General features: G+C 45.5%; 2 protein-coding genes and 2 long non-coding RNA genes across 20 annotated transcripts; 3 read left to right on the top strand and 1 right to left on the bottom strand.

The window, feature by feature from the left end:
• The first annotated feature begins 1036 nt into the window (after window positions 1–1036).
• On the top strand, window positions 1037–87093 carry RAB11FIP3 (RAB11 family interacting protein 3). 14 transcript variants are annotated; one of them, XM_083473652.1, is made up of 16 exons: window positions 1082–1311; window positions 2003–2982; window positions 27838–27931; window positions 42002–42096; window positions 54825–55012; window positions 61916–62092; window positions 68152–68286; window positions 72508–72543; window positions 75640–75733; window positions 76445–76548; window positions 77433–77573; window positions 78027–78108; window positions 80286–80423; window positions 81182–81337; window positions 82500–82640; window positions 84032–87093. In XM_083473652.1, the coding sequence occupies exons 2-16, from the start codon at window positions 2212–2214 to the stop codon at window positions 84143–84145; spliced, it is 2466 nt and encodes an 821-aa protein (XP_083329778.1). In that variant the 5' UTR covers window positions 1082–1311; window positions 2003–2211; the 3' UTR covers window positions 84146–87093. The 14 variants fall into 14 exon arrangements, with proteins under 14 accessions (XP_083329766.1, XP_083329773.1, XP_083329772.1 ...); XM_083473641.1 differs by having other exon boundaries at window positions 1146–1226; window positions 42005–42096; XM_083473653.1 differs by having other exon boundaries at window positions 1198–1226.
• On the bottom strand, window positions 80525–101326 carry LOC310692720. 2 transcript variants are annotated; one of them, XR_014518848.1, is made up of 4 exons: window positions 101187–101326; window positions 89991–90032; window positions 88103–88197; window positions 80525–82682 (listed from the first exon to the last, which is right to left on the bottom strand). It is a non-coding gene; the product is annotated as an uncharacterized lncRNA (long non-coding RNA). The 2 variants fall into 2 exon arrangements; XR_014518849.1 differs by lacking the exon at window positions 89991–90032 and adding an exon at window positions 90857–90972 and having other exon boundaries at window positions 101187–101321.
• A 51-nt stretch (window positions 101327–101377) lies between these two features.
• On the top strand, window positions 101378–203631 carry CAPN15 (calpain 15). 3 transcript variants are annotated; one of them, XM_083473624.1, is made up of 13 exons: window positions 101428–101612; window positions 131625–131939; window positions 177842–179303; window positions 183858–184066; window positions 188224–188407; window positions 189308–189531; window positions 191139–191264; window positions 192978–193130; window positions 194316–194477; window positions 195906–196135; window positions 196949–197115; window positions 198027–198205; window positions 199099–203631. In XM_083473624.1, the coding sequence occupies exons 2-13, from the start codon at window positions 131764–131766 to the stop codon at window positions 199274–199276; spliced, it is 3450 nt and encodes a 1149-aa protein (XP_083329750.1). In that variant the 5' UTR covers window positions 101428–101612; window positions 131625–131763; the 3' UTR covers window positions 199277–203631. The 3 variants fall into 3 exon arrangements, with proteins under 3 accessions (XP_083329752.1, XP_083329750.1, XP_083329751.1); XM_083473626.1 differs by lacking the exon at window positions 131625–131939 and having other exon boundaries at window positions 101378–101612; XM_083473625.1 differs by lacking the exons at window positions 101428–101612; window positions 131625–131939 and adding an exon at window positions 168637–168794.
• Window positions 141100–168626, top strand: LOC310692733. Its single transcript, XR_014518869.1, has 4 exons — window positions 141100–144289; window positions 144533–145975; window positions 146274–148824; window positions 168226–168626. It is a non-coding gene; the product is annotated as an uncharacterized lncRNA (long non-coding RNA).
• Window positions 203632–243793: the final 40162 nt, after the last annotated feature.

Raw genomic sequence — 243793 nt, 5'->3', positions numbered from 1 at the left:
TCCCACAGTGCCCTTGAACACCTCTATGGTGAGAGCAGTGTGGGAAATTAAAATGGCAGCTAGATCAACTGGCTTGGTGCAGCTCAAAGTCCAGGAGTAGATTTGTTTTGGGGTTTGATTTTAGAAATGAGGTGGGTTAACACCCCAAGCCCCCACAGCTGGAGGGCAGTGCTGTCCACACACCTGACTAACCCCCAGATGGAGCCATTTTAGATAGATAGGGCGCTGGGACCATGGGCATAGCCAGGATTTTTGTTAGTGGGGCGCAGAACTTAAGTTTGATATGGATTTATATTGATTAGGGGGGCAGCTGCCCCTCCCTGCCCCCCTTGGCTATGCTCATGACTGGGGCCAAGGCAGTTGCCCCAGACTGCCAAGTGCTGGTGCCAACTTTATGCCCCCTCATAATCACGTGCCAACACGCTCTGGCCCAATTGTTGGTAGTGAGGTGCACCATCCCCTGGGGCTAGCAGAGCAGCCCTCCTTTTTACACTTAACTGCTGGGAGTAACTCTAAGGGACTTCAATGAGGCTTACTTATGAGCAGACTTGGCTAAGATTCCCCTAGGAGTCCTGACAACCTTTTGCTTGGAAAAAAGGGGGGACTTAAGCAGTTGGCAGAAAGTTAGGAAGGTGGGCTCCTGTATACCGTGCCATCTTTGGCCCGTTTCGCTTTAGAGGTTTTCTACACTTGTCCTAGAATTACAGAACAGAATTACGGGAACAGAGTTAACAAACAAACAAGTCAAGCAGAAGGTTAAAAGCTGTTTTAAGTGGCGAATGCGAACGCCGCAGGCTGTTTGGGAGGATATTGTAAATGCAGTCAATAAACACAATAGATTCATTCAGTGGGATCTCCCGCAGGCACAGCTTGAAGGCAAGTGCTCCCCACTCTCTTGAGTAACCCCCACATTGGGCCCGTTTTTATTTCTTAAAAAAACACCTTGTCTCCTTGCCATCTCCTCCTCCGGCCAGGCAAGCAACGGGTGGAGCCTGATCCGGAGAGAGACGCACACAAAGCCGGCCTCCTCCTCCTCCTCCCGTCCCCCCGGCCGGGAGGAGCCTGATTCAGAGGCGCCGGGGCAGACGAAAAGCCAAGCCGCCCGCCCTCCCTCCTTCGCCACCAGCCGGCTTTGCTTGCAGAGAGGAGGAGCGAGACGGTCGCCGCCTGCCATGCACCTCTTGCCGCAAGGGGAGAGCAGCGCTGCCAGGATACAGACCCATCGGGTAGGCGAGTGAGGAGGAGGCGACAGAGAGAGGAGGGAGGAAAAAAAAGAGGGGGACACCTGATTTCTCCTCCTGTACCCCCGGAGTGAGTCGCGCTTTCTCTGCGTCCTTCTGGATACCGGCTTGAACCGGGGCCTCCTTTTGCAAAACGCTGCCTGGCTTATGTTTTTTTCCCTCCCCTCCTTCTTGTGGGGGCGCTGCTGATTTCCCTCCCCTTCGCTTTGCTCCTTCCATTGAATCTTTTTTTTGGGGGGGGGGTCTGCGAGTGCGCGCGCTGCCCTTGCCTGGATTTCAACCACCTCATCTTACTCTTCCTTGAAATCGATTTTTTTTTCACGTGATCTAATAGATCAACTCTTCTCTTTTCCTCCGAAGCAGAGGTGGTGTGTGCGTGTGCTTGCGGGCTGCTTTTTCCTTCTGGAAGGGGAGATGCGAAGGGTGTGGAGGTGATGGACGCGAGGCGATGGCATAGGAGCGCGGCTCGGGTTTGCAGGAGAGGCGGCGGCGGCGGCGGCGATTCCTCCGAGGAGTCCAAAACGGCACCATAACCGGAGATCGGGTTTTTTTTCAGTAGCGGGGCGGCGGTTGCTAAGGAGAAGCGGAGCGGCCTTTATATTGCATTTCTCTCCCCGCCCCTCCTCCTCCTCCTCGCAGTCCCTTTTTTCTATTTAAAAGGAAACAAGAAAAAGCAACCCGCTCTCCTCTCCCCTCCCCCCCCTTCAGTTTCTCTCTGATGAAAATGGATCCGGATTTGCTAATGACTCTTTCCGATCCAGGGACCAAACCGGATCGAGAGCCGCTTCTGACGCTGGGGCCCCTCCAGAATGGGAAATACCTCCTCCTGGAGCAAAAGAGAGGACCGGCTTTGCCCAGCCCCGAACTCGTGCTGCTTTCCCGGGAAACAACCGCGGGAAACACCGCCTTGATCTTGCCCGGAACAGGGGACATAAAAAAGCCTTTGGCCCTGGAGCGGGTCCTGAACGGGATGAAGCTGGGTGAGATGGAGCGCCGCCAAGCCTTGTTCCCCGACGGCCCCCTTGATTTTTTGTACCGCGTGGAGAAGGAGCCGGAGGAGGTGGACCGGGAGGCCCAGGGGCCAATCAGCGACGGGGAAACCGGTTCAGGTGTGGACGATAACAGTAATCCGGATAGCCCTGGGGAGGGTTTGGATTTGAGGCTTGCCCCTGTCCGGGATGGGTTGGCCTTGGAGGAAAGCACAGCGTTGAGGGAAGAGGAGCAGTTGGTCTCTTGCTCCTTCATCCAGGCAGAGTCTCCAGTTCCTCAGGATTTACAACCGGTTGTAGAGGAGTGGAGTGAAGGAGAACCCTTTCCACAACCCCAGGAGCCTGTGGAAGGTGGGGAACCCTTGATCTTGGCTGGTGAGCCTTCTCAAGAGGAAGAGGAGGAGGAAGAAGGCCCCTTAGACAGAGGCCTTCCAAGCCCCCCTTGGACTAAAGATATGGATAGCTGTGACTCTCAAAAGTGTCCACAGAGCCCTTTGCTGCGGCCTTTGGATTTGGCTCTTGCTCCCCAAATTGGCACGGGAGTGGACCTCTTTCCTGCTTTCCATTCTCCCAGTAATCTCAGCCCACACCTTGAATTTGGGCACACTGAACACATAGAGGATGAATCTCCAAGTTCCCCAGATGATGCTCCCCGGCTCCGAGCTGTCTTCGATGCCCTGGACCGTGATGGTGATGGATTTGTCCGGATAGAGGAGTTTGTCCAGTTTGCTACGGTTTATGGAGCAGAGCAGGTAATAGGGTTTTCTTTTTCTTTTTTTAAGGCTAATTTTGTTGAGGGTTGATGGCTTCTCTTGTGTATAGTGAACTACCCTGTGCTTTTAAATATGTGCATCTGATATAAATCTTATTCTATTCTGTAGCCAAGCCAACACATATAACTTTGGTTCTATGAGGGAGGTTTTTGTGGATGCTTCCAGTGTTGAATTGAGGAAGAGCAGTTGTATTGAGCAGTTCCAGCCAAGGCTTATGCTCTTAATGGCACTCTCATTTCACAGCCCAGGCCTATTCATGTTTACTCAGAAGTAAGCCCCTGAGAGGCCAGTGAGGCTTACATTCAAGTCAAGTCTGGTAAGATATTCTACTGCACCACCACCTTATGTCAAGTGGAACTTAGTACTCAAGTGTAGCCAAGTTACATTGACACCTGAGACAGAAAGTCTCACAAGTGCCTCTCCCTGGGAGTAAATATACAATGATAATTGACTTATGATAACGAAAACAAATAACTAATGACTTAGTCTTTCATGATGTCCTAAATTGGTTGCCTGGGGAGGCTGTCTCATGATGTCTAATAGCAGGACCAGCGCTGACTTAGTACGGGTAAGAAGAGTGCAGCCTTAGGCCCAGTTTATACCAGTAACAAGGCTTTCTTCTGAGCTTGTCTGTTTTAGGCCACTGAGAAGGTGAGGCCTAGCCAACTCTTTACCGCAGGCATAGTCAAACTCGGCCCTCTAGATGTTTTTGGGACTACAACTCCCATCATCCCTGACCACTGGTCCTGTTAGCTAGGGATCATGGGAGTTGTAGTCCCAAAACATCTGGAGGGCCGAGTTTGCCTATGTCTGCTCTACCATATACAAGGCATTTTCCACTGTGTGTTTGGATGAGGAAAGCATTCACACATGGCTGTTTTGACCTGTAGGAAAAAATGACACAGGCCGCAAAAAACCCAACTGTGGCTTGATTTTTATTTTATATATATATAGAAATGGGGCCAAAGGCTCTGGAAGCTTTTAATTTCTTCATCTGCTGTGACCATCACCTATGTGTGAAACTGTGATCCCACCTACTTTTAAGTGGTATTATGGAATCTGATCAAATTTGATATCTACTTTTGTGCTTGGTGTGTATCTGCTTCCATAGACGCTCTCATCTTGAACAATAGAGAGAACCATAAAAGGAAGGGGTTGGGAAAAAATTGCCTTTGTAGCCTTCTTTACATAAGGCTGCAGTCCTAACCCTGTTTATGTGGGAGTAAACCCCATTGAATTAAGTAGGAGTTACTTCTGAGTAGCTGTGGTTTGGTTTGTGCTGTCAGTCTTCCGATTGGCTGTAGAGATCTGATGAAAGAGTAAAAAGACTAGAGGTGATGTGAGGGGCAAATTCAGATCTGCCACAGGTGTGCCAACTTAACTTTCTTTAATTGGCTGGGAGGGTCTGCTGCTTTTACCTACTAGGTTTAACCTGGGGTGAAATGTTGGTTGTCTAGTGCCACCTATTCTTAAGGGACTTATTGAAGACTGCTTGAAAGCGCACACGCTTCTTTTCAAACTGGGACTTTAATTTTGCCCTTTCAAAGTGCAGTTGTGGCAAATATGAATTCTCCGTGGCTTTTGTGGATGTTTGAGCCTGGTGCTGCCTGGTAGTGATGATAAATCTGGACGACTCGCTGGCTGCAATAAGCAACTTTGCTGGTAATGCCTGGTCATGTTTTGTTGCTGTGTTAAAGACTTCTCCACTCTTCTCCCATCCTGTATGTGTTAAGGGGAGGGATTACCTTCTTACGATCTTGCAGTGAAATTGATTTGCACTTCCATTGCGGTTTTGGGGTGATTGTTCGTAAGAGATAGGATGGTGTTGTACCAAATGTCTTTTTGTTGCTCCCAACTGCCCAGCATATTTGAATGCTTCTGAGGACACCTGCAGAAGACCAGGTTTTTGAACCTTCCTCCTTACTGGTTTGCAGGGAGATTAGCCAACATTGGCTATTCAGTGAGCATTCATTCTGATCTGTTTTCCGGGAGGTTAGATAGCGTTGCATGAAAGCGAGTGTTATCTGACACTTCTCAGTGCATTTGTTGTTGTTGTTGCTTTGCTTATTGCAAAAAAAAGTCCAGTCCTTTGTGAAAGCAGGTTTGTTGCGCAAGACCTACTTCCACAAGGGACGCGGGTGGCGCTGTGGGTAAAACCTCAGTGCCTAGGACTTGCCGATTGTATGGTCGGCGGTTCGAATCCCCGCGGCGGGGTGAGCTCCCGTTGTTCGGTCCCAGCTCCTGCCCACATAGCAGTTCGAAAGCACTCTTAAGTGCAAGTAGATAAATAGGGACCGCTTTATAGCGGGAAGGTAAACGGCGTTTCCGTGTGCTGCGCTGGTGCCGTGACCCGGAAGTGTCTTCGGACGGCGCCGGCTCACGGCCTCTAGAGCGAGATGAGCACGCAACCCTAGAGTCGGACATGACTGGCTCGTACGGGCAGGGGTACCTTTTACCTCTACCTACTTCCACAAAGATCAGCTATAAATTGGTTACTTGAATTTGTTAGTATGCTATTGAGAGCCACCCGAAAACAGTGATGGTCTGGAAGTGCCTTGTTGCTGCTTGGAAAATAGTGACTGTCTGGAAGTGCCTTGAGTTTCTTTCCAAGTCCTGTTGGCTACTGAACGTGCTTGATTACTGTGCCCTGCTACATGCCATTGAAGCGTGTGGCCTGGCTCTTTCACATGAGCACCTGGTATATATACCCATAAGATGCACCTGACCATAAGACACACCTAGTTTTTAGAGGAGGAGGAAAACAAGAAAAAGAATATTCTGAACGAAACAGTGGAAGTATGATTTTTGTGGTTCATGCTGTGGCCACAGACATTTCCCCTTACTTTTTAGGAAGAAAAAAGTGCATCTTATGGTGCGAAAAATACGGTATTTGCTCTGCAATCTCTCCTCCTGTGGCCTGGCTTGCATGACACCCTAAATCATGGCTTGCAGCCTTTGGGCTTGTCCCCAGTCCATTCTTCCTGTTGCACCATGCTGAGCTGTCGCCAAAGGTTGGCTTAGTATGTCGTGAGAACCAGGCCTGTGCACACCTGCAATGCACCTGGTTTCTAACCCAAGCCTGATGCGATAAAAGCAACATTGGGCGTCTCACCCTGTTTTTACCTCAACAGTATGAACATAAGACAAACCTGCTGGATCAAGCCAATGGCCCATCTAGTCCAGCATCTTGTTCTCATAGCGGCCAACAAGATATCTTCATGAAGCCTGCAAGCTGGACATGAGTGCAAGAGCACTCTGCCCACCTGAGATTCCTGGCAACTGGTACCCAGAGGCAAAATGCCTCTAACTGTGGAGGTAGAACAAATCCCGCCATTAAGAGGGGGACACTTGTAAGGAGACTTTGCAGGTTGGAAGGCGTGTTTCCTGTTTTCCCCACCTACCCAGCTGTCCCTTGCAAACCCCTCTCCCTAGTTTTCCTCCCATACTCTTAACACAGGGCTACCCTCCAACTGATGGACTAAAACTGCCATCATCCCTGACCCTTGTCAGTGCTTGCAAGAGCCTATTGAAGTCCAAAACATGGAAGATACCATCTTGGCCTTCTCTAATAAACTGGAAGGGAGCCCAGCTGCTGGAAAAGCAACATTGGGGGATGTAGTCCAGATGTGGTTGGACTACAACTCCCATCGCTGCTGATCTTTGGCCGTGCTGGCTGGAGCTGATGATGGGAGTTATAGTCCAGCAATATCTAGAGATTTCCCCCACTCCTGGTCTGGGCCTCTCTCTACCTTTCATTTTAAAATGCCTGCGTCAGAAATAGGACTGGCTTGTGTGTACCAAATCCTTTCCTTTGAATTTTCAGCTGTCTTCTGGAGGTCTCTCACCCTTGCGGAAATGTAAGGAATAAATGTGCAAGCAATTTCTCAAACCTATGTGCTTTTTTAAAAAAATGAGGGGGTGGGGAAATGGGGAAAAGAAAAAGAAATAAGCTTCTTGCGTCTACATGAATTTGTGGCTGCTTCTAGTTCAGTTTCTGCTGCTCCACCAACCAAGGATTCTACCTAATAGCCATAGCAGGGCAGTGTTGTGCAGTGGTTTGAGGGTCAAGTTTCAAATCTCGCTTGAGTGTCCTCAGGCTAGCCTCTTTGCCTGTCCTACCTCACAGGGTTATTTTGAAGCTAAAATACATTTTTGTAGGGTGAGGTCAGAACTGCCTATGCCACCTTGACCTCCTTGTAGGAAAGGTGGGAGTAAAAGTTCATGCCGTGATAACATTTCTGACTGTATGCCTGACTTCTTTGTTTGTTCTTCAGGGACAAACTGTGCCTGCGTAAATTACAGGTGGGTAGTAGCGACTGGTGCCCCCTGGGGCTGGTAGGGCAGGAGGCAGGGAGACCAACAGCAGGTGGCGCTAGAGCCAATGACAGGCAGGAGCAACCCCCTAACTGGCTGTATGTAAGAACGGGGGGAAGGTGGGGCTGCCTGAAATTGGTGGGGGGCAATGCCCCAATCGCCCTAGTGGACCAGCCTCTACCGCAGATGGGAGCAAAAATGTTAAGCAGAGCATCAGCTTTGCAATGCCAAATTGTGCACACCTGGAGACACCTGGGAAACATGAATTGCATACCTGGTCCCCCGCTCCCCATCTCCCCCCTAGATTCCCATTAAAACAAATGTTGCTAGGTTTGGGAAATTTGCTATCTGTTTACATTGATACTGGCATGACTTTAGCTTTCAGAATATCACTTTGCTGCAGGTGAAACCTGCTGCGATTGTCTATGTGATGCAATCAAAAAGTGGGTGGGTGGGGGTGAATAGTGAAGGGTAAACAGTGATTCCAAAGAGCAGGAGGAGTTCTGGCACGTGTTTGCATAATGCTGGCCTAAAACTCTGCTACAAATCATTATTCTGTAGGGTGTGCGCCTGGGTGTAACTCTGAGATGTGCAGTTGCAGGTAGCCTACTTTATTCTCGGTGAAGATGCTGTAATTGGTCTCTTTTTTAAAAAAATTAATCAAAAAATTCCAAATTAGACACCTTACCTATCCATTTGCTTAGAAGATGTTTTAAATGGGAGTTCTAAGAGAGAATGTCTGAGTGGAGTAATGTGGCACAATAAAAATGAGAGTAATCCAGCAGTGTCTCGAAGGCAAGATGTCAAAGGCGTTCTACATCAAGGCTTGTGTGGGTGTATATATAGCTCTATTACACACACCATATGGGAGCTATTCAGCCTAAACAGTTGGCTGAGATGGCATTCCTTCACGTGGATTTAATTCTCATTACAGGTCCTCGTGCTTATCTCACCGGTTTGCATTTTTTTAAAAAAACCTTCGAAGTCACCTTAATTGCAATTAATCACCCTTGGGGCTCCCATAGTGTGCATTTGAGGCTCTTCAAAGAGGTGTGCCGACGTGATCTTGGACGTCATTGCAACAATTGTGTAATTCTGATGCTTAGGCTGTGATTGCCGTTGCTTTCTGTAGCCAAAACAGCAGCACCTACACACTGGAGGGAGCCATCGGCAGACTTGGAGGAATCCTGACAAGAAAGGCATTGTCTAGGTAGCGTTAACCACTGAAGCGGTTACTTCTTTTGTTTTGCTTTGGAAATGTTAGTCCCCTAGTTGAACCTCCAAAATGATATTGGGCATGAACTACTGGGTTGACCAGCAGTATTGTCAAAACACTCCAGTCAATGGAAAGGTCTCCTCCATCATCTTTAGAAGGTTGCTTCTGTTGTTGGCCTGGTTTGGGATGGGACATAGCTTAGTGGCAGAGCATATGGTCTGCATACAGAAGGCTGCAGGTTCAATCCTTGGCATCTCCAGGTAGGGCTAAAAACCTGGAGAGTTTCTGCCAGTTAGTGTAGACAATACTAGACTAAACAGACCAGTGGTCTGACTCTGTATAAGGCCACTTCCAATGTTCCTAGCAAAGATCTCTCTCCCATGACCTCCTCTCATTGAATGCTGGCTCTGTCCCGAAGATCCTGGTTTCTATTAAGCCAGAGTTCCCTGTTCCAACTGAACCGGGCTTAAACCAAGCTAGAGTTTACTGGTTCAGGCACCTCTGTGAATCATGGATTTTCATGTCAAAAACAGTGTGTAGGGGGCAGAGCATTTAGCCCCAAGCTTGTTCCAAACTTTGTTCTTTTGGAGCCAGAACCACCAACCAGCCTGAACCATTGCCTGCCTCCACTTCAGATATCTGAGCATGGTTGGAAGGATCGAAGCACATTTCTGTTCCCCTGCCCTCCACTTTCTCCAGCTGGATAAGGAGTATAAGCAGCTGCCTTAGAGCAGTTCATACTGTTCAACTGGGTTAGCGGTAGGGAACACTTTTGGCTCATCAAGCCAAGGCTTTTTCCCCTCCACCAACCCTTGCAGATCAACTTTGATAGCGGGGCATGACTTTCCCCACCTATCAGTAGTCTGGAATCATCTGTCAATCATCGCAGAACAACCCTGTGAGGTAGGTTAGGCTGAGACTAAATGTCCCATTGGCCTGATCCAGCAGAACTCTTCCTATGTTCTTACATCTGGAAAAATGCTTTTCTCACCATTATTATGATCCTCTGTGACAGGCAGAAATTCATCAGCTTGCAAATGGACAGGAAAGAACAGTTCCCTGCAGTCTCAGGTTTTAATCCTACCTGGTGTTATATATATATATATATATATATATATGCAGGTTTTGGTGTCTTCGGGTGTCTTCCCGTGTAAGAGTTGGGGTGTCTAGGCGACGTTTCGACGAGGTCTCACTCGTCATCTTCAGGCTGGTGCTTTCGGCTTCTTGTTACTGGAACAGAGCAGGATCTCAGTGTTTGAGTTCCTATAAATACTGTTGAGGGGGTGTGGTGTATAGCCTCCAACGTTCTGGGCAGAGAGGAAGTTCCCAGGTTAGTGTGCCTTTTCTTCTTTTGTTCCTTAATTACTTGAGGGATATCTTGAGTGATTTCTTGAGTGATATTCTGAGTACCACTTAGGTGGGTCATTAAGTGTGGATTAGTTGCTAAAGCTTTCGTGTCTTGACCTCTTGAGCTTGTGAAGAGTTTTTCTGAGAAGATGGCTATACTGCACTTAGTTGTGCTCTGGCTTGGCTTCGTGTATAGGGGCGAGCTGTGGTTTTGTGCCCTGTGCCAGCCAGATCTGTGTAGGGATAGCAGGGGGGTGCAGCATCCGGAGGTGCCACTATGGTTTGGCTACTGGATGGTGTCTGTAATTTATCTGTGGAGAGGTGTCTGTAATTTATCTGTGGAGAGCTTCACAAGCTCAAGAGGTCAAGACACGAAAGCTTTAGCAACTAATCCACACTTAATGACCCACCTAAGTGGTACTCAGAATATCACTCAAGAAATCACTCAAGATATCCCTCAAGTAATTAAGGAACAAAAGAAGAAAAGGCACACTAACCTGGGAACTTCCTCTCTGCCCAGAACGTTGGAGGCTATACACCACACCCCCTCAACAGTATTTATAGGAACTCAAACACTGAGATCCTGCTCTGTTCCAGTAACAAGAAGCCGAAAGCACCAGCCTGAAGATGACGAGTGAGACCTCGTCGAAACGTCGCCTAGACACCCCAACTCTTACACGGGAAGACACCCGAAGACACCAAAACCTGCATTCCTGTACCCGTGAAAATCTACGAAAGCATATATATATATATATATATATATATATATATATATATATATATATATATATAGATGCTCCTCTTCAATCTCTCGCCTTAAATTTCATCCTCCTCTTCCCCACTGTATATCGTTTTCCATGGGGGTTTTCTGTTCTGCCTTGAAAAAGAGATTGTTCAAATATTCATGTACCAAACCAGCGGCTTCCAATCAGTTGCTGCTTTGCCCTGGTCACTTGCAAAGCTATTATCTCTGACCCGTTCCTTCACCCTGAGTTTAATTCAACCATCTTGCATGTATTTAAAACCCTTTCTATTCCACCTCTCACGGAGATGATGACAAGGCAGTTCACAAAATCGAAGACTAATACTATAAAACAAGGCAGCAAAGTAAAATATACAAATACAAGGTCCAGCAGGTTGTGGGGGTCGGGTGGGGTGCATATCTGGTATTAAAATATCCCAGGAATGCCTTTTAAAATTATTTGACCCTGCAGCTTTTTGTCAGGATATCTTACTGTGTTTTAATTTGTAATTTAATACCCAGAGTACCTGGGGTAACGCAGTCAGATGGATGGCATAATAATAATAATAATAATAATAATAATAATAATAATAATAATAATAAAAAAAAATAATATTAATAACAATAAAATCAATAATTCCAGTTTGCCTTTTATCTCGCAATGGTGGTCGCCTGGATGTGCAGTACTTAGGGCTGCACATTGAAAAGCTGTATTGAACTGAACAGATGTATCCATGGAAGAGTATGCTAGATTTTCATTTTATAGATAACCTAAATTAGGGAATACAATTGGAAGTACTGTGGAAACACGGAATCCTTCCACTCATGTTGCCAGCTAGCGAGCCTTCTTTCAGGGAAACTCCATTTAATTTCATAACCACCACCCCCCCCCCCCGCAAATATTGGTCTGTGTTCTGTGGCTGGTGATCATGTTCAGTCTTCACTGGACTGTTTTCTTACTCCATTCAGTTTTTGCTGAATGCTCTCACTGCTGCCCATCTGAGTAGGGGTGGGGAACTTTGGCCTCTCCAGGTCTCTCTATTTGGCCCTCGGGAGGCTCCCTGCTCACCCCTGTTCTCCCCAGGCCACACTCTTCATTACCTGTGATTTTGTTTGTCTAGAGCAGGGGTGTCCAACTTCCAAGAGACTGCGATCTACTCCCACTATAAATAAACTGGCAGTGATCTACCCATTGGATTGACCAGAGTTGTTGAGCTTTTTTGGGGGAGGATCAGCCATAGTTGTTGATCGACTGGTAGATCGCGATCGACCTGTTGGACAGCCCTGATCTAGAGTATGTAGGCCCCTCCAATCTCCCTATCTGGCCCTTGGAAATCGTCCCCAAGCCACTCCCCTCACCGGTGCTACTTTGAACCCTCCTTGAATGTTCCTGCCTGACTGCCATGTGTCCTTAAACTCCCATAATGCCTCTTGCTTGCCTGGCTAGAGGACAGAAGGAGCATGCGTAGAAAGTAGCCTATTGTATTCATATTTGTTGCTCAGCCCACTTTTTCTTCAGGCCCCGCCATCTTTGGCATGTGGCCTCTGAAAGGTTCCCAGAAGGGAATGTGGCCCTTGAGCTGAAAAAGGCTTTCTGCTCTTGTAGAAGGGCCATAGCTCAGCTGTAGAGCATCTGCTTTCCACCCAGATCCAATCCCCGTCATCTGCAGGTAGGAATTGGAAAAATTATTGTCCTCACACACCCGGAGAGCCATTTCCGGTCAGTGAAGCCAATCTTGAGCTAGATGGACCAATGGTCTGACTTAGTAGAAGGCAGCTCCTTCTGCTCATAACATGTCTGGAGAGATTTTGGAATGTAATGGGCTCCTCCTTCAGCGGCTGGCGAATAAGGAAGGCCCGGGAGTTCCCTGTCTTGCGCTAAATGAGCTGTTTGACTTTCCGAGCAACGCTCTGAGCTCTCTTTGCTCCAGGTAGCTTCTGCCAAGAACTCTGCCGTAGTGATAATAATGTAGGGGAAAAGACACTGGCAGGCCTAACAAGGATGTAGATTACCCTCCCTCCCTTCTCTTCTGAATATTGCGGTTTTTCTTCTGTGGTGCAAGAGAGAAGAGCAGGGTCCTCCCAGAGTCTAGTTTGGCTGAAAGGATTTATCGGGCTGAGAGCCAGCGTGAGGCCTGGCCATGGAAGCTGCGGTGCAGAACTCTGTACCCTCTGATCTCAGGCTGCCATGGGGTGGTCCAGCCATTTGGAAGGCCAATTATCTCACTCCCACTGTGGTGGGAGCTGTGTGTTAGTTACCTTTATGCCTCTCTTCTCTGGAGTGCAGTAAGTCATTCTTCTGGCAGATTTCATAGAATCATAGAATCATAGAGTTGGAAGAGACCACAAGGGCCATCGAGTCCAACCCCCTGCCAAGCAGGAAACACCATCAGAGCACTCCTGACATATGGTTGTCAAGCCTCTTCTTAAAGACCTCCAAAGAAGGAGACTCCACCACACTCCTTGGCAGCAAATTCCACTGTCGAACAGCTCTTACTGCTGCTGCCCATACAGTTAAAGGCACAGGCCATGGCTTGCGCTCTGGAACGAACACATGACATTCATCCTTCGGGTTTAATCGTTTTAAATGACAATGAAAAGCCTTGCAGTGCTTGTGGCTTTGGAAGGAGGTTTGAAGGCACCACATGAGAAAAAAAAGCACCTGATTTGTATGTATGTTCCACTGCGGGGACACAAGCTTTTTTAAAACCTGGAAACACTTTATGGGGAAGGGATGTCTTGAAGAGGGCAAGTCTCCCATAGTCTGCACCAGCTCCTGATTATTTTCTGTGGTTGCTATTTGTAAATTATAAATTGCATTATAACTCATACACACACACCGTATTTTTCGCTCTATAAGACGCACCAGACCATAAGACGCACCTAGTTTTTGGAGGAGGAAAAAAAAGAGAAAAAAATATTCTGAATCTCAGAAGCCAGAACAGCAAGAGGAATCGCTGCGCAGTGAAAGCAGCAATCCCTCTTGCTGTTCTGGCTTCTGGGATAGCTGCGCAGCCTGCATTTGCTCCATAAGACGCACACACATTTCCCCTTACTTTTTAAGAGGGAAAAAGTGAGTCTTAAAGAGCAAAAAATACGGTGTATATATATATATATCTGTGTGGTCCATAGGGGGACACCCAAGCCACCATGTGTCTTACCCAAATTTTTCTGCTCCCATGCTTTTCAGTGTTGGGAGCACCATTGCAGTGAAGAGGAAGGTGCACATGGAAGGTCACTAGGACTGCCTACACGCTGTAGATGTAAATCACATTCTCCCCCAAAGAATCCTGGGAACTGTAGTCTAAGGGTGCTGGGAATTGGAGCTCAGTGGGGGCAAGTTACAGTTCCCACTATCCTTTGTTTGGAGAGGCACGTTTTTTCAACGTGCTTTAAATGTATGGTGTGTATTCAGTCCCTGGGCTGGGAGGAGTGTTATTGCAAAGGGGAGATTGGTGCCTTGAGAGGGGTCACTCTTTCCCATGAGGGTGAATGAATGAGCCCAGGCAATTCCCACTGCTGGCTCCAATGCTCATTGGCATGTGGTCCCTGGGCAGTCAGAAAGATTGCCCTGCTTCATCCTGCAACACTTCTTTCCCTACCCCTTGTGCTTCCAAGGAGCTCCTTGTGGGTATATAGAGTTCTGCACCTTCTGCTGTTACCTGCAGAACAACCCTGTAATTTATGTCTTGAGTGAGAAGCCCAAGGCACACAGTGAACTGAGTGAGGATTCGCGCCTGGGTCTCCCCGATCCTAATCAGTTACTCCACATAGACAGCACCCCATCCTTTCGTTCTTTGCCAAGGGGTAGCAGGATAAATCAAAGCAGCCCTCTGAAAATGTATACCCATTTTGCAGAAACCTGAGTTTTCTTAACTTTTGACGATTCTGTTATTTTGGGGGGAGAGGGGAAAAGGAGTAGAGCTCACAGCTTCCAGCTTATTTGGCAGCAAACGGAAAAAGAATCAGACCTTTGCAATGCCCATCAATCTCTTCCTGACACTTAACCGTCCGAAGAAAGACTTCTCACTTGTGATACACGCTTATCTCAAGGTACAAGTGAGAACTTGGAGGAGTGTCTCATTTTGGAACAAAGTAGGTGGTGGAGGAAATATCTTGTTGAAAACAGAGCTCGCTGCATAGTTCCAGGAAGAGGAAAAATTGATTTGAGGCTGTTCATATTTGCGGTTGTCGTTTCAGCCAGAACAGTAGTCTGTCCAGACTTTTGGTCCAGAGCATGTGTACAGAAGCACGAAATTATTTCCTACCCTTCCCCCATTGTGTCCTGCCCGTCCCCCTCTGGTAAAGTCAACAGCAGCATTGTATTATCCCAGCTATTGGTTCCAGGCAATGAAAGCCTTTGCTTGAAAGGGCAGCAAATAACTAAAAACTTGCCAGTTCAGTTTTGTGCTCTATTCTTTAACAAAGATGACCTGTCTCCATGACCAGCTTCAACAGGTCAGCCACAGTGTTGGTGTTTTTTTTGGAGGAACACCAATCACCAATGAGGTGCATTGCAGAACACGCATGGTGAGAAAACTTTGCAAAGGATTTTGGGACCTCTCTTGAGAGGGGAAATTAAACTCTGCCTCCACCTTATTGACAGCGCTTGGGAAACAACCCATTCTTTAAGAATAAAAATATACTAGCCTCTCTCATCAGTGCACATTGTTATGCTGCTACTCTCTGGTCATGTTTGCACCATGCATTTGAAGCACTATGCCACCACTTCAAACCGTCTCCACAAAGAATTCTGGGAGCTGTAGTTTGTTAAGGGTGCTGACCTCTGTTTCCCTTCCAGAGCTACAATTCCCAGAGTTCCCTTCAAAGAGGAATTACACCACTCTGGAAATTGTAGCTCTGTGAGGGGAATGGGAAGTCTCCTAAAAACAAACTAGCTCCCAGAATTCTTTGGGGGAAGCCATGACTGTTTAAAGTGATATCTTGGTGCTTTAATTGTATGCTGTGAATGTGGCCATTGCCTGCCTGTGCCGTTGCTGAGGTTTGCCAGTGGCACAGACCAGGCTTTCCCCAGATGCCAAGGGTGGGGAACTTGTGCCCCTCCAGCCCTTGCTGAACTCAGAGGCTTCCCATCACCCCTGACAATTGACTGTCAGTTGTGCTGTTGGGACTGATGGGAGTTGGAGTCCAGGAGCATCTACAGAGCCACCAGTACTGTACCTCATCCCTGCCGTAAGCACAGTGCAGCAGCCGACAATATATAGGTTCACAAGGGGTGCATGGCTTATTTATGTTTAAACAGCATTGAGAAATGCTGGTGTCATGTATTGAGGTGACGAGGATGACTTTTGAAACGGTTGCAGTGCAGAAAAATTGCAGGTTTGCCCCTCTGAAATCCAGGCTTCTTTGTTTTGTTAACGTCAAACCACATTCCGCATATGTTGACTCCGCTCTTATCTCTGATTTTTATGTTCAGTTCTGCTTGTTTGGCTTTGTTGGTGTGTTGTGTGTGTGTTCAGCAGTTTCGGAGGGGAGGGGGGAAAGGTGCTCTATGGCCGGCAAGAAGCTCAGCAATCAAAGGTGTTTGGTTTTTTCTGGCCAGGCCCTGAGACTTACATAACCAGACCTATTGGCTGCTTTTGCACAGTGATTCTTGCAGACTTTGCTGTGCTCCTAGCTCATTTGGTGGTGGTGGATCTCCACCCCCCCTACCCCGCACTCTGTTTTTGGCCCCTTCCTTGAAAATTTTAATTCTGAAAGCAGTGTTTACTAAAGCTCAGCCCAATTATGTTGGGAGATGTTTCTCCACTACCCCCCCCCTTGAAAAAAATAATGAGCAATTGATGTGCAAAAGGCAGGAAGTGGTGGGGCTGGGAAAATATATCTGGGGTGGTGGGAGGGAGAATTTTGTTCCTTTTTTATATAAAAATTGGGCTGCTTTCAAACTCAGTGTGCTCAATTATTATCTTGGAATAATTTCTCTCTCCATCCCCCAATGGCAGAAATGCCTCTCCTCTTCCAGACCCTAAGAAGAGAAAGGTGGACTAGTATGTTTAGATCTTTAGCTTGTGGCACCTACCCTTTGGAATTCCCTTCTTTTAAATATTAGGCAGGCACCCTCTCTGTTGTCTTTTGGGCGTCTGCTGCAGACTTTCCTCTTCCAGCAAGTCTTTTAAGTGGAGATCTTTATCTCAGTCTGCATCTGTATGGGAATGGTGTTGTTTGTTTTTTTTTAAAAAAATGCTTTTAAACATTTGTATTGCTTTTATAAATGGAATGTCCCCCTTTCCTTTTATATGGAGGAAGGGTCTGCTTTTGTTGTTGTTACACTATGTTTGCAACAGTTTTATTTGTTATATGATCGTATATCTTGTTACTGTGAACACCGCCCCCTCCCTCGGACCTTGAGATAAAGGGTGGGTAAGAAATCAGCAGAAAAGTTGTCCAAATACTGTATAAACAGTAATTTCATAATTACTTGTCTTTGTATTTCTAATAGTATAACCAAATCAGGAATTTTTTATATAACTGTAAAAACTACTCTGAAAATTTATTATTTCGAAAATGAAACCTTCATCTGGTTGTAAATATTGAGATTATACCAGCAAGAATGAGTCTTTCTGTTAAAAAATGATTTAAATTACGTCTTACTAACTAGTGATTTAAATCAGGTCTTACTGACTAGTGATTTAAATCATGATTTAAATTGATAAATCAAATCTACCCTGCTTTAAACAGTCCACTTTCCTCTGAAGAATTCTGGGAGCTGTAGTTTGAGGGTGCTGAGAAGTATTAGGACACCCCTCCCACCCCTGTTCCCTCCCAGAGCTGCCATTCCCAGAGCAATGTTAACAATCAGTCCATAGGGAACTCCATAAATTGTAGCTCTTAAAGGGGAATAGCGGGTCTCTTAACAACTCTCGGCACTCTCAACAAACTACAGCTCCCAGAATTCTTTTGGGGGATGCCATGACCTCTAAAAAGGGATGCGGGTGGTGCTGTGGGTTAAACCACAGAGCCTAGGACTTGCTGATCAGAAGGTCGGCGGTTCGAATCCCTGCAACGGGGTGAGCTCCCATTGCTCGGTCCCTGCTCCTGCCAACCTAGCAGTTCGAAAGCACATCATGTGCAAGTAGATAAATAGGTACCGCTCTGGCGGGGAGGTAAATGGCGTTTCCGTGCGCTGCTCTGGTTCGCCAGAAGCAGCTTAGTAATGCTGGCCCCATGACCCGGAAGCTGTACAGCAGCTCCCTCGGCCAATAAAGTGAGATAAGCGCCGCAACCCCAGAGTCAGCCACGACTGGACCTAACAGTCAGGGGTCCCTTTACCTTTACCTTTTATGACCTCTAAAAATGGTACCATAGTGCTTTAAATGCTTGGTGTGAATATGCTGAATGCATAGAGAAGGTGCTGCCTTGCTGCTCCTGGTACAAGTCGCTTCTTAACCTGGCGATAGCTGCAGGCTCAGGTTGGTGACTCATAAAATAATAAAAAATAATAATCTAGCCATAGTTTCAGACAGCAGGTGAGGACATGTCCAGAATGGAACATTCCCACCCTGCCTCCCATTTGGGCCCATGCAAGCTGAGCATTTCCCACTGTGAGGGTGACTGAGTTTGGGCAAAGATCTCAGTTAGGAATCCTCAGGGCACAAGCAGACATTGCTACCAGGATCTGAAATAGGAGCTGGTTTGGCCAGTTCTCCCGTGTATTTTCTGCCCCTATAAACCCTTTCTCTTCGCAGTTTTTGTGACAGATGCAGCAGTTTGGGTAGCTTCAGTTTGGGGAGGGCAGGGGGGATATTGCCTGGGGTGAAGAAGAGAACTTGTTGACCTGGTTTCCATTGCTTTGGAGATTTTTTTTGAAATGCTCTTTTCTTGATGATGATTTAAATTTGGTAAGCTTCTGTAATGCTGTAGTAATGAGGCAAAGATTGATCATGAGAGGAGGGCAAATGTGCTGTGACCAGCTTCTGACTCACTGCAGATCTCTTGCCAAGTGTGTTGTAACACCACATAGTCATAATATGGGATGTGAAAGGGGTACATACCATCCCCGGCCGCCCTTTGTGGGCCTGGAACAATTTGGGAGCTTGCTAGTTGTATATGTTACGCTAGAAAGACTTGCTCACACAGCTTCAAAATACAGTCCTGGAGAATGGCGTTTTTTAAAATATAAATATATACTTCCGTCAACTATGCCAAAGTGTGTGTGTCTGCCTGCTGTTCTTTATTCACAGATCAGTGCTACACAGAACAAAAAATAAATAAATTCTTAATGGTGTTGGTGATCTTGAAAGTTTGCTTGAAAGAAAGTCGCAAGCCTTTCCCATTTATTTTCTGAATAGCTGGCCCCTCCGTGAAATGTCTTCCTTGGGGAATGGCTTTGGAGTCTCTTGAGTCTTTGAATGAGGCTGGACCACAGATCCCATCATCTGTGGCCATTGACCATCCTGGCTGAGGATTAAGGGAGTTGTAGTCCGACAGCATCTAGGGAAAGGCTGAGTCAAGGGGAGATCTTATGACCCACACTGCAGGAGACTTGTCTGCAGAAGCCCCATGGATGTTAACTGGAACTGTGTTGAGGGATCAGTGGGGAATTGTGCCCTATGTGACTCTGTCTGTGTTGATGGTATGAGCAACTTGGATTTTCTGTTGGGGCCAGACTCCATATGATGGAGCAGACATGTTTGCTAAGCTGCTGCCTGTCCTAAACCAGGAAGTAGCTGACGTGTTGTCCTTCAGGTGTTGTGAATTTCAGCTCCCACCATGCCTGACCCTTGGCTATGCTGGCTGGGTGGGATGGATGGGAGTTTATGGGGTTTGGAGGGCACCATGTTGGGATCTCCTGGCTTAAACTACCTCATAGGGTGGCTGTCAGGCTCCAATCTTGGAGGACAAGGTAGGACAGAATGTAATAAACATTGAAGTCTCTAGTGTGTGTGTGTATGTGAGAGAGAGAGAGAGAGAGAGAGATGTATTATTTTTCGCTCCATAAGACGCACCTGACCGTAAGACGCACCTAGTTTTTAGAGGAGGAAAGGGGGAAAGCCCTGTTTTTGGGGGGATCAGCTCACAGTTGTGCAGCTTACTTTGCAAAGGGGAAAAATTCTGTTTTTATAGGGGCCAGGGCTGGAAAGGGAGCCAGTGACCGACCACACATTCGCTCCGTAAGACTCAGAGACATTTCCCCTTACTTTTTAGGAGGAAAAAAAGTGCGTCTTATGGAGCAAAAAATACGGTGTGTGTGTATATATACTGTATTTTTTGCACCATAACACTCACTTTTTTCCTCCTAAAAAGTAAGGGGAAATGTCTGTGCGTGTTATGGAGGGAATGCCTACGGGTGGCATGCCTACGGATTTTCCTCCTCTAAAAACTACGTGCGTGTTATGGTCGGGTGCGTGTTATAGAGCGAAAAATACGGTGTGTATACACACACACACACACACACAAGTTTTATATAAAGGAGATAAATTAGACAAAAACAAACAAACAAACCACCTACAATGGGACGTTGTCAATGGGACTTTCAGGCAGGAAGATATGCACCCCTTAGCTCTTTATGCACTTGAATACTCACTATATATATATATAAAGAAAGAGAGTACTGTGATTCAAGGTTGAACCCTGTTTAACTTTCTGAACACAGGAAGATTAATTCATTTACTGTTTGGACACACCCATTCATTCGGAGTTCCTTGCTTTAGCATTGCATCTTTGCGGTTAAGGAATCAGGAATATTTTCATTTCTTTTTTTACTTCATAGGCTTACTATTTCCTCTCTTGGTGTAATTTTAAAGACCCGAACTTCAATAAATCTTTTGATGGTCTTCCCCCGCCCTTCCTCTCCATCTGCCTGGCCAGGGTGAAATATTTTGGTGGTTTCTGAAAAGGAAGCTTGATAAAGGAATTCTCAGTGAGAATAAGATCCTTTCTGGACTGCCCCTGAAACAGGAGCCACAGTGCAGGAATTGTTCTCTGTAGATTGTATCAGACTTCAGCTCCCTTGGTTTTGCCAGAAGTAAATATTCCTGCGGAGGGCGAACACTTGGTGTGCCTGAAAGCCAACCCTTGTCAAGATGAAAAAACCGGTTTCCTCTTCTGCGGTCCTGTTACAAATTATTCAGAGGCGATCTCCCTTGTCCTGAGTTCTTCTGCAAGCAACTACAGAGTAAATTTTGAACAATACCTTATACATCAAAGGTTGCTTATTTTGGTAAGATGCACCTATGAAGGTGAAATATTTTAACCATGGTTGTCCCACGCCCTGGTTGAGCAAGAGCAAGTCTCCCATTTTTGAATGCTTAAACCATGGTTAGGATGGCCAACCAGCATGTGAAATCACACTTTGTGGACAAGTCTGTTTAAACATGGTTAAGCATTACGTGAGCTCTGAACGTACAATGGTTAAGACAGGATGGTAACAAAAATAATTTAAGTTTTTCATTTTGAATGCAGCATTTTGCAGATACAAGAGTATCTGCAAAGGACATTGGAAATTAGTTCACACTTAATTATAAAGGCATCACATGTGTTAGATAAAGAATTAGAAATTTGCTTCAAATGGTATTTTTTTTGGCGTGGGGGAAGCCTTGTCTCTGCTTATGTGCTGTAACTTCAACCAGTACTGAATCAAAACAGTGGCCCGCTTGGCACATAACGCCAATCTGTAGCACTTTGTGTCTTCTCTGTTTCTGAAAAAAAGCACAGAAAAAGCCAATGGATTTGGTGTTGGCAACAGGATCCTGATGATCTTTCAGAATAATTGAAAGCCAAGCTTCTAGTCTTTATGATTGCAAGTACGGGCTTTAGAGAACTTTTCTCAACTGTGACAGGAGGTGTGTTCACCCCTACAAGTGATCTCAAAAGACCAATGTGGAATACAGGAAAAGGAAACAAATCCTTCTTTGGCGGGGTGTGTGTGTGTGTGTGTGTGTGTGTGTGTGTGTCCCGCTAAGTCTTTCAGCCTTTCATTGTTGAGGACCCTGACGATAATGGGGAGAAAGCTCTGTATGTCCTTTTTGCTGGCCTGGCCTTTCACCCAACCTTGCTTGAAGCTCTTTGAGGATGGGGGGATGTGGTCCAGCATGATGGCTAAAAGAAGGGAGACACCAGCCTTGGCCCAATGTGCAGGCTTAGGCTGATGGGATATGTAGCGCAAAACATCTGGAGGGTGCTAGGTTGGCGAAGGCTTGTATACAGTAGGTCTACTGTCTTGCTGGAGGGTGTCGGCCCCGTCCTATACAGCCTTGTGTGTGTGCTTTGGCTCAGATCCCACCCATTCCTTCCTGTTTGAAAAGCTTGGGCTCTTGACAGAAACAGTATCCTTGCTCCCCCCTCCCCCCCGCCTTGTGCCCAGCCAAATCCATATGGTGAAACCCTTGATTTAGGAGGGGCAATACGTGCTATTACATACAGGGCTCCTGTTCTCAATTGCACCTCTTGTTTTTCTTTCTGGTTTGGGTTTCTCCTGCCAACTTCCTCTCTGCGATGCACACTTTTCTCAGTTCATTTTAACTGGCGCCCGTGCAGGGATCTGAAATCCCTTCTTCGTTGCTCCAGTACAGAACAATATCAATAATGGAAACATTTCACCTAGAGGCAAGGAATGTGCTTCCTGGCACCCTATGCATAACCTTCTGTCTAAGGAATGCGTGTGTATGTGTGTCCCGGGCTGCCTAACACACCCAGAGAGAGAGTGTGTCTCTGTAGTACACAGTCTAGAAATGCTAAGCTCATGAAGTTGCTCCAGATGCTGCTGGACGTCATTTTCAGCAGTCATGACCAATGGTCCGGGGTGATGGAGGTCATAGTCCAGCCACATCTGGAGGACCACAGGTTCTCCAACTCCATGCTAAGCTTATAGCTCTGTGTTCTTAGGTGCACTCTTCTGGGGTTTGCATCTTCCTGAGCTGACCCATGGCTTTGCAGACTGGTCCCCATCCTAGTCCTTAGAAATCCATACTTACGCCATGAAGAGCTTAAGGTGATGTCAGCAGAGGATTTTATTCCGGAAGGGATAACTTGTTGCCCCCTCCAAAGCGGGATGGCTTGGAGGTGTGTGCGGCTGGGTTTATGAGACTTCACTCCATCATAAGTGTACATGGCATTGTAGCGTTAATGTTATAGCTCACTCCCAAGTTTGATAGAAGTTACAACAACCTTGTTGAACGGCACAATAAACTTTACCTGCACAGATACTTCCCTGGAAAGAAACTTCCGTTTTTGGTGTTATCCCACCTTTCCTCCAAGGACTTCCAGGGTGGAATCCATGCTTCTCCCCTTCCACATTTTATCCTCTTAAACAGCCTTGAGAAGTAGATTAGGCTGAGAGACAGCATGGACTAGCCTAAAGTCACCCAATTAGCTTCCTGACTGAGTGGGGGATTGAATCCTGGCTTCCCAGGCCCTAGTCTAACACTCAAACAACTACACCACACTGGATTAAACACCAAGGCAAAGCTTCAGTGTAACAAACAGATTGATTGCTATCTAAAAGTTGTTTTTTTTAAAAAGAATCATTATCCGTATACTCAGTCTGACCCAACAGATAATTGGCTAAGTTTTGTTTTAACTTGGATAGAGAATCTGCCTTTGCTCCCTTTATAATCCGCCATTGCTGTGATTGGATAGGGTCTCTGGAGGGGATTTTTTAATGATTGATTGATTGGCTATAATTGCAATAGAACGGAAACGTGCTCCTGGCGAAATGCAGGGTTGCATATTAACAGACGGTTAATCCCCCAGTTAGCCGGTTAACAACGGGAAAGCAGATCGGGCTTTTGAGCTGGGTTAGCAAACCTGACAACCTGAGCTGTTGGTGATTTGGCACCTTACCTGTGGGTTGTGGCTCCTTCCAGGGAACACCTCCGGGGACTGTAACGTTTTGCATTATTAGCACTGTAGAGCTTAGTTTTGGGGAAGGGCCATAGCTTGGTGCTTAGACCATCTGCTCTGCATGCAAAATAGTGAGAATCCACCTTGATGTCTTAGGAAATGTTGAACGAGTCTAATGCACAGCAACAGATAAAGCGGGCTGATGTGTCGATGATAAATCCACTTCAAACATGCTTTGTGTCAGCAGAATGTTGCTGAATACACGTGCAATAAAACAGCAGTCTGGATGGAGTTCAGGGTTCCCTGCGTGCAATACGTCTTTGGCATGTACCTGCCCACACCCCACATAGGAAGAACAAAATCATGTTGCTTTCCCCCCATGCCGTTGCTCCAGTTCAGAGACAGCCAGTGTGGTGCTCTTTGGGTGTTACTGCACCCCAGTTACCTCCTGTTCCCATCAGCCCCAGTCAGCACGGCCAGTGGTCAGGGGAGCTGTGGTCCAGCCGCAGCCACAGGGCACCCCAATGGCTACCATCTGCCAAGGCTATAATAAAAACTAGGTTGTGGGATATTGAATGCCAAGAACTAACAGTAGCAGCAGAGAAAACATGTTCCCCTCTTTATTTTCAACTTTCTTGGGCACATGAAACTAACCACAATTACCTTGGATTTCTGCTTAACCCTCAAGAAAGAAGGGCATTTTCTCAGGCCAGGTTTCATTCAAATCCATCAAACCTCCTTTGGGGAAGGTTCTCAGGCAGGGTGGAAGGAGAAAGAACTTGCCCAGGTGAAGACCACCTGGTGGAAACCCTTACACATATGGTTCTTAATTGTAAACTATATGCTGATCTCCGCCAGCAATTTCTAGATCAACTCTGTACCCCCAAATGGAAACCAGAGTTGGAGGTCATACAGTTTCTATTACTGGGGAATGATCAGGAGCTCACCAAGTTAGTGGCTAAATAACTCTATTTGGTTTTTTGTCGTCGAAATACACTGCAGACTTCTGATCTCCCAAGAGACCTAGAGATGTAACGATAGACTGCTCTACCTCCTTTCTTTTAGCAAATGTTTTGTGCCACTAGGGAAGTGGTAATTCTGTATTGATTTGTATGTTTGTATGTGATGCCAATAAAAGGTTTGATGATGATGACCTCCCATTCCCATCAGCCCCAGTCAGCGCGACCAGTGGTCAGGGGTGAATGGGAGCTGTGGTCCAGCTGCACCCACAGGGCACCCCATGGGCTACACCTACAATTAACCACAATGGCTTCCTCCACTATTGGAGGCCTCTGAATTCCAGTGCTGGAGTACGCCCATTGCTGTTGCACTCAAGTCCTGTATCCGGGCTTCCCAAGGGCACCTGGTTGTCTACGGTGAGAATGAGATGCAGGACTAGATCCAGCAGGGCTCTTTATAGGTTTATGAGAGAGGCGATACTGGCTTGGGGAGCCTGGCTGCCTTGCTTCCTGACTTGGGACAGGCAGCTTGGGAAATTTAGGAGGAGGGGGCTTCAGCATCATATTTGCCTAATGGTAGAGCTGGCCCCACCTTCCTAATAAGGGGCTTCTGAGGGTGCTGTTGCCTGCCTGTTGCTTATAGTGTGCCTTTTTGCCTCCCCGTGGCGCTTGCTGTCTTAGGCCATCGATGCCAGGGAAGAGAATTATCCTCCTAAGAGAAAACGGCTGTTTAGTATGAAGCCCATATAAGCTTCACGATATCCGATTATGGGTTGCGCTGTGCCATATGGGTGCCATTTAGTGTACCTGCAAGATATTAAGCTTTTTAGTTGGCCTGCTCTTTGAGCGCCTAAGTGCATTATATCAATAAAATCTCGTTTAAAATCTGGCACAGAATGGCTTGAATCGGGGTTTTTCCTTGCTTCTCTGCACATGGTTTTCATTAGGTAGAACATGCATTTGACGGAGCAGACAAAGGGATGTGTGTTCCTGTCTCTTGTCCTTTCCTTCTGGTATTTGGGGAGAGTAAATTGGACACCTGACTAAGTTTGAGGGCCCAGCTCATAAGGCAACTTCAGAACTTCATGAGATGAAAGTTCACCAAGAGAAATGCCGAGGTGGTATCGGAGGTGAACACCACCATAAGGAACTTCTCCCTTTCCTAAAAAAAAACTCATCAGTTGCAAATTAACATGGCAGTGTGTTGCTCTGTAGTGCCCTTTTCTCAAAACTTCTGATCTGCTTCCTGTTATGTGCTGAAAGCAAAACTTTCCGCAGAGGAATGCAAGAACGGCAGAAGTCTGCATGCATCTTTTTACTTTTCCATGCTGCTGATGGGCTCAAGGGTTGATGTTACCTGTAGATGCTGTAATTTCCACATGCCCTGAATGGTACAGAAAGGAAGTGGTGACTGATGGCTTTTGTGAGGGTTGAAATGAGTCACTGCGTGTGAGTGCATTGGTGGGAGACTTTCACTCTCCAAACAACTAAAAAACATTTGGGGGTGGCGGCAGCAGCAGCAGGGGGGTGGGTGGGAGCTGATGCTATTAATCTAGACTAGAAGTGGGGAACTTCAAATGTGGCCCTCCAGATCTCTGTCTGCTTCTCAGGACTCTTGCCAGGCCACACAGCCGTCACTGGTATTGCTTCACATCTTCCTTGAGTGTTTTGCCTGGCTGGAAATGGGCCCTTGAACTTGGACAATCCCTGGTTGCTTGGATGGAAGATGCTCTGCCCAAGTTGGCTTCTGCTCCAGCACTGGCATGTGGCCGTGGGGTGATGCCCAGAAAATATTATGTGGCCCTATGTCTGGAAAAGAGTCCCCATCCCTGATAAAGGCCATCTCCAAGATTTTTTTTTAGTAAAAGCCACATAATCCAACACAAGACCAACTGAAGTTAATGAACCTGACTAACATAAGCCTCTTAATTTCAGTCGGTCTATGAGTAGGATGCTTAACCTGATTTCTGCACTAGATTAGGCCTCGGTCCAGTATATCTGAAGGAGTGTCTCCACCCCCATCATTCTACCCAGACACTGAGGTCCAGCACCGAGGGCCTTCTGGCGGTTCCCTCACTGCGAGAAGCCAAGTTACAGGGAACCAGGCAGAGGGCCTTCTTGGTAGTGGCACCCTCCCTGTGGAATGCCCTCCCACCAGATGTCAAAGAGAACAACAACTACCAGACTTTTAGAAGACATCTGAAGGCAGCCCTGTTTAGGGAAGCCTTTAATGTTTGATGTATCACAGTATTTTAATATTCTTTTGGAAGCCGCCCAGAGTGGCTGGACAAGCCCAGCCAGATGGGCGGGGTATAAATAATAAATTATTATTATTATTTATTAGAATATTTCTAAACTCATTTATTCAAAGTATTTTTATATTGGGTGGTGGGAAAGATTCTCAGAGCAGCTTGCAGATGTATCAGCAATAAAGATAGCTCCTGACCTTAGATATACAGTCAAAGGGTTGCATCCAGATAAGTTCTACTTGGAGTAAACCCATTGAAACGAAAAGACCTAGGTTAGTCACACCCATTAATTTCATTGCGTCTACACTAGGTATGGCTAATGTTGGACACAACCCAAGGACCACAACACACAAGGAAAAGTGATTGGGAGGGGAAGGGGGGCGGGAAGCCAAAGCAAATGCTGGTTCTTGTTCCTAGTTGCAGAATTCCCAGAATGCAAACTATTGAAAGGCAGGAGGAGCTCAAAGTTGCTGGTCTCTCAGCTGAGCCAATGGAGAATCCCTGCTGCCTCATCTCTCCCTCTGATATTGCTTGATTCTGAATACCCCCTTTCTGCCTCCCAGTTACGTTGCCAGAACCCCGGCGCCTGCTAACCTGATTTCCGCCACTTCCCACTAATTGCTACGTGGTTACAAAAATTTTCTATTACAGGCATTGTTTTGTCGAGCTTCTAAATGTAGAATCCTCTTAATTGGGACACCATGTCAGGCTGCGTATTGTCCCCAGAAAACACAGCTGGTACCAAATATAAAAGGCCTTTTAAAGGGACATGATTATAGCAACAGCTTACTAAAAATAAGTCCCCTCGTTTCAAAATTTCTAGCAGGTGAAATGTTCAAAACACCTTGCATGAATTATTTTGGGGATGCTTACAGCTTAAAGTGGTACGATGCTGCTTTAAATGCATAGTTTGACCGAAATGCACCTTAACCCTGTTAGATTCCGTTCTGCTCTCTCTTGACAGCCCTCCAGGAAAGTATTGTCTAAAGCAGGCATAGGCAAACTCCGGCCCTCCAGTTGTTTGGGACTACAGTTCCCATCATCCCTGACCACTGGTCCTGTTAGCTAGTGATGATGGGAATTGTAGTCCCAAACATCTGGAGGGCCGGAGTTTGCCTATGCCTGGTCTAAAGCCCAAGCTTAGGCTCTAGTCTAGCTGTGTAAACCTGGATCATTGATTTGCTTTTGGGTTTTTCCCCCCTGCAGGTGAAAGACCTGACCAAGTTCTTGGACCCCGCCGGGCTTGGAGTAATCAGCTTTGAAGACTTCTATCGAGGAATCTCAGCTATCAGGAACGGAGGTTGGTATTTCTTCTTACGCCCCGAGATTGGGAGGAAGGCAGCCCAAGCACTTCCTGAACCTTCCCAGCATCAAGGCATTTCCTGACATTGTTGATGTACCCCCTCCCCTCCCACAGAGTATTTCATGCCTCTTCCTTGAAATGTCAGTGTCCTCCTTTGAAAGAATAAGAGATAAGGGGTGGTGGTTTCCCCTTAGGTCATTATCATTCTGATTTCTTACTAGGGAGTAACACAGGGAGTAGGGAGGGAAGGCACTGTGCATCACTAAATTATGGAATCCGCTCCCAGAAGAAGCAGTGGTGGCTGCCAATTTGGATGGCTAATCATCTCTGGTTAAAAGAAGGGTTTGGACAGCAGTACTGAGAAAAGGCTGTATCTGTCACTGAAGGGCTGCTGCCAGTTAGAGCAGACAGTAAAGGACTAGATGAACTGACTGGCCAGTGCTGTGTCACATGCGCCAACTTCCACTCCGTTTCTGAGTGTTGACTTGACTACTTTTTGTCTCAAGCTAATTCCAGGTTCATGGCTCTTGCATTAATATACAAAGCCCTCAAGCACTGTTGGCAGCTCCCCTGGGTCTCAGAAGCCTGACTGGCCTCAACGAGAAGTTGGGACATTTTGTGTTGCTGCTCTCATGCTTTCAGAACGTCAAAGGAGCCTGCTGGATCAGGCCAGTGGCCCATCTAGACCAGCATCCTGTTCTCACAGTGGCCAACCAGATGCCTGTGCAGGAAACCCGCAAGCAGTGCCTGAGAGCAAGGGCGCTCTCCCTTCCAGCGGTTTCCAGCAACTGGGATTCAGAGGTATACTGCTACTGACTGTGAAGGCGCAGAGCGCAGCCTCCATTATGACTAATAGCCATTCATAGCCTTATCCTGCACAAATCTGTCCAATCCTCTTTTAAAGCCATCCGAGTCGGTGGTCATCACTGCCTCCCATGGGAACAAGTGCCAGAGTTTTCTCTATGAACTTATATGAAGAAGTCCTGAATTATCTGTCCTGAATTATCCAGTGTTCAGCTTCGCTGAATTTCCATGAGTTCTACTGTTATGAGGGATCAAATCTTTTCTCTATCCACTCCCTTCATTCATGCCGTGTATAATTTCATAAGCTTCTAGCATGTCGCCTCTTACTTTCTTTTTCCTCCTCCAAGCTAGAAAGTCCCAAATGTTGCAACCTTCCCTCACGAGGGAATCTCTTCAACCCCTCGATCATTTTGGTAGGCCTGTTCTGAACCTTTTCCAACTCTACAATATCCTTTTTAAGGTGAATACGCTTTTCAGCAAGCATCTTTGCTGTTGACTTTTAGACATTACTTGAAGACCTTTTCATGCTGCGAGGCCTGTGCAGATGCTTAAACTTCTTTGATTAATCCATTTTAATGACTATTTTGTATTGTTCTCAGCGGCATTTTATGTTCTGTCAAACTTATGTGTCTTACAGGGCCTTAATATTTGAGTTGGCAGCGTATAAATACTTTCTATAAAGTAATAAAAGAGAAATACTCCCTTGCAATGCGTAGAGGGTCCGAAGGTTGCCGCTTTGGAAAGCGCCACTCTGTCCTCTATGTATCTGTGGCCGGGAGGACTGAAAATACTGTTCTGTGCTACAGAACCATGGCCACGTCAGAGGAAACACTAACATTGGAATCTTCGAAAATTGACATCGGAACAACCTCTGCTCAGTTCCAAACGCTTTAGGGGCAATTGTCCCAGGATAAAGCTGTCACTACAAATGTATGTTTAAAAGATACATATTGGGAGGGGGCAATGGAAGTCTTAAGAGTGTTTGCGCTGTGCTCTCTAGAACAGCTTTCTCGGAGACATGGCTTCAGGTTTCTTTCCATAATTCATTGCTTGCAGTATCATGGTGTTGCGCTAATTAGATAGAAGTAACAGCTAATAAAGCCCTTTAATTCAGGGCTCCCTTAACTATTAAGTCTTTGGAGTTGCATAATTTTGGGCTTTCTTATAGTGACTGAATTTGAAGTATCCCTCAAACCCTGTTCTTTCTTTCTTCCTGTCGACAACTAGAGACATTAAGAGATTCCAGAGCCTCTTGGTAGTTTCTCCTGAGGTGTTGGTACTGGGACAGCAGGTGAAGGTGGCACCTCATCTGGAGTAATGTGCTGAACATAGGAATATACTTTATCCTGATTCTCAGAGTATTGGTCTATCTAGCTCAGAATTGTCCACACTGTGTGGCAGTGGCTCTCCAGGGTATCAGACAGGGTCTTCTCCCAGCCCTACCTACAGATGCCAGTGATTGAACGTGGGTCTTCTGCATGCAAGGCAGACAGATGCTCTAGGACTGAGGATTCAAACACAAGAGCACCATCCCCTTCTGTGGTTTCCAGCAACTGGTATTCAGAAGCATTTGCCTTCCACTGCGGCAGCTGAGCATAGCCATGAAACCGAAACAGGGGAGAATCACAGTTCCTGGCAATTTGGCAGCCTTGAGGCGTGATGTGTTTCCTATGCCTACCCTGCACAAAGCCGTTGCTGGCTTCTTCCCCACAGCAATTCTTGAAGCTTCCACTGGTGAAGCAAGCAGGTTTTGCTGACTAATGTCACACCCGAAAGTACATGCTGCAGTTGGCAACAAACAAAATATCTTTTTTTATACCCAGCCTTTCTTGCTTAGTCTGCTGACACAAATGCTAACTTTCTTCCCACCCCCTTGTGATATATCTGCATTGCAGTTTACTTTTTCTCAGCTGAAGGGAAATTGGAAGTTGTTCGGTCACATGGATGGGTAGGGCCGGGGGAAACTCCCTACCTGGAATTAATTTATATATATATATATACACAATAATATCAGATCCAGATTGTTTAAGACTCTAAATTATAAGCAAAACTTGTCCTTGGTTCAAATGCTGCTTCTGTGAACATGGGCAAAATCCAGTGGTGGTAGAGCCCAGAAATGATAGTCGGGCTGAACCACATCAGATTGCTGATGAGTGAACTCCTTTGTGCACAACCCCCCTCCCCCAAAGAAAAGAAATTCTTTGTAAGTGGAAAGCTAGTAAAGGACCCCTGGATGGTTAAGTCCAGTCAAAGGCGACTATGGGGTTGTGACGCTCATCTCACTCCTTTTCACCCCTCAGGCTCCTCTCCTCTTCCCTCTCCTTAGGACAGCCTCTCTGGGCAGCCACTGCTGCTGCCCCTGGTCTCTGAGCTGCACCCCCCAATCCCAAGGAGAGGTGCTTCCTCACAGTGCCCCATAGAGGCCTTGGAAGCACCCCTTCGCCAGCCCCAGAGGCACCATTTGCCTGGGGAGCATGTAGCCAGGGCTACTGATGCAGCAAACAGCCGTGCAAGCCTTTGGGAGGCAGTGAGGGCATCAGAGGAGGGAGGGAAAGAAAGAAAGAAAGAAAGAAAGAAAGAAAGAAAGAAAGAAAGAAAGAGGGACAGAGGCCATGTTGCCTGCGGCACCCCTGACCATCATTCAAGGCACCCCAGGGTGCCATGGCACACTGGTTGAAAACCACTGACTTACTATCATCAGCAAACTTGACTACCTCACTGCTCACTCCTAATTCTAGACCGTTTATGAGCCAGTTAAAAAGCACAGATTCCAATACCAATCCTTTGGGGAGGGGGGAACGACTCCTTTTTCTACTTCTCTCTATTCAGAGAACTGTCCATTTATTCTCACTCTTTGCTTCCTGTAACCTAACCAATTCCTGATCCACAAGAGGACTTCTCCTGTTATTTCTTGACCACTAAACTTACTCAGGAGTCTCTGGTGAAGTCCATAAGGACAACCCTAAGACTAAGGAGGAAGAAGCTTGCAGGTTGTGCCACCCCTTGGCCTGGTTGTAAGTAAGAAAGCGGGCAGGCTGAGACTGGGGTGACAGTGCCCTATTTGGACACTGCAATCTTCAAGCGACAAACGTGTGTGCGTATGTGCGAATTTTCCTTAAATTGGCTACGAAAGTAGACTCTCCTGCACATCTACTCAGATGGACTCCTCCCTCATTTTCACCAGTGATCTGGCGGTCTTCATAGCCTCCTCTCTCTCTACTAGCTTAGCAGCATCTGAGCAGATGATCCAATGCGTTGACCTACTTTTTCCGAGAGGAGAAGCGGCAAGGAAGTTTGTAACAGTGATGTCGGTTTGCCTTTGCTACTGCAAACTCAAAATGGGGATGGCAGGAAGCTACCCAGATGTGGAGCATTGAGGTCGTTGCGTTGACATCACAGCCTTGAGGCTCCAACCGAATGAAGGATTTGCAGGAAAATCTCTGGCCTTCTGGAAGCTTCTGCCTGTCTTCTTTTCCACTCTGCTCTTCTGCTGTATTCACTAGGCAGTTCTAGCACCAAGCCATCAGCACAGGAAGAATGCTAGACTCAGTTATCCACTGTGGCATATCTTGATAACGATTTATCAGAATATCTAACATGCAGTGTTAGAAACTCAGATATATAATGTAATTGCCTAATGACACCTTAAACCTAGGTTACGATCGCCACAATAGAACAACCCAGAATAAAACAAATTCAAGATTCAAGCGAAATATTTCAGATTCTTCTCTCAGGGACATTTTGCTTTCACCCTGTTTATTTACCTACTTAATTTATAGTGCTGCTAGGAAGCTAGTGTGGTGTTCTAGGAAGCTACTGTGGTGTAGTGGTTAGTGTGTTGGACCTAGGACCTGTGAGATCAGAGTTCAAATCCCCACTTAGTCATGAAGCTCATTGGGTGACCTTGGACCAGTCACAGTCTCTTAACCTACCTCACAGGGTCATTGTAGGGGTTTAACTGATGCAGAGGGAGAGCCATGTACTCGTTGGAGAAAAAGGTGGGATCTAAATGCAGTAAATAAGTTGTTCTGCTTATATGCTTAAGAAAGCTTGAGGAGCTAGCCAGATGGAGATGTCAGTCACCAGCCTGACATCCAGAGATTTCCAAATGGTCGCAATTGGACTCACACCAGTAGGAAAACGTGCCTGGCGCCTGGCTAATGTCTAACACTGGCCACATGCTGGTCAGCAGAATAGCTGGTGTATTCTCCCCCCCCCTCGTAATGTGGGCTGGATTCTGCTTCCACACCCTCAGCCCATTCTATCCTTCGTCCACACTTAGCAAAAGGCATTATCGGTTCAAGGACATGCTTTAGTTGGGCACTAAAACTCAGGTGACCAAGCAGGGCCAGTGAGGGCCCTGGGGAGAGTTCTGAGGGCCAGATTGAGAGGTGGGGGCTGCATTTGGCCCCCAGGCCTGAGGCTTCCCACCCCTGATCTAAAGAATGGCAGTACAGTGGTACCTCGGGTTAAGAACTTAATTTGTTCCGGAGGTCCGTTCTTAACCTGAAACTGTTCTTAACCTGAGGGAACACTTTAGCTAATGGGGCCTCCCGCTGCCGCCACGCGATTTCTGTTCTCATCCTGAAGCAAAGTTCTTAACCCGAGGTACTATTTCTGGGTTAGCGGAGTCTGTAACCTGAAGTGTCTGCACCTGAAGTGTCTGTAACCCGAGGTACCACTGTATGGAGCAGGTTGCTTTGGGTGCTTTTTATTTAACTTTCCTCCAAAAAAACTAGAAGCAGCCGGGTGACATTTTATTTTTCTTTCTTTCTATTTATTTATTTAGAGCATTTGTACCCCGCTCCTCGGCGAAAGAAACTCCCAGAGCGGTTTACGTACAATCAAAACGAGACAGTCCCTACCCGTAGGGTAAAATCTAAAAGAACACAGTACACGAGGGACAAGGAGGGGAAGAGGAAAATCAAAACAGTTGTTCCTATAATGCCCAGCTGGCACAGCTGAGGGGGTGGAGGTGCCAGCAAAGCTGATGAAATGAGCCCTGCTTCCTGTCTCTCCCATAGAGGCAGCCTGGTGGAATGGCTGGCCCCAGGTGACCGTTGAGGGGAGAGGAGGAGGCCTGATGGAGCTGGCCTGTCACAGCAGAGCCCCTGGAATCTCGCCCTTTCCCAACTCTGGTTGCGGGATCTTACAGAATGGCAACAATTGATGCAGAATTGGTGCAATGCTATGACATCCCCAGGGCTTTGCTTCCCCAGTCTGGTCCTGTCTCCACAGACCGTTGGCACAATAGCCTGTCTTCCTGCCTCGGCTCTCGGAACTATTCTGCTCCAGACCCCCTGGTCTCGGCGGCGTGTCTCCCAGGCGCCACAAGGCCATAATGCTCTCCCAGCTGACTTAATGCTCCTGAAAGCTTCTATTGTTGTAGGTTGGGCCTATGCGAAGCAGGGGGAAAGCAAACATGGCTCCGGTCCTGATCAGCATGTTGCCTTTTTGCTGCCCTTGCTCATTTCACAAATGTTGTCATATCCCATGCGCAAGCACCCATCTCACTCCAGCAACTCTTAGAGGAAAATGGATATTGGCTCCATTGTATTTCAGTGAGCAATGCCGAATGAGAGACTTGTGTCTGGTTAAAAGCTGAGGGATCTGATGACTGTGAGTCAGTGGTGCCCATTGGGACTGGTAGGGTGGAAGGCAGGGAGCCCAACAGTAGGGGGAGCCAGAGGCAACAACAAGCAAAGCCAATTATGGTACAGTGGTACCTCGTGTTACAGACGCTTCAGGTTACAGACTCCGCTAGTACCTCAGGTTAAGAACTTAGCTTCAGGATGAGAACAGAAATCGCGCGGCAGCAATGGGGGGCCCCAATAGCTAAAGTGGAACCTCAGGTTAAGAACAGTTTCAGGTTAAGAACGGACCTCCAGAATGAATTAAGTTCTTAACCTGTAGTCCCACTGTAATTCTAGTTTTGTCCCCACACTCCTGATCAGTTCTGAAAGGGCAGAACCGAGGCCAAAGAGGAGGAAACTGACTATTAGGGCTGCGCTCAGCTGAGACTCAGGAGCAGGAGGGCAGCCAGGGCCTGGACTGGTTGTCAGCAAGAAGGCAAACATCTGGGGGTGCCGGCTGTGCCCATGTGGCTTTGGGGATCTTCTTGGGACACGGCAGTCGGGATGGCAAATCCCAAATGCTCCATTGCTGTACCAGTGCTGTCTCTCTTTTTAGCTATTGTATTTTTGGGCGCACCAGCGCTACAAGGTCCCCATTGACCATGCTCGACAGCACGTGCGCCTGTAATGGGCAGATGGGGAGTCCTTTGTGGGTTTGTGTTGCTAATGAGCAGCGAGGGTTTGTGGGTTTTTTAACGCTCATTTGAGCAGGGATTCAAAAGCTTTCATGTAGCCTATTGTGTTGGCGGGGACCGTTGGGTGAGGTCACCATAGCAACACCAACTGTATACAATGTGCCCATATGCTTCGGGCGGGGGGGGGGGGAGGGAAGACCTGCACCAAAAGAGAGATGCAATAATGAGTTGGGTAGACGACTCCAAGCCATGTCGAGCTTGTCCTTTCTGGGCCGTTGGTCCTGGACCTGTGAAGACGTTGGCGGGCAGCCAGCTCCCTGCTGTCTCTCTGTTGCAACTGCAGAACAACACTTTGATTGGGTGGGTGGGTGGGCTTGAGGGGTGGCCTGGCAGCCTTTCTGAGACCCTAATTCTAGAGATGATAATGAATATACAGAGGAGGGATGTTGGATTAAAAAAAAACCACTGATGTGGGAAAAGCTGGGTAGCGTGCATTTAAAGTACAGTGGTACCTCGGGTTACATACGCTTCAGGCTACAGACTCCGCTAAGCCAAAGATAGTACCTCGGGTTAAGAACTTTGCTTCAGGATGAGAACAGAAATCGTGCTCCGGCAGTGCCCCATTAGCTAAAGTGGTGCTTCAGGTTAAGATCAGTTTCAGGTTAAGAACAGACCTCCGGAACGAATTAAGTACTTAAACAGAGGTACTACTGTAAAGCATTTGTACTGCCCAGGCTTACCCCAGGGAACTTTGGGAATTGTAGTATTTGCCGAGAGCGCCTTCTGCAAAACATCCCTAGCTGCAATCTGCTCCTCCCTCTCCCCCAGCACCCAATTCCCCAACATCACCTAAGTTAAATAGGGAGAAGATATTATGTTGAAACTAGTTTAGATCTATAGCAGTGGTTTTCAGCCAGTGTGCCGTGGCACCCTGGGGTGCCTTGAAGGATGGTGAGGGGTGCCTTGGGCAACACTGGCCTCCTCTTCTTTCCTTCCCTCCCTCATCTGATGCCCTCTCCTGTCTCTGCCTCCCAAAGGCTTGCATGGCCGTTTGCTGCAGCAGTAGCCCTGGCACTTGCTCCCCAGGCGAATGATGCCTCTAGGGCTGGCCAGGGAGTGCTTCCTCTCCCCCTGTGGGGGCAGTGTGAGTGGGCAGTTCTCTTTGGGGCGGGGGGGGGGCAGCTCAGGTACCAGGGACGGCACCTGCGGCTGCTCAGAGGACTCCCAAGGAGAGGGGAGAGGAGAGGAAGCTGAGGGAACGCTCCACAAGGGAGGGTGTTTGAAAAAGGGTGAGAGGCTGCCACCTCTGCAAGAAAGGGAACCTTGGAGTCAAGATGGTTGAAAACCTCTGATCTATAGTATAAATGCAGGGTTGAGGAACTTCAGGCTCCAGGGGCCTCTCTGTCTGTTTCTTGGGTCTTTCCCCAGGCCACACGCCCCTCTCTCTGGGCCATACTCTGCATTTGCCCTTCTTTTTATTTCTGGGTGTTTTTGCCTGGGTGGAATGTGTCCATAAATACTGACAATGTCTCTTGCTTTTCTGGATGGAGGACTGTGTGAAGAAACCAGCCCATTGGACAAAGGTGTAATTTGCATGAATTGCTCCACCCACTTTTGCCTCTGGCTCCGCCTGTCAATGGCGTGTGGCCCTCAGGAGGTCACCCAGAAGGCAATATGGCCCTCAGGATGGAAATGTTTGCCCTTTGGTGGGGCAAAGGAACAGTTCTCAGGGTGGTTTAACAATCAGTCCCTGTTCCCAAGGAAGTCTGGGAACTATGGCTCTGTGAGGGGAACATGGGGGTCACCTACAAACTGTCAGGACCTTTAACAAACTGCAGTTCCCAGAGCCCTAGGTAGCCCACACCTGTGCTACCTGAGCCTTTGAACAGGAGATACCTGAGATTGGGCCTGGCTTCTTCTCCATGCAAAGCACTGAACTTAACTATGTACCTTTTTGTAATAGGTGCAACATCAATTTGGGATGATCATAGCGTGTGTTTTTTGTTGGTTTGTTTTAAAACCTTTTGTGAGAGTGTTCACAACATCCTTTAAGAAGTTATTGTCGTTCTCCAATTCTGTACCTACCTTTTAGGAATGAGGGAGATCAGGTGCTTTGCACAAACTCCAACCACTACACCACACTGCCTCTCTAACCCAGTGTACCATCTGACGCAATATAAATCTGCTGCAGTAAGTTTAGGGAGTTTTTTACTGCAGCAAACTCAACACTGCACGGCATCATTATTTTATTGGATTTGCTGCAATAAATGAGAACTTGGCAGTTAATTTACCCCAGGACAAAAATAATAGTTTGCAAGCTGTGTTGTGGTTGGTAGATTTGGTTCATTTAGTTCCTGAGCATGTAAAGTTGTAAACTTTATTATGTGGTCAAGTGGGAGAAAGAGTTGTGGTAACAAGAGACCTGATTGTGTAAAAGAACCTTATGATCTCAAAGTCTTTTTCTGCCTTTAAATGAGCAGACATCCTGACATGTATCTCTTGGCTATGCCAGTGGAGAGTTACTAATTAGGGTCTCGCACTAGAGTAATATTCCAAACTGTAGCATACTCTGGGAATATGCTACAGACCAGAAGAACCAGACCAGAAGAACAAAATTATTATTTCATTTTAAAAATGCCCAATTCATTTCAAAAGGGGGTTGAGGAACTGCAACTCGCTCTATTTAAAATCACTTTTCTATCTGCAATATACAAAATGCTGCTCCACAACTCTGCAGACCCCCTTAACACAATTAAAAAACAATGGGAGCACGACATAGGTTATGAGATAAACTACCTAATGGACTAGAATGTGGTCTAAACCATTCCCTTTAAATCCATTTCAGCCAAAAGAAGGGAAATCACTTTGAAACTTATCTTAAGATGGTATCTTACACCGAGGAAATTGGTGCTAATACATCCAGGAACCTTACCAAAATTCTGGAGAGGCTGCACCTCTACAAGCACATACCTCCACATGTGGTGGGACTGTCCCTAACCCTTTTGGACAGCAATCCTACAAGAAATATGTAAAGTAACTAAGCAGGTATTGGAACCCACCCCAGAACTGACCCTATTGAATATTTTCCCAGACAGTAATGCTCACTAACAGTAGAAAGAGCTTATAACCCACCTACTCTCGGCAGCCAGAAACATCATAGCTGGACACTGGAGAGACCTGTCAGGAGTAAACATGGACTTTGGGCACCAAATTGTATAGGGAAACAGCTTTAATAGAAAAGCTAACCGATAGATTGAAACTGACATGGGGACAAATAAAACGGAGAAACTGACTCAGGGACACCTCCACCCTGATATGTTGTTGTTGTTGTTGTTGTTGTTGTTGTTGTTTAGTCGTGTCTGACTCTTCGTGACCCCATGGACCAGAGCACGCCAGGCACTCCTGTCTTCCACGGCCTCCCGCAGTTTGGTCAAACTCATGTTAGTAGCTTCGAGAACACTGTGCAACCATCTTGTCCTCTGTCGTCCCCTTCTCCTTGTGCCCTCAATCTTTCCCAACATCAGGGTCTTTTCCAGGGAGCCTTCTCTTCTCATGAGGTGGCTAAAGTACTGGAGCCTCAGCTTCAGGATCTGTCCTTCCAGTGAGCACTCAGGGCTGATTTCCTTCGGAATGGATAGGTTTGATCTTCGGCTTCCCTTTATTACACACACAGCTCAAAATGACAATAATGATAGCAGGGATCTACCAGCAGCATGCAGATCAGTATGGCTAACTTGACCCAAGAATCTACCGTATTTTGCGCTCTATAAGACGCACCAGACCACAAGACGCACCTAGTTTTTGGAGGAGGAAAACAAGAAAAAAAATTTCTGAATCTCAGAAGCCAGAACAACAAGAGGGATCGCTGCGCGGTGAAAGCAGCAATCCCTCTTGCTGTTCTGGCTTCTGGGATAGCTGCGCAGCCTGCATTCGCTCCATAAGACGCACACACATTTCCCCTTACTTTTTAGGAGGGAAAAGGTGAGTCTTATAGAGCAAAAAATACGGTATTCCTCCCTTCCACACATGTAAATGAATCTCATGGCGGTCAATCAAAGGCAAATAACCACGCCCCAGGCCCCCCTCAACCTTCTCTCACTGCCCACATAAGCCAACAAATGTATAGAAAGAGAACCTACCCAAATGACGCCGACATAAAAGCCTCACCCATATACCAATTTGGGGAAATGAAAAAATAATGTGCAAATTTATCACTCGCCCTCTCCCCTCTCCTCTGGGTGCCATAATGACTTACATTGAATGTAACCAAAAGACTTTATAATCTGAACAAAAAAAGGGAGAGACATTGCATGTTCTTTTGTAGATGATGAAAATCTTTAATAAAAAGTATTTAAGATCGGTTTTCCAGGATGTAATGGCCTCCTCCTGGATGTGAGTTTGGAAGAGCAGAAATTTACAAAGCCTCGAAAGGGGAATTGTTGCAATCCAGACCGTCTGCAATGTGCAGAATCAGCAGCCGTAAAACCGCCATTTGAGAAGCACGGCTTGTGTGTTGAAACGATGAGCCAGCTATACTCCTTGCTGCTCAGGCTGCGCTACTGGCTGAAGACGGGACCTAAGCTCGTTTCTCAGCATGAATTACGGTATTGCCCTCGGCAGCCGCAGACCCTGGTTTAAGAGATCTAATTTATCAGGCTGCCATGTGCTAGACTTCAGCTGTAGTGGACTGATCCTGATAGAATAGCCTTTTCCGCTTTCATATTATAGGGGACAGTGTCGCAGTAAGGGAAGAGCGGAAGGACTGTAGCTCAGGGATGGGGGAACTCAGTTTCACTCCTTGACATCTTCAGGGTAGGGCTGGGAATGTCCCCTTGCCTGAAACCCTGGAGAACCGCTGCCAGTCAATGTAGGCCAGGTTTCCTCAGCCTTGGCCCTCCAGATGTTTTTGGCCTACAACTCCCATGATCCCTAGCTAGCAGGACCAGTGGTCAGGGATGAGGGGAATTGTAGTCTCAAAATATCTGGAGGGCCGAGGTTGAGGAAGCCTGGTGTAGGCAATACAGTGGTACCTCGGGTTACAGACGCTTCAGGTTACGGACTCCGCTAACCCAGAAATAGTACCTCAGGTTAAGAACTTTACTTCGGGATGAGAACAGAAATAGCGCGGCAGTGGCGGTGGCAGAGGAAGGCCCATTAGCTAAAGTGGTACCTCAGGTTAAGAACAGTTTCAGGTTAAGAATGGACCTCCAGAATGAATTAAGTTCGTAACCTGAGGTACCACTGTACTGAGACTGGGTCTGAGGAGGTGCAAGACAGCTTCCTATGTTTCTAACATGGCGAAGAGTAACTTTGTACTAATGTAAAAATGGTTTTTCCTCTAGGAACTTTTTTACTTGTGTTGCTTTTGCGGAGGAAAACTATTGCATGAACAAATTTATAATCCCAGGGTAGGGAAGCACCAAGTATAGGTAGAAAAATGTTTTCATGGGGTTGGGGGGATGGGAAGATTCTCGAGCAAAATACTGTTGACAGCTTTCCAGGTTGTGTAACCAGCATGACTAAACCGCTTCTGGAGCAATGGAACACCGTGACGAGTGCCAGAGTGCATGGAAACGCCATTTACCTATGTTTTTATCTGCCAGTGTCAGTGTGGTAGCAGCAAACTGATACATTCTCTATGCCCACTCTAAGAGTAGATTATTAATATTTTTTATCCACCGTAATAACTATTTTCTTACCTTTTCAAAGTTAATTATATTTAACAAATGCATTTTCAGTTTCCTTTGACCACACTGTGAAATTTTGCCATTTTCTTATTTTTGACATAAGATTATAATTTTCTATAGTCTAATTTGAATTTGCATCCCCAAAACATCACCACACCACACTTCCAACTATGTTAGATTTCTGGGTCATATGTTAGATTTCTGGGTATGGTTAGATTTGACCACTAACTTGTTGCTTTTAACATATAGCCACAAGATTTTAAAACTTAGTTTGTTTCTTTAAACTTATCTGCAAATATTTTTTTTTTTTTTAAAAAAGAGATTTCCCTGAGCTCAGCTTTTGGAATCTGACCAAAATCTTAAATGGCCTTTTTGACCTCCTCTTGGAACATGCATTGTAAATTCTGTATTTATGTGCCTACGGTAATCAATATCTCTTGGATTTTGGTATCTTGAGAGTTGAAGGTGTCGGGGTGCCCTCCAGGTGTTTTTCACGACTAAGTTGAGGAATGCTGTGTTAAAGCAACATTTGTTCAAGAAGCAAAGCCCCTTTTTCAGCTTCAGATGTGCCATGATTCTATATGTGTCTTTTTCTTTTAATATTTGAGTCAGTTTATATCTCTTGCTGGAATATTATTTTTGCATTGACTCCAACAAATTTCTACTCCTGAGTATGCCTAGTCTTTAATACAACCCTTTACGTATTTTCAATTAAATACAATTTATTTTACTCCGACGAGCAGCGAACGATATTTTCAAGCAATTATCTCATAATAGCGGGCATGCTGCCTCTCAGAGGGAGGCGATTCTGCTCTATCTCTGTATCAGCAGGGATTGAACATTGCAGCTCACCTCACCTAGAGATGCAACATGGTTTTCCCCACTGGAAGCGGAGATAAAGGCAAGGAGAGATGCACAGCGAGCACCAGAGGAGCCTAGGGGCCAAGGTCCCTTCACCCCCCCTAAAATAATTGAGGGGGCCGCCCCCCTGAGTTGAAGGGAATTCCCATTCAAATGGTTTGTGTGTGCCACGTCATGTGATCAATTATGCAGGGTGGGGTTTACCTGGAAACACCCCCCCCCCAATATTTTATTTAAGCGGGCACCCCTGGTGGACACCCTCCTCTGTGGGTAGAAACTTTGGGCTTACAGAATGTCCTTTGCATTCATCTCCTGACGCTTCTCCTGCTGCTTGAGACTTCACTGGAGGAGTGTTCCAACCCCTGAACGTTGCTTTTTTAAATAAAAAACCTGCCTTTCCCTCCTGTAATAATATTTTGCTGTGTGTGTGTTCTCACCCCCTTTCAGCAGTTCCTGACAGCCAGCTCTGCACTATGGGATATGCCCATGATGAACCACCACCTGCCTGTCCTGATGAGTTTGATGACTTTGTCACATTTGAGGTGAGTGTCTGAACACAAAGCCTTTTGCTTGCCCCTAGTGACTAAGGCCTGTGCAGGGTTTGAGTCTTTACAGCAGCCGTCTCCAGCCTTTTCAGGCCCAGAAGACTGGCCTTAAATCCAGACATGTATTTGGGGACCCTGTTGCTTAATTCGTCAATTTGTTACCTGGTTGGGAGTGCTGCTGTGGTGACCCACCTTAAACCAGGCCACATGGTCATGGGTCTCAGCTAGGGATGGGGGGAAATTCCATTCAGTTTAAAGGCAAACTTGCCTTTTAGCCTTCAAAATTTGCTCCTTTCCAAATTTTGCAATGCAGGTCTCCAGCCAAGTTATCTGTGCATGTGTTTGTGAAAAAACATTTTGTGTTTTGTTTTGTTTTTTTTAAAAAATGCATTATATTACAGAAAATTGCTTTGCAAAAATGAAATTACCTAAAATGCTGATGGATTGTCGTGAGGACTTTAAAAAAGAATTCACCAGCTGATGAGGAAATGTGGCATTCTTAATCTGTGAAGGCTTTCTTGGCAGCCCTGCAAGGTGGCAGTGCCATGCGCCACCGTTTACGGGATCTCTCACACTCACTGCCCTCCACTCCTGCCACATTTATTTTCTTAAGAATGCTTGCTTTTGCAAAGAGGCATCCATCTGTGTGCAGGCCTGGATGGAGACCAGAATTGTATACCCACTGCTTGTAATTAGTTAGCATGGCCCATTTTGCTTTCCTTGATAAATGAACAAGAATTGGTGGCCTTGATTTCTTGGTGTAGCATTTGTTTATTTCTCCTTCCTCTAGTCTGCAGGTTCAGGGGTGAGTATTGCAAGCATGTATTGCAAGGGATGCGGGTGGCGCTGTGGGTTAAACCACAGAGCCTAGGACTTGCCGATCAGAAGGTCGGCGGTTCAAATCCCCACAACGGGGTGAGCTCCCGTTGCTCGTTCCCTGCTCCTGCCAACCTAGCAGTTCGAAAGCACATCAAAGTGCAAGTAGATAAATAGGTACCACTCCGGCGGGAAGGTAAACGGCATTTCTGTGCGCTGCTCTGGTTCTCCAGAAGTGGTTTAGTCATGCTGGCCACATGACCCAGAAGCTGTATGCTGGCTCCCTTGGCCAATAAAGCGAGATGAGCGCCACAACCCCAGAGTCGGTCACGACTGGACCTAATGGTCAGGGGTCCCTTTACCTTTACCTATTGCAAGCATGAAAGACTGGGGAAGTACAAATCTTTATTTGCCTCACTTTTTCCAGTGTCAGGCCTTGTCTCCAACATGGATTTTCCCCACCCCTTCCTTTGGTTACGCATTAAGGAAGCTTTGCAGGAGGATTGAAATATATGGCTGTCGGCCTGTCTTGATGACATGAGTGCTCCGTTTCATGCTAGTCATTTGCCTGGGGCAGATCAGGGTGCAGGGATGTTGAAGCCTGTGGCTACTGGGTTGCTGCAAATTGTGAGCTTTCCACTCCATTCAAAAGAACAGTGTAACCGGCAAATGGGGGGGGGGGCAGCGTGACAACCACATTTTTTCAAGCCCAATTTATTTCCCTGAGGTCATGCCCTTAGGCATTTAAAAACTGCATGCAGGTCATATGGCTCTACTCCCTGCCCCGCTTTCATCCCCGCTCAGATCTTGCCGCCTCTGCAAATACATCCCACGGTCAGGCAGAGTGACTGGCAGCTAAATCCATCTGGCTTTGTTTTCTCCTAATGACACTTGAGAAGGTTCAAACAGAGGTTCTCTCCTGTCCCTCAGACTCTCCAGTTACAAGATCAGAGCTTGGCTGGAAGCTGCTTCTGCCCAAAGACAATGTTGAAGTGAGGCCTAGTGGCAGTGATGCAACTTTAGTGTGGCCATTGCTCCTTGCGAGTTGGCGGTTGCCACAGGAGATGAGGCCCTTTCTTTTTATTCTCCCCCCCCCCTTTAATTTTTTTAAAATATATTTTTATTAATAACTGTTTAATAGTTCAGAATAATCCCCTTTTCATTTTGTTGACAGGACAAGGAGAGTGTAAAGTGAAATAAAAAAAAAGAAATCAAAAACATCAGTCTGATGGTGCAGTCTTTCCGAAAGTATCCAAATTTAGGTCCACAATATTCATAGCAGCCAGAATGCTTACAGGAGATGCTTTTGTATTTAATTTCAAAACAATAAAACAGTGCCGATGTGCCACAAAAGAGTCTTATATTTTGTTCTTTTAGCCAGGCGTAGATCATTTGTTATTCCCCCCCCCCCCAGCAAGTTGCCAAAACCATAAGAGAGCATGCATTTCTCATATTAAAGAATAAATGAAAATAAATAAACAAACCTTTTCCTGGTGTCTCTCTCTCTCTCTCTCTCTCTCTCTCTCTCTCTCTCTCTCTCTCTCTCTGAGTTGGCAACGCTGCCCTCTGCTGACCGACCAATATAATACACTTGGGTGTTAATCTTAAAATGCATTCATAGAATTTTAGAGTTGGAAGAGACCCTGAGGATCATCTGGTTCAGAAACAGAATAGCAGCAACAACAAAAATCCCTTTATTTGTGGAACACAGTTGTAAGACAGGCATTCGAGGTGTGGTCAAAAACACAACTTGAACCAAGATCGGACGAAATGAGTGGTGGAGGAAATATGAGGAGTGGCGCAATTGTGCTGGACTGACTTGGGAAGAGACGGAAAGAGGCTGTATTGTATTATTGAGAGCTTGTATTAGATCATTGAAAGGGAAGGATTTTTGTATAATGAGTGGAAAGCACCGGAGTCCTGTGAACACCCTTCATGCAACCTGGCCTTTATGCTTGTGCACAAGTATACTTTATCCTTGTAAAGTGCTTAGAAGCCTCGCTGGCTGTTAAGCAGTATATAAATTAATACTAATGACAGTGATAGTGCTGGTTACTAGACCTGTGGTCTAGTAAGACATTCTTGATTCTGAATTAAAATGAAGAAGACCCATAGCATAGTGGCAGAACACCTGCTTTTGTATGCAGGAGGGTTCCAGGTTCAATCCCCAGCTTCTACAGGGCAGGGAAATGCTTAGAAAGTCAGCCATTAAAAAAGAAGCCGTTAAAGTACGTGGAACAGGATTAAAGTGTTCTAGAAGGAAACAGCAAAGTCCAGCTATCCACTAGTGCCAAGCGCAGGCTCTCCGAGAGGAATGTGCCACACATTCAGACAGCCTATGAATCGAACGGTGTGTAAAGCGGTGGAACATCTGATGCAGAACTCTAAAGCATAAAAGCGAAACCATGGCCAGCCGTAGAGGATAGGCTTCAGTAATCTGCTATACGTTTGGAAAGTGGTTTGTCTATCTGTCCGTTTGTCTGTCCACTGTGGGTTTGGACACCTCTTGAGATACAGTGGTGCCCCGCAAGACGAATGCCTCGCAAGACGGAAAACCTGCTAGACGAAAGGGTTTTCCGTTTTTGAGCTGCTTCGCAAGACAATTTTCCCTATGGGCTTGCTTCGCAAGATGAAAACGTCTTGTGAGTGTTCCGATTTTTTCCCGCTCCCCCCCTTTTTCTAAGCCGCTAAGCCGCTAATAGCCGCTAAACCGCTAATAGCGCTAATCCGCTAAGCCGCTAATAGGGTTGCTTCGCAAGACGAAAAAACCGCTAGACGAAGAGACTCACGGAACGGAGTAATTTCGTCTTGCGAGGCACCACTGTATTAGCACACACAGGTTCACGAGGTGGCAGTCTTCGTCAATGCTTGGATGCTGGGCACCATTTTGAATCAAGATGGCTGGCCAGAACGTGACTTGGCCTGATTTTTGGCACAGCAGGTCCTAACTCTGCTAATGTGAAGATACTGTCTCCCTATTTGGCAAGACTTTGGCTTGACTTCACGCAGTTTGGTATGGCAGTTACAAACAAGGTTTCTTGAGATGCAGGAGGAGATTTTTGCCAATCTGTGGCTCCCATCAGATGCTCTGAGTCCTGCATTATTGCATATGTGTGTGTGTATCGAGCCCCAAAACTCATAAATCACATTATCAATTTTAAAAAATCACTTCTTTTTTTTTAGTTTCTTCAAATGCCCGGTCAGAACCAGACCCTTTCCGCTACCATAGTAGACACTACCATTCTTGACACTTTTCATCTACCATAGTGATTTTCTCTCTCATGATCTAGTCCAGCCACTGCACTGGATATATGGAGTCTTGGCTCGTCTGCCTGTCAGTCTTGATTTAGAGAAGCTCTGCTCATTCTGGGGCTGAAGGAGAGCCGCCTTCTAATCGCAACTTGTCTTTTGTTGCCTTTTGCCAATGATTACTTAAGGACTATGTTCCTGTGTGCTCAGTGATGTGAGGAATGTCAGGTGGTTGAAGTTGACTGAATCCCTTTATCTCCTTAAGCTTGGACATTGCTTCCCCTGGGGCACAGCGCACTTCTTGTGAAAACACTTTTTTTGTGGGGGGAGGGAGAGAGGGAGCAAGAGAGAGAGAGCTCAACCATGCACATTAGTCATGTGCTTTTTCAAATCACGTGTGAAATCTGCAGTTGCACACAGCCCCATAAATCTTGGACCTACTGTAGCATCACCAATTACTTCTAGATAAACAAGCTTACGCCCCAGATATCTGGGTGGGGCTGTCCTTGATTAACCCCATCAAATATGGCAGTAATAGCCAACCAGATACCTCTGGGAGCTATTCTGTGTCCCCAGCATCTGTTACTCTGAGGTAGAGTGACTCTAGATATGGTGGCTCAGCTTAGAAACCATGTCTAGCTTCGGGAGATAGCCCTATAAGAGCAGTGGCAAAGCTGTTTTCAGCCAGAGGGCTGCATTTCCCTGAAAGGAACCTCCAGGGGGGGCACATGGCAGTGGTGGGTGGGGCCAGACAAAAGTGGGTGGGGCCATGGATACTAATTTTACCTCTGTACAGTAGGCTTGTTTCTGCACACCCACACCCACGGATCCCTCTATCCTCCATTCTGGGCACCACAATTTAAGGAGGATATTGACAAGCTGGAAGGTGTGCAGAAAAGGGCAAGCAAGGTAATAAAGGGTCTAGAAACCAAGCCTTATGAGGAACGGTTGAGGGAGCTGGGTATGTTTAGGCTGGAGAAGAGGAGATTGAGAAGAGATATGATAGCCATATTCAAATATCTTAAGGGCTGTTACATGGAAGGAGCAAGCTTGTTTTCTCCTGCTCTGGGGGATGGGACTCAAACCATTGGCTTCAAGATACAGTGGTACCTCAGGTTACAGATGCTTCAGGTTACAGACTCTTCAGGTTACAGACTCTGCTAACCCAGAAATATTACCTCGGGTTAAGAACCTTGCTTCAGGTTGAGAACAAAAATCGTGCAGCAGCGGCGTGGCAGCAGCAGCAGCAGGAGGCCCCAATAGCTAAAGTGGTGCTTCAGGTTAAGAACAGTTTCAGGTTAAGAACAGACCTCCAGAATGAATTAAGTTCTTAACCCGAGGTACCACTGAACAAGAAAGGAGGTTCCGACTAAACACCAGGAAGAACTTTCTGACAGTAAGAGCAGTTGGACAGTGGAACAGACTCCCTCAGGAGGTGGTGGACTCTCCTTCCTTGGAGGTTTTTAAGCAGAGATTGGATGGCCATCTATCATGCATGCTTGAGTTGAGATTCCTGCATTTCAGGGGGTTGGACTAGATGACCCCTGGGGTCCCTTCCCAACACTACAATTCTATGATCCAGGCAAGCAAGAAGCATTATCAGAGTTCAATTACAAAGTCTAGCCAGGCAAAAATACTCAAGGAGGGTGTGAAGTAAGGCTGGAGAGAGACCCGGTGGGGAGCAGATGGAGAAGCCCCCAAGCCTGAGGTTCCCTGTTCTTGACCTGTATCATCTACAAATTGGCTTCCCATTATTTAAAGCCACCAAAGTCTTGTACATGGCCATCACCATCACTTCCTGCAGCAGTGAATCCCTCAGTTACACCCAATGGCATAGAAATCCTTCCATTTTTCTATCCCTAATCCCTTGGCAAGGGACGCGGCTGGCGCTGTGGGTTAAACCACAGAGCCTAGGACTTGCCGATCAGAAGGTCGGCGGTTCGAATCCCCGCAACGGGGTGAGCTCCCGTTGCTCGGTCCCAGTTCCTGCCAACCTAGCAGTTCGAAAACACGTCAGAGTGCAAGTAGATAAATAGGTACCGCTCCAGCGGGAAGGTAAACGGCGTTTCCGTGCTTCTCTGGTTCACCAGAAGCGGCTTAGTCATGCTAGCCACATGACCCGGAAGCTGTATGCCGGCTCCCTTGGCCAATAAAGCGAGATGAGCGCCACAACCCCAGAGTCGGCCACGACTGGACCTAATGGTCAGGGGTCCCCTTTACCTTTACCTTTAATCCCTTGGCAATCGGTTTCTTTGGGTGACACCCCCCTCCTTTTCGTATAGGGAGAGAGAAATGTCCCTGAGCTAGAAAAGGGTGTGTTCCTTTGACACAAGTTTAAAACTTAGCTGTCTTTGTCCAAAGGTGGCTGAGGTCTGCATTTAGTTGCAAGAATTGAGCCTTCCCAGTGAAACACCGGCAGGGAAATGGGGCTGGGCTGGGGGGGGAGATTAGCCTGTAGGCTGTTATCTGGGGAGTTCAAGAACAAAAGGAACTCTGTTGAGAGAGCTGAGGCCAGTTTGTTCAAACCAGCCCAGTTTGTACTTCCTGATCGCTTCTTGCCTCCTCCCCACCCCCAGCAGAAAGCCAGGAGGTGTGTGTGCTTCTAAGTAAGCGTATCCAGAGTTGGACTTTCGCTTTTCAGAGTAGGAACTTTGCCTGCCTTCAGGTAAAAGATTATCCCTCGGCTTTAAGAGGAAAGCGGTGCCAATCTGAGGTACTAACATGGTCCAGATTCCGGTCCTCTCTGGAATGCTCTAGCTCAGCCCCTCGGGTGGGTTTCGAGGCAGTTGAGCCTGTGTCGGGAGGGGTACTTGCCTGTCCATCTGTCCGCCCAAAACACTTCGGCTTCAGTAGGAAGCCATACCTAGTCAGCATTTTTCCTGAGCCTGCTAAGACGTGGCATTCTCCACCTGTGAGTTTGTATGTGTGTGTGCATGTTTTAAAAGAAGGGTGTACTTCTGTGGTGGTTTGTTCTCTCCCAGTATCGTTGAGCTCATCCAGGAAGGAAAAGGGTTTGGATCTATTGAGCAACAGAGAAACCGGTTCTGTGGGGAGGCTGGGGAGCAGAGAGGTCAGCACCAGCAACCGATGTAAATCATTTCTTCGAATGGTTGCAGAATTAAAGCATTGTGGATCCTGCGGAGTTTGGGAAATAGAGGAAGGTGCTTGCATAAAATATTCCGTTCAGCAATCAACCAAGGTGTTTTTAAAAATAATAATTTTTATTTGATTTTACAGGTATAGAGTTATAACAATGCAAAATGCATATCCATATTTAGAGATTACTCTGAATCTCTAGACTTTTCACCTCCATTACTGTATAAACCTTTTTAACTGCATATTATTTCATCATCCAAATTTTATGTGTCTCCAGTTTATCCATAGAATCTTCTACATTACAAGTGTTATTGCAAGCCTGCTAATGTTTTCATCTGCTTACAGTGGTCTCTCAAGTAAATTATAATTTCCCCCCATTCTTTATTGAAGTTTTGGTCAGCAGTAGTTTGCACCTTACAGCTCTACAGTCCTCAGAAGTTTGAGGTGGCAGCGGCCAGGGAGAGGGCATTCTCTGTGGCCTCCCCTAAGCTGAGGGAGCCCCTCCTCGCATCCGGCACTTTCATTATGTTGTTTTTGTTTTTGTTGTGTACCTCTTACCTACGACATCTGATCTCTCTCCTTACCTATATAGGACCCACCGTATTCTCTTGGCTGTAGTTTTGTTTTCACTGCATTTAATACTGTAATTTTTTAATTGGTGTACCCCACCCCGGAAACTCACGGTGAAGGTGTGCATATGAAATCTCATCCTTCGTTTGATTACTCTGCAAGCATTAAGTGCAGACGTTTCCAGTATTCATAAGAAAGTTGCTTTTTTATATATGCTTCCCCCACTCTTTCCCTTGCTACCACCAATCCTTTGGCTGTTCATCCCAGAGACTCTGGGGTCCTTTTCCATTAGGGATGGAGATCTTTTCAGAGCTAGTGGTAATGATGTTCCCTGAAGCCAATTCCACGTGCTGTTAAGGTTGGGGAGTGTATGGAAAGAATAGACTTATAGGGAACATCGGAAGCTGCCTTATAGTGAGCCAAACCACTGGTTCATCTAGCTCAGTATTGTCAACACTGGCTGGCAGAGGCTCCATGAGGTTTCAGGTGGTGGACAGTCCCAGCCCTACCTGGGGATGGTGGGGATTGAACCTGGGACCTTCTGCATCTATAACAGCTGCTCTAGCACTGAGCTACAAACACATGTTTAAGCATCTGTATGTCCCTTGCAGGATAGCCACCCCCGGTCTACACACTGACCTGCAGCTGTTTAAGGTTTCAGGCATGGATCTCTCTTAGCCCCACCTAGAGATGCCAGAGATTGAACCTGCATGAAGAACAAGTGCTCTTAGACTAAGATGGGGGCTCTACAGTACTTTAAGATGTGTGAGCAAACATAACAGGCCAGGGTACCAGACCTGATCTATTGCATTGAATGGAACCTGTGGTGTAACTGGGGCAGGCATCCTTGATAGCTGCTCTTAAGCTTGTCCACAATGCAATAAAAAATACATTGTGATTGTGAATATAACTTTTTGTAACTACAGTGTAGTGTTGTTTGTTTCCTCGCAACCTATGGTGAAGATTCAGGTAGGTAGCCAGCAGTGTTGGTCTGACGCAGTCGAAATAAATAAAAAAATAAGAAAATGGTCCAGTTGCACCTTAAAGACCAACTAAGTTTGTTCTGGGTATAAGCTTTCATGTGCATGCACACTTCTTCAGATTCCTTTTATTATCAACGTCACAAAGAAACTTGCACAGGTACAGGTAGCTGAAGAAGTATGCATGCACATGAAAGGTTATACCCAGAACAAACTTAGTTGGTCTTTAAGGTGCTACTGGACAATTTTCTTTAATGTTCTCACCATAGGTTGAAATAATAATAATAAAAGACTGGCTGACAGAAGGGGCGAAAAACCTCTGCTATAATGTTAGCAGGTTGTTTTAGCAGAGAATGCAAGAGTTACTACTGTATTTGATATTACCATGAACGCAAAGTGTACAGACTTGGACTGAGCCTTTATCTTATTTTTTACTGTTTATATGTGTTTTTGTTTTCAAGACTCCGTTTGCCACTTCTTTCTCCCCCCTCCCTTTCAAATTGAGTATTTGTTCAACGTTGCATGGGCAGTTCACAGAAAAGATTTATCTGTAGAATGTGCTGAGGTCAGGCCTGCTGGTAACACAAAAACAAACTTCCTTAGCCGAGGAATCTGCAAAGGTCTTTCAGCAGCTGCCCTGGAAACCAGCTGCCCTTCCTGAGGCTGTAAAATGGGGCGAGGTGCAGGCGGGGAAGTGGATTCCCCCCCCCCCCCCAAAAGGTGACAGTTTAACTATTTTTTTTTGCTCTTGCTGCAGCAGCAGCAGTTTTTTTGGAGACTTTGCTTTTTGGTAAATGGATATCTAGGTTAGGAATGTGAGCCTGTCTCCCTGGCATCTTGGCTGGGGGTTTAATATTTAATTGGAGGGAAGGAAACAGAAATGACCAGGCAAGGCTATACCTGCTGTTGCTCCAAAGCAGTGGCTGAAACTTAGAACTCTCTCTACTTTGCCTATTGAGGAGTGGAAGCCGCTCAGTGGTGCAATGCACACAAACACTGGTGTATACCTGCGACTTTAAACCAACTTTTGCCAACCTGGTGCCCTCCAGATATTTGAACTACAACTCCCACCAACCTCAGCTACTTAGTTCCCCTTTTTCTGCCCCATGGAGGGGACCAAGAAACAGTCACCCATGCCTTCATCAAATGAAAGCTGAGCTACTGCGTTCCTCCCTCTGTGGGGCTGCCCTTGAATGTGGGGTTGCAAACGGATGAATGTATTGATTAGGGCAGGCATCCCCAACCTTTGGCCTCCCAGATGTTTTGGACTACAGTTCCCATCATCCCTGACCACTGGTCCTGTTAGCTAGGGATCATAGGAGTTGTAGGCCGAGGGCCGCAGGTTGGGGGTGCCTGGATTAGAGTATTGAACTGGAACTGGGGAAACCTACCTCAGCCTTCTGATTTGGGGCTAGTATCTCAGCCCTCCAGATGTTTTGAGACTACAATTCCCATCATCCCTGACCACTGGTCCTGCTAGCTAGGGATCGCGTGGGAGTTGTAGGCCAAGAACATCTGGAGGGCTGAGGTTGAGGAAGCCTGGAACCTGTCCTATCCCTCAGGGTGGTCATGAGGGAAAAACAGAGAGAACCTTTACCGTAAGTTCTGTGAAAGAAAGGGTTGATATAAGACTAACATCTAAAAAAACCAGGAGCATTGACAAGAGCTATCGGTTTTGAACGGGCTTTGTGGGGGGACCGGGGCTATGGTTCAGCAAGCCTGGCAGAGGGTTTCAGTTCTTAAAAAAATTAGTTTAATGTTACTGTGTTAAGGCGACTGTGATCAGTTTTCACACTTCAGCTCGAGGCTTCAGGATCATATGCTGAAAATCTGGAGAGAAATACAATTCTGGAGTGATCCTCTGTTTACCTGTCTCATGTGTGCCTTTGGCATTTAAGCGAGTGACATGAAAGCTTGCAAAATCTTGCTGCTAAGCACATGGTGTCTCCTTTGCTAACCTTTCTCGATACAGAACTTTGCAGTGTTTTTGAAAAAGCTCCTCTGAACTTGATATGGGTGTGTATTTATTTGTTTTCCCCTGGTGTGCAAATTTAATAGTCAAGAGTCAAGATGACCTTCAGGAGTAATTTGCCTGCTTTTGCATTCTCTTTGGAGTAGAAGGGAATAAGCGGTATTCTCCCAGAGATTATTCTGACGTCTGTTCACCAGAAATAACTGCCTTTAAAAAAAAAGAAGGTGTTGTAACACAAATGGATATGTGTAACCTGGATTTCTTGGTTGCTTGTTGAAAGGGTCTGTCCTTAATGGCTCGAAAAACAATATACTCTGAAGGCTTTTGTTTTTATTTACTAGAGCGTTGTACCCAACGTTGCTCAGGAATTCTAAGAAACAATAAAAGCAGTGGAGTTTTGAAATGTTGGTGATCTTGATTAAAATGAGCATCTAGTTGTATCCAAACATAGATGAAAACCTGCTCTTTGATCTCAGGACCCATTGTGCAGAAATTTGGATAAGGTGTCTTAAGAGGTGTCCAGCTACACAGTGAACAAACAGCTTTCTAAAATATATAGTGGATTTAGTACATGTCTATCCACCTGTCCTTCTGCTGTGGGATTCAAGGCACTGTTACATTGGGGGTTCCCAGGCTGTGTCTCCCAGGCACTGACCAGATCAGATCTACTTAGCCTGAGTAGATAAGCCACATCACATGTCTTCTGGATCCTGCCCTGGGACCATTCCTAATGGCAGGACACAGATCGCAGATATTTTAGTTACCTGCTTCATTTATCTGGTTTAAGTCTGAATCCAGCCTCGTGGTTTGTTTTGATCCAAACAAACCATGTGTGGTAAGCCAAGAACAAACCTTGGTCACACCTCGTGGTTTGTTCATAGTGCAATGTAGACAAATGGTAGGGTTGGCTATAGATACGCCTGTTTACGTTTGTGTTTTAAATGGGAGAATAAATATTCTGTGACTCTGAAAACCCAAGGCCTTGTACTGTTACTGATGTTACAAGCCTGGTTGGCAGTGGTGCTTAGTGACCAAGTTCTGAGAAGAGAGGGAGATAGGTGATTGCTTTGAGAATGTTAGGTGGGGCCTGGATCAGGTCAATGCATTCTGATTGGTCTGGATGGTGGCATAACCTGATTGGCTGGAGGTTCTTGTCAGTTGGGATTTAACTGTCAGTTGGGAGAAAGACAGTTGAGGAGTTAGAGGGAAAGGAAGGTCTGATTCTCAGCTGGCCCCCACCTGCCTGTAGTCTTACATACAACCAGCCCAAGGGGTGGCCCCGCTTGTCACCTTCCTCCTTAGTCCAAGGGTTGCCCTTGTAGAATTCAGCAAGGAGAAAGAGGATGGGAACAAAACTAGAACTAGTTGGCTCTGCCTGTCTATGCCTCTGGCTCCCCCTACTGTTGGGCTCCCTGCCTTCCACCCTACCAGTCCCAACAGGCGCCACCCATCACTTACATTAAGCCAAACAATGGCTTTGCTCCCGGTAGTTGGGAAGGAGCGCAGTGGCCAAAATTTTCTCCCTGTTCACCAGTGCACTTCCTCTTTCATGCTAAGCCATAGTTGGGCTTTATGTTGTGTGCAGATGAGGCCATTGTAATCAGAGAGTTCATGAAGAAGTATACAATAGAAAGAGTGCATGTGTACCTTCAGTGAAGGAGGTATGTTAATACTCTCCTTCTCAAAATGGCCCACTCCATTCAGTACTTCACCCCTCTCTTTTCGTTCCCGCTCCAGGAACATAGGAAGCTGCCCAATACTGAGTCAGATCATTGGTCTGTCTAGCTCAGTATTGACAACACTGACTGGCAGCGGTTCTCCAGAGCTTCAGCAGGAGCCTCTCCCTACCCCACATGGAGACGGCAGGGATTGAACCTGGAGCCTTCTGCATTCAAAGCAGTTGTTCTACCACTGAGAGAGAGCCCTTCCTCCAGAAATGCTTTCTGCTGAAATAAAACATAGATGTGATTTGGAGTTGTCATGAGATCTCTCTCTCTGTGTGTGTGTTCTTATGTTGCTTTTTCTCCTCTTCTCTGCAACAGGCAAATGAAGTGACAGACAGTGCGTACATGGGCTCAGAGAGCACCTATAGCGAGTGTGAGACTTTCACGGACGAAGACACCAGCACCCTGGTGCATCACGAGATGCATGATGAAGTAGAAACGGATAGCGCGATCGATTCCACTGTGCACTCGGAGTTCACGGACCCCATCGAGGAGCCTGAGAACGGGTAGGTGCTTTTATCTTGGTGATAGGTAGGACAGCAGGAGCCTCTCTGGGAACTTAAAGCAGAGATTTGGAAGCTTAGTTTCTTGGCAGACCAGCCTTAGGAAGCACAAAACAAAGGGGTAAGTGGCCATTTCTCCCCTCCACAAAATGTAAGGGCTGCATTCATGCATCACAGTAAGCCATAAAACCACGGTTTACTGTGTGAGAGCCAATCACACCTGTTTCTCTTCTCTCTCTACCAATGCTAGGAAGAAACAGCCCGCTATCCTTGGCTTCGCAGTTGTGTCCGTTGCACTGATTGTGGTTGGGTTTGCTCCAAACCAGCTGCAGTGCTAAAACCTATGTTTATTCTTAGCTAAATGATCATAAAAACCTTTTAAAACTTCCAGCCACAGTGATGTGTGTGAGTTCTGCATCTGGCACAGAGAGCCAGGACAATGTTTTACCATGGCATGTGAACTGGGCCAAGGGGGGAGCCTTGCTGGATCTGATCAGCAGCCCATCAAGCTAAGCAATCTGTTTCCCGCAGTGGCTAACCAGAAGCCGGCCGTTGTCTCCCGGCGTTGCTTCTTAGCATCTGATATTCAGGGCACACCCGATTCTGGAGGCAGCACAGCCATTGTAACTTGTTGGTAGCCATTAATAGCCTTATCCTCCCTGGATGTGTCTAATCCCCTTTCTAAAGCTATCTAAGCCACTTGCCATCATCACACCTTCATGGCAACCAGTTCCCATGCATTTATATCTGCTGCGTGAAGAAGTACTTTCGTTATTCTGTCTGTTTTTGCCATTGGTCATGGACCCACAGGTGGTTGCAGGCTGATAGGCTTCTCATCCCTGGTTTACAGAATTTGCATTTATTTCATTTAAACATTTGTATCAGGTGTCTTTTCTAGATCAGCTCTGTCCAAGGTGGCAAACGGAAAACGAACCATAAAAATAAAGTAATCTAATAATAGCACTTTAAAATTTAAAAAGAAAAAAGGCACTATGTTGAGATACAATTCAGGCAGTATAAAAACAGTTTTGAGAGCCACAACAGAGAAATAGCGTGAACAATTATAACACATTCTTAAATGTGGCAACTGAGGAAGTTCTGTCTGGTAGAGGCTGTCCTTGAGCAGGCCTTGCCTCATGTCCCCACCAATCTAACTACTAGGACCTAGGAGAGCAGGGTTCAAATCTCCACTCAGCCATGAAGCTCATTCGTTGACCTTGGGCCAGTCACCATCTTTGAGACTAACCGACCTTACAGAGTTGCTGTGAGGATGAAAAGGGGAGGAGGAGATACATACACACTGTCCTTGGAAGATAAAGGTGGTATATAAATGCAATAAGTAAGTAAGTAAGTAAGTAAGTAAATTTTAAGGGCAGGCTAACTGTGCATGGCCTTAGGCACTGGTCTTAAAGCATAGGCAAAAATGAGGCCTGGAAATGACAGCCTGTGGGTTTCTGGAAGAAATTGTCCTCCTTTCCTGGTGAACAAATGGGGGATCAAACTGGCAACTAGCTGTGTTGCATAGGAGCCAGCTCCTAGGGGCCAAGGTGTCTTTGGACCCCACAGTAAAATATTTAAAGAAGTAGGGCCCCCCAAAGTTGATTGGCATGGGCATTCAATTGGTGCCGTGCACCATGTCCTGTGATTGATTATGAGGGGCAGGGCTTACCTCCCCCCAGTATTTTATTCAAGTTGGCACCCCTGCTGTGTTGACCTGCAAGGTTTGTCTTGTGCAGAGCAAAGTCGAAGTTTTGGGGAAGTGCATGCTAATTTCTACCCCTAACGTTGTGGATTTTTTGTGTGTTTTTGAAAAGGCAATCATACAGTCATGCTGGTACCCCCCCTTTTTTTAACTTGACCTGTTCAATGAAAGAAAAAAGTGCATTCATATATCCACCTGCCACCTTCTCTCAAAAGTGTCCAGAGTGTGATCCAACCTGATCATAGCAATCATTCGTCCTGATAAGGCTTGTACAGGGAGGAACCATCTTGGTGAAGTCAGACCACTGGCCTACTTGGGCCCAGAATGTCTACGCTGTCAGGAATTGTACCGATGATTTCCTACAAAGTCTGCGCCCTACCACCAAGCTACAAGCCCTGGGTGGGGTTTTGGCTGGCAGTGATTCTCCAGGTTCTCTGGCAGGAGCTGTCTGAGTCTGTGACTTAACTACAGCCCTGTCCGACTAGTTCCCTGCTGGGCACAAGCCACCATATGTATCCATGAGAAGGGAGGACTCTTCAGGTTTTCCATTTTGGGTATCAGGGTGTTGCTGTTTTTTAAGTTGACTTGGGACTTAAGATGTGCCTTTGCACTAGTTTAGGGTTAGGCAAAGCTTCTTTTCCCCACCCCCCCAAAAAACCTGTTCACTTTCTACTTGGAGCACCTGAAGGAGGACTTCCCATATGCCCACAAGGAGCTGGAGAAGGTTCTGGTTGTGATCCGGGGCTGAAAGAGTGTTTTTGCTGCTGGAGGCCCTGCAGATTAAGAGGGGGAACTGGGATTAGCCTCCTGCCGCTTTCTTTGCTGAAATGAGCTGGGCTCAGTGGTTGCTAACCCTCAGTCCGTAATCAGCTTCTGAGCTGCGAGGCCACAAGGGCCTTTTTTTTCCCTGGAGAGAATTAGCAAGCATGCCAGCTTGCGTTCGCCCTGCCCGGCCTCCTGGGAGTATGGCTCAGTGCATTGGACTCTCCTGCCTGTAGGTACAAATGCCTTTCTTTGGAGGCGGGTGGGTGGGATATTTGTCTTTTTAAAAGTGGAGTTGCTGTGTTTGACCAGGATAGTGGCAGTTCTGTGTGGGTAGCTTTGGAGTGGCTTCTTTACAAGCACTGGAGACGCAAGGTCAAGCGGCCAGCAAATTAACATCAACGCTGCTTTTTACAAAGCATGGTGGAAAATGCCATTCCTGCAAGTCTTATAAAGAGTTATGTGCGGGATTAATTGATGTGCTAGGGTGGAAAAGAAGTTGAAGCTAAAAGTTGAGTGCGGGGTGGGGGGGCAGCGTCATATGCTCCTGGGTAGGCATTGTATTGCTCAGCCAAGAATGCTATGTCCTAGGAGGAGGGTTTTTTTGATCCCTGACACATACACACACACATACATACATACATACATACATACAATGAGCCTGGACATCCTCCATTTGCTGCAAGAAGCCAGTGGTACGAGGACTAGAAGGAAAAAGAATGGGTGGTGATTTTTCGTTTATTATTATTATTATTGCCATCATCAATCATTACAGGAACAGATTCCTTTGAAGCCTTTCATTTCCATATTTTGCATTCCAGTGCTTAACAAAGCAAGTCCATCTCCCGACCAGATGGCTCTTCCACAGTCTGCCTTCTCTCCCTTGGATGGAGCGGCACAGTTTATCCATTTCTGCCAGCTCCAGACATTTTAATAACCATTCCCATTCAGCTGAAATTGGTTGACATTTCCATTTTCCAGCCCACACTTATTTTTGCTGCCATCCTCATGATCCTGACTGATCTATGGGAATGTTGCTCTCAGTCAAAATGGCAGGAATGATTATTATGATGGCTTCTCACGAGAGCCCAGGGCAATTGTCAGTGCAGCAGCATACAATAATAATAGACAATTTTTAATAATAGTGTGTCTTAATTCTTTAGAGCTGCCTTGGAATGTGCCCCCCCACCCTTTTTAGTGTTGACAAACTAAATTATTATTTTTTAAACAACAACTCAAAACTTGATGGACGCTCTGTGCCATCTATTTCTAATTTGCTAGTGGTCATTCCTAGAGTATTACTATATATATACCTGTTGATAAATATGCTCCCCTTTCTATGTTACAAACTATAGTTCATCCAGATGGGCACTTCCTTATTTTGTTGACAAGGATCTGAAATATGACATTGGATACAGAAAATATATATGGTCGAAATTTGTACTGTCCTAGAAAGTGTTCCCTGAATATTTGAGCTGTTTGACTGATATGACATATGAACAGAAGCAGAAATTGGGCCTTTTGCATAACTGGCCTTGCCTTGATCTTGACAGGGATTTGCCTCCCATAAGATTGGCTTGACCACTTCTCTCTCACTCTTCCTCTCCCTCCCTCCCTCACTGGGGCTTACTAGATTTTAATATCTACTTTCCTCCAATATTTCCTTCCTGCACTGGGGTCTTGATCCCCTCTTCCTTATTTCTGTTTTGCTGGTGGTCAGAAGATCTCCTTGTTGATGTCCAGAGATTTGACTCCCATCTTGCCGCCTTCTGCTCATGCACTCCCTTGTTTTTAGTGCGTTAGGGATCTTTACCAAAATAGGGACACATTCCTCTTCCTTTCCAGAAGCTTACTTACCATGGCCAGTATTTTTGAGCCATCAAAAATGCCTAGCTGAACAGGAATGTTTCAAAATTTCTTCTGAAAGTCAGTAATGAGGGAGGGCACTCCACAGATGGGGAACCACCGCTGAAAGGGCCCTGTCACAGGTGAACACCAGCTGAGCAGCAACTGGAAGTGACACCACCAACAGAGTGGTACCACTGCTGCCAGAGGAGAGGTCACTAGTTCCTTGTGTAGTGTATTTATTTTTACTTTCTTCCTCAAATATCAAAATTAAACCCAAGTTGTGAGCCCAGTTTAGAGGACTGATTTTACTGATTTCTTTTGAAGATTGCTTCCCAGAATTTTGTAATCTTTTCATAACACTAGCATGCAATTACACACACAGACCCCACAGATACACACAAACCTTAAAACACAATGGAGCAAATCCCAAAAGTAACATAATTGTATATTATCCTTGGGCAATGCTTGTAGCTTTTTCATCATGTGTACTTTGTTTTGGAGTACTTCAGCCTGAATCTCTGCATTGCCTTTGCTTTTGGGAATTTTTCATCAGCAGTGAGGAACACAGCCTCACTCCTCCTCCTGTTTCCTGGATGATAGCACGACTGTTCCGTCTGTTAACACAAAAAGCACACACACTTTTGCATCCCTAGAATTGCTGATAACTCTGGGTTTCCTGTTTTTGAATTAAGGAAGGACCAGTGTCACGAATTCTCATCCACATAGAGGTGCAGGGGTTTGGTGCTTTTGGTTTAAGCCACTTCTTACTCTGATTTAGAAATTATATTTGAAGAGCCTTTCCAAGCCTTTAAAGTTCTTCAGTCCTGAAAGACCTGCAGCTCACTTACAGATTCAACCTCATTTACCTTGCAAAGTGGGTGGCCCTTAGGCCCCCTTTTCCAGTCAGGGAAGTGAGGCTGCAGGGCCACGTCCCAAGACCTGTCTAGTGACAACTCAGCTAGTTTAAAATGGCAAACGAGGACTCGCATCTGTGACTCTGTCCACTAGGCTATGCACCCATGTATGAATGGCGTTCTTTTTGTTACGGAATGCTGGTATCTGTGAAATAAGCCTGGCGTCTGTGCCTTTGACAAGTTACACTGCTTAAAAGCATGTTCCTGGGCCCTTAATAGGATTATGCAGTCCTAAATGCCGCAACACTTTAATATGTGGGTTGGCTGTGCAGCTGAAAATATTTTACCGTTGATTCAGCCGCCTCTTAGATTGGTTGCCTGCCATACAGCCACTGCCTTATTGTATGCACTTTCTACAAAGGACATAAGTTTTGCTTGGCCCAGCTATATTTGCGTTGTGCTTGGGCATTCACAGCACCTTCTGCAACGCTGGGTCTGCACAGATTTGCAGCCTTGGGTGTATGCATGCAAGCTCTGTCATGTGTCACGTGCCTTGGCCTTGAGTGGTGTACTCCAGGACAGAGCAGTGATTGGTTTGGTCACCAAACTAAAACAAGGAAGAGGGGAGGATTGCATCCAATGTAAGAGCCCTCCTGCATCAGGCCAAAGGTCCATTGAATCCAGCATCTGGTTCCCACAATAGCCAGCCAGTAGCCATTCTGCCATCTGCAGAAGACTGCCATGCAGGCCCCTGGCTCTCTCATTTCGCACTCTGCTGGCTGAGGCTGATGGTACTATGAGTCCAATGCAGGTGGAAGGCACCAAGTTCATAAAAGCTCCCTTGTAGCTTGCAGCAATCACTGCTGCTCCTGTTAACCAAGTCAGCCCAAAATATTTATCTACTAGCAGCCCCATACGTGGCATTGCTCAGGCATTGCTAAGAAAGCATAAAATCAACACAGTTGCTTTGATCAGTTCAGTCTGCCGCCTTGATTCAAAATGATGTGCAACCGTATCCAAACACTGACAGAAACCTGTTCTTTGATCTTGGGGGTCATCATGCAAAATTTGATTATGATATCTTAAAAGGTGCTGAAATGCGTAGTGAATGAATGAACTAACAACTTTCCAAAATATATAAAAGGTAAAGGGACCCCTGACCATTAGGTCCAGTCGCGGACAACTCTGGGGTTGCGGCGCTCATCTCACTTTATTGGCCGAGGGAGCCTGCATACAGCCTCCGGGTCACGTGGCCAGCATGAATATGCCGCTTCTGGCGAACCAGAGTGGTACCTATTTATCTACTTGCACTTTGACGTGCTTTCGAACTGCTAGGTTGGCAGGAGCAGGGACCGAGCAACGGGAGCTCACCCCGTCGCAGGGATTTAAACCGCTGACCTTCTGATCGGCAAGTCCTAGGCTCTGTGGTTTAACCCACAGCGCCACCCGCGTCCCTTCCAAAATATATAGTAGATAACTAAATTTGGATCCTGAATGCCATTGTGGTGAAGCCACATGATAAGTGTAGTAATACATAAATGATTACATAATGATTGATAAATGTCATAAATAATAATATTGTGGATCTGTGGCAGCAGAAAAATGCAGGCAGCAGTCTTGAGCATGACTCCATCAATGCTGCTCTCTGCAGGGGTGTGGCCATCATTTGTTGGAAGCGGTGGGTGTGGTGAACGCCTTGGTTCTTTCTCTTGAGATACTGACTTCCCTTTCCACCAACAGATCTCACCCTCATGACCTGCCTTTGACCTCGGACATTAACAATCACTCCATTGTCACCGTAATCAGCGGGGAGGAGCACTTTGAGGACTACGGGGAAGGGAATGAGGTGGATCTCTTCTCAGACAGCTTGTGCAACGGAGAAAGTGGCTTCAGTAGTTCATCCTTCCTCTCTCCCAGGTAAGATGGCCAGAACCTGTGTCTCATGTTGATGCATTTTGAACGTTTCTCAGCTGGCTGGTGCCTGTCTCTTAAGCTTCTTCCGTAGTCTGTCTTCAGCACCACCACCGCTGGTTGCTGTGTCGAAAGTAACTGTTGCATATAACTCTGGTTGTATGTCTTTGAGTCAGCCGCTAAACCAACCTTTCTCAATATGGTGCCCTCAATAAAGTTGGATTAAAACTCCCATCAGCCCTAGCCAACATGCTATGCTAGTTGAAGCTGATGGGAGTTGTAGTCCAGCAATATCTGGAGGGAACAGGTTGGCAAAGGCTGCAGTAAACATTGGCCCGGAGGGAAATCTGTTAGAACTGTGCAGGTGGCAGTATTGGTGAACAGTCATGAGATTGCTCCAGCACACGGCTTCCAGTTTTGCTCTGCTTTAATGGAGGAAGGCCCCACAACAGCAGGAGATTGTTGGTGAAGGAAAAACAAAGATGATTGAGGGTAATTATCCTTGCAAATCCCCCCCCCCCAGGACGGGAGGAATGGGCTTCACTCGCAGTTCATCTTGGAATCTGGCTCTCACTCCAGCAAGGAAAGTACTTCGCCTGTCGAAAACCCTCCAACGCCGCCATTAAGAAGCAGAGGTTCTCCTGTTAGCGTTTAATTTGACTAAAGTACAGGCGCATGCTAGAAGAGATGAGATCACAAATTCCAGAGCAAACCCAACTGCAAGGACTTTAAAGTTTGAACTTAAGATAAGACTTCATTTGGTGCAAAAGACGGGGGGAGGGGAGCCTACAGTTTCTTTATTTAAAGTTTTCTTCTCTACATTTATGATTCGGCAACCCTCCTCTGAATATTAGTTCAAATTATATTTGTACAAGCAAGGATGGAAGAAATTGGATTATAAATATGGAATATAACATCAAACAAAACTATGTGTGTAAAAAAAGCAAAAAGGGAGGGAAGCTCTATTTTGCAAAAGGTTTATGATGGAAACTTAGAGCTGAATCTTCCCCATTCTTTAGTGTTTACAAAGTGTATTGAATAACGCTAAGAGGACTTGGAATTTAATTTAGTTGGAAGTATAATTGCTCATATATCTTCAGTTGGAAGGAAGGATGAAAGGAGTCTGTGAACTGCCAAGGAACTGATAAGGTTTTTAGTGAGTCATCTACAGCTTGACAGATCACTCTTCTTCGCAGGCTGAGAGGAAAAATGGTGACAACAGGTTATTTATTGGGACAGAGTGACTTTTGCAGTTGTTATTAAAGTTGCAAAACAATGAATCAGGGGCAGAGTGAGGGAGAAATTTCTGGAACAACAATGGGATATCATCTCCTTCCAAGGCATGATGGATAACAACAGCAACCGGGGGCGGGGGGGAGACATCTTACGAGGACAGGAAGAAACACCATGGACAGAATAATTGCCACACACAGGAAGACAAGGATATAGCTTGAGTTTTATAAATCATTTAATGTGTCAACACGAATAGAAGTTATTAATACTGCAGTTGTTGTATAAGGGATTATTATTATGACCGGAATGTAATTGAAATTAATAACATTTTGGAACGAAGAAATAATGCAAATAATCAATCCATCAAAACATGCAGGGGGCTACTTCATCTAAATTATATAATTTGGTATTTGAACAATTGGTATTAATAATTGTATCATAAATTGTATTGCTATTATGGGGCGATTATTAGACTGTAATTGAAGACTAATAAGAATTTTTTTGCTCCCGCACACCCATCCTGATCACAGCTCCACAAGCACATGGGTGTACTTTCAACAGCGGCACACTAACATATCAAACGTGGGTCAAGTGGAGGATGGGAAGGTCTGGTTGTTCCAGCACGTTCCCAGCACTGCCTGGTTGCGCTGTCTCCACATTCTCAGCACTCCCCACCCAGCTGGGGTTAGCTTGGCTATTGAGTACTTCCACCAAACAGGTTTTTGCTGGTATCGAGTTGGCTTGTTTACCAGCCTGATACTCTGAAGCCGTCAGGGCACACCTTGCCACAGTTTTCTCCCCTCTGTGTGCTGAATGTGCAGGGGAGTAGCTGTGAGCCAACAACACACAGGCAGCAGGAAGAAAATGACTGTGCTACATAGCAAGCTGCAGCACCCCAAGTTAAATCATTGGTCCATCTGGTTCAATCTTGTCCATACTTACTGGCTCTGCAGGATTTCGGAGAGAGCTCTTTCCCCGTTCTACCTGGAGTTTTAAGCTGACAGCATCCACACGAAAAGCAGAGGTGCTCTGCCTTTGCAAACATAGGAAGGTGTGTTGCACTGAGTCAGACCATTGATCCATCTTGCTTGGTATTGTCTACACTGACTCGCTGCAGATTTCCAGAGTTTCAGAGAAGGGTCCTTCCCAGCCTGACCTTGCGCATGGAAAGCAGATGCTCTACCACTGAGCTATGACAAAAGGCCCTGTGCACCACAAATCCTGCTTCTCTCACCTCTACAGATCCATATAAATGTGTCCTAAGCAGCAGGGAGAAAATGATTTGTGTGAGAGAGTGATACTTTCTTCGGCTGCACGAAATAGCTATGGAAGATGATGGGTGTCGCATACCTTCTGTGATGCCTTCTGAGCAGAATAAAGCACCTTTCTCCTCCCTTTCCCATTCAGTCCATAGAGATGCCTTCATTTTAGGGCATTTCTCCCATATCTGTGCAGATGTTTCTCTACCTGGATTACATGTTCCTGTGGCACACAGGTCATCACGGCCTGTTCCCTTGGCATGCAATGGGTCCAGGTTGCCAGGTGTGCTAGCAAATCACCCAGCAGCTTAGTGCAAACACATTTTCACTCCATTCAAGGAAATGAATGTTTTGATGGGATCTAAGTAAGGCCATGTGCAGATTGACCATACATTGGTGCCAAATGAACCTGCTGGGAAATGAGGCAAGCAGGAGGAGCCAGTTTATCATAGGAACAGAGGAAGCTGCCTTATCAGACCACCGGCTGGCAGCAGCTCTCCTGGATTTCAAGCAAGCGTCTCTCCTAGTCTCTAGCTTGCAGATGCCTGGGATAGAACCTGAGGCTGTCTGGTCCTAAGGCTGTTTGCCAAAGGGGATGCCCCTGAAAGATGCTGAGCTGGACTCTGGCTACCGGCTGCTAACGGCTTGTGTGGTTGTTGACAGGATGCTTGGCGCTGGCTAGTCCTGCTGAGTGAGCAGGAGAAAATAGGGAGAGTTGCACAAATGGGTTGAAGGGCTTCCTGTTGTCAGTAGTCCAGCAGGAGCAGGGATTTCCTATGGAGATGTGAACAGGAAGATGCATCTTACTCCTCTCCTAGCTCAGAAGCTGCCATTTTGTCCCAGCAAGCAAGTCTACTGCATACAAATATGTCCTCTACTCTCTGCACTCCTGAGGTTGTTATACTTAAGGATGGATGGATCTGTCAGTTGACTTCTCTCTGCTTCTCATTTTTTCCAACCTTGAATTCAGTTCTCTTCATTTCTGCAGCAATTTGTGTGTTGTTGTTGTTGTTTTTTTTAAAAAAAACCCTTCATTTAAATCCCAAGTGGAAATACAAAAAAAATCAGGAAAAACAGGAGGGGTGGCTCAGCGACCACAGAATGCTTGTTTATTGTAGGATGGGGGAGAGAGGGAATGGAGAGGTGGACTCCGGAACAGCCACCCTCCATGCTGCAACACAATGGCGGTGTAGCTTGAGAATGACTTGAACATCTTTCTATGCTGAACAGAGTGCTTCTTCTATTTGCGGTTTGGTTTTGCTCTCTTCTCCCAGTCTTCCCCACAGTGCTGCCCTTACTTAAGCAAAAGCAACAGCTTTTGGTGGTGTAGTGGTTAAGAGCGGTAGTCTCGTAATCTGGTGAACTGGATTCGCGTCTCTGCTCCTCCACCTGCAGCTGCTGGGTGACCTTGGGCCAGTCACACTTCTCTGAAGTCTCTCAGCCCCACTCACCTCACAGAGTGTTTGTTGTGGGGGAGGAAGGGAAAGGAGAATGTTGGCCGCTTTGAGACTCCTTCGGGTAGTGATAAAGCGGGATATCAAATCCAAACTCTTCTTCTGTAGCATTTACAAAGAGAGGAACATTTTGCTTTGCAACTTGTGCAGAGGTGGTTCTTGAGTCCAGATTTCCAGAGCAGGGTGTTTCTGCAGTTAACAAGTTGCAAGCTTTTCCTGCTCTCAAGGAAGGAGCATTGCACTCCAAATCGTGTGGAGCGAAATGGAAAGTGTTGTATCAGTTAGCACCAGAGCTTGTTCTTCTCTAGGTTTGATTCTTCATTGTGTTTTTTTCCTCCTCCTCGCAAGCTTCAGCTCCTGCTAGGCCTCAGTGTTAAAAAAATATTATTTTTTTAAAAAGTGAATGACTTCTTTGGGGGTAGGAAGGGGATCAGTTGTGGGAGTTTGTTGCACATTTTAGAAGAACTTCATCTGAAATCAGTAGCTTGGTATAAGAATGCTGTTATGCATACAGTGCCAAAGATTTTTGACTGCACACCAAGAAGTGTGAAGCTCCTGTAGTTTGCAACAGCTTCAGTTCTGGCACCATAGGTCAGCATGTTCGGGCATCTGCCACAGACCCACATATTCCTGCAGGGGTCCCTTTGACAAGAGCCCCCTGGACCAGCTGCAGTAAAGGATGCGCATTCACTGAGGGGGCACAAAGAGGGGGTCTTTCCCCAGGGCCCTCCAAACCCCGGGACTGATGCTGCTTGGCTTGTTGCTTCTTTCCATCCAAATAGATGCTTGCAGCCTCCTCTTGAGATGTAAGTTGCTCAGCAAAACAGCAGGAACTGAGCCAAGTCGTTTACTGTCTTTCCAGGTGTTTGTAAATTTAACCTTGTTTCTACCAGCTCACACCTCTGTGTGTCTATGTTTGTGTTTGCGTGTGTGTGTGTATTTAAATTAAACCTCTCCTTTGTGGTTTTCACTATTAACCTTATCTCCGATTTAAACCTTGTGGCTTCCAGAAGTTTATTTCAGTGGAGGGGAGGTATAACCACCTGCCTCTCTCAAACATATTTTTAATCCTTACTGTAAAAAATTTTTTTAGCTGTCACAGTACCAAAAATGGCTGCCACAGATCACTACATGTGTAAATGTTGGTACAGATCATGTGCAACCACGTTGGCTTATGGAGAGTTCCAAGGGTCACACAGAATAGCCTGGAGGGCTATATTTGGCTCCTGGGTTTGATGTTCCCATCCAGTATCCTATATAGTGTGGATGGGATCTGGCTGTCCTGATAATGACCTTTGCAAAGGCTTCTAGCAAGACAGATGAGCATCAGTTGGGACACTCTATTGCAGGTATTCCCAAACTGCAGTTCACAGACCACCAGTGGTCTGCAAGCTTCATTTAGGTGGTTCACGGCGTGTTGTCTGTGGATTTGTGGTTGAAGATGAGAGAAGGCACATACACCACATTAAATATTAATATTGATTTAGAATGGTATTTTTCTTGATGCTTTTTTAGTTGGAAAAAAATACCAACTGAGCACACGCACACCCTTTTCCCCAAAAGCTCAGTTCAGATGTAAAGTTCATGCACAAGCACTGAAGTGGGGAGAGACTGAAAGTTGTTAAAATCCATAAGGAGGAAAATGTGGATCCAACCATATGTTAGGGAATGCTGCAGTTTGTCCTGTAGGGTCTTTGTTTGTGTGCTGGATGAGTGGCCACCAGTTCATGGAATTCAAATTATAATACAATGAAATTCAAATTAAAAGAAATAAAAGAAGCAGTAATAATACAATTAAAAATCATGCACAATGCATTACAGTTTCTGCAACAGGCAGAAAAATCATGAAGTGGTCTTCTAAGACACTCAGCAAATCTTCAAGTGATTTGTGGGGTGAAGTGGCAGTTTGTTGGAAAGAGGCAGCAAATCATTGTCTCCTTGAAACGGCATTAACTAGCCCACACCTTTCTTTTACAAAACACCACCTGCCTCCAAAATTGGCTACTCGAGAGCATCCGTCTTCTTCTCCTTCAACTTCTGGAAGCCACAGGTGGAATCGAGGGGCTCTGCCTGAATGTTCTACTTTTTTACAAGAATGACACACTTGTGATTTTTCTAGCACCAACCCACTTGCGGCGAAACTGCACAGCATTATCACTGACGAGGCGTTTGAGTTTTACTGTACCCAGTGCCACAAACAAATCAACCGCCTCGAGGACCTGTCTGCTCGCCTAAATGATCTTGAAATGAATAGGTAACTCGTTTGGGGCATGAGACACTCTTCTTTTTAAAGTTGCATGATTTATATGTTCATGGGAAAGTAGGACTTGCATGGTTTGCTAAGCATGGGTGCTCGCTTTTTTCCTTCCTTCTTTCTTGTTTAACAAATCACGTCTGCAGTACGTACAGAGGAAGGGCCCTGAACTGCTGTTGTCTATTGTCGAAGGCTGAACTGTGAATCAGGAATCTAGTTCGAATCCAGTTCGAATCTAGCCTCTGCCAATCTGCCTACCAGGCAGCTTTAAGTGATATTTGGGCCCCTGTTATTGAAACCATTTGATATTTGGGGAGCTTACGCTGCAGGGTGGGCCTATTTCCTTTGAGGTTTGCCAAATTGGTTGGTTGGTTTATTTCACAAGATTTATTTTATATACCACTCGAATGTAATACAATAAAACCCCAGAGCTTATTTACAAAAATAACAAATTTAAAACGGCTAAGTGTGATGATGGAGCAGTATATTATTCAGTTGTGGTTTCCCCCACCCTCACCCCCCATCCTCTTAGGAACATAGGGTTGTGGCCCTCCAAGTCATACTCAAGAATGGACCCACTGCAATAGATCCAAGTTAGTTTTGTCCATTAATTTCAGTGGATCGACTCTTAAGTAGAGCTTGGCATTGGAGACAAGCCATAGGAAGTTGCCTTATACTGAGTCAGGCTGTTGACCCCTTTATGTCAGTTCTGGTCTGGGTCTGTCCAGGATTTCAGGCAGGGGCCCCTCCCAGCCCTATCAGGAGATACCAGAGATTGAACCCAGGACCTTCTGCATGCAAAGCAGCTTCCCTGTCACTGAGCCACAGCCCTTCCCCATCACCCTCTTCACTGCCTGTGTGTATATCTTCAGGGCGGGAGGCTGTTTCTGAATAGCAGTCTTGATCACTGGCTGCTGATAATGCACATCAGTGTCTGTGCAACTTGCACTCAGTTGACTGCCCTTAAAAAAATGTTGGGAGATGGAGGTGTTTGTTAGCGCTGCATGTGAAAGCACCCTATCTCTATCCCTTCAAAACCAGGAAGAACACTGCCACTGAGAGTCCTCCTTTTTGCATTTTCTCTGCTCTGTAATTAATCTCCTTTGCGTGAACTAATCTGTGTGTCTGAAGCAAATGTGGTGTTTCTGGATTCCTCCTTGGTGCCTTTGTGATCTACGCTGGCCTAAGGAGAACGGGGCGTGGGGAATGGCAGCAGCTAGCGAAAGAGGTGGGGGGCTTCAAGCAAGACGAGGCAATGGTGGTATTAGAAAGCAGGTTGAGAATTGTAGATGAATATGTTGGGCTGGCTTGGTAAATGGAGACCGTAGCGATCGCTGCAAGCCATGAGGCAGCTGTCACCAATCTAGCCCCCTCCACCTGCTTTGGATAGCATCTCTCATCAGCCTCAGTCAGCACAGATGTTGGCAAATGTTGGGATAAGCCATGGCAGAAGGCATGGAGTTGGGTATGGCAGATGGGAGGAGGAGATGAGGCAAATAAGAGAGGAACATGAGAGGCCTTGCTGCAGTGCAATCTTATGCAGCTCTACTCAGTAAGTAAGCTTAATTGAGTATGTGTGCAGGTTTGTAGTCTTGTCAATTGATCTACTGCATTTACTTGAATCTAATGTGCCATTGAATCTAATGCGCACCCTAATGTTCATGATGTAATTTGGCCAAGAAAGGTGCGCTTTACATTTGAGTTAATGTGGTATTTAGCTCAGGATTGTCCGCACAATGACTGGCAGTAGTTTTTCAGGCAGGGCTCTTCCCCAGTCCTTATTTGGAGATGCTGCGGGTTGAACCTGTGACCTTCTACATGCAAACCAGGTGTCCTGCCACTCAGATACAGCCCCTTCCAGCCTGAAGGAAATGATTGCATTAGATCGGTGTGGTGAGATCAAAGGCTTATGACAGCATTGCAAACATTGTGAATGGAGATGTCATGTATTCTGAGAACCCCCTTTTCGTACTGCTTCATAGATTTCCAGCAATTATATTATGCTGAATGTCCAACATCCCTAACTCCTTCTGGTGGATGTTCACAAGGGGAAGTCACAGAAGGCATGGTTTGGGGAAGAGATGGTGTGACAGTGGAGGCTGCTATATCAGGGCAAGTGGAGCACTGGCCCTCTAACCTCAGCCTACCCTCAGCCAGCCCCCACCTGCCCACTCCGACACATTGCCAGTCTAAGGAATGGCACAGCCAATCAGCTTCCTTCTCCTTAGGCTCCGGGTTGCCCCTTGTAGCACTCAGCAGGGAGGAGGAGGGCAACAAAAGTTGGCTTTGACTCTAGTTCTGGCTGTGCCTGTCATTGGCTCTGGCTCCACCTACTGTTGGTCCCTCCCCCTGTCTTCCGCCTTACCAGTTCAAGAGGGCAGCAGCCACCTCTGAACATGGCAAGGATGTCTTGGTGCCATGTGCCACTGCCAACAGGGACCTACGGACATTGCTGGCTGCGTGTGCCTGTATGACATGCCTACTGCTAAAGTATGTTCAAATCCATGTTGCCGTTTTTACACGCAGATGCCTCCCCTTTCTCTCCACTGGAACTTAGGTTGTAAATGCCAAGAAGAGGCTGACCTTTGTTTGCATGTTTCTCTGTACAGCACTGCATGCATTAAGGGTGCTATATATAGAATCTCAGCATTGAAAAGGACCTCCAATACCTTTTAGTGACTCTCTGTTGATGCAAGAAGCCCACTCCTACAGCTTCTCTGATAGGTGGCTACCCAGCTTAAAAACCTATCGCAACGGTCAATCCATTCCTCTCTGTGTGTTTGCATATATTATGTTCTGCTCTTAAGGACCAGCCCTACCATTAGGCAAAGTGAAGCAGTCGCCTCAGGTGGTGGATGCTGGCAGGTGGGTGGCGGCAGCAGCAGCACCTTCAGCCATTCCTGCTGAGCCTCCTGGGCATTCTCCTCTGGTGGAGGTCAGAGCTATGTGTGCTAGAGACTTGTTATGCACCCCCTAAACTAGCATGCTGCCTTCATGTGTGGTGGAGGACACAATCCCTTTCCCAGTGTTGAAGCAAGATTAAAGTCCCAGTCCAGGCCACACTTGCGCCAAACATTTAAAGCACTATGCTGCCATGTTAACAGCCATGGCTTATCCCAAAGCATTCTGGGAACTGTCATTTGTTATGGGTTCTGAGAGTTGTTAGGAGACCCTTTCTTCCTCTCACAGAGCTACAGTTCCCCAAGTGCTTTAACAATCAATTCACCTTTCCCAATGAACTCTGAGAGAAGCGCTGGCTGTTAATGTGGCACCATAGTGCTTTAAATGCATGGTGCAGATGTGACCCCGGTCAGATTCTGCTCTTGGAATTGTGGGAGATGGGGGACAGATGCCCTCTTGTCCTTTGCCTCAGTGGATAAAAATATTTTGGGCAAGCTGTTGCTCCTAAATGATATATATCTTAGCAGTTAAAACGTAGTCCCTGAAACAGATACACACACCTCTAGAGGTCAGAAAAGGTGATGCCACGATTTGGGCTAGAAACCTTTTTCCTAGGGGTGACCTTTAAGAGTTCTCTCAGCCCCCCTACTTACTAGGTTTGGGTTCTCCTCTCTCTGCTTCTTGTCGTGTTTCCAGTCATCCTTCCGGCCCCTTCTCCTCTTTCTCTGACAGAAGCTCCTACTTAGAAAGATGGCCAGGGCACGTCCAGCCTTGTTTCGTAGTGGGGCTTTTTCAGGTGTGTGCATTTGGCTTCACCTCTGTGTGCCACAGACCTTTTCTGTGGTGCTCCTGTTGGAGGTACGTTGCTTGGCACTCCCTGCACCTTGCTATCGGGGGTTCAGATGCCCGCTTGGCTGACAGGTGGGTTTAAATCCAGCAGAAGCCGAAAGTCCCACCACACTCAAGTTCTATTCTTAGCCTCGGGATCTGTTTTCAGGACTGGCCAGCGAACGGACGCGGGGGGAAGAGGAGCGGTGGACGCTCCTGCAGGCACCGCAGAGGGCCCGTTTTGTTCCGTTCCGATGTTGCAGCGCTGCTAAAAACGTGTGCAGAAAAGATGCTGCCTCTGGCTGGGTTTGGATTTGGGGCGGGATGGGGCGGGACATGGGGTGCATGGCCTGGGTGTGCTGTGTTGTGCATTTGTGCCGTGAATTGTAAAGGATATGCCCCTGCCGCTCTGTCTTCGCTTGCTTCCTGTTTCGCTTGTTGCTCTTGGGTGTCAGTTTTCCTGACTTAGTTTTCCTGTTGTTCATTCCACAGTCCAAATAAGAGGCTCTCAAGCAAGAAGGTAGCCAGGTACGCTCTGATGTTCCTTTTACTCTCCCTGCGCTTGCTCTCAAAGCCCACTCGACAGCTTCCTTGCATGGGTCCCCCCCCCCATGTGGTGGGGGTCACTCTTTCTCCTTCCACCTTCTCTTTTCAGGGACTGCCTGAGGGCAGTTTCTTTCCTTGTTTTTTTAAAAAAGTACATCTCCTGAGCAGTTACATCTTTCGGCGTTGCATGCTAGAAGTGCATGTGGGTGGTCTTTGTTTGGTATATTTTCTCCTTGTCCCAGAGGGAATGGATGAAGGTACTCCTGGAGGCTCTATTTGTATTTTGCTTGGATTTGAGGAGTCTTGCAGTTTGGGAGGGTTGTCATTTTTTTTCCTTGTCTGCGGGGGGCTGGTGGAGAAGGGGGACACAGCGAACCCGCATTTCCACACTGGGTACAGAGGAGGGGGCTTCTCTCCTCCCTGTAGCCTGTTTGGTTTCTCTGCTGGCTGCTCAGGAGGGCCGGATTGCTTGACCTGTCCTCCATCTGCCCTACTCACCAACTGACATGCTGCTCCTTGTTACCAGTCTAGCACTTAAATTTGGAAGGCTACCTTGTCTCAGGGGTAAAAGCTGCAAGGCTTCTGCCCAGCGTACCTTGGGAGACTGCTTTCTCCACGTGGGGCTCTCCTGTTAAAGCATCTCAGACATCCACCAGCACACACTTTATTTTAATGATTATTCTCTACACATAGGTTGCAAAAAGAACAAAGTGTGAGAAAGGGCATTCTTGGGGCTTCTTCCTGCTCTGGCTCACTCTCTTCCCCCAACCCGCCATTATGGAATAGCATCCTGCTGCTGATTTGCCAAAATTCAACCAGAGCATGTGGATACCCATCTGTTGGTCCGCCCTTCAGGACTCACGATTAAACTATGAAAGTTGCACAAGGGGTGGGTGTTCTTCGCTGGATTAGGTGTTGCTTTTGCTGCCATTTTGGGTCTGGGAAAAGGGGTTAGCTTTAATCAGAGTAACCCACTGAAATTAACGGACATGGTGAACTTAGTTCCTTTCTTTTCAATAGGTCTACTCTGACTAAAACTTAGGTGGATACATTTAAGCAGCTAAAACACCAGCAACTGCCTCCCGCAAAGTAGGTGATACACACACACACAGTCCTCCATCTATTTTTAAATTCTATTTATTACATTTATACCCAACCTGAGCCTCTGAAGTGAAGAGATAGAGGAGCATTTAAAAACTACATGGGAGGGACTCCTCACACACCCCAGCCCAAGGTAACATCCATGAAAGGTGCCTATAAGACTGGAGCTTTTACATCAGTTTCCTCGTTTATTGGGGGGCAGGATGCAGCTCACCAACCCTCTCATGCCAGCTGGCCAGTGGAACCAGTTTCATTCCGACATGAACACTGGTTGGGACAATATTGATTGCCCAGTCCCCGCTGTGTCCTCCTCCTGCCACCACAGCCAGAGGTAACTAACATGGCATCCTCCAAATAAATGCTGCTGGGCCCCAACTTCCATCAGCCCCACCTAACATGGACTAGTGGTTAGGGATGATGGGAGCTGTAGTCTTGCAACCTCTGGGTTAGGTTGGCTATCCCTGCCATATGGCCTGGCTCAGATCTAATGAGCCATCAGGAAGGAGGCTGTGCTTGCCCTCTTGCAGGGCTTTTGGGGTGGCATTTTTTACCAAAGCTGATGGTATTCCTGGCTCTGCCTTGTTTGCAAGAGACAGGTTTTGCTGCTGTGGAGGGAGATCTGGAATGAGGTCCATAGCTTCCAAGCTGCCTGTATATATTTCATGCTTTCCTTTGATTCATCAGCATGTAACTTTTATTAACCACCTGTAACCTATCATTAACCACCTCTTATTAACCACCCTTCAAACACTACAATGTGTTCACAGTCTCTCGGTGCATGAATTTCTGTATTAAGGCTTTGCATGGCGGGTGGGGAAGGCAGAGGACACCCAAAGCCTGCCTCCCCCTTGTCCTTTGGGTGGAATATTGAACACTCTTTAAGTGATAAAGTGCATTACTAGTTAACAGCTGATAAATGTCTGACCTGGGTGTCGTGTCATAAAATGATGGCCTTTGGACCACAACAGAGGAACACAGGGAGAAGTGTTAAAATGGAAGCAGCTTCCATGGGTGTGGGGGCATAGAATCGTAGCATTGTAGAGTCAGAAGGGACCATGAGGGTCATCTAGTCCAACCCCCTGCAAGGCAGGAGCCTCAACATGATGGGAAGGCTTGTTTTATGAATTTGCTCTCTGCCTGCCTCTTAGGGAACACAGAAAGCTGCCTTATGCTTTCCACCTAGCTGAGTACGGTCTACACTGACTGCCAGTGGCTCCCCAGGGTTTTAGGCAGAGAAATTTCCTGCCCCTACCTGAAAATGTGGGGATTCAACCTAGGAACTTCTGAATACAAGGCAGGTGCTGTGCTCCTGAGCTATAGCTCTTCCCACGAAGTAGATTAGACTGAAATACAGCCGCTTGCCCAAGGCTGTCTAATAGGCTTTAGAGTGGGTGAGGATTTGAATGTAGGATTCCCAGATGCAAACGGGACACTCCAGCAATTTATCCTGGGACGTCCAGCCTGCGAAGTATATATTCTGCAGCGTTCAGCCACGGTCCTTCCTCTTTCATGTTCTTTATTGCTCTTGAGAACGTGTTTTATCTCACTGCCATGAAGATCAGAAAGAAATTAAGTGGGAGAAAGTCAGATCTTAATCATCCCATATTCCAAAGAGCAAAGGGGAAAAGGTGTGTAAGTGTGGGTACCTGGTAATACGCTATTGTTCTTTCTGCCACCCCACAAAGGTGCCAGACAACCTTGTTCAGCTTAGAGGACTATCGAGGGATGCTGTGGGTGGGCAGGCAGTAGCCCGTGAAACAGAAGTGTTTGGGGTTTTTTAATTGAGAAATCCAACTCTGGTAGTCAGACAGGGCTTCTGAACTGCACTTGATGATGGAATCCCCTGCAGGAAGGGAAAGGAGCAAGGTGGAAATGTTAACCCATGCACAACTGTGCTAGTTCGGTGTTCTCCTCTGTGATGATGGTCCTTCTAATTGTCTTCTTGCTTTGGATCGGCCTGGTCTGTCTTCGTTACAGGCACCTTCACCAGACAGGAACCCTCCCTCTAGATGTCATGGAGGAACCCTTTCGGAACAACACCGAATGCCTGGAAGAGGACATCACTGATAAGGTGGGTGTGTTTTACAGCTGGAAAGCATTACTGTTAGAGTGTGTGGAAGCAAATGCTTTCTTCTCTGTCTGTCTGTCTGTCTCTCTGTTAAAGATCTGGATATGTGTCTCCTGATCAGGAGGAGACTAACACAGACCAGTGACTCATACAGAGAGGCAGCAGACACCCTCCTCCCATAAGGGTGTAATGCTGCTCCAGTACTGCTCCAGACAATTTCAGGCTCCCACCAGCCCCAGCCTGCATGGCCACTGGGATGCTTTACTTTTTATGTGTTTAGAAAAATTTCTAACCCATCCTTTATTAAAGGCCACAGGTTCCCTATTCATGATTATAAGAAGGCCACCCCCCACTTTCCCAGCTGCTGCTGCTGCGGTGCACTGGCTTAGGATATGCGAGCATCCAGCATCTTAAGGGTTTTGAAACAGCAGCCCTGATCATTGACTCAAATGGATTACCAAGAAGGAGCATTCTAGTTTTAAATCTCTCCCAAAAGGTGAGGCTTTGGGTATTACAGACTAAGGAGCCAAGGATGATAATATGACGTTAAGCAAAGGACCATGAAGTGCGGAGGAAACAAAGTGTACAATTGGTTAGAGCTGCTTGCTCTTGAATTGGACCAAAACCTCTGGCCCCAGACTGGCTTTCATGCCCTATGGGTGAAGCAAGAAGGACAGGCCTTTTAATGCTTGACTCTCACTGCTCCTTCTGCAGGTGATCTTCCTAGAGAAAAGAGTGACAGAGCTGGAAAAGGACACGGCAGCAAATGGGGAGCAGCACTGCCGCTTAAAGCAGGAAAACCTGCAGCTGGTGCACAGGTAAAAATCGGGTGGGTGGGAGGTTGGCTTGCATGTCAGGTGTCAGCTTTGAGGCGAGCCTGTCTGTGTGTTCAGAAATGGCATGTGACACAGTTGTGTGGAATGACAGGGCTTGAGACATGACACAGTCCTATCAATCGTTAGTAGAATTTACTTTATCATGCTCTGTTATTTAGCTGGTGGAGACAATGAGAAAGAGGAGAACTGGTTCTGGTTTGGGGTGTATGAAAGCATCAAGGTCAACTCAGTGTTCCATTTTCCTCTATACTCAATATAATTTTTCTCTTTTATTTAGTTATTGTGGTTCTCTATTTTGGTAAGGTCTGTTAGGGTCCATGGCAGCTATATAAGTTGATCAACTTATAAAGCAGGGGACCCTTGGTTTAAACAAAGAAATTAGGCCAATGCTCAAATCATTGGGTGGGGGACATGATTCAGCTAATATTGTGAGGATAGGGTGTGCAGTTTTTGGATTTAATTATGGTCTCATGCTTCCCCTCCATGCCCCAGTAATTTGGGTGTGGTGTGTGTGTGTGCCATTTCAAATAGAATACTTCCTATTTATTTAAACACGTTTTCTATGTTTCTAAGCATTTACAAAGAACTACCTGAAATAGTAAGCAAATAATATTGATAGGAGCGAACATTAAAAACAAATTTAATGTCGTATTTTGTCAAAATATAAATAAAAACCAGCAACTTTAAAACAAGTATACACAATAAGAAAATTTTCTTAATTTCATGGTGAAATGACCCCTATACCAAATGTTATTTTCCTTCATTTGTGTGCAAAATGCTTTTTCGCCTGAACAGTTGTGCTCCAGGGGGAGTTGCCCTGTGGAGTGTCAGCCACTGAACTCTACAACCTCTTTATGTCTTCACAGAGCGAATGCCCTGGAGGAGCAGCTGAAAGAGCAGGAGCTGAAATCGGATGAGGTTCTCATGGATGAAATCCGGAAACAGCGGGATCTGCTGAGCAAGATGGAGCGGGAGAAGAGCATTGAGATCGAGAACCTCCAAGCCCGGTACGGTTGGCAAATGCGTGGAGACTCTGCTTAGGCACATCCATACTCGGGGTCATCCAGTTACATTCACTGGCAGAAGTTTCAGCACGTAAAAAAGGAAGCCCTTATTCGTACAACATATAGTTAACACGTGCTGGTGCTGGTGGGGCTACATTCCCCTTTGGACAGCCTTCTAGGGGTTCCCATGCCAGGGGTGGTTGGGACCAGGCTAAAGGTGGGTGGAGCAACCGATGTAAATTTTAGGCTTTGTACAGTTATTTACACTCACACACACTTCTGTATTCTCCATCCAGGCAAGCGAGAAGCAAGATCAGGGTTCAAGGGCACATGAGGCCAGCCAAGGCCAGTGAGGGGTGTGGCCTGGGGAGAGTCACAAGGGCCAGGCAGAGAGGCCTCCTGCTTGCAGGGATGGCAATACATTTCCAAGCTTATGCTTGTTTCTGTGAAATGCAGGATACAACAGCTGGATGAAGAGAACGGCGAACTTCGATCCTGCGTCCCTTGCCTGAGAGCCAATATTGAGAGGCTAGAGGAGGTGAGGTTCCTCTGCCAGGCAGAGATTTCTGTAATATGCCTCTGTGTGCCTTAAAAATAAAAGGGGTGCTTTCCTCTGGACCAGAACTTCTCAGTGGTAAAGAAAAATGCATATGGCTCTATGTTTCAGTTACACAGCATTAATTATCCCATCGTTACTCAGCATCCTTGCCTTCAGAGCAAGCTGTGCTCAGTTTGCTCTTGCCAGAGATGCTGCACACCTGCTTTAGGCCATACACTTATGCAAATCTCTGATTATTTGTCTCCCCCTGAGGTCAAATACTAGCCTTTCTCTGAATGCGAGCCTAGGCTGCCTTGTAACTTCAAACCTGTCACTTTTAGACTCCAATCCCTATGTTCACTTACCTTGTAGTAAACCCCACGGAATATAGCAGGGATTTCTTTGGAGTAAATATGCATAGAAATGTATGATGTATCCCCTGTGGTTTGCTATAGCGGTTATCCTAAGATGATACTGCATCAACTTTCTCTTATATGATCAAGTGGAAGGCTAGGTTGGAGGGATTGTGATTAGATTTTGGCTTAATTTTTGCAGGGGCAGGGGGTGGGTCACCTGTAATCCAAGATACAAAACATAGTACAAGTGAGTGAGACTTTTATTTTGGGATGCAGGCTACAAGTGTTCAGCTCCTTCAGATAAGAGGAAAGGAAAGGAAAGGGAAGGGAAGGGAAGGGGAGAAGGGAATTTTGTAGCAGGTAATTGGTGATTTGCAAGTAGAGCTTGTATCCAAGTACAGGGTGAGTCTTTTAAAAGAGGCCCTGTGGAACATGTGTACTCTGTATCCACGGGGCCTCTTTTAAAGGACTCATCCTATATATACTGTAACTGGGAAATTAACATTGTATATGAATTCTGTGATTTTATACAAAATGGGCAATATGCACAGATGGATTGCCCTTGGTATCAAAACCAGACATTCTGACACCTTGTTTCAAATATTAGCTAATAGTATGTGCCTTCAGTTTTTGTCCTTTTAACTTGAGAGTAATGGTTTCTGGACGATACATTTTTTAAAAAAGAAAGGTTCCTTGTCTCCTTGTCTAAAAATCTACACTTTTGTTTGTTCTATGATTTTCAGGCTATTTTTGTCCTGCTTTTTGGAAGCTTAATTTGACTATTTTTGCTGCATGGTTGAATACTTAGGGTATTGAGTTGAAACCTTCAGTTAGGCTTCTAGTTACTAATTGTTACTGGTAGCAAACAATTGTTTTGGTTAGATATTGAAAACTGGTGGTTATTCCATCATGTAAAGCATATCTGATCAACATTTTAGAGAATGCTGAAAAAGACAGGCTGATAGTTGTGGTAAGAACTTATCTCAGAAACTTCTTTGCTGCTAGCTAGAAATTTAATAGAAGAAGAAGAAGTTATTTTTTATTGCTTTTTTGCAACATGCATTGTCACTTTATTCCACTTAATAAGACACCAGTTTCTATAAAACTTTAAGGAGGATTATGAAGACCAAGAGTGTACAACAATCTCGTAAAGTAGGCCAGTGTTACCTTCATGTTACACATGTGGGTGGGGTGACAAAGCTGAGAGGAAGATATGCCTGAGGCCCCCTTTACATTCATGTTTTGCTGACTATATGAGGAGACAGTTTCAAGCAGCATCCATAATAATAAAACCCAACTAATAGCATGCGTTCCCTTGTCTGGATCACTTGTGCATTTCTAACCCCTTTGCCTTGCTTAAAGCAGGTTTCTTATGTTCCTTGCTTGTTGCCTTTCTGCCCTCTAGTGGCAGGCCAATGTTTTTAGTTGCCAACACAAATTCTGACATGGCTGGTTGTGGGCTCCTCCTCAAGTCTGCTCTCAGCATCATGAACTGCTTGTGGACAGTTACAGATAGGTAGCCGTGTTGGTCCGCCATAGTCAAAATAAAAAAGTTCCTTCCAGTAGCACCTTAAGGTGCTACTGGAAGGAACTTTTTTATTTTGCTTGTGGACAGTGTGTCAGCTCAAACAACCCTGAATTGGATACCAATGTTGTGTATTTTGGGATAGCGGGATATTAACTGAGCTTGGTAGCAATCAGTCCTGCAGTGTCTCTTTTCCAAGTGTGGGAAGGCATGGGGTCTTGGTGGACTTCAGAGGTGCTTGGAAGAGGCGAGAGTGTTGGGAGGATTACAGTTTCATTTCCCTGGTTTTTTTTCAGGAGAAGCAGAAGTTGCTAGATGAAATAGAAGACCTCACAATGCAGCTCAATGAGGAGCAGGAGAACAAGAGGAAGTTGGGAGACAAGCTGACCCATGAGAGGCACCAGTTCCAAAAGGACAAGGAATCGACCCAGGAGGTGAGCAGAGCCTGCTGGCTTCCAGAGGGGGACTGCACCATGGGGCACTCCCTGCTATCCTGCCTCACCCCCACCTCCATATATCTCACTCATCTTCTGACTAGATTATTTGTATTGTTTATTAAATTTGTATACCGTCCTTCATCCACAGATCTTGAGGCGGTTCACGACATAAAAATACAATATAAAAGCACAAAATACATGATAAGAACAAGAACAAAGAAACAAAAATCCACCCCATCCCCTCCGGAGCAGGCTTTTTCCTTGTCTTTTTTCATTATGTTTAGCAAAATGCATTGCTTTGCCAACCTGGTGAACTCTAGATGTTTTGGGCTACAACTCCCATCAGCACGTGTTGGCTGGCGCTGATAGGAGTTAAGAATCCCAGCAGCATAGTGAGGGCTACAGGTTCCCCATCCCTGCCGTAAAGTCTTGGCCCTTATCAGTCCTGCCCTTGGCTGTTGATCTCCAGTATTGGGTGGAACTAGTTGTAGATCATAGGATTATGTTTAAGACTTCATTTCAGGGTGGGTGTACGGTTATCAAAGGCCTCCTGTTTGTCTGTCTGTCTGTCTGTCTGTCTGTCTCTCCTTTTTGAATAAGTATTACATTGTTATCAGTACAGAGGCATTTGTGCCTTTTGCCTTACACACCTAGTGCACCAGCCCCCTTGCAGCAAAGAGTCACTTTGTGTGTATGGGTTAGTGCTCTTTGGTGATAGTCCTCCACTAATCTAGTTTGCCTCCCTTGCCTTGCAGTTGATTGAGGACCTCAGGAAACAGCTGGAGCACCTGCAGCTCTTCAAGCTGGAAGCAGAACAGCGAAGGGGCAGGAGCAGCAGCATAGGCCTCCAGGAATACAACAGCCGGACACGGGAGACAGAACTGGAACAAGAGATCAGGCGGCTCAAGCAGGTACTTGAGCTTCCCTTACAGACTTCTTTGCTATATCTGAATTGGGCACTGGGAGGAGAGAGCATTGTGGGTCTCAGTATAGCTCTACTGGCCCTGCATTTCAGAGACTGGTTCAAATTAAATGCAAGAGGATGCTAAAAAAATGTGCTGGCTAGAACAACTAAAGGTCAGATGTTGGTGGAGAGAGGTCAAAATAAATGAGCAAGTTTATAACAAAACTGTTGAATCTTTGGTCCTTAAACCATTATTGTGCCCTTAGGATTTGGTATGTTGGCTAAGCAGAACAATTGTGCACTCATTAATCATATACACTTCTCCTAGCGGTATGCTAAAATAATCATTCCATGGCACATTATTCTTAAACTTAGATCTTCTGCCATTTACAGATCTTTTACAGATTGTAGGTGCCAAGTAATGTCATCCACATATCTGCAGAGCATATCTAGATGGTCAGCTTCTTTATAAGGCATCCCGCTGCAGGACCAAAAATGCATTTTAAAATGCATTTACATTAAAGATATAGCTTGCTATTTTTTCTGCAGACTCAAGGGAATATTTTTTGTCAAGCATTATTTTATATTACCTGGATGAAACACATCAGGATGTTGTGGGCACGGTTGTTGTTGGAGAACCAGTTTTATATTACTTATATGGTGGCATTATTTGTCACAGCTGCCAGGAAATTATGACCATGCATCTGAATTTCTTTTATAATCATTTTTAATTCAGCTGAGGTTTATGAGGTCGTATCCAATGCACTAGTGCAACAGACTTGCATGTGCTCAGTGCAGCTTTCTCTTCCTGTCCTCTTCTACAGCACCCCATGTGTAATCAAAATCTGCTCTGGGGGGTTGGGGGATGCATGAGGGGAGGAGAGAAAGAGTCCCATTGCGCCAGCAAAGCAATGCATGTTGAGCATTAGATAGAACTCATGGCACATATGTTTTAGTTTTGAAAGATATTTATGTGTGCTGTCAATTTGTGGCATAAATGGATGTGAGGTTTGCAAAGGCTACATGTAAGTGTATCATAAATACTGTCAGTCAGAATTCTGAACTAGATGGTGGGCATCTGCAGTAAGGCAGCTTCACACATTTGTTCATAGTGGAAGGAGCTGGTAGTGATAACAGTTGCAACATTTTGGGTTTCTTTTTGCCAACAGGATAACCGAAACTTGAAGGAACAGAATGATGAGCTGAATGGGCAGATCATAAACCTCAGTATTCAAGGCGCCAAGAACCTCTTCTCTGCTTCCTTCTCTGAATCTCTAGCTGCAGAAATCAGCTCTGTCTCCAGAGATGAGGTACTGTGGGAGGGTCTGCGGGAAACTCTGGGTACCATTTTCCTGTCAGCAGTAAAGGTGAAATTAAATTCATATGAAATGGAAATCAAAAGTGTGGTGGTAAAATTTTGCAGTCAGAACTCAAACCTTTCAATACTTTGGGTTTTTTAAGGAAGACTAAGGACTTAAATCTTTTTCCCATATCCAAGTGTAAATACATTATAAATTATCAGTTTGCCAGATGCAAGCCCCACCCCCCTGCTGTTTTAATTCGGAACAAATAATCAAATTCAACAGCCAACTCAGCATAATGCTGAGTTTTCACTGTTGATGCTGCACTGAAGTGCTGTGCCTACATGGAACTTGGCAGGTCTGAATCCTGATGAGACAGAAACTGCATTTCTTCCCCCCTCAAAAACAAACAAAAGTTTCTGACCTTTAGGAAGTTGAAAAGTATTTATTCCAGTGAGAAAATGGAAGTTAGACCAGAATCTTTAAATTTTAATTTGTGGACCACCCTTCTGCAGTACTCTCCTTGTCACTTACAACCCACTGTAATGACAAAATAGGTATATGGGGGTGGGGATTGTGCCATTTTTTGTGCTTTTATTATTATTTCTCTCTTTGAATATGGTTTTATTGATGCATTTTAAGAGTTGCAAGCTGCCCCGAGGGGTCTTAAATCAGCAAATATAGAAGCTGTATTTTGTGAGTGAAAGCTGATCAGTAAAAAACAGTTCAGTAAACAGTCCTGTAAGTTCTCTCTGGAAGAGGCAGTGTTAGAGTGGTACATAAAGCAGTTACACTGGGATTTATTTCAAAATCTTTCCCTAATAACCATGCAGAATTGGGGTGCAGGTGGGCCTCACTCTGTATATTTAGTTGTAAGGGATGTCAGTTAAGACAACATACAACTTCAGATGTCATCTAGCTTTAAAATCCACTGAAGGAAACAGTGAGAAGCATGAAGGGAGATGGAACATGGCAGCTGCTACTTTGTGATTGGTATGTTCCATCAAAGGTGCAAGAACAAGCTCTGGATTGATTCCACAGAGATTCCATTAGGAAGGACTATTGGTAACGGTTTGCTGCTCTTGTATCTGGGAGCTTTTTTCTGCACAGAAAGATAGGAAGCTGCCTTATACTCAGTCCATCCAGCCAAGTAGTGTCTACATTGACTGGCAACGGCTCTCCAGGGTTTCAGGCAGGATTCTCTCCCAGCCCTGTCTGAAGACGCTGGGGATTGGGACCTTCTGCATGCAAAGCAGATGTCGAACCACTGCACTATGGCCCTCTGTGCAGCAGATCATCATTGTACTGTGCCTTTGGACAAGCTGTTCAGCCCAGAGTTAGCCGACTCAGAGTAATAGCCTTCATGTAACATGTTTCCCTTCTCTCCCTCCTCCCTGCAGCTAATGGAGGCGATTCAGAAACAAGAAGAGATCAATTTCCGGCTCCAGGACTACATTGACCGGATCATTGTGGCCATCATGGAAACCAACCCATCCATCCTGGAGGTCAAGTAGGAGGCTGAGAACTGCGGTCCTGAGTGACACTTGGGTGCCGTGCATTTGCTGCTCTTGAGGAGATGCTGGCAAGTCTTGGCTCTTCTGCAAAGAAGGCGCGGGAAGCCTCACGTCATGAAATTGGTTAGGTGGTGGAACCTGGTGGACTTGTGGGAGAGAGAGACGGCTATTGAGCCTGGCTGCGCTGACTCCAGTGGGTTTTTGAGCCCTTGTGATTTGCAAGGGTTGGGTGGGGGTGGGCAAAAGGAAACCCGGAGGGGAAAAAATGCAAGGCGCAGAACACAGCGGGAAAAGGGGGTGGGGGAATGGGAACGTACACCAGCAGCCTGCTGCGCTGGGCTGCAACTTGAAACCCTCTTCCTGTAAGCTTACAACCCTGCCCTGCACAAGGGGAGAGAAAAGAGGTCCAAATCTCTCTTGCCCCACAGCAGCCATCACAGGGGAGATGAAGAAGAGGAGAAGTTCTCCACTGCCTCCCTCCCTCCCTCCCTCCCTTGCCTTGCCCACCCCATCCTTCCTGAAAACTCACTGGGAGACACATCAGTTGCACTCTGCAGCATCTCCCTTCTTGAAGCTGTGGGCGCCCTCCAAGAGGGGTCAAGGCCACAAGACACATGGATGACTTTTATCATTGAACCAGTGGAAGGGGAGAAAAGGGCCCTTACCTGGTCTGAAAGTTTTAGTCTCTCTAGCTTGCAGAAGCATCCCCCTGTTGCACCCAGCAAAATATTTGAGGGAGGGGGGCTTGCTTGTAGTTTGTGTGATCCCTGACCCCGTTCGTTTGGCAAGCTGCCTTAAAGAAAACATAGCTGGCTTGTTTCCTATCAGAGGTTGCAGGGAAGTGAACAGGTTCTGGCAGGTGGGGAAACGGGAGAGGGGCTTTCTGGCATTATAGTTTAAAAAATTGCCTACTGACACCCTCTGCTTGAAGACCTAGTCGCAGCTGATGGCTGTTCTGCAGGCCAGCTGCCCACCAGGTGATGTGGTTGGTCTGCTGGAGGCACTGGGGAGGGGGGACGCTCAGCTGATGATACTTCAGCACTGGAGGCAGAGCTATTCTTCCCCTCAGGTGCAGCAGCAGCAGCCACATCCCTTCACCTTCACTGCACACCTTTATCATATCCTTTTATTTTCGCAGCAGTTTGGTCACTTTAAGACAGGAATGGTGACTGTTCTATTCCATAAGAATTTATTTGTTTTTGCGGGAGGAGGAGAGAGGAGATTTAAGATACTTCAGACAGAGAAGCAAGCTGTTCAGCTGCTGACATAACCATGTCTTGCTGCACAGAATGTTCCATTAACCAGAAATGAAGCCTTTGCCATCATATCCATACCAAGAGTCAAATCTAAAATGGTTAAAGCTGGCAGGATTTTGGGTTGTTTGCTTCATTTTGCATACCTTTTGGGACAGGATGAGAGAGATGGATGTGTTGCAACTTAATCCTCTTTTCCTTCTTCCTTTCTCCTTCTCTCTAAGCCCAATTGGAAGAAAAAACGTATGTTGCCCACCTCCCCATCCCAAATTTTATAGGAAAAGGTTGGTTTTTCCCATACCTAAAAGGTATGCTGTCTCCACAGAACCAGAAGGTTAAGGTGTTCTTATATATATATATATTTTAAAATCTGGCCCTGGGGGTTGGTTTTAAATCATGTTTTGCTTGGGGGTTTCTCTTTTTAATGGCACAACTAGGGAACAGGGAAGGTGGAGCGTAAATCTGTTGTTGATGGATCCTGCTGCTTTGTACATAGATAACATTCAGGACCCCTTAAGAAGGGGCACTGATTGGCCAGTGCCTGGGACTCCCAGTGAAGGTTTGGTTCTGGGATGGAGCTGAGAGTTCTGAGCTTTTTCTGGGTGCCTTCTCTCCCCCCCCCCTCTTAGATCTCCCCGCCCTCTCTTAAAGCACACACATTTAGGCACAAGGTATGTAGCAGTACCCCACATACTTGCCTGAGCCATCTAAGCAACTGGCTCTCATGGAGAGCAGAAGTGGGCAGTGACAGCTGACATATCTCCTTCTTCCTGGAAAGCATAAAGTGCTTGTTCTCAACCCCTGATGTACAGGGAAAGCAACAATCCTATTCTGTTTGTTTTTTTTTAATTCAAAAATGCACCAAAGTGAGCACCCCAATCCAAGGTCACTGGGTTTTGCTCCTATTGAGCTCAATTGCATTTACCAGGTTCCCAGGATGAATTGTGGCACCATGGCCAGATTATGTGGAACTATTCTTTTGTATTATAATCAGTGGATTCATGCTCTATAATTTCTCGCTAGATCAAGTGGGGGGGGGGTGAGGAACACAGGGACAAAAAATGTGGAAGTGTTTGCTTCTCCACCTGGACAGCGATTCTTTGAGCTCAAACACCCACCTTCACATTTATCCCCTTGCTGTGCCCACTCAGCCACCCCTGAAATCTGGAGAAAGAATCCGTGTATTGTACATTTCCAGTGGACTCTTGGGTGTAAATCAGTGTATACTTGGAGAAGGAAGGCTTTTCTTTTTCTACCTTGTAGAGTTAGGTATTTTTTATAGATGGCTGATCAATTTTTTAAAAAAAGAGAGCAATGTATCTGTGTATACACACACACATGCACACACACACGCACATATATATATGTATAATGTACAAATCTATAAATAAGCAGATCTGCCTTTCTTGACTTGGGCATCTATGCCCACGATAACACACACACACACTCCTCTCCCAGCCCTCCCGGTTGATCACAAAGAGGTACTGTAATGTAAATAGTCACAGGAGGGGGAAAATTATAATAATAAACCAACAAAAGTGAAGCACTGGCTTGCACACTGCTTTAATTTCCTGAGGAAACCTGTTCTTCCCTGCTGGTATGTGAAGGAACTTCCAGAAAGAGGCGAACAGTATTTGTCTTAACGGGTGTACTGACTCTTGTCTGATTAAAAGCTGTTACCGTCTCTTTGCTGGAGACCAGTCTCTCTCTGTGTCAGTTTTTGTTCTCTTTTGTGTTGCAATGCACCAGGGAAATATGGAAATAATAAGAGGTGGGGGGGACGACTCCTGGTGCAGAGGCAGACAGGAGCCACAGCCTACCTGTAATGGGAATGGGAGTTGACTGGGAGCATCAGGCTATTTGGGTGAGTCTTCATGTGGGCTTTGCAGAATTTGGCCCCAGGAAGCTGCACCCAGGATATTAACCAGAGGTTATCTGCCATTGTTAGTCAAACATGCCCCTGGAAGTGCCACATGTGCATTTGTATGTGATTATAATAAAACACACATCGCTACACGGGGTGATTCATTCTGATACATTCATCTGCATTCAAGCCAAGATGTTGAGATATATATACACACACACATGAGCAAGTTCTTCATGTAGAGAATTTTGTACATTTGGTGGGGATATTTGATGGTTTCTCGATTACTGAGCATATTCACACAACAGGCACACTTCCCTAAGGTATTAACAGAGGCCTAACATAAGTTCCGGGAAGTGATTTGAAAACTCATGTTAAAAAAGATATTAACCTCATAGACAATTATGCAAGGCTGATAACACTTTTCTTGTTCTGCCACTAGATGGCATCAAAGAGCTGCTGGAATTTGAGTGCTAGCTCACTGCAGAATGTATGGGAGAAGGCGGGGGGGGGGGGACTCCTTAGTTGAGTTGCTGACAGTAAGTGCTGGGCCAGCAAGAGGTGGTGGTGGAGGTAAATTTTGCATGCACCTTACCACTGTCTCCTAGTGCTGCCTTTCATTTTCCCTATCAAAGTGTGTGGCAGCCATTCTTTTGTATGGGAGAAAGCAAGTTGCCCTTGATGGAGAGTGGCCACTTGTGCATTGCCAAACATAACATGTCCTATTTTATGTTACAGTTGCACATTTAGAAAAAATCACTGTATTTAATTATCCAGAAAGAGACTACTACTTACCGTACTGGAGAAGACAAACAGCAGGTGACCTGTGTGCCTCCTTACCTGCTGTCCAGGTGCTCATGGCTGATGGGCAACTTCAATCCTCCTCCTCCCTGGTTCTCCCCCTTTTTGGTACTTCGTCTTTAACTGGACAGCCTCTGTAAAGTATAACACATGCTCACCTAACCATAGTGACCTTGGACACCTGAAAACTGAGACTACTCCTATTTGCATAGCCTCTTCCTGGGCCTTGTTTGGTTGTGACAGTTTTAAGAACTGAGCATTTTATATAGATTGACTGTGAATCTCTTATTATTTGTTTGTTTGTTTATATCCCACTTTATCCAAGGAGCTCAAGGTGGTCAACGTGGTTCTCCCCCTTCTCATTTAATCTCCACAGCAATCCTGTGAGGTAGGTTAGGCTGAAGCACCTTAGATCGATAAAAGTGACATATAATTTTTGCTTCAGATTATGGACATATTTACATAGCAGAAAGTTCATCACAAAGCACTGCTCCAATGTGGATTTCCCTCTTTGGAAACCTGCCTGGACTTCAGATACCACCTTTTTGTATCTGCCCATTCTTCCAGTCTCCCAAGAAGGAGCCTGGCATATAGTTTAGAGGCTACATCTAACAAACTAATGGGTCTATAATTGGCAGGGTTTTTCTTATCACCCGTTTCATATATTGGGGCACCTTAGAGACCAACTAAGTTTGTTCTTGGTATGAGCTTTCGTGTGCATGCACACTTCTTCAGATACACTGAAACAGAAGCCACCAGACCTTTATATATAGTGAGAGGGAGGGGAGGGGTATTACTCAGAAGGGTGGTGGGAGTGGGTGATTGGCTGATAGGTGTGGTAAACCCGTTGATGACTGTTAATGACTGCCAGGTCCTAGTCTGACACGCTAAGCACTGCATCATGTTGGTTTTCCAAATTCCCAAAATGACTTCTACTTCTGTGTCTTTGGACCCTGTGGAGCAAACTACTTCACTTTTAAATAAAGAAACCTCTTAGTCATGGTTGCCCTTGAAACATTGTCCTATCCCTGTTTTAGTTCTTATTTATTTAAAGCATTTCTACTCTGCCTGTCTGCCAAGACAGACCCTCGAGGCAACTTACTATCACCCGAAATGATCTACAGTAAAATCTCACAAACATATAAACAAAATGCTTAGTTCATAGCAGCAACGAAGCAGCAGTTCCCTCATGCTTGCTTGCAAAGGCCTATGCAGATAAATACATTTTAATCTTAATACCAGAAACCACAGGAGCGGAGAGTGGTGTGGTACTTGGGTCCTGGTTGTGGGCCTGCCATGGGCATCTGCTTAGCCACTGTGAGAACAGGATGCTGGACTACAGGGGCCACTGGCCTGATCCAGCAGGGCTCTGCTTATGTTCTTAAGCTCTCACAGTGAAGAGAAAAGAATTTACTTAAACATTGCTTGCAGAATGGGGCAAGAGATAGATGACCAATGACCCTGGCTCCTTGCAATGTGTAGAGCAGAGGAATAAGATGAGGTTCAGGCTATTTCCTTGGGCGTACCTTATTTGGGCCCCTTCCAGCTGAGACCAACCATATTATCTTCCTCTGACTCAGAGACATAGACAGGCTTCTCCAGGGAGCCCACCACACTCCAGGTCTGGATAGCCTGCATAAGGCTGATGTTAAAAGAACTGAACTGACTTCCTGTCTGCAAGTGGGCCAGTTTCAAGGTACTAGTGTGCAAAGCCCTGCACAACTTAGGCCTAGGGTCATTTAAGGACTGTCTTACTTTGTACACCCCAGGTCGATCCCTGAACACCATTAGTGGTTGCCTATGGGCCAGAAGTATGTCTCGTACCCAAGTCACATCACACATTCAGTGTTGTGGGCCTATGGAAGCCTCTCCTACAAGAAGACAGGCACCGGCCCTACTGAGTTTCAGGTGTCTGGTCAAAACTTACATTTCAAGAGTCCTTTGCCCTCTTGAGTCCTCAGATGTTTTACTTTAAAAAAGAGAGAGAGATTTTAAATTCTTGACTTTTTAAATTTTGCAGGTTTGTTTTAAATTCTGCATATTGTATATTTATTGTTGTGAGCTGCTTTGAGACCCATGTGGTGAAAATAAACAAATCAGGTTTTTTTTTTAAATAAACAAATGAGGCAACATTGCCTAGAGCTGCCTTAGCAGGACCTTGGAGCTGTCCAAGGTCCTGTTCTTGTCTACCCTGATCACTTCTCCAGTGAGTTTCAAGCTCCCGTGGAACAGGACACCAGAGTGGGGTCTTACTCTGGCTCAACTTTTGTGTTAAGCATACTTGTTTACCATGCTTGGCACTGTCTATGTTCACCTGTGTCTAACATACCCAGCAAGACCATGACCAGGGGAGGGATGACAGCTGGCAGGAGCGAAGAGAAGAAACAACATGGTATACATGCCTCAGAACAACAAGAGGCCTTCATTTGCCCCGAAACAGGTCTCTCCCATAGCGGTCACTACGGCCACAGCAGGCACTGTAACTCTCCAATGGTTTGGCTTTATCCCTGAAGGCACATTCTTCTGTTGTCTCATGACAGATGGATGCCAGAAGGCCATTCTTATCTTGATTTTCAAAAGTTTGGGGATCAGCTTAGAAGCTTCAGCTCTTATTGTCAGCAGCGTGAAATCACCGACCCACCTGTGGAACACCAGGAGCCTTTGCTGCTTGCTCACTGAAGGCAGTGGTTAGACGTCCCATCTCCCCTTCAGCCTTTGGCAAAATTCCATGATATTAATTTGGTCAGACGGCTGATTCTGCAAGGATCGCCTGGCTGACTTTTCTTTCCTGACCTGGATTTCTTGGCTTCCATTGGTCCCCGCCCCCAAGTCCTGTCTGTTTTCCAGGTTGCTCTGGCACTGTCCACAGCTCTTCATTAGGGCTTGCATTTCCCCTGTGACTTGCAAACCTGGTGTTTATGAGAAAATGAGATGTAAGAAGCTGCCTTGAGAATGAGGGTTGATAGGAGGGTGAATCTATGACAAGGTGGTGAGCTGCGAGGCTGCCTTTTTAATTCTGGTCTTTGGAAGTAATCATGTCTCCCTCTTCTCCCCTCAGTAAATTATTCATTTAAAATAAGTGAGGGATTGGAAAGGCTTAAGCTCATTTAAGTGCTCGTGCCCCCAGTGCAACTGATACGAGCACTCCATGAAATTGTTTGCCGGGCATTTGTATCCAAAGTAAGCAAAACCATAAGCAGCACATGCCCAGCAAAGATATGGTTTGTCCCAATGGTTAGAAATAAGATACTCTGTACAGGTACTGGAAACATGCCTTTTACCATAAAGTCATATTCTGTGATATTTGGACTACGAATTCCTATACTGTAGGTAAAGCTACTCCATTTTGTACTCTTGAAACCCTTTTTATTTTTGAAAAGTTGCAATGTGTTGAAACACTATAAAACAATTGACATATTTTATTGCAGAATATATGAAGTGATACTGGTTGGGGAAAAAGCTTTATATATGGTATACCCTTTTGGAGTCATTTATGACTCAAAAATATAGCAAGTCTTGTGTTTCATGTACAAATCTAAACTTATGAAATTCACAAGTTTGAATATAGGTTTATTAATGTTTGGATCTGGAGATATCTAAAGAATGTGAGCAGCATTCGAGACCATATAAAGCTGAATTTCTAATCTGATTTTTCACTCTTTACTACAACTTCTCCATAAGGGTACTTTCACAACCTGTTAACGTTGTTACTATATTGTAGCAAGTTTCAAATTAAATGGATAAACATTCTGGACAATGATGAGGTCCAGCAATGTGGTGTGGAAGGAGACCTGTTTTCAACGCCACCTGCTATTTTTTTTGCTTAAGCAAACTAAAGAGTGTTCTGTTATAGAATGCGTTATTAAGTGTAGGGGAGCTTAACTGACAGCAGCAGCAATGCTGGGGCAGTGGCACACACCCATTTTAAATATTTATTTTGGCACAGAACAGGAGTTCTACCTCAATGGGAGTTCTTCTGAGCCTGTAGACAGCACGAAATAATTGAATCTATATTGTAAATGCATGCATTTAATAAGAAGTCATGTATGTATAACAGGATGTATACTGTACTTAGGGGTACATACCTGGGTGGGAGTTAAGGCGCATGCAAACAGAGACACATAACTCAGTCGCCAGAGTGAACTGGGATGAACGGGGTAAGAATGGCCACAAGAACCTAAAGAGAATTGACTGGTTTTGGGGGAAAGGAGGAAATTGATCACAAAGCAGTGCCTATGTGCCTGAGTAGATGGAAGAAGCCCCAAATTTCATTTTATCTCCCTAAGGTGATGCATACTGGGGACACACTGGAAACACACACACACACACACACACACACACACACACACACAGGGTCTGAGCTGGCAGTGACTAAACAGGAATGAGATATTGAGACTGTTGTAGATAGATTTATGGGAAATTTCTTTTTTTAGGTTTTTGTTGGCAACTAAACAGAACACTCATAATAAGGAAGATTTATGGAAACTTTGACCGAATATGCAGCTCCTGTGAAAACTGCGTATTCCTTGTAGAGGATAGTTGGGAAAGGAATCTCAGATAAAGCTGCTAATAGCATAATACCTTCATACAAATCTGGGGTGTGACCACACTGTGGAATACTTGGCTGCTTCACCTCAAAAAAGGATATTGCAGGGCTGGAAAAGATGCAGAAAAGAACTACCCAAATAATTAGTGGGCTGGAGCAACTTCCCCACAAGAAAAAGCTACTGTGTTTGAGGCTTTTTTAAGCTTGGGGAGGGAAAAGTAAGGAGAGACATGATATTAAATTATGCATGGTGTGGCAAAAGTAGATAGAGAAAAGCCGCCCCCCCCCCGAAATGGAGAAGTGGTAGATGCAGCTACAAATCCCATTATTAAACTACGTGCTCAAAAAAACAGTAGTAGCCATGAACTTATACAGCTTTAAAAGATTAGAAGAATTTGTGGAGGATGTTCTGCTTGTTAGTTTCCAATAACTGAATAGCATTTGGTTTGCTCCTATGAGAAACAATATGTTTGACTTGATAGGCCTTTTGCCTGATCTAGAAGAGGTGTTCTTATTCTATGTAAGGGGCCCTTGGGGATCATTTTAGATTCAAAGACAGGGTAGAAATCCAACTAATGCTATTCCAAAGAGTTTGAACACCATATTTTGTTTTTCCTGAATGCAGCCTACCTGAGGCCAGTACTCTTTTCTAAATGGGATGGGGGAAGGGGTTGAACTCCACATTTTAATTTGTTTTTATTGGTATTAAAAATGCTCAGAATCAAGGGCACATCTTGTATAGACTATTTAGATTCTGTTATGTTTAACTGTAACAGAATTGAAAAGAAAACATGAAAGATGAATGTCATTTCTAACAATCAATGGTAGTTTCTCTTTAATAATTGCAAGTTGTACATTTTCTTCCATATTATCAGAAAAGCTCCATTGTAATAAGAACATAAGAAGAGCCTGCTCACTTTCCCCTAAGGTATGGATTTTTGGTCCTTTGGTTGGAGAACTGCATCACAAAATTCAGAGATGTATGAATTTCAAGGGATGGCTGTGCTTTGGAAAGCGTGAGTTTGACAGATTCTGCTTTACATGTAAAGTGAACTGAACTTCTCTCCCATCCCAAGGTAAACTGCTGAGTCATGGCTGTTCGGATACATTCCCAACCTGAACACTGGTACCATACATGCCAAAAGCAGTGCTGCAAACCCAGCATGGGACAAAAAAGTCTCATGGCCTTGAAATCACAATTTGATCGCAAAGCCATCTCCTCATCCTCCTGCATCCCTCATAACCAAAACCTGTTAGCTTCACCAATAATGCCTTCTCCACTACCCTTACATCACCTCTTCTTTCCTTCTCTCCACTTTAGACTATCTATGCTTGGCTATTTTTCTTAGTGCTCAGCTTAGTTAAATAAATGTAAACAGTAGGATGTTCTTTAAAAATATTACAAGGTTTTGGTACTTCTTCTGAAGAAGGAAGCTGACCCAGTAAGAACTGCCCCCTGAAGTTTTATTTCTTTGGGGAAGTGGCCAGGTGGGAAGCGTGAAACACAGTAAATAGAATCAATGCATGACTGAGCCAGGAATTGTGGAGAGAGAGGATGCTGGCACCGTCATGCCTTATCGCTGCACATTCCTGTTCTTCTCTAGGTTGAGAGCAGGAAGGTACAAATGGAGGAGGATGTGGATGACTAAGGAAGGGCAATGATGAATGAGTTTCTGTGACTTGATGACTGAGATTTCAAGGAAAGGGATCAGGCTTCCTTGTACTGGATGTGTCAAGGAAACTCCAGTGCTGTGGTCATAATAAAATGTTCACATCAATAATATTTACGCAACACTGTTTGTTGTAAAGCTGCCTAACCAGTGTGTCTCCTCCTGAAGCAGATATTTTGGGCATTGCAGCATTTGGAAATTTGTGTGACCAAATTTTTCACACTGGCTGCTTCAAAAGTGTCTGTGGCTTTCTGTCCATAACTACTGCTGTTTCTTCCCCAGTGAGCAGCAAAATATGTTCGAGTGAGTGATAAATTTTAGACTGCACGCTCCTCCAGGCAGAGACCTATTTTCCTGCACTATACACATGGATTGCACTATATAAATAATGAGTGTTGTATCCAAGGAGGTTCTACTCAGAGCACACCTGTTGAAATTAATAACCTAAGTTAGCCATCACCATTATTTTTAGTGGATCTACTCTGGGTAGGACTAGCAGTGGATGCAGCCCCCAAATCATATTATATGAAATTCACAGGGGAAACTCTCTTCCTTATTAAATAGAAAGGTTAGCATTTTAAAAACAACACTTATTGATTAAAATTGTCTCAGACTGCAGGACTCCAGTTACTCTGAAGCTGAGGTGGCCATTTCCTTAGGTGGGCTTTTGTTGTAGAGGCTTGATGCTAAGCCCAACAACACCCTCCAGCTTGGAAAAATGGATTGGGGAGAAGTACTGCACACCTTGGGTTAAAGGTCACTAATTTTTTCCACCCTCCAACTGCACTTGTCACCTAAACTGCATTCACAGTGCAAATGTTTAATTGTCATATTTATCTAATTACCTCTGGGTCAAAGAGCACTGAAAGATTGCCCTGGGCTAGGTGAAGAAACCAGTGCTGCATTGTGAAACCACCACTAATGACGGTGAGCGAAGGCGGCAAGGTACAGAGTGCAAGCACAAAGTTGTGCAACAGTCAGGAAGAGAAAGTACCAGACCATAAGCTATGAAATGAAGATGTCAAAAAGGCCTTGGCTGCTTTTCTCAGCATGTTGTGAGGAGAGTTTGAATTACTGCTTGATTTAAACTCTTTCTTTCTTTCTTTCTTTCTTTCTTTCTTTCTTTCTTTCTTTCTTCCTTCCTTCCTTCCTTCCTTCCTTCCTTCCTTCCTTCCTTCCTTCCTTTCTCTCTCTCTCTCTCTCTCTCTCTCTCTCTCTCTCTCTCTCACACACACACACACACACACACACAGAGAGAGAGAGAGAGAGAGAGAGAGAGAATTTGCAGGAGACCCTACTTCTAACTTTACACTGCATCCTTTCCTAACCCAATTCCATCTCCTGGATCTATCTTTTCCACTTGTGGCTCAGATGGATTCACTTGTTAGGAGTGCCCTTTACTAGTTACAGCTGGTACTCCAGCTGTGGCTGCTCTTGGACAGAGATGCTCCCAGGTTGGTGAAGGCCAGTGTACATCCTCTGAGGTATGTACTTTATCATAGGTATGGGGGACCTCCAGCCCTCCATATGTTGAATGGGTACAACATCCATCATCCCAGATCATTGGCTATCGTGGTTAGAGCTGACGGGAAATGAACAACCTCTGGAGGGCCACAGGCCTGCTTTGCTATTTATGATGACAATGTATCTTGTTTATTTAAATGAGAGGCATAACCAGGAAATGGCAATGGTGACAAATGAGTGTGGCCAGGAGGAAGGGTGGGGCTACAAGTAAAAAACTGACAGTAATATTTCTTTTCTTATGCTACTGCTGTAATAGATGAAGAGGAAAGAAGCTAACAGCTTTTCTTTTTCTCCTTCCTGTTCCGACAGACCTGTGAACTCAGCCTCTTTGGTAACTGCTGGAGCTAGCTTAGCTGGTTGATCAATGTGATTAACAATCTAAAGCCTTAGCTGAGTGTCTTTCCAGTTCATTGTTTGAGGTAGCTAACCAGCAGAGATAATAATGTTGGGAAGTGGTGAGGGCTAAGGATTCATCAGCAGGGTGGGAAGACTTGTAAGTTAAAGCAAGTCAGTAAAAAAATTAATACAAGGCATCTAATATCTTAAAAATAGATGTTGAATTCATTGTAATGACATTCAATAACATTTTAACATCATTTAAAAATATGCCAAGTGCCTGCCAGTCATCCACATGCCCTTTCCATTTATTGATTTGGAAAATGGAAACAAGTAGGAGCACTGCTGCCAACAATCTCTCTCTCCCCCTCCCCCCCGGCATACACCTCCTGAAGTAAAACAATTAAAACATTTTTCTTGTAAACATTATCTGAATATTCTAGGAAGGGGGTCCGCAATGTTACTGATGAGGCAAATCCTGCTTTTCGTACCACTTTACAGGTTGCATCAATGTTGCATGTGCCATGTGCACTGATTAGTTGTAAAGAGGCAGGAGAAACTGCTGTTCCTAAATAATAAGAGGGGAGGGTACTAAGGATCTGGCAGGCCTAGACACAATGGAACAAACCTAAAATGCCAGTGACCGAGTTTGGGCCACAAGGGGTAGGGCAGAAAGTCAGGTAGAATGCAGAGGGAGAGGGAGGGACAGAGGAAGATTACAGATACTGCCTTTTCCACTACCTCCCTAACTAGAAACAGAACTAGCTTATGTCTCCAACTATTAGGTACCAGTACCACCAGCTCCTCCTCTGACCTTGAGGCAGGAGCAGATGCTCAAGGCTATGAATGATTAGGGTGATGCTGGAGCACTCAACCTGTGCCTGTTCTTCTCTGGAATGCAGCTTCAAGGACATCATTCCAGTAGATGCCTTTGTCCTCTTTTAACCTTTCACGGTCTTTTACCTGGTTGTTGGTCTGTCACTGTAAACCAGATTGAACTTTTGCCCACCTTGACAATCTTACTTTGGAGATTAAAACAAGAACGGTACTGGAAACATAAAATTCCCTGATCAAGATTGAGGCTTTCTGATACAACTGTGAGCAGCTAAAAGCTTTGTGCAAGATATCACATACAAAACTACCACAAACTAATATAAATATAGGAGAAATTTAGGTAGCAAGCAGGTTTTTTCACAGAACTCCCTGGTTGATAGAGAAAATCATTTGTAAGCATCCAAGCATATCCTGATAGTTCTTCTAAGCTCTTTTTATTCTCTGTGTATTTTGCTCTGACTGTCTCTTTAGGAAACCATCAGGTTATGTCATTATATAATTGTCTACTATGCTTTCATGCAATATACCTTTGTGTGGTTAAAAAAATAAAAGTAGGGTTTTAAAAAGACTGTATTTCTTGAGATTTTGAATTCATATGTTTTATGCTAGTATAATCCCTAGAATTTACAGAAATCGGGGGGGGGGGTGTATGTCTCCTATGCATTATTCTGACACGTAAACACGAGTAATCTATTATTTGCTTAAGTGCTGGGTGTGAGAACTTATGCATACGGAGCAATTGTAACATCAACATCAGAACAGCTTGCTTTCCTCATATTTTCCCTAGACACAAATACCAAAGAGATTTGGGAACAGTGAGGTGAGCTCAAACATACACCAAGCCCCCAGCAGCCAATTTTAAGAGAGTTTATTAAAAATTTGGCTTACGAGAGTAAAAGCACAAAGGCAGAATAACATACTGAAAAAATAAACATTTAAAATGCACCTACCCAATTACTTTACTCATGCAGGCTTATAGTCTGCTCATGAGCAACTTAGCATCTTCTTGGATGGCTGAGGAGGGACAAAGGGATGTTGGTGTCCCATTTTTAAGTGCTCTTTACCCAGGTGGCCTCCGACTGACAAGGGGCTCCAAGCAGCCAATCCCAGGAGCTGCACATAGCCCAGCTATTGGGCATATGAAGGATTAAGCAATGAAAGTGTCCATGGCAAGGAGATGGTGGCTATCAAAGTGTTTATTACTGCCACAGCAGTTCATTTTCTTTGTAAAACCACAAGTTTTCAGCAGCTTAACTATTATAATCCAAGGGAGGGGAGATGTGACCTCTCTGCCTAGGCATGATGAAGGACAAGAGAAACCAGGTATCCTTTAAAGCAGCGTTTTTCAACCACTGTTCTGCGGCACACTAGTGTGCCGCGAGATGTTGCCTGGTGTGCCGTGGGAAAAATTGAAAAATTTGAAAGATTTTTTTAAAAAAAATGTCAAATTTTCGCCTACTAGGCGGGCTCCGGACTGTGTCCACCCTATTTTCCATCCGTCCTGGGTGGGGATCAGATCGGATGGGATCGGACAGGCGGTCCGCTCTCATCAGATTCCCCATAGAGAGCAGCGGGGCTCTGACATCTCCCTCTCCGCACACAGTGCGGAGACGGAGCTGTCATCCGCCAGCTCAGCGGGGATCAGCGGATCCGCAACGTTCGATTCCAGCCAGAATATCAGCTTTGTGTTCAGCCAAACAGGCCCAGGTTGCGCACTGGATAAAGTATTTTATAATTTTTCATATTTCTGTTTACTTACTATTTCATAATAAAGTAATTATAAAATACTTTCTTTGTGTTTATTTGATTCCTATTCAAGAGAATTACTTTATATATAGTCAATATAGGCACAGAGTTAAATTTTTTAACATTTTCTAATGGTGGTGTGCCTCGTGATTTTTTTCATGAAACAAGTGTGCCTTTGCCCAAAAAAGGTTGAAAAACACTGCTTTAAAGGACAGGATACCACAGGGGAAAATGGTGTGAGAAAAATACAGAAAGACCTTCTCAAGTGCTCATGGTGATCTGGGAGCTCAGAGATCAGATTGGTTACCAAGGTTCTCATGGCCCTTATGCATTAATTATGGTTGTGTAGTCTGCCCTGCCTGTATGAAAACAAGTTGTGGGTCATTTTTGTTCCCAAGCAAAGGCTGTGTAGGGTTGGTAAGTATTTTTAGATCCCCTTGAGCCACACATACTATGGTTCTCCAAACAAGCAGTCTGTTTCAACCCTCCTAAATTGTGAAAAAGGTAAGTGTCTTGAAGGGGGAACATAAGGCTTATGTTCCTTTAAACCAGAGAAAATAAAGAGCATGGAGAGGAGGCAAAGATAAAGGCAGGAGAGATAGGGAGAGGAGGTTGAGGAAAACTCAAGGAGTGCATGTTAAGGTTCTGGAGGAAGGGAGAACTCCTAAATGTTCTGTTTTGTAGGCGAATGAAGGCATAGAAGAGCAACCATGATACTTTTGATTTCCTCCCAAAAGGTATTTGGGACTAAATGGAAATATAGGGATTGGTTCTGTAAACTGAGGTGAAAGGAGACTCTAGAACTGCATTGTCATAAATTTCGTGTGCAGATTCTGAATGTGAGGTCTTAACGCTGACTATTGCTTTCTGGGCCCAGTGCTTTATTCTCAGGTTGACTGACCAAACAAACAAACAAACAAACATACTTGTTGTACTTGTGTACAAATTACACATATCTAGAGTCCTTACACCTCCATAGCCCATTTCTAATGAAGATACTTCACATACATCTGTGCTAACTTCCTCAGTTGTGCAGGCCCAGGTTCTTGCTTGGAACTGCCATAGTCAGAGAAAAGCTTTTAAGAGCCAAATTGCTAATAAAGGTAAAGGTACCCCTGCCCGTACGGGCCAGTCGTGTCCGACTCTAGGGTTGTGCGCCCATCTCCCTTAAGAGGCCGGGGGCCAGCGCTGTCCGGAGACACTTCTGGGTCACGTGGCCAGCGTGACGAAGCTGCTCTGGCAAGCCGGCACCAGCGCAGCACACGGAAACGCTGTTTACCTTCCCGCTATAAAGCGGTACCTATTTACTTGCACTTAGGGATGCTTTCGAACTGCTAGGTGGGCAGGAGCTGGGACCGAAAGACGGGAGCTCACCCCACCGCAGGGATTCGAACCGCCGACCATGCGATTGGCAAGCCCTAGGCGCTGAGGTTTTACCCACAGTGCCACCCGTGTCCCAAAATTGCTAATGGGTATACTTAAAATGGCCAGTAGATAACAGCTAGCTTCTGAAAAGGAAGCTACTATGTGTTTTCCATTTGATATTGAAAACTGTAGGTAATTGAAGCTGAGAGCACTCCTTTGATTTCAAGGTCAATGTATTTTCAAACTGTACTTTTCAACTGGGTCCAGCATCAAAATCTTGTAGTCTGGAGTACTTGTGCTCAGGGTTGAATCCTCAAGTTCTTGGCTTCAGTATGTTAAAGTGTCATTGAAACAAGGGTTACTCTGCTGAAGCTTTTTTTTTTTTAGTTAAGTGCTGTAGAAGTACTTTTAAATAAATAAAAAACTGCACCTCTGACTGTGGGTGGGCTCTTGATTATTTATTGCTTAGATGTGCGTAGCTTTGGATGTAAAGTGGTATTGCTGAGGTGGGGAAAAATCAGATCCTAGTTCTCAATTCCTATTGCCATTGTTTTGCTTTTACAAGTTGCCTGTGCGAGTAGCAGCTTCAACTGACGCGTCGTCGTTCCGGCACTGCTTTTTCCAATGAGCTTTTTGGGTGCTTTTTATTTCCCGATGGCGATGGGCGGCTGCAGCTACCGAAGACCGCATAAAGCGCACGTAAAAGGTACGGGAGAGCTGCCTGGGGCAGCGCATAGCTTTGCATCACGCTTAGCCCCGCCCACCAGCTGAGCCCCAGGTGAGCCGCCGCTGCCGCACAGCTGCCAGGCTGGGTGGGAGGCGCAGTGGATCCTGGGAGTTGTAGTCTAAACCCTATGTTTCCTTTCCAGGCCTGGGTAACACTCCAGTTAGGGCATAGCGACCGCAAAAACAGCTCGCCTGCCTTTCGCCTTTAATCAGCATCTACGCGCTCTTTCTCAACCCCTTCCTGACTGAGGTAAAAATAAAAACCTCCCTCCTTTGCAGGACCACAACTCCCGAAGCGAGCCTCCCTCACCACCGAGGGCTACCACATCCGTTTTCCCGCCTCCCGCCAGGCCCTCTGGGGCTTGTAGTCCCTCACCTTCGTATTCACGACGGCTTTCGGCGCTGTTTCCGCAGGGCGGGCTATTCGCTTCTCGGTGAGTCGCTACGCTACGGAAGCGGCGTAAGGGGCCGGCTTCTGGACTCTGGGAGGAGGAGCGTGGGGGGGGGAGTTGTTATAGCTGACTGCCTCCGCTTTGGAGCTGAGGGGGGTTAAAAAAAAAAAAGGAAAGAGAAAAAGGAAACGGTTTCCTGAGGAGGCGGGAGAGAGCCGGGCGGGGTGGGAGGCGGGAGGGTGGGGGTCAAAGTTACTCGGCCGCCCAAGGCGGGGTAGGTGGTAGTAGTGGCGGTGAGTAGTGCGGAGACGGGGCTGAGGAGAACGGGAGAGAAAGGAAACCAGTCAGCCTGCCGCCCAGCCAGCAAACAGTCGTTGAAGCCGCCGCCGCCGGGGCGTCCCTCAGCAACGGTCAGTCTGAGCGCGCGACCCTCGCGGGGGGGGAGGGGGGGAGAGAACGCCAAAGAGCGCGCGAGAGAGAGTGAGTTGGGGGGGCAGAGAATGTGGGGGAAGGGAAGGCGCGCCCCCGGTGAGGGGGAGGCGCGCGTGCGCGTACTGGAGGGGGGGCGTGTGGTGGTGGGCTAGGTGAGTCGCCCCTTCCCTATTTTTTTTTTTTAATGAGGCGAGAGATAGTCAAACACACACGAATAAAAATGAAAGCTTCCTCATTCCTTCTCCATAATAATCTCTCTAAGAGGGATATCCGCTTTTCCCCCTCAGCCCCACTTCTGTTCTTGGTTCATTCATTTTTGGTTCATTATTTTGTCGTAAGCTGTATCTGTTGGGTTTTGTTCATTTTTATTATTACATTGCTATCCCTGCCTTTTTGTCAAGGAGCTGAAGGTGGCCTGCATGGTTCTAACCCACCCACCCCCTCAATTTTATCTTCACAACAACCCTGTGAGGTAGGCTAAGGCAGAGAGGTACTGACTGGCTCAAGGTCATGCAGCGAGCTTCATGACAGAGTTGGGGGGTGGGGGCGGCGGCATTTGAACCCATGTCATAGTCTATATAATGCTATTAACTGCTTCGTCGCACTGGCTGAACAGTATTTGTGGACCACCCCATCATGTAACATGTTTTGTCATAATTGGCATGCAGTAATTATAAAAAAAACAAATGTCAGGCATGCACCGTGAAATGAAAAGCAACATGGGTAACAGCAAAGATAAAGCCTGTCACACCCCCAAAATTAAAACACCAGTTTAGAAGCCGAAGGTGCTCAAACGAGCCCTAATGTTGTGGAACACTATATGAATTTCAAATACAAAACAAAAATAATGGAACTAATGTTCTGGGTCTGTTTAGTCCCTGGATTGGAGACTGCCTGGGAAGCCACATGTATGCCGCCTTGGGTTTCATGATAGAAGAAAGACAGGATATAAATGGAAGAAAATGAATAAATAGCTCACAGCAGAGGGCACACCACCACCACTGAGGTTGAGACTCAATGTGAGCACACACCCCTTTTGGCCCAGAGGCTGCTGCTGCTTCTCTGTTTGCTTTGCTTGTTTTAATATTTATATCCCGCCTCTTAAAACTAATCATCATCAACATCATCATCAAATTTGAGGTGGAGAAAGGCTCACAAGATTTTTTCTTTTGCTTTTAAAATGCAATGCTAACAATAAAAAGCAGACAGATAGTTAAAACGTCATCATGAAAACCACAAGAACAAGTGCAGACACAAACATTGTTGTAAAAACTATTTCAGAATTCACAGATGAAAAACATAACATTGGAAGTTACGTATTAAAAAACCGTCTGATCAAATTAAAACTTATTAAGAGGGTTGGGTCAGAAGAATTTCTCTTGGGAGGTTGTTCCATAGTTAGGGACCACTTTGGAGATGACGGTTTTGTCCAGGAGTCAAGGACCTCTCAACAGACTCCCATAACTGGTTGAGGGTGCCTGAGGAAGCATTTTGGGGTTTGATCTGAGAGACTGTCCCAGAGCCTTGGAGAGCAAGCATTAACTTATCGAGGGACCGGTCCCCTTCCTAGTCCCATTCTGATGTGCACCTAGTTTTCAGTTCTTCTCTGCTACAATGCAGTGTGCATCATATCTCCCACTGCTTCCAACCTTTCGGGGTATTCCTCATGAAGTGAGGGATGTGCTTCCCTAGGTCTTCTGTATGTTGCTTGTGGAGTGCCTGGGAAGTTTTGAGATGGTGCGAGACATTCTCGCCCTCCTGCCCACCTTTCTAGACAACCATGGGGGGTGCAATGCTGAGGGGACTCCTAACTAGCGATGCGCTTTGGCGCATGCCGGACCTCAGCTACTCAATGTTATTGGTGATATACAGTTGCACTTTGTATCTAGTTTTTAAGAAATGTTATTGAATGTTCTTGCATTATTGTTAATCTTCAAGTAAACAATTTAGAGACTTTTATATTAAGCAGTGTAATTTTATATAAATAAAAATCCTGTTTGAACTAGTCATATCTTGGAGAGATTTTCCCCTCTTTGCTGCCCTCTTTGACTCAAACACTAACCCCTGGATAACAGTTTGAAGCATAGAAGGTGGTTTCTTTAAAAATGCTGTGTGGCGTCACAATAATGAAAATGAGTTTTACTTTCTCCTCCCTACCCCCATTGAGCTTATCCATGTTGGAGTTCCTGTACTGTTATAGGGGCACAAAACATGAGATCGATGGACAAAAAGTCAGAGGGGGACGTGGTTCCTGTAGAATTTCTTATGCATTATATATGTGAGTAATGCTGAGTAGAGTGTGGTTTTCTAGGAAAATATGAATGTATGTCAATCTTTAAATTTTTAAAAAAGAACTTGCCCTAGAACATTGGGAAATCAACATGTTTTAATCACCCAAATAAGCCTTGGAATAAAAAGCACTTGGAAGCAGTAAGATGCAAACATATCTAAATATGCACTTGGTTGTCTAGGATGTCTGTGAATGTCTTTGTGTAAAGTGTTCTCAGTGATTTGGTTTTTTTATGCCTATCCTTTTGAAGACTCTTGGAGTTGATGACTGTATATATTTGTTTTCAAAACGTCTTATAAATTAGAAGACAGGCACTTTTGAGGGTTGCACTGAATCCTTGCTCTACTCTTTAATGAATTTTATTAATTGTACCACAACAGTGTTAATCATAGTTTCTTCTGAAGAACTGTGCATTTCTCAAACAGGAGAAATCCTGCTTTGAGGCAAGGAAGTGTTGCTGGCGCCAATAAGACAGGGAAACAGATGCACTGGATTGAAGTAGTGTTTTGGTCTAAGGTCAAACAGTGACTCAGTGGCAGAGGCAGAAGTGCAATATAAGATTCTTGGTCCCCTGTCCTTGTGCTGGACAGGGGACAATGTCTCTGGTTGAATGAATGAAGTTTAGGTTTCCGGTTTGGAATCCACAGTTGGTGGAAATGCCTTGTTATCCCTGCCCTGTTGTCTTTTATGCCTGAATTTTAGTGGATGGGTGATATGCTGATTTCTAATGTCAGTTTTAGTATTCTCACATGCTACCTCAGGACAACAATCAGCGTTAGAAACTCAGATATATAATCTAACCAGCAAATTGCACCTTGAGCCTAGGTTATGGTCACCACAATGGCATGCCTAGGCGCTGTTTGTTCCCTTAGTGGGGTTTGTTGTTGTTGTTATTATTTTCATTTCTATACCACTTTGTATTTTAAAGAACGAATCTCAAAGTGGTTAAAACATCTAACAAAACAATCTAGAATAAAAAAAAATCAAGCTCCAAGGAAAATCTTTCAGATCGTTCTCTAAGTGACATTTTGCTTTCCCCAGTCGCCAACCTGGTGGCCAGAGATCTCCACGTAGTCACAATTGGACCTGCGCCAGTCGCAAAACACACCTGGCTATTTTCTAACACTGACAACAATCTGTTTTTAAACAAATTCTGGTTTACCTTGGTTGTTCCTACAGCTAGTATTGCAGAATATTGTTCAGATATGTGGTAATGGTGCATTATGAGAAGTTTGTTGGGTAGGCTTTTTGCAGGGGGGTTCGAGGTTGTGATCAGTGTAAACCTTCAATATATTTCACTGAATATTAATGCACCCCTACATACAAAGCTGCTTTAGTGTGCTGTGTAAACAAAGGCACTGTGTTTGTTCAGTTGTGTGTTTTTTCAAAATGCATTTTTTTGGCTTTCCAGTAATGAAAAGGAACAGTGAATGTCTGTGTCATGAAGAAAATATGCAGGTAGCCATAAATGGCGCGTGGTGGGTTGTGGGGTGGAAATCCAAAAGCACCAGTGATTACATAGTTCAAGATGAGTGGTGAACTTGAGCCAAAGTTACATAGTGGACAGCATTCAACTGCTGAGCGGGAACTCTTGAGATCACATCACTGCTCTTTGACGATGCTCAACTGTGTCTCCTTAAGTATAATCACTGTTTCTGAGCTTTACTTACTTCACAGAATTGTTGTTAGGGCAAAAAGGGATAAATATATGTGACTTGCCCTGAGCTCTTACGAGGAAGTGCAGGATACAAATGTGATGAATGGATGTATCTATACCATGAAACCTAGCGTTTAGTCTGACGTGTCTGTTCTCTTCTAAATAAAAACAAACATTACAAGAGCCCTGCAGCAGTGAGGCGGTGCCCATGTGTTGTTGTGGCGCCATCCTGATTTGTGGTGGTGCTCACTTAGTGTCAGCATAGTTATGGGTGTAGTGAATGCTGCATCTTGGGCATTATAGTGGAGTACTGTGCTTCCTCTTTGTCCTCCATTTCTCTTGCTTTGGAAATTTAAAACCTGGCCCTTCACCATTTATTGATTGTGTGTCTGGTTGTAGCATATACAGTATTGTATAACGGGTTTTGCTTTGTGAGAATTTTGTTTTGTTTTGTTTTGTTTCTTAAAAATGACTTGAAATCTTTGATTCTGTCTTAGTTCCTTTTCTGACACTTCTACTCATAGTACACCTGGATATTTTCCTATAGAATTGTAGAGTTGGAAGGGAGCATGAAGGTCTTCAACTCTTTTTGTCTTGTTGTTTTGTCTTTGGACAAAGTCTACCCTGTTTCTTTCCAATTCTGGGCTAGTGGTTTAATCGCCAGCATAGCCTGATTTCTTGTTGAATTATATAGGAAGAATGTTTTCAATGTGATTCATTAATTCTTTATTATTATTCTCCCACTCCCTGGTATTTTCTTTTAAATAGGGAGTACAGAAGACATAACCCTGAACTGGCAAATAAACATTTCATAGACCCATGAAACATATCTAGCGCCTAAGCTGTGTTTAAGCTTTAAGTGTCATTTGTACTAAGCTTAGTTAACTATGCAGCCTAAATTCAGAATAAGCCCCATTAACACGGTGGAGCTTTGATCCTAAGCTTGCTTATTTGGAAGTAAATTAAAATACTGACTTGTTACAAAAAGGGAAGCAAGCTGGGCTTGAAGTGGTCAGGGACCTTTTAGAGATGGAAAGAGCTCCAGCTTCTCCATTCAGTTTCCTTTTTAGATTGCTTACATTGAAGAACAAGCAACTGTGCCATTTGGGTAGATTCAGAGTCTGGACAATGGACTTCAAAGGGCATTCCACATCTGAGGTTAAATTAGTTCCTTATATAAATGTGGTTTGTACTTTGGATGCACCGAACATTTTGTTTTCTTTTTGAGTTCTCTCCCAATTTATCAGATTCTTACATAATGCAAGAAAGACTCACATGTTGGGCAAAAAGATCCCTCCATTGCAGGGGGTTGTACTAGATGACCCTTGTGGTCCCTTCCAACTCTCCCAATTCTATGTATGGAAATGCCATAATGTGCTTGAACTCTTGTTGTGGCACTGAAAGGAAGAAATTGTTGGTGTCTCCTCCCTCTTCCCCTTTCATACCTTATTGCTATCCTTCAAAGAGCTCTAGGTGGCATATTTGATTATTTCATATCCTAACGTACTTCATAGAGTTGTTGTGAGGATGAAAGAGGAGGTGATTGTCTCAAGTTCACTCAGTGGACTTTATGGCTGAGTAGTGATTTGAACGTAGGTTTCTCCATTTCCTGTTCAGGTTTTTAACCACTTTGTCACTCTTGCTGTTGCTGACAGGTGTGTAGGTAAAGTAGGTCAGAACTCCGTGATGCCTAAGATCCAGATTCGTTGAGAGTCTCTTCATTTCAGTTATCCGCTGACATCACTGCGGTCATCAAAGGGAAGGGTAGTAGTAGCCAGGCACCTCTCCATTATAGCTGGATCCAGGCCTGTGGATAACCCTGTTCTCCAAGAAACCTTTTGCTTTTCATTTTATTTGGAATTTCAAGTGCTGCTACCTGTCTGGAAGCCAGTTTTCCTTTGGATTGTGGTTGGTTGATGTCTGTCTCGTGAGACAATGGAAGAGTGTGCCTTTGGGGGTGAAGCCAAACTGTTGGAGAGTTATACTACCTGCTGTGGCTGTAAATACCAATATGGAAGAGCCATGTTTTGTTGCAGCTCTGGGGCAGATGAAGGTTGTGCTGCTGCAGGTGCACCATGGCGTTATTGACCGGGGTATGCTTCCTTCTGGCCAAACTGGTGCAAAATGTATTGTTTTCATTTCCTTTGGACCACACCAGTGATGCCAAGGAGGGGGGGGGGTCTTGTCCTGTGTGCAGCCCAAGACCTCCGTACACACCGCCCAGGCTTGCACCCTGGATAGGTCACTTTGGTGCTGTTAATGCAGCAAAAATGATGCAGGAGGCAGCAGTTAAAAATTATAAGCTAAAACTGATTGCCATAAAGTACCAGTGCTAAGGGTTGCTTTCATCAAAGGGAGAGATCGTCTCGCCTCATTGAAGTGTGGAATACAAATAAATAGTAAAACCTCTGTGAATTGGCTCTACTTGCTTGTAGTTAGTTAGCAAGGCTGGGGTTCCTGGTTGCCCTTAAACAGTCCTTTTCATTGAGATCCCAATAAGCTTTTCCTGTGTTGTCCTGACCTGTGACTTGCTGTTTTCAGGCTAGCTTTATATCTAATATATCTTGGTATGCTAGCCTCATAGTGGGGCTGGTTCCTGGGTAGCTAATCCCTTCTAAGAAGAATATTTGTTTTTACCTGCATTCACTATCATTTGCTTGATGGTTAGGCTACCGTTAAGGAGACAAAAGGAGAGAGGATGTAGACTTGCTTTCTCCAGTCTCCCATTCATTGAAGCTTCAATGAAGGGAAATACCAAGTGCTGAAGTGCTCTTTCCTGACACAGGAAAAGAATGGAAAGGAGTAGCTGTGCATTATTATTGCTTCTCTTATTGCTATTGTTCTGTTAGACACACAGAGGCTTTTCTTCCGAAATCAGTGTGAGACTGAAGAGGCTTGTGGGGAACAGAGTAGGATCCAGATTGCAATTGGCCTAAAGAAAGGATTTCTAGATTGCAGTCCCCGCCTTTGAGTTTTACATTGCATAAGTCTGCTGCTATTTTAGTGAAAGCCAAACTTTGACAGCAAAGATAATGCATTTATATTGATGTAATTAGAAGGGCAGGCAAGTTGATGTCTGGCTCAGGGGCAGTGTATGCTTTCTGCTTTAAATCTAGCTAACATAACTTCGGTGATTGGGAAGCTGTTCTGATTTGGCAGAAGGGAGATTGTGGCTTTCCCAGTTAACTGGTTCTTAGTGCTAGTATTTGGCTTTAAGCCTGGGAGGCTTTTCCATTATCTGGGAAGCTGCTGAAGGGTATGTGTGTGGAAGATGTTCGTAGTCGATGGTTTTTTGAAAATAGAAACCTGAAAAATTCTACCATCAGATCACATTGCCCTTTTTTGTATCCAAGTGGCTATGAAGCCATTTCAAGGAAATAGTTTTGTTTGTTCTTTTTGCAGCTGTTTGCCCAGTTCTAGATGTTTGCCTGCATGGAACTACTTTGTAAAAAAATGGACCAGTGATCCATCTAGTCCAGCTCTACTTACAAAGCAGCAAAGCTCTTTTCTTTAACTGGAGATGTGAGAAATTGAGCCTGTAGCCTTCTGCATCTGAGGCAATAGCTTAGTGTTATTCAGAAATACCTGCTGACAATAAAACCATGTTTCTTTCATTCACATAAACAAAGCACTATTGTGGTCCCAGGAATATTCTGAAGACACCTGATGTTACCCATCTTTGAAACAACATCTGCCAGGACCTGAATGAATGTGCCAGGCGGTTGTCTTATCTAGGTAATGGACTGGATGAGAGCCAAAAAACTGAAGCTCAGTCCAGATAAGACTAAGACACTGTTAGTGAGTGGATTCCTAGATCAGGTGGATGAGAGGTTGCCTGCTCTTGATTGGGTTACACTACTTCTGAAGGAGCGGATATGTAGCTTGGGCGTACTCCTTGAAGCTCAGGTGGCCTCAGCAGCATGGTGTTCCTTTCATCCACTTCAGCTGGAGGCACAGCTGCGCCCCTTTCTGGACAGGGTTAGCCTAACTTTCGTTATCTATGTTCTGGTAATCTTTTGGTTATATTACTGTAACACATTATATGTAGGACGACTGCTGGAGATGGTTTGGAATCTCCAGCTGGTGCAGAATTCGGTGGTCAGGTTGCTCCCTGGGGAAGGACAGTTTGAGCATATTACATCAATCCTGGCCCCAACTGCAGTGGTTGCCAATTAGTTTCAGGGCCTAATTCAAAATGCTGGTTTTGACCTATGAAGCCTGAAATAGCTCAGAACCGCAGTACCTCAAGGACCAACTCTCCTGACATTGTGAACATCATTTGAGGCCCTTCTTCAAGTGCCGCCTCCATGTGAGGTCTGCAGGGTGACAGCACAATAATGGGCCTTTTCTGCAGTGACCCCCCATTTATGGAATGCTCTCCCCAGGGAGGTTTGTCTGGCACTGTCATTATATATTTTTAGGCACCAGGCAAAAACATTCCTCTTCAGCCATGCCTTTGGTGGATTAATATTCTACAGCCTTTTAAATGTGTGTGCTTTCTTTTGCTGTTTTGTTTCTTCTGTTTTGACTATTTATTTCTGGTTTTCTCTTGTGTCTTTTTTCTTGTGAACTGCCCTAAGATCTTTTGATGGACTGTATATAAATCTAATAAAAATAAACAAATACCTGTGTTTGGTAGTCTATTATTTGGGAAAGGGGTGCAAATGTAATAAATTACCCAGGACCCCTAACTTCATTATTGTTTTATTCAGTTCATTATATCTTTTGTTTGAATATCCATTTTATTGAATATTTTGTTTGTTTGTTTGAATATCTGTATGTTGATTTCTCTCTCTCTGTCTGACACACACACGGGGGGGGGGGTACAGCAATAAAACCATAGAATAATTAAGTTAAAAAAACATGAGCTTTCCAGTCACAAACCAGACAGGCTTGCTTAGTTTCCCCAAGTAGCTGTATCATTTGCCTTCGGACTGTTTCATGGATTCCTTACAATGGACATCCAGGCATTTTCAGGGGTTTGTGTTCTTCTTTCTGCATTTTCATTTGTTTTTTTACAGGATCTTTCAAATTATTCTTAGTCTAATAAGCTTTACAATAACCCTGTGACATTGTACAGTATTGGAAAGGAGAACTGAAGCTTAAGAGATTGTGGCTTACCTGGGACTACTGCCTGGGGCTGATCTGATATCTGAAATGTGAATTTATAATCTAATAATTGAGACACTTATACACCATACTAGTTTTCAGACAACACATTTCCTGAAGGCTCACCTTGTCCAGAGAGCAGCATTCCAGCTAAAGCCTCAGACTTATTGTAGTCTCCCATCTAATTACCAGGCTAGCCTAGGCCTTATCTCTCCAAAAGATAACAGGCTTCTCCACCCTATTCTCTTGCTGCTGAAAAATCTGTCCGCCCCCATTAAATAAGGTTTACAAGGAAGGTAAATCTTTATAAATACTCTGCCAAGTGACACATTAACTAGCTGATCTGTAAGTACAGCACTTTTAAGATATCGGTCCCTATGTAAGTGTGCTAAGTATTATTCATTTGAAAGAAGACGAGAGAGGGCATGGGGAAGGGAGAGTAACTTGTTCCCTTGCACTCTTCTATTTCTCTGGACAATAGTGGAACAAACATTGATAGGAATCTGGCTTTTGAGTTCTTGTCCATTTGTGTCTTTTGCAACTTGCAAATACAGGTTGAAAAAACACTTTACTACTAGCAGATAGCAAGTACAGACCTTGTAGCTAGATGCAGCTTGCTGAGTCAAGAGAGGGAAGTTTGCTGTTTGCAGTGGAGATGGGGGTAGCAGTCTTTCCATAAAGGAAATACTTGTCTCTGGGAAGCAGAGGCAAGCTAATTCTACTATTTTGGAGGGGTGTGGCTTCATTACAGCTGCATGTGACTGGACTTTAAAATGCTTACTGCTTTCCTCTGGGAAGCACTTTTAAACAGATTAGAAATACAGAATGAAGTTCTGTATCATAACAGGAGTACACACCAGAAGAACAAGGTAGCATTGGCTACCTTGTACACAGAGTGTTTGGGAAATTAAAATTAAACTCTTGTATCTAGTCTAAATTGTCACTCCCCTTCTTATTTATTGATTTGTAACTCAGTGCATCAGAAACTGAGGACTAACTGTGACATGATTGCTTAATCCCAGGGTCATGGGTTCGAGCCCCACGTTGGGCAGAAGATTCCTGCATTGCAAGGAATTTCACTAAATGACCCTCAGGGTCCCTTCTGACTCTACAGTTCTATTATTCTTCGAAAAGCCACAAATGTGGTTTTCTTCTAAAATAGATTTACACATTCACTACTCACTTGATATCAAGCCTTCAATTACTAGGAATTGCTGGTAGTTCTGCTCTTTTTCAATCTTTGAGAAGACATTTCTGAAAAGTGAACAATGTGGCGGTGACAAGGAAAACCCACACCTGCTAAATATTGTCCTCCTGAACTCTTGGGAAGGGACAGAAGGCATGCTCCAGATGAAATGAAGCATTCTGCCATAGTGGTGGTTCTAAGAACCAGCAGCCCTATGGCTCATTGATGAAGGAGCCAGCTGTTCTTCCTGCTGGCCTTGGCACTTTCTCTCACAAATGCACCCACACCCACACTTCGTTGTCATTCTTTAGGAAGCTGCCAGGAATGTGGGTTTTCTAGGGGGGGGGGCTGTGCAAGTTTGGGTAATTTGCATCCAAAAAAAATCAATTTACACTGAACATTTTTGTGACACCCTGTAGAGTGGTCTAGTTTAGCAGAGTCATAGAATAGTAGAGTTGGAAGGGACCCCTGAGGGCCATCTAGTTCAACCCCCTGCAATACAGGTGTCTCAACTAGATACTGCATACATTAGGTGAAAGTTTACATAAGAGTGCACACATTCATGAAAACATACAAACATCCAAATTGCTTGGAAATATTTGTTTTATTTAGTAAAGAAAACTAAACATTTTGAAATGGTCAAACTTTCCATTTTGTAGTTGGCATCCATTCATTGTTACTAATGAACTTTTCAAATAATTTTTTTTCCTCTGAAAAACATCAGCAGTTGCTTGTAGGGAAACATATGTTTGGCGATGTGGATGATTGTTCGGAGTTGTGTTAGCTTGAGGCTACTTTGAGACCATGAACCTTGTAAAATGGCTGTACCTACTAAGAACTTCTGGGCAAGGGTTGGTCGCAATTTTTTAAAAAATGAATCTGAATAATGAATTTGGGATGAGAGGAAGGCCTGTTTTGTATCACCTTGAATATCTAGTACTTTTCTTCTCTTTGGACTCCACAAATAATATCTAGATCAGGGTTTAGACATAACTGTGTTTTGCATGAACCTTTCTGAGTCTCATGGCATATAATCTGATGTTTGCCATTAATTGCATTGGTTACACAACTCTGCACCCATATTTTAAATACAGTGGTACCTCAGGTTACATACGCTTCAGGTTACAGACTCCACTAACCCAGAAATAGTGCCTCGGGTTAAGAACTTTGCTTCAGGATGAGAACAGAAATCGTGTGGCGGCAGCGGGAGGCCCCATTAGCGAAAGTGGTGCTTCAGGTTAAGAACAGTTTCAGGTTAAGAATGGACCTCCGGAACGAATTAAGTACTTAACCCAGGGTACCACTGTACTGTACATGATGACTTTTGAAAAAGAGATCCAAGAAGACAAAAAGTTCATAGTTAGGGTATCTCAAGCAGCAGATCTCTAATTTGGTTGTGGTTGTTGGTATACCTAGAGTGAGACATACAAAAAAGATAAGAGGATGCTTTTTATTGAACCATTTTAAAATGATGGCATAATAAAACAAGCTTGGGTTAATTGAAAATATGTAGATGATGTAGTGGGAGGAACCGCATAGTAGATACAGAAGTTTGGATAAGGCTGATGACTAAAGGCAAGCCTGCTGTAAGCAGCATTAGCCAAAACTTTTCAGAGTGGCTGGGGAAACCCAGCCAGATGGGTAGGGTATAAGTAATAAATTATTATTATTATAAAATATAACTTGGATGTCCTTTACTACTTTCTAGTTAAGACCAGACTTCAATCCATAGTTCACAGCATATATTGATACAGTGGAGTTAAGGCTCAAATTTGCCTCAAAGAATATCAAAATCAGCCAGAATTCAAAGCCCATTTGTATTAGACGTCTCATAGAACAGTCCAAATAATGGGTGGTTTTGTGGAATTATTTCTCACTTTCTCCGATATCTACCTCCTGTATATGTATGCTGTGTTCTGCTTGCCTTTCACCACAATTTGCTGTTAGGTGACCTTAGCTGTGCTGTCTGTGCACCAGAGTGTTGCTATGGGAGCATATAAGACCTTGGGTCAACCAGCTCAGGCAAACATCATTGAGTTGGATAAGTTTTAAGTGGCTGGCCATAAAAGGGAGGAATCTGAGGTTCCATTTGCTGCTTTACCTGCCAGCATGTGGGAGGAATACTTAGGGGCAGTCTGATACAAAGAAGAGTAGCAGAGGGACTAACTGGATATAGACTGATGTGGTTTATGCCACTCAGAGTCAAATTTGGTTCTTCCACAGCATAATGGGTTGACCCCTTTGCCCCACCCCACCCCTAACAAACCCCAGTGGCTTGAGCTGTAGAGACCTCATTCACTTTGATCTTGTACTGTTCTGGACAATCTGGATTTTCTTCTTCCTTTGCTTCCCAGAGTAGCAAGTGTTGTTTTGCTAGGATGAGCTTTGTCTTCAATTGAAGTGAGTTTTCATGCCACCAGTCATTAGTTGGAATCTAGGGCTCTTTGTCCTTCATCTTGCAACCATCCACCTGTAATCTGCTCATCTTGGTTATCACAGAAGCAAGCAGAGTCTTCCAGAGCTTTCTGAATCTGATTCACAAGTGAACCAGGAACTAATCGAGTATGCTGGGCACTAACTGGTTTTATTTGTTTGATGTCTGTGGGGAAGTGGTTTTCTGTAGGAACTTGCCATCTAGTCTTGGATGAAGATGTGTGAAAATCTGGTATAGAAAGGGAGAAGTTGGTTGCTGGGCCCATGGTTGCAAAGCCTGTGCTACTGCTAAATGAATTCCCATGGAACTGACTAGTTCCCCTCCTGGTGATGTTCTTCCCTCTCACAGGTGTTCACTTTCTCTTCTGCTCACACCTAGCACTGCTACTAATTGATGGTGGTAACAGTTTGCTCACTAACCAGTCTCTGTTGTTGTTATCACTGATTGGACTTCCACATACTATCAATCCTGTTTTCATGTTGTGACTTGTTGGAAAGTAACTTGCTTTGCCAAGAAGAACTTGTGGCTCCCTATTTATGACCCTTTTGAGTTGTAATGACCTTCCTAGAGCCCTTATATGATCCTGCTTTGAATATAACCCTTACCCTGGAAGAAGGTGTGATTTCAGTTGCACTTGGTTGTTTTGGGAGATGTATTTGGGATTTTGTTTGCCCTATTGTCTTTATTTTTGTAATACACTGTTTGAGTTTTAATGAAGTAACACTCTATTTTGTATTCAGCCCATAGTACTTAGGATTTCTCGCTGTCTGTGTGAGAGAGAAATTGCCAATATGAAAAGCCTTCTCTTGCTTTTGTGAGAGATGGTGTGCTTGTGGTAGGTGGAGCCTTTTGTTCCATTTTGTATGCATATGGTAGTTCTTAATTAAATTGTCACCTTCCTCTGTCTAAAGTTAACCTTACCTCTGTGCCAGCTTGAGACCAGCCCTCTCAGAGATATCAGCCGTCTGAAATCTAGGACAGCAAGGAGGAAATTATAACATAGTGAACGATTTGAGTTGGGAGATGACAGCAATATTGAAACACTGGGATCAGAAACAAGGTTTCTTTATTACATTAACTACCTCATAAAGTGTATTGTAAAACAAGTTGTTGTTGGCGGCATCCATCTGTCTTGAACAGAGTATAGCTTTGTACACAACATATGGACATAAACAGAGCTGTGAACCAGTGTGGTCCAGTAAGTAGTCCTGAAAGAAGTGGGTTCAATTCCTGATCAGTTATTCTCAGTCTCACTACTATTTATGTAAAATTGGGATATTCATTACCTACTTCATACATATGTTGAGGCAAAAGTAAAGGATTTGTGCTTTTTAAAGGATGTAGAGCAGTTTTACAATAATTATGATGGGCAGCAAGGCTCATATGAATCTTGGCATCTTCCTTGCAAATAGACAAGACAAACTACTGTCATATTTGTAGTTTTGAGTTTTCCAGAGACGATTTGATAACAAATTCTGAGGAAGAATAATGCCTGATCTTATGAGATCATCTGCTGTGTGAGGGTGTTAATGGAGACTGGGGATTTTGGCTCTGTGAGGCTGGGTGATCTTATGTGTGTATGTGTAGCCTAACCCTAGGAATGTGAAGGACTCCTTTGGGGGGAAATATATTTGCCTCCCATGTATTTCATTCATTTACATTTCCCCCAAAATATATCTTGAGCAGGTTCTGAAAGCCAATTGGGCTCAATGAAATTCTAAAGAGTGAGTGTTCCATGGTTGTGGGATACGAAATACCTTTCTATGTGCCACGTCTGTCCTCAAAGAAGAGCAGCACATATGTGCAATAAATATCCACATGTGATATTTAAGTTGCAGAGGTGTGTGTGTGTGTGTGTGTGATTGTTGGAAATATAAAGAGATGATGACAAATTCCCATGTAGACATGCAGCAGGATAAAGTGGAAGGATGGGCTGTGCCACTTAAGACTGCAATTAAGGGAATGACTTGTCTGAATGTTTTCCTACATTACAAACACCCTGTGCGTAGAAAACAAGTAAAGTGTGCAAAGGGGTGGTTAGAATCTTTCTCCCTGCTGCGTTAGCTTCTTTCTTGCAAAGATTTTTAACAAAACGAACACAGGCCAGCATTAAAGCAACTTTCAATCAGAATTGGTGCTGCCCATTCTGCTGCCTCGGTCTCGCCTCATTCTGCTGCATGTCTTGATGCAGCCACTGCTGCTTTACATCTAGACTAGTATCTGTTCCTTGTTCACCCCCCCAAGAGAATTTGGTGTATTACTCTTCCATAAACTAGCTCGTGTTGCAAATGAGAAGCCTGTTTATTTCTTCTTAGACTGCCTGTTTGTATAGCTGGTGCCCCAAGCTATTTCCTCATACATAACTTCATAAACAGACTTTTTGGCAACACTGTGCTGCTTTAGAACAAGCCCCACCTTTTACTGTTATGTTGGCTTTCCTTATCTTCCTTAATAATGTATGGTCATGTTGCCCTCTAAACTTCAGCACTATGAATGCTGATCACAAGTGCACCTGAGATGAACCAGGAACACATACAGTATTGACTTAGAATTTTATTTTTATTTTTATTTTGCATTTCTGATTATAGATCATATTGGATTCTGGAAACTTGGGAAAAGTATAGCATTACTGAATTTAGCAATTTAGATTTAATTTACTTTTACTCTTGTGGGTGAATTTAAGTGAAAAAGGGGAAAAACAACAGATTTGAATTTCTGCAAGTCTGCTTCATCTGTAACTCCTCAGCTATGAAATATTTCCCTCATTTTTGTACAATACTTTGTCCTAGGAAATAACGCCTTTCTGTCCCTGGCTTGGGGTTATGGTCCAAAGTATCACTTTTATGATTTATCACATTTTGGTCCATCCTTTCTTCAAGCAGCAGAAGTTTCCATTTTAACCTCACAAACAACTGCTTGAGGTAGGCTATCTTGAGAAACAGATGCCAGCCCAAAGCTACTTAGTTTCATGGTCTAGTTGGAATTTAGACCCTGGTCTGTCTCTCTAGACTAGTCTGTATTTGAGGCATAGTTCTCACTGAGATAGTAACCTTGTGTCTGGGCTGGATCACTTTAGACTGGATGGGGGGGGGGTTGTCGCATGACTGACTGCTCCAGCATTCATAAATACTCCTGCAAATAGAAAGCCAGCGTGCCATGGGGAAGGATTCTGCCAAATCTTTCTCCATAGCATGCTAGTTTTTTATGTACAGAGAATGTGCAGTCTGAAACGGTGTAGCCCAGAGACAGTGTTACTACCTCAGTGAAAAGTGGAAACTCTAACTTGCCTTCTTTAGAGAGAAGCTGTATTTGCTGCAAGTGAAGGTTTGCCTTTCATTCCTACTGCCTTTTTATTTTATTAAAAAAACAAGTTATATTACAGTCCAGAAAAAAACAATGTGCTAAAAAGTAATAAACAAAAGAAGTGAAAAAACTGGTTTCCTACTGCAGTATCTTGTGTAAAAAATAAATAAATGGTGTAGTAGTCATAGATATCCCTTAACATTACAAGGCCAAATCTAGAGTCAGATTCACTGATACTTGGCTTCACTGTTTGTTGGCTTGTTACTTGTGTTTTTGCCATGGCTGCTCTTGGCAGTGTACAGAGTTCCTGAATGCTGAATCATGGGCAACCCAGTGCAGCAGATATTGTAGGGAGACTGTGCCTGGCTCTTAGTCATGTTTATCTCTTGGCTGCGAATGTGCAATAGCAACAATGCTGCTCTGAACAGACTGGCACAGCCTCAGATGGGGAGGTCTGTAGCTTACCCAATCAGCACCCAGTTGTAGCAGATGAGAGCTGTGCTGTTATTGCAGAAGAAGTGCACCAAGACCGAACTGCATCAAGGAAGGCTTGCCTGTCTTCAGGGTTATCGGTTTGACAACAAATGGTTTGCCAAAAAAGGAACAAAGTGGAGTAGCTGCCATAACTTTTCTCAGTCCAGATATTGTATAAAACTATACATTCAACCATACCTCACATAAACACTGGCTTGCTAGCCTATTTCAAACATGGTTTGTGGTTCAGAGTTGCTGGCTTGATCACAGATCATTGCTGCATTTGAATGCAAGGTTTAATCTTGGTTCAGTGGAAGTGGAAGCCACCTGGGCATTAGGTGTCATGTAATTTAATTTATGGTTTTGATGAACTCATGAACCTATGTGAGTTATATGGTCAAAGTAGGACTCTGATGGTGCCATCCTGTATATATCTGTTCATTTTGGTGGGACCAACACCTTTGCAGGTATGTATAGGGTTACAGCCCGAGATGGATCTTAAAGACTGCAATAGCATAGTACGCAGGGCCAAGTTGCTTTCTTTTGTGCGAAGATTTCTTCTAACAAGACTTCTCCTGTCAAGCCTTGGTAGCATTTAATAGCACACCCCCACTGCATAGATTAAAGCTTTCAATCATATAATGCATCTGGTTTCAACAACTTAAGAAACATTTGTGGCTATGGAGCTGATTTAATGGCTTCTTCTTCTGTGACTAGGTGAAACAGTGAAGGTGTGTCATAAGGGACAGGAGCAAAAAACTCCAGAAGTTGAGATTTCTAGCTTATGAAATCCCTGTAGAGACTGTGTAGGGAACCGGTTTTCTAATGCAGGCTGTATTCTGGCAGATAGTCACACCAGAGCTAAAAGTGTGTAGGCTGCCACTTTTTCTTTCTCACACCTTCTTTTCTCTCTCCCTCTCTTTTTAAGGGACAGTTCACTCTTGTCAGAGATCTGAACTGATTCCTTGCTGAGGGCTTTTCCTCCCCACCATTTCCCCCCATTCTTGCCACTTTTTTGATCACTTGCAGAGAGCTTCTTCCCCAGCTTCAGTCTGTCTGTTTTGGCTCTTCCCTCTATTTTACTCCCCTGCTCCTCTCCTCCAGGCTTCCTCCACCTGCATGAAATTAGGCCAAGGGCTGAATGTAATCCTTGAGCTGCAGGGGGCAACCCCTGCTAAATGGCATGGCCATGGATGGTTTTATTTCCTCCTCCTCCTCTTTTTGCATGTGTGTGTGCATGTGTGGGAGTTGCTTAAATTGTTGCTGGGTAGCTAATGAGGCAAACCATGCCAGCCCACACACACTTTCGTTAACAGCACACTAAAATAAGAAAATCCCCGCACAGTTGGCTAATAAACTGGAAAATATGAGGTGCCCTGATGTCCCTCATTGGAATAATGTTAATTGGCTTAGTAGAGCACAGTATTTATTTATTTTGTTGTTGTTGAAATTATGTATTGGGTTCTGTTTAATCACTGACGGCTTGCTTAGCTCTCAGAATGAACTTCCAGCTTCTAAATTGGTAGCAAAAGTGTTTTTCTATAGGTGTTAATAAGAATTTCCTTTTTTGTTTTATTGCAAGTTGGTTCAGATAGGAATAGAAATATAGGAAGCCGCTGTATACCGAGTCAGACCATTGGTCCGCTGAGCTCAGTATTACCTACTCTGACTGGCAGCAGAGTTTTTAGGCAGGAGTTTCTCCCAACCCTCTCCTTAGTCATCACGGACTGAACCTGGGATTTCCTGCACTCAAGGCAGATTCTCTACCATTGAGCTATGGTCCTTCCTCAGAAACACAACATAAGCAGGAACAGTCCTGCTTAGTATCAGATGCAGTCTTCAGGCTCGTAGCTTGAGGAAATCTGAAAGCTTTATTCAAGAAATCAGAACAAGGTCTCAGCATTAGCTCAAAGTACAGGATATGGGATTCATAAGGCTTCATCAGACCTCTAGGTTGAATGACAAAGCGATACCTAAGACCTCCTGCTCTACTTTCTAAAGAGAAGGCAGGATCCGTCATTCATGTGGTTCTCATTCCAAGCAAGGAAACTGAGTGTGTTTTCTTATTTTCACATGTGCTGTACGTCCATGATCCAATCTGATCTGGACACTGCCCTGGAATTATTTTTGCAGTGTCTCTTTGCAGTCACTTGTAACAGTTCTAGTTAACCTGTGGCTGGTGAGTTGGTGCTTGTAGAAGTTTCTGGAGCCTTTTATTTACCTCCTCTGTGCTTGAGAGCTTGCTGTTTTTTATGTTTGAAACAAAAGTTTTAACTCAACTGACCTTGGTGCTGATCAGCTTTTGAATACAAAACACTTCGCTTTTGTGATTCTGTCTGTGTTGAAGATGATTGCCACTCCTCCAGAATGTTTGTGAAATGTAAGTGTTGGTAATGCAGTTTTGACAATCCCGCCCCTCTTGAGAATATAGTATCCAGTTCCTCAGAGAATCCTTAAGTGCTACTAGCAATTGGCAGGGCATCTAAGGGTGTGTGTGCTTTGAAGTTCTCCAGTTCAGCTTCCTCTGGTCTTTCAAGCTATCACCTAAAAATTCTTATTGCAATTGCGGTTAACTTTATCTTCTAAAAAATATGCTCCCTACCATTCACCATGGATCACTGTGTGGATTACAACATTATTATATTGCTTTAATAATGTTGTAATCGGCTATATATTACAAATAAAACTATCATGTAAAAACTGAACATTATTAACAGTAAATACAAACAGTCTTAAAAACAGCAGTGCAGCTAAAATAGTCAGTAAATCAGGTTAGAAGCCATTAGGTGTCTGGGCAAACATAAATGTTTTCACCTAGCTCATAAAAGCCATTAAGTTGGCAGTAGTTGAATGGATTTCAGGAGGGAGTTCCATTGATGAGGTGACACCACCAAAAAGGCCCTATCCCTGGTAAGCACCCACCTAATCTCAGAAGGTGGGGCATTCCACAGAGGTTTCAACAACAGACTTATCCAGGAGCAGGTGGGCCTTCAGTTTTGGGATTTTTAAACTGGAACCAGCATTTATGAATTATGTCCTCATAAAGGGCATTGTAGTAACGTAACCTGGATGTTATCAGAGCATGGATGACTGTGCCCATATGATTTCAGGGTATTTCTGTCCCTTGGTAAATGTTGCAAACTTTTCTTGCTTGCTTGAACAGAGCAACCATCACCTCTTGAAACCTGACTATTGCAGTGGGCCTTTTCATGGGCTGCCTTAGTGAAAATGTTTGTTGGCGTGTTCTGGAAATCAAACCCAAGGAACTAGGCCATTTGCTCTGGGAATCATGTTCCTTGGGAATATTGGGAACTGTCAGATTAATTCTGCATTTGACTGGACATGACTCTCCACTGAAAGCATCTGCTACCTGATTTTTCCAACTAGAGATGCCTGGGAGATTGAACTTGGGACCTTCTGCGTGTAAAGCAGGTGCTCTACCACTGAGATTTGGTCCTTCTCTGAATTCTCTGAAATATGTGGAGGCAGACTGCTGTTGCTCAGTCAGTAGTGAAGGAAAGGCATTCTGCGCATGCAAATGGGTCATTCCACGTCAGTTCAATGCGGTCATGCCACCCACCATCTCAGATTTTGATGAAACTTGGTGTACCCTTATGGTTGAAATAAATTTTACACAGAGCTCATGATATAGCCAATTTTCATAGTTTTAAATACCCCCAAACTGAAAAAGAAGCCTGCACTTTTGAAAACAAAAACAACTTGTAATAACCAATATTATTTTAGCTTTTAAGATGAACAACTTTGTTTCATTAATTTTTTCTATTACAGCTAAGGATTGTAGGAAAGTTGTACCCAGTAGCCATTTTCCCCCCATGATGTCCAAAAAACTTAATATTTTGTTAGAAGACATAAGAGACCCATAAATTTTATTCTTTGTTGAGAAAGAGCATGTCTTTGCAATAATTTTCACCATCAAAAACTTTTGATTCCATCGTGCCCTCATGCTGAAAATTTAGGTTTTCTAAACCTCATTTTTCCACCAAAAAAACTACATTTATACATTTTTTCAGGCATTTATAAAACCTTTGAGTGCTGCTGTATTTTTCCCTGAAATTCTCATCATGTTATTGAGCTCTGTGTAAAATTTCAAAAAGATCTGATCATTGGTTATGGAGAAAAAATTAAAATGCACACAAGACCAAGGATCTCAAGAGGGACAGAAACACAGATTTCATGAAACTTTGAAGTGCTATAAAATTAAAACCGTTTGAGATAGAGGGGGGAAATTTAAAGGGGTTTCTTTCAACCGTAAGGGAAGGGTGTACACCAAGTTTCAGCAAAATCCGAGACGGTGGGTGGCGAAACCCTTGTTTTTTGCATTGATTTGATGTGGAATGACCCAAACGGAAAGTTAACATTTTTTCCAGGAATTGGAACAGTGAATCGACTGCACTTGGAACATTGTGTAGTATATATTGTAAAGGATATTGTAGAGTTGGAAAAAATTCAGAAAAGGGGAGCCAAAATGATCAAGGGGGTAGAGCATCTCCCCTGTGAGGAAAGGTTACAGCATTTGTGGCTTTTTATTTTAGAGATAAGGTGAGTAAAATATGACATTATAAAGTTGTATAGAATTGTGTATGACATGGAGAACTTGGATAGAGGGAAATTTCTCTCCCTCTCTCATGACTCTAGTATTTGTGGACATCCAATAAAAAAGAATGTTGGAAGATTCAGGATGGACAAAAGAGAGTATTTCTTAATTAAAGGGTTGAATTTGTTCCCACAAGATGCAGTCATGGCCAGTAACTTGGATGGCTTTAAAAGAGGATAAGCCTATGTTCTACCTCCAGGGTCAAGGAAGTATGCTTCCGAGTACCAGATGCTGGAAATTGCAGGAGGGGAGAGTGCTGTTTTACTCAGATTCTATTTGCAGGCTTCCCATAGGCTTCGGGGTGGCCACTGGTCTGATCCAGCAACGTTTTTCTTATTCTCTTATGTTCTTGATTGGCTGTGGTACCGAAAGGGCACACTCAGGGCAAGCCATTGTGGTGCCTGGTCCCTAAGATAGAAAAGATGGGTACCCTTGGACAGTAAGGGATTGGGCAAAGTATTTACAGTGGTACCTTGGTTACATATGCTTCAGGTTACATACGCTTCAGGTTACAGACCCAGAACTAGTGCTTCAGGTTAAGAACTTTGCTTCAGGATGAGAACAGAAATTGTGCTCCGGCGGCGCGGCAGCAGCAGGAGGCCCCATTAGCTAAAGTGGTGCTCCGGAACGAAATAAGTACTTAACCCGAGGTACCACTGTACTTGGCTCATCCTACTGGTTTTGCCTCTGCAAATACAGACTCCCAGCTTTGGCTAACAACTGCCCTGGACAAAGCTGGATGATAGGGTTTAGGGGCTGGACGCAGCTGCTTTAGACCAGTGGGATGCCCCACCCCCTTGGCATGCATTGTGAAAGGCACACTCATCTCTCTCTACTTGGGAACATCTCGTCTTGGAGGATACAGGATAAGCAAACTCTGTGATCTACTTACCTCACAGGTGCTCTTAATCAGTCCCGGTGTAGAGAAGAGTCGAATAAGACCTGCCGTACTGCCTGCTTGTTACCGCTTTGATTCGTAATCAGTGATGAGTGTGTAGTAACAGAGACCAGAGGGCTGGCTGCTGCTTCCGCCTTGGTCTGAAGAGGGGACTTCAGAGGCAGCAATCAAGTGTGTTCCTCTTGTGGATGCTCTTTTGGGTCTAGGAAATAAGAAGAGCCCCTTGCATGGATGGGACTGGAGAGCTTCCCTATCTGTCTCCTTTCTCCTAATCTGTTGTAAGTGCTTGTGTGGGGGAAGGAAGGGAGGGAGGAAATGGTTCAGAGAATAGGAAGGAGTAAATTGCTTCATAATAGATCAGTTTATTTGTTCTAGAAATGCTCTTGCAGGCATAATTAACTTTAACACTTGAAACGTAGTAATTATGTGTTAAAACCACAAAAGGAAGCAAAATAGGTGCTTAACTATTTGTTTCTATTAGTTAAATCCCCTATTTGTCTTTTTCCATTGTTGTTGCAGCATTGGGTCTCCCAAATTAGATTAACTCAAGCAGTGATGTATTTAGTTATATGGGGAGGGTTGGTCCTCCCCACACCCTAATGCAGAGATATTCTTTAGATGTGTGTATGTTTCTGTTTTCTGCAGTTCCCATTATTGCTTGTTAAATATTTAGCAAATCTTATTTTTGCCACTTCATGTCTTTGTGTGGCCTCCCCTCTGGTCCCCATGAATTTTGCAAGCCACTGAACCCAGTACTTTGAATAATGTTCAGCACTGTTCTAGGTGTTTTTCATCTTCACAGCCCTGTGCAAACAATAAATCAACATACAAACTGCAGTGAGACAGGCATATAATTACTTAGAACCTATATTACTTTACCTGTTGGTTTTCTTTTGGCAGAGGGTAGATTGCGATTAAAACATCACCAGCATGCACACACAGCCCTAGGCTTTTGTTCTCAAGCAGGTACAGGTTCTTTATACTTCAGAAACGATGGGGGAAGCCAATTATTATTGCAGCTTTAGTGTGCAAAGAACTTTATAGTTCTTATCTATGTGTGTATTCTGTTCAATAGGAAGTTGACTTGTTCCCAATTTATTGATGAGGAATGGGAGCTGAAAGAATGAGTTGGTGTGTAGATATAGTGTGGCTTTTTCTTACACATGGCTAAGTTCTTGGGCTGTGGGGTTACATGTACCCTTTTTTCCTTGCCTCCCTCAACCTTCGCAATGGTTAAAATTTCCAGAAAACTTGTTTTTAGTAATACCTAGCACTGATTGTGGTTTGCTGTTACTGGGATTTTTAACCAGCTTCAAAACCTGCCAATCTTTAACCATGGTTAAGATTGGTGAGATCTTTCCTATGAGAGGGAGCATGTAAAGGGCAGACTCTACTGAGGGTCTTCACCAGTTCTGTGACTTGTGAAAGGCCACCTCTGTGGGCCTGTGACTGAGCTTGACCTGTTTTTTCCTGAGCCCAACACAGGAGCCACACTAATTTTCACTTAGTGTGGTTCTGGTCTTCTGCCCAGACCATTTTTAGTTAAAGGCAGTAAATGGTGCATTCAGTCACTCTTCTTTTGCTAGCTAAACATTGTAAATAGGGTTGTTTGCCTTAACCAATTGAATCATTTATGGGCAATCTCAATACAGTCCACTGTATTTGAAAGTATGAAAGAAGTGTGACAATCGTAATGAACAAGATTTATGAGCCATTTGTTAGAAGGAAAAGCCAGTAATAAATTACCATTATTAAGGCTGGAGTATTCCACTCTAGTCCTGGGTTAGGCAAGCAATGTTTAAAGTTTAAAGTGTGAAGTTTACTTCCCTGGTGATTTATATGAGTCTTTGTGTGTCTACACACATCCTTAAAAGTGTAAAGTGTGACTATGGCAAACATGTCCTATAGTACATTTCTCAGGGAAATGAGGTTAGCTGTGACTTCACCTTCCATGGCAAATCTTGGTTTTTTCCAGCTTAATGTGTGAAATGACCTTGGGTATATGTTTTGATTGAGCAAACATTTAATTGTTTCCCTGTTTGCTTTACCACTTTACACAACAGCCAGAGTCAGTGTGGAGCAGTGGGTTAACTGTTGGTTTTGAACTGGGCTCAGATACTACTTCTTCAATTTTTAAACTTGCTGTGTAATCTTGGCCCTGTCTCTCAGCCTAGCCAACCTTGCAGTGTGGTTGTGAGGATCAATGGGGGCAAATCCGTGGTTTTGCCGCCCTGAGCTCCCTGGGGAAAGGTCAGGATATAAATGTGGGAAGAAATCAATGATCCAGAAAAGCATAGTGTTTCAGTATCAGTGCTGCAGGCAAGTGGTTTCTCCCACCGCCACCACTTTTTCTTCTTTGGTCTCTCTCTCGGGCCTGTAAAACCATGTTGTGAGTCAAAGTAGTCCTTAAAATTTCTCCCATCTCAGTTCTTTTGACCTCTGTTTCTTGCCCTTGGAGGCAAGAATGAGATTCCTCCAGTGAGACTGTATTTTTTTATTTAATCATCTCCAACACTTTTGCAGACTTAGTGGCCTGTTATACCAAAGTTTGGGAAACCTCTGGACAGTGTAAGTCTCACACCTGGAATTTCTGTGCATTATGCTTTTGACTAGATGAAGCAGATTTCCTGGAGCACATGGCCTGGAAAGTAGTCCTATATTACTGAACGGTATTTGAGACTTGCAGCTTAGCTGGGTTATCCTGTACCTATTTATAGATCTGTTCTTCCTGAACCCAGCTCTCATCTCTTTGCAGAGCTTTTCTCAGCAATGTTAAAGCAGGCTTCTTGTTCCCCTTCTGTCCTGCAGTACACTCGCATGCTCAGCAATGGATTCATACTTCCTTTTTAAGGAAAAGAAATCCGCAGCAATGCATTTTGTTGCTTGCATAGTTGCTGGTCTGGCAGGCAGTGTATTTCTCAGTTAGCCAAATCTGCAGCGCTTCAATGGGTGCTTATCTTTTATGTACAGCAGGATGGGTGCATTTATTGGTCTTTCTCACCTCACAGAGTGTTTGTTGTGGGGGAGGAAGGGAAAGGAGAGTGTTAGCCGCTTTGAGACTCCTTAAAGGGAGTGAAAGGCGGGATATCAAATCCAAACTCTTCTTCTTCTTTCTAGCTCAGGCAACAGTGCTGAGGGATTTGTGAAAGTGTTGGTTTTGAACTATTTTTGTATGGTATGGCACTAGAAAGGCTTAACCATTGTTTGAGTCACCACCTCTTGCTTGTTGTTGGTGGAAGTTGGGTTTCCACACACTATATCCTTTTTATTATTTTGAGAGTCAGGAGGAAAAACTCATTTTGGTCCCTGGTATATCTTTGCCCATGGTTGCCCTGCCATCCAGTAGGTACATAAATTTCTTAATGGGGTTCCATGGTGGCGGTGGAGTAGAATATGTGAAGGCAAACTGGTGTATCAGGACTTCTTAAAGTGTTGACCCTATCAGGGGAGGTGTCAGAGTCAAGCGTAGGTTAGCAATAAAAAATACTCTGTCAGTGCAGTTAACTTTTTTTTTTCAAAAAACCCAAAACAAAACTAGGCATCCCAGCAATTCTTCTCCGCAGGTCTTGCTCCAATGAGGTGGTTGTGAGGACTGAAGTTCCCCACCTTCCTACCACTCTCTAAGGCTCCTCCTCCTCCAGAGTCTTTCCCAAGCAGTTGCAAACTGCATTTGCGCACAACCAGACTTCTCTTTTCCATTTTCTTACTTGTTCTAGGATACCTGGGTAGGGGGAGGAGTTGGCCGCAGCAGGAGGGAGAAACTACCTGGACTCTTCAGCAGCCCATCCCAACTGCCTCTTTCCCCCCTCCTCTCCAGCTTTCTCTTCAGCCTGAACTGCTCTCTGCCACAGCCTCTTCCTGCTCACTAAACCTCTTCTCCCTCTGACCACTCATCACCATCAGCTGGTGCCTCCCACTTCTCCTCTGCACTGCATCCAGCAGTCCATGACTAGAGGTGCCATTTGGACCTCTACTCAGGAAGCAAATGTCTTGGGTTGGCACTGTCTTCATCTTCATCAATGTCTTCATCAAAAAGTAATAATTTTGAAACATCAATTCATTATCAGTAGTGCCTTTGTGGGAGAACTCTTTTTCCTCCATGTGGTAACAGGAGTCTAAGGGAGCGCTGTAGCTTCCAAGTGCTCATTCACAAAAAAGGGCTAATAATTCTTATCCAGTGTATGGAATAACAAAAAACCCAAGCTCATTGCTATCTTTCTTTTTGTAATGAAATGTGTAAAATACGTCCTTTCCTGTGCAACAGGAAAAGGAAAAGAGAGCCGTGCTCTCACACTTTGTGTGCCTTGTTTGCTTTCTATGCTTATATTTAGCTTTTCCTTGCCCCATTTTATCCTGTTTTTCCTCACAACACTCCTGGTTACGGTTAGCCTCTCTTTAGATTTATTTATTTATTAATTAAAATTTTAAGTTGCTTTTAATTTTGAAAAACAATCCCCACCCAAGCCATATATTGCTATACACATGGAAATGTTGGAAGTGTTGTCATGCTGTGCAGTTTCTGTGGTTGCCTGTTGGCAACCATGCCAGCTGCAGCATGAGAAACAGCCGACAGGCTGTGAAGTTCCTCCGCTATTAAGCTTGCTTGCAGCGAGGTTTAATGGAGAGAGTGGAGGTGCTTCACGCCAATGGTTTATCAAGCCACTGTATGGAGTACCTCCCGCCTCCATTGAACACGCCTGTGGCAAGGTTTAAAATAGCAGGGAAGGCCCTTTGCACCTCTTACTTCCTTTAACGGGATGGACTTGGGGCATTCTCTGGAAGGACAGTCAACAGGGTGGGTGAGTTTTAAGGGGAGGAGATTTGATCAAGTGTGGGGGAAGAGCAAAGGGGTAGGCAGGTGGATGAGCAGGGGTGGTAGCCACTAGTAAAAAATATAGTGATGAAATAAGTCGGGAGAATAGAGGTTGAGAGAGCTATAGCTTTGTCTGTGGGTACGCAGGTATTAGATCCATCGCCCTGGTGGCAAGATGTTGTGACTCATTTCCCAGGCCCATATTTGCCCATGAGCTCTCTCTGCTGGCAGTAGAAGTGGAAGGAGCAGATATTGCCATGTGCATGCTGGGAGGAAAGCCGCCTAGAGGGTAAAGATGTCTGGCAGCCTCATCGTATTATAGGCTGTTGTGAACAGTAAAGAAAAACAGAACTTGTTTTTAAATGAAGCCCATTTAATGCACACAATTGTGGTGTCAGCCATCTATCGGACTGGCACTTGTTATATGGACTGAAGAGTGGAAATTACTATATACCAAGTTCCCTTTGGGAACAGCCTTGGCGTTGAAAATCTTCCATGTGAGCAGCTTTGTATCAACCCCTTTCATTGCAAAGAACTGCCATTGCTTGAACATTTCTCTTATTTATAGCTCATTTCTTACCACAGCTCATTTCTGCCTCTCTCTCCAAATCCTGGTGGGTAACTGAATAAGCTCAACAGTGGCATTTTTTCTTCTCTTCCTCATTTCTTTATTTTTACTGTACTAATTGTTGGCTTGCTCTTTTCCCTTCCAACACAAATCTTGACACTAAAGGTTTTCTTCCCCGCCCCCACATAAGAAAAGGCACCTGCCTTTTCTCATATACCTATTTAATCCCTGATGCTGCCCTTATTTTCAGAAAGTTTGACTCACTAAGGTGTGAGTCAGGGAAATGGAAGCAATGTGGGCCTGCTTGAAATGCTTACTTATGTGGCTAAGCTAGATGGTTGGTGGCAGTGTTAGGCCAGGCACCAGGCATGTTTTGCTACTGGTGCGGGTCCAATTGTGAACATGTGGAGATCTCTGGATGCCTGGTTGGCGACTGACATCTCCATCTGGCAGGCCTCTACAGCTTTCTTAAGCAGATAATCAGGAGAGCTTATTTATTGCATTTATCTCCGACCTTTTTCCTCCAAGGAGTACATGGTTCACCCCATTCCTCAGTTAATCCCTACAACGACCCTGTGAGGTAGGTTAAGAGGCTGTGACTGACCCAAGGTCACCCAGTGAGCTTCGTGACTCAGTAGGTGTTTGAACCCTGATCTCCCAGGTTCTAGTCTGACACACTAACCACTACACCACGGTGGCTTCATAGAATGCTTCTGCTATGGGGCAGCTCTATAAATATAAGTAGGTAAATAAATATGAGGAAAGTAAAATGTCACTTAGAGAAGGGTCTGAAATATTTTCATTGAAGCTTGAATTTGTTTTCTTCTGGATTGTTTCATTTGGTAATTTAATGTGTTGTAAACCGCTTTGAGATTTTTCCTTTAAAATATAAAGCAGTATAGAAATTAAAAACAACAACAACAAATTTCACTGGAAAAAGGTGTCCACACATTCTGTTGCAGCAACCATAACCTCAGTTTAAGGTGCCATTTGGCGATTAGCTTATATATCTTGAATTTCTAACACTGGTTGGTGGCAAACCTGGGTACAAGAATTTGGGCTGCTGCTGCTGCAAAGCAAGTAGTGTGTACGTTGATGCCACCAAATTTCCAAGTGGAGGAGTAGTAACACTGAACTTCAGTGGTGGCTGCTAGAGGTTTAAGAAGCCACTGAATCTGCTGAAGGTTTTCTGCACTTTTCCAACTCCTTTCAGCTGAGCTGGTCCATATAACTCTTGGAAGGGAAGGAAGGAAGCAGCAGATGGAGTGCAGTCTCTTCCATGATGATGCTGCTGTTCTTCCTTCCATCCATCCATGGTGGTGAAAGGACAGGTCAAACCATTATTATTTTCAGCGTGGTCAAGCTTCATCTTCCATTTGGGTCTGCTCATGAGCAACAAGCTCATCCTGCCTTTAGGGTAGCCTTTCTTAACCTGTGGGTCCCCAGATGTTGTTGAACTACAACTCACCCCTAGCTAGCAAGGCCAGAGCTCAGAGATGATGGGAGTTGTAGTCCAACAACATCTGGGGACCCACAGGTTGAGAACCGCTGCTTTAGGGGAATATGTGCTGCATAGGATGAGTGGTGTAGCAGGCATGAATTAATGAGACTGAGTCTTGCTATATGCATGTGCATTTTATAGCTATATAGAATCAGATTTGGAAGGTCCACAAGGATTATCTAGTCCAACCCCCTGCAATGCAGGAATCTTTCGCTCAGGTTGGGACTTGAACCCATGGCTCTGAGATTAAGAGTCTCATGCTCTACCAACTTAGCTATCCCTCAGGGCATATGCATGATCACAAGATGTTGGGGAAAGACCATTCTACTCATTATCCATCATATGTGAGACATTTTGTTAGTTCTAAGTGCAGGCCCTTTACTGGTTGCAATATTTTTATAAATGCTACCAGAAAATTGGCATTTGGTTCCCCATATTACTTAATACTAGAGCACCAGACCTCCTTATATTTGCATTGGCTACCCCAGTGGTTTTCAAACTTTTTTTCTTTCAGGAAACATTTTCCAAATTGTCTTGGTCTGCTGAGGAACCACAGTACATTTACCCCTGAGTGTTTCAGAGGATTCTGGGAGTGGGGTGGGTTTTTGTTTCTTTTAGAAAGTGTTTTCCATTCACACTGGCTAGGCTTGCTAAGGGCCATGTGAGTTTTTCCACCATTTCCTTGCTACTGTGCTGTTTTACAGGGAGGTTTGTCTGCTGTTACTGACCTTCCCACTGAGTTTCTCCCATATACATCTAAGAAATCTCAGGTTTCCCCAGAAAACAGTTTGAAAACCACTGGGCTGCCCTGTTCCCACATGCAAACGGAAGAAAGAATGGTTAAATTGGCCAACAGAACTTGCGAATAGGCCCTTTATATTATGTAGCCACAGTAGCATCTTCCATTCTCTTTTTCCGACCCCTCACACATTTAAGTTTCTATAGGCTGGCTTCCTTTGAATCAAGTGTGCCATGTTGGTAGGCTAGGGCACCACCTCTGTTATTAACAGGCTTTTAGAAATGTCACTTCATTGGTTTATATCATACCTTACTTCTCTCTCTCTCTCTCTCTCTCTCTCTCTCTCTCTCTCTCCTCTCCCTTTCCTCTTGTTTTGTGTTCTTCTTTTTCTTTTTTCAATCAGCACCAGCTTTCCTTTCTCCAGTGTTGGGAACTTTTACGCCAGTCCATGCTGCAACTCCTCACCCTTGCGGGCCGACTGCTCATGCCTCTGGCTTGGACCTAACCTATAAATCTTGGCCCAGCCAGGGTTGAGGGGAGCTATGGGCAGCTCAGCCTCATCACTGGCCGCCGAGACGGAGTCGGACCATGGTTTCACTGGCCCAACCTACCCAGGGCACCTGGCTGCAAGTTGGTATAGGAGTAGCCACAGTGGCCCTGTATGGGAAAGTGCCCTTATAACACGGCAGCATCAGCACGTGAATCACCGGGCACGAAGGTAAGAAAGCAAGGGAAAGAGCTTGATCTCATACCTCTCAGCTCGGTTTGAAAACTAGGATTGTATACCTTGGGGTCTTGTAGGCTCTAGCCATGGTCCACTTGAAGCCACACCAAAATTTCCACTAACTTCATCTTAGCTAGCTTTCACTGATTGCCATAGTTGTATCGACAAGAAGCAAAACCTATCTTCTGTTCATTGATCAATATCCATGATGTCATCCCCCCCCAAAGCAAAAATAAATAATTCCTTTTAACATTGAGACGGTGGGGCAACTGAATTAATAATGTCACATCCTCAACTTGCTGCTTTCACAGACACAAAAACTGCAAGTTGTGTGGAGCGTTTTGACACCTACCCTCCAGTACTGAAGAAGTCATTAGCTGAAATCTTAGTAAAGCCTACCCTGAACAGGAATTTATCCCCATCAATCAAGTCAATTTTTCAGTTCATGGCCAGGGAACTAATTCTTGCCTCTTAGGTTTCAGATCCCCATTTTCTAAGGCAAACAACCCAGACTCCAGCCACTGACCTGAGGGATCCTGTGTTGGAGAACACCTTCTCCAGGTCTAGATTTGGATAATGCCACCTGTCATAGCCAAGACTAACAGAATTTATCTTCAGATTGGAAAGGATACACTTAGAAGGTCCCCATAAACCATTAATATCTAGAAGTGTTGTTTTCATGACAAATGTCCCTGACAAGGCAGAACTGTGGAGAGTTAACTCTCAAGATTTTACCCCTTGTGAAACCTACTAATCAAACCACTGGCTAATAATAATTAAAAAATGCTTGTTCACCTCATCACTCCCTCCAATGAAGGTTTGCCTTCATGGTTAGGGGCTCTTTTTTTAGGTTGAGAGGTATGTCGAAAGCATCTAACAGTGTGCTGCCCGAGGAGCCTTGGCTGTTGAAAGCTGCCGTGTTGTGTGTGCTAAGAATATTGGAGCCTCTGATTAATGCTTGCTTTTTATAGCTTTTCTTCCTGCTTGTTGAATGACTGTGTGCCTTCCTTAGCCTGTATGGAGACTGCCATCTGTTTAAAAGCAGCAGCTTGCTTCTGTCCCTGAGTTGCTTGGGTTGAAAAACATTTGCTTTGTTTTGTGTGTGTATGCCTCATGCCTGTTGCTTGTGGCCTCTTGCCTGTTGGTGCAAACTCCAAGGATTTTGTTGCTTGCATCTTCTCTAGAGCAGGCTTGGAGGAGTGTCTGTGGCAAATTACCGGTAATCCCACAGTTTTGCACTTTACAGCTTGGTCTTGAATTTCCTGGCAGTGTTTCAGTGGTTGCAACTCTGGCATGTGTTTTGTATCATGTGACCAGCATGTTGGTAATATTAAGAGGACGTTTTGTATAACTGCTGCTAGTTCCCTATTATATGCCTTTTGTATTGCTTTCCTTTTTGACTGAGCTTTTAAAACTTCCTTTGATGAAGAGGAAGAAGCAGGACACAGGTGAAGTGACAAGTCCTACAGAAATACACTTTTGAATACTGAGAACTGAGATGGGAAAAGCATGGATTATAGGGTATAGCCAACAGGGTAGTAAATAGCAATAAGTTTTAGCAAGAATCCAGGAGTTTTGTCCTTTGTTTTTACAACCACTTCAGATTCCATGAGTTGCTTCTGCTAGTAATTCTAAATACCTAGTTTTGTGTGCTTAAAAACCTTTATGCTGACGTAGGGCATTGTGGGACACTGCAGATTTGATTTAAAACTGCTACCTGCTTGGCTTTGACAGTTGGTGAATGCTGCCCATAAATGCATCTAAGACTAGTTTACTTGTGGGTGAGGTGTTTAGCACAACTGCTGGGGACAGAAAAAGCTGCTTTGTCTGAGTATTGTATCAAAGCAGAACTATTGATGTAACATGAATTTTCATGCTGTAACATGAATTTTGTATTCATCTTACCTGCACAAGTTAAGGCCAACTATCACAGGGAGGTTTAATTGATTCTTAGCCATCATGGTGGCTTGCTTGTTCATTTATTATGATTTGATCTTGCCCTTCTTTGAAGGAGTTCAGTATCATGGTGGACACAGTGTACAGTACTGTCTTCATAGAGAGCCAGTGTGATGGTGTGGCTTGAGTGTCAAGCTAGGAGCATGGAGACCCAGGTTTAGTTCCCAACTCTGCCATAAAGCTAATGTGTGAATCTGGAACAGTCCATGTCTGAACCTACTTCATAGTGTAGCTGAGAAAATAAGTAAGTCATGTGGGGAAATGGTTTCTCTCCTCATTGTTTGAAAATATGGCATCTATTTGTTCCTTGTATTTAGTACTAGTTGGACTATACAAATTCCTTGTGAGGCAGAAAACAGAAGTAAGGAGAAAGACAATAGGCTTTATATTTGCAAGGCTGGAGATCAGTTTTAGGGGTCAATAGGTGCGGAGTCATTAGAAGTCAGTTTGGGCAATATTAGCTTGTAGTTGGAAGTTAAGTACTCATCTTCCAAAGTTAAGTTCCATATTCAGATGGTAGAATATCATTTTTCAATTGATGGTGTATATGTTTTAAATAAAAATGATAAATAATTGGGTGAGTTCTGTTTGCATTTCAAGGCAGCTTAGATGGTGGTATGGAGTACTTCTTTATGGCTTGATCAAGATCTACAGTGGTACCTCTGGTTACGTACTTAATTCGTTCTGGAGGTCCGTTCTTAACCTGAAACTGTTCTTAACCTGAAGAACCACTTTAGCTAATGGGGCCTCCCGCTGCCGCTGTTCTCATCCTGAAGCAAAATTCTTAACCCAAGGTAATATTTCTGGGTTAGTGGAGTCTGTAACCTGAAGTGTATGTAACCTGAAGTGTATGTAACCTGAGGTACCACTGTATAAGCAATGACTCAAGTTTTTAAAAACCAAGCAGAAGCAGTTTTCCTTTCAACTTTTGTTAACCTGGCTTTTGAATTACTACTGTGCAGACAGTCTGAGGCTAGAGATATACTTGGCTATTCCTGTGAATCTCTTATGATTCAGGCCACCCCCAGGAGTTATTCTGCAAGTCTAAAAAAGACGTTTCTAATCATTGTTTTCCCAAGGATTCATTAGACCAGTGTTGTGCAGTGATTTCCAGGCAGAGCTTGATAAGGGAGAAGATATTCTCCATTTTGTGTTTGACTAGGATAATGCAGATGGCCTTTAAACAGTTGGGAGGCATCTTCGTTCAGCACAGAGACTGCACTGGAAGCCAATCATGAGCCAGGGGGCAATAGCTAATTTGCATACTTATTGCTACATCATTTGCATGGATGTGGCATTATCCTTGGCCCCTCTGTTGGGGCACTGTGTTGCTCAGCTGATACTGCTCATCCAAAACATGGACTGAGACTAGAAGTGCTTGCTAAAGACAGAACACTGTCTATTTAACTTAGTCTACAGTAGAAGATGCCTCTTATTCATTGCGGTGTATTCCTGTCACTAGTCTGAGGCACTCTGAGCAGCATATGTGGTGTTATATCTCTCCCCTTTTAGACTTAGGTGGAAATGCCCAAGCTCCACCTTTAAATGGTTTTGTTTGAAATTCTGCATGCAGGCAAAAAGAAGTCTCTTTCAGAAAATAATGTATTGGAATATGGGTGTATATTTAATCCCCTATCTCAAGAACAGACTCTCTCAGTAGGCTGCGGACTCTCCTTCATTGGAGGTTTATAAGCAGAGGTTGGCAGGCCATCTGTCATGAATGCTTTAGTTGAGATTCCTGCATTGCAGGGTATTGGACTAGATGACCCTCGGAATTCTTTCCGGCTCTACAATTCTACGATTCTACGAAAATGAGGGGATGCCCATACTGAGGGGTTGTGGTGGTCTTAAGTGATGATTTACCACTGGTTCCTGTGAGCTGTAATATTCCTGCTATGACACCAGGTTGTTTTTGGCTGTCTCTGTTGGCTAGTGTAGTCTTCATGTCAAAGAGAAGTGCAAGTCTCTTCAAATCTTTTCTTGGCTGTTTGCTTTGATACCATTATGAATATTAAATGTAAACACTGGAGAAGTGGAATCTCTTTAGTGTTCTGACATCTCTTGGTGTGAGGCAGTGATTCCTACATTGGATGCCAAAGTTCATTGGTATGCCATGAAAAGACTGAAGAGCACATGGAACAAAATAAGACATCATGTTGGATGCAGCCACCACTGGGCCCCTCAAGGTGAGGAGCCTCTGTGCAGCACTGGTTTCCTTGATGCAGCTTGTGCTGCAGCTCATGGGCATGTGAGCATCCCAGATGAATCAGTGTTGCCTGGAAAGCATGGTACCATCCTGAACCTGACAGACAGGACAAAGGGAGAGGGCAGCATGCCAAGAGAGCAAGTATTATTAACCAAGCTATTCTGCTATTGCAAGGAAGATGCCTGCCCATTGGTCAAAGAATGATCAAAGAACATAGACACTCTGCTTCCACAATACTTCTTTTCTTTTCTTTTCTTTTCCTTTTTGGAGTAAGATATGCCTCCAGTTTTAATTCAGAAAGAACCAAGCACCTGTGCTCCAGGTATCAAATTAAGTAGAATAGTCTTCCTGTTGAGTCAGAAGTCGTGCCTTTCTTGCACTCCCATTCTGAAACTGATATGTTCACACATGAAATACTTGAATTGCCTACTGAAAAATCTCATTAAATAGATGTAAAATAAATCATCACCAGAGTCAAACAGTGCAATGAACTTGGTCACCTATTGTGTCCTCCCAGTTTTTTAACCTTTAGTAGCCTTAGTCTTAAAACTTCTGGAACCATAAGAGCCATAAACTATTTTTAATTTTTTTTAAAAAAAATGGTCGTTCTCATTCTGCTCTGCCATATTTTAAAAAGCTCTTCTGTTGGTGAGAGGGACTATTTCCATGTTTTTCATTTCAGCCACCTTAGCTCTGGTACTCTTCATGCATGGCTAAATATTTGGCTTCTATAAAGGTGCTTTGCCTATATCTTAATTCTCTCTGAGCAAATTGTTTTGCACCTTCGTCTGACTTTTAATGTTTATTTTAAATAGCATGAAGCCAGGTACGTGCTCTAAGTCAGGTAGGGCCCTTGTGGAACCCATCAGGAGTATGTGTTTCCCTCCCTTCCCCTAAAAACTTTGGAGTACTCAAGTGAATCTGTCTGCATATGGGCAATGCCAGGCAAGATGTAAGCATGCGCAGGGGGATTTTGCAAATCCCTTGGGATATGCTGTAATTGCCAAATGGCTTCTGCATCTCCCTGCAAAGAACTGGATGAACCCGGGGGACAGAGAGTGATTTGAATCAAATTTGACATAGTATGTACCCAGGCTGTGCTGAGTAATCCTGCAATTTTTGATTCTCCAAATGAAAAAAACAAAACAAAACAAGTCTTAGGATCTAGCACTAAGATCACATGGAGCACTGGACAGGTCTAGAAAGTCTCACTTTAGCCCCCCATGAGCATGTAATGTAACGTGTCACGCCCTAACAGTGTAACCTTTATCTGTACATTGTAGGAGAAGATAGGCAAACTATTTGTTAGGAAAGTATTTCTGCTGTTATTGTCCTCCTCAACAAAGGAGTCTTGGAAAGCTTCTAAGAAATTCCAGCATGCACTTCAATGGAGAATAATACAGTTGTACCTTGGAAACAGAACAGAATCCGTTCCAGAAGTCCGTTCAACTTCCAAAACGTTCGAAAACCAAAGTGCCGCTTCTGATTGGCTGCAGAAGCCCCATCAGACATTTGGCTTCCAAAAATAGTTCACAAACCGGAATTGCTTCCAGGTTTGCGGCGTTCAGGAGCCAAAACGTTCAAGAACTAAGCTGTTTGAAAACTAAAGTACGATTGTAATAATAATAATAATGGTCAACAAACCATTGCTTTCATCTGTGAATCAGCAAACCTTTACTCTTTAAAGCTGTCAAGTTTCTTTGAAATTGATAAAACTTGGTGGTGGCCCTCAATACTTGAACAAACCTGAGACTTCGACGCTTCACAGAGTTCCTACACAGTAAACTGTTCTTATCTCTCAGTAATCTTCTAAAATAAGTATCTAAAAGTGTGGAAAATGAGATTAAGAGTGGGAACCAGTGTGGTGTAGTGTAGAGGTTGGAATGCCACACTATGACCAATAAAGTTCCAGGTACAAATCTTGCCAGAGCTGTGAAGCTCACTAGGTTCAGTAAATACCTCTTGGTCTCAAGTCAGTCTTCTGCACCTTAGTGCTCTCCTGGTGATTTTAGACTACAGCTCCCATCAACCTCAGCCAGAATGGCAAATGGGGCAGGGTGTTGTATTCTATCAGCATCTGGAGGGCACCGGGTTGGAGAAATCTAGTCTCCGCTACCTCACAGGGTTACTATGTTGATAATGTAGAGAAGACGGTATGATGAGAACTATTAATGCTGTCTTGAGCTCCTTAGAAGAAGGTCAAAAATACAGTGGTCATCTTCCCTGAGACTTTGTTGGGGCAGCAGTCTGAGGTGGCCTAGGAACCTGGGGCCATGTACAAGTCCATTAGCAATCAGGACCAGAAAAAGCAATCCAGGAAGTAGCACCATAAAGCAACCTGGGAGTCAGGGTCAGAGAGAGAGATACTAGAACTAAGCAGAACCCTCCAAAAAGGTCTGGTAGGACTGGAATCACTTGCAAGTGTATTGCATAACTATATTTGACATTTGAGCTTATCACATTGTTCCTTGCTGTCAACTTTGGTAAATGCGGCTAATTTTCAGCTTAAATGGACATTTGACAACGTGTTTCTTGTTGCCATGGGTACTCTGTTGCTCAGAGAGCTGGAAAGTGAACCAGGCACATGTGGAAACCCAGTATTTGAGAGATAGCAGTTTGGCCATCCAGTATGCAAGATGTGGGTGTCTGAAGCCAATGAGTGATGCGCTTCTGCTTAATTTTAATCATTGGCTTTAAAAGTTTCCAGTTCTTGAGAATGTGGCTATTTTTAACATAAAGCTGGGGAAGCTTCCTGAAGAGAAAGTGCTAATGATAAGGCTCACAGGGATGGTCAGAGGTAACGTGTGCTAGTGACTGATGTAGGCTTGATAGTCTTGGAAAACAGAAAGTTGCAGTTCTGTCCACTGATAGGAGAATATTGTAGGAACTGATACCTTCTGAATTGGCACTGAGCATGTTTACACAGCATTTATTTAGAGGTACGGCTCCAGTGCATTTGAATTTTCCACCTGCTTTGCATATCTAATATAATGCAGGCCTTTCTGTGTGTTTCCTTGATTGCTTCTCTGATGTATGCATGTTTACAAACTGCTGAGTAAGAGAAAAGGTTAGTACTTTGCACTCTGCTTATTAGAGGGGAGAGCTAGAGCATCTGCACGCTATGTTCCTGGGTTGAAGCAAAATCATAGTGCTTGGCTAGGGGTTGCCTAGGGGTTGCTTGCCTTTTAGTTGTCAGAGCTATCTCATATCAAGTTGTCTTGAGGGAAATAAGACTAGTCTGAAGTCAGACAGAGCAAGACACCCTTTTTGCTCAGGCCAGTGAGTGACCTTGAACTTTTATAAGTGACTAAACCGACTGGCTTCCCTATAGTTTCTTCATTTCATCACTGCTGGGTAGGTGGGTGGCTTGTAGGCTGACTCCCCATCTGACTTCTATCAGTCTTCAGATTCATTATAAGCTTTGAACCCTGAAACTAATTCCTGCCCCAAGCTTCTTTTTTTCTTGGTCCACCCCCTTTGATGCACAGAGGATGACCTGGACCAGGAGACTCCATTCCCCTACTGGTTCTCCTATATCAGATGTCATGGCTATTTCTGGCTCCTCAGATACAGAAGATTCACTCTGGAGTAGCTCTCTGCATCCCCATGCCATAAGACTCAACAGATGCAGAGCAAGGCAACAGTACTTAAAGGCAGGGATGGGGAACCTGTGGCCCCTGATATTTTGGGCTCCAGCTCCCATCAAACCCAGTTAGCATGGCCCAAGGATGATGGAAGTTGTAGTCTAGCAATGTCTGGAGGGCCTCAGATTCCCCATCTGTGCTTTAAGGACACTGACAGCTCTTCAGGTGAAATGGGGTCAACTACTCTGGGACTATACTACCCCATATATCCCATAATGCAGCCATAGCCCACTTTCTTGGGAGGTATGCAACAAAAAAGACCTCTTCCTAGGACATTTTCTATGTTCCTTGTTATGTATTCCGCAGCACTGTGCCGGGATTATGAGAAGCTGCCATATCTGCATACTATATGGCTTCCAATTTAAGTGCTTTAGCCGCAGTAGACTTCACAATTTCAGCAGCAGTACTTTTATTAGAATATGATTTAGGTAGTGTTAGAAGGAGGCAGCAGTTGTTTTGAGCATCCTTGGAGACAGTGCAGGTTGTCCTGTATTTGAAGAAGCACCTTAGCTTTCTTTGCTTTTTCTTTCTCTTTGCGAGTAGTGATATGTGTTTCATTGTTGCTCTGTGTGTCTTTTTACAGGCCTCAGAGCTTGTGCATCTTTAATGCTGAAGGCCAAAAGGGACTAAGATATACATGAAGGTCAAGGATTCTGTGCCAAATTCTCATTATAGCTTTTTCCAAGGACTCTTTTTGTTGGTTTTTTGAACAGCACCAGCAGCCTCAGCTATATAGTGCATTACATCTGCGAAATTCTGCATGGTATGCAAGATGCATAACTGACTTAGTCAGTAATGAAAGCCTAAGTAAAAGGGGCATCTGTTATAGAACTGGCTCTGCCTGTTCAAACTGTTTCTGCAAGCATTCAGACCACACCAAGTTCTTTGGGCATGACCATTTACCATAGGATTAAAGTAAAATTAATTTTCTGTTCTTAAGTCATACAGGCTTGGGTGGCCTGATTGCTCTGAGACTCAAGGAGGTCTCTGACCAAGGTAGTTAATTGGATTGCAAGCACCCTAATTTGGCCCAGTGAAAGATTCCATCTTTTATCTCTTTTGCAACTCGTGTGCTAAAGCAGAAGCAATGTCCCAGTTGGTTTACATAATTATCTCTGTACCCTAATCCAAAAGCTTCACTTGTATAATTTTATTCTTGCAACAACCCTGTTGGTTAGGCTGCAGGCTCATATACACAAATGAGATTCAGAGAGTGTTTTCTCAGGTTCCAGAATGCTTATGCTTGCTGACTTTTCTCAAATTGTCTGCAGGTAGCTTTAATTTCTCTGTGGAGTTTTGAATCCCATCCAGTAGAGATGATCCTGCTGCTGTTTTCATGACCCCTTATCCCAAGTGTAGGGAACACCCACCCACCCCAGATGTTGCTAAACTGCAACTCCCATCGGCCCCAGCAAGCATGGCCAGGGATGATGAGAGTTGTGTTTCAGCCAAAGGTTCCTTGCACATGCCATGTCCAGGGAGGATGAGGAGGGCTCTAGGTTTTTACTCTTGCCAAGGATGTCTGATTCTCCGCAACTCCAACTTCAGGAAACACTTACTGCAGGATAACTGATCCTGTATGTAGCATCTGGGGGCTGGTTCACAGACTTAACACACGTGGAGGAATAGGGGAACTGGACTTGTGTGCATAGTCAAAAGGAAGTACTTTGTCACACAGTGCATACCCTTTGCTACCAAAAGAGGCAGCGATGGCCCCCAACTTGGGAGGGCTTTAAAAGAGGATTACATAAATTCATGTAGGATAAGGGTAACAGTGGCTACTAACTCTAATAGCTTTGTTCTGCCTACGCTGTTTGACACAGTATGCTTCCGAATACCTGTTGTTGTACCAAGAGTTCATTTCCTTCTAGTAAGCATGATTGGTCACTACAATCCATTCCCACCCTACCCATATGTGCCAAGAAGTGCTCTTGGCATGTGAGCTGCCCTCTGTCAGCATTCTCCCATCCCTTCCTGCTTGGGCTAATCAGAGTGGGGCGTTAGGCAGCAGTGGCTAGTATGCTGGGCATGGCCTAGCAATGAAAGGCTCTGGGAAGTGGGGAGGTTGTGACAGGCTCAGGTGCTCAGCATCTCTCTGCTGAGACTACAGAGTGAGAAGGTAAGGAAGAAAGAAAGTGTTTACAATTTGGGAGGCCACAGAAGTGGATTGATAGGGATGGGGAAGCGAAAGAAGCAATGGGTGATTGTTGCTGCAAAATGAGGAGGGAAAGGGATCTTCCATGTGACACTTTAGAAATGCTTCGGGATTATTTGACTGGCCAGATTACAAAAATGTTTTGATCCCCTGGTGTCCATCCCCTAGTACTTTCTTAGTGTGTGTCTGCTATGTGCTTTGAGGGCATGTCTCCCCTTTACTTTGTGTAAGCAAACTCTTTTTTAGAATAAGGGATAGTGGCCATCCCTTTTTACATTGGATGCTTGGCACCATCTGAATTCTGATTAACTTCAGTTAGATTTTAATGGGCAAGTAGCCTCATGCCCCCTTCCCTGGTGCTAATTCATATGCTCCTGATGAACCGAGAAAGCAAGTTGTTGTCAAGCCAAACCCACAGGCAGCGATGCTCTTCCTGCCTTCTTTTAGTGAGAGGTTGATGGGCTCCATGGAGATCGTCTTCAGTCTTGCCTGAGGGCGCGCTTTCCATGCAATGTGGCCTGGGGGTTAGTGGAGACAAATTAGAGAGCTCCTCATTCGCAAAAGCTTTCTGAATCCTCATGCTCTCTGAAGGGAATAAGAGAAGGAAGTGAAAAATGCAGGCAATGATGACACTATAACGCTGCTTACTGTTAGCCTCTTTAGATTTTTATATTCAATTTCCATCAGTTTCCCGTGGGCTAGAAAATGTATTTTGCATTCCTAGGCGCCAGCAGCTCATTTGGCTGGGTGAGTGGGGGGGGGGCAGCATCATGTTTCTTGGCCGTGGGTGTCTGGGATTTCCCCATCTTTTCCTCCTTTGCGTAGACCCTACAATTCCCACTCCCTGGCTTTCAAGTATAAAATCGCCTTATGGAGAGGTGCCCCAGAGGAGCTAACCTCCCTTTTTAAAATATTGGCAATATCCCATCTGTGTTTTCTATACACAGCCATATGTAACTCGTGTAGCCGGTAGAACTAGGCCAGCTTCAGTGCCTGACTTGTATGTTGCAGTCCCTCTGCCAGCAAAATAAATGCTTCTCATTTAGCTGCCACTGGATCAAGCAACTAAAGAGAAGTCCTTATTAACTACTCTGGAAAAATAAGCCTCTTTCATTTGCATCACAGGCCTTTAGTGTTCCAAGTGAACATAACACACATCCAGATAGCCTCTGCATCCACGCTTAGGGCTCTATTGAAGTCTTTGTAGAGCAGAAAACAAGCTGACAGTTTACCTGGATCCCAAACACCTGCCTGATCCCAAGCAGAGAAGCAGCTGCTCTTCTGTATTGATGTATGGTACAGCTTCTCAGCTGCAGTACTGCGGCTGTCTGGCCATGCTGAGACCTCTGTAGCTCCCACTAGCTAAACCTCCTTATTAGTTGCCACCAGATTGTGCAAGGTGCAATAATTCAGTACAAACAAACACAACATCTGCTCGCAAAACAGTCATAACCTGTGGCTAACAAAATAGGCAATGCAACTTTTCACTGTGCATTGATTGGGAATTTCTGTTGGACTTGTGGAGCTCCCCCCCACCCCCAGTTAATAGCTCTCTGCAAGATGCAAAACTGCACTAATAACTGGTTTTTGTATTTGTCTGTAGGGATAGTCAGGACTGAAAGTACATTGATTTGAAGCAAATAATGTTTTTGACATGAAGGGGTATAAAGCAGCCCTGGAACATATAAGACTTGATTGTTATAAGGCTTAAGGGAGCTGCCTTGGCACTAAGTGGAACTATGGTCAAAGAAGATAGTTTTCCATGTTTCCCTTGACAATAATGTTGGCAAAGTCCATGAATATCTGGTTCAGAATGGTCATGTACTCAGCTTGTAATGTTTAGAGGCACTACAGATCAAAGTCTTCCCCCAAGAAGCTTTTATCCAGCTCTGAATGTCAAAATGTGATGCTCCAAATGCCCAGTCAGCTTTCGGTCTGAGCAGGCTGCTTTGTAGGAGGTGCATGTGCAAAAGTGTGTTCAGTGTGAGAGAATCTTTCATTCAACAGCTAAGCAAATTGCGCAGAAATTGAAAGTGGGTTGTTTGCACAGGTCTGCCTGAGCTGCGATTAGTGCCCAAGACGTTGACAAAAAGAATTGATGTCATTTTGACGGGTGGTTGAAAATGATAAGCCAATACAATAATGTGCAGCAAACGTTATGAGCTGTGAGAGAACTCTCAGAGAAAGGTGGCCTTTTTCAAAAGAGTCATCTGAAAAATTCATAAATAATTCTGAGCTGGTTCGAAATTGAGTGAAAGGGGTGGTGGTTTAGCCATTACTGGTCTCCCTGTATGCAAAACGAGGCATAATCTGACTGCTGACAAAGAACCCAGACACACCCAGCCTTTTCTAATAAAAATAACAAATATTAAAAGCAAATACCGTATTTTTTGCTCTATAAGACTCACTTTTTCCCTCCTAAAAAGTAAGGGGAAATGTGTGTGCGTCTTATGGAGCGAATGCAGGCTGCGCAGCTATCCCAGAAGCCAGAACAGCAAGAGGGATTGCTGCTTTCACTGCGCAGCGATCCCTCTTGCTGTTCTGGCTTCTGAGATTCAGAATATTTTTTTTCTTGTTTTCCTCCTTCAAAAACTAGGTGTGTCTTGTGGTCTGGTGCGTCTTATAGAGCGAAAAATACGGTATATAAACACATGCAGGGTTTACTTGTCAAAGGCCCCATCTTCAGAGTGAGGAACTTTTCGGTTGCAACCCACAATTCATTTCCTGAGCTGAACCACTTCCACTTGCTCCTTTCTTTGTGCCTCCCCCGACCCCCCCAAAAAAAATCTCCTCTGAGGGTTATGCAAACTTCTGGAACAGATTGGGGGGCTGGGTGTGGGAGGAGAGGAAGTTTTGTGTGGGTGGAAATTGTTCCACCGTCCCACATAGCTCCTGTTGCTATTTTCCTCTCCTGGGGGAAGGGCTGTAACTCATTGGTAGAGCAAATGCAGAAGATCCCAGGTTCAGTCCCTGGCATCTTCATGTAGAGCTGGGAAAGACTCTTGTCTGAGACACTAGAGAACCACTGTCAGTTGGTATAGACTGTACTAAGCTAGAGGGACCAGTGATCTGACTTGCCTATGAGGCAGCTGCTGCTGCCACTTCACCATACCTGGTAACGATTTTAAAAAATCAACACCAATCATGAGTTTAGAATAAGCACATCTGTATGCTGGTGAAGTACATGTGAAACATACAGGCCTGTATATAGAGCTTCTTGGAACAGTGAATCAAATCTGTCTTGTATAATCTTCATTTTACTGCTCTTCATACCCAAGGGCCCAATTTTACTTTAATAACAAGCTCTCCATAATTTATATACTCTCTTCGGCTTTATAAAAATGTGGGCAAAAGAACTAGCACAGAATTTGCATAGTTTAGCCTTAATTTTCATTGTGTGGCCATAATTTTTGATACTGAAGTCATGGTTTACTTCTCGTGGGAGTGGGTGCATTTCTTGTGTAGCCAAATGTCTGCCTTGCCTTGAAATCTGTTTGCCTTGGGACTGTCAAGAGGCAAGGACTCCTTTGCATGGGAGAAACAAAATGATTCCCTCGACCCTGAAACTTGAGTTTCTGGGAATGCATTTGGGAATCGCTGCACAAGCAGAGCATTTTCTTTCTCACACACATATACTAAGGACCCCCTCTGTTTAGCTCTGGCAGCTAGATGTAGTGTAGTATATATTACAGTACTTAAGCAGATTATCAAAAACTGCAGAAACCTGCTCCACTACTATTGATTTATTGGATAGTAATAAAATAAATATGAGTACAAATGTAAAATTTTGTATTGCTGACATTCTTAGGCATAGTTCTGTTCAGATGGACTTTAGGGCTGTAGTAGTGAGAAGAGCAGGCTTGAAAGACTGTAAATCAATGACATGATACCTTGCCAGAGGTAATAGCTGTATTTTAAAAGATTGCATTAATAATGTTTCTTGGACTGCAGTGGTAAGGTGCTGGTAAGATCTCATTTGGAGTAAAGCTCCCACCACCTTCACATTTGGGGGCACCAGCATTGAATAGGGATATTGGAAGCTTTGAAGCAAAGGAGAGGTACAAAGATAGTAAAGGTAAAGGGACCCCTGACCATTAGGTCCAGTCGTGGCCGGCTCTGGGGTTGCGGCACTCATCTCGCTTTATTGGCCGAGGGAGCTGGCGTACAGCTTCCGGGTCATGTGGCTAGCATGACTAAGCCGCTTCTGGCGAACCAGAGCAGCACACGGAAATGCCGTTTACCTTCCCGCCGGAGCGGTACCTGTTTATCTACTTGCACTTTGACGTGCTTTCGAACTGCAAGGTTGGCAGGAGCAGGGACCGAGCAATGGGAGCTCACCCCGTTGTGGGGATTCGAAACAAAGATAGTTGCACAGTCTAAAAGTCACCCATACCAAGCAAAGTACACTACTTTTAACACACACAAAAATACAGATGGGAAACATGTTGATTTTCACATTTTGTTTTTAAAAGGTAAGATGTGAGAGAGCCATTATTTACCCATATCTACTAGAATAGCAACACTGGATTTAAACTGTAGACATGTAGATTTTAAGTTAAACGTTAGGGAAGCCTTTCCAAATATAAAAAGAACCTCCTGTTTATTCATTCTGTTATTGAAGGGATTTCTTTCCCACTCTTCAGCTTTAACAAGCCCTCAAGGTGGCTTATAAGAGCAATAAAAACAAATAAAATAGAATTAATTAAAACAGGCAATAAAAATGCAAATGAGAAGCACCAGCAACCAGGAATTGCAAATGCTATTAAAAACATGGGCAAACTGGATGGACCTATCCTGGTGTCTGAATGATGGCAATGTCAGTACTAGGAGAAATTTCCTAGGGAGGGAATTCCACAACTGGGGTGCCATAGCAGAAAAAGCCCTCTCTGCTGCTCTTGCACCTTTTGAGGGAGGTACCTGGAGAAGGACCTCAAATTAAGGTTTTAATTGATAGACAGCTTCATGTAGGAGAAGGCTGTTCTTAAGGATTTATGGGTTTTGTTTATGCTGAAGTTTTGAAAGTGTGGATGGGCAAATATCAAGTCAAGAATGGCATAGCTATAGGATAGCCTATTTTAAAGTAGCAGCATAGACTAAGGTATCTCGGGGTAGGGGGGCTTTTAAGTTCCTAGATATTGTGATGCTTGTCCTTCCTGCTCCCCTGTATGCTGTGTTCACCCATAGGCTGGCACTTTCCATGGTAGGGTAGCAAGGTCACAGTGGATGACAGCACCCATCTGTCTAGCAAAGCTTTAAGTCTTTTGTTGGCTCTCCATCTGTGACCTGTAGGCCTACAGCATCTCATCACTTGGTCTCCCCCGCCCCCTGTTCCAAGCACATGTACTGGCTTGTGCCAAGATTACAAAAGATTTGTTTGCAAGAGGCTGTGCCTGCAACCAGAGTTGTAGCCTGCATATAATCCTTACCACTACTGTATTGCTGACCTTGTCTGTGTTCTGCACATGGGGAAAGGTTAATTATGTGCTTAATGGCTGGGGTGGGGGAAGAATTAGAGAAAGTTGTGAGTGGTCTAGGCATTCTCCAAAGCACATTTGTTGGAGAATTCATAAACAGGTGCAGAACAGTTCTCCCAGCTGATGGCTAGAGATGCAGCTGTCTGAGGAAGGGCATATAAAGTGTGAAGGGAGTTGATAAGAAAGGGGGTCTACTTGTCTGTTATCAAGGGGTTCACCTATTGCCAGAAACATCATACTTCTCATTATCCAGTGTCTGGATAATGGGCAGCAGGTGGATGGTTTGTGTCTATAATGCTGCATTATTTTGGGGGAGAACCTTTTGGAGATTTGTGAGCAGTGGGGGGAATTGACTCACCTGCCCATCGTTTGGGCACCTCAAGCTGTCCACACAGCTTGGCCAGAGCAGCATTTGCAATTCTGAGCTGAATTTCCTTTTCTCCTTGCTCAGCTCGCAGTTTGAGCGTCCCTTAACCTAGGCAGTGTTTTTTTACATTCTTGTGCTGGCTCTTAAAGTATCTGATAACGGTGCTATTCCTGGAGCTGCTGCGAAGGGACATTTTGCTGGCACTGGGGAGGGCATAAGCTGCTACTCAGAGGCTATACATAAGCCTCTCTAAGAAATGAAGGTAGGCAGGAGGAAGGTAAACAAAATAATTTTGCCTTACATAGTGTTCAAACTGGAGAGAAGAAAACCCCATGAAGAGAGCAATAAAGAGTGTCACTCTGAATAAAATTGTACTAGCCTTGTAGGGCACAGATTGCCATCCAGGTGCCCTAGACTCTGAGCATTTTCTTTCTTTTCTTTCTTATTAAAAGTAATTCTTTAGCCCTCTTCAAAAGAATGTTATGGGACAAAATGTGCAGCTACCTTCTAAGCAATTTCTTTGAAATCAGTGGGGTTTTCCTAGTACTGAGGAATACTCTGTTATTAGACAGCCACAGCCTCTCTGTGTTTGTGTGTGTGTATAGGAGAGGGATGTGGTGTCTTATCTCCACAACCAGTACCGACAGGACCTGGGGGACTTCCCATGGTAAGATTGTCAGGGGTGGTTGCCTCTCTTAATTTTGTGTTCTCCTACACTTCCCAGGACAATTATTTTGTGTTATGCTATGCCCCTTCCATGGCAGCCATCCTGTGACTGGTGCCCCTGGCACACTCTCAAAATTCAAAATGTGCCCACTAGTCTAAAAAGGCCCCTATTGCAGGACTTTCCTGGAACATCCTGGCTGTTGATTTGCTCCAGAGTCAATCAAAGTGTGTAAACCTATCCCTTACCTGTTAGGACAACAGTTCATGATGGGTGTTCACAACTCTGAACAGAAGTAGCACGGTGGGTGGAAATGGTGTTACAACTTTCTGTTCACGTGTTGTGTATTTGAGAGTATTTTAAACAGATTACTCCCGTGATCCAATATACACATCTCTTCCTCAGTCAGGATGGTTAACATGAAAGGCAGCAAATGCAATGTAGTGGTTAGACTAGAGTGGGGAGGCCTTGGTTCAAATCCCCAGTCAGTTATGGGACTTAGGGAGCAATCGGGGATGGGGGAGAATGGGAGACTACCTTAAGCTCTTTAGAAGAAAGGCAGGATATAAATGTAATAAATAATAAAAATATATATTCCTTTAACTCCTCCCCCTTCATTCCACAACCATTTGTAATGTAGATTTGAATGGACATTTCTCATTATAGGTGGGGAAATCAGAGGGTTGTGATTGTTGTAGTTACTCTGCATTTTAAAAGCCACTGGCAAAATTGTGTGATCTTGGGTGGGTGGGCCTATCTGCCACATACAGCTTTCACTCTGTCATGATATTGATGCCTGTAGATCATAAGTTGATGATCCTAGTGCTGGCTTGGAATGGGCCAGGGGTGGGGGGAGAGTGATCTTAGTTCAGGGGCCTCTAGTTCAAGTAGCTCCTGGCTGACAGACACTGGCTCAGGCTGGTGTTGGAGCCAGAGTCTGGGTTCAGCACCACCGTGGCTTCTGCTGCTGGCCTGCTGATTCCTCCTCCTCTGTGTGCCCTGGTCATGACACTCCCCAGACATGAATATGCCCAGCCTCTTTGCCATGGCAGAGGCAAGGCAGCTTCCAAAGTGAGAGACAAGTGCGTGCTGAGCTTTGGAGGCTGAAGTGCAGCAGTTGGCTGTACTCTTGAGATGTATGTAGCGGAGGTGTGAGTGATCCAAGCAGACAGCTCTGCTGACCCATTTCCCCCTCTGCTCTTCCTCTTGACTTTATTTACTAGTGCTACAGATTGCTGTGTAGACCCCAGCTGAATAACAATCTAGGCAGCCAGTCGCTGGCAAAAAAAACCTTCATCCTTTACAAGCCAGGGCTTACCACTCTAGGTTTGGCAAATGGCTAACTAGATTCTTCAGGGAACCAGACATCTGTACCGGCTGCCTGTTTTGTGGGTGCTTCAGCTTGGGAAAGGTCCTGCCTGAACTAGCTCCATTTCACCCAGAATTCTAGGCTCTTTTCCCAGAAGCCTTCTTCATATGCACATTTGAGCCTGGTTTATATGTTATACTCTTCATGTGGAAAGTAGCCACATGTAAGCCAGGCTCTGAAAGCTGAGGATTCTGTGTTATCCCAGATGGAAGTAAAGAGGACCATAGAGCCATTGATTGCTTTTCTCCATCTGCTGTTTATCTCAGGCTATCCTATCAATCCCTTAGTGACTAATTGCCCCTAGGTGTTGAAGTGGGGCAGAGCAAAGATAATTAGCTGCTTTTTGCCATATTAATCAGAAATATAGGAGTTCCTGAAGTGTAATTGCATTTGGTCTGAAACTGGAAAACCTAGAGTGACACATCGCTCAAGTCCTTATTTGTACTTCCTGTCTTAAATTGAACTGGTTTTCCGCACTAGCTTTTGCTGCAAAACAGGTTGGATTTTCACTACACAGATGCTGAGATTTGGAATGGCTCCACTTTGTGCCTGTATAGAAGCTCCGATGAGCTTTCAAGCTGCCACTCTTAACTGTTTCTATGTCTAGGAAAGACCCTGGTCCCAAACAGCTTGTCAGTCAGTGTGGACAGTACTGAGCTAAATGGATCAGTGGTCTGATTCTTTGCAGGGGAAGGGCAAGCTATTTGGTTGGCATAAAAGTATTGTGCTACTATTGCTTTCAAACTTTGGGTGCTGCAAGAAGCTGGATAGCTTATTGTGGCTTGAGTTTTCATAGGGAAGGTTGGAATATATCCAAAACTTCCAGTGGGACATTTGCAAATCAAAGCCCCTTGGCTCAAAGCCACTGTCCGCAGTGCTAAAATATGCTTGGAGGTTGATTCTAGCCCATTGAACACATGGAAGCACTGAAGCAGTTCAGTGTTCTGCTCTTTGAGAACTCTCTTCCCTTAATTGCACTAATAAACCATATGTCAGGGTTGCTTTAAAAATAAATAAATAAGAGAGAGGCTGCTAAGGAGGCTAGGAAATTTCACTGCCTGTGGAAAAATGAGCTATCAGAGGAGTTGGGGGGGCAGTGGGGGAGCAAATTTAAAGCATTCTTTGTGAATTATGGATTTCATACTTCTGATCTTCTACCTGGAGCTGTTCTGAAGTGTGTGAAGGTCTCTGGTGCCTCTGTGCTCATGCTAGGAACACAGGATATGAACCTAGGAAGCTACCATATACTGAGTCCGAGCACTGGTCCATCTAGCTCAGTGTTGTCTACACAAAATGGCAGCAGCTCTCCAGAGTTTCTGACCCAGGGGCTTCTCTCAGCCCTGCCTGGAGATGCAGGAGATTGAAATTCAGACCTTCTGCGGATATGGCAGATGTTGTACCACTGAGCCATGACTCTTTCCCAAGAGACTCCCCCCTGGTATCAGAAGAGTTGGCCCTGGAGAAGCTCAGTCATTCATTGAAAATGTGCAAATTTTGGCATCAGCAGTGAAATCTGTTTTGGCCAACATTGTCCTCTTATCTCATCAAGAAGAGCCAATGAGATGCTGCTGGACCCAGGAGATATTACCCTTTGCCATTGCTGCTGCCCCTGAGCATTGTATCATACCGTACAAAGGCAGAGAGAAAAGAACCACAAGAAGCTTGGCAAGGAGATAGGGAAGAGGTGTTTTTTACCAATATGTGTTGCATAGCTTAATAAAAAAGAAAAGAAATAGAAACTGTTCAGTTGGATACTTTCTGTTGGGACGAGCTTCTAAAATTAGCATGAGAAATTAAAATGCTCTTACAATTGGCCTTCAGCCTTTTTTCAGAATTTTCCAAAAATATTTAGATGCACGTGTGTGTGTGTTTACAGTGGGCAGTGTTAGAATCCTGGTTCACATTCATATTAGCCAGCAGCACATAAATTGTCTTGTCTTGATTCAAGGTGCGGAAATTGTGATCACCCCAATTATAACTTACAGAATCTGGACTTCATTTGGGTCTGAAATGCCCCAGAGGGTAGCAAAGCCCAGGTCCAAAGAGGGACAAAAACAGCACGCCAGACTCAGTCTAACAAATCACATTTTAAAAGGCATAGAAAAGGCAATAGTTTGCATGGTGGCTATAGGAACTCATACTTTTAATGACAAACGGTACAGATCTGCAACTAGTATGGGATTACCGTATTTTTCGCCCCATAAGACGCACTTTTTCCCCTCCAAAAATGAAGGGGAAATCGGGGTGCGTCTTATGGGGCGAATGCCTGCAAGCCTCGCGCGCCCGGCAGGAGGTCCCACCGGGTGCGCGAGGCTTGGGGCGGCAGCGGACTGCTTGCGCGCACCTAGAAGCTTGGGGCCAGCTGAGCTCAGCCCGCCCCAAGCTTCTCGGTGCGCGCAAGCAGTCCGCTGCCGCCCCAAGCCTCGCGCACCCGGTGGGACCTCCTGCCGGGTGCGCGAGGCTTGGGGCGGCAGCGGACTGCTTGCGCGCACCTAGAAGCTTGGGGCGGGCTGAGCTCAGCTGGCCCCAAGCTTCTAGGTGCGCGCAAGCAGTCCGCTGCCGCCCCAAGCCTCGCGCACCCGGCGGGACCTCCTGCCGGGTGCGGGAGGCTTGGGGCGGCAGCGGACTGCTCGCCGGCATGCAGAAGCTTGGGGCGTGCTGAGCTCAGCACGCCCCAAGCTTCTAGGTGCGCGCAAGCAGTCCGCTGCCGCCCCAAGCCTTGCGCACCCAGCGGGACCTCCTGCCGGGTGCGGGAGGCTTGGGGCGGCAGCGGACTGCTTGCCGGCATGCAGAAGCTTGGGGCGTGCTGAGCTCAGCACGCCCCAAGCTTCTAGGTGCGCGCAAGCAGTCCGCTGCCGCCCCAAGCCTTGCGCACCCAGCGGGACCTCCTGCCGGGTGCGGGAGGCTTGGGGCGGCAGCGGACTGCTTGCCGGCATGCAGAAGCTTGGGGCATGCTGAGCTCAGCACGCCCCAAGCTTCTAGGTGCGCGCAAGCAGTCCGCTGCCGCCCCAAGCCTTGCGCACCCGGCGGGACCTCCTGCCGGGTGCGGGAGGCTTGGGGCGGCAGCGGACTGCTTGCCGGCACGCAGAAGCTTGGGGCGCGCTGACCTCAGCTTGCCCCAAGCTTCTGGATTAGCGCAGCGCACCTGGGGGGGAAATAAATTTTTTTCCCTTTATTTCCCCCCCTAAAATCTAGGTGCGTCTTATGGGCCGGTGCGTCTTATGGGGCGAAAAATACGGTAATTGCTTTGCATTATTTCTTTGAATGATTTGGTAGCAGTGAGATGAAATGTAAAAGAAACTTGAGCTAAAACAAAAGACATGCTGTTAAGAAAGCTTGCACTACAGAAGCGGAGAGCAAAGTAACTAGTTGTGCTGCTGACATAGTTGGTGGTTAAATGACCTGACTTCCCCTCAGCGCCTTCCTGTATGCCTCTTGATTCTAAATGCCGAAGACTCAACATGCTAAATCCACTTCTCTGCACATTGCTTGTTTTTTGTTTTGTTTTAAACCAAGGTTAAAGCATCGTTAAGCTTCTCTGGGAGGTTAAATCTGGCAGTTAAATTATTAAATACAGCGGTACCTCGGGTTAAGAGCTTAATTCGTTCTGGAGGTCCGTTATTAACCTAAAACTATTCTTAACCTGAGGTACCACTTTAGCTAATGGGGCCTCCTGCTGCCATCACGCCGCCACCGTGCAATTTCTGTTCTCATCCTAAAGCAAAGTTCTTAATCGGAGGTACTGTTTCTGGGTTCGCGGAGTCTGTAACCTGAAGCGTCTGTAACCCAAGGTACCACTGTATGTATATGAGGTAAACAAGCATAGTAATATGTCCTTTAAGAAAAAGTCCTTGGCATCAGAAACTAAAAGCCTAAACTTAACACTTAAACCCTTACAACACTTAAAGGGGTAATTGAATTGGAGTTCTCTAAACATAATACTCTGGTGGGTGAGACCGACCATTCACTAAACAGTGGTGAGATTTCCATATGCCCTGTTTACTTTCATATTTTGCTTTGGGGATGTTTAACCTTGTTCCTTTGAGGCTGCTCTGACATGTCCAGCATCTGGCTCCGTTATTTTGTTGGTAGGTTCTTTATGGGTACATCTTTTTTGGACTTCTGGTCACCTGTGCCACCTTCTTGTCGTTCTTAGAACACGAGGTGAGTTGTATCAGGCTTGTGGCATTGTTGTTGGTTCTTCAGATGTGGCACTGTCAAATTAGGACCTTCTCTCCCTTATTATTGATGCAGGTGCCATTCATGGGACTCTTTGTCAAGGCCATCCTTCTCATTAGTATCCAAGTCCTGTACTTCAGTTGTCTTATCAGCAGGTGCCAGAGTCCTTAACCTAAACAAACTTTGTTGTTGCACTGAAGCTTCCCAGTGTGCAAGGTCAAGCCATATCAAGCCATACTTTGTTCTTTGTTCTTGTTTAGCTTTCACAGCTTTTTAGTTCTAAGGTTCAGGAATATAATCTGAGTCTGAAGTCTAAAATATGAATCTGACGGTATCTGAAATATGAATCCAGGGCAGGAATGGGGAGCCTGTAGTCTCTCAGATATTGCAGACTACAGCTGCCATCAGCCCCAGCCAGCATGGCCAGTGGTCACAGATGATGGGAATTGTTATTTGAAGGGCCACAGGTTTCTTATCTTGGCCTAATGCCTTTATACATGTGAGTCTGGGATCTTAAATATGAGCTTTTGACAATCTTAGGACCAAAGTGATAATATAATTTAACAAACATGCAGTGTACTTTATTTTTTTTATTAAAAAAGTATCAAAGTTCAGTTAGGTAAGGAATATATGAGCCCTCTCCTCTTCCCTGCCTTTATATTCAGGATTATTCACATGCTATCTCATGTTCAGTGTAAGTATATAATGCAATAACTGGAGAGAGGATACTGCATGTTTCAGGGCGTTGCACATTGTTCCCTGCTCACCTCTTTGAAGGCTATACATGCTACATGGATCTCCCATAAGGACTTGCCTTCTGCTCACATCTGCCTGCCTTATGAAGTAAGGTGAGGACCCTGTATGCTAGAAAAATGGGGTAGACAGTTTTAAAATCCCCATATAGTTATACACTGTGGGCCTGAAACCTTTGAATGGCAGAATCCGGTTTCCTACGTGTTGATCCTTGGGCAGTAAATGCTTCCTAGGAACAACCTCACTTGCCTTCTCTCTCGTCTCAGATCCCAGTGCCAACTGTGGCTTGATCTTCCAAATTGTCCCTTTGGAGCGCAGACATTTACTAAATAGCTCTGTGAAGTAACTGAAAGGAGAGAATCATTAAAATAGGTTTGGTTTCCTTCTTGCCTGCCGAGAAATAGTGGCCCACTCCTTTGCAAGTTGCCTGTTACAGCTAGCGCTAAACTAGCCTTAGCAATTTTTCCCCCTAGAGAGGGATGCAATTGGCGTCAGATTTAGCCATTTGCCGTACAGAATAACTTTCCCACTGCCTGGTGGGTGGAGGAATGATCTTTCATTTCTGCAGTGTCTGTAACAGCTGCATGTCCCTTCATCCCACCTCCCTCCCACAGGCAAGGCAGAGGCTGTCAGCTGGTTTTAAGCATGGCAACAGGCTGCACTCTGCACTCCTGCTGTTGAAGCAGCTAATTTTGCATGTGCTTGCATTTGCCCTAAGATACTTTCAGGAGCAGGAGGGGGAAAGGGAGGAGGTGGGAAAGGGGAGACTGTGAGGTTAATGGAGAACACTCCAAATAGTCAACTCCCCTCTGAGCTTTTCCAGAGTCTAGAAAACCAGACAGCTGTTTCAGTTATTCTCTCCCCTGACACACAATTCATGCTTGTCCTTGGAAGACTGATGGTGCTCTGGTTCTGGTGGTGTCCTCTGACAAATGGTGTAGGATATAGCAAGGGACCAAATCTTATTGTGTACTGTGGCATTAGAGAGGGCATTTTTGTTTGCTGCAGCAAAGAGAAGAAGCCAATATGCTATCTAAGGCCAGGATCTAAGCAGCTATTGTGGAATCTGAACTTTCACTTTCTTTGAACAGCAGACTTGAGCGCCCTATCACAAAATCACTCTTGAATCTCTCTTCTGTTTCAAGAAGAGATTTGCTGTGCTGCATCAAAGGACAGCTGTTTGAGAAATGCAATGCCAGAGCCTCCCTAGGCAGTGCGAATAATGCACTCAAAAAGTTCTGAGATACATTCAGTTGATGGCATTTTTAAAGGGTTGCAATGATTTGTATTTTTTTGGACTGTGTTTCTACTGCTGATAAATTAACCCTTGCAGGTAGCCATAATGAAAACTGAACTATAAAATAACATTTTGCAAGTAGCCCTCCTGTCCCATTAAAAGAAATAATAATCCAAAAGTGACTCTAGATTAATATCTGCATGGAGCAAATGTGAGAAAACTTTCAAGTTCCACAGAATTCATCAGGCTGGATGTTATGCTGGAAACAAAAAGCATGGGGGAGAAAGTAAAATATATTGTGGGCTATCTGAAAAGGTAGTTTGTAATAATTTTTAAATGGAATGATGGAGGTATTGCATTAGCTAGGTTAGGCAATGCTTGAGGTTTTAACTTGTTTTTGCTTACTATCCAGCCCAACTGAATAGTTTTAAAGAATATGAAAGCTTGTGAAGTACATTGCAACCTTTTCATTGGTTCTTATAATGGTATTGCCCTGTTGTTTCTATTAAAACCTAAGCAGCTCAAGTCCTATGTAATAAGGCTTTTTATCTATGCCTAGTGACACACATGCTCTAGTGGGGGGTGTCTTCTGTGTACCATTCAAATAGCTGTCAGCCTGCCTCCTGCCCAGTACAGGAAAGAGCAAGGCAGAGGCAAAGGGAGTCTCTCAGTACAAATAAAGCTGTAGAGACTGCCTCTTGCCTGGAGTAACAAGCAACTCTGATCTAAGGAGTACAGTGGTGCCTCGCAAGACGAAATTAATTCGTTCCGCAATTCTCTTCGTCTTGCGGTTTTTTCGTCTTGCGATGCACGGTTTCCCATAGGAATGCATTGAAAATCAATTAATGCGTTCCTAGGGAAACCGCCTTCAGACCAGGTCCGGGGACAGTCTGTCCCCGGACCTCTTCTGAAGGCTGGGGGGGGGGGGACAAGGGCTTTTCTTCCCACCCCCAGCATTTTAAAAAACCCCGGGACAGCGGAGGACTTCTCCGCTGTCCGGGCGATCTTAAAATGCTGGCGGGCGGCATTTTAAAATCGCCCCGGGACAGCGGAGGACTCCTCCGCTGTCTGGGGCGATTTAAAAGCCCCTGGGAAGGCAGGCAGGGGGGACAAAGACTTTCGCCCCCCCCCGCCCGCCTTCAGAAGGTGTCCCCCCCCCACCCTGTTTCGGGGCAGCGTTCCGAAGCGGGGTGGCTGGGGCAGGTGTTCCTGCCCCCCCGCCCGGCTTCGCAGCACCGCTCCGAAGCTCGGCGGTGGGGGCAGGTGCTCCCGCCCCCCCACCCTGCTTCGGGGCAGCGTTCCGAAGCGGGGTGGCTGGGGCAGGTGTTCCTGCCCCCCCGCCCGGCTTCGCAGCACCGCTCCGAAGCTCGGCGGTGGGGGCAGGTGCTCCCGCCCCCCCACCCTGCTTCGGGGCAGCGTTCCGAAGCGGGGTGGCTGGGGCAGGTGTTCCTGCCCCCCCGCCCGGCTTCGCAGCACCGCTCCGAAGCTCGGCGGTGGGGGCAGGTGCTCCCGCCCCCCCACCCTGCTTCGGGGCAGCGTTCCGAAGCGGGGTGGCTGGGGCAGGTGTTCCTGCCCCCCCGCCCGGCTTCGCAGCACCGCTCCGAAGCTCGGCGGTGGGGGCAGGTGCTCCCGCCCCCCCACCCTGCTTCGGGGCAGCGTTCCGAAGCGGGGTGGCTGGGGCAGGTGTTCCTGCCCCCCCGCCCGGCTTCGCAGCACCGCTCCGAAGCTCGGCGGTGGGGGCAGGTGTAACCGGGACCTCTTTTGAAGCAAGCGGCTGCGGAGAGAAGCGATCTCCCTGCAGCCGCTTGCTTCAAAAGCTTTTGAAGCAAGCGGCTGCAGGGAGATCGCTTCTCTCCGCAGCCGCTTGCTTCAAAAGAGGTCCCGGACCTGTTTTGAAGCAAGCAGCTGCAAGGAGATCGCTTCTCCCCGCAGCCGCTTGCTTCAAAAGAGGTCGCGGACCTGTTTTGAAGCAAGCAGCTGCAAGGAGATCGTTTCTCTCCGCAGCTGCTTGCTTCAAAAGAGGTCCGGGACCTCTTTTGAAGCAAGCGGCTGCGGGGAGAAGCGCAGCAGCTTGCTTCAAAAGAGGTCGGGGCAGCGGGAAGCGCTTCCCGCTGCCCCCGGACCTCTTTTGAAGCAAGCGGCTGCGGGGAGAAGCGATCTCCTTGCAGCCGCTTGCTTCAAAAGAGGTCCGGGAGATCGCTTCTCCGAAGCGGGGTGGGGGGGTGGGAACACCTGCCCCAGCCACCCCGCTTCTCTCCGCAGCCGCTTGCTTCAAAAGAGATCGGGGGCAGCTTTTGAAGCAAGCGGCTGCAGGGAGATCGCTTCTCTCCGCAGCAGCTTGCTTCAAAAGAGGTCCGGGGGCAGCGGGAAGCGCTTCCCGCTGCCCCCGGACCTCTTTTGAAGCAAGGGGTGGTGGGGAGAAGCGATCTCCCCGCCGCCCCTTGCTTCAAAAGAGAAGACCCGCTGTTCCCGGGGCAAGCTTCGTTTTGCGAAGCAAGCCCATAGGGAACTTCGTCTTGCGAGGCAACTCGAAAACGAAAAAACCTTTCGTTTTGCGAGTTTTTCGTCTCGCGAGGCGTTCGTCTTGCGGGGTACCACTGTACTGTACCTCATAACCTGCTGTATTGTTAAGAGCCTGTTCTCCTCTGCCCAGAAGTGGAAGACTTCTCCAAACTGGTTTGGGCATACATTTCTCATCTTAGACAAAATAGGCACGAGCCTTGTCCCCACATGCTGTGTCCTCACACTGCCCCTTCTCCCCCCCCCCCAAGAGCAATGCAATTCAACACTTCCTGGATTAATTGACCACAGTTTCCTGTGGCATTAACAAGGAAACTGGTTACCAGGGCTGGAACAAACCAGGTTCTTAAGCCACTGTTTAAAAACCTTTCTTGTTCTGAACCTGTGAGCTTGTGAGAGCTTATACTTGTCTAGAGCTGGCGTGCCAGACAGAGATAGAAAATCGGCAAATGGAAGCAGGTGGGTGGCCCTCCTTTTAAAGTTAAGCCCATACGGAATCAAGTAAAAAGTGAGAAGTTAATTAGCATTTCCTCTGCCTTGGGTGTGATAAAGCTTTGTGATGGCCTGTAGGGTAGCTGTGCCCAGCAGGATTCTGTTATTGAAGATCATCTGATGCTGTTCTATTCCCTCAGTTACTGTATGTGCCTTTCTTTTTTTTAATGTGCCTCAAAGGCAGACAGGGGCTGTGAATTTCTGTCTCTAGAATTGAGCAGATTAAAAAAAATGCTCTTAAATTATGGACAGTATTTTGATTGTCATTGAAGCAAGGAATGAGGTTAATGCTAGGGAATCCCTTAGGTTTGATTTCTTCATGTTCTATTTGTGCATTATGTGTGAATTCTTCCCATCCCATCTTTGTCTATGCCTTGCTCACCTTATGCACCCAGAAAATTTAAATTCTTTTACTTTGATATATTAAGCTAATTTACCAAATAAGCACAATTTCTTATTTGGCATAATTTGGGATTTTTGCTATTTTATTCTGCTTCTGCTGGTGTCAGGAGCTGCCAGGAATGTATAGATCTGTCAACTTTAGGGCCAGCAGAGGCTGACGCTCTCCATATAGCTGTAGTGAGGGAACTGAGAACAGAAGCAAAATTTCCTCCTAAAATGAGAACTGAGTTGAACTTGGGGCCTTGTTACTATGAAACTTATGAGACTCTGGCAGCTCTCCGTCAGGTCTTAGGCCTTTCCCAGCCCAGATACCCAAGATCATTTTCATTGGAGATGCCAGGGATAGAACCACGGACCTTCTGAATGCAAAGCAGGAGCTTTACTTCTGAGCAATAGCTTTTCCCACTGATGCAGGATGCATCTGTGATTTGGAATAGCATTTCCAGCAGTGCTTCTCCCTATCCCATTCTCTGCCCACCCCAGGCTGCAGCCAGGGTGACTCACTTGGTGCAGCAAGTTGGCAGCAAATAAGCCAAGGTGGGCACTTCAAAGACTTCAATGGCAACTCTGCAAAGCTGTCATCCTTGGCTCTGAATCACTTTGTCTTGCTTAAAAGTAGGCATTTTGTGCAGTATTTTGTAAATTTGCTCAGTTGTTTGGTCTTTCGCCAGTTTTTACTTTGCACCAGGGCAACAGTAATCAAGCTCCTCTTCAGAACTCACCTTTCATGCTGTGATCTCTAAAATGACAGTGCTTGTTAATGGCATAGGCTACCACTTGCCCACTCTTTTCAGCATAGCACACTGATTTTCTGTCATCACTAAAGCACTGGGGTGTTGCGATCCAGAAACCTTGTCATGTTACGTGAATGCGGTGGGAGACAAATCCTTGTACTTTAGGTCCCTGCTTGCAAACTGTTTACTTCCTGCCCTTTTGGACCGGGATTTGTTCCCTCCTAAACTTGATCTAAAGATGAACAGGTACCAGTAGGCAGTCCACTAATTTTGATGGTATAAACAACAGCAGATGTTCTGGTTAGGATGGCCCAGCAGGCTGCTGACAGCATGATGCTGAGCAGTCTCCCAGCAAAGATCACAGCCGTGTATTGCGCATGTGCTGAAGACCACTTTGGACCCTGCCAGATGCCAGTGAGGGTTGTGGAGAAGCAGAAGCTTCACTGCGCATGCATAGCAGACCATGCACCATTGCAGATTTCTTTATATACTTATTCATTCAGTTTATTGCTGAGAACTCCTCGAGCATGGTGGATGCAGGTATGAGCAGTGATCAGATCTAGCCTCTGTCATCACCCCCTCCATATGGTCAGGGGGTTGTGCAGAGCTTAGTGATCACAGACTCACTAGAAGGCCTTAGGCAAGGTGCTGTTCTCTTGCACACTCCCATCTGCAAAATGAGGGTGTTGATACACAGGAAGCTGTCTTATACTAAGTCAGACTGTTGGGATACCTAGCAAAGCCTCCTGCTCCCCAGCTGTGGGAGCCCAGATCCTTCTCCTGCTCACGTGCCATGGCAAGCAGAGAGTTGGAGGCTCTGTAAAACTGCTTGGCTGAGGCGAGGGCAGCCACACGCTCCTCAGCCAAGCAGTTGAAATAAGAGGAGGAAGGCACAAACTGCCCCTGCCCTGGCCAATGCAGCTTGATTCTCACTCTATGCTGGCCTGAGGGTCAGTCTGCAATGGTGGTTACACTCAGCGGTACAGTGATACCTCGGGTTACATACGCTTCAGGTTACATACGCTTCAGGTTACAGACTCCGCTAACCCAGAAATAGTACCTCGGGTTAAGAACTTTGCTTCAGGATGAGAACAGAAATCGTGCGGCGGCAGCGGGAGGCCCAATTAGCGAAAGTGGTGCTTCAGGTTAAGAACAGTTTCAGGTTAAGAACGGACCCCCGGAACGAATTAAGTACGTAACCAGAGGTACCACTGTATATTGCTGTGGCTCTGAGTTCCAACTTGTTTCTCCGTTGCTGTGCTGGGTGCTGGAGGGACTCAGGAGCGGTGGCAGTTTCAGTAGCTATATACCGCTGAGTGAAACCACCATTGTGGTCTGCCCCTCATACCAGTCCTGGGCAATATATTGATATATCGCCCAGGCCTATTGGCTGGCAGCAGTTTTCCATGGCCTCACAGAGGGATCTTTCCCAATGTTATCTGGAGATGTCAGGGACTGAATCAGTGGCCCCTTAGCATGGCAAGCATGTTCTCTACAGTTTGTTGTAAGGATGAGTGAGATAGCAAATGTGAAGCACTTTGAACACTTTAAATGCACTGTGTGGATGATAAACACTCTTTTTATCAATCCCTGCCATCCCAAAAGCTTGGGGCAGGTAAGCAAAGATCAAACATCTTATTCAAATTTATCATTTTGTGGGGAGGTGGGGACTCAAAAGTTAAAGGCATGATGAGCACCCCAGGAATTGCTAGGAGACCTTTCTGGATAGGAAAGCATGGGTGAAAACTGTTAGGATATTTCCGTTCCACCTTAAAGGGAGCAGGCTTTGTGAGTAACAGAGTCTGCGCATGTCCTAGTCACAGGATGTTTATGTTCTTGCTGAGATTCCTTTCGTTTTCTCAGTTGGCCGAAGATGCTGACACAGAACGGTCACGTTTTCTTTTGTTCTGTTAAACGCTAATAAAGTCTGAAAATTATGCTCTTCTGCGGTGCAAGCTTTTGGCTGTGTTTCTGCTGATAAACAGTGTACACCCAGCCCTGGAATGTGGCTAGGAATTTCCAGAGGCTTCGTGTCGCTAACTGCTGGATCTGCCTGTCTACGGGAGGCCGATGGATCGTCCAGAACTCCGGCTTGGGGGCTCATGATGGACACTATCTCCCTGGCAGTTTCCCAACAACAAGGTTTCGGGCCCAGATTCACGGCACCTACAGAAGAGTAAAGCTGCAACAGACTGCGTTAAAGAGGTATGGTGGGAAAAGCGAAAGAAAAAAAGGGAGGTTTTTGGCTTTTCTGTTTTACCTCGTCTTTGATCTCCGGCAGATTAATTGGCCTGGGAGCCGAGCCAGAAAGGCTTCGTGATTAATGAGCTGCCAAGATAAGGGGTCTTTGAAGGCATAGGGCTCACGGCTCAAGTAAAAAGCTGAGATGGATCTCTTACAGACCTCAGAAACTGCTCCGTGTCCACTAAAGCTGAATGGCCACAACTATCAGACCTGGGCAAGGTACTGTGAGGGCCAGATGAGAAGGCTTGGAGTGTGGAATACTGTTTCTGAGAACCCCCCAGCCCCTGTGACAGATGAGTGGAAAGCACAGGATTCGAAAGCCATGGGGATAATTTTGCTCTCAGTAGCTCCTGAAGAGTTAATCACCTTGGCTGGCAAGGCAACTGCCCGTGAGATGTGGGATGGGCTTAAAGCCTGTCATCTCCGACGAGAGGCTGGGTCTGTGTTGCTTTATTTCAGGAAGCTGCACAGGAAGCGTTTGGAGCCAGGGGAAGATCTTAGAGCCCACGTTTTGCAGTTGCAGCATCTCAGACAGGAGTTGGCTCAGAGAGGTTTCAATATGCCTGAGTCACTGTTTGCTATTCTCATCCTGGACTCCCTGGATGAAAGCTATCATGCCGTGGCAAGTCAGCTGGCGACCCTCCCTGCGCAAGACCTCACTGCTACAAAGGTCTTGGCAACTTTGCAAAATGAATATGATAGAAGGAATGCAGCTGAGTCGGCTTGTGCACTTCAGGGGGAGCAAAGTGGGACAGCATTCCAGCCTCCAGGGGGGGCCAAAGCGTTGGCAGCTGTGAAGTGCTGGAACTGTGGGAACCAAGGTCATACTCAGAGGTTTTGTCCAAAGACTGGAAATAAACAGAGGAAAAAGCCTGCAGGTGGCCCGAAGCAGAAGGGGGGTGGAAAGCCTGCGGCGCCAGGGAAAAACAAAGCGATGTTTGCTGGCACAGCTTCACCAAAGGCTAAAGGCACGTCTGCTGGCCAGGAGCAGCAGGGGGGCAAGCTGCAAAAGCCCAAACCGCTGGAGAACAAGGGTTTGCTTGCTGTAAGGACTGCTCCAACAGCCAAAGGCAGATTTATTGTGGACTCAGGTGCCAGCCGCCACGTTTCCAAGGACAGGCATCTCTTTATCTCCTTCAAGCCACAGGAAGGTGAGATCCACCTGGCTGATGGAAGGACGTTGCAAATTGCAGGAGAAGGGACTGTGAAACTTGCAAGTTTGCACACAACCATCAGCGGTGTACTATATGTTCCAGGCGCGGCGAGCAACTTGTTGAGCGTCCCACAGCTTACTGGGCGTGGTTTTCAGATTTCCTTCAAGAGGAGCGTCTGTGTCATCAGTAAAGGCAAAGAGGACTATTTGCATGCAAAGTTTATGGATGGTTTGTTCCATATAACTTATGATGACACTGTTGCTGTGAATAATGCTGATTCTTGTTGTGTTGCACAAACTAACAAAGTTCTTCATGCAGGTTGCATTCACGATGCGCATCGAAGGTTTGGTCACCTCTCTTGGAAGGCACTGGCCAAGATGCCAGAGGTGGTTGAAGGTTTGAACATCAAACCTTGTAAATTTCACATGAAATGTGTATCTTGTGCAGAGAACAAGGTGAAGGTTGCTCCAAAAGGCAAGGTGTCTAGCAGGCAGGCTTCCAAACCCTACCAGCTAGTGCATGCGGACCTGGTTGGGCCACTTGCGCCCTCTATAGGAGGAGCAAGGTACTTCATGATTCTGATTGATTCTTTTTCCAGGTACATTCATGTGTATTTGCTCGAACAGAAATCGCAAGCGTTTCCGAAGTTTAAGGAATTCTGTGCTTGGTTGGAGAATGTGCACGGTAAACGTATTTCTTGTTTTTTTACTGATCGGGGCGGGGAGTTTACTTCTCAGCAGTTTGAAGCTTTCCTGACTGAGAAGGGAATCCAGCATGACATGTCAACGCCCAGATCGCCATGGATGAATGGGCTTGCGGAGAGAGCAAATCAAACATTGCTGCAAGGAATCAAAACCTTGTTGCATGATGCCAATCTCCCTGATAAGTTTTGGGGGGAGGCTCTGGGGAATTTGGTTTACACCGTTAATCGCAGATTGTCATCACCCATTGGTTGTACCCCCTATGAGAAGATGTTTGGTAAGAAACCCAACACCAAACACATGAGGATTTTTGGTTCGGACATGTGGGTACGCACACAACAAACCAACAAGCTTGGGAAGCGTGGGGCACATGGTTTGTTCATGGGGTACGAAAAAGGTGCATACAGGGTATGGATGACTGACTCTAAATCCATAAAGTTCACAAGGAGTGTTGAGTACAATCCTAAGTGGGGGGGAAATGTGGGAATTTTCCAGTGTTACCCAGAGGAGGATGAAGGTGATGTCAAGCAAGCAGCTAAAGCTGAGGAAGCTGCTGATGATGATGAGGATGAGGATGATGATGAGGATGATGATGATGATCAGAGTTCGGATTCCAGTTCAGTGGGCGGCGCTGCTGCTGATGTCAGTGAAAGTGATGACACAGCAGACTACCAGAGCGCAAAAGCCTCAGTCAGACCATCTGATGCGTCTGACAATGAACTGGAAGAACCACTGTTCACCATTGGTCACTTTTCTCCTAAGAAAGAGGAGATGAGTCCAGAAGACTTGCGTCTAGTACGTAGGTCTGAAAGGGCAACCAAGGGCAGACCTCCAAAGAGGTATGCTGATGAGTTTGCTAAGACAGCAACTGCTGTTCTTAGTAGCTCAGAGAAGGTATGGGAACCTTCAAGCTTCAAAGAGGTTCAGGAGTTAACCTCTAAAGATGCTGAGCCTTGGCTTAATGCCATGAAGGCTGAAGTTGATTCCTTGAACAGGAACCAAACTTGGGAATTGGTACCGGTAGTCCCAGGAATGAGACTGGTTGGCAGCAAATGGGTCTTCAAGGCCAAGACAGACCAGAATGGCAAGGTAGTCAGACACAAAGCCAGATTGGTTGCCAGAGGTTTTTCACAGGTACCAGGACAGGATTACCATGAGACCTACTCACCCACAGTCAAATATGAGAGCATTCGGCTGATGCTCAAGATCGCTGCGGAGGAGAAACTGCATGTTTCTCACCACGACATTAATACAGCTTTTTTGTATGGGATTTTGGGGGAGGAGCTGTTCATGCTTCCACCTGATGGGATGGAGATACAGAAGGGTATGGTCTGTAAACTGCGGAAATCCTTATATGGTCTTAAGCAGAGTGCCAGGTGTTGGAACACAAAACTCACTGAGACATTGCTTTCTCTAGGTTTCCACCAGGGCAAAGCTGATCCATGTGTGTTTGTCAAGGAGGAGGGGCAAAACAAACTGTATTGTTTATGTTTTGTTGATGATCTTCTGATGTTTTGGAAGAATCAGGCTTTTTACCAAAGCACCCTAGCTCAACTGAAGGAGCACTTTGATATGAAGGATCTTGGTGAGGTATCCAACTATCTTTCTCTGCAGGTGGAGAAGGACCAAGCAGGTAATTTTCTGGTACACCAAACACAGAAAATTGCTGATGTGTTAACCAGGTTGAATTTGGTTGATGCAAACCCAGCAGACACACCGATGGTGACAGGTTACCAGGTAGACAGTACTGCTGAAGCGTTTTCTGACACAACGCTATACAGATGCATTCTAGGCAAGCTGAATTTCATTGCCAGATGTTCAAGACCTGACATTGCTGTAAGCTGTAATCTGCTTAGCAGACATGCCAACAATCCTACGGTTCAGGATTGGAAAGCTCTGAAGCGCATAGCCCGCTATTTGAAAGGGACTATGCACTACAGGCTGAGGTTCACCAGTCAGAAGACTGGAGGTCTTGAAATCTTTGCTGATGCAAGTTTTGGAAGTGACACCACGGATGGTACAAGCACTTCTGGTGTGTGCTACATGTACAACCACTGCCTGTTTGACTGGTTGTGCAAGAAGCAAACAACAGTGAGCCTAAGTTCCTGTGAAGCAGAACTCAATGCTCTGTCATTTTCACTCATGGATTGTGAATGGTTGATGCAACTGTTTAAGGACATCAGGGTGTCTGTGAAATGTCCTATACAAGTGTATCAAGACAATAGATCGTGTTTGGCTTTGCTGAACTCCGAGAGTTGCAAGCAGAGAACCAAGTACTTGCAGATTAAGCTACATCGTGCAAGAGAGTGTATTCAGAAAGGACTGATTCAGGTGTCCTACATGGCAGGAAATGAAATTCCTGCTGATCTGTTGTCTAAGGTTGTTAACAAAGAACAACATAAGGTTTATGTACAAAGGTTGCAATTGAGTGAACCACAGGTACAACAGGTTACACGGAAAGGGGGAGGATGTTAGGATATTTCCGTTCCACCTTAAAGGGAGCAGGCTTTGTGAGTAACAGAGTCTGCGCATGTCCTAGTCACAGGATGTTTATGTTCTTGCTGAGATTCCTTTCGTTTTCTCAGTTGGCCGAAGATGCTGACACAGAACGGTCACGTTTTCTTTTGTTCTGTTAAACGCTAATAAAGTCTGAAAATTATGCTCTTCTGCGGTGCAAGCTTTTGGCTGTGTTTCTGCTGATAAACAGTGTACACCCAGCCCTGGAATGTGGCTAGGAATTTCCAGAGGCTTCGTGTCGCTAACTGCTGGATCTGCCTGTCTACGGGAGGCCGATGGATCGTCCAGAACTCCGGCTTGGGGGCTCATGATGGACACTATCTCCCTGGCAGTTTCCCAACAACAAGGGTGAGGCAATGGTAACAAGAGACAGCTTTAAAGTATGGACTTGGATCAGAGATAACTCAGTTGGTTATAGCGTCATGCTGATAAAGCCAGGGTTGCAGGTTTGATCCCCACACGGGTCAGCTGCTTATTCCTACATTGCAGGGGTTGGACTAGATGATCCTCGGGGTTCTTTCCAACTCTATGATTCTATGCTTGAGAGACCAAGCTGGTGGGCTCTTGCCGCAGCATTAGGCTTTAAAGAAACTAGCCTCGGAAAGCTGTGAAAGAACAATCTGAATGTTGGTTGTCAACTGAAAATTGCATGAAAAATACAGCTTTTAATTAACCGGTAAAAAGATACTGCATCTTTGGCAAAAGGCTGATACCACCATATGGAACTCTGTTTTTGATACCATCTTCGTGTTCCATCTCATTCACAAACAGTTGCCGTTTAGAGGGGCAATTCTGAACATAAACATGCTTTCCCCCTGTGCCAGTGATCACTCCATAACTCAGCCTCTACTGTCATAAAAGTCAGGAAGGCACTTAAGCAAGGGTTCGGGATGTAAAGGGCACCCTTGTGATTTCATCCCCTATTTGAGCTCATTTGAAAGGATTTTTCTTTGCTGGAGTTGCACTGTTGAATTTGTCTTTTATACTCCATGACTATAAATTCTTCTGTTGAACTTTCCCACATTTCCTCTCCACTCTGGCCAGCAGGTGTATCTCGGCAGTTTTTCACCCTTCACTGTAGCATGTGGCTTTTGCTCCTTGATCTGTCTTGCCAAGTGTTTTTCGTGTCTTACAGGCATGGCCTACATTGGGCTCCCTTTTCTGCTTGTTATCTGTTCTTTGATATTGGATAATTGATGGGAAATGTTTCTGGATGTGCGAGAGTGAGAGATTAAACCACAGCTTGGGGCTGAGGGATCTCCTAGGTTCTTCTCCTGCACAGTAGTTCAGTGACAAGATTTGGGATGATGCCAGAGAGAAAAAGGGCTTTGGAAGAAGCATATAAATGCATGTCAGAGATGTGAGTCTCCTGAACTTGTTTACTCAGTTCAGGCAGCATGTTAGAAATTCTCCAAAGCATGGTATGGAGGACTGAAAGTGTGTGGTGTGTTGACATTCACCCTCTTCCCTCTCATAGACGACAACAGCTTAGTCTGGGAACTTACATAGAAGTGAAGGCTCCACCCCTTCCTGGCTCTCAGTCAGGCCCTGATCCGTGTTTCCATGCACTTCCCCCTAAATAGCCTCATCAGCCAGGCACTCTGATGGTGTCGCTAAAGTTCTTGCCTGACTTGCTGTCCCTTCTGCTCCTGTGACCCTGCGGAAAGCTAAAACTCTTGAGACTTGGCAACCCTAGTATGCCATGAGGACAAGGAGAGAGCTTTAGTTTTGAGAGATTTCACTTTTTACCTCTTTCATGAGATTTGGTGCCTCCAAGTGTGAGATCGGATCCCTAAAGGCAGTTCAACTTGGTGTCCTCCCGAGTTAAACTGAACACTAGGAAGAAGAGCAAGTAGCCTGTGTTGGCTTAAATGCAGTGCAGGGAGACTGGTGACATCACAATGTAGCCTCCTCCTGGTAGCCTAGCTGAGCTACTGTGCAAAATGACAAGTCCACAAAAGAAACTCAGCTGCTGGCCCTGTAACTTCTGCCTAACAGACACACCATGAAGGGCTATGGTCAAGGGGCTGCGCAGAGCTTAGTGATCCATCGCAGGCTGACCAGAGCTAGCGAGCTGAGAGGTAATGTGGGCACAGCGGGAGAGAAGGCAAAATGGGCTTAGCAACAAATATCAAAAGTCTGCACCAGGAGAAACTGGATTGTGCAATATGTGAATTATGTAGGTCAAGGAATTGGCATTTATTATTTTACATAATTCTGCTCCTAGTAGCCATGGGGTAAGGATGAAGAAGCTACTAGCAATCCTTTTGTGCTCCTCCCTTCAGTGCACTTTTGTGTTCCTCCCCATTAGCATAAACTATAGTTTGCTGCAATGTCTGAATCAGCAAGTTGTGTAGCGCTAAACTACAATCAGAAACCTCATTCTACTAACAATAGTTTGCTAATTTGGGTAGGATTGCTTCTTGCCAAAGGGAAGAAGCACTTGCCACTGGCGAGTTAAATTGTGGTTGACTGATTACATGGAAAGCAAAAAGGCAGTCCAGACAAAAGATCTAACAGCAAGGTTGTAGGACAGGCAACAGCCTTGGTCAAAGACTTTAAATATAGCCAGGTAATATGGATCCCGATTACAGTTGTGAAGTGGGGAGAAGCCTGAGGAATACAAATTCTGCAGGACTTAGTTGTTTGTTGAAGGCAAAGCAAGGCTGAAATTTCCATTTGAAGGCTCTGCCAAGCCAAGAGGATTTGCCTGGGATGTGTTGTCTATCAGAGAATTCCTGCTTTATACTTTGTTAACAAGAACAATTGATTTTTTTGCACTAGAGCAAAGCGAGACAATGAGGTTTAAGGGCTTTATGTATTTTGAACTCTGGGGATTTTGTTGTAGAGAGAAGATCTGATCTGGGAAGCAGTGATCTGTAAATCAGCCCAGGTGACTTTGTGTGGGAGATGAATGCATCTCACACCCTTATGCCTAAATGTCTCTACCCTCACCTCACCCCAACCCAATCATTTTAATACTCCCAACATCTTCACCTGAAGTGAGCATGTGCCCAAATAGATCTGAAAAAGGCAGCTGAAATTCTTTTGTGAGGAAGCACCTTCATTCTTCACTGTTCTTTAATATCATCCTCAAAAGTGAAAAAGAGGCCCTTTGAAAACATTGGATCTGAAGAACTATGGCCAAAGGGAAGTAGCCACTAGTACCCTTCCTGCAGCCTTGTAACAGGCTGAGTTTTTATTTTAAGTATATAAACGTGTTTATATATGCCCTCTTGTAAAAGAATCAGGGTGGCACACAGGAACATAAAAAAACCCTTAAAAGCAATATAGACCAATCATTAAAATTATTCAAGAAAATTTTAGACAACTGCATAGGCCTCTTGGCATTAAAAAGTCTTTGAGAGATTCCTGAAAGAAGGGTTCCACAAGCAGAAAATTCATTTTGGAATTGAAGTTGCGTTTGTCTCTCACAGTGCTCTCTAAGCACAAGGTGTAAAGCAGTTCTGCGCATACAAGGGCACCTTTGGATCCAGCCCATTAAGTCACAGTTCATGTGATCATAAAGTAAATGAATAAATGTGTTCTGCCCCCACCTGGGTTTTTTCTTTCCTATTCTAAATTTTCAAAGTCAATTCTGTACTTCTGAGGTACATGAGCTCTTAGTTCCTAAGTTGTTCCTGTTGTTTGTTGCTCATTCCTCCGGGAACAAGGAGGAATTTACTGGGGATTGGTCTTTATTTGAGGATCCATAAATGCGACAGTGGTGATCCATGTGTATTATATTTTATATGTCTGACACTTGTAATTATTTTGTCAGTATAATTTGGTTTGTTCATTTCATTTAATAAAAAACGTTGAAGCTCAAGGGAAAAATGTGAATGCTAGCATTCTAAACAAATTGGCGAGCTGCCCAGAAATACCTCAGCAGCTATAAGTACACTTCCCCGACCCCACACTCAAAATATATTAGGCCCTCCCATTCTCTAGGGCAGCTTCTGTGACAGATATTTCTTTTTAGTAAGAGTGGCGCACTCTGTCATTTTAGTGCATCCTTCTGTTTGTATTCAGGTCCTTGCCCTCACCTGCCCTCAGCACTCAGAAGTTGTTACTAATATTGTGAGCCAGAGATCAGACAGGGATATATTCTAGAGGAATATTTCTCCTTTCTCACTCTCTTCTTGAATTCCTACTGATTCAAGCACTTGGGGGAATTTTCAAATCTTCCTTTTGAGAAAGCAAACACAAACGTTCTCCCCCACCTTCCCCTGAATAAATTGTGTGGGTGGAAGTGGGGGCTTGGTGGAAGACACACACACACACACACACACACACACACACACGTTTTAATCAGCCCAATAACTCTGTCCTGCCTCTCTTGCAATCCTAAAATTATCTTCATCCTCCTGGCAGCATGTTATCACTGCATTTTCAGACAATTCTCTTGCTTCTTCCAGTTCTCAGGCTTTGTCACCAGCTTGCCAGATTTCGTATCTGCTTTTGCGTTATCACCAAATTGTCCGAGCCAGCTCTGCAAGACCCGTGGACACACAAATTTTGAAGAGGTTCCCCCCTGGGTGGCTTGTTGGTACATGTGACCTTGGCACCATCTAGAATAATCCCTTTCTGTGTTACATTGTTAATTTTCTGATTTTAAAAATAAAATTAATATAATAATTTGGAAAATCAATAATAATACATACAATGCAATACTAATATTATAATAATTTAGAAAATTGCTGGAAATCAACAAGAAGCAAAAGAACAAAATCTATCAGAAAGTAATTAATTTTGAAGGACTTATGCTTTTGTAGAAATTCTTAGCTTTTTTTTTGCCCCAGCTATGTATTTCATTCCTCACACCCCATCCCCTGCATGTTGGAGCAGTGTTTTCGCCCCTCCCACATCTGATAACACTGGGATTTTGTGCTTGTACAGAGCTCCTACGCACGTCCCCATTCACATCATTGAAAAGAAGAGCTCTATGCCTAGAATTGGCCCTTGCACTGAAGTGAATGGGAGAACTATGAGAGTTTTGAAACTCCCACATCTGCAGCGAACAGTGGAATTGGCTTCCAGTTTGTTTCTGGGCTCAGTTAAAAATTCTGGTTTTGATCTGTAAATCCTTAAATGCTCTGGGTCCATGATATCTCAAAAAGTAGCTTCTTCTATCAGAACCTACATGAATAATTGAGCAATCATTGGAGAGCCTCCTCTGTCTCCCCCTGCTTTCAAAGGTGTGGCTGGTGAGCACGGTGGACAGGGTCTTCTCAGCTGTGGCACCAAAGCTATGAAATGTCCCCCTGAGGGAGGTTCACTTGCCCTTTCAGCAGGATATGAAAGCCTTTTTATAGTCATTTCAAACTTTTTATTTTAATGTGCTGAATTGTCTTCAGATTTTTGAACTATTTATTATTTCATTTCATTTTTATCACATCTTTCCTATACATGATCTGCCCCCATTTGATCCTTGCAACAACCCAGTTTTCTTTTTAATTTTACTTGTCTTTATTTGTGTTTTTATAAATTCATGTTAGCAACTTTGATTACCTTTTAGATAGCAAGATAGAAATAATTGGAGATAAAAACCAAATAAACTGTATACCCTAATTCAAATAGACTAGGGTGAGTAACAATCTCTGTATGGTGCCCTGCTTGGAATCATTTCTTTTCTGGTTTACAGTCAGATTAAAACACAAGTCTCTAGCTCTCATGCTTGTGGAAACAAGTTTTTAAAATATGGTGACAACACAAGGAAGCAATTACAAATAAGCTGAAATTCACAGTAGGTCTCCATTTGTCAATGGCTGACTCATATTTTTCACATTAGTGGCAGACGAGCCTTCTTGAATATAAATGCTATAGAATAAATGTAATGCCCACCAATTGTTTATGATGCCTGCCATGCCATTGAAGATAGTATGCAAATTACGTTAATTACATGCACCTGAAATATGCAGATTAGTTGTGGTTGCTGCCTGGTGACATGTGTTCTGACATAGCCGACAGTGCCAAATTAACACCAACCTACTAAATTTCTAGGAATCATCTCAGCAATTAATTTGCTGTCCTCTTATGGTACATATATTACTGCAAAAAGCAAGACTCATCTTGACATTCTGCAGACGTCCCCCCCCCCCCACTACATTACCTTTTTCTGTTCCTGTACATTTCCTAGCCTGTTGTTTGAATTTGGGAAGAATCTTTACGCTTCTTCTTGTCTTCTAAGGTTGGCTTTCAATTTCACAGACTAATCGCTAGAAAGAACAAAAGACCCAAGTTTGGAAGAGCCGCCCTTCCTCAAAGAAATAGTGCCACCTTCAGAAGTTCTCAGCTGAACCTCTGGACGCCCTTTGGTGTTGAGTATTTTTAGTCTTTGGTTTTCTGAGTTCCTGTGCAAGGAAGTGCAACAGGGTGGTCACAGGAAGGCAACATTTTACTTCTAAAACAAGTTGTTGGAGGCAGGGAGTGGACCATCAGATCTCATCTGAAAGACCTGCTTCAATCCCAGATGCATGTGAGCTGATTGTGAAGGGTGAGGCGAGAGCTTTCTGCACATACTCAGAGATGCTCTCCCTTCTGGCACAAAGAGGAAAACCTGTGCCATAGTAACTGGACAGTGCTCAGTATCTTCATGACCTGTGGAATTTGGCTTCCTGAGAATCTTAGCAAATGTCTGGAAGTATAAAGGGTTTGTAAGTAGCTGGCTCTACCTAATCCGAGTCTGCATGTTTTGACTGTTGCTTCCTCTGTTGTATCTGTGGGGCCAGTTCTAATCATCAGCCGACTTGAGCTAAACATGAACTGCTAGTAGCAGCGGTGTAACATGAGAGTGAGATCATGACACCTCTTCCCTTCAATGGGAAATTGCAAATTCCAATTTGCTTTTAAGTCTGCTACCAAGCTAACACGGCTGATTTGGGAAATATGTTAAGTAGTAGTGGTGTTAACTTTGAATGCTCACCTTTGTCATTACTTTTGTAGGACAGTTGCAGGATGAATCCAGAATAACAGAACACTTTTTTTAAAAAAGTCAGGTAATCTGGATTATAAAGGCACCTGCGGTTGCTACATGGCATTAAACTGCAAGCTATAATTTTTGGTTCTTGAGAGGGTTGCCTAGCAGGCCTAGCACTGAGATGGGGGATCGAGGGAGGGAATAAAAGCTAAAACTGGCCACCTCATCTGAAATCCAGTTCCTTTTTGTTTGAAGAAAGAGGATAACATATTCTATTACTCCTGTTTTTGTTCTGTGAATATACCTGTTTCCCTGTTACGTTCCTGTAGGTTGGCTTGTTTATAGATCAGAAATGTTTTTCATGGCTGTGATTTCTAGTACTGACATTTGCTAGGGAGCTTGAGGGGGTATTTATTTATTTAATGTTTTAAAATATATGTCCTGCCTTACTAGGCTTATGCCTTACTCAGGGTGGCTTTCAACAATGTAAACTTCAGAAGCTACAGCAGGAGGAAAATGTGGTCTGCACCATACTTTAATGTATTGCTTTGTAATACTTAATGTTTCCATACTATGTTTAAGTGTATGAGGTGCTTCACGGGTGCTATCTAGTTGTAATTATTCCAGCGATCATGTGTGCCAGGGGTTCTTAACTTTAGGTCCACGTTCACTTAGAATCCCACCCCCCCCTGAATTCACAAATACTATTTTCTTCCTGTTACTTTGACAATTGGCTTTGTGGATGGGGCAGGGGGGGGAATTCCATAGCTTTAATCAGATTCTTTAAGGGATCTTTGGCACAAAAAGGTTAAGAACCACTGCTGTAAGGTAAGTCCATGATTCCCTGCATTGCAGATGGAAGGAGAGGCTTGAGAATGGCTTGCCTCAGGCCACCCAGTGAGTCGTATGACATAGGCAGGATTCAAACCAGGGACTTCTTGATTTATAGCTCAGTCCCTTAGCTGCATTGCTACCACTAGCACTCTGTATGGCCTTCTCACTCTAATATTTTAGCTAACCGTTAATGAATTTAATACAGGAAAGACAGGGGTGCAAGTTAGGCATGCCCATTAATTTCAGTGGCTTTACTCTGAGTATGACTAATCTTGGATGCAAGCCAGAATTAGAAGCTGGGCTTTTGCAAGACTAAGGAAGGGCAGCTTGTTTGGGTCATAACTCCTGGCCTTGTCCAAAGCACTGACCCTTGGAGGGGACACACACACACACACACCAAGCTGCCACCAATACTTCCGTTTGTAATGGTGTAAAACAGACTTCCTCAGCCTTACTGGTTGAGACTGGTGGAAGGGCCCCAGATTGGGGAAGGTTGACGTAAAATGTTAGGTTTGAATCCCAGGAGCATTTGATTCCTGCTGTACCCTGCCAGCTATGGTTGACATCAAGCAGAAATAACTCTAGAGAATCAGGGGGATCCTGTTTTGCTATTCTCCACGTGAACCCGGCCAAAGCAATGGATCAAGTTGGGGGAGGCTGATTCAGTGGGCTCACCTGATGGTCCTTAGGTCTTCTGCAGTTAGCTGGATGTTTTAGCCACACTTTGGCTTAGGCCCTGATGGAGGAAAGCAAACTGAGACTGTGTCCTAGCATAACCAAGGCAGAGTGGAGTGTGCATCTCGGGACTTCCCCTTGCCATTCCTTCCTTTCTGCTAGTCAGACATCAGGCAGGGTGCGCATGGCAGGCAGCGATGTCCTTGTAACTAGGACAGCAGCAACCCAGGGCTTGAAAAATAATTGGCCAGCTGGAGACAAGAGGGGAGGGAGAGCAGTCCTGTGGAAGCAGCAGAGTGAGGAGAAGGGCAATGACAACAAGAAGGATGAAATGAATGGAAGAGTGGGAGACTGCATAACCTGATGCCAAGCGCACAACTGGTTCACCCCTTCACCACCGCCCCCTCCAAACAGATCACTGACTGTTGTTCTTGGGAACACAGTTAATTTCCACTGCTGAGGCTGTGGAAAGCACTGGAGTTTTAAGTCCAAGTCTGCAATGGTTGGTGTGGGAGACTCCAGGCGACCTTATGCATCTTGCAGCAGTGTGGCTTTCTCACAAGAACATAGGAACCCGCCTTATACCAAGTCAGACCATTGACTCATCTAGCTCTCTATTGTCTATGTCAGGTATCTTCAACCTTTCCAGACCCAGGACCCACTTTTAATTCAAACATGCATTTGGCGACCCATTTCTTAATATTTTACCATATATATGCATGGTGGTAGTTTTCCTGTTGTGGCCCTCCTTGATCAGGCCGTGAACCCATTAGAGAGTCCTGACCAGTGGTTTAGGCTGACTGACAGCAGGTCTCCAGGGTTTCAGAAGGGATTTTCTCCAGTCCTACTTGGAGATACAGGGTATCGAACCTGGGACCTACAGAGTCATAGACCTTCCCCTGTCATAGACCTTCCTCAGTATGCAGAAGGACCCATTGTTGATTCCTAGCATCACCTGGTAGGCTGGGAAAGACTCAGGCCTTGAAACCCTAGAGAGCTGCTCCCCCAAATCACCCCTCTGTTAATGCTCACGCTGAAGAAGCAGAGCTAAAAACCTATTAAATGTCATTCTATCTATGGGTACTTTTGCTGGCCGAGAGCCCTTAAGGGGAGGGGGGAGGTGGAGACAAGGAGATAGAATCAAGGAAGAAAAAGATACTCTTTCCTGTGCTCTCTTGCCTCCTTCAGCTGTTTCCATAGCTAATGGCCAAGTGGCTCGTCTTAAGGGGCCAAGTCTAGTCTGGAAATTGCCACTTTCTGACCCCCATAAACTGATTTCTAGAGACATACTGTGCAAATTTAAGTGCAGATTTTCCTGGTGGTATATATAAATGTTGAAAGCTGCCTTCTAGTGAGTCAGACAGCTGGTTCGATTTAGCATTGTCTACGTTATGTTGACTGGCAGAGACTCTTCAGGTTTTCAGATGAAGATCTTTCCCACTTCCTCCAGGAAATACTGGGAATTGAACCTGGAAGCTTCTTTCCACATGCAGAACAAGTGCTCTACCCCTGAACTACACCCTTTCCCAAAAGAAACAGTAAAGTGAGTGGACAATTCTGAACCAAGGATTAACTCTTTCACTATCCAAGCCCTTGTCTTGGATATAAATAGTTTGCAATGGATAGTCTGCCCAAGGCAACTTCCTCTCTTCTTTTTAGCACTACCAAGAAAATGTGAAGTACTATTGAATTTGGGATCCAACAAGCCCAGATATTTATACATTTGTACTTTGATGCTCTGATGTGTCCTCAGATTTCTGCTGGGCTGGCTTTTAACAATTTGATGCTGGCTGCTAGGCATTTTAAGTACTCTTTGACTGTGGCTACCCTATTTCCTTCTCAGAATGGGGCTAAAACAAAGCAGGGCAACACTTGTTTACGTGCCCACTACAAGCATACCCTTAGAAGTGCGTCACTGGTAAAAGTTAGCATACAAGAAAAACTGCTACTGTTGGGTAAGGTAGCAGCCTGCTTACCTTGCAAGGTGAGCAGCTGATAACTTGAAAGTGTAGTTGGTTTCTCTTGCTTTGTCCTCTGAATTGGCAAAGCAGAAGTACAGACTTAACCAGGGCAGATTTTGCCATTTGTGTAAGGGAGATTGTGTCTGCTGCTTCTTTGCAGGGCAAGGAAGGGCAGATGCTTCCAGTTTGTCCCTCATTGACCTGGCAAGCTTCTGTGTGTTCCATGAGTGCAAAGAGCTGTGCAGGAATTGCCCTGAAACAAGGGCCTGGCAGGCAAGTGGATCTGTTGCATGCTTTGCATGCAGAAGGCCACCTGATCTCAAAGGAACATCTAGTCTGGATCCCATTCTGTAAGTTGGGAGTTGCCGACTTTCCTAGGGCTGTGGGCACATGTGGATTTTGGGATGAATGCTGTGATCGCCACCCCCTCTGGACACTTGAGTATAATTAATCAGAGCCTTAGAAAGTGCATAGAACTGAAAGAGGAAGTGAGAAAGTGCTGGTATTTTTTCCAAGGGAAGAACATAAGTATCCTCACCACCTCATGATCCAAGGGGCTGTTGTGGGGAGGGGCGGTTTCAGAGATATTGTAGGCATTCGGAGAAGAACTCAGGGGCACCCTTGCCCCCATGGGCACCCTATGGGTGACCCCATTCTGTAAGTAGCAGGAAGCACACTTCCCTCTGCTCCCGTCTTACGATGTCAAGTAATGGTTGCCTTTCTTTCTTGTCTGTTGCAGCCACACCCACTCTTCTGGTTCTATGGCCGCTGTGCGGGAATGGTCTTGCACCCGCTGCACGTTCCTGAACCCCGTAGGACAGCGCCAATGCTCCATCTGCGAGGCCCCGCGTCAGAAGCCCGACCTCAACCAAATCCTGCGCCTCAGTGTAGAAGAGCAGAAATGGGCCTGCGCCCGCTGCACCTTCCGGAACTTCTTGGGCAAAGAGGCCTGCGAGGTGTGTGGCTTCACCCCTGAGCCTGGGCCCGGGGGCTCCCCGCTGCCCATCATCAACGGAGTCCTGCCAAAGCCCACCGCCTTGGTGGAGCCCAAGGGCACCTGCAAGGAGGAACTTCCCAAGGCCGAAAGCCCTGGTGAGGACTCTGGGGGGAAGAGCCCGGAGGAAGTGGGGCTGGAGGATGGCTGGGCCTGCCAGCGCTGCACTCTTCACAACACCCCAATGGCCAACTCGTGCTCGGCCTGTGGAGGCCCCCGCAAGCTCTCGCTGCCCAAGATCCCCCCAGAGGCGCTGGTCGTCCCTGAAGTCATTGCTCCTGCCGGTTTCCACATAGCACCCACCACCCCGCAGCCCAGCGTTGCTACGGACAACCCCGAGAGCCATCCCATTGCCAACCCAGGTGCAGCCACCATTGAGCAAGAGAGCCAGAAGATGCCAAGCTTTAGCCTTTTCTCCCCCGGCCTCCAAAACAACCCCGTTCCCCGCAGCCGCCGAGAGGTGCCCCCCCAGCTGCAGCCACCGGTGCCTGAGACCTCCCAGCCGGCCTCCCCACCAGCACCTGTGCAGAAGGCCATTCGCTTCCAGGAGCTGATGGCGACAAAGCGGCTGAGCGTGCTGGAAGAAGAAATGGAGGTGAGCCCATCGCCCTGGAAGTGCAGCACCTGCTCCCTCCTCAACACCTCGGGAGCTGGCGCCTGCGAGGCCTGTAGCTCCCAGAAGGGAAGTGACACCATTGACTTGACTGGCGATTCTGTGCGCTTCACTCCCTGCGGTCCATCCAGCCCCGACTTCACCACCTGGTCCTGTTCCAAGTGCACGTTGAAGAACCCCACAGCCTCTCAGAAGTGCAAGGCCTGCGGCTCCTCCAAGCTGCATGGCTTCCAGGAACACGGCGCACAGGGAGAGTTGGCTCTCAAATGCCCTGAGTGTGGCTCAGACAAAGGCAGCTGCCCAGCCTGCAGCTCTAAGGCCCCCTCGGCCCGCAAAGTGGCCCGCCTCTTCCCCTCACAGCCACCTGTGACCCCAGAAAGGCCCAGCCAGTGGCCTTGCCCGGCTTGCACGCTGCTTAATGAGTTCAAGGCCAAGCACTGTGTCGCCTGCCACACTCCCCAGGGGTACCTGTTGCAGCGCAAGGGCGCCAAGCCACTCAGGCGCCGGGAGAGTATGCACGTGGAGAAGCGGCGGCAGACAGATGAAGGGGAGGCCAAAGCCCTCTGGGAAAACATTGTCTCCTTCTGTCAAGAGGTGAGTTTCTCTTAGTGTCCTCTTGCCTGTCATTACACCATGGAAAAGTTTGTATCCAAAAGAGAAGTCCTTTTTATTTATACTAAGTAAGTTTCCAGACCTGTGGGTACTCAGTAGACAGGCAGGAAAAGACATAGGCAGTGCTCTTTGAAATCTTAGAAGTTGGTGCAGAGGAGGACTGGGCAAAACTCTTGAGTTTTCAGTGTGTGATCTCCATGTGTTCCATATTTTCGTGTTCTCCGGTAGACCAAGGAGAGTGTTTGAAGATCCTTTGAGAGCTGGGGTAGCAGCCCTATCTGGTCTTGCTTACTACCTACTGTATTGGCCATTTTTTAATACTTGAGCGCCATCAACTGACATTCATTGTTTTTTATTCGTATCTGTTATTGTTATTTAGCTTTCAGTTGCACGTTTCATATTTACAGACTGCATTTGTTGTCTTTGACAAATCTTCTCATGCTTTTAATAGCTTTTGGATGGAGGGGGAAAGGAAGCACATGAAGTGATTAGTCTCCTTGCTCCTACTTATGAGCTGTTAATTTATTGCATTGATATTCTGCATTTTCCTCCAAGGAACTCAAAGGGGCATCAATGGGCTCCATTCTGAGTGGGGATTTGAACCTGGGCCCCTAGTGAGACACTGTCATTAACAGGCATGCAGGCTTTCAATGATCAGTCATCTTTGTGATGTTCTGGCCCTGAAATAAGCAGCAATACCAAAGCACTTTAGGAGAATTGGGTTTAAGTTCTATCTAGCAACTGATCCATGTTCATACCAGGAATATTCCTCCTTCTGCCCTGGGTCAGTCCACCCAAAGATCCAACCCCTGAGGTGCTCTTTTAAAGAATGCAGTGAAAGGGTGCTCAGCCCAAGGAAGAACTTCGGGATTTCACCCTGTATAATTAGCAAGAACAGGTGTCCTCTGGGTCCGCTTGGCAGCCTCAGGAAAAGGCCACTCGCCACGCTCATTAATAACTAATTGTGCGGTGGCTTTAATGATCAAGTGCTGTTTTATTTCTGAGCGGCCTATGTGATTGAAGCCGCATCAAGCGGGTGCCTGAAATGAAATTTAATCGTGTTAGACTTCTGAGGGAGCAATGCGCAGGCACAGCAGGTGGCCTTCATGCAGGGCATCCAAATTTCCAGCCAAGGAATAGAGGAGGCCTTCTCTCTCCGTGTGTGTATGTGTGTGTGTGTGTGTGTGTGTGTGTGTGTGTGTGTGTCATGTTCCCTCATTGCATTCCCTCAAACCCTGACACACACACACACACACACACACACACACACACACACCAGCTCCCAATTCTTGCTGAAGCACAAAAATCTATTCTCTCTCTTCCCCCAGATTTTATTAATTTATTTAATTAAATTTCTATCCTGCCCTTCCTCCCAAAGGAGCTCAGGGCAACAAACATACAACCAATACAGTAATTAAAACATCTAAAAACAATTCTAGTACAGATGCAGGCTGCGAAAGATACCTACTTCAAAGACTTGTTGGAAGAGGAAGGTCTTTGTAGGTGCTGAGAAGAACAGATCTTCACGTGCTGAAGTGACTTGAGGGATTCGTTCCAATTTTGTGTATTATTGGGGTGAGGGTAGTTGTGGCACAGCTCCTGTGCACTTCCTTCCTTGCATGCAGCAGTGCTAAAATACAGTCTCTCTCTCTCTCTCTCTCTCTCTCTCTATATAATTTAAAATGTTATTAGGCTACCCTTAGGTAAAATTGTGAAAGCAGCAATGAAGAAAATATTTTTTTTAAATGCGCCAATATAAAATCACAATAAATAAACACAAAAGGAAAAACAGCATGGAGAATATCAGCATGATTTTATTTTTTTTAAAAGCATAGTAGATAAAGCTATTTCACGTTAGCCTGGGAAAATAAAAATGTCTTGGGGTGGTACCAGATAGACAAAACAATGGATGCCAGATAAGCTTCTTTTGGAAGGGTGTTTTCATACACAAGCTACTGCAACTGAAAACTCTGTCTAGAAAATTTCAAAGCAATTTACTCCAAGCTCTTTCCTTACAACAGCTCTATCAGGTAAGTCTGTGGTGCTGTCCTTCTATTGCAAAATGGGGCTGTGTGTGTGTGTGACAGGTTTGAGACTGAAAGAGAATGTTTTGCCAAAGGCCATCTAGCGAGTTTATGGCAGAGGTGAGGTTCAAACAGGAGGCTTCTGATTCTCAGCTCAGTCTTAGCCACCTGCCCTCAGGCCTAATATGAGTATGAGCCCTTCAGAGGGCACATCTTGTGCTTGCAGCTTATCACTGTAGCATGCACCCAGGAGTTCAAGAATCATGTGCCTTGAGAAACATGTACATGAGAAAGCCCACTCTGAGGCAGTAGACAAGTCTGTACTTTGTCCTGAGTTTGCCCGTCTTCTGCTGTGGAGGACAGATTTGTATTGAAGCATCAGTATCCAGACTCTGGAGCTAGAAGCCCCAATGGCTGGTCCCCTAAAGGAGAGGCAGTTTGTTGGCTGCCAGGGATTTGCATGACGCGCATACGCACACACAATAGATCCACACTTCTCCCCGACTTAGTCTCAATTCTCCTCTAGCTTGCTAATGTTCTTTCCATGTTTCTTTGGGAAATGCCATCCCTTCATCTCTGCTTCTTTCTTGGGAGAGCCTTCAGCATTAATCACATTGTAATTCACGGACCTCAAGGGAGCATCTGACCCCGGCGCATGCCTTGGCAATGGTAGCACAGCGAGCACTGAGAACAGGCTGTTGGGGCAGAAATTTGCTGGGAGGTTTGAAGCTTGAGGGAGCTTCAGTGGCTGCTGCCTGGACACAGCAGCACAGAGGGGAAGGGAGAGAAGCCAACTGTGCAGTACAGTCCTCCTTTGCACATTCATTTCAAGGCAAGTCTCATTGAATTCAAAATGACTTCCTTCCAAATAAGTGTGTGTAGGATGACGACCTTTCCTCTAACTGGAAGAAATGTATTGCAGGAAGCCTGCAAAGCGAGGAATCATGGATGTTGATCTCCAGTTCTCTTCACAGCAGCTGAAGGGGAACAGATCAGGTGGTCTGACTCTGAGACATTCTTTTTAATCACTATTTCTGAATACAGATACGATCAGGGACTTTTGCATTCTGTGACCCGAACAAGCAATGCAGAACTCAGCATCCCAAGAATCTCATTCTCCACCCCCCCACCTTCTAATAAATAAATCAAGTTTCTAGCCCTTATTGTTGGAGACAAGTGCATGAACCATGCTTAGTAAAACCAAAGAAGCCAGACAGGCTGCTAATTTGGCTTTCCCAGTAACTGAGCCATATTTCATAGCTCTGTAGGACACCTCCATTCTTGTGCAAAGCAGAATAACAGCAAATGTACACAAGTCACATACCTGCATTGCTTGGTACAAAACTGGGTTATATTGAGCTAAAATGTCTTGCCTGCATCACTGCAGAGCTAAGCTTGAAAATATGAAAACGGGGCTATACTGGAGGATTCAAGTATTCAGTCACCTGCCTGGAACTGTCTCAGGTCTAAGTCTCACTGTTTAACGTAAGAAGAGCCCTGCAGTTGGATCAGATCAATGTCCTCTCTACTCCAGATTCTTCTTCCCCGCAGTGGCCAACCAGATGCCAGTGGGAAGTTCACAAACTGGGCATGAGGGTGATAGCCCTCTCCCTCTGCTGCTCCCCAGTAATTGATATTCAGGGCATTCTGCCTTCATAGCAGTTGTTCCTTGGTTTTGCTTACATGTAAAGTGGAGCTATGACAGATTTAAGGGGGAGAAGAAGTTGGCTGTACTGGGCTACTCGCCCTGTTACTGAGCATGCCCAGGTGCTTAACTCACTTGCCTGTTTACCTTCGTATTTCATCAGCTGAGGCCCCCATGGGTGCTGATCAAGGAAAGGATGTTGGCAGTTTCATCCCCTTTAGTGGGCAGAGGTATGACTCACTGTATGCCTACCTCAATGTGCAGGCTAGTCCTCAGATAGCAGGAACTGAGATAGACATTGACCTGTAACCCTAGAGGGAGCCATACTTCAGCAGTACTGGGTTTGTTGGATAAGGAGCAGCTTTAGCTGTTGTTTAGCCACCTTTTGTTCTAGCATATGCACAGGAAAGAAAGTTGGAATGAACTGAATTCCCATCTGCACTTTACATTTAAGGCAGTATCGTACCACTTTAAACAGTCATGGCCCCCCCCCCAAGAATCCAGGGAACTATAGTTTTAGTGTGCTAAGAGTTGTTAGGAGACCCCTTTTCCTCTCAAAGACCTTCATTTCCTAAAGTGATTTGCCAGTCAGTCCTGCTCAAGAAACTGGGCATTGTAGCTTTGAAGGGGAATAGGGATCTCCTAACAACCCTCTGCTACAGTTCCCATAATTCTTTGGGGGAAGCTGTGGCTGTTTAAAGTGGTTATAGTACTGCTCTGAGTCTATGGTGCAGATGGGACCTGCGTGTCTCTAAAGCAAGACTGCCAGCATGTGTCCAACAGTTGCTGCAGGAGCCCCTGCTTTCATGTGGAACTGAATATCAGTAACAATGATGCCCTTGGGCTTCTTAATTTTTGTCTCTGCAGAACAAGGTCAACTTTGTGGATGACAGTTTCCCTCCAGGGCCCAAGTCAGTTGGCTTCCCCGAAGGGGACAGTGTCCAGCAGCGAGTGAAGCAGTGGCTGAGGCCTCATGAAATCAACTGCAGCATCTTCAAGGACCGTTCAGTCAAGTGGTCTGTTTTCCGGACACCTCGGCCCTCTGACATCCTGCAAGGGCTCCTGGGAAATTGCTGGTAAGAATGAAGGGCAATCGGGTTCAACTGTGACTTTTAAGGGGAAATTAGATATGGGGGAACCCCGTTGCTAATGGCCATTGTACGCGAGCAGAGAGTATGGTCTGGACTTGGTAGATCCTGACACAAGATTCTGGCAGGTGCATTTGCGGCCAGCTCAGCCGGCTTCCTAGCACCGAGTGGGAGGACACCCCAAGGCCTTTACATTTCTACTTTCAGAGCTTTCCTTCTTTCTGCTGACTACAGATGTTGGCTGCCCCCTGGTGGCATGCAATAAAGATCTGAAAAACCAACCACCTTTCCCCAGCAAGAATAATCCCCCCTCAGCAGGGACAACATGCAGATCACTTTAGGGCTGAAAGATTAGCTACAAAGCCAGGACCTCAATGGAAAAGTTTCTCATGAGCGGGACTGTACTTAGCATGTGCACATGTACATCACATTTAAATCTTTTGAGCCCTGTGATTTTCACATGTTATCATTCAAGCAGCATTTTTCACAGTGATCAATCTGCTGAGGCGCTTCAAAGGATTATGGGGTCATATTCTAGGACTGTGTTCCCCAGATTACGTTGGACTACAACTCCCATCATCCCTGACCATTGACCATGCTGGCTGTTGGGAGCTGGAGTTCAACATAACCTGGGGGTGCAAGGTTGGATAACACTGTTATAGAGCATGGACAGTATTCATGTGGCCTGCTGGCCGGGCTTGTTGGGCCTTGCAGTAATTTCCTGCATGTGTGCATTACTAGGGAAGGCAGGAGTGAAAAGAAAGCCTCTGGGGTCATTCTAATCACAGTTCCACATTCCTCTGTGTAAAATATGAACCATAATAATCTCTGTTGGAGGCTGTCAAGCTTTCAAGCCTTGAGAGAACACTTTCCACATCAGTGTGTCTGCTAAGGAACTCTGCATGCCTGCCACAAACCCTGACAAAGATTCTAGACCATATATTAAGGTACATGCTCAATTTGCGCAGAATGCTGGCCAAGTCAAGTGAGAATAGGTGCTCCAGAATTGCACCCATCACTACACGATGACTGAGCAAGGTTGGTTATAGTAGACAAGCTGTCTTTCGATTAATCTTGTTTGTGTTTGATGATCATCTTGTTGTAATGTTCCTGTTTTAATTTGTCCTGTTGTAATTTGTTATAAGATGATTTGGGAACCTAAAGATGAATCCAAAAATTGATTCTCATTGAACTCTGATAAGCTTCTCAGGATTCCACAGAGGTCTGAAAGCCATTAACAAGTTGTCATATTGCCCCTTCCTGGTGGAATGATGCTAACCGGATACCAGAAGCAATGGGCTCTGGTTGGAGGGGTACATACTGATTCCTGGGGGTGGGCTGCAGTCCATAGATATGGATAAATAAATTGCTTACTAAATTCAAAGGGTGCTATAAGTGAAAGTGGGTCACCTGGTGGACTCCAGCTCCCACCATCCCTCACTTTTGCCCATACTGGAGGACCACAGCTCAGTATCACTGAAAACTGTGGGTGTCAGTAGATGAAACCTCAGAATCCAGTAGAATCAGCTGTTAGGGGAAATACGACTCCAATAAGGATTTTTAAGAGTTGGAAACTTTTCAGTTAGTAGTGCCATGTTATGATTTTTTTAAAAAAATCAATTCATTGTGGTCTGCACACACAATTGGTGAAAAATTAGCCTTTAGAGTGATTATTCCCTGTAGCCTATGACTTTCTAAATTTCGCAATCATGCATCTATTTTTATTTTTTTTAAAAAACCACTTGTTCAATTAAATGCTATTAAGTCACCTTAAATACAATTTATTACAGAAAGACATCATATGAGAAATGCTATAAACATTTGATGGACACTGTTCACTTAGACCAGACTTCCCAAGTTAGGTGCCCTCCTGATTTTGAGGAATATAAGTCCTTTCAGCCCCAACCAGCATGGCTGGTGGCTAGGAATGATGGGAGTTGTAGTCCTAAAGATATATTGAGCCACCAAGTTGAGGAAGGCTGTCCTAGGGTATGCTCATTTATCTGTCTTAGTTGTTTACCACCTAGAGAACGTCAAGTTGTCAGGCTATATATACAAATACTGTTAATCAATAAACAAACATAAACATATGAAGCCCTGTTTCTCACACATCCGGCACAGATCAACATTTTGAGGGGTTCAAAAACTTTGTTGGACTACAGTTCCCATCATTCCTGGCCACTACCCATGCTGGCTGGGGTTGATGGGAGCTGGAGTCCAGCATTTGGAAGACACATTAGCTACTCCTACCTGTAGAACAAAGAAGACCAGCCACCAGTGTAACTGCTATTTCCAATATGAACTTGATGCATCAGTTCAGCAGACCATGTACACACACACACACACACACACACACACACACACACACAGAGAGAGAGAGAGAGAGAGAGAGAGAGAGAGAGAGAGAGTGTCATGCATCTGATTTTTTTCTATTTTACTGTATTTTCTTACTGATTTTCTTTTGAAATACTCCAACCTGCTAATACAAATTCATCTGAAGAATACCTTATTATAGTTTGGGGGAGATTTCATTCATTCTAAGTTTCATTTATATATATATATATATATATATATATATATATATATATATATATATATATATGCTTTCGTAGATTTTCACGGGTACAGGAATGCAGGTTTTGGTGTCTTCGGGTGTCTTCCCGTGTAAGAGTTGGGGTGTCTAGGCGACGTTTCGACGAGGTCTCACTCGTCATCTTCAGGCTGGTGCTTTCGGCTTCTTGTTACTGGAACAGAGCAGGATCTCAGTGTTTGAGTTCCTATAAATACTGTTGAGGGGGTGTGGTGTATAGCCTCCAACGTTCTGGGCAGAGAGGAAGTTCCCAGGTTAGTGTGCCTTTTCTTCTTTTGTTCCTTAATTACTTGAGGGATATCTTGAGTGATTTCTTGAGTGATATTCTGAGTACCACTTAGGTGGGTCATTAAGTGTGGATTAGTTGCTAAAGCTTTCGTGTCTTGACCTCTTGAGCTTGTGAAGAGTTCTTCTCAGAAAAACTCTTCACAAGCTCAAGAGGTCAAGACACGAAAGCTTTAGCAACTAATCCACACTTAATGACCCACCTAAGTGATACTCAGAATATCACTCAAGAAATCACTCAAGATATCCCTCAAGTAATTAAGGAGTAATTAAGGAACAAAAGAAGAAAAGGCACACTAACCTGGGAACTTCCTCTCTGCCCAGAACGTTGGAGGCTATACACCACACCCCCTCAACAGTATTTATAGGAACTCAAACACTGAGATCCTGCTCTGTTCCAGTAACAAGAAGCCGAAAGCACCAGCCTGAAGATGACGAGTGAGACCTCGTCGAAACGTCGCCTAGACACCCCAACTTTTACACGGGAAGACACCCGAGGACACCAAAACCTGCATATATATATATATATATATATATATATGCTGTCTCAGCTTGTCTGCAGTTTCTTTATTTTGTACGATCAAATTATGTAACTTCCAATCTGAGTATTTGTAAAATAGAGCCACTCAAATTTCACTGGTGCATGATCTGCATACAAAATTGAAACATTCTTTATTTCTCTACAGTCTTTAATAATACCTGGAGAAGTAATAATATAATCCACCACTGAATATATTTGATTTTTCTTGGAAAAGAAAGTATAATTCTTATCTTGTATGATGAAAATACCTCCAAAAACCATCGAGTGAATGATAGTGCAAGTCAGCTTCTCACTTTGAAGCATAATTAATTGCCCCTCCTGGGCCTTGTAGATTGCTATTATCTGTTGTTAATAATACAAATGTTAAGTACAGTTCTTGCTTCAGATGACACAGGAAGCTACAGTTAACTGAAAGCAGGAGTGAGTCCCATACAGAAGGAGAGGAGGAGAGTGTGTGAGTTCAGAAGGAGACTAGGCACATCTCATGAAACCATAGCATAGATCAGACATAGGCAAACTCGGCCCTCCAGAGGTTTTGAGACTACAGTTCCCATCATCCCATCACCACTGGTCCTGTTAGCTAGGGATGATGGGAGCTGTAGTCCCAAAATATCTGGAGGGCCGAGTTTGCCTATGCCTGGTCTAGATTGATATCTGAATGTGGTCATTGACTTGCTGGTGAGCAGCCTTCCCAGTATTAACTGGCTTCATCTGGCACCTCTTTTTCAGGTTCCTCAGTGCTCTGGCTGTGCTGGCAGAAAGGCCTGAGTTGGTGGAACGGGTCATGATTACACGGACCATGTGTCCAGAGGGAGCCTATCAGGTGCGGCTTTGCAAAGATGGCACCTGGACCACTGTGCTGGTGGATGACATGCTGCCCTGTGATGAGTGTGGCTACCTCCTCTTCTCTCAGGTGGGTGCTGGGATTTGATATGGCCAGCACTAACCACAGAGGGGGATATGCCAGAGGTTGGGAACAGAGTTGTGTGAAAGTGTCTCTTTTATAGCAAACTGAGAGATGCTGTCCTATGTGTCCTGTAAAAGACTCTGCATGGGGTCTCCTGCTTAGAAGTTCATTTAGATGGGAAACCTGCAGCCCTCCAGATGTTGTTTGACTGGGAATGGCTGGGGTTGATGGGAGTTGTAGTCCAACAACATCTGGAGGGCCACAGATTGACCATCTGGTCTAGAACAAGGAGAGGGCTGAATTCATAATGTGGTTTACGAGAGTGAATATGTGCTGGTGGGTGCAGAATTTAGCTTCCTGAGAATTTCAGCTTCGATTTCATTTTGCTTTTTAAAAAGGTTTCTAGTTCTTATCCTGCACAAGAAGGCTCAAAAAATATTTGGACAATACACACTGAAATTTCAGGAGCCACAGAGAGGACTGAATACGATTTTAAGGGTTTGAGCGACATGGCTGAAGTCTCCTTACTCTTCCTATGACTTAACAATGTCAGACTGTATTATGATTATAACATTGAAAAAGCAGAATAAGTTATGCATTTGCACTCAGTTTGCATAATTTATATAGTTGCAAAATCCACTTTTCCTTGGCATAGATCTTGGATTGCCTGGGCTCGGAGTTTTCATTTAATTACATGCAGAGTACACACAACTCTTGCCAAGGGTGTCCACCCTTTGTTAACGCTTGTGCTGTAGGCGGATAAGGTCACCCTTAGCCCATCTGTAACATGCAAATGTATTTAAATGCAATTAACACAGTCTTTTAAAAGAGAAAGAATCAATTATGAACTCTGATGTTGGTCGACAGCCTTGTTTGCAGCCATTGATTTGTGTTCTTCTCCCCCAGGCCCAGAGGAAGCAGCTATGGGTCGCCCTTATTGAGAAGGCCCTGGCCAAACTCCATGGTTCGTACTTTGCCCTCCAGGCAGGGCGCGCTATTGAAGGCCTAGCTACGCTAACCGGCGCCCCCTGCGAGAGCCTGATGCTGCAGGTCAGCTCCACTAACCCTCGCGAGGAGCCCATTGACACTGACCTCATCTGGGCCAAAATGCTGAGTTCTAAGGAGGCTGGGTAAGACGAGGCAGGAGGGAGGGCTTTCCCCTTCAGCTGTGAGGAGCATAAAGACTGATTTGGCATCTGCGGCCGGTCGGGCCGCATCTAGACCAAGGGAAAAGTGGAATTGCATTGAGCTTACTGCTGTGGCTCTAGCAAAGATAGAGAGCTAAGGCGGGCCAGTGAGGCCTGTTGCTGTAAAATGCACCCCTTGGCTACCCTCATCCTTAGTAAGCTGGAACAGCAGATAGACTGCAAATCTGAGAATGCACTGCTCTAGTGAGCTGCCTTGGAGAGGCTAGCGTCATGGGATGCTTTCTGTATTGGTCCAAAATGCCCATGAACACTCAGAGCTAGGTGCAGCCTGTGCCGTCAGCCCAAGAGAAAAGAGAAGCCCCAAGCTGTTCTGTTCTGTGCTTCTGCTGCATGGACTATTGAATTCTCAGCTGGAGCAGTTGAGTTCCCAGGATTTTTTTGGGGGGGGGGGAGGGGAGGCCATGTGCTTTAAATGTATGGTGTGGATGTGACCTAATTCAGAGCCCCTGTTAAAAGATCATACCGTTAAAGCCCCCACCCAGTAGGATACGAATGTTAGAACTCCTTCCATTCACAGCTTTGCCTGCCTGTGTTCAATACTCTTCTGCATGCAACAGCTGCTGAATATAGGCCGCCTCCCCACTTTGCTCCACCTGCCAAGAGTGCAAGGCTGAGCAATTACTGCAAGGCAGAGGAGGAGCGTGGCAGGAAGGTGGGTGAGGGTTATATTGCATGTAGTCATTGCATGGGGAGCAGGAGGCTGGACAACTGAGTGTAAGCGGCTCAAAAGTGGTGTCACGTGCACAGTTGGGAACTGGGCATTCCTGCAAGGAGGCTTTTGCTACCAGCTTTTAGCAGCACTGTAAAGCATCAGCTGCAAGGCATGTTTGCCAAAGTCCCTCCTTACTACTGATATGAAACAAACCAGGAATTAACCTAGAAAGTCAAGCCCAATCTCATATTTATATCATTATACTATAATCAGAAACTTAGGCCTAGTCTACACAAGCAACAGAATCAAGTGGTAAAAAATATTGCCCTACATCAGGCTATAGGTACAGGATCATATTTCTGATTGCTTCTGTGTGTAAAGGAAACCTTCTACAAGCAGAAAAATAGCACAGCAAGGAGTGGATTAGAATATTTTAGCCCGGCATGCTGTTTCCTGCCCACCCCTCAAAATAAATTATTTGCAGGGAGTTTTTCCACAACAAGGGATTGTTAAGAAATGGCACCCTCTTCCCCTTGCAGTCTGGTACAGTCCACTCTGCCATGCCAGGATTGTGCCATCTCATTTTGCAGTATGTGTAGACCAGCCCTAAAAAGCCCAAGCAATTCCTGCATCTGCAGTCCCTGCATCTTGTAGTGATAGTGGTCGTACCTCCCTTAGCCTGATGGCAGACTAGCTTTGTATTTCTGCAGGCCATTAACAACCTCTCCAGCTTATGCAAAATGTGGGATGATACATACCTTAAGATAACTTTAGCTCCCCAGTTATCCTCCCATTGACTCCTGATGCTAAGCCAGGTAGTGTAAACCTTGTGTTTCTCTTATCCCTTCCCCACTCCCTTTTATTTCCCATCCTTCAGCTTTCTGATGGGTGCATCCTGTGGAGGGGGCAACATGAAGGTGGATGATGCAGCCTACGAAAGCATGGGCCTTCGTCCACGGCATGCGTATTCCATATTGGATGTCCGAGATGTGCAAGGGTGCAGGTAAAAATGGCCGAGAAAAGATTGCTGGCTCTTGGCTAATTAGGCAGGCTGCTTGTTTGGTTTAAAGCAAGTGGCAGGAACCTTTGTTCTTCCGGATGTTGCTTAACTAAAACTCGTATCAGCCCCAGAAAGCACGGCCAGTGTCCAGGAATGATGGGAGTTGTAGTTCAGCAACATCTGGAGGACCAAAGGTTCACCACATCTGATTTAAAATGTTGACTCGTGGATTGTTGTTCACTTCAACTATCTGCCCACATAACATCACTGTAAGGCCGTATGGAGATACACTAAGGAAAGATGCAGGTATGAGAGCTAAAGAATATTGCAGATCTATTTCCCAGAAAAGAGCCGGGAGTTTAATGTAGGGTAAGATACTATTACAACTTCCCCAAGATACTGCATCATTGTTTGTTGATGAATTCTGCAATTTTGATTTTATCCCACTGGAGCCAATTCATGACTCTTGCAAAGACCAAAACATTTTCTCAGTAAAAATTGCACGGCAAAGCAGAGTGCTTAGGGTGTGTTGAGAGTGGTACTTTGGTGCTCCTACCTAGCTCTTTGCCTGCCTCCCCAGGGTGAAATCATTTTGAGAGGTAGGCAAAGAGGTGAAAGGGCCTCAGAATTTCCAGATTGCAAAGTGTGTTTTCTTTCTCAGTCTTGGCAACTGTAATGAGACATAACACAGTCTGCTGGACCTTTGTGTCTGGCCATCTGAGAGTGAGAGAGATGAGCATGGGCAGGAAATGATTTAAGGAATCGTTGGAGATTGGGGTTAAAATTGCTTCTGGGTTTATAAAGTTCAAAACAGACCACTTCCCTGGGCTCATCAAGCCTTGGGGAATGAGCACCTCTCCCAATATGTGCTCATCCCACCTTCTGTCTCCAGGAGGAAGCTCTGCCCCAGGAGCCACCATCCATCTATGCCTGACATACTGACTAGACCTCAAAGCAGGGACAGGTTCTTTTTTCACTCCTCTGCTGACCTGTGTGTATTTGTGTGTCAGTTAAAAGGTTGTTGTTCTTTGCATCACGTCTTAATCAAACAGAAGCCCAAAGCTGTGTTGGGTGATCTCTCTTCTTCCCAAAAGAATGGTGTCAAAGCCCACCCTTTGTTATTTTCAGGAAATGTAATCTAACTAGGTTTGCAAACTTAGTTGGTTGATTTGTTAGATTCATCCATTTAAAAATTCTGGGTTGGTTGAGCAGGTTCCCAATTAATTGGGCAGGCAAAAAACAAATTAGAAGTTCTTACTATAAATGCAGATGACATTTGTATTTGTTTTAAAGCGAGAATGGCTTTTCTAGGATGATGCCTCTTTCAGCACATGTATGCATAATCTAAAAATGAAGTCCACTACTATAATGTAATATAAAGTCCACTAGATATAATGTTTTGACACACATTCAGATTCGATTGATTGATCATTGATTCATCAACTGAAACTAAAATAATTAACTCATTCTAAAATCTTTTAGTCTGGTTCCACCCTTCATAAAAACCGTTTATATCCCTGCATACTTTAAGCAATTTAACTTCCTGATTCATCTGATTCTGTTGTTCTGGAAGAAATGTCTCTTTTGTGGCTATTGACGAATGTTGCTCTGTTGTAAGCCCTCTTTAGGGTTTCTTTTTTTAAGAGCAGGCAGAGTAGAACTTCATAACTTGAATAAAGAAGCTTAAGTTCAGTTCTGTCTTGCTGCTTCTTTCAGGCTCCTGCGACTCCGTAACCCCTGGGGCCGCTTCTCCTGGAACGGTAGCTGGTCTGACGAATGGCCCCACTGGCCGGCACACTTGCGGCATGAGCTGATGCCCCACGGGAGCAGTGAAGGGGTCTTCTGGATGGAGTACAGTGACTTCATCAGGTACTGCCAAAATTGCACAGACTGTCCTGTGTCTCTGGGTCCTTGCTCTGCTGCCTTTAGAAGCTTGGATTTGGCTGGAATGTGACCTCCTTGTTCTGATGCAGATCTAAGGCACAGACACATGTACTGCTGACTTACCATGCTTTACTGTGTACAGGCAGAGTGCTCATACGCACTGCTCATTCACTCCCACTTTGCTCCTTCCCTGGTGCGAATGGGACAAACCAACCTCTTCCTTCTGAACCAGGGTTTGTGGTTTGCTTCTCCCTAACAAGTCAGGATGGCCAGCCAGTTTTAAGCCATGGTTTATTGTTAGCTTGCTGATCATGGCTTGTTAGGGAGAAACAAGAACTGCTGCTCCTCTCCATTTAAAAAACAGCACAACACCCAATGGTAAAATAGCATTGCTGCTCTGAATCCTCTGTCCTTCTCATGAGTTGTTAATTTGAATTTGCTTCCAGTTCTTTGGGGGCTGTGCATTCTCCCTCTATTGTGATGGAGCTCACAGAAAACTAGAATATTTTAAAAGTGTGAGACCAGAATCAGGCACGCCAAGCCATTTAATGTGGGCCTCAAGCTCCCGGCAAAATTTACAACTATGGCGCTGAATGTGGGAACCCCTGAGTGCTTCATTGCAAGCAGGTGGAAGTACTCTGGGAACAGGAAGAATCACTCCTTCCAGTTTTCCAGAGCGCTCTCGACCTGTTAGCAGGAGTGGCAGGCAAGAGAACAAAGAGGCAATTTTTGCAGTGTCAGGAAGGCCATTGCAAAGTATGTTACTGCACATTCCTGGAAGGAGAGGAGAATCTTTCAGTTCATGCTACGATGAGAGAAAAATGCTCCCTCCATCCTCCAGCTGATTGGCACTTATTGGTTGAGGTGCTCCTCTACACTAGGAGCTTTGTCTGTGCTGGTTATGAGAGTGGCACTACCCCCTTTTGCATTCTGCCCTTGGTCCTCAGGTTAGAAAAGGTTTGCCACCCTAGTGTAGAGGGAAGAGAAAGATGGACAGCAACACAGCTGTCTCTTCCACAAAAAGGTGGTCCTCCTTTCGCCACCCCCAAGAAACTGTGCCATTACCAATGAAGATTTTATAGGGGTGCCTTGATTGCTGTCTAAAAGAGACTCGTCTGATCTTGGCTACAGCTGCTTCCGGGGTTGACAACTGCCTATTCCCTTGCCCAGGTATTTCGACTCAGTGGACATCTGCAAGCTCCATTCAGACTGGCATGAGGTTCGTGTGCAGGGCACCTTTCCCAACAAAGCCAGTGGACCCATTACCGTCACCTCACTGACTGTGCTGGAGCGTGCAACTTTGGAGTTCGCCCTTTTCCAGGAAGGCAGCAGGTGAGGTCGCAGATCACACTCATCAGCCACTGAGAAAGATTCAAGGCTCTTGCACACTGTTTACATCACCCTAATTACTCTAGAACTGGCATTGCGTCTTGGCAATTGTCACTTGTGCATTGACCCCTCTTGTTAATCCCATCTCCAGTTCCAGCTCAACTGTGCTATTGAGCTGACACATAGCATGATGGTGGTGGCACTGCTATCCTCTCTCAACATAAAAGCCATTTCCTGCCATTCTTCCTGCTCTAACATGACTAAGGAACAGAATGAAGGTTGCAGCTATCTAGATGGGATAACTGTGGCTACACAGATAGGGGCATTATTGTTTCTCAATGGAACAGGTTTAGCCCCTGCCGTAATGATTGGCCCTGAGAACATCCCTTTCCTTCTATATCAGTGAAAGGCTGCCACTTAATACTTATCAGGAAGGCAAAGCACTGCCGAGAAAATCTGGTCCTCAAGCCATGACACTGGCCCTCATTAAAAGGTGTGGTGTTTATATATGTATAGACATTCACTGCCCCTCTCCCCTGTGAGTCCTTACAATAGACAAGTCCTCTTCTCTCATCTATCCCTCCCTCATAGTGACAGGCATTTTTTTAGTCATTAGTTTCTGTGATTTTCAGACTCAGAAACCACTTTTAACTGCTGCAAACTTCACCACAGGACCCAGTAATGGGATGTTGGGGTTTTTTTAACATGCTCATCTGCCTGCTTTTTTCTCTAGGGTGGCCAGATGTGTAGCAGAAAGCAGGACCCTTGTACCTAGGAAGCATATGAAGCTGCCTCTTACAAAGTTTACACCATTGATCCATCTAGCTTAGTGCTGTCTACACTGACTGGCAGTAGCCCTCCAGGGTTTCAGGCTGGGCTCTGTCTGTAGTTGTGCAACAGATGCAGCTTGTTGCTCAGGGTGTCATTGAAGCTAGGTTTTCATCAGCTATTAAAGGAGCAGAAGGGCTACCCTCCTTTTGCCTTGGATCCTTCTCTCTCTGCAGTAGATCACCCTTGAGGTCCCTTCCAAATCTACAATTCTATGTTTCACTGAAGACAGAAACTCTAAAAAAAGAAACAATGGAAATGGTGGTGAGGCCACTGCTGCAAGCCACTATTACCAAGACAGCAGTCTGGCATGACCCATATTTTTGCCCCCCACCCCATATTGTTTGTGTTATCCTATTTGGTAAAAGAGAGTGGGGTACAGCAGGTTGTGCAGTGACTTCTGACTCCACTGCACTTCACAAGAATGTAGGGAACTCCTTTACACCAGGAGTCTAGCAATTGGCCCATCCAATTCAATGTGGTCTACAGCAACTAGCTGCAGTTTCCCACAGACTGATTCCCAGCCCCACCAGAGATTGGACCTGGCACTTCCTGCATGCTTTCCCACTGAGCCATGGCCCCTTCCCTCCTTTCCCTTGGCAGGCGCTCAGACACAGTGGACAGCCACTTGCTGGACCTTTGCATCATGGTCTTCCGAGCCACCTTCATCAATGGCAGCAAGCTCAGCCTGGGCCGCCTGATGGCACACAGCAAGCGGGCAGTCAAGAAGTTTGTCAACTGTGATGTCATGCTGGAGCCGGGCGAGTATGCTGTGGTGTGCTGTGCCTTCAACCACTGGACTACCCCAGTGACAGGCACCTCCTCAAGCCAAGGTAAGTGTTGTGTGGCAGAGTCTACTTCTGACTCCTCTCGGGCAGTGGGGCTGCCAGTTCCAGCAATAGGGTTGCCTGCTGAGAGCTTGGGAGGAGGATTTAAAAAAATGGGGGGGGGGTCACTGTTTGAAGAAAAAGCCACCTGTGTTTTCAGAACAGCTTCAGGCAACGAAGGAGCCTGTGATCCTCCAGAATTTGCTGGGACCGAAACTCCCTTCATTCTTGACCATTGGCTATCCTGTTGGGGGGACGGATGAGAGTTGGGAGTCCCATTTGGGGAAGGTTCCCTTCCCCAGCCTTAATTCTCAGTTGAAATTTGCCTTCATTGCTTAAACATTGGCTTCTTGCAGATTGCAGTCCTAACCCCAATCACTTAGGAGAAAGCCCCATTGAACTCAGTAGGACTTCCTTCTGAGTAGACAATACCAACAATGTATGTAGTGATTTGAAGCTTGTCGTCCAAGTTCTCTGAATGCCCCTGTGTGTAAGGGGCGGGGACCGGTTTATTTTACACTTGGGAAGGCGGGGGCTTCTCTAGATGGCCTTTTCTGTACTTTTCTCCTTTTTACTATTGCACAGTTCTGTACTTCCTTTCAAGAATGCAAGTCTTGTCTTGTGTTGGAGACTAAGTACCAGACCTGTAATGCAATCAGGAAGGCAGTTCATGTTCCTAAGCTGGCATCTGGAAATGCTTGAGTGAGGGAAAGGCCACATGGCAGGATGGGTAGGGATTCTTGGGGGTGGGGACTCCCTTGTGGACAGGGGGCCCTGCAGCCTGATGCTGCCTCACTTGCTTATTTCGACCTCTACCAGTTTCCAGCCCTACTACTGGCAGTGCATGCCCAGCTGCTGACATCTCCAGCTACATCCTGGCCATCTACAGCTCCCGCTTGGTGATGGTGGAACAGATTGAGGCTCAGTCCACCACATTGGCAGATGCCATCATTCTTCTCACCGAGAACAAGGGCGAACGGCACGAGGTACGTGCAGGCACCAGCCCCACCCGGCTGCTTCAGAGAGTCTGTTCTTTCCTGCTTCTCACTATCAGCATATTGACTACCATCAGAGGGCAGTGAGGGATTGAGGGCTGGACAACAACTCCCAGCAACATCTAGAAGGCTGGGAGAACACCAGGTTGGAGAAGGCTGGTATCTGTTCTGACAGGCAGCAGCTCTCCAGGGTTTGCAGCAGATTTTTTTCCCCACCCCAGCTGCCTAAGAGCCTTCCTACTGGGAAAACGGTGGCCGTGATGCTTAAACATTTATGGAGCGCTTTAAAGTGTTCAAACTTGCTTCACACGCACTGTCTCAGTACTGTACATGTAAGGGCTAGGGAACCTTTTTTCAACCTGTGGGCCACATTCCTTTCTGAGCAATCTCCCAAGGGCCGCATGCCAGTGGTGGGCGGGGTCAGAGTAAATAGTGGGTGGAGCAGCAAATGCAAACTGTCCCCGGTACTCCCACACCCCTCTCTATCCTCCCTCCAGAAAAGCAAGAGGTGTTATCAGACTCCAAGGCAAAACACTTGGGGTGCAAAACAGACTCGGTGGCTTGTTTAAGACCACCTACAGAGTCCATAGCAGATGTGAGGTTAGAGTTCCTTAATTCCTAGTTTACTAAGCTACATAAAATCCTACAGCTTTCTGCAGGCAGGTGTCCTGCTGTTAGTTGGATGGGTGGGTTTTGTATGTGGATGTTCTCTCTGGAAAGCAGCCAAGCACCTGCAGCTGCGCATGCGCTCCTGGGAACGTGCATCTTCCAAGGAGTTGGAGTGAGCATGGGCCCCGAGTGTTGGAGGTTGGGACTCTGTATTGCCATGTGGGTGGTGAGGTGGAGGCAGGCAGGATTCGCTGGTCTGGGGCCGAGACTGACTGGCTGGTTTGCTTCCGCAGGGGCGCGAGGGGATGACTTGCTACTACCTGACACATGGCTGGGCAGGTCTCATTGTGGTGGTGGAGAACCGGCACCCTAAATCCTACCTGCACGTCCAGTGCGACTGCACAGACAGCTTCAACGTTGTGTCGACACGAGGCAGCCTCAAAACGCAGGACAGTGTGCCCCCTCTGCACAGGTGAGAGGGAGTTAGCGGGGGGCTGAGAGAACTAGACTTAATTTCCCGTTGGTGTGCTTAAGTTGCAGAATTGCCACATTGGGGGGGGGGGGATGAAGCAGTTTGCCACCTTGTAGAATGTAAGGAGGAGGGCCACCCTCTCTCCTCAACTGACAAGTCCAGGTGCCTTCATTGTTTTTCAACCTCCAGTTTTGAGAAGTTCAAGGGGCAGCACTGGGAGGGAGAAGTAGATCCCACTGAAACCACTGCTAAAATGGAGACTCCACCGCATCCTGATTTGGACAGTAATTTCAATAGAAACCTCTTCCCCTTTCTGAAGCAAGGCACACCCACACCACCCATCATCTGATGGGCAATTGGAGCATGCCTTCGTCCATCTCGCCTTAAGCTCCCAATTGGTCCTTTGATGATTTATTAATTTTGTATACTGCCCTTCATCCATAGATATCAAAAACACAAAATACACAATAAATATAAGAACAAAAACAATGGCTGGAGGATATCATTTGTAGGCTGGATGGGCATTGCCTCTCCCAAATGACTGTAGGCCAGATGGTGAGGCCTGGTGGGCCACATTTGACCTGTGTGCTGGAAGTTTCACACCTCTGCTCTTCACCTGGTTAAGAGATCTGTAATGTTAAGTCTGCACCAGGCCAGAACGTTGATCCCAGAGAGTGTTTGTGTATTGGAAGCCTTTGGGGAATCTGAGACCTTCCTGCATGATGAAAGGGCTACTTGGAAAGCCAGGGGGCGATTGCCCAATCTGAATTGTATTCCTACCATTGCTCTTGGGCCTTCCTTTGTGGCTGTAGATTCGCGCGGGTGAGGATTAGCACTATTTCCCTCTCTCTTTCACTGACCTGTCTATCTCCTTTCCTTTTGTTTTCTTCCAGGCAGGTTCTAGTGATTCTGTCCCAGCTGGAAGGCAACGCCGGTTTCTCCATCACCCACCGCCTGGCACATCGCAAAGCCACCCAGGCCTTTCTGAATGACTGGATGTCGACCAAGGGGACGCACAATCCGCTGCTGACACCCGAGGTGGCGGGGCTACATGGGCCCCGGCCGCTATGACAAATGGCCCCGCCCTCCCTGCCGCTCTTCTGCTTCTGCCTTTTTTCTGGCCCCACTTGTCTCAGGCGTTGCCCGAGCCGCCATTACTGAGCCATCGGGATTGAGAAGGATGGACAGACAGACAGACTGGGTGTCTCAAGCCAAGCGCCTTTCCTCCCATCCCCTGGGGTCAGGCAGGGAGCTGCTCAGGTTCCCCCTCCCTTGAAATCCTCTCTCCCTCCCCTCCCCACCTGCCTCCCCACAGATGATGCACTTTATCCAGAGCTGCTGTCAAGTTAGGAGAGCAAGGGAATGTCACAGCCCTGGAGAGGGACGTGTCCCAGCCCCAGGTGCAGGCGATGCTCAGATGCTCTCAGGCGCCAGGTCCTGGGACTCTTCCCTTCCCACAGCCGCCAAAAATCCTAAGGCTGCTGCAACAATAATATACCTCTGGCCAATGTGTCTGTCTGTGTGTGTGCCTCACCCCACTGTTAAAAATGTCAGCTGGCTGCTGCAATGGGGTCGGGTGGGGTCTGGGATGAGGGGTATGTAGGCCCATCCTGTCTCTGTCTCTCTCACGTCTGGAATTGTCATTGGCAGATGGAGGGGTGATGACTTGTAAGATGGACTTCCATCTCCCTTCCAGCACTGGGTTGGCTAGGTGGTGAAGTTTTGTTTTGTCTTTTGTTTTGCAGACTGGGTTGCCAGAGGGGTACAAAAAAAATGGCAGAGCCATTGTGCTGTTAACGGCAAACTAGCTAAATCTGTGTTAAACTACTCCCCTAGCGTGAGCACCATTTTTCTGCAGGACGAGTGGCAGGCTAGACTCAATGTGCAAGCTGTCTTGCAACACGTATGGTGGGAGTGCTGGCTATGAAAATGTTATTCTTACTGTTTTGTATTTTTCTGCAAGATTGATTTAAGCACGAGCCGTGGAACCTGCTGCCAAATTTATGTGGTGTTTGGGATAAGAGTCTCTGCCTGCCTTCTTTGCTTCTCTTCCTGCGCCCGTGCCCCTCGGAAAGACTGGCACCACAGTCTTGTGTGGAGGAGCAAGTGTAGTAACAAAGCCTAGAGAAGCACATTTTTCCAAGCAGGCTTCAAGCCATTTGACCCACCCACATGGGTATTGCAGGAGATGTTGCCCCTGGGGCTTAAGTTTAGCATCATGGCATTTTTGATCTGTACAGGGGCTTGTCTGTATATATATATATTGCTGGGGACACTTGGTGTGGGGAGGAGTGGGGCTTGGGGACATGGGTGTAGGCTGCAAGGAAGTGATTGGGAGTCTGCAAGGGAGGCACACAGCTGCCTGGGTGTTTGAGAAGGGCTTGGAAGTTCATTCACACTTGTGGTCCCTGCAACTCACATGATACAGAGGAGCAGGGTTGCTCCCAATTTCCCTTCCTGGCAGTCTGCAGTCCAAAGGAAGAATAGCCAGGGGTCAGCAGCTGTGGTGGAGGAGAACAAGGAACCCTTTACCGACTGACCTCCCCTTGTGCCTTCTGGCGCTTCCAATTTGGCGCTGATTTGAAAGCTACCCGAAAACCTTTCATGTACAGCTCGGTCAATTTAGCACTTTTGGTCTCCACCAGTTCTGCTTTGCAGTCAGATGCTTAGCCTCCAGAAAAGTGAGTTTAGAAATGCCCCAGTGGGAATTTCTGCACTCCTTCCCCACCCAAGGAGAATAGCCTTATGCTGGGAAGGAATCTGGAGTATGTTGTGCCTCTGGACCCTCCGTAAGGGAGAGGTTGGTCTCTGCCATCACCCTTAAAGAAGATTCTGGATGGATCGCCAGTGGTACACGTGCTCACCATCACTCACTTGGGACAGATGCATAGTTGAGGTTGACAGGACATGGCTTTTGCCCTTCAGGGGACCCAGTGTGGGGCTGAGCTTGATGGAGATCTGTGGAGTTGGGTCTCGGGAACAGGGTATCAGGGACAGGGTTTCTAGTCCACCTTGTGGGCTCAGGCACAGGGTAGCAGGGATGGTGTCTTCCTGCCAACTTCATTGGTTCGGGCACAGGGTGGGAGGAGGGCGTCCCGGAAAGCTGTGGGGGCTCATCACCAGCAGTGTCTTCCCCATTGTGTTGCTCTATAAAATGAGTCCAATCCCTCCATTAGGAAAGGGCCTTTCTGCCGGTACAAGCAATCAGTCAAGAGCCTAGTTCGTTTGTACTCCCGCCCACCCCTGTCTGCACATGTTGACGTGTGGAGCACTGTGAGGGTGAGTGGGAAAGTGGGAGGCTGGGACAGGATTTGGGACATCAAAATGCCCACCTGGGAACATTGTGGATAATGTACTCTGGGCTGAGGCTGCTCCCAGTCATTCCTTTCACTTCCATATTCAGGGAGAAATACGATAACATGCCAGTTGTTGTCAGCCCCAACACCACTGGCCTCTCCTGCTCTTGGGCTCATTGCATCTTCAAGCAAAAAAAGTAGGGAACATGAATGACACTCCACCACCATTGACTGCTCAAAGGTGGAACGTTGCCATGTATGGGGCACAGCCAGTGCCAGGCAAGTCAGAGAGAGCACAGTGATAATAACTTGGGGGACCATAAAAATGCCCCTCTGCACCGTGCCCTTGCTCTGCAAATGGCAGCTTTCAGCTGGGAAATGGAAATTAAGTTGTGTGTTGTCCTGGATGCATCTGTGGCTCTGGTTTAGAGTAGCTCCCAATCCTTGCTTGTTTGCAGGGCCCAGTCTTCCCCGCTTCCCTCAAAGACAAAGGGGTGCAGTGGTGGCGGAACCAGTGAGAGGAAGCGTGTGTTCCTCCCCTCCCCTCAAGCCATGCTTTATTTTGCCTTCCAAGAAGGGTTGCCATCTCCTCCTCCCCTTCTTGTGGCCGATCTCTAGCAGGCAGAAATCGCAGCAGGTGTGAGCCTTTATCGAAGCACACAGATGCAGGGACCAGGAAACAGTTCACCAATTTCTGCCTGCTTCGTGGCTGCAGAAGATGTGGGGAGCCCTGCCATAAGAAGGTGGAAGCCCGACTTCCAAGGAGGTTATAAGATTTGCACTAATTCCTCCTACAGTGACTTCTGAGGAACATAGTTTGCTGGAGTATAGGAGCCACAATGACATGGCTGTATGGTGGGTCAGTAATGTCACATGAATCCTTTCTGGAAGCCTCTTCCTGCAGAGGGTTGAATTCCTAAGCTCTAGGGCTCAGGCACTCTCCGTAATCTGAATACAGTGGTACCTCGGGCTAAGAACTTAATTCATTCCGGTGGTCTGTTCTTAACCTGAAAATGTTCTTAACCACTTTAGCTAATGGGGCCCCCTGCTGCCGCCGGAGCACAATTTCTGTTCTCATCCTGAAGTAAAGTTCTTAACCGAGGTACTATTTCTGGGTTAGCGGAGTCTGTAACCTGAAGCGTCTGTAACCCAAGGTACCACTGTATATGAATTTCTACAGTTCATTGCAGTGTGCTGTGAGGAGAGAGCAATGAATGCAAGCTATTGTGTTGCAGCCCCACCCTTTTGAAACAGCTTTCTTGTAGGGCATATCTTCACTACGGAGTTAAACTGGTTTAATACCCCTTTCCTCTTTCCAGGGAGCATTGGGGAGGGATTGCTTAACAGTTGTTGGCATCTGTCTGTCTCGAGACGATGGAGTGCGATTTCCTTGGGATTCTTTGAAAGAAGCCATTAGGGTTTAAGCGAGTATAAAGCCAATGTGTTGGTAACACAGATGCACCCTTGCTGTCTCAGGAGGCAGGTGTAGCTGGGCTTTTTGTACCCGGGAGCATGGCCAAGCTGGTGTTGGGGAGCTCGGAAAGGCAGGGTGTGGCCAAGTTGAGGGCTAAAGTGGCATTGCAAGGACCTTTGGGGAACAGGGTAGCAGTGCCATCATTTCATTATGCCAGTACATTACCTTTCCATCCCTACTCCCCTGTGTCCTGTTCCATTTTCTCTCCACCTAATCAAGTAGCAATGAACAGAAAGTTGATTTTTCTCCCCCTTTCCTTCGCCCCCACCATCTCCACTATCAATCAGTGTTCACTCTGCGTCTCCTTCCTCCTTTCCCAGCTCAGTCATCTCAGGCCAGGGAGTGGCTGAACATGTGAGTTCCTCTGTATTTTGTTTTTACCCCTGTCCAAAATGTCTCCTTTCCTTTTTTTCTCTTTTTCAATGTTCTTCTTTTGTGTGTGTGTGTGTATGTGTGTGTGTGTCTTTCTGTTCACTCTCTTCGAGCTGTGAATAGTTTTTAACCATGTAAATATTGTCCAGCTCTTAAGAAAACATAGGATATTTTATCAATTGTAAATCAAATCTGTAATCAGTCCCTGTATAATACGAATTATCCCATGGGTGGTTTTCAAACTCAGGTTCCAAAGGACCAAATAAAAAAATTTTGTTTTTTAATTGTCTGTCTTGCTTGGTATGATAGCAGCACTGGAGGGGAGGATGTGGTGTCCTTCACATCTGCCCCTGGACATAATTCATGAACTGACGAATACTTGGCATTGGGTGCTGTTCTTATTCTGTTCCCCAGACTCTTTCTGGGCAGGGAAGGGAGATAGAAGGTTGTTGCAGTCCACCAGGTCATGGAAACATAGGAATATAGGAAGCTCTTTTACATCACACCAAACCATAGGTCCTGTTGTTGCAGGGACGCGGGTGGTGCTGTGGTTCAAACCATCGAGCCCTTGGGCTTACCAATTGGAAGGTTGGCAGTTTGAATCCCCGCAACAGGGTGAGCTCCCATTGCTCTGTCCCAGCTCCAGCCAACCTAGCAGTTCAAAAGCACACCAGTGCAAATAGATAAATAGGTAGTGCTGTGGTGGGAAGGTAAATGGCATTTCCGTGCACTCTGGTTTCCATCACGGTGTCCCACTGCATCTGAAGCAGTTTAGTCATGCTGGCCACATGACCCAGAAAGCTGTCTGTGGACAAACGCCGGCTCCCTCGGCCTGAAAGCGAGATGAGCACCACAACCTCATAGTCGCCTTTGACTGGACTTAACCGTCCAGGGGTCTCCAGACAAGGGTCTCCTAGTCCTACAAGTAGTTATGAGAGATTACATCTAGGACTTCCTGCATTAATGTTGTCCATGTAGATCTCAACAAATAGAAGGATGGGGACAAAAGTAGAATGAGTTGGCTTTGCCTGTTGTTGATTAGATCTGGCTCCATCTACTCCTAGCCTCCCCTTCTCCCGCCCTACCCATCTCACTGGGCATCTGTCACCACTGGCTGCGGCCCTCTCCCAAGGACTTTTGACATGATTTGCTTGACTTTTAGGTATGTGCTCGCTCCATTTCAACCCTGCTCTTTACTAAGGCAAGTAGCAGTTAAAATGAGGCTCAAAATGAGAGTCTTGTGGCAACTTAAAGATTAACATATCCATTATGGTGTAAGCTTTTCTGGATTTAAATCCACTTCATCAGATGTGTGAAGTGTAATCAGTCCATAGCTGGCAAACACACATACACACACAGGTGTCGGGGGTGTGTGTAAAGAATGAAATGGAATGCAAAAAGATCAAATAAACCGTAACAATTACTTTAGATAGCAGCATAGTCCAAAGAAATACATATTTTATTGAAAAGGGTGTGCATGTAAACTGCTTAGAGGTTCTATTTACAATCAAGCAGTATATAAATTTTGTTAAATAACTACTTGAACAATATAAGCACAGTGACAATCAGCAACAGCAAACATTAATAGCACCAATGTTGCTAGGTTGGTTAATTAAATGGGAAAGAAAACTAATGCTGTATCACAATTCAAACCACATCTCACTTTACTGGCTGAGGGGAGCCGGCATACAGCTTTCAGGTCATGTGGCCAGCATGACTAAGCCGCTTCTGGCGAACCAGAGCAGCGCACGGAAACGCCGTTTACCTTCCCGCCGGAGCAATGCCTATTTATCTACTTGCACTTTGACATGCTTTCAAACTGCTAGGTTGGCAGGAGCAGGGACTAAGCAACAGGAGCTCAGCCCGTCGTGGGGATTCAAACTGCCAACCTTCTGATCTGCAAGCCCTAGGCTCTGGTTTAACCCAGAACGCCACCTGCGTTGGTGTCCCTTAATTTGCTTTGAGACTGGCGTGTCCTATCAGCAGCTGGCATGAAACAGTTAACCCACCCCAGTCCATTGAGGAGCATGATATAGCACTTGAATGAATTATACAGAAACGGGAATTCAACAACTTTGGGGTGGCTAGGAAGAGTGATTTTGTGCCTGTTTTGCTCTTTCCAACTTGGCACATAGGCTTGGTACAGTTACAAAGGTGCTGACTATTCTGTTGATCTTAAAGGTCGTGATAGAAAGGCAGACCTTGAAAGTGTCTAGAGGTCCAACTATTGTGAATAAAGATGCATAAAGTGGGACACAAGGTTGAAGATTTTTGCAAAATTGAAGAGGCCAGGAGTTACAACTGCACCTGCCCACAGTAACGCATTTTTCTAATTTTTTTGAGATGTGGGCATGCAAATAGATCAACAGAAGGTGGCAGCATTAGCCAAAAGATAAGTATCTGTGATTCATTCCCAAGCCTAGTCAGAAGAGGGAGCTGTTAGCTTTGAGATCAGAAGAACGCAGTGTGGTGGTAGCGGAGAAGGAGGCGCCGGCTCCGAGGGTTTGGGGAACTACACACTATTTTAGCCATCTGAGTTGTAACTGGCTTAGATGGTAAACTATATTATAATTCCCATCTTCTGCCTCCTTACAGGCTCCATGAATGTTAGAAGAGTTTTGTTGGGATCAGACCAAAGGTACATCTAGTCCAGAGATTACTTCTTGTGCTTGTGAGCACGAAGGCTATTAATTCTGAGGATTCACTGGGAGAACCTTCCGTAGCCGTGTGTCCCTTTGAAAGCTGAGTGCAACTGCATGTGATTGAAGTTGACTCTCTTGCACCCAATGTGCTCCTCTTGAACTGAGTCAACTTTCTATGTTTTTAAACTAGATTTTCTTTTAGTCATTTGAAGTCTGCCTTTTAAAATATATATTTCCCATGCTTTTACATGCTTAACAAATTCTAGTTTGATTAAATATGCATGGAGCTGTGTGTGCGCCACAATTTCCACAGAAGTGCAGAATTTGGGTATTTGTACCCAAATAAAGAATTTTCATTAAGAAGAAAGCAAGCCCTTACTGCTGTAATGATAAGCTTAAATACATCTGGGTTGTTCTTGCAGAACTATGATAATTATGCAACCAAGCTAAAATGGCAGACTATATTATGCAAATGTATTTAATTTGTGCAATTTACATGGGTTGCAAACTCTACTTCTATTTCATGCAGAATCTGGAATAACTAGATGGCCAATTTCATTTATAATGCTTTTTTTGTTTTAACAATTTACACACATTACACACTTGGTCCTCAGCTGGTGGGTGAAGAAGACTAACTGCCAGGTCATAGTGACCTGATTGAAGGCGGGTCACAAAAGCAGCACTACCACAGTATGCAACTATATGGTAAAAATTAAGAAATGCAATCTTGGGTTTCCACTTCAAGGAGTCAAGTTCAAAGCAGCTCTGCATTGACACATTTTGTTCTCCTGCCTTCACAAAGGGCTCAGTCCCTGTCTGACAGCATTGGGCATTATCCAGTCCAAAAAGGAGGTGGTTGTTTTATTTTATGTTACATTATACTAACTCTAAAAATGGGGGGGGGGGGTGAATGAGGTACAAAAAGGTCAACCTAAGAAGATCCGAAGGCTTAAAACACCTTCCATGCGTAGAAAGGCAATGTCATTTTGGATTTTTCAGCCTAGGAAAAAAGCGATTAAGGGTGGGATTCTTAAATTATTCCTGTATAAGGTGGAGAAAACATTGGAACTCCAATGAAACTGATTAGCACACGTTCCTGGCACTGTGGGTTAAACCACAGAGCCTAGGACTTGCCAATCAGAAGGTCGGCGGTTCAAATCCCCGCGATGGGGTGAGCTCCCGTTGCTCGGTCCCTGCTCCTGCCAACCTAGCAGTTCGAAAGCACATCAAAGTGCAAGTAGATAAGTAGGTATCGCTCCAGCGGGAAGGTAAACGGCATTTCTGTGCGCTGCTCTGGTTCACCAGAAGCGGCTTAGTCATGCTGGCCACATGACCCGGAAGCTCCCTCGGCCAGTAAAGCAAGATGAGCGCCGCAACCCCAGAGTCGGTCACGACTGAACCTAATGGTCAGGGCTCCCTTTACCTTTACTTGGGTAGACAAAATGTGGTTTCCAGTGAAATAATTGAATCTAAGTTAGTGCAAACTTTAATGGACCTGCTATGGGCAGGATGAGGACTGGACACCACCCTAAGTATGTATTTGCCCAGCTTGTGCTAACAAATGGAAAAGAGGCCCACTGCCCTTGTGCCTGGCTTGTGGGCTTCCCAGAGGCATCAGATTAACCACTGCAAAAAAGATGGACCCCTGGTCCTTACCCAGCAGAGCTCCTCTTAGGCTCTTCAGCATATATTTAACCCTCTTATCAAAAATCAGTGGAACATCGAATTCACGATCCAGCCCACCATATTTGCAGAGATAAGAGCTTTCACAAGCAACCGCCCATTTTCTCAGAATCAGCTACCAGCTAGGTGAATTTTCTCTGCAGGGAGGCGCTGCAATGCTGGTAAAGGGAGCTGGGTGAATCGGCTGCTTCCTGTTCTGCGTCTTGATTCCCCTTGCATGGTGCACAGAGCCCAAGATGGCCCAGGGTGTCCTGGTTTGGAGGCAACAGCAGGCCAGTGAAAAACAGCCCTGGGACTCAGTGCTACAGTACGTTTGTCAGCCTGTCAATCAAATCCCAGTTGCACCTTTGCAGGCTATCTGGCGCTAAGTGTTGTGTGCATGGAAGAGACGAAGCTCAGCTGCCCTTGCCTATCTCCACCCAAGCCTCCAAAGCTACTGCCCCTCATCTTAATATTGGAGGGGATGAGGAGAGCTACTTTACAGAGCACATTCCTTTGTCTGAAGGGCTATCCAGTCCAAGTCTGGTTTAAAGCCGAAGAATTTGAAGAAAAGATAAGGCTTTCTGGGAAATGATATATAATGAAATGAAAAAGGTATTTAAGTATACCTTTCTTAAGAAGCCAGAGGCCTTTCTCCTGGGCATTGTCAGCCAATTGGTGTCAAAGAAAGACAGAACATTCTTTATGTATGCCACAACAGCAGCAAGAATACTCATCGCAAAGTATTGGAAGACACAAGTCCTACCCACCTTGGAAGAATGGCAGATGAAGGTGATAGACTATATGGGACTGGCAGAAATGACTGGCAGAATCCGAGACCAGGGAAAAGAGACGGCGGAAGAAGATTGGAAGAAATTCAAGAATTATCTTAAGAAATATTGCAAAATTAATGAGTGCTAGAATGTTGTGGTTTTTGAAATTAAGTGAAGTACAGCTGTAAAGATTAAGTTAAAAGAAAAGAAAGTTTGACAATTGGGTAAAATTAAGGGTGAGGATTTGCTGAACATAATATCTGAAATGGGAATGCAGAAAGGGGAGGTATGAGGAGGTCGGGGAAGTAAGTTTTAAGAAAATAAGGTTTTGAAACTATACTTGTTTTTCTTTTTCTTTTTGTTTGTTTGTATTGTTGTGTCTGATAAAAATTGTAAAACTTCAATAAATATTTTATTTTTTTAAAAAAAAGAATTTGAAGAAAAGAGACCTCTAAGGGCCTTAAAGTTGTCCATCTGCCATTAGCAGCACGTGGACCGCAGACTGAGCAGGAACACCCACATCACCTGGCCACAGTCTTCGCCACTAGGGTGAGAGGCATTCCTATTTAAATTACAGCTCTTATTTCTAAATTTCTAACATGAGTCTGACCAAACTGCGGGAGGCAGTGGAATACAGGAGGGCTTGGCGTGCTCTGGTCCATGGGGTCACGAAGAGTCGGACACAACTAAACGACTAAACAACAACAACAAAGTTTCTAAATATGTCTGTCTGTCTGTATGCCTCATACTCTGCATTGCTCAGGAATTCTGCAAACCAAAAGTAACCAGTGTCATTCTGAAATCTGGTTAGAATCACTGCAATTTTGAAAGGTTCGGTCTGCCATCTTGATTCAGAATGGCATTGGAATGTTGTGCAGATCCACCCCCTCCACCTAAATCAAGTAAATCAATAAAAATACTTAACTAACTGAGGTTTTGCCCCCTGCAATATAAATCCTGGTGACGCCCATGCCTCTTGTGTCTTTGATTTTTTAAAAAATGCTTTACATTTGTTTTCATGTTTTCATGCATGTGTTAATTTTGTAAGCCACCCTGGGAATTGAAAAGTTTTTCTTCTTTAAAAACCCCACTAATGAGCAAGTGGGGTGGGGAGCAATGCCTTTAAATAACCACCAGGCCACCATCCTCCCCAAATCAAGCACCTTTTGCAATCTTGTTGCATTTCAGTAGGGGAAGGATTTAAGCATATGCGTTGAGCTCACCCAGAGAATCTGCTGAGAGATTTGAAAAGTGCTGAACTTTAGAGTCCAGTTCATTTTGTTGTTTTTTTAAGTACTTTGTAAAAGGTTCCCAGTCTTCTTTAAAGCCACAGTTGTCCTTATCACGTAGTTTGTGTGTCAATTTCGCCAATTCCGCGTAGTCCATCAGTTTCTCTTGCCACAGTTCTTTGGTCGGGATTTCTTCGTTCTTCCATCCTTGTGCTATTAAGACCTTTGCAGCCGTTGTCGCGTACATGAAAATGTTTTTCAATTTCCTTGGCAGGTCTTTTCTTGAAATCCCTAACAAAAATGCTTCAGGTTTTTTTTTTACAAATGTTAATTGGAACATTTTCTTCAACTCATTGTATATCATTTCCCAAATTTATTTAATTTTACTACAATCCCACCACATATGATAAAAAGTCCCTTCTTTTTCCTTACATTTCCAACATATATTTGGTTTTGAATAAACATACACAAACTTTTTATTGGTAATATATAGATAGATAAATGAAGGATCTTTACAATTTTATAATATGCAGAGAATAACATGTGCTGAAAAACCAGAGAGAGGAGCTGAGGGAAGTCTGGGGGTGGGGGGTGGGAGGGGGGTTATTTTGGGGTGAGGGGAGGGAAAAATGGGGGGGATGAGGATGATGTGTTTTTGACAAATTGTTATGTTAAAATTCCTAATTAAAAAAGAAAAGAAAAGTGCTGAACTTTGGTTAGATTGCACCCCTCACCGTGTCCTCTTGATGGCTGGGAGCACTGAGCCACGGGCTTGGGGAGCTGCTTCTCCATTTGCTAGGGAGTTACCAAAGCTCCAGCTCCCTCCCAGCTGAGTTTTCCGGCTGAGCAGAGGCAGCAGCCCGCTCGCCCATGCTGGGCCTAGTCTCCCTGCCTTGCCTGGGGTGGACACCTAGAGAGACCAGCTCGGCGAGACAGAAGGAGAGGATTTCTGCCTGTCTTAGAGCAACTTGTAATAGATTTTCTGGGCAAAACAGCTTTGCGTTCAGGAGGCCTTGTCAGAAGCCATCAGCCTCAGCCGCAGAGGAACAGATGGAGAGTTAATTTGGGGCGGGGGGGACTTGGGAAATGGGAGGGGGAAGCCCTCTTCAAATTGAGTCTTTATCTGCAAAAGGAGCGACTCTCCTTTTCCTCCTTGTTTCATGTGTTGTTCTGTTGCAGAAATGAAATATCCCTAGCTAAGAGATGAGGCCATAAATTTGGTAGCTTCCATGTTCTCGTGGTTTAGCAGCTGCCTCTTTGCTTACTGTCTTATAAGGGGGGTGGGGAGAAATTCGATAAAGTTTGCATTTAAAGGCAAATCAACCAAAAGTGCACTTTCTGAAAAAAATATGCGAACCGAAACAGAGCTATCATTTGAAATTTTGCACTTCTCTCAGTTTTGCAGTGCAGTTTGCCAGCCACGTAATGTATACAAAAATGCATGTATTGTGTGCCTATAAATGCATAAGTTAGCAAAAAAAACACCATAAAAATGCATTGTTAGGCAAAATTGCATTGCAAAAATGACCATGTTAGGAGAGATTAAAATGCTGATGAATTTTCATGAGGCTTAAAAAATAATGTTGTGGCAAAGAGGAGAATTGAACTTACAAATAGAAAAATGAAAACCATAATTAACAGTCGTCCATTCCTAGCAGCAACCTTAAGAGCTGTAAAAGCCTGTAAAAGACCTCTTAAACCAAGTGCCGTAAATCGTACAGAGTGGGCACCAGGCTAGCCTCTCTAGGGAGAGCATTCTATGACTGGAGCCACCACCAAAAAGACCCTCACCCTGGTAACCACTTGTTGCACCTCTTTTGGTAAAGGACCTACATAAAAGCTTCAAAAGACGCTCTCCAGGACCAGCTACAGGTGAGAAGAAAAGGGATCCTTCATATAAACCAACCCCTGAGCTGTTTGAGGCTTTAAATAGGAATAGGGAACATTTTATCAGTCCAAGGGCCACATTCCCTTCTGGGCAACCTTCTGAGGGCCACATGCCAGTGGTGAGTGGGGCCAGAGGCAAAAGTGGGAGGAGCAATTAATGTAAATGTTGCCTTTGTACAGTTCACTAGTTTATGCGCCCAGTCACCCCCGCCCTCTCCATCCAGGCAAGAAAGGAGCATTCTCTGAGTTCAAGGATTCATTCCAGCCAGGCAAAAGCACTCAAGGAAGGTGGAAAGCAGGGACAGTGAGGGGTGTGGCCTGGAGAGAATTGCAAGGGCCAGACAGAGGGACCTGTTGGCCCCTCAACCTGAAGTTCCCCATCCCTGGCCAGTGGTACCCAAAGCAGCTGAGCTCTAAAAGAATCAACTTCTTCATTTGGTGCTTAAGTGTCAAGAGCTAGAGTCAACAATAAAACAATAAAGTACCTGGTGTCAGTGGTGTTAACTCATGGGTCAATGAAATGAAACAGCGTGACCTAGTGGTCGCAGCAACCCTTCCCAGTAGGTCTTGCTCCAATGAGGCAGTTGTGAGGACCCAAGGCCCTTGCCTTTTATTTTTATTTGTTTATTATGCTTTTTCATTGGTCGCTGGAGCTTGCCCAAGGAAACCCAAAGAGTGACTTACAACCAAAGAGACAAACCTGCCCCTTCCCACAGATACATCAAAACAAAAGGGGGAATGAGAAATACATTAGAAACACCCCTTCCCTAGCAGCTGAAGACCCCATCGTCTTGTCTCCCTTTGCTCCACCCTCTTCATTTTTTATTTCTCCTTTAAAGTATTGTTGTTTTTCTGCAACAGAGACTTTTAATTCACTTTATCTGTGCAAACCTAAAGTTCCAAGACGCGCTTGAATCCCTCCTGTGAAATCCCGACACTCTTGGAGGCACCATTAGAGGGGAGCTGACTTAAGAACATAAGCAGAGTCCTGCTGGATCAGGCCAATGGCCCATCTAGTCCAGCATCCTGTTCTCACAATGGCCAACCAGGTGCCTGAGGGAAGCCCACAAGCAGGATTCGAACCCAAGAGCCCTCTCCCCTCCTGTGATTCCCAGCCACTGGTTACCAGAGGCATATGATCTCTGACAATGGTGGCAGAGCATAGTATTCGTGGCTAGTAGCCACTGTCAGCCTCATGAATTAGTCCAATTCTCCTTTAAAGCTTCCATTCACACACACACATATTTCTCAGTACCATTTTGAGGTACTGAGAACTTGTGATTCCCCTTTTTTCACAAATTCATGAGCTAATGGCTTTCTATTCCCTCCCTCTTCCTGTCTCCCCCCTTGGCAAGCCACCACTGGTCAGCCATTGGAGGCTGCTGGTTGCGGGATGGGTCATCTGAGAACACGCCATCTCCCCGCCTGCCCGCCCCCCTCTTCCCACTTTGCTATGTTGTTGAATGGTAGCCATGGCTGGGGAGCTTGTACCGTTTACCCCATTAACGAAAAGCACCGGGGGGGGGGGGAGAGGGTGTTGGAGAGCTTGGCGGGCATCGCAGGCCCTCTCTGCTTCCTCGCTCGGCCTGCCTAATCTGCTTTGACTAAAATGGGAGCTGCTGGTGAATATTTGATGGCTCCCAACGGGCAGATAGAACATATTGTGCATTTTACAGCACAAATCTCCGCCTAGAGACACGGCGCTGAGGCTGCGAGAGAACCAGGCAGACATTTTCTTTGGGGGAGGTGGGCAGGGAAGGAATTGTTGGAGAGGGAGGGAGGGAGGGAGGGAGGGAGGGAGGGAAGGAAGGAAGGAAGGAAGGAAGGAAGGAAGGAAGGAAGGAAGGAAGGAAGGATTTTGTGATGAAGAAGAAGATGATGATGAAGAGTTTGGAATTGATATCCCACTTTATCACTACCCGAAGGAGTCTCAAAGCAGCTAACATTCTCCTTTCCCTTCCTCCCCTACAACAAGCACTCTGTGAGGTGAGTGGGGCTAAGAGACTTCAAAGAAGTGTGACTAGCCCAACGTCACCCAGCAGCTGCATGTGGAGGAGCGGGGAAGTGAACCCGGTTCACCAGATTACGAGTCTACTTGCCAGTTTCCCATCTGGTTGGGAGCCCTCTGCCCTCCTGAGGTTTCCATCAAATGGTATTCAGAAGCACTACTGCCCCCAGCTATGGAGCAATAGCCATCATGACTTAAGTAGTCCAATCTTCTTTTCATTTTACTTTTCTTTTCTTTTCGCTTTTAATTCCCATACCGCCTTCCTATATTACTATACACAAGGCAGTTTGCAGGAACAAAATGTACAGCGAAGAGCACACACCTTATAATAATCTGATCCAATACAAAAAGTCACAATAAAGATTTAACTTTAAAATGAAATGATTTATATCAAACAAAGTAATATTAGAATCTATTAGAATATAATGTCACACAGTAAAATTAACTCTCAGAACATCAGCAAATAACAATTAAAAAGAATTGCATTCTAAACTATTACAATAAATCATTACTAAACTATGATCAATAAAAATAATGGCAAGTCACACTGGATAAAATACCACAATACATACAAAGCCACGTAAAAGGATCAAATTGAGAAACAAAGACACACAATTTATAAAACTTGTTTTTAATCCCTAAATTCCTCTTCCCCCTTCCCAGCTGCTTTTGCTGTTCTCTTTTAAAATTGGTGGCCATCACTGCCTCTTGTGGGGTTGAGTTCCATAGGTTAACTATGCACCATCTTTTGTCTGCCCTGAATCATCCAACATTCAGCTTCATTGGTTCACGAGTTCTGGTGCTATGAGAGAGGGAGAAAAGCTTTTCACGCTGCTTGGACTTGTTGGACCCCAACTCCCATCAGCCCCAGCTATCACAGCCCACAGCCAGGGATGATGGGAGCTGTAGTCTGGCAACAGCTGGCGGCCCACAGGCTCCCTGTTCCTAAAGCTGAAAAGGCAGCCTCTCTGCAAAGAGGACTTTTCAAAGTAGGGCGCATGGCTACCCAGCTGACCTGCACCCGATTGCAAGGCCTGGCAAGTTTCGCAAGCCTCCCCAGCCTACCTTTCCCCGGGTGTTGTCATGTGGCTTTGTGGAGTAAGCAGAGTGCTTTGCCTGGGGCCCGCCCGGTGTTCGGTGGTTGCAGCACCATGCCCTTGTCAATAATGCAGATGGCGGCTAATGGGCCTTCGGGGTATGTGCTTCTGAGAGCAACACTGCCAAGCTGCTCCTGTTAAGTTTGGAAATCCTTCCTAACATTTTTCTCTGAAGTCTGCCTTTCTGAAGCTTTAAAGCCAGCACTTCTCACTATGTTCTCTAGGGACTGGCTGCGCTGTGGGTCTTTTCCTCCTCTTTCTGACATCTCATTAAAAGTTTCCCAATGATCCACATCCCCCTATTTTTAATTTTGTTGGTTGGTTGGTAGTGTTGCATGCACCCCAATTGCTGAGTGGGGTTCAGTTTCTTTGGAATGAAGGTCACTGGAAACAGTGGTGTCTTTAGGATATGTGGATTTATATACACTTATATACAACCTGAGCATAAGGTGGAAGGGCTCACAGCATTCATGCTCCAACAGATTTTACTTCCAAATTACGTTTCTACGGGGTTCCCCATGCCATAGTTTTGGGTTCAGCACAGAGCAAGACAAGCCTCTGTGTCTCCAGCTTCCAGCATTCACACAAAACTCAAACACACACCCAGGCCCACTTACCCTGTTGCTCTCCATCTTAGAATGATATGGCATTCAGCCAGGGAAGGTGGGAAAAGGCCCACCTATTTGTCTCTATGCCAACAGGGCAGCCTCTTTGGACATGTAAAGGGTGGTACTTAATTGGCCAGCTAAGGCCATTACCTTAAAAAAGAAACTGGTTTCGCTGGTTCAGCAGATTTCTTCTAATAGATTCTAGCCTTGCAGATACACATCACGAGTTTGGAAGGGACCCACAGGTATCATGTAGACTGACCACCTCCAAAAGCTGTAACACTTATTTTCCAAAGAAGCAAACAACAAAACTGAACAAGACACAACAAAGCAAAGCAAAAGAAAACAAAACATGAGGATGCACAATCCCTCTCTTCCTCTCCTTTCACAATGTAAGCTACTGGTCTTAATGAAAACGAGTAAGAGAGCATTGACACATTGCTATTATAGAAATACAAGCATTTCTTTCCAAACCGAACTCTTCCCTATTGGAGCCCCAATACTCCACACAGCTGTGTTTACAAAATATATGGCTGGGAACCAAACAGAGTAAAATGCATTGGGATCAACTAATTTCCTTAAAAGTCTATTATTCTATGTCAGTGGCAAAACAGAGAGTCTAGAATCCTGAGTGAGAAGCACTCTCCCGCTACAACATTTTATTGCAGCTCCCTGACATGCCTGGCCTATGCCAGGTTGGATACGTAGGAAATCTTGGCAGGTGTTGCCCAGGAAAGGATGCAAGGGGCCAGACAAGCTGGTCTAGTCTCAGGCTGGGAGGGGTAGCCTTTTCCTGTCTTGCTAACATGCTCTCCTTCCAAAGCCAGCTCTGTATCCACAGCCCTCTAATGGAGTTTCCAGCCTCCAAGGGCTGCTGCCGGCTGTGTGTCTAATGGATCCCTGTCTGCAAAGATGCTCGAGGGGCAATCTGTCCCTTCTGACTGGGATCTGGAGTGCTGGGTTCAACCAGGTACAAAACTTTGCTGTCAATGCTGGGAGTTCTTTAGATATTTCCCAGGTGCAAGAACACAAAGGAACAGATGGAACAACCACCCAATATGAAAAAAGGACAGAGTGTCCTGTCATATACATATTAATTTAAAACCATAGTTTAATATACTGACTTACTCTGAAGTGATTGACCATGGTTTCCTGGTTTGGGCAAGCTGGAACATTGGGGCTAATGCAAGACTTCCTGGTTTGCTGTAGGTTTTCATGAAAGGAGGAACAAATTGGCTTATTAAGTCCAGATATTGATTGTCCAACATTAGGGTTGCCATATGTCAAAAAGTGAAAATCTGCACACAAAAGCTGTTGAGCTGTTCAACCACTGCGGGACTCAAACCCTGAGATCCAGACTTCAAATCTGGATCATAGAACTGTAGACCTGGAAGGTATTCCAATGGTCATCTAGGAACCACAGCTGAAGAATCCCTGACAGATGGCCATCCAACCTCTGTTTAAGAACCTCTAGTGAAGGCAATCTATCCCACTGCAGAACAGTTCTCACTTCACGCAGACATCACTTCTTGACAAGAGTGGGAGGGTAAATTTTTCATTTTCATTTTCTGCAGTTATATTGTCTTCTAATCTATTAACCCAATGCAAATTAATTTTTAAATGTGTTGTATGGATGTGGCCCAAGTCAAAGCTGAGTGGAGGAATGGATTTTAGCAGTGGAAGTCGCAGGGGACGACGACAACAACCTTGCTTTGATGTGGAGGTAGCGTGTCAGAGGTAGGGTGCTGTTGCAGGCTTCCTCAAACTTGGCCCTCCAGATGTTTTTGGCCTACAACTCCCATGATCCCTAGCTAACAGGACCAGTGGTCAGGGATGATGGGAACTGTAGTCTCAAAACATCTGGAGGGCTGAGTTTGAGGAATAATAATAATAATAATAATAATAATAATAATAATTTATTATTTGTACCCCGCCCATCTGGCTGGGTTTCCTCAGCCACTCTGGGCGGCTTCCATAGAAACCAAAAAAACACTAAAATATCATACATTAAAAACTTCCCTGAACAGGGCTGCCTTAAGATGTCTTCTGAATGTCAGGTAGTTGTTTATCATTTTGACATCTGATGGGAGGGCGTTCCACAGGGCGGGCGCCACTACCGAAAAGGCCCTCTGCCTGGTTCCCTGTAGCTTTGCTTCTCGCAATGAGGGAACCGCCAGAAGGCCCTCGGTGCTGGACCTCAGCGTCCGGGCAGAACAATGGGGGTGGAGACGCTCCTTCAGGAAGCCTGTGTTAAGGGCAGAAGGGTGGAAGACAGGCATTGTTGGCCACTCTGGGGCGCTTGACAGGTCCCCCTAGAGAAGGGAGTTCTGTACCACAGAGACAAAACGACAAAGGTCCTGCTAATCCAGGGAACTCACCGAATGACCTTGGGGCCATTCCCTGTTTCTCAGCCCTAACCTACCTCACAGGGTTGTTGTGAAGATCAAACAGTGCAGGCGGGGGAAGAGCCCTGTTCGCCACTCTGAGCACCTTGGAGGGGAGGAGTGATATCAATGCAATAAACAAATAGAATCCTCTGTAATGGGAACAAGTATCAACCGACAGCATAAAGGCGAGGAGGCTCTGTAGCACCGGTTCCTTTGCGGCTCTCCTGAACAGCTGCGGATGGACGAGAGTCCCTCTGAAGGCCAGAAGCCTCTGAAACTCTCTGAGCTACTCTGCTCGCAAAGGGAGCTGGGCAGCTCATCCTGTTTGATCCCTCCTTTTTTTCAAAGGCCGCCAGGAGAGGAGATGAATGTGGGGCTCCGTCCCTAGCTAAGTGGGGACAGTTGGCAGCGCTGCAGCTGCGCAGCCGAGGCTGTCAAGAGCCGGGCTATCGAATCTGAAAGCAATTAAAGACATCAGCAGCGCTCGCTCCAGGCAGGCTCCAGGCTGCAGGGAAACTGCCACAACGCATCACGCGCTGGTGGATGCTGTCCCCAGGACCCGGAGGCAGCCGGTGTGCTCTCTGCCTCCCACCTGCCTGGCAGGGACGGCTGGGCCTTCCCCAGCAAATCCCCCTTCGCGGCTGGATAAGCGGTCTCCAAAACGGTCTGTCAGAACAATGTTCTGCGGCCTGGCAAAGGCTGGGCTTAGGAGCTCACCAGACAGGGAGAGAGGCCTTCTGGCTGTCCACTGTCTGGGGTCCAGGCCAACAGAGAAGCAGGCTCTGGATGCTTGTGGGTTTGGCCCCTCTGTCTGTCCATAGCCTTCTAAGAAATGCTCCATTTGTGCCCCTAGTTGGAAGCTGATGGTATTTAAAGCCTAGGAAGTTGGAGCTGATCCATATTGTCAAGTGTGTTTTCTCCCCCCACCATTGCTCAAGTGGCGGGAGGTTCCAGGGGAAATCTTTTATGGCAGGAAGAGGAAACCTATGGCCTCTTGATATGGTTGGGCTGTCCTTCCCACTGAGACACTGGCCATGCTAGCTGGGAACAGGTAGAATCATAGAAATGAAGAGTTGGAAGGGACCCCAAGGGTCACTGAGTTCAACTCCCTGCAATGCAGAAATCTTTCACCCAATGTGGGGCTCAAACCCACAACCCTGGTGTTAAGAGATTAAGAGCCTCATGCTCTGCCAACTGCGTCCTGACAATGTATGGAGAGCTGCAGGTTCCCTCTCCGTGTTTGACAAGTTCAACTTTGTAATGAGCAGAAAGTACTGGAGATTTAGCATGGTTCTTATTTTATATGCAGGTTCAGCAAGAGGGACTGGGCAGATTGTGCAAGTTGGTAATGCAGCTGAAAGCCACAGTTGTTTCTATGGAATCTGCCCCAGCTCCTTGGCTGCCTGCCAGCTGTAAAACCTCAGACTTCCGTTGCCTTTACTGCCTGTCCCAATTTGAATTATGGTGCTGGAGGAGACTCTTGAGAGTCCCATGGACTGCAAGAAGATCAAACGTATCCATTCTTCAGGAAATCAGCCCTGAGTGCTCACTGGAAGGACAGATCCTGAAGCTGAGGCTCCAATACTTTGGCCACCTCATGAGAAGAGAAGACTCCCTGGAAAAGACCCTGATGCTGGGAAAGATGGAGGGCGCAAGGAGAAGGGGACGACAGAGGACGAGATGGTTGGACAGTGTTCTTGAAGCTACTAACATGAGTTTGACCAAACTGCGGGAGGCAGTGGAAGACAGGAGTGCCTGGCGTGCTCTGGTCCAGGGGGTCACGAAGAGTCGGACACGACTAAATGACTAAACAACAACAACAAGTAACTTGTATCCTAGACCTGGTGTCCTCTTGACTAGAGTGGGGGGTTTTTTGGCAGTATATTCTGCAATATGATTATAGTGGTGGGTCCTCAGCATTATTTGTTGTTCTGTATGTTTCCCACGTGTTACTGCATTACTGTGTGGAAGGACACTCCCGCAGCATAGCATGACAGACGGGCCCAGGACTCATAGAATACCCTCTCCTGGGCCCCACCCCCCCAAACTTCAGGGGGTGGAAGAACTACCAAGAAGAACCATGTTCACCTTCCTGTTAATTCAGAGAAGAATGGAGACAAGACCAGAATTAGGTGATGGCCTGACGCTGGCTCGGGTTCCCAGCGTTCTCCCCTACCAGCCTCAATGGCCAACAGCCACCACTGAATTAACAGGAAGATGGACATGGTTTTCCTTTTGCTGTTTCTAGAAAAGAAAATTCTCTCTTCTGGCATCCTTCTCTTTTGCTCCACATTCCCTCAGTAATCCTCTGAGCTCCCAGCATCCCTTGGGGCTTAGCAGTCCCAGCGCTGCCAAGCATAGGGTGATCTTGTAATTCCTTGAAGTCCTGTAAACAGAGGCTTCTTCATAGATACTGTAACTTTCCTTGTGTGAATCATGCTTTCATGCCAAAAGCAAAGACTTTTAAACTTGACTGCCAGCTATTTCTCTTGCTGGGCTTGCTTTCGTCTTCCTCCCTCGTTTCTCCCCCTCCACCCTCCCACTTCTGGGCCTGGCAACCTCATTGGCAGAAGCAAAATACACCTCCAGATGTTTTGAACTAAGACTCCCATCAGCACAACCATGCTGGCAAGGGCTGATGGTAGTTACAGTGCATAACATCTGGAGGGCACCTGGTTGGCAATGGCTGCCCTAGGATGCCTCCCCTAATATGCTGCCCAAAGAGGGAGCTGGCATTTAAACCCCAAAGATGTCAGATGTAGGGCCAACTCACCCACATTGATTATCCTCACAGTCCTAGCAGGTTCCTTGTGACATAGGGTGGCATTCAGCTAAGTTTTACTCAGAGTAAAATTAATTAGCATGGCTGTTAGGTCCATCAATTTTAATAGGTCTACTTTGAGCAAAAATTAGTTGAATACCAAGCTCTTCTCCCCCTGCCCCACTCCTCCTGTGTGGCAATAAAAACATGTGGGGATGAATTCAACAGCACACTAAGTTTATTCTTCCATCACTGCAATTTCCTGCACAGGGGAGGGAAAACCCCACTTCACAGGACTTCCACTAGTGGGGTTTGTTAGGCGAACCCCACCTTTAATTGTAATCATTCATTACATTTTAACAACAGCAGCAATTCCATGCCCTTCTCCCTACCAGTTTTACCCTCACAAAAACCCTGGGCAGTGGTTTAAACTAAGAGACAGAGAGAGATTCATGGTAGACCAAAGATTTGAACCTGGGTCTCAGTCAAGCCCTCTGTCTGCTGTGGTACTCAGTGGTGAGGTTAAGGAAGTTTCGACTCTGGACTGGCTGTAGCTTGTTGGAAGAGCATCCGAAGGTCCCCAGTTCAATCCCTGCTCTCTCCAGGCTGGGCTGGGAGAGACTCCCTGCCTGAACTCATGCAGAAGGTTCCAAATTCAACCCACATCATCTCCAGGTAGTGCTCAAAATGCCCCTTCCTGAAATCTGGGACAGCAGCTGCCAGTCCGTGTGGGAAATGCTGAGCTAGATGGAACAATGGTCTCAGTCCGAGTCTCTACAAAGCAGCTTACTATGGCTGGCGGGGGAAACCCCTTGCTTCACACTACAGTGGTACCTCGGGTTAAGTACTTAATTCGTTCCAGAGGTCTGTTCTTAACCTGAAACTGTTCTTAACCTGAAGCACCACTTTAGCTAATGGGGCCTCCTGCTGCTGCCGCGCCGCCGGAGTACGATTTCTGTTCTCATCCTGAAGCAAAGTTCTTAATCCAAGGTACTATTTCTGAGTCAGTGGAGTCTGTAACCTGAAGCGTATGAAACCTGAGGTACCACTGTATCTTCTTACATTAGATGGCAACATGGATTGCTTCCCTCTGTGGTGAGCTACCCCGGCTCCTGCTCAACTTCCTGAGCTGGGCTCTGGCTGTCTGCCTTAAAGTCCTACCCAGTTGTTTCTGCCGATGCTACACTAGCCCAGTGCAACTTCCGGAGAGCAATTCTATTTAACTCCGCTTGCTCAGCCACTACTGGCATGAATCCACCAGAGGAATTTAACCAAGGAGCAGGTAAGAGAGATGCTGCTGTGCCTTTCACACTCTCGTAATGGAATATCCTCCGCAGGGGGCCCTGTCCCTTCCTTCGGAAGCATATCCTGCCCAGTTCCCTAATTGTTACAGCTGTACAGTGACAAATGTCTCCCCCCTCCTTCCAGTCCCTCTAGGAAGATTAACCTGCGGGTCCTTCCTGGAGAAGCCTCAGCTGCCTGACCTGCTATTTGCCCGCCGTGAGTTTGCTCCATGGACAGAACCAACCCCCCTGTCAAATTAGTGAGTCAGAAGACGTAAGAGAGACCACCGCTGCTAATTTGTACATTAACTGGTTCTGACAGAAATATTTCACAAGTGAAAAAACAGAGAAGGAGCCTCAAGTAACTGTGCAGCATCCATACCGCCGACTTCTGCTTAACTGTTTCATGCAGGCTGGACTCAAGGGAGGCAGGAAGGGAACGTTCCCCACTCTCCTCCGCTCACCCACTTGCCACCACCCCAATTCATAGAATTGTAGAGTTAGAAGGGACCCCGAGTGTCATCTAGTCCAACTCCCTGCGATGCAGGGATCTCAACTAAAGCATCCATGACAGATGGCCATCCACCCTCTGCTTAGAAACCTTCAAGGAAGGAGAGACCGCCACCTTCCAAAGAAGACCGCTCCACTGTCAAACAGCTCTTACCCTCAGAAAGTTCTTCCTGATGGAGTTGCCTTTCTTATAACATGAAGGCATTGATTCGAGTCCCAGCTTCCAGAGCAGGAGAAAACCAGCTTGTTCCCCTTTCCATCATATATTTGAAGATGGCTATCATATCTCCTCTTTTCCAGGATCAACATACCCAACTCCTTCAACCATTCCTCATAAGGCTTGCTTATCCCCAGGTTTTCCTATGCGAGTTTCCCCCCCAATTTGGAAAGATGTGGGGCACATGTAATGCCACCCAAGAGCCCAGGTACAGAAATCCTTTTAGAGCAATGCAACGTTGGGTGGGTTTTAGTGGTGAAACAGTGTGGAGAGGGAATGCTTAACCCTTCTCTCCCATCTGCTGCTACACCTCCTCCTCACTACTTCAATTTTCTGAGGGTTCTAAGTTTATGTTTATGTGGGTTCTAATGCTCTGAGATGCAATATTTGGGAAGGGTCTGGAAAGATTTATTGGCAAGGCCAGAATCTGGAACATAGGGTACCTGACCTTTGGTCCATCTAGCTCTGTATGGTCTATCTTGAATGGTGGTGGCTCTCCAGGGGTTTCAGAAAAGAGTATGGTTAACTCAGAACTAGGGTAGCCAATGTTGTTGTTGGGTTACAGGTCCCATCAGCCAGCATTGTCAGTGTTGAGGTATGATGGGAGTTGTAGTCCAGCAATATCTCGAGCGGATGGCATCATCTACCCCTGACTCAGGATAACCACCTTTAGGACCTCACTGTATGGGGAAAATAAGTAGGAAGACCTGTGATGTTATTTACTGGTTAAATGTCACTGCTGCAATCTGGATAAATAATGAGTCTGAATTGAATCGTTCCAGTGCCACTTTTTGTTTGATTTGTTTTTGCATAATGAATCAGTCGTTTAGTTGAATGCACCCATCAGAACCATTTTCAGGCACATGCTTGTGATATCTGAAAAGTGACAGTCCAATGGCCAGCGTCCAACCAAGTAAATTCAGCCCTGGAATGAAAACTCTGATCAGAACCACAAGAACCCACAATGCGGACCTGAGGCACAAGTCTGGTTGGACAGATGGGCACTGCCTTGTGCCCTGAAGGTTAACAGATTTTGGCTATTAGACCATGGAAAAGGGGGAGGCGAATCTGCAGCTCAGGGACATGACTGAAAACAGGCTCCGGACTTACAACCAACTGCACATCCATTGATTTGTACAGGCTCCCAGGAATACGGAGAAAGTCGCTGGTATTGTTGAGACAAAAGGAGGAGAGAAGCATCTGCACTAGATACAGAGAGAAATTGGTTGGGTCAAGTGTGAAGAACATCAAACCCAGGGACTGAATACAGGGCCCTGCCCCGCCCCCCACTCAGTGGCATAGTGTGGGGATGGACACAGGGGCAGTTGCCCTAGGCACAAAATTACTAGACACACAAAATTTCAACACCTAGATCTGCCTCACTATAGCTGCACACTTCCATAGCTGGGCTCTGTTGAAAACAGCTGCTTCATGCGAACTAGGAAGTGACCTCTCCAAACAACGGAACGACTTTTCTTATCTCTTCAGCTATAGTCTCCTGGGTGATGTGGATGCCATTTGGTAGTTGAATGCACCTGTGTACTCTGTCCGTTTCCCTCCACAGCCCTGGGGACTGGCAACCCACACTACACCACTGCCCCAGTGCACTCTCTCTCTCTCTCTCTCGCCCTTGGGACTCTCTACAGCCAAGCCATCTCTTCCCAGACCTCACCTCTCAGCAGCCCTGCTTGAGTGTTTTTGCCTTTCTGGAATGTGCCCTTGAACTCTGGTAATGCCTCTTGTTTGCCTGGAGAGCAGAGAGGGGTGTGTGTAACATTTACATTCATTGCTCCACCCGCTTTTGCCTTTGTCTCCGCCCACCACTGGCATGTGATTACCCCCACCCCACCCCGGGCAGCTCAGAAGGGAACTTGAGATGAAAAAGGGTTTCCGCCTGGGCACACAAATCAACAGGGACCAGGGCCAAGAGCAACAATATGAATCCTGTTGAATCTGCCTCTTCAGCATCTTTAAACATCAGACATAGGAGCGAAGCAAGGAGCTGTGTGACGATGGCAGGAAGAGAGGATTGGTTAAGCAAGAATTTGGGTGAGGGTCAGGGGCGTGCCTGCTGCTAAAATCTGTAAAAATGTAATTTGAGCTGAAAATTGCTCTTGCAGCCTTTGCAAACCCTCTTTCCAAAATTGTGGTTGCTCTTGGTATACAGTCTCACAATATTTCTCTTTCTACTGAATCATCTCCTATCATCTCATCAAATCCCTCAGTAGCAGGAGTAACCTAAGTTGAAACAGACATGTATATAAGAATAGTGAGTTTACTCTGCTTTGGAACTAAAACTACAAAGCCTATAATGCAGTGTGAGTTTCAACAAAATATATTTGCACACTCATTGAACCCACAAGCAAAATTAAAAATGGACTGGTGGAAGTATAGCCCAAAATATCTGGAGTCTTTCAAATGAAGCAAGCAACTGACATTTTTTGAAGGAAGGCGTTAGCCAAAACTAAAATAAGCAGATGAATTTCCACAGAAATCTGTTGCTCAGCATTCAGAAAGAGAAATTTGTAATGGGATTTCCTCCACAGCTTTTGCACAACTAGTATGGAAGTACAAGCAGCCCTGTACCCAGTGTTGTTTGGCAATTCAAAGAAATAATAATAATTAACAGTGTAATTTTGAAAGCAGCATCCTGCCATCTTGATTCAAAATGGCCTCCAACTGTATCCAAACACAGATGATCTCAGCAACAATCGTGCAAAATGTAGTTAAAATATATTAAGAAGTGTCCGAACACAAAGTGAACAGACCAACCACATCCCAAAATATTTAGTAGTTAAGTACCACAGATCAGTTTGTAGTGACAAAAGATTAGGAGCATCTGTTTCTCTATGGAACTCACTGCCACACGAGGCAGTGTTGGCCACCAACTTGGATGGCCATAAAAGATTAGTAAAATCCATGGAAAGGAAGGCTATTGATGGCTACTAGCCACAGTGGCTACGGCAGAGGCAGTGAACCTCTGAATACCAGTTGCTGGAATCACATGTCCTGCTTACAGGGTTCCCATTGAGGCATCTGGTTGTCCAAGATGCTGGCCTAGATGGGCCATTGAACTGATCCAGCAAGCTCTCCTTTTGCACATTCTACGCAAGGTGCATTGTTGGTGAGTCTTATCTCTCTCCCACACCCAAAATAACTTCATATAGGATCTGGAGATGCACCTGGCAAGAAGAAACCCTTTGAACAAGGCCAGCCTTGGCAGTTCTTCTCCCAAAGCCAATTCTCAGCTCCTCCTAGTGTTTCCACCGGGTCTATCAAGCAAATCATTCTCTCTTTGCTGAATGCCCATTGTTTACCTGCAACTCAGTCCACAAGGCAGGCAAGGGCAAGCCAGGTTCGTGATGTTTAGCCAATACTTTTCAAAGCATCCTAAGAAGAAGGGAGTTGACGTCTTTCAAGAGCAGCCTGTATGATGGAGGAGGAGGACTGAGCTGTTGGGATCTGGCACCCCCCATCTCTCTGCCTTGTTCGATTCCCTTTTATCCAGCACTGCAGGGTTTCCCAAGCTCCCTACAGGGGAGGCGCCAGGAGACCAGTGGAGCCAAGAACGAGAAGAAAGGGAGATGTTTAGCCAGAGGTTGGCCCTTCTTCTGAGTAACAGGAAAGCATGTGCATGTAGGGTGACCTTGGCTTGGAGTTTGCTCTTTGTTTAGAAGAGTCACTATGGACCCTGCTCACATAAACCAGATTTCAATTCTTCTTCTTCTTTTTGTTTGCCTACCTTAGAGGTATGATCCAGACATATTGTTTTCCTCCTCCTTCGACAAATGCATAGGGCTGGGTTTTGTTGGGATCGATGCTCTGTTAAGACCAGAAGCCCTGGGAATGGTTCTGCAGCACTGCTGAAGTTCAGCAGAGGCTGGTCTGTTAGGCCACACGGGGAACTTCACCACCCCTGAATGCTGAGACTCTGTGATCCTTGGCTAATTCCCCTTGGTAGCTGAAACACAGGGCAACATCCATGTCAGACATCATAACTCTGCATCTGGTATTTTGAAATTCTGTGTGGTGTAGTGGTTAAGAGCAGTAGTCTCGTAATCTGGGGAACCAGGTTCGCGTCTCCGCTCCTCCGCATGCAGCTGCTGGGTGACCTTGGGCTAGTCACACTTCTCTGAAGTCTCTCAGCCTCACTCACCTCACAGAGTGTTTGTTGTGGGAAGGGTTTGCATGTAACATGGGATCAGACACAGGTGAAGGATTGGTAAAACCCTGGCCCTGGTAAATTGCTGGGTCACCTTTCTCTCTGTCTTTGGCTTTTGGGATGCTCTGTTAAAATTCTGTTAGTATGATGTGCTAGAGCTACTACATTCTTTGGGGTTCAGCTCTGTCCTCGGGGTCTCTAGTTGGGATGGGAGAGAAATTCAGCTTCCTTCACATTTTAATGTAAACCTACCTAATTTGGACTTCTGGAAACAATAGGTGAACTGAAATAAAGCTATCCTTCAAAATTTGAACTTTTCTCTCACCAAACAGTGCATTAAAATGTGTATATTAGGGGAACCTGTGTATAAGAATGCAGACATTCAAGAAAGTTACAGGCAAAATGCAAAATATGAGCAAATAATGTTTGCATAAAAACATGCATATTAGGGAAAAGTGCACACAAAAATGTGCTAAAACGAATTTTCACAGTGCCTTCAAAAAGAAAATCACACTATATGGAAATGTGAAGAACTGCATTTAAGATGGGAGAGCTTGAGAGAAACCAAAACTGCCAGGTTTGTCTATCCCCAGTCTTTGGAAGTTAAATTATAGGGAAAGGGAGAAACCATGGTGCCTGGTGTCTCTTGTGCATGGAAGCATAAATGCAAGCACACTGGCAGTAAGGCGCCATGCAGCGTTTAATGTGCTCCATGTGCTGGAGTATATTTTGCTGATAGCGTATTGTAAGCCAGCTATGCCTTGTTTTATTCATTTGTTCATTAAAAACACACTGAAGAACAATCACCCTTTTATTTACTTTTTTGATATTTCAAGAAGAGGAATGCCACACACACAGCAGGCAGGGTAGAATCTCGAGGACCTTGTAGTCATGTGCATATAAGGAGGGGAGCTGACCCGGGCACCTATTTGCTGTGTGAGAAACAGGAGCATGAGAGAAATCCGTGGCCTGCTTTTCAAGGCTGCCGTAAGCATCACATGGAGAGAATGCACCTGGAAGGCTTTCTTCGAGTCTTACAGGTGCAAAGGAAGAATATCCTCAGGATGCGGCTGCAGCGGCGCTTTCAGGACAGGTGCCGGTGCTCAGAGCTCTCACTTGAGCTCAGCGAAAGGAAGACCCTACGGAGAATGGCACCATTCACGGTGCAGGCGATTCTGCGGAGAAGGCGACGGCCACGCCACTCAGGCAGTGCAAATCAACTGTGACAAGCCCCACAGAGGTTGAGCCCGGCGGGTGCAGAAAAAGACAAGTTTGTTTCCTTCCTCTCACCATATGGTCCCTTTCATCTGTGTGCTGTGATCATTATTACAAACCACTTGGCCGCTTCGAGATTGGCAGGCAGGCAGGCAGACTGGCTGGCTGGCTGCAGCAGCAGCAGCATCCCCCGTTCTGCAAGGGGGGAAAGAGCAGACCAGGCTGCAGCAGCATTGATGCTTCCAGGTTATTGGGGAGGCAGGACATCTGAGCAAGATGCCTCAGGTGGGCCCTCCTCCTCCTCTCTGCTTCCAGTTCCCTTGCCCCGTCCCTCTGTGCCTGAAGGGCTGTGGCTTAGCAGTATAACGCCTGCTTGGCATGCAGAAGGTCCCGGGTTCAATTTCCGGCATCTCCAGGTAGGGCTGGGGAAAGAGTTCTCTGAAGCCTCAGAGAGTTGCTGCCAATCACTGCAGACAAGGTGGGAGGGAGACCTCAGGCCTGGGGACCAGCGGCAGCCCTTGGAACTCTCCCTAGGCCACGCCTCCCTCTGCCCAGGCCACACCCCTCACTGGCTCTGCTTTGTACCCGGAGCATTTTTGCCTGGCTGGAATGTGTCCTTGCATGGGGGTAATGCCAAATAGAGAAGGGTGTGTGAATGAGTGCAGAAATCAGCCTGTTGTACAAAGGTGTGCGTGCAGGAGCTAAGCCCTGTAACCAATAGGACTTTGCAGGACTGGGGCCTTCCTGAGTTTTTTCTGAAGAAGCAAGGCACGGCCTCACAGGTGAGGCCAATTGGTAACTCACAGCACCTGGTGGCAAGAGCTGGGAAGGGAATATAATGTCAGCATTTCCCTTCAGATCTTGGCCACAGCAACACACTTCCTGCCTTGCTTGTTTCCTGATCCTTGAACCTCGGCTTCTTGATTCCCTGCTTCTTGATCCTCGGACCCTTGACTTCTTGCTTCCTGGCCCCCTGACTCCTGGCTTCTGGACCCCTGACGTCCCCTGCCGGGACTTTGATCGCCCGTGAACCGGACTGTGACACAAAGGTGGAATTTGACCCAGTTTCACCTCTGGCCCCACCCACCACTGCTGTGTGGCCCTCAGAAGGTTGTTCAAGAGGGAATGTGGCCCTCAGGCTGAAAAAGAAGGTATTGAGCAAGATGAACCAATGGTTTGGCTCAGTATAAGGCAACTTCCTACAGTATGCCCCACCCAGAGGGATCCAGAGGGAATAATAGAATTAGAGAGCTGGAAAGAACCATGAGGATCATCAATCTCATCCTCTTGCAATATGTAACTGATCAAACCTGCAACCTAATCAGCACCATGCTCTAACCAACTGAGCTATCCAGGCTGAACATACAATACAAGTTCAGGACGCTCCACTATCTCATTTTTGGCATGCTTGGTGTACAGGCAGTGTAGCTTCCAGGCTTTAAAACAAAATTCCTTGGTGTGCAGGGATGGCTCCAACTTTGAGGGGTCCCTCAGAAAAGCATAAACCCGAGCTGCCTTCTAAAATTTCCCATAATTCCCTGGAACAACACAATGTTGGTTAGGTCACAAGAAATTTAAAATGGCAGCTTGCCTATCTAGGTGCTCAGAGGAGCGTGAGGCTGGCAGGGCTGATGTCAGTTATTGATAGATTTAAGGAAATACTTGAATGAGTTAATTGGATGCTTTATTTCTCCAAATCACAGGTTGAGCTTTTTTGCAAAGTTATTTGTAACTGCAGTGAGCATAAGATTGGAGAAATTTTGATTTAATGTTTTGAGTTTTGTGTTATTTGTGTCATATTGGTCTATGGCTGTTATAAATCTTTGGTAAACTGGATTTGAAGCAACTTTTAAGTTGCTTTTAATAAATATTTCCTGAGCATTGTAATAGATGCTGGGAGTTTGCCTGCGGCGGTTTCAACTACAGCTTTAGTTTTGTTGTTATGTTTTGAGATAGTATTTATTTTAAAGTTGGGTTGTTGTTTTTTCCACCACCTTAAGCTTTGTGAACCACGATTTTAAATTGTTTGCACAATAGTTAAGCATAACTAGAGTTTATCAGGGTTTTGCCATAAAACATAACTGCAGTTAGTTGATTATCGCATCCACATGTTACATTTTAACCATGTTTAAAATACATGGCTTCTGCATAAAATAAGAGACCTTTACTAAATTAATACAACTGAAACAACCTAGAAGAAACAAAGGAAAGTACGTAGTCAAAAACGTAATTTAGGAACCACAATGGGGTGATTGGAAGTCACACCCGAATTACTGATGTTTGAATCCAGATTTTTTCTGGTAACATGTATTGATTTTTGACTGTTTTTGTTAACTGGTGTGTGTGTGTGTGTGTGTGTGTGTGTGTGTGTGTGTGTGTTACCAGATCTTGCCAAAAATTCCAAGAACTTTAGTTTATCCCTCACAGGGTGACAGTTCCCAGCACCCTTAACAAACTACAGTTCCTTGGATTCTTGCTCAGAATGCCATGTGCTTTAACTGTATGGTGCTGATGTAACCAAAAATAGATGTGAATATTTCAAATCTCCTCCTCATACCCGTACTGGAGGAAGAGGAGGCTGCTGTTTAATCTGTGGCGTTGTGAGCAAATCTTGGATTCATCACTACTCCCCACTCCTCCAGCATGTCTACGAGGAGATTTTAAGTGTCTGTGTCTCCTTTTGGTCACACCATCAGGACTGGATTTAGGTTTGATGAGGCCCTAAGCTACCAAAGGTAATGGGGCACTATATATGTCCAGCTGTCCTTTGTCAGCAATAAATTGTCACTGTTTTTCGTATTGAATATGTGCTATATGGTAATTTATGGACCTAATAGGTATCTAAAGCCATTTTCTTTGTTTTTTATCTTATATTTTGGAAAAGTACATCCAGTTTTTTTTTCCTTTAAATTTTTAGGGCTATAGCTTGTTTAGCTTATATGTAAATCCGGCACTGCACACCATATAGTTTATTGTGACATCTGAATGCAGCCCAGCTAGGTTATTCTGCAACCCAAGTCTTTGTTTTCCCACTCGGCCAGCCTTGGCTTTGACCCAATCCTGCTTGATGTCAGAGCAGCAAGACGCCATAAGACTTCAACACACTGAAACATGAACAGGGATGTGGTGAGCTGGCGGGGGGGGGGGCGTGTTCCTTCCTGAACGATGCTTCTTCTCCCCAGATTGCAGCAGCATCCCTTGGAGACGTTGCCAGTGTCTTGTCAGTGACCTGCGCTCTGATTGGTCCCGCTTAGCCAGTGGAGTGAATCACTGACTCCTTAAACTGGTTCTGCGGCTAAGGACTTAATCGAGTCACCGCGCCGGGCCTCGGATGCTGATGTGATGTGACAGCAGCCCCACACACCTCCCCGAATGCAGCCGCTCGGGGCAATGGCCGGCTTGCTTCTCCAACGTCCCGGAGAGAGTGATGAGGAGGCAGCTTGTTGATGCATGGAGCTCTATCCGGCTTCGAGGCATCCTCCACCTAGGGATGCAAAGGGGGACCTGGGCGACAGGCCTCCGTCTCCTCCGCCCCACCTGTGCAAGGCGCTGGGAGGGAAGGAGAGGCACAGGCTGGTGGTGACAGTGGAGATGGAGTCCTCAGCTGGTGCCGAGGTGACCTTTTGATGTCACTGGGAAGCAGTTTAATGCCTGTCAATGGAATGGAAAACTGTCTGCTGGGCCCCTCAGCCACCCCTGGCTCCCTCCTTCCCTGTCTTGGTTGAAGGCCTCACTTTAATGGCATTAATGAAAATGACAAGCTGGCAAGGGATGGTATTTGGGATTATTAGTGAGAATGCTAATGGCAGAACCCTCCCCATTAACTCTTCGGGGGGCTGGGGGCTTGCCTGGAAATGGGAGTGTGTGGCTGAGGGAGGGAGGGAGTGGTGGTTTGGGGGTGGGGGTGGCATCCGACGAATAGTGAAAGATTCAGAACAAACAAAAGGATGGACTTATTTGCACGGCACATCATTGAACTCTGGGATCCATTCCCACAAGAGGCAGTGGTGGCCACCAATACGGATGGCTTTAAAAGAGGACTGGGCAAATTCATATAAGTAGCCATGTTCTGCCTCCACTATCAGAGGCCATATTTGCAGGTTGCTGGGGATTGCTGGTGGGGTGAGTGCTTTCGTGCCCAGGTCCTCCTTGCTGGCTTCCTATGGGTATCTGCTGTTTTGGACTACAACTCCCATCGGCCCCAGCTGGCATGGCTAGAGGGCAGCAGGTTGGGGAAGGCTGAGCTACACCTAGAAGCTTGACTTGTTGCCCTCTGGTTGTTGCTGGACTACAAATCCCATCAGCCCCAGCCCAGCATAGCCGGTGGTCAGGGATGATGGGAGGTGTAGTCCAGGAGCATCTGAAGGTTTCTCACTTTTGAGATGAGCTGTCAAGTACTTGCACTGGTGCACTTTGCCCAGGTCTCTTGGAAGTGTTTGATTGAAATGGCAAAGGAAACAAAGGTATCTAGTTGGTCACTGTGAGAACAGGATCCTCGACTAGGTGGACCACTGGCCTGATCTAGCTGGCTCTTATGGTCTTATGCAGTGCTTTTTTTGGGGGGGGTGTACTTTTTAAAATAAAAATAAAAATGAGGTGCCAGTACTGTGGCACAAAAAGGCTACGTTCTTACACATGTTCTTATATTATTTATAGTGATTGTAGTAATTTAGAGACAATTCCTTGCAAAAAAAAATTGGGATGGGAGATTAGAGATGATCCCTGGAGAATGATGTGAGGGGCTGAAGGTTGGCTGGCTGGAGAAGCTCCACTATGTTAACTCTGGTCTTTAGATGCTGAATCCAAACTTACCACATGGTGCCAGAAGTAGAGGCCATGAGGCTTCTGAAGTAGTGTGTAGCTTTCATCCACAGCAGCCTAGTCTCAATTCAGCAGCAGAACCCCCAGTTTCTACCTCACAAAGGTAATTATGGAATATATTTTTTTTTTGCAATGTCTATCTAGCTTGCAAATAATCCCCCAAGGCTTCCTAAATCCTCAACTGGGAAAGGAGGAGATGAGTCTCCATTTGCTCCTCATGGCACCACACAAGCCGTCTAGGCCTGGCCCTCATTACTGTTCTGTCCTTCTCTCCATCATTTTATTTCCTCCATCACCTCGTCCCCACACAAACACACGCACAACCCACAAACCGCTTTTCTCCATGACTGGCTAGGTGGACTCATCATTAGAAGGTTTCCCTGGCCGCTTGTCAAGGTCGTACCGGCCAGAAAGTCGCCTCAGGCTCTCAAATAACAAACAAGTCACAGAAGATTTCTTGAGCTTTCACTGCCTTAATTAGAGTGTGGCATTGTTTTTAGGGACGCGGTGACTGTCCTGTTGACTGCACAGAAGGCGGAGGCAACTTAGTTAGAAATCACTCTTCAAAGCACCCAATTAAAGCCGAAACGAGTAGGTGAGTAGCCAGGAAGAGGTGTAAAGGGTGGGGGTGGGGTGCATCCCTCTCAGACAAAGCCTAGGCTCAGTGACAAAGCCAGCCTTGGAGTTAAACTGAAAAAGGAAGACTTCACTTCATTGCAAGACAGGCTTCACTAACCTGGTGCCCTCCAGGTGTTTTAGGACTACAACTCCCATCAGCCCAGGCTAAGGCTGATGGGAGTTGTAGTCCAAAACACCTGGAAGGCACCAGGTGGGCAACAGCTATTTTAAGGTACCTCCTCACTCCCTCTAGACTTTCCATCTCGTTGCTCACCTGTGAGTCACCTGACATCACAAGGAAATCAGGTGGAGCATTTTTCTTGGCCCCTGGGGTTGAAAGTCAAACCATACGGGCACAGGTGAAGCCAAAGGAACCAGACTTTGCAGGGACCGACAATAATCTGATTGCCATCTCTTGCAAAGCTCTGTGCCGGCACCAAAAACCAGCCAATTAATGGGAACTGCAAACCCCACTTTTGGCAAGGAGCCTAATAGCATGCATGGCATTACTTGTAGTAACATAGCCATGACATTTATGTTCTACTCTGCTGTCAGAGACAGCATGCCTCTGAATTCCAGTGGCTGGGAGAGTGCCATTGCAGTCAAGTCCTGCTTGCTGGTTCCCAGAAGCATCTCGGTGGTCACTGTGATAACAAGATAACTAGGTGATAACTAGGATGCTCTTGGGCTGATCCAGCAGGTTCTTCCTATGATAGGTGGGCGTGGCTTGGTTCTTGGCCAATGGGGAAGCCAGCCAAGCTTCATTAGGCCCATGGGCCAGAGCTTCCCCAGAGCTCTAATGTAAGTCATTGTGGAATAGTGGTTAGGGTGTTGAAGTAGAACCTCGGAGACCAGGGTTCAATCCCCCTACTAAGCCATGAAGCATACTGGGAGGCCTTGGGCCAGTCACTGCCTCTCAACCTATTCCAGTACGTTTCCGAGCACAATTCAAAGTGTTGGTGCTGACCTTTAAAACCCTAAACGGCCTCAGCCCAGTATACCTGAAGGAGTGTCTCCACCCCCATCGTTCAGCCCGGACACTGAGATCCAGCCTCCAAGGGCTTTCTGGAGGTTCCCTCACTGCAAGAAGTGAGGTTACAGGGAACCAGGCAGGGGGCCTTCTCGGTAGTGTCACCCACCCTGTGGAGCACCCTCCCTTCAGATGTCAAGGAAATAAACAACTATCTGACTTTTAGAAGACATCTGAATGCAACTCTGTTTAGGGAAGTTTTTAATGTTTGATGTTTTATCGTGTTTTTAATATTCTGTTGGGGGCCATCCAGAGTGGCTGGGGAAACCCAGCCAGATGGGCGGGGTATAAATTATTACTATTGTTATTATTCCACCTTACAGGGTTGTTGTGAGGATAAAATGGGGAGAAGGCGAACTGTGTATGCCACCTTGAGCTGCTTGGAGGAAAGTTGGGACAGAAATTCAATAAATAAATATTATTATTATTATTAGCATCTCAGAGACTAGCAATTTTTTTATGGGATAAGCACTTGTGGATTAGCATCCACTTGATCAGTGATCACTGGGGACCAAAATTATTTTGTTTTGAAGAAGCCATCTGTTCCTTTTCTTCCTCTTCCTTCTCTCCTCCTCTCATATGCAGCTGATTTGGCCATCATGGCCGCCTCCCAAAAGTTTTGAGAAACCAACTTGCTCTTGCACTTTGCAACCTGGGAGAACTCCGCTTGCCCTCTGCGTACAGTCCTAGCTGTCACTGTCATGTCCAGGTCCAATTCTGTGCTGGTCTGGGATTGTGCACTTGGGCAAATGCTTGGTGTTTACAGCCGGTGACAGCACAAAATGCCTGCAGCAAGGTTTTAGGGAATCTCACAAATAACCAATTGTTTCGTTCAAGCCGCCCACAAGGTGTCTGCATGGCTGCAGGGTTCAGAAATGGACACTTAAGATTTCTGCTTATCTGCTGTCTTCCTCTCAATTGTTCATCATTGCCAACGATAACCTGGCTGTGAGTATTGTGCCGGCTGCTTGTAGTAACTATAATGTGCAGCTAAGGAAGCAGGACATGGGCAAACTGAGGGTGCAAATAGAAGACCACAATAAGAATATGCCGAGAAGTGGTAGAGCATCTGCTATGCATGCGGAAGGCCCCAGGGCCACTCTCAGTCATGGGAACATAGAAAGCTGCCTTGGATCAAGTCAAACCATTGGTCCATCTAGCTCGGTGTTGTCTACACTGACTGGTAGCGACTCAGACAGGAGTCTCTCCTAGTCCCTGTGGGAAATTGCAGTCAAATATAACTATGCAAGACTGCTAGTTAGTGCATGAAGGAGTTAAGACAACAGAGTTAGATTCCTAGACTCAGCTAGGTCATGCCCCCTCTTCTCCAATGAGAAAGGAAGTAAAGCCTTCAAGGATTCACATGAAGTTATGGCCCCAGAGGGAATTGATCCCAGAATGTGAGAGTCTTTTATAGAATTTTTCAAGTTTTTTGAAGGCATTTTGAAACATGATTCAAATCACAAGGCTTCTCCAGAAGAAGAGTTTTTGTTTCTATTGTTTCCTTTGTTCTTCATCTACTACTCCAGCGCAAGGCAAAAGATTTTTCTTTTGAGAGATTTTTTGGGTGATTTTTTCCATATTTATTTTTGGCATTTTTGCCAGCTTTTTTTGTTCTTTTTGGAAATTTTCTCCCATTTTCCATTTTTAAATGAATTGCCAGAATTCCATTGCTAATGGAAGCCCCAGATTGCTTAGCCTCATCCACAGCAATTTCATTCAGTGGGAAATGAGATTGGAAGCGAGATTAAGGGTCAGAGGAATTTTTAACTGTGTCCAAGAAGCAAAACCCACAGAGGATGCAGGGTTAAGAAGGAGATTGCAAAAAGGCAGAATGATCTAGAAGTGTCTATTATTCTAGACAGTATTTCGTATACTCAAATGGTTCACACTAACAGATGTCATACAGCTGCTGAGATGCTTGAGAATTTACAAAAGGCTTATGGATGCAGAAGCAAACATTTTCATTGAGCTTGGATGATAGAGCTGTTCAAATTAAAGCTGGAGACCAAGAAAAACAGTCATGTGACAGTTCCTGGCCGTTGTTGAGAAGCTAGAACTTGCAGATTTCAAACTGGATGATGGATTGAAGTTACTTCCTGGGGTCACTAGGATCTAAATTTGAGATGTTTGCCACCCTCATGAATGACAAGCCAAGGTTAATGCTAATTGATGTAATTGGTCACTTGAGAAAGGAATGTGTAGAGAGAACAGCAATCTATCTAGCCAGGAATGCAAAACCCAGTGACTCAAACTATGTGTCCCAGTCTCAAAGGAGAGCCAAGGCTCCACCCAAAAGAATTTCAGATGCACACATCCAAATTTTGTGAGGTCCCACCACCAGCAAAATCCCCTTAATTTGAGCAACCATCAAAATAAGGGGAGCAGAGACAGAGAAAGCAATTTTCTTTTGGAAGAGAAGAATCTAACTGTAAACAGTTGTGATTCATAATCAAACAAATAGTTGATTGATTCTGCATGTTCATCCTGTGAGTAATGATGAAGATTTCTTTGGAGGCATTGACAATATTGACCCATCCGTGGATAGCAATATTCAAACTGCAAATGGCCAAACCATAAAAACACATGGTACAGGTTCGGGAACCTTAAACTGCAAGCTAAGCAATCAAGTGGGAGAGAATCTTGTTCAGCAGGTCCTCTATGTCCCACAATTGAATTGCAACATGCTGAGTGCATACACCTTGGACAGAAAAGATTTCCTTGTACAATTTGGAAATGGTAAATACCATGTGACCCAAGATGGCAGATTGTATGCAGAAGCACATTTGATTAATGGTGTCTATGAGACTAATTTTTCAGAACTCCAGACTGCAAATGTGGCACACACACGCCAGAAGGATGAAGCTGATGCAGAACTCTGGCAAAGAAGTTGAGACATCACAGAGACATCAAAGCCCTTGTGAACCTGCAATGCAAGGAGCTTGCAAAAGGGTTGAAGGTAATCCAGAATGTATCTACCACAACAAAGAGCATAAGTTGCATCATGGAGAAGAGCGTCAAGAGTCTTTCCTTCCATGCGCTCAACAGAGAAGCACCAGAGTGCTTGATGTGTGCATTGATGTGTGTGGTCCACTTAGTGTTCCCTCTCTAGCGAAAAATAAATACATTCTAATTTTTTTAGATGATTTTCCAAGAGGCGTTGTGTGTCTTCTAAAGGAGGAGAGTGAAACAGTGGAGATGTTCAGGAGATATATTGCCATGGTAAGCAACAAATTTCTGAGGAAACCTGCTGCTCTAGTCGGCAACAATGGAGGTGAGTTTTCTTCAAGCCACATGAGAACCCTCCTGGAAGAGGAAGAGACAACATATGTAGGAGTGCCAGCCTCACCCCACAACAGAACTCAATCACTCAGAGAAAATTTAGGTCTCTTATGGAGATGACTAGGCGCATGCTGAATGACTCTGGACTTCCCAAATGCATGTGGGGAAATGCAGCAGCCATGGCAGTATATCTCCAGAACAGAACAGACTGTCAACCAAGGGAGATACATGCACACCTTTTGAGCTTTAGCATGGAAGAGTATCTAGCACATTTCACATACGTGCTTTGCTTGTTGCAGTATCGTGCATGGTAGTTTTGCTTTTGCCTATGTACCCAAGGTGAATAGGCACAGATTGGACTCCAGAGTGGAATAGACAGTTATGATTGGATATGGTATTGGAGGCAAAGGTTACAAAGTGATGAACTTGAATACGGGAAAGGTCAGCACAAGACATGCGGTTCATTTTGATGAGCACGGGGAAGCTGACAAGAGAGTAACTTTTCTGAGGAGTCAGAGAAAGAAACACAAGCCCTCGTGTACTTTCCTGAATTGACGTATAACAATCCAAATCTGCTTTCTACTGTCACATCACCTAGCAGAGATGATGAACAGGGAGGAGAAGCAGGGCAGCAGATTCCAAGTAGCAGCACAGCGGAGGAGACTGAATGGTGAGATGCCTGCACTGCAGAGTGATTAGGAAGCCAGAGGTCAGACACACATCGTGACCCAACAAAGGCAGTCCAGCTCTGCAAATATCCTACATCGCAAGGTCGGTGCAACTCCTAGAACAGGCATAGGCAAACTCGGCCCTCCAGATGTTTTGGGACTACAACTCCCATCATCCCTAGCTAACAGGACCAGTGGTCAGGGCAACAATTTCTTGCTTTACCCTCTTTGAGCAGCACTATATCAATATGAATAACATGTAAAACTTGTCAAAACAGATTGACCACCTACTTCCCTAAACCAGAGATACCCAATTCAGTGTCCTCCAGAAGTTGGTAAGCTACAATTCCCATAAATCCCAGCCAGTGTGGCCAATGGTCAGAGATGATGGAAGTCCACCAACATCTGGAGGGCGTTCCAGTGACGGTCCCTGTTCTGTGTTCCTATGTTCACATGTCAATGGTGGGGTTTGCTGTCTTAGGGTGTGTAATCCAAACCTTGCGAGTAAGCCCCACTGAATTAAATAGGACTTAACATCTGAGCAGATGTGGTTGGGTTTGCACTGCTAGATGCTTTTTAATTGTCATGTGAGCAAAAGACAATGGATGAGCATAAGCACTTTTTCCTGGAGCATAAGCAGGAAGGGTGAATCTTTTCCAGCATTATGGGATGCCATGGGTGCCTTTGCAAGTTGCCCCTAAGCAATCAGTTTCTAGAGTGATATTGCTTAATTGCAGAAAGTTCACTGCACTTGCTTCTGTTGGGTCTTGTCACTCAGAAAACAGAATGTTAGTGACAGCCAGGAAGCAGAGACAAAATAATGTTGAACCGTATCATAATGTTCCCATAGAAATCCGCAATGTACACATCCATATTTAGAAAGTGCAGGATACACTTCTGCCCACTGTAAACTCCCCACCCCATGCCAAACACTTAATTTACACTTGTTTTTACTTGTTTGGTTGCTTGTGACATTTCTATACTGCTTGTTACCAAGTCCTCTGGGTGGTTTACAAAACAGTAGCAACTGGTAAAATGCAATCAAAAGTAAAGCAATATCAATATAATACTGAAAACTACTTTGGAATCAGCAGAAAGCAAGATGAAATCAGCACAAGTGGCATAAAATAAAATATAAAAGCCAGCCTTAAAAAAATAAAAGCAAAGGGGGAAATGCTATGCGCCAAAGAAATAAAATGCATTACAAATTGAAAAACCTGAAAGAATAAAACAGTCTTCACAACATACCAAAAGGAATACAACGTGGGCACCTAAATAGCCATTTAGGAGGGAGGCTGTTGCAGAACGGGTGGTATTAGCTAACAATAGACACAAAAATTTTGCTTTTCCTTTGATATTTGTATTGTTACGCCAGATTTCCATAAGCTTGGTGTTTCTATGTGGCAGGGGTGATGCGTGAAGGGAGGAAATGTGGCTTATTCTAAAATGTTTGTATTTATTGCATATTATATGTCAAAATAAAAGTGTTTATTGAGGGACTTCCTGTTTTCCCGCCCTCCATGGTGGGGTGCTTTTCGCAGTCTCTCTGTGTCTAGCAGCTGTTAGAAGGAACTTTGGGGGCAACGCGGAGGCTATGCGAGCCCCAAAAAGGTCCTGGGGTGGCCCAGGGCTGACACTGTCCGGCAGCATCCAAAAAGACTCTTCAAAGCCCACGTCCTAACTGGGAGGTGAGCTGACGGAGAGTATCTGGATGCGAGGACATGAGCGACCCTCAACAGCAAGCCTCAAAACCCTAAACAGTAAGAACGGTGGCAAAATTTCCAGCGCTTTCATCCATCAGCAACTGAATGGCAGCCACGTCTGGAATTATGTGGCCAAGCCTGGGTTGGAGGTATGATTTTAGGGCAAGTTCTGGGATTCATAAAACCCATCTCCATCTCAACCTGCCTCTCTTACTCTGCAGCTGCCCTCAGCTTTGAAAAGTTTCCTGGGAGTACTCTGGGAATTCCCTCAGAGTTCTCTGACTGCCAAACCACTCTGGGAATTGTCACTCTGGGAGGGGAATAGGGATCTCCTAACAACTCTCAGCACCCTTAACAAACTACAGCTCCCAGAATTCTTTGGGGGAGAAAGCCATTGCTGTTTAAAGTGGTATCATGGAAGTTTAAGGGCATGGTGAGAATGTGGCCTATGTTTGATATCTGTAGGCTGCATGTGACTAGCCAGAAATTCCCCATTGATTTTACCGATGGAAAATCAGTCCAAACTCTTTTCCACTGATTCTACCAATGGGAAAGTTAGTCAAAACGTTCCCTGCTTCCTCCCACTCTTTCCTATCTCCCACTTTGGTCCCATCCTGCCCCCGCCTCCCTCAACACACAAACACACACACTCCCCATCCCAGTGGCAAGAGGAGATTGTCAGAGTTGGGAATGCTGATTGGGCCTGACAGCTTTGCTCTTTTTCTCACGACCCGTAGGTTTAACTGTGAGCGAAGGGTTTAGCCCACACAGATATAATTATCCACTGAACAGCTCAAAAACTCCCCCCGCCATTGCCCTCCCCTTTCCCCGCTTCCACCCGCAGGAGATTGCTTTCCACTCAACAGCTGTTCCATGTCATATTGAGTCACTCTAACAATGCAGACGCAGGCCGCGTACCTCTCGATCAGGCTAGCGCTCCGTGGCGCACAAGCACAGCAGGAGCCCGGCCGTAGCCAGAGCCGTGTGGGTGTGTACGTGGGGAAAGCCAGTGCCTTGGGTACCTGTTTGCCTCTTCCCCTCCCCAAGAGTAGCTTTGCACATTTCCCCCCTACGGTGGAAGAAGTAGCTCAGTGGTGGAGCACCTGGTTCGCCTGCAGGAAGTTTATTCCCTGAGAGCCGGTGTGGTGCGGTGTTTCGTCTTTAGAGTGTTGTGCTAGAACCTGGGAGATCAGGGTTCAAGTCCCCACTCAGCCATGGAGCTCCCTGCGTGATCCTGGGCCAGTCATCTACCTCACAGAGTTGCTGTGGGGTATAAAATGGAGAGAGAACCAGGAACGCCACCTTGAGCTCCTTGGAGGAAAGCTGGGATATAAAGGTAATATATGATACCAATCAAGGCACCTTACAGGACATCTGAAAGACTTGCTGGGGTAACTTGCATGAAGGCACTTGCGGTATACAGGACGTGGGTGGCGCTGTGGGTTAAACCACAGAGCCTAGGACTTGCCGATCAGAAGTTCGGCGGTACAAATCCCTGCGGCGGGGTGAGCTCCCATTGCTCGGTCCCTGCTCCTGCCAACCTAGCAGTTCAAAAGCACGTCAAAAGTAGATAAATAGGTACCGCTCCAGCGGGAAGGTAAACGGTGTTTCCGTGCGCTGCTCTGGTTCGCCAGAAGCGGCTTAGTCATGCTGGCCACATGACCTGGAAGCTGTACGCCGGCTCCCTCGGCCAATAAAGCGAGATGAGCGCCACAACCCCTGAGTCGGCCACAACTGAACCTAATGGTCAGGGGTCCCTTTACCTTTACCTTTACTTGCGGTACATTTTATATAAATCAGGGGTGCCTAACCTTTTACCTTCCAGATGTTGCTGGACTCCAGCTCCCATCATCGCTAACCACGCTAGCTAGGGCTGATGGGAGCTGGAGTCCAGCAATATCTCTTGGCCAAAGGTTCCCCATCACCAATATAAATGCTGGGTACCATTATTATTACCACTGACTTGCTGAGCAGCCTTAGGCAAGTCACCCTCTCTCTTTCAGTTCCAAAGATAACATTGATAGTCCACCTTGCTGGGAAAGCAAATGCCATAAATATTGCAAGATCATTTTCACGTTAAAGCAGTATAAAGGCAAGAACCATCATTTACTACACGTGCATTAAAAAGATCATAGAATCACAAGTTGGAGGGGGCCCAGAGGGTTATCTTATCCACTCCCTGCAATGCAGGAATCTGTCCCTGGGTGGGCTTGAACTACCAACCTACAGCCAAACTCAATGACCCCTTGAGCCACCTGAGGATCATTACACCTCTGGATGTGCCTCTTTTCACTTAGCCGCCCCAGTGCTTGGAACGAACTACTTGGGTTTAGCAAAGCTCACTGAATTACAATAGTTCAAAAATCAATGAACTACATCTGACAGCAGCTCCCTTAGCTGTAAAGTGAACTCCACATGAATTAAGTTTGGGGTAGAACTGAACTTTTTGGTGGAATGGCCATATAATACAGTGGCAAGAGCATCTGCCCTGCATGCAGAAGGTCTCAAGGTTCAATCCCTGGCATCTACATGTAGGACTGGGAGAGAACCCACCCTGAGACCCTGGAGAGCTGCTGCCAGTCAGTGTAGACAACACTGAGCTAGATGGACCAGTGGCCTGACTTCATCTTCAGATTCATTCTATTCCATGTGTTTTTTACTTGCTAGACTCCTTGGGTCTTTAAATTCAAAGATTATAGTTGTTCAGAAGGAATAAATCAAACAACTTACATTGCACTGCATCTGCATTTATGTTTTCTGAGTTTTCATAATAGATTTTAAACTTCAGCACAGCAGCTTGTAGCATTCTGAATGCTGCAAGGAAAATATCGCAGAGGGTGAACTTGAACAAAACTAAACTGAACTGAACGTGAAAAGATCTAGCTTGTCTGGGGAAAGGACCAGTGCTTTTTTCTGGGGGTACGCAGGGGTACACATACCCCTAAACATTTTGTGAATCTTTGTACTTTTGTCCATTTACTGTATTTATTTCCCCCGATTTGAACAATAAAGTGGTGGTTTTCTTGAGTCAAAATGAGAGTACCCCTAAACATTTTTTTTAAGAAGAAAGGCACTGGAAAGGACAACATGAACAGAAATTAGTTCCTTTCCCAACATCTTGAACTGAAACTAATTCCGTTTTTAAAATTAACTTTTCAGGCTCTGAGCTGGACATCTAGTTTTGTTCAGCAAACAAGCAGTTAAATGAAGGAAAGGCAGGAGGGAGGGAGGGAGAACACCTTCCAGTGTCCTGGCCTGTCCCCCCTACTCTGTCCTCCGTACTCCAGTGCACCCACCTGAGGGCTCGCTTGTCTGTTCAGGGCAAGAGCCCCCCCTCCATTTTCCTTTATAGAGCCAGGCTGCCTTCAAGAATCATTATCGACAAATGTAAAGGAAGAAAACCTTGACTCCTTCTGATTTGTTTGTTTTCATTAATGTTGGATCTGGGAAATTTCCATTCCTCGATGATGCCCTTACCTGTGAATTAAGGCCATTCCAACTGGCCCAGAACTAAGTTGAGGATGGATGGAGACATGTGGACTCCAACTATCCTTTATCCACTAGGGGCAGTCGCAATGAATTTTCAGGTCAGTGATCCAGTTAAATAACTGTCCTGGTTCTCTCTTCCTTTTTCCTTTCCATATGCCTTGTGCTGGTAGAGCCTTCTTTTAAGAGAGGTGATGGGAACCGTTCGTGTGTCAATCTCTCTCCTTCTAACGGCTTTCATTTATACCTTGTTCTCACACATTTAGTTGCCCATCTGACCTAGACTTCTAGGTGCCGTGCAATTTTGTCAATACAAACGAAACAGCAAATCAAATAATAATAAAATACCAAATATGGTAAAAGATGCAAGGAAATGCAAGCATGTTTTTTTTAAAAA

The sequence above is a fragment of the Podarcis liolepis genome, assembly GCF_965112155.1.
Source record: "Podarcis liolepis genome assembly, chromosome: 14".
Lineage (NCBI taxonomy): Eukaryota > Metazoa > Chordata > Lepidosauria > Squamata > Lacertidae > Podarcis > Podarcis liolepis.
Note: the sequence above shows the minus strand (reverse complement) of the source record. Positions and strands in the feature narration are given on the sequence as shown.

Bases quoted from the DNA above. Each gene is read 5' to 3' on its own strand.
- RAB11FIP3 (XM_083473640.1), top strand. From the start codon at position 1,960: ATGAAAATGGATCCGGATTTGCTAATGACTCTTTCCGATCCAGGGACC. The intron at 77,574-78,026 runs GTACGGTTGGCA...TGTGAAATGCAG, and splicing joins ATCGAGAACCTCCAAGCCCG to GATACAACAGCTGGATGAAG. The intron at 80,424-81,181 runs GTGAGCAGAGCC...CTTGCCTTGCAG, and splicing joins ACAAGGAATCGACCCAGGAG to TTGATTGAGGACCTCAGGAA.
- CAPN15 (XM_083473624.1), top strand. From the start codon at position 131,764: ATGGGCAGCTCAGCCTCATCACTGGCCGCCGAGACGGAGTCGGACCAT. The intron at 179,304-183,857 runs GTGAGTTTCTCT...TTGTCTCTGCAG, and splicing joins TTGTCTCCTTCTGTCAAGAG to AACAAGGTCAACTTTGTGGA. The intron at 193,131-194,315 runs GTACTGCCAAAA...TCCCTTGCCCAG, and splicing joins GAGTACAGTGACTTCATCAG to GTATTTCGACTCAGTGGACA.